The sequence below is a fragment of the Xiphophorus couchianus genome, chromosome 18 (genome assembly GCF_001444195.1).
Source record: "Xiphophorus couchianus chromosome 18, X_couchianus-1.0, whole genome shotgun sequence".
Classification (NCBI taxonomy): Eukaryota; Metazoa; Chordata; class Actinopteri; order Cyprinodontiformes; family Poeciliidae; genus Xiphophorus; species Xiphophorus couchianus.
In genome coordinates this window covers 16315735-16538367 of record NC_040245.1, presented here as the reverse complement: position 1 = coordinate 16538367, position 222633 = coordinate 16315735, and the positions used below count along the sequence as shown (strand labels likewise).

The following is a 222633-nucleotide window of genomic DNA, read 5'->3' as shown; positions in this document are numbered from 1 at the left end:
GGTTCTAATATTCACTTAGCGTTGCTTTAGCTCTTTGCAGCAACATTTCCTTTGGGTTCTAAGGTGTTACTACGTTTATTGTTAACAATGTTATAATGATGTTTTAGTTTTTGTCAGGTTTAGCTTGCATTTAAGATGTTTAACATTTTTGTACAAAAAAGATAAATCACCAGTGCCAGCAAGACCTACAGTCAAACGCAGACCATAAAACTCTACAGGTTGGCTTTTGTAACATAAAATAAACCCATTGCTTTTGTTTTCGATTAACATTTGACTTTTAAAAAAAGTGACTAAATCTAGTGTTTGTACACTTTAACTGAATGGATTTCTTCCTTATTACTCATATTAATTGCGATGGATCGTCATGGACCAAAGTGACAATGTGCACAGATTTTTATATGTCAGAAATCAAGGTTTATAACACAAAGAAGTCCAGGCTATTTTAATTGTTTGTAACCCTTAACCCTGTGGCTTTTCACCAAGAGGTCCACTGAACCAACAAACACTGATTTATCTCCAAAGTGCATCAGGTCAGGTTGGTGTAAAACACAATCAAATCATTTTCTATGCTAGTATAGACTGTCAACTTTGGGAACATACAGCTAAGCAATGCCAGATGGAATAACTGTTCATAACTTATCAAGAGGTCCTTATGGAGAATAATCACCTAATCTACTGAAAAAGATCACAGTGGAATATGACTCGGATAAAAATAAACAGCCTTGTTTAACCACTTTTTGAATCTGATCTAATTTCAATTTTGGTCCATAATAAGGTTAAAGTGATTCTAAATATTAACAGCACAATGTAATGTATGGTAAGCTTACACTCTGACTCAGTGATTTTCTGCCTCTTTCATTTACCATATAGGCACCTTTAGCTGGTACAACTTCTTTTGTTTTATATACATACATTACGCTCGCAGTGTTTTTTTGGCTTGTGCTCCATAATTTATATTAATGAGTCTTTTTATAGACCTCTTTTTCCTCAGTTATGGTCAGTTATTGCAATATCCTTGGAAAAAAGGAAATTAAATTCTCTGTAAAACCAATTCTCTAAATAATAATATATCACAGAGCAGCAGAAAACTGCAGCCCTAGATATTGTTTCAGTCTTTCACTCTGATTCATGTCCTGTGCCTGGCTGAAACTCTTCTCAGGTGATCTTGTTAAATCTCCACACGGTGTCAGAGCTCATATTTTAAATGACACAAAGCACCAGCTTCCCTCACATGTAGACGCTATTGTGAGAAATGACGAGCTGCAGCCTTAGGAGCAACAGACTCCAGCTCACCAAAAACAAAGATGAGAAGGAATCTAACTTACACTCATGAAAAAATTATGTCACACTAAGAAAGCCTGTGTTTTGTTGTTTCACATAATGTATGATTACAGTTATGATTATTTATTTTAGCATCAATATAGCTTCGCAGAAATAATTGATGTGGAAAAATTATAATTAGGTTACACCTGCTAGTTGTATTGCTATATGTTTATTCCAAGTTCCTGTATATTCCCACCAAGTTAAAACTGTTTGGGTTACATGTACAAGTTTAGACGTTGTGCTTTCCAGCCAATCTTGGGTTATTGCGGTAATTTCAACCCTGCCGTTGCAGGGAGTGAATTTAATCTGAGGGGCACTCTTTTAAGAGACGGTAAACTGCAAAAATAACTTGCTAGATGTTGACGTTCCAGTTGTTATGGATAAATGGGCAAATATATTTACTCACAGGACATTTAAAAGACTGCGTACAATTAAAATGAGCAATAAGATCCAGGCTGAGATTTTATATTTTAGAAATAAATACATACGGAAATAACCCTGACTTCTTAAAATGTAGAAAAAAAAAATCTGGTGATGAATAACTTAGGACACCTCGTCATTTATACTTACTTAAAATGGCTGAAATCACACAAAGTCTTGTCACATTCGCTGCACATGATGAGAATATTCACCATTTTGAAGAAGATTTGTCCCATTCTTTCCTTGGATATTCAGTTTCGGTTTGGCGTGCTACCTGACTGATCAAATGAGAGTAAACACTATGTTGAGATCAAAAGAGCCCTTTAAGGCCTTCAGAAAAAAAAAAAAAAAGATGGAAACAGCTTAAATGTTTGGTGAGGGATTTAAAGAGATCTCGAAAGAGATTATCATCTGTTCCACTTTCCAAACTACTTTTGATAATAAGAGAACCTTACTTTAAAATGTTTGAACTATCCTTTTTAAATAGAGGTTCTTTCTTGATATTTGTTGCTCCATAAACAAACTCTTTTCTCCTCCTGCCCCGAAGCCACAGATAAACGGATACATATGTTTTGATGTTTTCAACTAGCATCTTCAGACTGTGCGTGTTTTTGCAGACAAATTTGACTTTTTAATGAGACATCGTCCTTGAACTCAACTTTGTGTCACAGCTTGCTCCACACATGACTGAGAGAGATTTGAAAGTTGCTTTAAGGCAGCAGACGATAACAGGAAACATAGAGGTAGCACTTGATCCAAATGGACTGTTCTCATGAATAATAATGTGTGTGTGTGAATTATTTAGATTTTACAGGCAAAGACAAATTTTCTATCGAATAGCCGAGCTTTCTTCGCCTACGAGCAAATGAGAGACTTCAGTAGCTTCAAGGGCAGCTAATTACAGAGCTCTGGATCAAAATGTCTGTAAGTCTTGATGAGGAAACAATTGTGAATCAGAGTTAATAACAGCCATTACCAATGTTCTTCTCTAAGACTTGGATAAACATTTCTCTACCAAAGAATGTTTTCTATAGGGTTTAGTTCTGGAGACTGAGATGAACATGAATTAATTTTGTATCTGCTGAACTGTTTCCATCTTGCTTTAGCCAAATATCCTGGATTACTAACCTGTTGGCAGAAACTACCAAATTATTATTTAAAATGTCCCAGTATGTCACAGAGTTCATGATGCACTCTAGAAAGGTTGCAGAGTCTGCTTTTGTTTGACATTTCTTTGTTTTTCAAGTTATGCTGAGGTTATAAAATCCACCAACACTATATTTTAAAAAGTATTCTCACACGCCCATAAATCATTCAGTTCAGCACTGTCAAATACTTCTAATGCCACATGTGTATAAAATCCAGCACCCAGGTATTTATACTTTTTCTACAGACATTTGTAGAAGAACTGGTTGCTCTCTGTGAAATCCACCATCATACCATGTCAAAGTTCCACCTCAGCAAACAAGTTCATAAGAAGTGATTTGAAATGACAAAATCCATCTTTGAAATGGACGACTATTTAAATATCACAGCACAGAAGGCCATAGCTTTATGCAGTCAGAAACTATGGACCTCCAAACTTCACATAGCCTTGAGATTAACTCAAGAACAGTGTGTGGAAATGAAACGAGTTTTCAAGGTTGAGCAGCTTTACCCAAGTCTAATCTCTAAAGCAAAGTTTCACATCTAGAGGTGTAACGTGCATCACCACTGGACTTAAGAGCAATGGAGACTTGTTGTCTGCTGGGATGAATCCTGAACATAGACTAATATTTGTGGCAAACTTAGAACTCCATATATTTGTGATTCCCTAATTTGCTTTTGCTTTGTAATAATAAGATGCAGATTCAACCCTTTGACACTGTTTTCATTCAGTAACAGTCCTTGTGACCTTTTGCTCTGATTACCTCACAATTCCTTGTCAGTGCTCTGACATTTTCTAACCTAATCTCTCTCTGTGTTCATTACAAGACTAAGAGGGGTGAAGAACAAGACCTGGAGCTCCAGAGGTCAAGAGGTCAAGAGGAAGTGTGCTGGGTTTTATGTCAGCGAAGGGAGGAGATGAGCATATTTTTTGTTCTCAGGACTGAGGATTTTCATATTTTGTCGTGTTCTGTGTTTTCTATGTGTTAATTTCGAGTTTTTGGTGTCTCTGTGTCTCCGTGTTGTCCTGTTCTCCCCTTGATTAGTTTCCAGGTGTTTCTTGTTCCCTTATTACCCCCAGTGTATTTAGTGTCACCTGTGTGTCTGTTCTTTGTTGGGTCCTCGTCTAATGTGTTCCGAGTCCTTCGTGTTCGCCATTCGTTTTAACGGTTGCTACCGGCGTCGAGCCCTGGCTTCTGCTCGGCCGTGCTGCCCGTTGGTTGGACTGTGTTTTAGTTATTAAAATCATTTATTCATCTTACCTGGGTCTGCTGCGTCTGCCTCACCACCCCTCACCCGCAAAGTGTGGCATATTTACAGCTGATTCTGTCAATGATGGTTTAAGGAGACCCTTCAAGAGACAGTATAAAAATTAAAATGTTGTTTTTAAGCTTGTTTTTCAGTTGAATTATTTATTCTCTGGGATTTTTTTCATTCACTTTGATGGTTGGAAAATAGAATACGCTTATTTCAGATTAAAGCCTGTAACAGAGGAGAAGGACGGTGTCAATTTAACAACCCATGACAGATCAATCCTTTCCATTCCACTGTAAATGAGAGCCTCTTGGAGGTAGATATATTACCAATTTAATTTCAACATAATTTTCATTTTAATTATGCAAATGTGTTTGACCGTTCTGATTATTTCTGGCTCCATGTATTTCAGTGTCTGGCACCAAGTTAAGTGTTACTGACTGGTTGGAGAAAGTAAACTAAAATGATCTAGAAGGGTCTGATGACTGAGAAGAAGAGGTCTCTTCCATCATGATCTCAGTGTCACAGTCATTTGTCATCAGATTCATGAGTGATGCCTGCCTTGCAGCTTTTATTGTAACCCTTTCTCACTGCATGTACAAGCTGTAAGGTAAAACGTATTGCAACACAGTTTTGTTTTAGAATTACACTTTTCCTGTTAAATCTCATGGCTACCTCCAGATTTTACGGCATATGTAGAACGGATGGCAAAAAATTTCTCTTTTATTACCATAGGATTGAATGCCGATGAAAACAAGAGACAAAAATAATAATTTTTTTTTTTCTAATCTTGGAAGAAAATAACAATCCACATAAATAAATATTGGTTTTAACGGAATAATAGTGCCAGTTATTGACCTCAACTAACTGATGGTAAAAGAGGTGAAAAGATCCCCAAAACTTACTGCAGCAAAGAGTAGCATCTTGGCTTCTTCATCCAACACAGCCATTAGATGATATGGTATCATGTGGAGAAAATGTCTGCTCTGTCTTACCATCATTAACATCACTAACCTAATGCATGTGATTCTTGTTCTTATTTGTCCAGCCATGATCACCTATTTTTAGGTTAAGCTTACAGTGTGACGTGTTCAAAGTTTTTATATCGCCCTCCAGGGTCCACTTCAAGCCTCAGGACTTGACTGGTCTTTCATGTTTTTGATGTTTCCCTGCTCCGGCACATCTGAAGCAAATGGATGCATTTCCTCCTCAGCATGATATTTCAGAAGCCCGGTAATCCCTCATTTATTTAATTCAGGTTTGTGAATGGTGGTTTCCTGACTGAGGACCGGGATTGAGAGCGACTGCTGAAGTTTGGTCAAAGTAAAATCAAAGAATTTTTTCCTGTATGCTCCCGAAATGCTATGGGAGAGGACTAAGTGCTGCCCTACTGCAAAAAGGGGGCTGTACCAAATACTAACAGCAGCTTTTCCCTGGTGTAGCTCCCAAATAACTGGTTGGCATGCAAGTAGTCTTTAATGGCTGTTGTGGAGACTTTGTGACCCCGAGGCAGCACTCTTTGCTGCCGGTCTCCAACAGTGAGCACTTTTTATCCATCGAACCAAGGGGCTTTTTAAACTGCACTTCTACTTCTGTCAGAGAGAGAAACAAATGTTAGCATTAAAATGCATAATCATACACAACGTAAAAAACACGCCTTAGAAAGAGTTCAGACTAACATTTTAGAGATGAGCTGTAATATAATGTTTCTTGTTTTTATGTATTCATGTTTAAGCATTTGATTAACCAATGTGAACATTTGACAGGGGACCAAATAATTCAACCAAGCAGAGAGCACATTTTTAAAAGACTGGAACTGGTGGGAACCAGACTGGTCACAAAAAACGTTCTTGAGCAAATGAATTGGGGAAAAAAAGGAAGTTTGTTTAACTCAGTCAGTGACTGAGTTAAACAAAGCTCAAAGTTTCACTAAACTCTCTGAGGATAATCAGCTGCTTGACTTCCACATGTCAAACCCTGATGTCCACAGGTCATCACCACTGGTCCATCGACAAATCCTGTCTGTTGGGCAAAGACATGGCAAGAAGGTTTATTTATTATTATTAATAATAATAATAATAATAATAATAATAATAATAATAATAATAATAATAATAATAATAATTCTTTTCTCTTTTTTTCCATCAGTTTTCAACTTGTCCATACACAATTCAAAAAGAATACACAAAAAAATACACCATACTGAAAAAAACAAGACTAAACTAGTACAGAAATATATAAACAATATTTCCATTGAATTCCAATTATCAATGGCAAAAGCACAAAAGCAAGTAGTGAGGGTGAGAAACAAAGGTATGGACTGAGGCGATCAGGCATGGTTGAGTGCAAAGGTCAAAATCCATGTCTTTGTGTCCAGAAAGCAGAGATGAATGTAGAATTCACAAAGGTTGAGGCACAACAAGAAAAGCAAGGTCATAACCAAGAGATCAAAAAACTGGCAGCAAACATTCATACACAGAACTGATATGGATAATTTGGCCTTGTTTCTGTGGCTGCAGGGAGCAGAGCACAGGTGAGAGGCACCAGGCACAGCTGGGCTGAATAAACTGCTTAGTGTCTGACATGTCAGCAGGCTGGAAACAAACAAATAGGTTGAAACGTTGGAGAAATTGCTTTTCATAATTATGTAACTTCCTGTCACCAAAAGAGGGATGCTTTGTTGTGAAAGGCCCCTCTACACAAAGTGAATGATACAGATTTAGTGATAATTAAATTATTATTCCTTGGAGTCTATAGCCTCCTACATTTGCATTGTGCTTTGCCATGTATTTGACTGGTTTTACGTTCACAATTGAAAATTTGAGCTATTCATTAAAGGAATTATTTTACACTTTGCAAGAAACATATGCCTTATGCCTAAACAGTGCACATGCTTAAACCCCCAGTAAGCCAAAAGTCTGACTCCAATGTGCACCCGTAAACATCTGTGGATCAGCAGCCCTGAATCGCTGCCTTTGTGTCCTCAGGCTGTTATTACTCTCCCTTTGAATCGATGTTGAAGAAACACACATCTGTTAATCAGTTTGTGGACTGATACCCTGTTTTGTTCCCAAGGAGGCCATACCAGAAGCCAGGCTTTTATTTTATGCCCTATCCTGTTTTGATAAGAGTTAGTAATGGAAAAGTTGATTTAATGTGAGACGTGCCTGCAGAGAAAAGTAGAAAAGCTTCAAAAATCCTTCACCTCCTGCCTCTGTTTGTCTCTGTCTTTGCTGACACAAGTTCAAAATACACAACTCTAAATAATCCAGTTTGTCTGTACTTCTCTGTGTCCTTGTGAAAAGAGTTGCTCATTTATTTATTTATGTCAAACCAAATATTGTGACCGAGTGACAGCTTAGGGCATGGTCCAGTATACGGAGGCTAACACCAAGTGTTTAGCACCTCAGGAACGATAAAACTTGTTTGAAACCCAAACAGTCCAACTATTAACCAGGATTTATATAATCCTGGTAATGTAATCGATTAAGAAGCAAACTTTGCTATGAAGCTCAGTAGAATTTGCATGCACTGTAAACAACCATCCCTCACTGCAAAGAGAGAACAAGATGGCTGTTGATGAGAGCTGCAGGCTTTGTAAGACAAATTTAAGAATCATTGGAGTCCTAAATATGGACTGAACAGCTTTGTTCACTTCCTTCGGTATCATTATTTTATCATTTTATCACAGGAAGACAAAAACACTGCAGAAACTCAATGTCGCAGTCATAATTCCTCCTTCGTGGAATGACCCAGTCGAAACGCATCTTGAGAAATTGAGTTCAATTGGATAAATCCCAGTGAGAGCACTGAAGGGAGATGAAATTCGAATGGAATTGTGTAAAACTTTTATGCCTTATGCTCGAAGGCGTTGGTGCTTAAGAACACACCCAGGCACACTACTTGCAACCATGGCACAGTTATACATTAAAACTGGGGCGTGCCGTGGTGGTGTAGGGGATAGCGTGACCCATGTTTGGAGGCCTTGAGTCCTCAACGTCCTCAACCGTCGCCGGTTCGACTCCTGGATCCGGTGACATTTGCTGCATGTCCTACTCCCTTTGCTGTTAGCCTACTTTCAAAAATAAGGGACACTAGAGCTCACAAAAAGCCCCCCTGGTGGGGTACAAAAAAAAAAAACAGTCTGGGCTATATTCATCATTTTGCTCAAGTAAGGTAAAATATCACTTGCGAGTTGAGTCCCATATTTTGAGTTAAGTTGTGAGTATTAAGAGCACAAGTCCAAGTCAAACTTTTGATGTTGACTTGAGTCACCACTTCTGGTAAAGAAATAAGAGACTCTAACTCTCCTTCTGTTGTTTGGGTAAAAAAGACCCTCTGCACATGATATAATTAAAGCAAAACATCATACTATACAGCTGAATCTTCAATGTTGATGATGTAATTTCTAGTGAACATGAAGAGACAGATGTTTTCCAGCTGAGTGCTGTAGTTGACCTTGTTACAGAAGGGAAGTCGGAGACGCACAGCAGGGTGGAGGACCAGAGGGAAAACAGACTAAAGAGAGGAAAAAAGGCTTAAAGATTCATGCTGTCCAGCAAGTCTCAAGGACACATTAGTGCACCCCATTACCAAACCCGCCTCCTATTGACTCTTGCTACGACCAATCACATGTGATTACTGTCTCACAGTTAGACACAGCAGGTTTTGCATCATTCTGCATTTTTGTCAAGCTCCTCATGGATAAAAAACAAAATCTGAAAATCCTGGCTCTTGGTAAAACTTTTGAAACACTGTGTTGAGGTTACAGTTCCTGCAGGTAACGTGGAAATTCAGCTCAACTTTTAAGATGATTAAGAAGTTTCAAAACTTTACAGTGAAAACCCTGAACTGTGAAAATAAGCCTTTGATGATTTGCTGCATTTTACATATCATCTACAAGAGTAAGGTAGAGTTAAGTCAAATAAATTTAATTTTTGATTGAGATACTCTCAACTGAGGGGGAAATTAAAATGTTTTATTTTCTGTAGTTTTGGACATGTAGGACTTTTCTGGATATACATAGATTAAACTCCAATGTGAATGCTATCTTCTTTAAATCTGCAGCCACCTAAAAAAACCATTGATTTTTTCTGACGTTTTTCTTCCCTCTTTTGTAAAAATCACAATAAAAACACCTTTTACAAAATGCCTGTCTAGCTCTGTTAATAACAAGCAACAACCGCCACCCTATGCTTTGAAAAATAAAGCCTTTCAGGCAGGTGCAGCAGCATCTGACGGGCCTTATAGACCCTCACAAATGAACGAAATATATGAGGCAGGAGGGACTTTCAGTAACAATGAAAAATGGCACGACAGAGTATGCAAAGCAAAGCACCTGGTTTAACAAACCATCGTGTTTTTGAGACTGAATGAAGTTCTCCACATCTAAAAGAGTCAGAAATGAGTTCACCTTTCTTACTGATTACTTCTGCACTGGTTAAAAATTTTAAATTAATTTTACAGGATAATAAATTAGCTTTTTGTCAGATTTTTCTTGGGATGTTTTATCTCATCATTGTTGATGCCACAACAGTCATATTAAGTGTTTGAGAGGCTCTGGATATGTTTTTAAGTTGTTTTGTGCTATTTTTGTACCTTTTATTATGAACAATCTATTCACAATTTGTTTGGTTTGGAACATTAATTGTTAAAATCCCTTCAGTATGAGCACATTAAAAGATACAATTTCACATTCCAAATAAAATATTTGATATAAATGTGAAAAGCAAGACCAGTAAAATACGGCACTGTCGGCTTTACAACAGATTTTAGACTGAGTATCGTCTACTGGCCTGCAGTGAAGGAATCAATCCACTCTTTCCTTGTCTTATTTTTGTCTGGAGAGGCTCAAATCACTGGGAGCCACCTGCAACTCAGCAGGAGGTTACTGATTGGTGTACTTTCTGCTTCTCTTCAGTATCCAGGAGGACTGCCTGTAGGAGGCCATTTAGGATTCAGAACATATGGGCAGAAACAGACTTTTGTTCCTGTGAAATATCTTCAGAAATGTCCCTAGTTAGTTCTTCACCCCACATCTGGTAGTTGTTGATCAAACTAGATGTGACAGTGAAGATGGTAACTAGAGACAGAAGATGCAAATGTTGGCAGCTTGAGTTCTGCTTTATTTATTTCCTAAAGAATTTTTAATTCAATAACTACTCAATTGAACTCAGTTGATCAAAGCAAGTTACTTACTGCTGTTTATATTAATGTCTTAATATGGGGGAATTTATAAGTTCTTACTGGTTGTGTTGGTTGTCAAGTTGCCACATTTTGCATCATCTACTTTGATTAATTGGAAGAGGTAGGTAGTAACTTTTAAGGATCTTTAACAAAAAGGAGTGTATGCATTGGAAACTTTTAAGGACAGAGAAGCAGCAAACGTCTCTTTTCCTTCAGCGTCCATTATGAGAGTTTGTTCTTGTTGGCTCCAAGCTAGTTAAGGGGCTTAACTATCTGATGGTATTTCAACAGCGCAGTCAAGCTTCCTTTTCCAACACCCTCGCCTCCAAAAATGCCACATTTATTACACGTACCATTATCACTGAAAGGAGGCAGAGGAGACCAAGATGTAAATGTAGAAACAACATTAGACATACAGGTGGGCGGATTGATCCAATATATTGATGCTATTGTAACACTGCGTAGTGATATCTCGAACTGTATCACCAGAAAATAAGAGGTCGTGGGTAGAGAAAGAGCAGACACTGAGCGGGAATAGCGTAGCTTTGCAGACTTTTATTCCACCGTCCAACCGAACAGCCTAACGTCTCCGCCCCCGAAGAGACTGGAGGAGAAAAAAAACAACCCCCGAAGAAGAAAGAAATATATCCTCTGGAAGGCACAGCGCCCCCACTCATCCATGCAACATCCCCAGCAAATAACCAATCTCACATAAAACCATATTAATTGAAAAGGAAGAATAAATCATCTTACACTATCAACACCAAGTTGGTATTGGTATCAGATTGATACTAACATGATAATATTTATACTTTAGTTTCAGATTGTCTCTGTACATTTTTAATGTTATTTTTGTATGGTATACCATACAGTTCTGCCTCAAAAAAGATTTTGTTCAGATTTTTTTTTTTTTTGTTCCATTTATCATGTTCTTAAAGTATTTTGTAGACACCTATAAACTTTGTCCAAATTCCTTCGTTGGTTTTAAAAACAATAATTCAAAGGCAAAAACATAAAAACACCAAAAGGTCAAAAGTTTCATGATATATATCAAAAGTAAATAATAAAAACTACCAGTATCAGAATTGATGATATTAGCTCTGTACTTGGTATTGCACACCTCCTGCAGCAGCGACAACAGGAAGTGACACAATGTGCCTTGCCCAATCACAACCAATCTTGTAACACATCAGCATGGAAAGCAAGAGGGTCCTAACCATGGCTTAGTATTCTCCAGAAGGAACTGTTGTTTCTAGTTTCTTCTATTTTTTGCTCAGTAGATTGGAATCTTAATGAGGATCGGACTCTAACAAAGCAAAGACGAGCTTTGCTGTTCCTCAAAATCTCAAACTGACATAGAAAATATTGAGTTTGAACATCTTTTCTTAAAAAGGTCAAGCTGTTAATTTGAGAACCGCTCTATGATTTCTCCAACTGGAATCACTCCAAACACGTTCCTGCACCTACACCACAGGCTGCGTATCCTCAGACCATCTTAGAGTTTAAATAATCATTTTTATTCACCTATAGTAGATGGTAAATTCAAGCTAAAGCTCTGTGTTACGGATGTAACCGGTTGGTCTATAACGGTGTTTATATAAAGTGGCTGTAAATTCCCACCCGTTTCTGGCCCTTGAATGCATCATGCCCCGTTTCCCCACCTTCACTTCCGTTTGCAGCATTGTCGGGCTCGTTAGTGCGTATATAGGCACCAGGTGTGCCCGCCAAGTTTAGAGAGTCGGATCCATTGTGGCGTGCAGTTGGATCTGTTGGATAAGCGCTGGCGCCGTGCTGCGCCAAGATTTGGATCCTGCACATTTGTGCTGATGGTAGGATAAATGGATTTTTGTTATCTGTGCAATGTTAGGCCGCTTTTTATATTGTTGCTACTATCTTATGACGTGCTTTCTAATTGCTTTTTAGGATGCATTTCAGTGGTTCTTCGCTGCAGCATCTGAGGGTACGCTGTTGCGTGGCTGATTAAGGTAACAGTTTTTCATCTTGCCTTGAGTGGTTTTATTATTGTCAGCAGACACCTTACCTGTTTTTTTGGTATTGCAGATTGCTGATGTTGCATATTGTACTCTGACCTGGGTGCATTTTTTGACGCTTTGGGTTAAATTAATAGGTTGAGCTAAAGAGCTGGAGTTGTAGCACATGCTCCACAGAACCAAACTGTTAGTTCGTATTTTGTTGTTTTGTTTTATGAATTAGTTGATTGGGCGCAGCGTCATAGGACTGTGCTGACGCAACGTGAGACTTGTTTTTTTGTGTTTTGTCTAACATTAATTTGTGTCCTTAATTTGTGTGGTTACTAATTTGGTTTGCAGTTTTTTGTTTGTCTCAAATTGCTTCGAGTGTCCTGAGTTGCTGTTCTGTATTGGGTTTTAAAGTAGAATAATGTCTATTTTTAATATTGTAAAAGAATGTATAAATAAAACATATTTTGTATACTATTTCTGTTTCATCATTTTAAGCCAGACCTACCTGGGTACTTTTAATTGGGAGACCGTAGGCTACTTGATGAGATTTAAGAAGTCTACCAGTTGGCTTTAAGGCCACGTCCTCTTGTCACAATCTGGGTTCTTCCCCCGTGTTACACATAAGGTCTGGTGTAGTTGTTAATTTTGCTTCCAGGTAGACTTTGTCACTGCTTCCTCTAAAAGCACGTGATATTCATCTTAACATGAATCCACTTTATTTCATTCTGAATTATTTATCTGGCAGACCATTAACATAATTGATTTAATTCAGTTAGCCTTTGTGGTCCTAATCCCACAATATCATGTTCATTTGCATATCTAAAATTTTTTCTAATTGCCTACATGTGCATCTTAATGAAAACTATTGCGTGGTGTGTCACTTTAAGTTATACTTTGGCAAGCTTATAAGAAACTAAATGAAAACGGAGCAGATAACATCCTCCCTGCTGTGCACACCAGGAGATAGTCTGAGCCAGTAGCATAAAGCTTTATTGGTTTTTCTCTGCTGGGACCACAGTGCATGCTTGTGGAAAAAGTATGTGTGTAACTGCAGACCCACAGAGAGAGCTGACAGCAAGGTTAAGAGGTGATATTAAATATCTAAGAGCAGTTCCAAGCTGTAGGGCACATGAAGAAATTAGGGAGCGATGAGTGATGTTTTACTGTTTTCAGTTTGGAGGCAAGTGATTGCATTTGATTTGTGTTTATAATGGATCTTGTGAATATTTAATATGACCTCTGGTGCCTTTTAGCAATCTCTATCTATATCCCTGTCCTGAAGGATATGACACATTACTGCAGCTTGGATGCCTCAGCTGGAGATGCATGAACTTGCTCTGGGCCATTCCTGAGGTCAAACTTAACCATATGCTCAGCTGCTTCTGCCCTCTTGTTTTTTGCATTTCTTTCCAGTTTTTAAAAATTGCAAACACACTAGTTTACATGGTTTAATATTTCTTTAAAATACATAGTATGAAGAACACAGCAGCATAGTTTGTAGACCTAAAACAAACATGCAAAAAACCTTATTCCTTATATTTACTTTAAAATGGAGTTTCCTGGTTCTGTGGAAATGGAAACAGTCCATTTTTCTCAACCCTCGTCCTCACATTTCACTCTCCTGCATGTTTTAGGTGTTTCCTTTCTGACTGAAATTAGTGGGTGGATATCAATGCACTTGCACATCTAAAAGATGAAAGACTTTTGGTACTGGGAGACACTGGGCTAAACAACCACATAAAGCAACACATCCTGACAAAGTCTAAAGAAATACATGAGAAACAAAATAAGAAACATTTGTCTTACAAAATCATTTTCGTAGTTGAGCAAACCATGATGAGAACTGCTCTCTATAAAGGCTGACAACATGAAACTTAAACAGGAGAGATGGATTTTGTTTCCTTTTAAAGAGGCATTTAGAAATTTCTGATTTTACAGTAATTTACTTTTAAGAAGCCAGTCTGGAAGGATTGATTATACTTGGGTAGTAATTACTGAAGGATGTCTTATTTGTTGATCTGAACACAAACTTCAAGAAATATTACACTTTCTCACTGATTTTGTCAGGAGATGGAAGAAAGAAGCAGAAAAACAATTTATTTTAAAAACATTCCTCACAAACATGTTTTTTTCTACTTTCAATTTTTTTTCTTGTTCTTTGTACTGAATATACGTAGTTAGTTATCTGTATAGTATTTGTAAATCTCAGACGTGTGCAGGAAAGGTATTTTGTGTTATAGTGAAACGAATTCTCTTGTTTGCATTTCTGACTAATTCAATAAAATATATCTATTTATATCAGGATCTTGTCTAATGGCAGATTTTTATGTGCACATGTTGCTTAATTTGCTTAATGGATTTTTTTTTCTTTTTAAGAAAAGGCAAATATTGTTTAGATAAAACAAAATTGTCAAGACTTGAAAATTACTTTGATGCTTGCCATCCAATCTGACTGAGCCTAAACTATTTTACAATAAAAGAATGGCCAAACATTTAGATGGGCAAAGCTGGTGAAAACAAATACTCCCAAAATTGCAGCCGTAGTTGAAGATAAATAAATGACGCACATTTCAGCTTTTTATTAGTAGATTTTTAGAAACATCTTACTTTCCTTCCTCTACACAATTATGAATTGGAGTTGAGTTAATACATAAAATCTTAATAAAAAAGTGATTTTTGTTTTTTTGACTGTACCATGAAATACTGAGAGGTTTAAGGAGTCTGAATAATTTTGTAAACTCTGTACATATATAAATACTTAAAATAATTCAAGCGGAACATTGCTGAAGTCTAATTTTCTTTAAAGTCACCATTTTTTAGTACATTTAGTTCAGCCCTATAAGAACTGAGATTTATATCCTTTCATGGTAGCAGCAGAGATACTAAATGCTTTTTACGTTGAAGATGTGCAGCAGCTTTTACAGCTTTTTGTGTCTGTGAAAGGACAGAAGTTGTCTGCTGGCTGGACTCTCTCCAGACTCTCTTATCAGCAGCCACTCTGTGCCGGAGGCTCAATGAATGGATGGATGGCACATAACACTTATTCTAAAACGGTCCCATGATGAATGGCCCCAATTATGACCGTGACCTTTCTCTAGTGGTTATTCAATATTTCCCTCCCAATTCCTGTCAAAGACTTTCTGTTGGTCTATTTACTCTCCGGCTCCCATGAGTCCAACTGTCTCTTCCATCTTTTGTTATTCATCTGTCTCAGTGGGGCCAATGTGTATGTGGTTGGTTTTGATAAAAATTTACAATCATAATAAAAAAACATAAATTTTAATTCAAACACAGCTTTGTGGCAGAACGACAAGCTCTGATTTGTAGTGATCCAAGAGTTTGACTTTTTTCCCCCTAAAATACAGTATCTACACTGCATTGTAATACAAGCGTCATATTTGGATATGTACCACTGTTTTTGTTATGGACTTAAATCTTCATCTTAATCTTAAGACTCTTGTTTTACAATATCCTACAACCAAAGAGCTTTTATTTACTGATCAGGCAGGTGTTTATGAAGTGACTATGTCTTGACCAGAGCAACTCAAATTTAACAAGTGTGTTATGTGGAATTTGATATGTTGGATGCAACAGGCAAACCTAGTCATGAAAAGGAAATTGTTCAGGAATGGCTGGACAACAAATTTCTATGTAAGAAATTTGTTTCTCTAAAGAACTGTGAGCTACAATTTTTGTCTGATATGTCTAAATTAAATTGTCAAATTACAAATGATAAGAAAGGGTCAACAGCAGGAGAACACATTGCAGGCATTGAATTGACAAGAAAGGTTCTTCTAAGAAAAATTATTTTAAGTAAAAGCTGTGAGAAATTGTTCTGTCAGGAACTGGATCATGACGTATACTTTTTCACCGTGAAATAGAAACTTTTATTTTGAAATGCAATCTGTTTTTGCTTGGATCCTTTGGGCAGCTTGGTCAAAAGGTGATCTATTTATGTAACTAAATAGATCACTTGATCTGGGGCAGGTTAAGTGTGCAGCATAACCTAAGTTAGTAAATCCCTTAAGATCGAAAGTGAACCAGCACGTCTCAAAGCTCAGGGTTTAACCAGAAGTTACCTTCCTGTACAATAATCTTGCTTCATAAAGACACTTTCTGTGTAAATTATGAGACAAATGATTAATGTCGGCATGATTTAGTCTCCAAAAATGAGGATTTTAAACTAAAAATACAGAAAGAGAGATTTTTGCACTGTAAACTGTTGACATTTGGAAATGTGACACTACCAACCTGTGCAAAACAGCCAAAATAATGAACATATTTATTCAGCAACCTACCCGCCAGTTAGCCTTCTGTTGTTTTTTGTCAAAGAAAGAGGCAACTGTGGACTTGCTTAGTGTAACGTGCTTCTGTGTCAAGTGCTAGTTATTACGCTGCTTACTAATCTACTTAAGTCTTCACTTTGTGTCACGTGTCCGTGAGTGTGACTGTGACGCTATTAGGATGGACTGGAAACTGTTTTCTACAGCAGTTGTTCTTAAATGTGTTGAGTAAGGTGTATGTCACCAAAGCTGCTGTTGGACTGTAAATGAAGCAAGTCTCTAAAACAACTCGTCTCCAAATGGAGTCACTGTTTACACACATTAGTGAGGGCTTTAAACAAGAAAGCACCTGTATGCATAGGTGAATCAACGAATGCACTGTATTTTAGTTAGCCAATTATCCCAATTATTTTTCTAAAATAGAAAAAAAATGTTAAAATACCAGTTATGTCACTCATGTCTATTTAAAGACAATTAACTTGTCTTAAGCTTCTGGTTTTACATCGATACTTCAATGTACATTTCGAAGAACCCTGGTGGAAAGAGTCTAGCAATATCACAGGAGCACCAACTGAATCACTACATGGAAACATAAGTAACAGTATCTGGCAGTCAACAATGTACGAGTCTTCTTGATTCTTGACAGAAGTTAAGACCATTTATATTAACAGAAGTTCTGCATATGTACACACAGAGGTGGATGTTCTACCAAAGGTTGAAGCTATATAACCAAAACAATATCTGCAGGTTTGGAAGCAAAGTCAAACTGAAATGTTTGTTTGTATAAAACATAATTAAAAACAAAAAATGCTAGAGAGGGCTGTAAAATGCCACACAACTAAAACGAGACGCCAGGAAAGCAGGTTGTTGCCTCACAATCAATCCCAATCTAACCTCTGTTTTCTGCTTGTAACTCTCCGGTGAGCGTTTGCTGCCTAGCACCCGCTCTACTCAGCAGGGATTAGACACACAAAGACGCCCACACCCACCTTCATGTGTGTACACAAAGCAGAAACCACACACAAGCCTCGGAAAGTGGCTGTAGCAGTGGACACAGCAGGAGGCCAGGGGGCTGGTTCTGAAAAGTACAATTTACAAAGAGGGAGACGGCGCTCTGAGTTGGCCACAGAGGCGATCTGATCGACCCTAATGAGTGTGGTGAGTGCTTTTGGCCGTTCTGTAATAACTGTTGCTGTGGGATCTACTTTCTCTGAGAACAATGGTGTGAATGAGGTGGGTTGGTGCCTCAGCCTTCACTTGTGTATGTGTTTTGCATTTTGAGTGTATGCACTCCTTTTTGTTAAAGCTCATTAAGAACAATGCTGCAATCACATTCAAGTTCACATATTTGTGTTTTGCTCACCAACAGCAGCAAAATCAGCTCGTTGTTTTGGCCCCCTGTTGCCATCAAATCAGTTTCACAAGAGTTGTTGAACTCATCACACCATATTTCAAAATTAACTCCTGTTTAACAGCCAAATCCTAGTGATCCTTTACACAGGCCAAGTAAATTAGAAAATCGTAGAAAAATTATTTAGTAATTTAGTTGGTTAGTAATTTAGTCACAGGATAAAACTCAAACAAATGTAATGCACACAGTGATATATTCATAATATTTATTTGCTTCTTGTTAATTCAGTCGTTAGAACAAATGAAAATAACTTCAGAAGAGAAATGTTATATAATTGCCTGCACAGTCCTGGAGAACACTGCTGATTTGACAGTTTCCCAGCAGATAGTTGTTGACATCCTCCATAGGTTTACCCAAAAAAGCCCAAAAGTGCTTCACAAAAAATTGAGAGCATGAGCAACAACTGGCACATTTCTTATGCTGTCATTTTGTAGACGGAGACACCCTCACTTTTAATTTTATGCACATTTAAACATTGACTCTGCAGCTTAGACCTTTGCGAAATATATTTTTTATTATGTTTTGCTAATTTTCAAATGAAAAAAAAATTAAAGCTTCCAGCTGTTCATTCTCAAGTTGACTGCCCCTGTCTGGTATGCTAATAAATTACCCAGAGCAGTAAAGTGGATGACTACAGAGGAATCTTGCTGACTCCGACATTGTCGGGCCTTTTACCTTCTGTCTCTTTGACAAATGTGTGCATGTGGCATTTTGTGGAGCAGCAATCAGAAGAATGGTTTGAAAGTCATGATATACTTTTTGATCTTGCAACTATACAGACCATGTGAGACAGAGTGATTGTGCATCAGTAGCACTTCCTACAAATTTTGCTTAGACAAAGTATTTCTCTCACTAGTTTGGGTATCAAGAAATTATTTTTTAATGGTTCCGGCTTTCTGTATTTATGTTTGATATGAAGACTTTTGTTTGTGTTGATTCTACTCTGAACAAGGTAATGCAATGTTTAAAACATCACAAATCCTATTTTCTCCATTTTTGCTTTGTGCTATTAGTTCATGTGAAAAAGTTACAGGCATTAAGATTGCAAGCAATTATGGATTGATTTTGTTTTCATATATGTCTCAAAAATATTGATTATATGAGAACAAAATCTAGTTACTTTTGACATGCATCAGTTTACATTTAAAATAGAAAAACACCTGAATAACAACCTACCAGGTACGTAAAGAAGGTGAATGTTTGAAGGTGTAATTTAGATCTCTAGGTGGTTTGTACACATGAAGTAACTTATCTGCACAACACCAAAATTTACTAAAGTATAATGGAGAGAATATATAACTTATATAACACAATTCTCAGATTAGTTGTTTGTTTTTTTCCTGTGGAAGATGCAGGTTAAAATGAAAACCTTAAACTGTTTTAATTAGATTTCACATGTCCCTACAATAGATTTAAAAAGTTAGCTAAAAGCTCTTTTTGGTTTTTCTTTGTTTCTTCTTAACATGGCAGGCAAACCTGCAACACATCACAGAAGAGATGATGAAGGTGCTATACCTACACCATGCAAGCTGCCAAATCTTGAAGAAGCATGTGCCAAACCACATTTTGTTTTACCACAAGTGAACATGATGTATTTCGCTCAGCTACAAAGTTTTCACCACAGCCTTCTACAGGGCGATAATGAGCTGGTTTATACACAGTCTACTAAAGAGAGAGGTGGGAAAAAAACCAGAATATCAGTGTGTTTTAAATACTTGTTCCTGACAGATAAGGTAACCCAGTAGAAAAACAGCTTCTTTACTGCATCAAATTACAGCGAGCCATGCTCTATATTTTTTTTCTTCTGCTCATGATCCAACATTTTTCATCCGCTTCATGTTTGGCACCGATGCCTGACTGGAAACACCGTCTCTGCCAGCACTTATTGCCAATTCGGTTACAAAAATCTGGCTGCACAAGAGACTCCAACAAATACCTGTAGTGGAACCTAGTAGGCGAGAATGGAGAATTTTATGTCTCAGACTTTGAGCAGATGCCAGAGGCAGATTTAGATTTTAGTCATGCTTCTGCTTCCAATAAAAACCATACAGAGGATCTGGTTGTGACACCTGGCACCATCTGCATCTTTAGTTTGAAAGAACTGGCTGCAGCTGTGAAACTAATAATTCATCTAAACTCGTACATGGTTAGAGGGGCATTTTCAACATATGTAAAAATATACAAAAATTATATATATACAAGATTGTCAAAAATTATACACAGCAGAGGTTTCAACAGTGATAACATAGTTGGGATGTTAACTTCAACGTTTAATAGATGACGAGAAAAAGTAGTTGGGTGTAAAATCACAATAGTGAATCCAATTTTTAGGAAAGGGGATCAAAACGTTTTGCTGATACCGAGGGATCACACGTTCCTCTACTTACTCTGGCTTTGGAAAAGATATGACTGTCGAACCAAAATATTCAATGCTGCTTTGTTCCTGACTGTGGAACCGTGGACTTCCCCTTGCTGTGGTTCTGATGGGAGCTGGGTTGTTTGGTCCACATTTTGTTTTAGCAGAGTATATCTTGATGAGGTGATGAGGTTAAATTAAAGGATATAAGGATCTTGTATGATCCAAGCAAGAGCAAGTCAAGAGGAAATCGTCTGGTGTCAAAACTTCAGAGTGTTATGTCATAATACTCAACCAGAAAAAGTCTTGATTGCCAGCAATAGGTTGGTCAGTTTGTGCCTCAGAGGAGTTCAGGTATCTTGGCGTCTCGTTCACAACTGACTGAAGGATGTAACAAGAAATAAGTAGCCATATTGAGGCCTTTTGGGGAGTAATGTAGACATTGCTTCAGTCTGACATGCTCCAAATGGATTTGAACTAAATTCCACTCTTGAGAATCAAAAGAACAAGATATTGGATAAAAGTAGCCAAAAAGAGCTTCATAATGTCGGATTTATTTTCTTGTTTTTTAGTTACAATCTCAACACTGTACAGTGGGACACTCTGCAACCTTATTTGTTGCCGGGTATGAAATTGGGACACAGCACATAAATCACCTGTCTGATTTACTCAGCAATGCTAACTGTGAACATGAATGAGTTTGTTCTGAGAAAGGATTGAATGTTTCTCTGGGTGATGATTGCTGTAAGTGTTTAGCACAAAGAGGAATTATGGTGGAGCTAAATGGATTAGTGGAAGGAGGTTTACCTTGGACTCTCAGCTGCAGAAGAAGAAATGCTGATGCCGTCTTACTTCAAAATATAATTTAAGCTTTTCAACTCAAGGTAAAAAAAAAAAGATCCTTTTTAGGTCAGTTTCACTCAAACAAACCTTGTGTTTCATCTCTAAAATTAACATGTGAAGCTTATGTGGGGGAGAAAAATACTATACCGAGACATTTTTTAAATAAATGTATGAAACAATGAGTTTCTAAAGAAGACCATTATGATAGGCGCTTTTAAGAACCTCAGTATTTTTCCTACACTTACAGTAAATACGTCTCTTCTCTCATTTACTTCCAGACTCCTTCAGATCTTTACTGGCAGGACAAATTTTGACGCAGTTTAATTAGTGCCAAGCTGCTACACAGGAAACTATAAACACCCCATTATTACAAAAATACTATGTTCCTTCTCCACCAACATTAATCCAACAATAGTCAGGAAGCAATTGGCCATCATGAATTCCCCCTCTCTGAACAATTTATTTTTTTGCCCTCCTCTCTCGTATTTTGTCTCAACAACAGAGGATAAGAATAACATTGCAAAGCTACAAAGGAGTCTTTTTATCTCTGTCATTCTTTGTCTAGCTGTGTTTGTATCAGTGAAACTAGTGGCTGCTAGTATGATTTCTCTTCTGTTTTCTCATCGTCATTCAGCCATTCTCTCTCCCTCACAAACACATGACTGGACCAAAGGGGGAATTTGGGTTTTTATTATTAATTATTCAGGCACGTAGCAGAAAGCGTCACAATCAATGAACACAAATGAGTCTCCCTTCACAAGTGTTTATTAATAGACCATACAAGGCTGTTCTAAAGGCCGCGGGTAGTAGGATCATTTCCTGTTCGTTCACACATCGTAAATATTTGAGCGGTAATATACAAGAACCTGTAAGTATTTAGTCTGTGAACCTGTATGTGTGCATGCTTGTAGATTTGCAGCCATGATATGGAGACATGTGTAAGCGTAGAAATGTGTTTTTGAAGTCTAATGATTTATTAGTTGTAACATGATAGAAAAAATGATTATAGTAACTTAGAATTATTTAAATAACATCCTAAATACCACATAAAATGTTTGATCCCTTTCTTACTTTCTTTGTCAGTTTTGATTGTTTCATATCTGATAAGGAGATGTCTATGAGAGGATGTTTAGTGAAAAATTTAAACAAAAAACATTGATTTTATTTAATTTATTTTCACAGCTCAGAGTTAGGAAAATGTGCTTATATGACTACAATAAATCTATAAGCAGAAGGTCAGTCATGGTTATTGTGAAAATTTCCCATTATGAGTATTGACTTGTGTTAGGTTTGATCTATTTCTCAAGTTCTGAGTAATTCCCAGGTTGTTTTATATTTAGCTCTGCTCATAATATGTCAAATGGTACAAGAAGTCACCAGTTTCAAGCAGGAATCACAGAAACACTAGCTAAATAAGATTTAATAAACATTTTCTATTACTTAATTTTTATCATTCTTGAACAAACTTAACAACAAAAGCATAAAAAATAAACAGATGCAAAATCTTTTGTCTAAGGCAATAAAATGTGATGAGGTCGGTAGGGATGAAATTGGTTTATGACTGGCACATGATAAATTGACCTGGAGTCACAGCTAGTACAAACAGCCACAAACAAAACAAAGCTAAAGACTCCAACAAAATGAAAAATAAAATAAAAAAAATCTGAAAAATAAAATTCAAACAACAAAAAAGCCAAGTACTGCCTCACTGTCTCCAACACAACTAGCAAAGAAGAGCTTCCTCCTTCTTTCGTTTTCGATCAGTGGGTGTCCAAAACATCCACTGATAATGAAACAAAAAGGAACCTGCATGCCTTGGTCTTATAGAGAGGTTATTGCATTGAATAATCACTATTGCTTTTGGAAAAAAAAACCATTGCTTCTCAAGAAAATGTCTAAGATCACAAACAGTTCCTGTTGCACAAGTTTAACACCTCTATCCCACTCATCTGTGATGGCTGGTGTAACATCAGGAGGCATTTTGTGATTAGCTACATAACCAACAAGTGACAGTGGGTTTTACAGGAAGGGAACCCACACACTGCACAGAGCTGCTGTTGCCCATTTCAAAAGGAAGGCTCTTTCTAAATCAATTTCTACCAATTATTGGGCAATCCTAAAGATTTCTTTTAGAGTGATGTAAAGATGTCAAAAAACAAGCCCCTGCTATGGCCTGTCAGGTCTTTTTTAACTTAAAATAATGTGTTTATGAGTGTCTATGTGAAAATATCCATTTAACAATGGGTTACTGTATATTCCCCAAACAGTTGTGGTAAAATTTCCCATTTGTCTAGGTTTGGGTTTCATTCGTACTGATTATCTGTGGCTTAAAATTCACCTTCTGGTAATACCATGTCTGAGAGGTCTCTTGGTCAATATTCTCATATTACATCTGCTTGCCTCTTTTCTATTAAATTGTTGGGTGTTCTTTCCATCTCTGGTCAAATATTCATGGCAGGTTTTTTCTTGTTTTTCCTAAGAAAAATTGATTAGGAGGAACTTATTAGAGCCGGGAAATCTTCAGGATCTTTAGGACCTTTTAATTTTAATAACTTTTCTTAGTTTAAGAGACTGTAACAGTACCATTCCAAGACTATTATTAGGCTAAATATGGAATCATTTCTCATTTTTATTTTTTATTTTGCTCTAATCTTTGGTTCATTTTTAGTCTATAACTTGATTTCTTGGTTTCTTGGTTTTTTTTCTATGATCTGATGCCAATTTTATGACATAAAAATGTTAGAAATAAAAGAAAAATCACACATTGACACGTTAAAGAATTATTTTATCCACTGTATGAAGTTGAACATGATGTTCCGAGAATTTCAGGAGAAATAGGACAGAATGCACCCAGAAATGAAATGTGCCATCCATCATAACTCAAATACAAATTGGGTTCTGTCCCAGATATGCTGTGCATGTCTTAGTGTTTGAATATTTGTAGCTGCTGGTGGGCAACTTAGTGTGGAGGAGAGATTGGTGGTCAGCAGGATGTGGTGAGGGCCAGAATGAGAATCCAAAAATGCAGACAATAGTTTGACAGCTGACAAACTCCACAGCAGAGCCTGTTGAAAAGACAGGATGGCAGAGGAAGTCATCCCAGACATGCTAATGAGCCCTTGATTGTGTTTGCATTGGCAAGAATGTACTGCAAGCAGAAATTTGTATTCAATAACGCTGAGTGCACTGGATGCTGGACTTTGTATGGTCTGTTTAAAGCTGAGTATGACTCAAGAAACCAAGGGAAAATAATCACTGTTTTCTCATAATTTTGTTGCTTTGCTTTGATGTAAAGAAGCTTTTGCATTCTAGATAGTTTCATTGACAACTGTTCATTTGTCAATGAATATGTTCACATGCCAAGACGAGTAGCTTTTTATTGGATTGGATTTTTATTCTTCCAGATGCACATTTCTGAGGTCAGACACTGATGTTGGCAGATAAGACTTTTCCAAACTTTTTCTGTGGGGTAGAGATCAAGAGTCTAGTCAAATTCTTCCACATCAAACACACTCATTCATGTCTTTATGGAGCTTGTGTGTACTTGCTGTCATATCCTGCTTGTACGTGGGTTAATGCCAATATTTTGCTCAGTGAAATGGTGAAGGAAGCATTTTTAGAGCTTTGTGCTGAAACCCCCATGGGGTGGTCAGCTTTCAAAACTTAACCTGAAGTATATCAGTGCCTTATTCAGGAGGCTACAAGGAACCCAGAACAACATTTCAAGTACTACAGGCCCCAGATACCACCTTTGTTAAATATAGTGAAACACACTGTGATGTGTGCAGTTTACTACATTTGGCATAAAAAGCAAACACAGCATTTGAATAGAAAAGCCAACAGCTGATAGTCAAACATGGTTATGGTAGTGTGATGGTGCTGTGCTGCTTCAGGAACTGGGTGAGTTGCTCACAAAATCCAGACTCCGATTTGAGTGTAATGCTGTTACCTGACCTTAAACAGGCTGTTGTTAATTAACTTAAACTTAATATCTCACAACACCATGCAATTTCAGTAGAGATTTAAATTTTCAGTTTTTTTGTAGTGGAGACTCTCTTCCCAATTTTCTATGCTGGAGGGTCTTTCCGGGTGTAAGTTATTGTCCAGAAGAAGGTTTCTGAGACATTTACAATATAATGAGCATGAATCCTGACTGCAGATGCTGTGGGATGAGCACAGCCTTATCTCTACGAGCCAAGAAGCCTCTGGATCCCCCGGCTCATCACTGAGCACATGATTACCTTCCCTCTGAATCTCTGTTTTTTCATTAGATCTAGAAGCTTGCTCTGATAAAAGTGATGGAAATCTGACATTTGCTTTAAAAGTGGGAAAGAATGGAGACTACAACACCTGTACTGTTGAAAAAGGCAAAGAAGCTGGAAATGGGTATTTTAGTTCATTTAAATGAACTATCCATTTGTACTCAGAAATTGGTGAAATTCTGAGTATAAAAAAGGGGGACAATTTCAGTCCCTCCTGAAATCTGAGGAGGATAAATAGTGGACTGAGCTGTCTGTATCTCTTTGCTCCCAGTGATTAGCTCTATTTGTCATAAGACAGTGAGAGAGAAACTGGAATGGGAATCTCATAAGAGTCCTAGATTAATGGATTATAGATGAATGGGCCTTTTTTTTTCTCACTGGCTGATAAATGAAACTTCATTCGCCTTCCACTGTTTAATCTGAGTTTCCCTAAGAGTTTTCCCCCTTTGTACGGGAAACTTTGCTTTGTTATCTTTTAACATGAAAGAATCGGACTTTTAAGTTCCTGTTGAGTGCAAACTGTTTCATGTCTCGTCTCTTCACCCTGAGTCACCAGATGACTCTTGAAGCATTTACTTTATATTAATTAGATACTTGTCTGTCAGATAAATATGATAGTAGTTGACTGTCATTTCCTGGATTAGTTTTTTTTTAGAGGCCATAAACTTTAGAGACACAATTTCCTAATGTACCGATGAAGCAGAAGATTCTCTCTCTGGTTTGCTTTAGATTTCATCAGCTTTTTGCAGATAGTGAGCTTCTGTCGGGTGCATTAAATGAAGACCTCTAGCAAGAAATGGAGTGCGGTACAGCAGAGTGTCTAATAGGATGAACTGCTTCCTCCAAATCAGAGACCAAAAAAAAGTAAAAAGTTGGATCAACCAGGGCTTGGATGCAATCTGCTGCCTTAAGTGGAGCCACTTATCGGCGAGTCTCCTTTTTCACCTTCAACATTGGGGTCTAACCCAAAGTTTTGCCCATTCATGCCAGGGGCTGAAGGTGCCCCAATTCTTTTTCTGATGTAGGAGAGGCTACCCGGCTCCACAAACTGTACATGTCGCACAGGAAAGTTTACAGCAAAACAAGACAAGATGTCACCTCAAAAAAATACACAAAAGCATATATTTTTCTTAAAAAAAAAAGTCCCTTAAAATATAGAAAAATCCTGATTTGATAAATAAATTGGGCAATAAGTTTGGTGGGCACCTGACTGTTGAGTGAACAACATGATGGGATCAAAAGAGATGTCTGAAGTCTTTAGAAATATTGTAACTGTCCTACAAGCAAGTTCACTGTGAAAGAAGAATGCAAAGCTGCTACAGAACAGTTTTGAGGAATTGGATAGCATGTTGTTTTACGATTTCAATTTCTACTTACTGAGTTCAGTCAATGATTTATAATCAACCACAACCATTTTCTTCCTGTATGCTCTGCAAGCTTCCACTTCCATAATATCCTAATGTAATTTTGAAGTTAATAATAAAACTCTCAGCACAAAATTAAAATGATAGAAAATGGGTTTTTAGTCTCCAGATTATTATGTCGAGTCACTAAGGATTTACAGAGAAATGTGATTGGCAAATGTGTCCACATTTGCATTTGACTTGCTTCAGTATCCCTGAACAGTGGGAGTGAGTGAAATCAGGATGATATAATTTTTCATATTTCTCACTGGGAGTTTTGCTTTCTGCCTCATTTTATTCCTTTCACAGCTGTCTTTCTGTACAACCTCTGTGTTCAGCGAAGCCTTAAAGAACATTAGGATGTAGAGCACAAAGGAAATAATTATTACTACTTCTTGACATCCCTCCATTGAGCCATGGCTCTTCATACAGTCAGTTTTAGTTATAACATTTTAAAAAATAAACATAAATTTCAGATAAATAATTTTGTGATTGTTTAGATTTGTTTGCTGCAAAAGGGCAAAGTCTCTCCCCAAGTATCAATTTTTGCTTTGATTGTCCTTTACAATCTGCAACCTTTTACTGGATTATTAAATGTTACCAGTCAGGTAGTGTTAAGGAAATATGGATATTGTTGAGTGTTTAATATGGCTAATCTCATGCCATGTGCGTTTAAGAGATAAACATTCCTATTTGGACAAATGTTAAGCAGAGATAAACATTCTTCTGGCAGGGCTGTAACTTAGAGCAGCCACAAAACAATATTCTCTTGAAAGGCTTTAAATTAGCAGGCCATAAATAATATCTTCCCCTGCCGAGAGGTCGAAGGTTGGGGGTTTCCCAGGGGCTCTGAGCTGCATCTGGAGTTGAGCACAGATTTCGAATCTTGGAAACATCTATGTTTAATTTCGGATACACCTTTTAAATATTGTTTGTGATAAGGCAAAGATTCAAATCTTTGGAGAAGCTGACTGCAGAGGAGCAAGATAGGTTTTGTGAAATTAACTTATAACTTTAACAACTAAAATGACTCTTGAGTTTGGTCATTAAAACTTAGGGGAAGGTTTACGTTTTTCCAAGGTGGCTCTCGGTTGGTCAACAGGAGGAACGCCTTCGTTGCATAAATTAAAATACGGAAACACCCCTTTGGTATAAGATGACGTGTAAGGAGGAAAAGTCTGGGAGAGTTTTTTTTTTCCATTTTTCTCCACGTGGGCGCCTTTGTCTGTCTCTGTGTTGTGTGTTTGTCTGTTTTCCCTTGTGTGTCTGTTATTTTGTGATAAAATGCATATCTCTGTACCTCTGCAGCTTTGTTAACTGATTCATGCGTTGCTTTGTATGAATTAAACTCTGTGATCTGTGACGTCAACACGCCTTGTTTAGTTTCGTTTTACAGCTGCCCGCTGCTCGCCGAGAGGATCCAGGGCTTTTAAGGAAGAGACGAGCCAAACGTTTTGTTCAAAGTTTTAATAAATAATTCTTCCTTTACAGTAGTTTGTCTTGTATTGACTTACTGTACTGCATGGTGCTCCCTATACTGACAAACTGCTTTAGTTACCGGTGTGCTCAGTCATGACATTGTGGCACTGAGCGATAACTCATTGCCATCACGTGTGTTGATTTTTGCTGGAAAGCGGATTGATTTCAGCATCATTCCTTACTGTGTCGGCCATGTTTTCCACTTTATTGCTGTTTGACTTACAACTCTCATCCACTACTCCTGATTTATTGTTTCACTAATAACTACCTCATCAACCAGCTATTTCTCCAGAGGTGAAGGAGATGTAGCTGGATTTGTGTTAAGGCATAAAAAAAACAAAAAAACAACACAGAGATGTTAATGGACATATGCTTGCAATAACTGTCGCACATAACGGCATGAAAAACACCTTCAAACCTCTGATGGGTTCATAAAACATTTAGGAACTAATAAGAAAAAACAAAAGACATAGATGGAGACCAATCAAGGGACTCTGATTAAACTAGCTACATCACTCTGCACCGATCATTAATATGCAGTGCGAGCTACATGACAAAAGGCCATAGTCAAGGCAATTTCATTTCCTAAGCACGGCCTCAGAGGAGTTCATTTCCAGTGCCCTCAAACCACAACTGAGTTGAAATTGCATTTCAGTGGCGAAAGCGGTGTGATTGAAGGGGGGAGCGATTCAGATTTGCCCCCATTTAAAAAGCAGAAATGACATGGTTACATGAAAATCTAGAACTGCATAAATCCAAGATTTACCCTGTAGCATTCCCTCAGTCGCTGTGAGTCGGTCTTTATTTTCAGTGTCCTGCTTCTGGAACCAATCATGCTGCACAAAAACAGGCAACATCAGCTCCACTTGTTTGCTAAGGAGATATGCGATTCACATACGAATGCAACACTAAACGCTGTTGCCCGTCACAACGGGAATGAAAATTCAGCTGAGATTGAAGACGGATGATCCTTACCACTGTCTACCGAATGGATTTTTGTTGTCTTTTCAGGAGAACATGTTTGCATTTGAATCTGTAAATGCATGGTTAAATTAGCAAGGCATTGAATGAAGTGTTGAAGCAGAAAATAACAATTAGGTATCCCACAATTTATCCAACAGAAAGTAGCACATTTTAAGTTCACAATGTTTGCATTTGTGAGAAAAAGGTTGATTTTTGCCATCATTTTGTTTAGAATATATCTAACTCCATCTGAAAAAGATAATTAGGTTTTTGTCTTTACAATTTTATAAATGTAAAAGCTTTAATTTTCACAAATATAACTAATGAAAAATCCTACCAGGATGTTCACCTACTTTTCAACTTCATATGAATAAAATAATCAGAAGTGCTGAGGACTTTGGATGCAGGGTGGTGAAGAAAACTTGCAGTCCAACTTATTTCTTCACCCTTGCTGCTCGATCACCAGCGCTATTTGAAAATATTACTTCATTCATATCCTCCAGAATAGAGAAACACAAATTTGTCTCAATATGTATTTTACATTAAGGTGATGAAACAATAAATTAAGATTGTTTTATTTGGTGTAGGTGATTTAATCTTCTGAATTTTAAACAAAAAATGTTTTAAGATATTATTTTTTCAGTCCACAAATGTATCACGTGTTTATTTCATTTGCTTTTCTAAGTCTGTACTTCTGTTATGGCCTTTTTCCTGTAAAGAAATAAACAGCTCTCATCCCAGAGCTTTCTTCAGCATGATTGAACTGCATGTTAACTTGCCACCATCTTTGTTCGTCAGCTACACTCTAAAAAAAACCCCCAGAGCAAACCAGAAAATTTTAACTTTCAGGGAGCAGATTTTAGTGGAGTTTCATGAAAAGACAAAGGAAATTTAATGGAAACAATTCCTGCTCTGACAAAGGACTGGCAGGAAAGGAAATTATAGCAGATAAAATGGATCACATTGAACCTCAAGTGTAGCAGCTGAAGTATTAACAAGTTAAGTTAGTAAGTCAACCAAATATCAAATTTACACACTTGGTGACTGAATTTAGATAGGAAAAAATAAATACATTGTGAAAATTATGTGGCTGAGAGTTGAAAAATGTTAAAAGTTAATATTAGCAAAAGAGTTAAAAACTTGATTTCACTTGCAGTTTTAAAGCTATAGGCTTTTCTTTTTTTTGAAACAATAAAAAAAAATATTTATCCTCTTGCAACCTTTGATACATTGCTATGCTTTCCAAGAAGTATAGCAAATATTTCAGAATCACTTTTACTAAACAGTTTAAATGACTGACTTGATCTTCATCGCATGACAGTTTAATGAATTTTACACTTAGATTTCCATTCTTGATGAACAAAAAATGTCAAAAACAAATAGCTTTTGTTGGTGAAATCAATACAATTTTGGCATACATCCTTTTTTCTTTAAGATTGTGCTGCATCAATGTCACAGCAATCTAGAAATCTGCAGAGGAAAATCTCCTTGTAGAAGTTCCCCTTAATTTTGATAAACCACCACATTGTGCACTGAGCTCAAGAGAGTTTAAAGAAGACTTGAAAGGAGCTGAACACAAAAGACAGCCAAAGATTGTGAGTTTGTTCAATCAATGATTTTTAATTAGACTGCTAAGGTGAGCAAACAATGTGAAAGATAAGTGAAGCTTTGCTTCGTTACTAATAAGCCGACTCGGATGCAGCATAACTCAAGAGCAGTGAAACAGAAACAAGACGGTACATTTATACATTGTCCCAGCGTGTCATGTTAAATGAGCTCTACACAAATCTTTACGAAAGCACTCAAGCAGAAAGTGTGAAATAAATGAAGGGGGGAAAAAAACTGTTGAACTGTGGTACATTTGTTCTTCTTGTTTGTGTGCTCTTATTGATAAGAACTTATCTGTGCTCTGGAGAGGACTGAGTTCATTTATTTAAGAGACTGACTAAAATGTGAGTTCCTAGTAATGATGTGTTTCTCTGTAAGTGGCAATTTAGTTAGTGCTAGAGTTTAAGTGAATTTATAAAACATTAAGTTTCTACTGTACTTGTATCTTGCTGTAGATTAAAGTGCATTAGGTGATTTAAACATTGCAATAAAATTAACCTGAAATAACAAAAGGGTGAGGCGTTGATATTGGAATATTTTTTGTGCTGGATCTGTGATTGTACTGGAGGAGAAACCAAAAACAAAAGGCACACCTTTTGTAGGTGCAAATGTCATATAGTTGTGGGTTTCAAAACCCACTCAGGAATAAAGATGACAACAAACATTCTTGCAGGTGTGAGTCCTTCTTTAAGAGAAGATTAAATTGCTATTTTCTCCTCCTACCTCACCTCGTACTCCCCAGTAGACATGAATGGGGTTGTCTCCCCAGAGATAAATGACTTGTCTTGACTATCTGGTGTCAAGAAACAATGTTTGCAATGTTCAAACAGAATATAAAAACAGTCTTTATTCACTGAAGTGTTCTGTTAAAGAGGGAACACTGAGAATCAGATTCTTTTGTTTTCCTTCCTCAGCTCACAGGAACCACATAGTGAGGTCAAGTTTGGACAAAGCAGATTTGATGAATGACTAGTAACCTTTGCAAGAGAACCACAAAAAATATTAAAAAAAAACTGATGACGCACTCCACACACACACAAGGACCATCTTGGAAGCCTGAATCTCACAAAAATTTGCCGCATAGTCAGGTCTCACAGACAAGTTCACTGATGCACCCAAAATTTGACAGTTAGCTAATTCCTTTGTGCACTTTTTACACCTAAATTTAGGATGTTTCACACCTGATGGTTCACTAGACTTTGTTCAATTGGGAACTATTTTCAGCTAGGCCATTTCCACACGGCACTGTGTCAAACAAACCAAACCCTTTGAAGAACCTTTTTCCTCCCTTGTCTGTGGTGCTGCTGCACCAAGAACCACGGAGAGAAACTATGCTACAAAAAAAAAAAAAAAAAAACAGTGTGAAGCATCAGTATCTGTAAAGGCCCCCAAATACTTAGGTACACAAAACAGAAAAAATACTGGAGGTACACAGGGCACTCTGGGAGAACGAGTGTTTGTAAAGCCTGGTTAGAATCAGTAGGTAAAGGAAAAACTGTCCTGCAGCTTCTTTAAGCATCTGCTTAATGACGGAATCCCGTGCAGGTGCACAGGAGGCAGCAGCCCAGACACACCCACCTGTCAAAATGAAGGAGCCTGACGACCACATTTGCACAAATACTCACACTCACACATCAGGAACCTGACAGTCTCACCCTGAAGTATGTTGAAAACTCCAACCAGAACACCTGTCACAGCCAAACATAAGCGATTGGGTCAAACTAAAAACCTCAGCAGAGTACATGCTTCCAGCAAGCAATAGTTTCTAAATAGCTGAGGGTCCAGACCAGGGGTGGAAATAAAAAAAATTCTCCACAAGCCACAGTGGCTGGTAGAGAAAAAGAATTTCATTGGATAAGCCCAATGTCCGTCAATAAAATCAACCAATGGGCTGTCGTGGTCGATAAAAATTTAATTTTATATAAGTTTTTTGTATATGACAGCGTAGGTCCACCAGATATGGACAGTAAATGCATCAGTCTGGACTTCTGTCTCCCCTGGACAGAAGTTCAAACTGAATGCAGCTTTTTTTTTTTTTCTTTTTCTATTCAAATTGTCAACCCGCCTCAGTGGCGGGTGCTAATTTGTCTGAGTTGGGATTTGAGTATAGCCTGCCTACTTCATTTTAAAGTAAAGTGCCTCTTTATCTATACAGCAGAGAAATTGAAAGCCAAATATGGGCTCAATTTAAATCTCTCGAGTACATGTCCAGAAAATTTGCTTTTTTGGTTGAAAAAGAAGATGCATATATAAAAGCTCTGACGTTCCTTAAATTTGTTTTTTAATGTGCAGTTGTCTTAAACTGGTGAAAAGAAGGTCATTTTAAACTCAAGCAGCATTTTTACACATATACTCACATTCTTGTGTCTAAATCTTTCCTCTGGAGACGAGCCATTGCACAAAATACTGGCCGACATGGGTTACTGCATGTATCCCAGTTTTTATGTTAGAATAAGATAAAACTCAGGTTGTATGGTTATATCGAGATTCTACATCACCTCAGCATTTTGGTTACCTCTGGGGAGATTGCAATCACCTCCAAGGGACAGGGATATGTGAAATGAATGCTAAACAGCAGCAATAGATTTTTTAAACGCTGAGCACAGCATTGCATGTGAAAGGCTATTCAGCAGCATAAGCAGAAATGTGAATATGTTTCCTATTGTGTGAATTTACATTGTAATCCAAGGCATGACGACAGAAAACATTCGTAGTATAGGAGAGGGAAAAGTGCTGGAGAAGACTGTAAGTGCAGTTCTAAAGAGGTATTCATATGATCAGGAAATGAAACGGGAATTAAGAAAAATGAACTAAAGCAGGGTTCCTAAACTCTGAGCCATAAAGAGCCATGAGAGGCTCATTAGCCGATCCACTGCGGCTCTTAATAATATTCATATTAATTATATTTAAAAAGAGCTTATATTTTAATCATACAAGTACTAGTAAAAGGTTGACATGGGCACTTCTGCATGTTTTGTTGCAACATCAGTACAATACAAGTGTTTATTTCATTTTTATCCTGTAATTTACTGAGCATTAACTTTAAGTAAGCTACCTATTTTTCCTATTTTACAATATTTATGTAAAACATGTTTTTTTAAATGTAAAGACAAAACTAAAACTAATTTGGCTTGTAGAACGTTCATAACATGAAATGTTTTATTTAGCATAAATATGAAATTAAATTGTAACAACACAGTTTCGTTAGGAATAAAGAAGGTGGCATAATACTACATCTCGTTGCTTGTACTTGTGACAGTGCAATGACAATAAAGTTGAATTCTATTCTATTCTATAAGAAGCAGATGGAATGAGTCCCAGAGCGAAATTCCGTGAGACATGTACGGAGCCTGGTGCCGGAAGAAAAACGGCGAGTGACTGAGGGTCACTGCGGTTAACACAAACCCTGTAAATTCTAGACACTAACTGGAACCATAGAATTGCACAAAAATCTGTGAGGGACGGCGGAGTCCCTGCTCAAAATTTTGTGAAAGAGGTGTACGGAGCCTCGTGCCAGAAGCCCATTAAAATGCTGTCTACATCGTTTTAAACTGTGTGATTGTGAGCGTGAGTGGGAATAAAAATAACAATAGGTATTTTGTTCCATATAACATAGTAGGAGTGTAACAGGTAAACCTTCTATGGATGCACACTCGACTAAAAACCCACCTGTTTAAGATTGTAATCAATTACAAATTTATTGATGGAACCTGACTTAATGTCGTGTTTTGATTGTTGATTCTATGTCGCATTGTGTTTCTGTGTTTGATATGATGTAAAGCACTTTGAAATGCCTTGCTGCTGAAATGTGCTATACAAATAAAATTTGATTTGATTTTGATTTTGGTTCAACATTAAACAAAAAAAGTAAAACCAGATTTATTTCAAGATCAGATGCTGATCTGTGTTTCTTAAATAGGCTGTTCCCTTCAGTTGTTATAAAAATGCTGCATACAGCAAATATAACTTCAGTGAAATTTGTCTTCTGAATTTGACACAGTGAAATTGGCCTCTGTCTCTTTAAGTAGCTCCTGCTCTTTCCAACACTCGACCTTCAGCACGCCCTAATGCTTTTCATTATATTGTTTACAAACATTATTAGGAGCGTTGGACTGAGTAGCAGTTTGTATGATAAGCTCAGCAGACTTGCAGTTCCACCAGGTGTTTGCTAATTGTTGCTGTCACTAGTCTAGAGGAGCTGAGGTGTGTGGGAGAGGTGCTCTGTGAAGCAAAAGCTTAGCTGGAAGCTGTAGCTCCAGCGAGGAGCTTTGTGAGAGAAAGCACTTAGGCCACAGGAGATTCAAGGATTTCTCTGGTTAAAATCCTTGAAAGAATCAAAGCCACACTCCAGGTATTTTTTGATGAGGGAATATCATAATAACATGATATATAAGCTCAAAAAGTCAGTTTTACACAATAACCTCCTTCAAGAGACCTGTGACATATCAGTTCAAGCTGACATGTCCATTCATAGTCACGCCATTTGCCTGGATAATCATGGAGACAATTATGAACTGCAGGGGATATTAAAATGAATAATTAGTGAAGACAGCTGAGGGATTGGTGCATAATTATTAAATAGCCAGTCAAGGCACAGATAAAGAAATCAAAGAACCTTTGGACCCTGGATGGATGGTAAAGGGGGGTTTAAATCTGGACCACCAGATTAAATCAGACAAGCATTTGCAAAATTTAAAGACTAAATAAATACCTCCAACTCTTTTTAGTAATTCTGATATTCATAAACACCTTTAGCCACTTATGCTGACAACATCTGCATGACATGACAACTCCTTTTTTGCATAAAAACTTGGAATAAAAAATATATGACAAACATATATTCCCCACAAGACCAATTTGTTTTTTGTGTTTACCGAGAGTATATTTTTCATCCATCCATCCATTCTCCGTACACCCTTGCCCCTAGTGGGGTTGGGTGAGGTGCTGGTGCCTCTCTCCAGCTAACGTTCCTGGCGAGAGGCGGGGTCACCCTGGACAGGTCGCCAGTCTGTCACAGGGTAACACAGAAACAGACAGGACATACAACCATGCACACACACACTCACACCTAGGGAGAATTTAGAGAAACCAATTAACCTGTCCTGTTTTTGGCCTGTCGGAGGAAGCCGGAGTGCCCAGAGAGAACCCACACATGCACAGGGAGAACATGTAAACTCCATGCAGAAAGACCCCGGGCCGGGAATCGAACCCAGGACCTTCTTGCTGCAAGGCAACAGTGCTAGGGTATACTTTTGTGATACTAAAATGGAGTGTGATGAAACAGTGGAATGTGAATAAAAAGCAAAATGAAAATATTTATTTTGCATGCAAAAAAAGAGACTTTTTCACATGCACATCACATTAAAGTTTTGATTAACTTTAAGGGACTAGGTCTGACTAAGTTAATTCACCCCCCATCACTGCTTCTTAAATCTTCTCTGCAGGGGTAATCAAACACCAATATAATCCAATCATGGGCTTCATTTACCATTAACTGTAATTGGCACTGAGTTTTGTATTGAGCAGCTTGTGCTGACAAACATTTCTTCTGCCTGGAGCAATGAAGACAGATGCTGTCGTTTTCTCCTCTCTCCTCTACATCTGCCCATCTCTGTTGTCTGTGATCTCCGTTTTTGCGTTTCCCTCTGGTTTCCCTACCAATTCCTCCCAAACATCATCACAGTGCAAAGCAGGCAATAATCTACATCTTCCTGCTGACTATGATAAGTAAAAAAAAAAAAAAAAAAGCACATAACACCCACTGATCATCCCAAATGATCAGCCCTAAAGCTAAAGTCAAATTCTTTGTTTGTATGTAAAATTTTGGCAAATTAAAACTGATTTTGATTCAAAGAGGAAGAGATCTCAGAAGGACTTTTTGTTTTTATCAATTTTAGATATTTTCAAAAACTCAAACTCAATTTCCTAAAGGTATAGCTAGAAACCCAGAAAGTTTTCATGGTCCTTTAATATCTTCAGTTGTTTGTTGTGGGAACAAAGAGCCACCAGAAAGGGGAATAATTTGTGGGCTTTAGTATTTACAGAGTGAAGAATGCTGGGTTTTACCCAATCCCACAAATCTTGTCCTACTCTCCTGCCACCGCTGGCACCACTCCTGCATTTGTTTGCTGGTTGTTCTGGATCTGGTGTCTGTCGAACATCCGCCCTCTCCTGAGGAGGTATGGCCGCCTTGGAGCTTCAGCTCATCTTCAAACTGCAGTGCTCCTAAAGAGGCGCATTGTGATAACGTGCTGAAGGTTATGTGTCGTAAATCGTAAGAGGTTCTTAAAGACAGACGCCAAATTGTGACAAAGATGTCAAAATTCTTACATTATTTTTGTTGTATACAGCCTTTTTATAACAAGTGAAGGTAACAGAGTTACTTGAATGTGCCTGGAAAGTACATAGTACCACCCCTTAAATGTTTCTAATGCATTTTCTGTGATTATTAAGAAAAAATAAATGCATTAGTCACAGCCCCAATACATTCACATATTTTTTCTGCATTTCCTCTTATTCTTTTGGTTTCTACATCTTTAGGATGAAAATTTAAACATATCCTAGAAAAACATGGAGTGTGGCTGCCTATAACATAAGCAGCTATAATATTTAGAAAGTATAGATTTGCAATAACCTCATCCAAAATTAAGCAAAGCACTCAGGAAGAAAGCAGGTGTCAATGTTGTTAAAAATTAATCTTTCTTCCTACCTCACCGTCTTCTCTTTCACTTAGTGAACCATCATCTTCTATCCCTGGCTATCTGATCTGAAAGTAACTGGGCTTCTACTTAGATTACAAACTTTTAGCATTCCCACTTTATCAGTCAGATCCATCTTGGATAATGTAGATCTTTGTACATTTTTATTTATAGAAATTTTGCAGGACTAACCTGCAGTGATGCAGTTTTGTAACAGAGAGATCAGGGGTGTGAATAGCAGTCTCTCCTTCACACATTTCCTGGCAAACACAGCTCATTTACTGTCTGTTTTTCCATGGTTATTTCAAGAATACTGAAGTTATATATATATATATATATATATATATATATATACTTTTTTAAAATGTATTAATTTATTTTTTTCTTCAGACATCAATCACAAAAGTGGCAGGTAGAAATTACTTCATCAGTGGGTCAGATCCACAGAGATTGTCAGCATTTTTATTTTTCCATTAAGGTCACTTTCATTATGTCACTTCTCCTTTATTGATGGGGCTCAGGGATCATATAACAGCTATGGAGGGAGAGCTGCTCTGGGCCACAAGCCACTGTTCAACTGTGGCAAACAATATATGTGGAAGATGTGTACACATACACATTTTATCTGTCTGTCTGTCTGTCTGTCTGAGTTACCTCTCTCTCTATATATAAGGGATAAATTGTTCTACGATGATAATATGTGGGAAAGAAGTCCAGGTGTCAGTGTAACTAGATGTTTTCTCTCTTATTCACCAGTATCATCCTTCCTCTCTTTCATTTCGCAAACTGTCATGTGTCCCATCCCTGATTACTCCAGTCAATTACACACTATTTCCAGAGACCAAATGGATTTGGTCTGTGCTGACCTTCTATTTTTTGTATCAGATGTCATCGGGGGGGGGGAACTCAGTGTCTGTAGCCAGATGCGTCTTTCTCCACTTTGAAAATTGGGTCAACTGATTTACCTGCGTATACACCACCGTTAGAGTAAATGCAAGGCCATTGCTTTTTGCTACAATCTCTTGCGGTTGGACTTAATATGGATTGACATGACTTACTGCTGTTCACGTGGAAACAAATCAGTCTGAGACCAGAAAAGGCTGGATCATCAATACAGATACAATCAGCTAATAGATAGAGAAACTTTCTCTTAACATCTTTCTCTTAACAGAAGAGAAATGGCAAAATACAAAGGCTCACAGAAAACAGACCTTTGCAGCACACTGCAGCATCATTGCTTTGCTACACTGGTCCAGATCCAGAGTAGAAAATCATTACTACTTCAATGAAGAGGAGACAGAGGCATATCGATTGTTTGGTAAATGTGAAGAAATATCATCTTGTGGTTCACTTCTGACTCATGGATGCACGATTGTGAGAAGCTTTGTGTTTAGGTGTCATGTTTTTATTCAAGAAACAGAATATCGTCTGCAAGTGAAACCATAACAGATTAACAGCAATGTCAAAAGCAACATTGGCCTCATTTAGTCTAATTGGTTTGGACAGTGAAATTTACTTGCTGATGATGACTAAATCCAAATTTATCAAGGATGGCTCTGGATCAATTCACCACTTCACCAGATTACACATTACTTTTTCTCTCCCCTAGCCATACATTCATTTGGCTTCTGTTATGAAAGGACAGAAACCTGAGCAAGAACATGATAACCTACAAAATAATCTTATTTTTGGGCATAAATGTCTTGAATAGAAACACATGCTGAAGAAAGTCTAAATGGTTAGCATTTTGGAAATTTAAATATGGACACTGACTCATTCTCAGAGCTGTGCAATGTAGCTTTTACATAAAAGGCTCGCTGTCTTTGATTTTGCCATAGTTTACTAATTAAACCTGACGCTATGAAAGGACAGGAATAAAATTTGTCACGCCTGTGCAACAGCTTTTGGTTCTTAGATATAAATCTCTGCCCAAGGTCAGTTAGTTTATGCCAAGCTGTTAAGATTGAGCAGCACTATCATTTGTTATTTCTGCTTCCTAATGTGAGGCTTTGTTATTCACATATTATGCCTTAACATACTAATATGTAGTCAGTTACAACATCCTGAGTGTCAACACCCCATCTTCAAAAGCAGGCTGAAAAACACTAAAATAATCATTACCTTGGTGATCATGTAGTTATGTATCCAGCCAACTGTTTCCTAACAAGTGCATAATGCACAAGAAGCATTTGATGAGAGGCACTACTCTGCTTTTTACAGTTAGAAACTAATTTCCACCTAGGATAGACAATTTAATGGAGCAGTCAAGCAACTCCTTTGTACTTGTCTTTTCAGTTATTAACACATCGGCACAGAGTTGGGTTAGCATGTGAATGTGTGAATAATACAGATTTGATGCCTGCAAAAGTAAAATCCAGTTCCTTTTTTAGAATGTAATCAAATATTAGATATTTAGGATGCTGATATGACTTTATCACATTAGATTGACAGCATTCAGCACTGCTTTGTGTAGTAGAGATGACTGAAATGAGGCAAAGAATCATGCCAAATTGGTTCCAAAGAGAAAAGTGCCACCATTTGTTGTTAATAACACTTAGTGGTTCAATAAAACTTTGCCAGCGTCATTAAGTTGCTCCGTCATCTGTCTCCTCAGGTAGACTAGACCATTAAAGTGCAATCTAGTTAAAGCTGTAGCAATCTCAGCTCATTAACATAGCTCTGTAGATAAATTGACCTCCATGAAGAAAAAAAATCATTAGGCAACTCAAACACATTAGAAAGCAGAAGTAAGGGCCAGATGATGTTTAAAATATGAACATCATTTGATTGCATTAATTTAAAATAATTTTCCCAGTGCTGCTGAAATACTACATATGAATTATAACTACTAGAAGAAGTCGGTATTTGATACTTATTTATTTTTTATTCTGTTACATGGACTTACAGTAACTATTAATGCATAATAAACATCCATTAAATTAACCAATATTTTTCAAGTGATCCTAGTCGATAATATTTTTTATCTTTTCTGTTTTCTGAGTTATGCATAGTGCTCTTTTAGTTTTCACTGATTCTGTTTTTCCAAGGCTTGAAATATTTCCCAACTGCTGAGTTTGTCTCCATTGCTGGAGAGAGAAAAGTTTACCAATCGTCTTTTAGCCAAATGAGCAACAGTTAGGGAAAAGGCAGAGCTGTATTACTTTGTGTTGTATACAAGTGAACACTTTGGCTGCTTTGGTATTTTTCCTGGAATCTCATTAAAAGGACAGTATATATATATATATTTACAATTTTTTTGCTAGTGTAATTTTGAATCCATAACTTTTGAAAAACTTTGTGTACCTTGAAACAGGAAACTAGTGGTGTCATGATTCTGGTTTTTTATTTTTGGGTGTTTGCATTTTGATCCTTTATCTATTTGTCTCCTGTCTTAGATATTATTCCTTTCCTGTCTCCTCTTAATTATTTGGTTAATTCTTGTGTATTTAGTTTATTCTTTGTTGCTGTCAGATTTATGTTCTACTTGTTACCCTGTTTGTGTTTCTCTTCCTCTGCTTCTCTCATGCCATTACTCTCTGTCTCCCTCAACCTGCCTACTCTAGACCTGACTAGGCCAGAATATGAAAATCCAAAGCTTTGGTAAAGCATGTTTTTTACATCACAAAGAAAATAATGTGCATGTTTCATATTACCACAGACCTCTATATTTACAGAATGACATTGTTTCATTATGTCTTTTTAAGAAATGTTTCAAATATAGCTGATGTTTGGGTGCAGCTCAGTAGTCTTTCCTTTTTGCCAATCAATTTTAAGTTTTGTTTATAATGTTTACATTGCCAGTTGTATTTCTATTTTCTTTTAAAAGTATGCTATAAAAACATTACCTATAGTGTGGTTGACACGCAACATATGTCACCTTTTACTTTTTAACCTGATTCATTAATGGATTTTCTGAACATTTGTTGTTAAATATTTGCATAGATCTTTTCTTTTGCATTAATGTGGCAAGCTTGTATCCCCACAGAATGGGAGCTAGAGAGGAAAGGAACACAAGAAAAGATAAGAACAACAATGCCACTTTTGTGCACATACACAAGAGGTTGGAAAGTCCACTGAAACATGCAGTGCAAGACCTTCAACTTCAAGCAAAACCTCTATTGCAGTCTAACACCTTGTGCCACCACCGCTGGTGTGAATGTATGTGTAAAGAAGAAACCCTGTGAAACTCACTCTGTACACACATGCCCAGATTTAAAAGTCTCCATTTGTGAAGAGGAGGAACCTTTTGTGCAACTTCATAACTTTTTTTTATTGTTTTTTGCAGTAAACATTTTTAGCATCGAATACAACAAGTCTCAAAAACTAGGTCAGAAAGGAATTGAGGCACAATATCAGAGTGACGTTCAACACCCAGGAGAGCTCGGGAACATTGACTTACTCTGCACTCTGCTGCCCTCTGCGTAGACTGTTTGCTCGGCTTGTATGCCAGTCATGCTTTCTGCTTTGTGTGTTTGCACTGGCATATAATCAGTGTTCAGTGATACTGTCTGTTTGTCTGTTTCCTGACACCATGTAAGAGCTGCTGAAGGCCTAACATTTTTTGACAGGGCAGAAAATTGATCAAGTACCAGATCAAGAGCTCAATATTGGAGGGCTGCTGAGTGACAATTTTAGGTAATTGTGAGTGTGTTGTATCAAATTAGAGCTTTAGTGTTAAGGGTAGGGCACACTTTGGTTCACATTTCTAAAGTAAAGTCTGAAATATAACTATGTGCTGCAGGAATGTGCAGTGAATCGGGAAAACCTGGATTTAGGAGAATGGAATCGGCGGTCACAGGGATTCCTGGGTTACACATTGTCACACTAATGCTCAAACTTCTACTCAAATAAGTTGACTGAATCTAAATATTATATATATAAAGACCAAGCATTACAATTTGCGTAGCTCTGCAAAGATTTTTATTTCCATAGGCATGTTTGCTTATACTGCTTCATCTGGCAACATATTAGGTACACTGTTGTAAATTGTGAACACATAACATTCAACTTAAATTTGAGATCATAAAATGTCGGAAGCAAACCAGGATGAGAAAAAAGAATGCATTTTGTGATCTAACCAATTTAACAAAAACTAAATCCTCTTTTAAAATATTCTTTGGATTTTGATCCACAGCAACGGATAGTAACGCTGACAAAATACCCGAAGACCTAAAGCTAAGCAAAACTCCACAGAACCAGTTGGGCATGGATGCCTAAACACAGAATTAGTTTCCATAATGATGAACATAGTAAAGTGTACCTACTTTACCGAACATCAACTTTTGTCTCTTGCTCTTCTTCTAAAGTGCTATCAAGAGCCTTATAAACTTAATTAGATAATTAGCCAGGTTATCTCAATTACTTGCAAGCCAGCGTGTCGACTGGAACACATGAAGAGATTCAATGCCTGTAAGTGCCTGACCGTGTAAAATGTTTATTGTTGAAGTCAATTAGAAACTATACAGTCTCATCAGTTTTATAGTGTACATAATCTGCAGGATGCACAGATTAATTTGAACTTGGTTTATTCAGTTCAGTTCAGCTGCTGTTTTTATAAACTGTTACATCCTGAGGACAACCAAATGCTCTGACTATTATTTAGATGCAAAAGTCTTACCTTGTCTTCTTTTGTGCTGAGGAAAGATGTAATTTGACTGTTAACCATTTTTTTCTTTCTAGCTTTTTAATCAAGCAGTTTGAATCTTTTTAGAGGTTGCGTTGTGCTTCATAGTTGCAGAAGAGGGCTTTGCAGCTTCAAAAAAATATTCACTGTGGTTGAACCTGAGAGCTGGGGCAGAAGGGGTTATGTTTTACAGCGCCAATCAAATTTAAGCCATTCACTTCTTCCAAAGTTTCCTCTGAGGTGTTTTGTGATGGAGGACAAAAATGTGTTGATTGGAATGTGTTAATTATGGACGCATGTGCTGTTGGCAGTCAATAGCTGAATTTCCACTGACCATATAATTGCACAATTTGACATTTCGAAAATAAACATACTTAATGGAAACATCCCATTTAAAAAAAAACAACAAAACTGTTGCTTTTCGATAAAATGTTTTGGCACAGGGATGGGATGGTTTTCTTGGCCATATCAAAATTGGTTTATTCCACAAAGCTACAATGGAAACATTATTTTTCACATCCTGTGAGTCACATGATCAACAACCGGATGTTGCCATTGGTGCAAACCATGAAGAAGAAGATGACAGGACGTAGTTGGAGGATTGTGGCATGGCATGTTTTTTAATGACTTATCATGTGAACAAACTTATTAATTTTTTTATTTAATGGAAACACCACAATTTAGAAATTATGTTATGAAATTATTACCCTAACATTAACGTAAGACAACTCTGGAAAAAATTAAGAGACAACTGCACTGAACCCCATTGAAAACCCTGTGGTTATTCCACCAAATATAGATTTCTGAACTCTTTGTGAATTAACACATCAGTATTGTTTCTAAATTAATATGAACTTGTTTTCTTTGCATTATTTGAGGCCTGAAAGCACTGCATTTTTTCATTATTTTGACCATTTCTCATTTTCCGCAAATAAACAAAATTTTTGTTTGAAATTTTGGAGAAAATGTTGTCAGTAGTTCATAAAATACCAGAACAATGTTCATTTTACCCAAACATGCTAATGTAATTTGGTTCTTTTCTACCAAATCTGACCTGTTATTTTAACTCATCTTCATATTATTTATGGCTGCTCTCACTGAACCAGACTGGAGTTACATTCCTAAAAGGGAATTCGCTTTTCCACAGTTGGTACAGGCATGGGCAATTAAGAATAATTAACAAATAGCATTCATTTCGGATCATAAAGAGTGTGCAGAGTGTACTCCTTCTACAATGAAATGTTTTCATGGAAGCACATGTCCCACAGATGGACATACACATATTTCATACAGGTTAAGTGGATGGCAGACTATTATATTTAAGATCTGCAAAGAAATAAAATAAAAGTGTTTATTTTAACCACTCTGTTGTGTATACTGTGTATCCCCATCACTTCAAAACACAATCTTTTGCAATAGGAAATGACTCATCTGAGGGACCAAAGCATTAAGTGTCATTCGATACTGTGAAGTAAAACATTCTGAGCTCACCTTTGCTCAGTTCATCCTGTAGTTCAAACACTTGCTGTAACCTAGTTATACGTACTCACACAAACAGCGGTGGACATCTGATTGAAAAATGTATGGTCTAGTGCGTGCGTTTGAGGATGAGTGAGTTGGTGAATATGTCTGTGATGTGGCCTGTCAGGTGCAACCAGGCAGAGACCGGTGAAATAGAACTGTGGTGACTCAGGCAGACATATAGGAGGAAGGATGTGGGGCTTAAATAGCTAATTTAAAGAATGTCTCAAAGAACTGAGCTGTCAGGGTGCAAATATGTGTACCTAAGACTTGGCCAGATTGTCTGCTGGCCTAGTCTGGGTAAAAAATAAACATAGACCTGTGTGTGGCATTCTGAGTTTCACTCGCATGAAAATGTGATCATAATTGCGTGTTTTGCTTCAGTTACTAAGGTGCTATATTCTAAAGCAATAAAAAAGTGGTTTACTTTTTTCTCTGTGTGGATTAATAAGACACTGCAGTGATGGATTTGTGTAAAAAGGCTATTATAATGTGTTTATCTAGTGGTTATAGTTTTAGAGCCAAAGCACAGTTTAGAAAATAAAGCAAAGCTTCAGCACAATAATCTAAAAATAATAAGCAGAGGAGCATTTCTTTACCTGTCAGTGTAGCCCATAATTATGTGGGCTTCCTTTCAGGGGATCTACAATTTCATTTCCACATCTAGGATTTGACAGATCAAATACAATCTTTCTTCTAACCCATTTATTTCCATAATGTAGGTGTAAAATGGCTGTTCTCCATGTAAAATGTCCCCTATAGCTCAGGGCATACTCCACAACTCTACTTTCTCAGCTGCAGTGCTAGGTGAAACAAGGTAAAATTCATTAAATAAGTACATCGCATGAAAAATTTACATATTTTTCTTTAAGACAAGCCTTGTAAATTTCAAATGAAAATGTAAGTTGTTTTGGAGTGATGAGGGACAGATTTGAAAAGTTGTCCAAATAAGCATTTTGTTTCTAATCATAAATAGATCCAAACAACAATATATTCACCATAAAACAGAATACAGAAAATGCATTTAGGAAAACAGAAATGTGTATAGACCTTTCTGTCAATGGCTTTTATTTTTACTCACAAATTATGAGTAAACATACTTAAAGTCACTCTAGCATGAAACGTTTACATCATGTGCAAAATGTGTTTGAAATGAGCCACCTTCACTTTTTCCATCCATCCATCCATATTCTGTTCACCCTTGTCCCTAATGGGGTCGGGAGGGTTGCTGGTGCCCATCTCCAGCTACGTTCCGGGCGAGAGGCGGGGTACACCCTGGACAGGTCGCCAGTCTGTCGCAGGGCACACCTTCACTTTTTCTCCTCACTAAAAATGTTTAGGTGATTTTTCAACTATAAATAGCCTACACTACTAATTTTCTATATGCCTGGTTTTTATCAGTGTTACAAAACTTGTTCATGAAAAAATACAAGAGATTATGTCTGTGACTCAATCTGCACTGCAGTTGGAAAGACATCAGAACCAACCTGAACTGGATCTCTAAAACCATGAACTTGAGCATTATAGACATTTTTCATGTCATCACCTGACTTTATGTGTAGATCATTTTATTAAATGGTTAAGGTCGTTTCCACTGAGTCACCATAGTGTATACAAATTATTATTTGTCATGGTGACATTACACAACGTTTGCATTGCCTTGTCCGTGATGTTTCAATAGCAAGTGAAAGTAAAACGAGCTAATGGTAACTTCCTAGGTTTTTTATTGCTAACTGAGGAAGCATTTACAGTAAATAAGCTACAGACCACCGCTCCTCACAACCTGTTGTGATATCGACTGCACTGAAGTCTTAGTGATGTTTCAAACAAAATAAATGTAACTTACATCTAAGCTATGTTTATTATTTTTTAATGTTGTTTTATTGTAAATGTTAAGTTACAATAAAATAGAATCATTTGTTTGATTATTTTAGAAAAGACTAGAGTTTGACTTGAACGTTGGAAAAAAAAAAAATCTTGTGAAGATCATCAACGGCTGTCAACAATCTATTTTTATCTCTTTTGCCCTGCTGATGTTTATTTGAGCTCCCTCTGAGAGATGCGCTGAGTAATTTAGATCCTGGGCTAATTTCAAACACATTTAACATGCTTATATTGTCTAAGTGGGCTTTGCAGGCAAACCGGAAGAGTTTGATAGTTTGTGAGCATTTCGAAATAGAACAGCACCCATCCTAGTGTTAAGGTTTTTTTGGGGGAGAGGGGGTTTCTCAAGCTTATGTCTGTATGTATCTGAAGTGCATTTCTATGTACAATATGTAATAGTGAATCATAACATCTATTTTAATGTTGTCTGAGAGCCTGATAACATGCTTTCCAGTTATGCTGTAGGGATCAATCCTTTCAGCATCCATTAGTAAAGCACTATGAACTTATGGGATAAGCCTGCAACCGGATGCCTGCACCATAGAAGCCCTGCAGAGCAAATGTTCTCATCTATCTCCCCTCTTTCAACCTTTATTTACCCTCTTACGTTCCATATCACCACGGATTTATCCCTTGCTAAACTTCACACCCTCAATTACACTGATGAAAAGCTTTTCTCCTGCACTTCAATCTAGGCTTTTAATTCACCAACGAATGTGAGGCACAAAGCAGTTGGGGGAGAAAAATAAACCAAAGCCCTCTTTTTCTTTACAGGATGCAAAAAAAAAAGAGGCCAATCACAGACACATCTGCTGCATCAGTGAGCTTGACAAACTGAGTTCAGACATGTTGTGACGCGCTCAAGCTGATGCGGGCTATTTTTATAAAGATGCAACATTTGTGGTGTTTTTGAGTTATTTGTTGCTTACTATGGAATGGCAAATGTACAAGCCAAAGCTCATCAAACTAAAGCCACATTTCTGATGATAATTTATGTGTATAACTCAAAAGTATTTTCATCCATTTGTTCATCTTGAGTGAAAATTACAGTGCAAAGAAAATAATTGGTAATATACATTTTGACCTTTACAAAACGTATATTACAATTACATGCTTGTAATATCAGAGAAACATAATCTAGTAAGTACAAAACACAGAGTTTTCAAATGATGATTTAATTTATTAAACAGAAATAGCTTTCAAAACCAGTTTGGGTCTATGTTGAAAAATAATGTACACATTGTTGTTTAGTCATTATGAAACCAAGCTCAACTTTACTTGATATTTTCAGTTAGACATTTTTACAAAATCATTTAAGTAGAACTGGCAACATGAACGAGGTTAAAGGATTGCAAAAGCAACTCATCATTACTGATCTCAAGAGAGAAAAAAAGGATCTAAAATTAAATCCTTCACATCTATGAACCTCGTTTACATGTGAACAATTTAACTTTAGGGCGTTTTATATTATTGGGTAAAAAAAACAATCCTGACTGCATTATTTGGTTTATTTCCATGTCATGTTAGAATATTAATACTGATCAATATCTCAACATGAGCGAAAGCGATGAATGCGACCCAAATTCTCCTGCATGCCATTTGTCTAAATTCACACTTCCCACACGTTACCTTAGAAGTGAATTCGACCACAAGTTTACATAAAATCATGATGCGTTGAACTGACTATGAGATGAAAGGGAGAAGTGTCCTGCAAAAACGCTTACAGATGATGAGTGATAACGGGCAGCCGAATCTAAGTGGCAAAGAATGACATTCATTACCCGCTAGATGAAAAGCATCTTCTAACACATTAACAGCTCAAACGGTGCAAACTGCTAAGAAGCCTGCTGAGAAAAGTAGAAAGAAAGGATGAAGGACTGTTGAGGAGAAAAAGAGAGGTGTTAAAGAAAAGGTGACTCTTTACGCAGTGGGATGTACCGCTTGTTGTTTAGCAACTTGGTGTCTGATAAAGTCCTTCATGTATGAGAAAAGTTGAAGAGGACGGCATCATTGTTGACAACACTTAAATAAAAAGCAATAAGTTGTTAATTAGCATATAACTGTGACAATAAGGGCTATCTTAAACATGGGAGATCTTGTTCCAAAAACTTAAATTTGCATGTTTTAAAATGAACATCACGTAGAAAATAAAGATTAGTTCATTTTTCTCACACATTTTCCATTTGCACTTCTTTTTAAGGCCTTTTCTCCCGTCTCTTCTGCCCTCGTCAAAGAGATTAATTGATTACATAGTGCAGATCTGGCTCATTAGAAGACTACTTGAGCGCATATGTGAGGCTTAACAAGCTCTGTGGCAAAGGCGTTCAGCCAAAAGCTCGTTAAGCTTCGTTAAGGCTTGTCTGAACTTTTTCAGCATGCTGTTTGTTCGGTCTCTGTGGTGACGCGATGCCTCATTGATTAAACAGGATAACCTACTGGACACTGCACCATCATCCACTCTACTGTGACAAATGTACAACCCAGAACATAAAATTACATCGTTTCATTATTTTAAATGTGTAGATGAAACTACATCTCAAAACACTTTACAAAAAAAAAATCAAATTTATACACAGGGATATGGTCAGTTCAGTCCAAAATGCAATTACATTCATTCCAATTTGATCTTAATTATTTAGCAGTGAATTTAAGGTCAATTTATTATTTGAAATGGTAAAAGTTTTCCAATTTAGGAAACTCTGCTGACTGCACCAAGTCACTGACTTTGTCGCAATCACTACTCCTGAACAAGCACCAGGTGACAATGGCCAGCCAAATGCTTTGACTTAAAACTAAATCATGGCATCATGGAGTTTTCCCTGCATGTCTGCATGAAAACTTGTAAAAAGTTTGCAATGCAATGAAAAAGTTGGTCAATGATAAGAAGGGTTTGATTTCTGTGGTACCAATACAGATTTTTCTAGTGACTGCTGAAAAGGGTTAAATCATTTTCTACATGACATTTATAATGTAATGTGAATTACAGCAGAAAAAAAATCTAATAACAATTTATACTATTAAACTTCCATTTTAAATGAAAAACTATTATCAAATATTAAATAACAGCACACCAAACGGTTTATCTTTCTTCTGTGGAAAAATTAACAGGTAGCTTATTTTGCACACCGCCAGTTTGCCACCACTTTACTAACCTCAGCACATTCTGAGAGAACATTTTTTTATTCATCTGGTGTTTTGAGTAAAGACTTTATTTTTTTCCTGAACTCTCAATGTTAAATCTCATGATCCCCTCAGTGAAATCTGGTGCAAATATAACCAAAACATCAGCAATTCTTACAATTATATGACTTTTGAAATCAAATATATTAATCACTATTTTATTCTCTGCCTACAAAAGGCTTTTGCATTTTAAATAATGCAAGTTATCAGTGTATGTTTGTCAGAACATCCTCATTGTGTCAAAGAGAAAATGGTGCCTTTAAAGTAAAACGTGATCAATCCTGGAGCATGAACCTCCCAGGCGTCCCGCTGTGAAGCAGTGATGTGCTGAGATCTAGCTGCATCTTTAATAATGGCCATTTGTTAGTCAACTTGCACACGCAAGTAAAAATTTACACTTAAACTAACACCATGCCAGCAGGAGCATTTGCTAAGCAGCGTCTGTCCATCCTTCCCACTGAGAGAGTGGGCTTAGAGTAAAACACAAGTGGGAGTTTACAGACAAAGAAACAGAAAAAGTACAAAGAAGCCAACAACAGGACATGTGTGATACAGAAAGCTGAAGAATGATTTCTCATAACAGTCCGTTAGCAAATACCCAGAAACAAAAGACAACATGACTGACAAAAGCAACTAAGAGAGCACACATGTTCGCATTTTCACAGAAAAGAAATCTGTTTTGCAATGTGATAGAAGGCTGGTTTTCATTTTATTTCCCTCAAGTTTTCTCTCCTTTCTCATACGCCCCAGACTTCCTTATCTTGAAGTTTTAATCTTCCTGTGTGCTTCTGTGCTGTTTTTGTAAGTTACACCCCACATTCAATGTAAATAGTCTACACCCTTGTAATCAGTAATACATATTATTGTTGGCAAACATAGCATTTTGACATGTTTACTGCAGCAGCATGACTCAACTAAAGAGATTTTGCAGCTTCTGCATTGAGACAGAAAACTGCAGTTTGCAACGGATTACGGTGAAAAGTAATTCATCTTAGATTTTAACACTGGTAACAGTGACTGGTAACTTCACAGAAAGACGTTTGTATCCTTATATATTTGTGGGAAAAGTGAGTCGGTTGGTTGATCTGACTGGGTTTACTACATGATGTGTAGCAGATTGTTTTCCATAGTGGCGGCGCTCAAACATAATTAAAATGCCACCAACTTTAAAACCCTCAAGTATTACGTTGAGTGGAGCAATCACTCCGTCTGTCTCAACATAACGTCTGATATTTTACAGTCAAAGCTAACAGACAATAAAATCATGTCGGTACAGGACATGTTTCTCTGTGGATAATGATACTTTCTTAGCAGCTTCAGCCAGAATCTTCATGAGGTATTTGAATTTTTATCTGGGGTCCAGCTCCACATTTTGGACCAAAACACATTCATTTCTGAGACACAATGGTTGGATTTCCCCATCATGTCTATACTTGCATTGTTTGAACAGATGAATGTGGCAGAATTATCCACCCAGAGACTGATTTGATGCACGTTATAATCAGCTGCATAAATTACTGCAACTTGATTGCTTAGTCACGAGTCACAGCCACAGGAAGTGAAGCCTGGGGGCACCAGTCCAGTTTGTGACGTTGTCTCACAGGAAGAGAGATGAGCGGGGGCAGCACTCCTGGTCAGGAGCCTGGACATCCAATTTGCATGCCTGTAATGAAATCAAAAGAAGCCCAAAAGAAGTGTCATGAATTCATGACACAAAGAACAAAACAACTCTTGCAAGAGCTATTGAGAAAAATAAATAATCTTAGCTGAAAATTGATTTTAAATTATGTTGGGATCCTGTGACAATGAGAAAGTCTGAGAAACATTCTACAAAACAAACAGCAACGAGATGTAAGATCTGGCATCTCGTGAAATCCTTTCATTGCAAAATAAAAACGTGATAGAGCCAGAACAATCACATGGCTCAAAAGCATGCGCATTCATTCCCCTGTTTTCAAGAGCATGATGTGCTTCACTTTGATCTGTAATTTTTTATTATTGCAGCTTTCTGAAAAGCCAGAGTGTCTTTGCTGTTCTTTTTATCCTTTAGAGTGTAAGACACAGCATAGCTGCAGCACATTTTAGTAACTGTGTTTTATTACACCTAATCATTTTAGAAAAATAAAGATTATTTTTGACTGTCATGAAAGAGAAAAATTTAATAGTATTCTTGCATAGCACCCAAAATTTTATATGTCCACACCTTACGACATGTTGATGCATATATACAGTAAGTATCAACAGACTACAGAAGCATCTCAATAAATTTATTACAGTACAAGCACATACAGTATTTGTAACTAAAGTGTCATATATCGCTATATCATTTTTGTTGGTCTTACTAAATATTTTGATTAAAGTTAGTGTTGAGTTTTCACTAGCTGTGAGCCCCAATAATCAAAATTAACATAAGATAAATACTTACTATTTACCACCCTGCACATAACAAACTTGTTGAATTTGATTACTGAGATGAATCAACATTTTGCCAACATGCACCTGTGTGCTATTCTTACATGCACACATGTGAAAGCATAGACAGACTGTGTTCTGCTGAAATTAGCAATTATACAGCAAAGAGAAACCGCACAGAGCAGAGAAAAGAAAAATCAATTTCTTTCGGACATTTTTCTCTGCACAGGAAAGTGAATTAAACAGAATACTCATGGAGAAATCCTTCAATGTGGCACACAAAATCAATACCCCAACTTTGAAATCTCTTTATTTGAAGCAGTACATTCACTGTGCATGATAGTGTGGTTGTGCACATGAAATCAAACACATAGTAGGTTATTAAATATGCACTTTGTTCACAGCAGAAGGAAGAAGAAAGAGTCAGGGAATGATGTTGAAGTGTAGGTTAAAAATACTGGTACAGATGAGAGGAAGGTTTGGATGAAACTCCGTCTGTCAATAAGAGGATTTCTTTAGTTTAAGCCTGCCTACCAAACCTTGTTTGGATTATGCTGCCCTGTTTGAAGTCTAAAAAGTTGCACTTTGAGTACTTTAAATCACTTAATGCAGTCAGTTTAATGTTTCATCCCCAATTTAATGTTTGCTGAACTGAGCTGTGGATGAATTAACCACCAGTCCTTTATGTAATGTTTTAACATCTTACCGCATAAAAGATTTTAAAGCAGTGCAAAATCTGTCAACATTTTCTGCTCTTCTGACACACTATGTATTCCTCCTGCCAAACTTGAATGCAATTTCCAAAACATGTGAAAGATACTTTTATGTATTCCATCATCATTTTTATTCATTGTGGTATGCATTTTCTCGTCCATGATGTGATGTACAACCACTACAATTTGCTCCAGGAGAGTTTTTCATTTATTTAAACCTGGATCTGGCAACCTTAAGTTAGTCTGTAAATAAGGAGCCATTTACAGCTGGTCTGTTCTTCCACACCAATGCACATGTCATCTAGGAGCAGCTATATATGTGGGCAGAGTGAAAACACACTCTGTGGACCCTGGTAATGGGTAGGAAATGTCAGTGCATCCGTCAGTGACCTCTACCTATTGTTCCCTCAAGCGTCATTCCTCCTTTTTACTTTTCTGTGGGACATTCTGGTGACACATCATGCACTTCAACTCACAACCTAATAACATCAACTGCTTTGTGTATTTTTTTTTTCTTGACATCATACACAGACTTCTATCAATGCACACTCTATTTCATTCTTTTTAAAAACATTGGTGTACTCGTCTGTCACTTGTGTCACCCTTTTTTTTCAAACAAATTTGTCTGAAGTCGTGATCTCAAACCAGTGTTCTGCAGCTCTTTAGCATAACATTGTTGACAGAAAGTATAGAGGACTCCCAAGTCAGACAGGCAACACACAATCCTTTTTGGAGAAGAAGCAACAACTCACCTCTCTCTGTTAAGTAACAGAGAGAGGTTGATAACAACCTTTTTTGCACATAAGAACAACAAATTGTGACAGTGCACCTTGTTCTGTTGTTCTTGACTGACAGACTAAGTCTTCTTGTGCAGGTTAAAACTCCTGGTGACACATTTGTTTGTCACAGTATTTTCAACTCCTCAAAAAATCATCCTGGAGGCATTTTATTACTCACTACTTTAACAAGATTCTGGATGAGAAGAAGTGACAACTTTATCAAAACCCTGCAAGGTGAGAACAAAAGTACAAAGGTCTGTCACGTTTGCTCTAGCTAACAGTTAATTTTGGCTTTCTTTTCTAGATTCTGGTTAATCTAGAAACCAGAATCTAGATTAACTAGATTCTGATCTTTTGACAGGTGTTTGTTGGCATTTCCCAAAAAAGGGAAGAGAGCGCCTAATTGAACTATAGGTGTGAAGTTTTACATATGCACCAAGGATTGTGTGGAGTTCAGCACAGATAGTTTTACCAATTGGTATAAAAGATGGCTTTAATGTCAAAGAGGACAGTTCTGATCCTGATTGGGTTTGGATGAGAAATGTAACACAAAGATTACTGCTGAGTGTCAAAGATTTATCTCCTGACACCGGCTGACCAATCTTTAGACAACACTATTGGTGAAGATCACATTAAAAATGTTCCATTACACTATCAACTCTCAAAAAGAAAGAGATAAATCCCGTTCATCCCCAGAGACTCTTGTATCGGGAGCAGCAACACTATTGCCAAGGAGGAGAGACAGAGATTACCTCTGAACAGATCCATCTAAAAGAGTTTAGGATTCTTCCTCTCCTCAGACAGACGATCACAGGTAAAGGATGGACTTTGAGAAAAGGGGTTTCTTTATATTGATGCTCATTTCTATTACAGTTCAACCAAAAAAACTATTCGCACTCCTGGCAGATTTACATTTAAATTATTTTCATTGAACCAAGACCATTACTAGTAATAAAAGAAAAATATATCCTTAGTTTAAAAGATAAATTTGTAAAGATTTATTTTTTTATATAAAAACATGCTTTCATCATTTTGATAATAGTAACTTTATAGCAGCCAAAGCCTTCTTTTATGATCAGCTTCCACTGCTGTTTTAAAAACTTACATTTAGTGGTGGCTGAAAAGCCTAATGATTACCCTAACCTTTAGCTTCCCCAACAAATTATTAACCAGATCTAGTCTCTGCCACATTAAAATGTTAACAGTATTTCAGTCAGAAGAACTATGTTGGTAAAGAAAAGGAACTAATGCTTGCATCTATTTCATCACTTACGTCAGTGGTTTCCAAAGATTTTCTTCAAGAAAAGAAAAAAAAATCAGCTGGGTACACACATCGTTCAACCAGTCATAAATCTATACACATATTTTATTTTCAAACTCCACTGAAGTTTATTTCACACTTCAGGTTGCAAAAAAACACATTACAAACCATCTTTACAGTGAAACACTTTTGTGTAACAGTTTTTTTGTTTATTCATTCATCCATACCGCTTCCCGCGTCCCCCCGGCAATGGCACTGTGCCCCCCCGTTGGGGGCGAGCCTCACACTTTGACTTAAGTTGGCTTCTGTTAATGCTATGTCTATCATTTACACAGTCAAAGTTGTTTATTCCTATTCTTGTTACTGCCCTCTTTCTGCCGTGGGTTAATTTATTGAGACGTAACAGAGAGAAGACGACCATGACCCATTAATCCAGGAAGAGAAACTCCATCTTTCTAGTGATGGAGAAAGATGGAGGTGTTGTGGAGGTGTCTTGACCTCACAGCAGAGTACAAACGCTGCCAAAAAGTGTGTGTGGATGATTTAGATATGCCAAGCTGCCTTTCTGATTTCCCTTTGCGTTCGGAATAAGCAGAGCGAGTGATGCAAAGTCACATTCTGCTCCTCCTGTCCCACTTAATTTAAGTCTTCTCCAGTCCTCCCTGTGGTTGAGCAAAAAGGTCATTTCCTCTATATGCCAGTAGACATAAGTCAAATGTTCACAAGACCTACAAAATAATATAAATCTAACAATTACTGTGGTAATATATCCATTATATGTTGACCACCTCTGCAGTATTCTTCAGGGATTTTAAAGTGAACGCTTATGCTATGAGTAGTTTTATGTCTTGTTCCCTTGGATTAAATGTTCGTTTGTGTCAACTCAGCTAAGCAGAAGAGACACAAGTTTCCCCTGTGATGTGGAAAAAATACATGATATTTCAGCGCAATGATTTACAGTCACACACTCTTTGCAGTCTTTGCTAAAAAAAAAGGGCAAATTAATGCTACTCAATAGACATTTACCTGCACAAAATTAGATTTTTTGTTATTAAAATACAGACTTTTGGATCTAATTAGATTCAACAGTGAACTCCGCCACCTATGTGTTGTGATAAGGAAGGTATGCACCGTAGATAATTTGTAACGCTATGCTTGTTCTAACCCTGAAGGATCAATTTGTACAATTTATTTGCAAAAAATTATTTGGGGTTTAGTTAGTATTTGAAAAATGTTTTCAGTTGAAATATAAATAAATGAGACAGAAATTACTCCGGTATTGCCCCAATTACTGCATAATGAACTAAAATGAACTCTAAGGACAGATAAGCTGTTTTTATGAACATATTGCTTTAGGTTTTTTTCTCACTGAACACCTGGAAATGCATGCATATTTTCACAACCAACATCAGTCTGATGTTTGATTTTCTCTGGCTTCCTTCCACTGTTTGTTTCCATATTTTTATTTCTGATGACATATCTGTCCTGATTTCTTTTTTTTTTTTTAACTTAAGAAGAAGGCAACAAGTGTCAAAATCAATGACAGCAAAACAAATCAAACTTTAGAAGTTAGCTGAGCTAGAAGAAGGAAATAAAAATAGTGGCTCATTTTGCTGTCAGGTTTGAATCATCAAAAACTAAATGAATGCTTCAATATGCCTGGTGCAATGGAAATTTATGTATTTCTCTCCTGCAAAGTATTAGCTTTCTAATGATTTTTAGAGATATTACTTGAAAGCTTGGATAGAAAAATGTTCCTTCATCCTAAGCACTCTGAATGTTAAGTGAAATAGCCTTATTATCATGAATTTTGTGTGAACGTCAGCCAAATAAAACTCAAATCAATGTAAGCAAAAATTTACAGTGGGTGTGAAGGGAGCAAGCAGTCAGATTTTCTCTACAAACAGGATTGGATGACCACATGTTTCATGAAATGTCAGGATATTACTGAACTAGGACCAAATATTTTAAAGACTTGAAATGCTCTTTTGGCTCCAAATATTGCAAACCATAAGAACCTTGCTGACATGATTGCATTAAAATTCATAAATATATACAGTATATATATATATATATATATATATATATATATATATATATATATATATATATATATATATATTTTTAACAAAGTTATTTAACAAGCATGCTTGATGTTTTTTATGCCCTCAATTTTTTTGTGTGTATAGAGACAACTTTTCAAGGGTGAATCTATTATCTGCCACATATAATTTAGTTTGTTCATTTACAAAAATCTGGCACATTCCACACCAAGGTACCTTAAGTCATGGAGACTGGAACAAGATTATATTTTATTCCAGCAGGCCTTTCTGTTGAAAAACTCTATATAATTAATCAAGTGTGGAGGCAGGGAGAGGTGGTTCACCCAGGGCAGCAAACTGGCTAGGATCGCCTCTGTATAAAGTTATGCTATAACAACTACAATCAAAAGTTACTGATAAATGTTTCCAAACTATTACTTCTGTCTTACCTCTTGAGAATGTACTATGTTGCAAAGTGCCAGGCAAAAAGTGGAAGCATCCTGCTGTGCCCTACATTTGGTTTTATATTGTTTACGTCCACAACTCAAAACACCTGCTGGATGTCGATAGGTAAAAAAAAAAAAAAAGTAATGCAGGAGACAGCTGGCCTAGAAAAAAGGCATCCATCTGTATATGTAAACTTCTACGCTGACAGAGAGAGTGGATGTGTTGTTGTGTAAGCGCTTTTATTCATTTAAGAATATTTTTGTGTGTTTCAGGTAACAAACCTTGACTGGAAGTCATAGGACAAACCAGACTGAAGATGCTGTCGCTGCTGGTCACTGCTCTGCGGAGCTTCACTGAGCTGTAAGACAATCGCTTTCTGGTGTACTAAAATGTTGATCTATGTTGATTTACCAAGCACGAACAGGAACGGCTCATTTAAATGAGACATTTTCTTTAAAGAGCTACAAATGTTTCAGATCTCAATATGTATTTTTTTGTGTTTTAATGTTAGAATTTGTAAAACCTTTCAGTCATGTGAAAGATTTTCCTGTTATTCCTTTTGCTGTGGAGAATATACCGTGGGGCTAAAACTTAAACATTTAAAATAATTATTTAGCTTCTCTCTTGTAGTGCCACTCATTTAGCTTTTTTTTCCGTTGAAGAAAAAGTACAAAACAAACAGTTGTAGTGGTTTTGGGCTCCTCCCCACCTTCCTTAGGAGGTTTTCAGATCCATAGGAAGACCTGAATCTACCTATAGACAGGCTGTGTGTATCATCTGGCTTGGGATACTCCAGACTGAGCTGGAGTGTGTCGTCGAGGAGAGCGATGTGTGAGTTTCCCCTCTTGGAGCTGTTACTCTCACAATCCGGTCTGTGAAAGACAAAGAATGGAAGGATATATTTTGCCACAATATTTTATCACGGAAATTTATTGTAAATTTCTTCCATGCATCACAAGGGTATTTTAGTTCCCCTCTACATAGGAGGCTACTTTTTTGCACCACCTTACCAAAGTCTTTCTTCAGCTGGGCTGATTACTGAACTTAATTGCAGCAATTTATCACCGGGGCCAGAGACAGATTTTCCCTGAGGTTAGGTAAGCGGGGATAGGGAAGGAGAAAAATGAAAAGGCAAGTACTTGTACATGCAGGGAGTGCTGAGGGGGGAGACCTTGTCAAGAAGCACTAATGCAAGGCAGGCTGCTGAGAGTTCACAGCCCTCTGAGATACCCCTCATCATCAGTAACAGCAATGTCTCGGCAGTGAAGGCTTGCATAACAGGTGCCATCATCCCTTGTCAGGCAGAGAGTAAATAGGACAGATGGGGGAAAAGAGCTGGAGCTGTGTGCAGTTTTATGTAATACTGGAGATGAGGAGATACAAGAGAAGATGTTTTGTTCGTGGTAAGTGAACGATTGTCTTAGCTGAGGCTAAAATGACGTGTTTTTCATGATGTGTGTAAAATCACCTGTAGGTCACAAAGGCACCTGCACTCTGAAATTGTTTTTAATGGTGTATCAGCAGACTGGCAAAACAGAAAAAAGAGGATGAAGTGTTTTTAGGAGTGAAGATAGTACCAAATTTGTACATAAATCTGGCTTTCATGTCATTTTCTGAAGCCTTAGCCATCATGAACCCCTGATGACAAATGCAACAAATACAGAAACAAAGGTTTCTGTCTTTAAGCATGACAGGATTTTTGTGCTGCACAAGCAAGACCTTTCATGATGCTCTATTATTGCCAAGGGTGGACACATAATGAAAGTCACTATAGACTTAAAATATCCCAAAGGGTCTGGGACAAAAGGTTCAGTGAAAGACTCAAAAATGATTTATCTTCACAGAGCTGGAGGGCCTGACAAGCTGTCCTTAAAGACAATAGGAAGTTTCTTTACCTGAATTAAGGTTCTTACTCATTCTGCCTGCAGCCCAACAACTGTAAGATAGTATCTATAAGAGAATGGAAAACAAAAAACATCCTAATGTCTCCTCTAACCCCGCAAAGTTGCTGGTTTGGACTTTGCAAAGGAGAACCAAACATAGAACAGGGGAAGGTGGAAAAAATTTTAGTCTCTGATCAAGAAAAAAATGCATGGAGCCTCTTAATGATTCCCAATATTTCAGACATGATGATATTTCATTGGAGAGGTTTTCTATGTAACTCAGTGGAAGAGGCTCCATAGTGACCAGTGAGTTTTTTCCTCAATAAAACACTGGAGCTCTAGGCTGACTATGTGGAGATGTGCAGCAGGCATCATTCATGACTGAATTATCTCGTCTCTGCAGTGATGACTGGGTCAACGCTGAAGTAAACAACAGGAAAATAACATCAATCTTTTGGATTATTTTTGGCATGTTCCTCTGATCCAAATCCAGTTAACAATTGGGGATGAATGAAAAGGGAGTTTTAAAAGAAAGAACATTAGTTCAAGACCATGGATGGTCTTTTTGAAGCCGTCTATACCACATGGATCAATGATCCCAAGAACCTGCTGAAAACATTCACATCAACTATGTTGCATGAATTTTTTAAAGTGATAAACAGGAGTTCTTGTTTTGACACCTTTAGATTTATTGTCTGAATTTTTTTTAGCTGCAGTCCTAAACCTTTGACCAGCTACAGAACAACTTGTGTGAGGTTAAATGTCCTTTTCAATTACTTGCTGGCTCTTTGAAGCTCTGTGTATAACCTGGTTACACTCCAACAGCATGAACTGCAAAAACTTCAAATATCTTTGAACAGGAGTGTATGGCTGGTTTTATCTGCAAATGTGGCGAAAGACCCCTAGGTTTTATAAACCAATCCATACAATCTAGCAAAGATTTCAGTCAGAAAACGTAGCTTGATCTATTATGAACCAGTCCAACCTGACGCTGAGATAAAGCTTCAATAAGCAAGCTGGAGGATACAGGTGGTGAATTGTAAAAGGCAGGAGGAGTTCCTGCATCAGATGCTCAGAGATTATACAGACGTAACGAGCAGAAACAAACTGGAGGACAAAAGATAATAATGGGTCTAATTGTACCTGCGCTGAATATAACAGGGGCATTATCCTTCACTGCTTTGTGCGTGGAGGGATGCACATACAAAGCAGTGCACCATCCACTCCATACACAGAGTGGATGAAAAACAATGTTCATTAATCATTAAACAAAAAAAATATGTGGTGCCAACATCTGTGTAAAGAAATGGGCTTTAGATTCTTTCCTATTGTCATTCAGTCAGAGTAGCTGGTATGTCTGTGGGAATCACTGAGTAGTCTGAGTGATTCAACCAAACTGTGCAACATCAGTGCAGCAGTCCACATGGTCTGCACACTAACGCAGGTTGTTGCACTGTGTTGACTTCTTATTAAATGTGAGTAAGTACTGCGCTTCAGTCGGCTTCTATAAAGTGGACATTGTGGTGTGTCTGGTGCTCATAAATAAATAAGTCCAGCACCGTTTGCTTCTCTGCAGATTTTTTTTTTCATTTGCTTCCACACTTAAATGTTAACAACTTACCAAAAGAACGGATGCTTTTAAACATTGAACAAAGATAACCTGAGTAAATACAAAGAGCAGGTTTAAATAATAACTTTACTAAAAAAGGGAGAACATAGCCTGGTGAAAAAGTAACTGCACATTTTAATCTATTAGCTAGTTTTTCCAACTTGAGCAGCAATGACTTAAATTGATGCAATAAGTCTTTGCAGATATTTTGGACTCAGTATCTTTATGTGACTGTCTTGGAGAGAATTAATGACTTAAAACTTCATAACTTAGCAATATTTTATGTTTTGTTTGTATCTGCACAGACCTTCAATTCAAGTTATACACATTGCCTGCTAGTTAAAACTCTCAACATATTTATTTCAACCATGCATTTCTCTACCAAAATTTAATCAGTTATAAGTAACATCACAAAAAAAGGATAAAGGTTGCTTTAATAGCTCAGAGTTTGGTCAAACTAGGGTCTCTTCCACGATGACCATAAACTATTTCTACCATAGTTTGCATGGTGTTTAATCTTTTCAAAGACTTGCATTTCTACAGGTATAATTCTGTTACATTGTCATGTAATGGAAATCTTAAGCTTCTCACTAAATCTAAAAAAATTAAACCATGTTTTTAAGAGCTTGGATGTGACACATTTATTCTGTGATAAAATGACATACTGTGGTCCATGGCCAAGGTTGTGGTGGGCCAAATATATAATCACAGCAGGCTGGTAGTAATGATGCAAATGTGGAGCAGTAAACTGCTAAATATCATTGTTAACCATGTTAGGATGGTGATAAAGCTGTTGGAAGCGGAAGAATTTAACTGGTGATGGATTAAAAAAACATATAAAAGCACAACTCGCGTGCGATTCAGTGATTTATAATACTCATCTGTCAAGTAGACCTAATATTGGTATCAAGCTGCTTTTGTAACTTTGCCTAAAATTATCCGTTATAAATACTGTGTTCTTTGTAAAATAAATAAATCACTTGAAAACTAGATTTTCAAGTGTAAAACTATCTTCTCTTTATCACAGACATATACAGAAATATGGCTGTTCGGCAACAACAGTATGAAAGTGGAGTAAGCAATGCTGGTAATTCAATATCTAAATGTTTTTCATGTCTGAATCCAGATGGTGCCTCCTACAAGCAGTTTTATTTGTTTATTTTTTTATGATAAAATTTTCTATTATCTTCATGTAAAATCTAAGGAACAAATGAACATACACATTGGGAAAACACTTTAAAACATATATGTCATGTTGGAGAGCTATCAGTTTCATAGTTGAATGCAACAAATAGCCTCAGTGAGTAATATGCATAAAAAAATATAACTGATCTCTGTACATAATTTACAAGAAAGTCGCAAGAAAATGACACCAAAGGTATTGTAGACACTTAGGTGCTGGTTTTGTGATAGGTACATTTTGTGCTGCATTTACTGACTGCACAGTTTCAATTTAATGTGCCTTGCAAAATAATTTTTACCCCTTAAACTTTTTCATATTTTGTCACATCACACAAGCGTATTTGTGATTTTTGGGAAATTTCTACCAACCAAACCAAAGTAGTGCAAAATTGGAAAGTGAAACCAAAATGATTCCTGGATTCAGAAACATTTTCCAATAAAAATTAGATATGTAGATTTATTCAGTCTTAATAAAATCTAATGCAGATTCAAGAATCTCCTAATTGGTAAATAGCTCGATTGAACCAAACTTTTGCATGTTGAGTTCAGTCTGTGTGTGGCAAAAAACTACCACCACATCAAAAATGGTGGTGGCAGCATCATGCTGTGAGGATGCTGCTCTTCAGCAGAGACAGGGAAGGTGTTCAGAGTTTACCGAGAGATGGATGGAGGGAGATTCTGGATGAAATAACGTGTCAAAGGTCAAACACTGGAGTGGGGATTTACCCTTCCGCAGCACAACAGCTCTAATCCACGACTTTATCTGACTGATAATCTGTGGCAAGACTTGAAAAATATTGTTCAAAGAGACTTATACTTTTTCAAGACACTTTGTGCAAAACTAAATGTTCTGGTATCAGCAGTTTTTTTGTTTTTCTTAACAATATGTTGATTCATGTTTTTTTACTCATTGCAATCTGACTGTAATTTGAAGCTAAACAGTAAACCAGCTGAGATCTCTGTAGAACTTTGACTTCATGCTTGATGAAAGGATCCCCCCTTATTAAAGCCCATATGCTGGCTTTGCCATGATAAAATTGCACCATTGACACAAATCAAGAGCTCTTCTTGTGAGTGCTGTGTCCATGGATCTAGCTGTTGCCAGTCACGCAGGTGTGTGGCACAGAAAGCATATAATCATTGCTCTGGGGGACATGCCTGAAGTAGTCTCTAATCAGAGAGAAGATGGGATGTCTAACAGCAGGTGTAAATCAGCAATGATTTTCTCTCATCTTCCTCTCTTTGTTTCTCTGCATGATCGAGCTTATCATTAAGCGAAACTGCACTAATGGCTCTGACTGCGGCCATGCTGTCCTCTCTGGATTTTGCCTCTCTGTCCGTCCTTCACCTCAGTTTTTTTCATAGCAGTCCTTTGAATTTGATTGGATTAAAAAGCAAATCAGTGAAAGAAAATTATTGGTCATGACATATACAACTGTACTATTTTTGCATTAGAAAATCCAAGCTGATTTTTAGCCGTAAGACCCAATTGGGGGCTTTTGAAACCAATGCGCCCAGTTGAAAAATGTCTGATTTATGAGCCGGAGTAAACATCGCACTGCTCTGTGACAAGCCAAGGTCAAGGTAACATTTTGGAACTTCCAGAGCAGAGAGGAAGGGATTTTGTTAGTGGAAAAGTTGTGTTGTCCTGCAGGAGGACACTGACGGTTTATAGCTGTTTTGTGAAAATTGCTCAAGAGGAGATGGATACTGTGGCAGATCTGATCTCTATTGTTTAAGGACCTGAACTGCAATATTTAAACAATGCATTTTATTTGTTTAACATTGCTGGAATAATAACTCTCAGCACTGATTCAAGATAACACACCAGTGTGAATTTATAAAGCCAAGAGGACTAGAGTCTCTAGTCTGTAGAGCAACAGTACATTATGGGTTATGTTTTCTTTAATTCTTCAATTTATTTTAATTATTTGAATTAATTTAAAAGTACCAAATTGTCATTAGTACAGTTGTGTGTGAGTTGTTCCAAACCATAATTTCTGTCTTTGTTTTTTAAAAATTCTGACCCAACGTATCTGCAGTCTGCAACTTTGCAGCTTCCACACTGAAATGCAATAAATCCAAAATCAAATTTTTAATGCCATCCTTGTTTTTATTGCAAAATTCCTAGAATGTAATGCTCATTAAAAAATAAATGTAAAATAATCTGTGCTTATTAGCTACTGAACAAATACTTCCGCTTATCCGAGGTCGGGTCGCGGGGGTAGCAGCTTCAGAAGGGAGGCCCAGACTTCCCTCTCCCCAGCCGCTTGTTCCAGCTCCTCCAGGGGAATCCCAAGGCGTTCCCAGGCCAGCCTTAGCCTTGTTACATTTTATTTTGGAAAATGTTTTAGTTTTAAATGTGTTAAACTTTCACTGGCAGTCAGTAAAAAATTGGACTAGTATAAGATCATTTAGATGGTACTCATGTTTTAATTTAATTTATATCAAAGCAACTCTGTGTAATTGACAGGGACATAAATACAGTTCATTTCAATGATAAAAGGCTTTGATTTTGATTCCTAATGTCTAAGGTCCCAATGTTAATTCTGATTTCATTTTAAGAACTAAAATTGATAAATCTTGAAATGTGGCACCTGCAAAATCAACGTTTACAAAGAGGTAAAAGTTCAAGAATAAACAGAACATATTTTCTTAACACATTATCTCTTACTAGTATCTGCTGAAGACAGATCCCAGTCACGCTGTCCCTTTGCTAATTCAGCGTACACAATCCAGGTAGGATTTGAAATCCTGTGGCATCCTCTCAGTTTTGAAAAAGTCTTCTTTTTCAAAAAGAAGACTTTTATTTTTCTGTATTTACAGAAAAATACAAGTAAGAACAAACCCTCTCAAAGTCTATTTTTTTATTGTAGCTGTCTGATTGCACAGCTGATATGCATTTTTATTTAAAAAAAAAATCTATTATATAGCTTCTTAGACATGTTCCTCTGTTTTCACAAATACTGAAATATTTTGTGTTCCCTTCTCTCAGTAACAGCTTCTGCACTGAAGGTGTTGTTAGTGCCATGTTTTAGCACGTATGGTGTGTTCACTGATTAGAGAAAAATTTGATTTTTAGTTTCTGGCCATGTGGTCAAGTTGAAAATGATCTGATGAACTCATTTGCCTATTTCCCTGCTGATGTCAAAATGTGTTAAAGGGATGATCTAAGATTCTCACTTTATTGTGGTTTTATTGTGGTAGAACATTCTATGAGGTGATATGTAAAGACTTTTGCCAAGTTAGCTCAGATGTCAGAGGGCATGAAGGAACATATGCAGTTTTACTCTCAAACATTGGCTCACATTTCTAATGACATTCAAGCATATACGAGTCAAAATGGATATGACTCGCCCTGCATAAACACATACAAAACGTCCCACAACCGCATACAGCAAACTGTCTCAGCAGATGCTCTGTTGTTTTAAGGATCAGATGGACCCTGTTGTATCTGTACCAGAGGCCTCACTGTGGCTGTAGGATGCCTGAGTGAATATGGCTTCAGCCATCTGTCTCAGCACCTCTCAATATGCAGACTGGATCTCATCCCACTCAATTATAAAGACAATTGTGTTATACTTCAATTACAAACTCCACTAAAGTGTGCAAATTGTTCAAATCAGTCTGTGCAATTAGCCAAAGATGGTGATACAAAGTTTTGGTTGATCACTTTGATTTGTCTGGGGCATAAAAGTGGACTCAACAATAACGTAAAGCCAGTTTGTGTTTGCTGTCTGCAAACTAGGCTAAATTTGGGGCTCTGCCTGTCGGCGTCTTATGGCTCGCTAATTAAGCTGTTATGCTGACTTTGATCTTATTGTGGCTGAATCCTCTCCTCACTGTGAGGTTGCCAAGCAACATGTGAAATTCAGCAAGTTACATCTCTAGACCAGGAAGCAATCTTTATAAAGTTGTCATAGAGGCAAGCTTTGGCGTGGAGCAGCTATTTTGGTGATGCCCCTGGGCAGTTATGTCAGCCTAACAAGCGCAGGTCCGCATGTAAATGAAGAGAGTGATGGAAATATTACTGTGGGCTCAATAGTCACAGAGACATTAAAGGCACTCATAGCTTATATGAAAGACTTTGTACTTTCAAAATCAAGCATTTGATTTCCACTGATCATGGTTGAAATGTGTCTTCAGCTTGATTGGAAGCCATAGTTTAAATCGCTCTTTAAAGGGTCTTAAAGGTCAGTGTACATCAGAGAAAGAAGGAATCATTTGTAGAACTTTAAACCAGATTTAGTCATCAACATCAGAGATTATGAAGAGGTGATCAAGAACTCAATGGCCATTAAAGGAGAGCACCAAAGGCCTTTTAGCTGCTTTTATTTGATGCTCCTCTTGCCCAGCATTGTCAAATTTGTTGGGCAGCCTTGTCTTGGTACGTTTTCAGATGTGCCATGCATTTTTCTTTTGATGGTTAAAACTATTCTCCATGGTATGTTCAGAGGTTGGGATTTTATTTTACAACCGAACCCAGCTTTGAACTTGTCACAACCACATCCATGAACAGTATGCACTACGACGGCTTGTTTAGGGGTTTCAGAATAAAGAGGTCAAATAAAAAATATTTTCTTTCCTTTCTGTTTCACAGTTATTGTACTACTTAATGTTGGTCTGACAAAATAGACAAAATACTTTGTAGTTTGATACAATAAGACTTAATGAACCCATTAAGTACAGAGATTTAATTAATTTAGCAATATCTGTAGGTTTGTGTGCTTTTTACACCAATTTTACCTCTGTTTTTGAGGATGTCTAGTGAACATACAGCTTTTCTCACATATTTAAAGCATATAGTGAACTTTAAATCTAAAAATAATATGTATCACATTTATTGTTGCATAGTTAAAATCGGTGGTATTATCTGCTTTGAATGTAATGACATGAAGCCAAAAACTCCTGCTGTTCAGCGTCACTGATCTCATTATTTGAACCTTGTTTCATTGGTCTAGTCCTCTTACAATGAGGGGATTAGAATAATGGTGTCTGTTTGTTTATTTAATTTGAAAGAGTATCATGATACAGGGTCCGGATAGTGTTACATGAATAATGTCGTAAAGGTGGTATTAAGCCAATTGAGTTAAAGTGCAACTCTGTAAGTGCCAGTGTACTACACAGTTTGACTGAGACAAACTGTTAGCATCCAGCCAGCAGCCTTTCCCACAGGCATCTCCTTCATGACCTTTCAAATGATTGCTGATTAGGAGCACTCAGCCGCCTCCAGTGAGGAGAGCAAATCAGGGGAGCAAAGAGAAGCGGAGGAGGTCCGTCCTATCCTAGTGTAGTAAGAATATTTCTATTCACCGTTTGCTGTGTGGTTTTTCTTTCTTCACTGAGCACACACTCTGCTGACACTCAAATGTTTTTTAACCAAACACATTTTTTTTCATGCCAGGTGTTTATTAATGATGTTTATCGTTATTATGTTGCAACTGTTGACGGGTTCAGGAAAAGAATGACACCCAGAAGATAAATAAGCACCATGTACAAGTAAAGCAAAAAAACAACTTCTCACTCATTTGAGAAAGTGAAAGTTATACATTTTCATTACACTTACCAAAAATTGGAATATTGTATAAGATCAATAAAAAAAAGCTAGCCTGGCCGTGCCAACCTATGTAATTTTGTTCAATTCCAATCTACTTTTTGCTCCATCTGAGATTGTCCAATTGAGTTTAATTTCTGAGGATGGATTTCATCCTGGTCAATCGGCGAACAGAAGGAGGAGGAGATGTGAACAATATGATTTTTGAATTGTAGTTTGCCTTTGGTTCTAGCTTACCAGTGACAGTGGAGGAAATGAATGAAACCACTTTTCCAAATATACAGAAATTGAAGTTGGAGCAAGAGGAATATTTAGGACATTTTTCTGGAATGGATGTTGGTCAGCTCTGCACAACTCTCTTTCCTGCAGGCATTGGTTGTTTGCAGCTCACACAATTTCCTGTAAGCTTCGTGGTAGAGCTTCCTTCACAATCAAGTTGGCACATTACAGATGTCATGGCTAATGTTAGCGATTGGGTAAAATCAAATACAAACAGAGTCCACTCCTCCAACAAGTAATCGTTTCTCAATATCCGAGGATTCAGACCTTCTGCATGAAGCAAAGTGTAGAAAAAGGGGCTTGTTTTTAACAGGTTATAAAAAAATCTGATTTTAAACAGAATTATCACCCTACTGAAATGTATTTTATCTCTATTCACTCAATACTTGGTTGGGCCTTTAAGGGGGCAAAAACTTTTTCATTCTTGAGTCCCCAACAAATTACAGGGTTATATTTCCTGGAGTCATTGGATGGCCTTTGACCTCAGGCACCTGAATAGACTTCTGAAAGCACAGGAAGGATTTTGGTCTGTGTAAGTAACATCTAAGATACAAATGTATTGCAAATTATGTTTTCACTTCATTTTACAAAAGGAGAAACACAGCCAAAATAATGTTTACTTTGCTTCAGTGGTTTTGTTTTTCATTGTACATACAGTATGTGTTTACTGAGACATGAAAGCACAGCATTACCACATCAGATTGGAACCAAAAGTAAACTCATACCAAACGGGTGAAAACAAATGGGGCTGTGTATAGAGGCTGGCTGTTTGATGAAGCAGTGTGGATCAGTACGGAAAGGCTGTGTGAGTCAGCTGCAGCTGGGAGCTTTCTCTCTCCCTGTTCTCCTTCTCTACGAGGACAGATGTTTTCCTAAGATTAATATTCCCACTCACAGTTTATTCATCTGTGTTATCCCCTCTCTCACCAGGTGATTTCATGCCTCCTAAGCTGCCAGAAAGACTTTTCCTCCCCTCTTGCAGCCAGGATGGCCAACCTGTCCCAGATTTTAATAAACGATGCTGATAAATCTTGCACATGAGACATAATGTCGGGCCTGCTTGTGCACACCTCTCTCTCCATTCATAATATTTCCCATTCTTTATGAATCTTTAAACAGTGGGAATCTTTACCACCAATGCTTTATTCAGAGTGGTCATAATTCACACACGGCATTGTGTGTGCACCAGATTCTGAACTTAAGGAAGCTGTGTGCACAGTGGCTGCCCTCATTCACTGTGGCCTTGAGTGATTGCAGATTTGATAGGTGGCAATAAATGATGGATGACTGTTTCCACTGCTGTCAGACAGCACTGTGCCAGGTCCTTTTCTCAGTGCAGGGGTAATGAAGTAGGCTTTAGTGATCATGGGACCATGATATTGATCTCTGGGCAGTCTTTGCTTGGTATGGTAATGACTGATCAGCTTTCAAGTGTACAGCATATCTACTGTTTAGACTCTATTGTGGAGGACAATACGTGCTTTTACAATTTGCCTCTTGCCTTTGAGATTGGAAAGTCTGTTGGTGGGGAAGAATTATCCATCTAAAAAATATCATGTGGAGTTGTTCCCCTCACCTTTAGCTTGTTATGTTTACAGAGAACCAAGAAAATACCTGTACCATCTTGTGGCTTGTTTAATTTATCCATATGAATAATTTGAACTTTTTTATTTTCTTCCTTTAAGCAAATCGACTTAGACTGTCCAAATCCATTCTGAGTGGCAACCAGTTTTATGTGACTCTTTTCCGTGACATTGAACCTGTGTAGCTGATATGTCAAGTGTCCAAGGACAATGTCCGGCGATATCGAGGAAGCATTTTGGTGTCTGTGCACATACTGTACAGCTTAACTGTTTAACAAAACTTTATATTTCATTAAATATATATCTTTCAGTGTGGATATATAAATATCTCGTCATGAGTAGGACTATTCCGAACATTTATATAGAAAAAAATACACACCTCACTATTATAAACGGATATTTTACAACACAATTTCTTATAAGGTCAGAGAATATTTCTTTCACAAGTATATGCTGTTGACTCATTATGATCCTGCACTACAGAGTAATAATCTCCATCATGTTTCTGCTTATGTTAGAGGCTCTTAATTAGATAATAGGCTTGTTTTGCTTATTAAATGTAGTAAGCACAACAGACCGCATAGTTAACCTTTAAAGACAGCTCTCGATCTCCCCTTTGTTTTGCCATAATGCATAGCTCTCCATAATTATGACTCGGCTTTGACCTTTGTTTAGTCTGTTGCCAGTAACAGGCAATAAGTGGATTGTGGAGTCCAAGCACCTGTTAGTCCATTTGTTCCTCATGTTAATTGTGAATGTTAATAAGGTTTTCTCTTGATGCTGGCTGCGTTTCCTGCTCTGTATGTTTCTTAAGCCTTTGGCCAGTGCCTGCTGACGCATGTACCTCACAGCAACGTCTGACCAGTAGTGACAGAAAAGGTTTTCATTCTCAGTGACCATCAGACACTGACTGATGGAGACTTCACAAAGAAATGCAATTTTATTTTTTTTTCCTTTTTCCTTTGCACTCTGAGTTTTTACTTCAGAGTGTTTATATTTTTGAAACTCACTTTGTTGCATAGTGTTAATGAGGTTAGGGCAGTTATGTGAAGAAAAACAAAAGAGCTTGTGTTGTGAAGCTTGTAATTCTGTAATGGGTTACGGCACTACATTTGTTATTTTCTTCTGAAGCAAAACATATTGCACTCTAAAAATTAACAGAAATAAACCCCAAGTTTTACTTTTATGCCACTTTTACTGTCATGCAGTGTGACACTTGAATGGGAGATTTGCATGCTTGTCCTAGATTAATATTCTTCTTCTGTTTATCAACAGAATTATCTAATTAAGAGAGGGACAGATGGTGTTTAAATTTAGACCCATAATTTAGTTGATGCGTCTTTCAATGTCTGCTCATTATCAACTTTTGCTTCTCATCTCTGTGAGATTAAAACATCTTAAAAAAAAAAAGTAAGACTGTAATTTCTGCCCCATGTGAGAGAGATGAGGGTGGACAGATGCTGATCAGCTGTCAGGGGAGTCCAGAGTGATTTTCTCTTTGCTCGTCTGTTCACTGGAGGAAATGAAAAAAGAGATAGAATGATGTTGAGAAAACATGGGAAGTAGAATGCTCTGTCTTCAACCTGCCTACCAGGCTGACTGATGTACCATAACTTCCTCAAAGCTTCCAACTTTGAGGAAGTTGGAAGCCTGATGGGAGGCTTGATGGAAGTTTGTTCCATCACGATCCTATCTTTTTACATGATCCTAAATGCTAAATCTCATCTGCATAACTCAAAACATATTATCACATTGCTCTGCAGATTTGTCATTAACTTGGCTCAGGCGAGGTGTCTCGCTGTGCCCGACCCGAACCTGTCAGCAGTCCTCCAACAGGAAACCGGAAACTACAATCTGTCACCTCCTCCTCCCGACACCCACTGCGGTACAGAGCAGCTCTGTGCAGCCAGCATGATTATCCCACCTGCCACCCTGGCTTTTATCAACCTCTTCCTGAAAACTCATTTCACCATCTGAAGTTTTTTCACACTGTCCAATCCAAAATCAGAGCACAATTAATACAAAAGGCTAATTAGAAGGCATCTGTTAATCAAAGGTTGACAGAAAATGGAATAAAAAAAAACAAAGCAATAAAAAATTGACATTTAGTGTCAGACTTATTTATTAAAGCAAATAAAATATTAGTTCAACCCTGTAATTATAGAATTAACTGGAAGATAAAATTTGAACATGACAATTTAATATAGAGTTTCCTTCTGTGAGATATTTTGCTATGGCATTTATTGAAGCTGCATTCACTACATATTTGTTATGTCTTTATGGCTTAAGATAGTGAAGTGCAGCTTCATAAACTAAGATTCTGAACCAGTTATTTTTACATGCACAGTATTTTCCAGGTTAGTGTTCAGTCAGGACTCTGTAGCGCTGTCCAAGTAATCTGAGCTACTGATGCTTATCATTACCATTCACAGTTCATCCAGTGGTTTCTTTCACATTATTACAAAACACAAATGATCACATAACAATCCAAATTAGACATGCTCTAAAGCCTCACAATACCTTTCTCTGTTTCAAAAGAGGTGCTGTTCTTCACAAGTCTAATTCATTCCTTGGTGAATTTGTCTGTTTAAAATTGTTGCATAAACTGATTTAGTTTTTAAAAATAGGACAACTAAATAATCAGAGTTTGTAAATGGTCTCACGTTTGATGGTGATATAGCACCTATCTGCTCTATGTTGTTGAAGTCCGGTTTTCATGTGGAAAATTAATGATTATGTGATTGTTCTTTAATTTGTGGTAAGATTTTATATTGCAAAGCTCATGAATTGGTTAGTTTTCTTTCACGAAAAATGCTCATCTGACAAACCTAAAATCTCTACAACATGTTCGGTTTATTTCCTTGCACAGATTGCATATAAGTTTTTAAACAACTTCAGAAATAACCGTTTTGTGAGTGAACTGACCATTCAGTGAACCTAAGGACAAACCTGAGGCCATCTGACAGCTGATGTTTGGTTAGAATTAAATCATGTAGTGCATTAACCTGTAGTACAGCAGAATAACTGATCAGGAGAAAAAAACAAAATATTGCAATAATGCAAGTTAAATGCTGTGACCTCACCTTAAGAGAGCTGGATAAGTGAATCGTGGTGGAGAAAGCAGTCAGTTTTATTAATTGAGTCAAAGTACTGACCCTACTGGTCAAACGTTACCAATAAAAGTTAAAGTTCTGCAACATGTACTTTCAAAACCCCTTAAGTATTAAAAGTACTTAAAAATTTAAAGTTTTTTTAATAATGCATTTCAATTGAGTGTAGTCAAGAATAACTGGAAAAATATTCTGCTGTATTGGACAGATCAAGAACTTTAAATATATAATAACACATTAGTCTTATATTAACAATTTTCTAGACACTCAACGATGCTTAACATTTTCTTGCATTATTCATTCCCTCCTCAGTCACGTTCGGCAGCGGAAGCATGGCTGTCGTTTTGTGCCTACGGTCCCTCCAGACCAGCACCATCACACAGTCACACCAGTATTTTTACACATGGGGAAGTTGGGTTAAGTGTTTTGCTCAGGGACACAGTGACATGATGCATTCAGGCAGAGATTTGAACCGAGCAAAATTGGTGCCCCAACCTCAACGCTCCCTTTTTGGTTACTGTTTGGACCAGTAACTCTAGCCATCATTAACCTTTTAATGTAATCGTAACGATCAGGTACCATAATCATAATTTTCTATTAGAATAAGAGAGCAGGTGGAAAATCAGATGGATGAAAAGGTTAAACCAAAAATAAATCAGGGAGAGAGGGGCCTATGTATACCGTACTCTGATTAACAAGGCCATTACCTTTAATTGCTTCTCAGAATTTTGTGACAGCCTGCAAATATAGTGTTTCCAGCTCCAATGTCTAGTGGTCATGAACACATGTTTAGTTCTATCTGAGCACATTTTTGTGAATTTTGCAGGATTTCAAAGAAGAGCAGCTTTGTGTTGTGCAAACTGCGTAGCCTCCAGCTGTGGGTCATTGTTTGGACACTCGATTGCTGCAGCATATAGATTTTGTGTTGAATTTAACAATAATTAATAGGAAGACTGTTTTTTTCTTTAACTTTGAACTGATCAATTTACTGATAGTTTTGGATCTGATTTGATCACTTTTTTTCATTGTTGTGGAAAGGCTTGTGGCAGAGAATTAACCTCTCACCGCAGATAAACGAAGGTTTGAGTGAAAAGTTTGCTTTCATCCTGCCTTTGTTTTGATATTCTAAAATTACATAAAATCACCTGAACCTATTACCTAATTTCTGTACATACAATCAGGTGAAACAATTAGCTCTAAATATTAATTTCTTTTTAGTAAATATTCACACATCAATGTCAAATCACCTTTTGTATCTCTGCAAAAGAAAGGAATTTAATTGCATAAAAAAACATAAATGAAACCATTATGATAAACAAAACATAAACAAAATGTTAAGCAAATCTGACATTTCTTGTTAGTGCAGCAAGAAGAAAAACCAAAATAACAGAGTTCAAGAAAAAAGATGCTGGTGGTGCAACCATGTGCAATAGTGGGGAGCAGCAGGGCCAGAACTATTGCCCTGCTGCATATTCTGCATATATTTTGCTGCCATATTCTGGCAGCAGGGCCAGAATAGATGGATAAATGTATGGCGATACATACAGGCCAATTCTGACACACAACTAAAACGGTTTCCTGTCATACAAAGCCAGAAGACACTTATCCCCAAAACACTTGTAGCTGGATTGGGTGTGAACGTTTTGTTGAGACAGTTATCTATAATTTGGCAATTCATACAAATGCACAATATATTTTTCAGCTTTTTCTATGCATAAACTTTGAAAAGTGTACTTCATTATCTTTCCAATAAACTACCAAGTCCCAAAAAGATTAATCTGTGACTAGATTTCAGTGACATACATGTTTTTGTAAATCACTGCCTTTTCTCCTGATTTTTTTATGTGTTTTAGCTTTTTGCAGGAGAGACCCTCCGCATTTTTCAGAGGGCAGAGACCCAGTTGGTGTTTGATCAACCAAAGAGACGTCATGTCGTCTCGCTTCTTGCTGAATCCACAGTCTACCCACGGCCCAACGTTTTTATCAATTTATTGATCTTAACACAGCTAAACTCAGTCAAACAGTCAGACATATTCTCCTGCACCTCAGTGTTCACCACAGAAGTTTTTTCTTTTTTTACTTCATTTGATAAACACAAACATTTTCATTCTTAACAACTAGAGTGTGTTTAGTTGGAGCTGTTTTGTTTGGCCTATAATCCTGCCTACAATGTTGTTAAAACCATTTGCTTCAGAAAGATTTCCCTCGCCTCAGATGATACGAAGTGGAGCCTTCTTCTTGTATCCTAGTGCAATAATTTTTCCATCCAGAATATTTACGTTTGTGATTTTGAAGCAGCAGATTCAGATCAGAGGCATTCCTCTTTGCCTTTTGAAAGCTCATCTCCTTTAATACTTGACTTTCACTACTTTATGATTGTTGCTTCCTATATGCCAAAGTGGACAAAAACATGTGTTGTAATTTTTACAAAGATGGATGCAGCCGTCATAATTTCAAAGGATTTCCGGAATCTCTTGTTCAAATTATACAAATTGTGCTTCAATGTCGAACTATTTGAGACTAGGTTCAAAATTGCAACTGCAGTGTATGATGCATCGGGCTTATTTTAATGATTATTATGACTTATTTACTCCATGAACTTTCACCGGCTGCTCGCAGGCCTTTCAGATGCAGTGATTTAAACCCTGTTCTATAAATATCTCTCCACGTCACAGCTACTCAGAATCATCATCACATCTTTTCCTCTCACCTCACTTTCCTCTTTCCACGTGACATATCTGCTCTGTACTACACCACTAAAATAAAAATATCTCTCAGTGACTTTTTTTTAACACATTTTCCACAGAGAAAGAGACTGTGCACCTCCATTGGTTCTCTTTGCATTCGGTTTCCACACTGAGCTCCCCCAGATATCTCCTCCCTGCCGACGAGTCTGTGCTTTCATCTTCACTTTGGTTGCTCTTCCATCTTTTATTTTAAGAAAGCCTGCCTTGGATTAGTTCATACCCTGAAAAGCCTTTGGATTAAGATGTGTGAAGGGCACCATCGAGATGATTAAAAGAGGAGGCAAGAAGCACTGGGGAGAAGAATGGCAGAGAAAGTATGGGGAGGAGGGGATGTTCACTTGAAAACTGTAAAAAAGAAAATGGGTAAACACTGAGGGAGCCAGCGTAGGAAAAGAAATGTTTATTTGAGGGGATTAAATTACTGCTTCACATCCAACTGTTCTTTGTATTTTTGATTATCTCTCGCTGGTTGTTGTTTATTATTGGCCTATTGACTCCTTTGAAATACCGAAACTGACTCTCTGTTGCTATGCAACTCCTTAAAAGTGTTTCAGTTCTAAACCTCTGCACTTCCCTACCAAAATAAAGCAGAAGAAAGAGCTTTGAAGTGTCATGAGTGCCAACAACACTCATACCACACATACAATACTGATGCTTTGTGTTGCAACCCGAGTCACAAAGCAGGTTGCGCTAGCTTGCAGTGTCTTGCAAAAATACTCGCAAAACTTATCACATTACTTTCAAACTTTTATACATATACAAAATCTGAATAGTGTAGAGTGCATTAACCCACTTAACTCTGACACCTTTAGATAAAAATCTGTGCAACCAACAGCCTTAAAAAGTCACCTAAGTTAAGTCCACCCGAGTGTAATTTAATCTCAGCATGAATACAACTAAACTGTGATTGCCTCATAGATTTGTTAGAGAACACTAAAGAACAAAAGCTTAATAAAAATCAAGGTGTTTAGCAGACAGAGCAGGGATAATGTTGTAGACAGGCATTAAGCAGGGTTAACTTATAAAGCATCATCCAAAGCTTTGAAAATCACACAAAGCACTGTTCAATTCATAAACGACAAAACTGCAAACCTGGTGAAACACAGCCATATCTAAGTGGACAAGCCAGACAGCACTAACCAAAGGTCCATAGTAACTCAGGAAGAGAGGCAAATATCTACAACTCAGGACGGAGAAACTGGTGATTTGTTATGCACCCCCCCAAATCTATATTATATGGAAGAGTGGCAAAGAGAAACCTGTAAGAAGTTGCATTTGTCACAAACCATGGAGGAGACATTGAAAAAGAAGGTGTTCTGAGGTATGAATACTGTCGCAATGTATTGTATTTTCCTGGCAGCTCGCGTCTGGAACTACATATGACACCAAACGTTGCTTCTTAGGCAATAAAGCCATGTTCATTTATATCTCATAAAAAAAAATTCCAGTATAATTTTAAGCTGCCAACAGAAGATTGTGACGAGCTTCAAATAAGCTTTCAGCAATTTCATTTGATGCATTGTCCAAGCACTTCTTAAGATAAGTGTTCTTGCCTCCAGTGGCCATGCTCCAAGATAGGATGGAAACTCTATCATCCCAGAGAGCCCAGAAGGACGATAAAACGCACAAATGACACATGAGCAATCAGATTTATCTTGAAGCAATTCACAATGCTCTGAAGCGGAGTGTGTAAAGAGAGTCTCTCAGAAACATAGACAAATGGTGAAAAAACATACTTACATTTGACGTGAATAACAAATTTTTAGCTACCCTGTGGTACTACAGTAGAAAGTGTTATACAGTTTGTTTCTTTAGTCATGTGCTGTAGTTATACATTTGTACTCTAAATGCTATATAGTTTTCACTTTCTGTCTCAACTAGTAAATACATCTGGTTCAAGTGGTGAATTCAGTCTGGCACAAGACATTTTGATACATGGACTGCACTGATCCATCTATTTTTATTTTTTTTATTTTTATTGAGAGACATTTGAAACTATTCTAAATGCACTCATCTTCTTTAGGCCAAATCAAAATTAAATTGGCAATTTAGGTTTTTGGAGTAGGGTTATGAGTAGTCAGTGGTCAATGCAACCTCAGTACACATGACCACAAAGAAATTTCCCCTGGAGGTTTGATTTAGTAGCAAGTCAGAGTGGGACCAACACCAATAGCAGATTCCTCACATATTGAAAGAACCACAAAACCTTCTGCCGAACTCATCTATCGTTCTCCACAATAACCTTTCTTCATGAAACAAGTTGCAGAACTCTAACTGACAATTAATGCTTATTTTTTAAAAGATATATTTGATTGTCAGGCTGCACGGTGGTAGCACTTTTCCCTTGAAACAAAAAGGTCCTAGAATGGAAATCACAGCTTGATGTCTTTCTGCAGTGAGAGTTCATGTTCTCTCAGTGGATGTGTTTTCTCTGGGTACTCTGGATTTCTCCCAAATAAGGTGATAGCTTATTTGGGAGGAACTGCCTAACTGCTTATCTTAAACTGTCCTTAGTCTATGCTTTGACTGTGCAACACCCTCATTCATAAATATGTCTGGTTTTGTGGACTTTGCCAGTATTCATGTTGTTGATCCTGCATCTATATTTAGACAGCCCAGGTGATCCAGGGACTGTGGTGACTTCTATATGGGTCAACTTTTAAGGTCGCTCATCATGCACACCACCTAACAGTAACATCTCAGATGACTTGTGAGGTTCTGCTTTTAGCTGGAACCCAAATTGGCTGAAACGTCTTTATAATTAAAATAGCATTTCACAAACACGTTAGTGAAATTTTAAGTCTAAGTTTAGACACTGCAAATGTACGGAGCCCCTAAGGGGACATGGAGAGGAAAAAAAAAAGGAAAGAAATCCCGACTTATTATCTCGAATGTAATAAAGTGGATTAATACAAATTTTGAAACAAATGTGTTAAGTTACATAACTGTACATGAAATTCTACTTTAGGCTATTTTTACAACAAACAAACTCTCTATTGATTTTTTTAAGCAACCACCTAGGGCTGTATTGCATCATGCACACTTACTATTCATTCCATAATAAGTGATTTTGTGTTTTTTCTCTCTCTCTTTTACAGTTTATGACAGGGCTACTCAATTATATGTGAAGATGGGACAGATATTTTTACCAAGAAATTTTACTGGACCAGACAGTGTCTTTGACCTGTCTTTGTAAAAGTTAACAAAAACAGATTACTGTATTATAACAAGTTCTGTTTATTATTTTGTCTAATTTTTAATTTGGTCAATTGTTACACCTATTCTAAGAAGTATATTGTACACTATAAATACAGCCATGGATATTTTTTGCAAGGCAATGTATTTCATATTATGTACATTTAACCAAGGATCTTTTAATCTGTTGATTATATTGACTGTAGCTGATGCTGGATGGGGAAAGCCTTCTACCTCAGCTGTAGGTACTAATAAATGGATATATGGGAACTGTTATAGCATAAAAGCATAAAACAAAGAACAGTTTCTTTAAATATAAGAAATGCTGGTTTGTGGTAAGGTATGGTTTCTTTTGAACGTGTAGAGCAAAGTACTTTAGCCAACACAGAGATGCAAAAAGTAAAGTGTTTTTTTCTCTCCCAGAACCTCATTAAAGCTCCAGCTTTCTCTGTGGTTTCTTCAGAATTCACAGTTTCCTTCATACTCCTCCCTTGACATTACTCTCACTATAAAATAGAGGTCGTGCCTGCTATTTGGTTGCCTCTCACATCAAGAGAGGTAAAGTTACCATCAGATCTAATGGACATAGAGATTATTCTCTACTGTCCCAAATGGCTGTCCAAAAAAATCATGACAGTCTGAATTGGCAATTTGGAGTGGGTTGTGAGAAAAGATTCTTTGGATGATGTGAGTTTAAGTGTTAGTCAAAACCTCAAAAAGAGGCTATTATTTTAAGAAGTTCAATTTATTGATTTTAGAATCGCAGTTTTCTAGCAAATATAAAATGAAAATAGCTTACATAAGAGTTTCTATCAGATGTTGCAGTTGCTTGTGTGATTTAGGGCACGTCTTCTTTCTGACCAGTGTTGTTGTCGAGCAGCTTCTAGCCTTAGGCTATCATTGCAGTTCATTCTCGCTGTTCTCTGCAACAAATTCCCAGATGCGGCAAGCCTCTGCTTCTAAAAAATTACATTCTGAGAAATTCCACATATTATTATAAACCACAAGACGTCCGTGGTGGTTCATTTACAGTTAGGCCAAGATTATTCAGCGTTCAATTAAAAATAATTTTCTGTCAATCAACAAGTATTTTTCTGGTCAGAAATGAGAGAACTATGTCCCAATTGACAGTAGGACACTTTACAAGGGGTATCATTAAAATAGGTTTTTTTATACAGCAAAATGAAAATGTCAAAAATTATACACTTCTAGATAATAAATGGCTTAATGGATTGCTATCATGCTATTATGTCATGTCAAATCAACCACCTTGTATAATTGCTGAACAAATGTTTGCTCATATTTTAACGATTTGTCTCTGGTGATGTTAGAGGACTTTCTTGCCAGCACCCTAATCTTTTAGTTATCTTCACAGCTTCTCTATAAGAGTCAAGTCAGGATTCTGGCTTGGGCCACTACTTTTATTTCAGGTTTTGTAAAGCTTTAAGCCGATGATCGAGATTTCATCTGGTTCCAAAGTATCTTTAGGATGACAAGACGAGGTATAAAAATTATATAAAACGTATTTTTTCTTCCCTTTCTGATTTTTATTAGGAGAAGAGGCTTTGTCACACTGTGAGTGAGAGAGGGGCTGCTGCAAATTAGGGCTAGCCCTGGGACTTTGGCTTGTTGTTGTTACTTTGGTTTCTAGTGTTTGATGAATCTTTGCTTTTTTTCCTGTATATTTCTGTAAATTCCGATTCTCTAAATGTATGTGTTTAGTCCGGTTCTGTTTAGTAGCTCTTATTCTGTTGGAGTATCTTCCTTCACTAACATCCACACTAAAGAGTGTTGTCAGACTTCGAATTGCTCATGGTTCATTCTGGACAACAAGCAGAAAATCAGTTGCTTCCAATCGAATGTGATAGTTGCGAAAACGTACATAAAAATCTATAGATGGAAAAATATGTGTCATAAATCGAATGGTGTTATTTATAACTTCATATTCAAGGACTAATCAGACCTAGGAGTCTGACATTAGAATCTCTCCTGCTATGAATTTATTCCACGCTGGATCCCATCACAGCCTCTTGTTTCTACACATGCGCGGGTTTCATCTGGCGCGCGTCCTTGCCTGCGTCGTGCAGCTCATTAGGTTTCATCGACGCGGAGCTGCTGCACTTTCACTCTGCGGACAGACGCGCAGGACGGGCAGTGTGTTGCTACTGCTACTGCTTCTGACACCACGGCTCTAAAATCAGCCCCGTTTTCCTTCCAATCGCGCTGGAACAGTCTGGCATTCCTTCAGTGCTCCACCGGAGGATGCGCATCTGGATCAGAGAGAGTGCTGAGGTTCTCCCCGTCTTTCATCCCGCGCAGAGGAAGTTATACCATCGGTTGAGCGCAAGCACTTGGGGTATTTTTTGGAGAAAATGGCAGGCGCAAAGTGCCTTCTGAAAACACCGAGGTAAGGCACTTCCTCTTATCCCGCATTATATTAAATGACCATCTAATTTGCCAAGTAAAATAATTAAGCTTAATTGTGATTTTAGTGTTATGTCTGTGTCACAACTTTACTGTTTTTATGTATTTTTCTTATGATTCACTACGGGCCATTTAGATGCTTTTATTAAAGTGGAAAATAAAGTTTGCCATCTTATGTAGGACGTCACATTGGATGTAGCGAAAGAGAAGTGACCATGAGGCACAACTAAAGTGCTGTCATAAGCTACCTGTCAGCTGAACTGAGAGAACGAGATCTGTGGCAATAGTCACGTTTTCTCATTTGCAAATACAAAGTGATGCAGATTAAAACTGAAATAATGCAGTCATTCTTTTCTTTATTTTATTTTTATATATGTATATATATGTTTGTTTGTTTTTTTGCTAAATATTGTGTCCAGCACCAAAAGTTCTCATTTTCTGGGATCAGGTGCCGTGCTTCTCGTTTCTTTTACATGGGATGGTGAAGAAGTGAGCTCAGAAAATTTCACCAGCGGACTAGGCCTTCAGAAACAGACATGTCAGGAGTTAATTGTGTCCTCTGTCTGAATGGTAGCTGGAGCCCATGGAGCAGAAGAGTGCATCGAGCTGTCACTCTTCACGGTGTCATGATGGAGAGGTTGGTTTTTAAGCGCAAAGACTGGAGAGGAGATCGAGCGGGACTAATATACTCCACTGATCTTCAGTTGTCAGCTAAAAATGACATATTCATGAGCTTCGTGAAGACCAGTTTAGGATTTTTAGCTATAGCACACACATGATTTATTTATTTAATTGTTTATTTGCTCTGCATTACTGTATTTCTACGAGCATCCGGGAAATTCACTGCCACTGTTTGGATGGTTGTTTAGATGTGCCTTTTGCAGATCCAGAAGACTATTTAAAGCACATGAAATGCATTTATTGAAAGTATATATATGTGATTTACTGTCTAAAGGGTAGAACCGTTTACTTTGGCTCACATATACAGCATCCATATTGACAAACTGCAAGCAGATACAGTATATGATCCATGGGGGCTTCCAAAGGAAGATGCTTTTTGATTTTCTTTGAAATAAGTCAATTATATAAAAAGAAAAACAGATGTTCCTGCTTAAATATGCATGCACAACCTCTTCATTTTCTAAACTGATCCTCATTAATGCTGTTGCAGATAAGCTCTGAGTTGGCTTATCTCAGTAAAAGCATGAACAGAGGATAATGACGCCTCCCTTTGAGTTTTCACTTGTATTTGCTTTCAATCACAGGAACCTTGTCTTTTATGTAGTTGAGTAATATTGGGAGATTTTTACCACATGAAGTTGATATGTCAGGGGTGTTCTCATTGAGGCCCAGAGGCCATTTGTGGCTCTTGAAATGATTTTGATCAGCCCCTTGACTAAAAGTCAAGAATGGTAAAAATTTGGCCAGCAAACCAGAAATCAACTGATGACCCCCAAAAAAATTTTAATTGTGTTTTTCTTTTAATAAGGCAGCAGTCCAACGTGTTTTTAATGCATTGGATCTTTAAGGATTTATTGATTTCATAAAAATGTTGCTTATTACCAAGCAGGTAAAACACAAAAAGATGAAAAATCAGAATAAACACATTTTTGCATTTTTAATTTAATGAATTTTGTTTATATTTGCTAGTTTTTGCCCCAGGGGTGAAAGATTTGGACACCACTGTCATATGTCGTTTCCTTGTATTTTTATGTTTCGCAATACTGATCAAACAAACTGTTAAACTTTAAACAATGAAGCCGGTTTAATAATTTGCATTCTTTTGCATAGAGTTTAGTTAATATTTATGACATAATTTATTTAGGTTTAATAGCTAATTCACTTTAATAGCTGAATAGGTTATATAGTTGAAATGTTCAAATTGATCCTCAGAACCTTCAAACATTAAGCATCGTGTCTTCTCATGTATGCTTTCATCAGAAGAGCTGCTAAATCTGCACACTGACTCCTGAGAATTAGGAGACTGGTGTGGGTACAATGGACCTCAGAAAAAAAACTACTAAAAAAAGACAAGTTTTGCTGCAAAATATGCAACTCAAAAGCCAATATCTAGTTAAGAATAGTGATTTTTCTGGGTGTGATATATATGTTTATTCATATTACAGCTCATAGCTATATCAGCCTTCCAGTTAATTACATTCAAAACATCTGTGTTGAATTTGCCACCACAACACTATATTTGCCAGGGTTGGACTGGCTGGGTGGGCGTACCTGGCATTGCCCTATCACCAGGTGCCAGGTGGGCTGATGCACATTAATGGGCTCGGGGCTGTCATTATTTCACACAAAAAAAGTGTACTGTAAATAACTAGTAAATTGCAATGGTCCATTGATAAATTTTCTTAAAGGAAATTGGGCTAATCCAATGAAATCTTTAGGCCCTTCCTTCTCCTTTGACCAAAGTGATCAGATTTTGTCATTTGAGCAGATCGGAATTGGAGGGAAATGAGTGACAATAGACAAGTAACACAATTGCAAGGTGAGAAATAAAGAGCATGCAAGTAGACAGAAAAATGTGTCAAAATAATCAATATGTTTGCTGTTGGCATCACAACTTCGACTGCACGGCATGATCTGGGGGATTCTTTGTTATCGGAGGAGAGAGACGTTACCTAGGTACAGATTGCAAAAGAGATTGTATTAGATAGTGTGAGCCTGGTAAGCAGTAGCTGAAATGCTCATGTAGAGGGACAGATCATGTAAGGAAGAGGGCTGGTGTGTGTGAGAGTGAAGGGAGGGGGGGATTAACACACAATCAGAAAGACACTGGAATGACACAGAAATGATAATGGCTCATACAACGAGATGTTTTAGGATAAGTGCCATCTGACACTTATCCTTTTCATACTCAAAACACGCATAATAATGCTAGCCTGTAAAGTTATGTATGTGAGAAAGAGAAAGAGAGAAATGCCATCATAGAATTTGTTTTCAAATAATGCTATGAGTAGATTTGGTGTCCAACTTAGTGTTATTTTAAGCTGCCACAAAGTTATAGTTTGCAGTTGTTACAATTACAATTATCTTGTAATATCAGTTAAACATTGCTTTGTTGGTATGGGTGATTCATTATTGAGAACCAGATAAATAACACTGGTGAAATACTCTGTTTTCAGATTTTAAGGCGCGACTTTGATGAGCTTTTTTTTTTTGCCTCCTCGATATACTCCCTGACTATGGGTATGATGGTGTATTTTTATAAACAGCATATTTCATAAAACACTGAAAAGACATCTCTAGTAGTGTTTTGTTGACATCCGCTTTCACTTCAAGATGGAAATTGTGACACTGTGGCCATCTTTCCCAAGATGAAATTCTCTGAGGAGTGAAAGAGCGTGTTGGTTTTTTAACATGGTTACTCTCTTCACCGCAGGCTGCTGTGCTTTGCTTTATTTTAACTGGCCAAGAATGCTAGGACCATTTTTTTGGTTGCAGTGCAACCCTGGTATTTGAATATTTGAATATTTATCTTTTATTGAACATTAAATTTACAAGCTAAGTTCAGTTTTATAGCCTACAATCTCATTTTAGATTTTATGAGTTGGAGACTCTGTCAACCCTCTTCAAAAACATAACTGCAGTTCATTGTGGCCTGAGGGTGGCTTTACCCAGACCTGTACTGAAGCAACGCATATGGACTAGGCACATGTATTACACATGGCATCTCATGAATTATAAATCTTAAAATGCTTTTGACATACTAAGAATATAAGTGGTTGCTCAATAAATTAACAAAGAAGTGTGTTCAGTACATTTTACTGAATTAACTATGAAATTCCAAGTCATTTTTAATTGTCATAGTTTTCTACATGACTGTGTGACATATTTATTATGGCTGAACAAAGGAAATTCAGGAAAACACGTAACGACAATACTGCTGGTGAATAATACAGTTGATATATTAAATAGAATTTGTCCTATTTTTCCTGTCTTTTTTCTTTCCTTTTGTCATAGTGTCAACACTATGCTTTCTGTGCTGTAGCATCTCGCACACTAAATATACACAACCAGTGTGGGCATTGAAAGCAGTGAAAGTCAATGTAACAGGCCCCATATTGTATTTCTATGGAAAATTTGGTTATATTGCCTTATATAGACATTTCCCCATTTATTCTATTCTATTCTATCAAGTATTGCATGTTTGGTGGAAAATCTTACTGTACGTTTTTTGTTATTATGACTTTATTACAGGTGAGCTCTCAACTCTAAGCAGTCTTTTTTTATTGCTACATTGCAAAGATAAGTGAAATTTGGCATCATATCAGCATGAGATGTTGAAATGGTTATCCTGACTTGCAATAGATACTTAGTTGTTTTAGCGGCAGAGGCTGCAGCTTCTAAACATGAGCAAATGAAACGTGATGGGCTGCTCTAGTCAGAGCAGGGACTGCCATGCATCACTGACTCGAGATTTTCGAAGCGAGATTTTTGAGCACCTGGTGGAAATGTGCTCTGACAAAGTCGATTCTGTGCCCTTTTGTCTTTTGCTTTCTAGTAACTTCCAGTCGTCTGCCATGTTTGAAGGATCCGAGTCTGGTGAGGTGGATGGAGGCAGGACAGAAAGCACGATTGCTTCATCCATCAGCGCCTGCAAGAAGGTGAGAACAGAGAACTCTGTCTCCTGAACTTGGATCAGGACAAGTCCCAGACTCTCTGTCTGCTCTTCAACATCTTTGTTTTCTCACCTCTGGGTCGAATTTGTCTTTCCATTGAGTTGTGTTTGTGTGCATCAAGCTGTGCAAGAGATATTAATTTCCTCCCCTTGGGTGTCAGTGACGCCCCGAGGTTGTGCAATAAGAGTAACAGTCAGGTCCTCACCTCCCTCCAGGAGATTTATCATCACCCAGTGGAAGAGAGTGAGACAGTAAGGGAAACGGCTCAGATAAGTGAGCAGAGATGCTCCTGGATTGAATTTCCTTTTAAGTTGTCTGTAGGTCTACTGTTAATGTGCCTGACCCTGCCCTGTGTGGACTACTGAGTGTTCCTAATTAGCCCCCTGCCCTTGATCACAACTGTCTTCCACTCGATGGTGCTGTAGAGACAAAAAGCTATTTCTTTGATGTAATTGGGCCTCGGGCTCCAGCACCAACAGCCTTAAGTATTATCCCTCCCAGAGAGATCAGCTAAGCAAATACGTCACGATTACCTGGCTGAAGGCCTAAACAGATGGGGCAAGCATGAGGGGGCATGAGATGTCACTAAAAATACACATGGAGAATGAGCAGTGCACATGTAGGTGTCATATGTCAAAGTAATTGCACAGGTTTCATATTTTAAGGATAATTTTACCTGCTGCAATGTGCTTTTGCATTGTATGCAGTGGAAGAGTTTCTGCTGACAAACTCGGTCTTTCTTGTGATCACCCCTCATCACTGTAATATGGAGCAAGTTCATTTATTTTCAGTATATTAAAGAACTTGTCGTGCTGACAGCCTGACAGGTATACGGTACGGTGTGTGAGAAGGAGAAGAACAAAAGCAGCTGTCTACCTGCAGGTTTTAAGAACATTTTCCGTCAGTAACTACTGTGTGTTTGCTTTTATCTGACAAATTACGAGTCCTACGATGCAGATTAGACATCCTAGGTTGATTTTATGACTCATTTAATTGATTTTAGCTAGTTACATTTTTAAGGACTATTAATAATAAACTAGTTTTTACTGCCCTAGTGAATTTTTATTTCAGCAGGGCAAAAATCTGTTAACAATTAAATGTTTATTGCAAAGTAAAGCAATTGTTTCCAAAAAGCAACTTATTTCAAGTTGCAGAAAAATAATTGGAAGTTATTTTTCTATAAATATTGTGTAACATTCTGTAACATTGGTATCTATAGGTAAATAAAATATTAGATATTAAAATTTTATTGTAAGGTCGTTTCAACATTAATAAAAGATGTTAAAAACTGATTTCAAGGGAAAAATATTAAATTCATATTAAATAGTTTTATTATTTTTACTTTATTGTAACTGTTCAGAAACCTTGCTGTATTGGCAGGAAAGGTAACATTGTGTGTGATTAGCACATTTAGCATTAATACCATAGTATGTGTATTATCTGAAGAGTTAGTAGAGCCCTAATTTACCTAATATTGTAAAGAACTCAATATATCCTCAGAGCAGACAGAAATGAACACTTTAATAGCACAAAAATGACCAACCTTGCTGTAAATGTTCAGCTTCCTGTTGTCTGCTCAGGTCTAACTCCTCAGTCTGGTTACCTGAATGAAACGTATACATTCTTCCTACAATAATACAGATTTCTTACTCCATTTGTGCTTCCTTTAAAATCATTTTAAACAACTCACTTATATAAGAAATAGCCTAACTGTAAACAATTTTTACATCAAAGTAGGTGTTATCAACATGATTTGTCAGGACTGGGTATGTTGTGGTTAAAGATTAAATGAAGATTGTATTTTTAATTTGCAACCGAGCGATCAGAGCTGGTTAAGCATAAAATCATTTTATTTTCATTGGCAGAGGATTTCTTGGCGCAAGTATAATAAATATTTAAAACATACTGAACTTCATGAACTCACGTTTTAAAAGAAGGAGACTGGTGGATTAAATTAACAAAAAGATGGATCAAAGTCTGTCCTTACCATTTGTTTTGTTTTGTGTTGTGTTGTGTTGTGTTTGTGTGCTGCTGACCCATGTTTATGTCCTGCAGGTTCTGTGCAGCAACAGTGTCCTGGACTCATCCGAATACTGGCTGAAGAACGAAAAGACTCTGTGCAGACTGAGCTTGCTGGATGATGATGCAGATAGCAGCTGTACCCTGGTGAGTAGCATACTGCGATCGAAGAAGCATGCACATCGTTTTGGCAACACAGCCGGGCCGCGTCATTTCTACTTGTCTTTAAACTGTGGGAGGTACGCTGGTGGCCATAAAGGATGGCAAGGAAACAGTTTGAAATTCCTGGCAAAAACAATACTGACGTCTGATGACATGTAAAAACTCTGCTCTGCATGCTGTCACTAAATGGCATCTGGACATGAAGATGGTTAAAGAAAAATAATGGTTCTTACAGCAGGTCGCTGGTGGTTCCTTGCTGCTAATTAGCTGAAAGCTTTGGCTCATGAGATTTAATGTGGTTGAAACCTCATTCTGCTGACAGAGCAGATGACCACTGCAATGGCTGCAATTGCACAACTTTTATTACCCTTTAAGATTTAGCTTTCTTTGGGAAATGTCTAACTGAGGACATTCCCATTTCTCTTATTTTTTACTATTCTCGTTCTTGGCTCTTCTGAACTCAAACAGAAATGTAATAAACAGTTCTATGTTTGTAACATTCTGCATATTTGCCTTTCAGAAGACATAATGACATAGGAAACTAACATTTTGGAATGAGCTCTATGCATTTGACACTTGTAGTATGCTTGATTTCATCACTTGAGCCAATCTGTCACAGATCTTTGGTTTGTGGCCTAACATCTATGGGTTTATTGTGAAAAGTATTTATCTCTCAAAGTGAGTATCATACTCCATTCACAGAATGGATATGGGCATGTGCCGACACTGAGAAGTATGCAGACACCTTTATAATGTTAATATGACTGTTTTACATTTAAGATACAGGTAAAGTGGTTGTTTTTTAAATGGGGTCTGGGACATGGTTATCAGCAGTCAGTATCTTATTGGTAGCAGTAAAACCAATCTTTTTAAAATTAACCTGTGTAAAAATTATACAATACAAATAAACTTGAATTGCTTTGTTTAGGAGTCTAGCCAATTCTACATCTTATTTCAGAGCAGATTTCAGCCATCTAAAATAACTTCAGCCATAGCTATCAATGTGAATACAATTCCATGGATTTCTGTATACTCCTTTGCAGTGCTATATGGACTGAGTAATAATTGGCAACAGACTGCAGGCCATATTTCTAATTGATGGCTCCCCATAGTAAGAGCCTTAGGCATCTACATAAACAACTGAATTGCACAAAAGTGAATCAGTGTAAAAGTTTCTGACACCATCTTAGCTTAAAATGTTTTGAGACTTCTAAGGTTAAGATTTTAAGAGGCTATTTCTTCCAAGATAATTGTTCTCAAACGTTATGCTTAATTGGTCCATTAAACATAAGCTGAGATCTTTCTGGCTGCTGGCTGCTGTAGTACTAATTTTTGTTTAAATGATACCTATTTCACACTGATACAGCTCAAAAAACCGAGCAATTCCTGTAAAGTAAAGCTGTTTACACTGAAAAGCTTTTATATTGTTATTAAAACTACAGGTTAGAATAGAGATCCTCAAATCCACTGTTCAAGATCTGCTGTCCTGCAACTTTTAGATGTATTCCTGGTCTAAAACACCTGAAACAAATGACTGGATCCCTACTCAGGGTGCAGTAAATTGCTGTCGTTCTGCTAATTACCTAATTATTTGACTCAGGTGTGTTGAAGCATCTAAATGCTGCAGGACCTCAGTCCTCTAGGTCTGAATTGTAGAGCATTGTATCACTGACTCTGTGTTCAGTTTTAATGTTTCCTAGTAATCAGTCATTTTAAGCCACATTTGCCATCTATTGGATCTTTGGACAAATTTTGCATAAATAATTATGAAGTAATGTAAATGTTACTTCCAAATGTTCGAGGTTTGCTACTCTGCTTGCGGCTATAGGCTCATTTCTGCATCCATTAACAATTTAGTTTTTAATCAGTGTTTGTAGTTTGCAGCCATTTGCAAAATCTTCATCCATCCCTGTGGCTTAGTTTCACATTTCTTTTGCATGTTTAGACTTTGTACTTAAGAACTGCTGTTAGTTTTAAGGAGATACATGCAGACCCAGCTCTCGCCTCATCTTGATGTGTCATCTTTAATAACTTATTTTAATTGGCAAGTTAAGCATTAAAAACACTCAGGATTCCCTCACTGTTGAAGTACCACTATTTACAAGTTTGACAGTTTTATAAAATGTGAAACTGTTTCATATAAACAGATTAACTGGTTGTGTTTTTGCTGCATAAAATTCTTCATGGGTTTTCAGTTTAGAGTAGCTTCTTTACATTATTTGTTTTCTCAACTGATTTTAAGAATAACATATTCACCTTTCATCGTAGTGATGACCTAATTTAAAGTCTGGATTTCAGTCCCATGAAGGTAAAATTGAGCTGAAATGTGATCTGATCTTTTACAATATTTAAACAGACAGAGCAAACATTTTGGTTGGTCTATATAAACATACAGGAAAGAATTAATGAAGTTAATTCTTTATTTATAGTCACATTTAGAGTTTGTTGTCAAACACAATCTTATTTCATCTTATTCAGATACTGTTTTTACTAAAATATTGGTTTTGTACACAGCTATCTTTTATTAGCATTTTTATTGGGCTACATTATTTGTACTCTGCCTATAATGCACTTTGCTAAAATGTTCATTTTTAAATTGAGTTAATAAAGACAAAATGTGTCAAATGAAAAAAACTACTCTACTTCTAAATGTATATAAAAAAAAATTATAAGGATGGTAATCATGTTTTTGCTTTGTTTTGACAAGAAGCACTTATGGCTAAATTCATATCCGTTGTACCCATTTTTACTGTCTTTTTTTTCTTAGTTAATTCTTGCTTTCTGCTCAGCCTCTGTTTTTTGTTTTTGCTAAACAGCATACCTTCATTGTGTCAGTGATTATTCTCCCCCTGTGGATAAACCTGCCAGTTTTTATTTGTTCCCTGCCAGATCATTGACATTGCTAGTTATTGTATTGTATCCAGCCGAGCTTTGTCTCTGTATTCTTCAGTTCTGAATTCCTGCTCGGAAGCTCCTGCCAGGTAGCGCCTTTAGCTTAGTTTTAGTTCAATGAAAAGTTTTTTTTTTTCATCCTCCAGCCTGCCAACCTGCACTTGGGTTCTTGCACACAATCTTAACAAAGACATGTTTAGAAAAAAGGGCGCAGTGAAAACATTTTCAGCATTGCTTTGCAGCCTCATGTAGCTTACAGCATCTGGTTTGACTTTAAACTCTGCAATGAAATAAAAACTTCTTAAGGGTTTAACACGTCTTTGTGGGTTAGTCTGAACTTTTGGGATTAAAATAAGTTTTGGAAAAGCAGATTTAAATCATTTTAGATTAATACAAAGTGAGTTAAAATGTTTTGGGTTTTTTTATAAAATCTCTCAACATTTTGGACTTGGGGAATTTTTATCTTTTGAGTCAATTTTACAACTTAGAGAAAATAATGCAGGATCCATGAAAAGAGATTTTATATAGAAGAATATTGCGAATTATTATGAAAATATATTTTGTGACACATCATACCTTTATGTTGGGGTTGGTAGGACCAACAATATTTTCAAAGATATTTGTGAAGCACCTTCACTAACTTATAAGTTAGTTTTAACTTTGAACTAAAAGGATTAACCATTATGTTTACACACAACAGAAAACTTTTTATCCAAACAAAACAATATATGATACATTTTTAAGTAATTGTTTTAAAAAAAAAATTCTGCCAAATTTATCTTTTCACAGGAGTAGAAAACAAATCTTAGAGCGAGGGCATCAGTATTCACCCTAAAGAAACTTTTTGAAACTCAACTTTGATCTCCTTGAGTTTCTCATTTGCACTTTCATTTAAAAATTGAGGAACATCTTTTTGAACTGCATGGACTTTGTGCTCTTGACTAAATGTCAAGAGAAAAGAAATCTTCTTGATTTTCACTTGACTTTATGTGTGCGTGTTTGTGATTAAAGTCTGAGTAGTCCTATATCTGAATGACAATTTCTATCTCAGTCATGAGGGTTTGACTGACTGACTAAAGGATTAAAGTGTGGGTTAAGTTGTGTCTTTAAGGTGGTTACCTACTTCTAAGTGATGCCTACACAGTATGTGGTAATCTGTTTCTCATTATGTTAGAATCCTAATCCTATCCATACCAGCAGTTTAGGTTCATGATCATAATCAACAGTTTTTTTCCGTGAAAGTTTCATACAGAGAAACTTTCACATGTGCTATCAGACTTTAAGGCAGTACTTGACAATAACATGTTTGTGGACTCATTATGATTTGAGATCCTGAGCTGCCATCAGCATGGATAAATGGTTGCTTTGAATAAATCTATGATCCAATGGGGCTAATTGGAGTGACACATAGTTCTATAAAACGTTGATCAGATGACAGATGGATGTAACCTGATCACAGAAGGAAGAAAAAAAAACACATCAAATGTCTAATTTTTGCATTCAGGGAAAAGTATACATTTGACTCCAGGTAAATGTGGTCATAGTTAAATGTTTTAATCAACTTCTGCTTTGACTAGGCCATTAATGGGAACATGGATGCATTATGCATTTTGATTAATTGTGATGAAGGCAACAAAGGCTTTTGGTTAAACTCTATCACCTCATACATCCTTCATGTGTTAAGGCAGCACACCATTTGTTAAGGCAGCACACCATTCAGACAAAGGAAAGCAACAAAATGTGACGTTGACAATGACCTCTATCCATTTACTCAAATGTTTTCTACTACATGGAAATCATTCCGCTGATGATGAGTTGTTTGTCTTTTCTGATCTGGTTCTTCTGTGCTAAAACACAAGCAAAGTAATGTCATAATAAAAAGAGTAAACAACTTTTATGCTGTTAACCACAAACTGAAGCATCACTTTTAATGTGCCGTGGGCTGAAACGGTCCACATTGTTCAGGAATAAATAAATGCCAATACATCACAAAAGTGTTTTGACATTTTTCCAATACTCCCTAAAAGATGCATCAAGTGTTTTATAAATTGTCACCAAGGTAACAGAAATAGCAGTAGTTTAACTAAGAACACCAATTTCGCACTCTCATGTCGCACTTTGAAAGTGTGAGCAGCTGCATGTTGAATTGAGTGGTGCCAAAACCCCCAGACACAAGCTTTGGTCTCAAAAGGCTCTGCTTCTGCTGAAAATCATCTCAGAATTACTTTATGTTGTAGAAAGGCACAAGTTGTTTGTATGTAAAGTTTAGGTGTGTGAAATCCATACAAAATTTGGATAGCCCTTAAAATTTTGACTTTTTAGAAGGAGGATTCTCACTCAAAACACTCCAGGTATGTGATGGTCAATCCACCTTTAGGACATCTACCTGATTGCTCTACAGCTTCATGGTTTTTCTCTGTATTTTATTTGTAAAGTTCAACCACTGATAAAGATGTGTGTAAAGATCCACTAATACTAATATTAATAAGTTCTGAATTACAAAATAAAGGTTCTTAACTACTTAAATCAATAAAGCAAAAGTGCAAAAAATGCTTCAGTTATAAGTATTTCATATATTGCATCAGGTGGCGCTATTTGGGCCACTAATTATTTTGTATTAAAGCTATTTTTTTCTGATACCTGCTGTATAAATGTGCTTAAATAAAAGGTTCTAGTTTCCTAATTATTTCTAGTTTGAGACCATAAAGTCACAGCTGAAATTTTTTATTTTATTGCTTTCACTCGCCTTGACAATGGACATGTATAATTGTGTGTGTTGGTGAAACGAGTTCTTTTGAGTCGTGAGGTACTTCATGCTAATTTTTGAGAAACTCTAAAATAGCTTCATCTACCTGTCGTCTATCCACTTGGATATTGGATGTGAAAAGCCAAAAATAAAAAATAAATTAATAAATTAAAAAAAACATGTGAGCTAAATAAAAGATAAAAGCTTAACAGTTTTTGAATTTCTGTTCATCATCTACCGCTGGCTGCATCGTGTTGTCACTTTTGATCATTTGCTCATGTTTTAATGCATGAAGACACAGATAAGTGTCATATTATTGCGATAGTCACACTGAATTTCATCACACTGCTGAATGGTTTGACAAGCTGAGTGTTTTGAAAGGGAAGACAACTTTGCTTCTTTTTTATTTGTGGGGGGAAATGGTGAGAGAATGTGTCTGGATTGGATTGTTATTGATGTTTCAAATGTTTCAGACATGTAGTGGGACAAAGAGACTTTTTAAAATCATTTTTAGTAGTCAAAAAAGCTCCACAAAAATTAGGTTCCTCTTATCTAAAACGACTCGACATGCACGTAAGTCTGCAGAGTCTCTGCTGTTCTCTCCCTTTTTGCTGCCTTCCTGCTTTGATCTGTGGGTCCTGTCTGGAGGAGAACGAGTCATTCATCACTGGATTCAAACACTTCCTTCTTGGTTTGTGTTGTGCCCTGATCTGTCCTTTCACGGTCCGTGCAGAGAGAGAACAGAATAAATATGCCATCATATTGCTGGATGAGCTCTGACTTACAGCAGGAAATGACTCTAAATCAGCCAAACCTTTCAGCTTTTACCAAACTATTTCACCCTGTCATAAAAGTGTTTGGTTGCATGGTAAGCTAAAACAGATTTTCTTGCCGTCTTTGTTAATTGTATATATGATAGAAATTTGTTTGCAAATGGGAATTCTTCTGTCTTTGTTTTGGGTCGTGGTTCCTCACATTGTTAAAGGAGAATGCTGAGTTTACATTGACATTTCTGTTTGAACAACTCCATGACATGAGCTTCACCGTGTGCAAGACCAGAACAATACAGAGCTCTGTGATTGGTCAGATGTTGTGGCCGTGTTTTCTACAGAAATGCACTCGGACAGCGATGTTGATATTTTGCTTCAGCTAGTCTGCTTCCAATATGGTTTTTCTGCAATATGAATACTTTTAAGTTGTATTTAAACAGGCACCCTTCCTGCATCGAACCAAGCCAGGCAGAGCTTAATATGAGCCTCACCATGTGCTTCACCATGTGCTATCTTTATCTTCCTTTGCCTAGATAGAAGCAGAAATCATTATGAATAATTGTTTTGTATAGAAAATTGATTTAGAATCAAATTATGACTCCAGAAAGCAGAATTGTGACATAGTAAAATAGCCCTACCTCTAATTTTTTTTATCTACATATGCAAAGAAATTGGTATTTCAGCTCAAGTTTGGGTAAATCTCACTGCTTGGGCTTTTTCAGGCTGGATTGACTAGAATAACAGAAACAGTATGAGAGAGATTACAAACAGTGACTCATTGCAGATACACCATACATGTAGTTCTACTTACTTAAACAAGATTGTTCAAGGTTTATTATTTATTCAATGGGGGAAAAAAGTATTTTAATTGGGAAATTGCCTTGGGTAGAACACAGCTCTATTCTAGGCCTGTAGATAATGTGATCAAATGAAGAAAATAACTTCAATTTTATGGGACAGTAATGTTAAACCACTTTTTAAAAACCTCCTGTTCGTTATCACGCTTGTCTGAAAATAAAGTATTTTCTCTTAGGCTGATAACACGCAATAGGAGTACGATAAAGATGCATCTTGGCACGTCTTCAGATGTGTTAATGGCGCATTAAAATTTATGCATTTCAAAGAGACTAAAATGACCCGAGGCCTGTTCATGACCTGCTGTTGACTATTTTCATCAGAATCCTCGAGACTACGGTATTTTTTCCTCTCTTACATAAACATATTAACATGTTTCTGTCAAACTCCTTTCCTCACACATGTATGATCCTGTAGACATTTGTCAGCCCAGCAGAGTCACGCCTGTGCTCCCCAGAGATATTACGGCACATCTCCTATTTTCAACATTTTCCACGACACATTTGTATTATTCCTGTGGTGAGAAGAACCAGGGCGACATCAGCTACGTCGTTTTCTTCTTATCCTGGGGCTCCAAGCTGAGCAACTCTCAGTCAGCCAAATAGTGATTGTTCATGCTTGTGTGCGGGATTCAGAATTGGAGAAAGAAAACACCACTTTTTTTACTTCTGGATTTGGGAATAATACTTTTCCAAAAAATGCTCTACTTTGTTCATGAACCTAAATACTTGTCAAAAAACAGAATTTGAGTTTCCTTTCTTATTCTCCATGTTGATAACCCAGAATTTAAAAATAAGCTAAAGCCTATTATTGATCTGTTCTGTTTCTACATGCAGCTTGTGTGTTGCTTTGCTAAATTAAGATGACAGAGTCACTGAACCTTCATGTTGTTTTCTCCAAAACCTCATTTGAATAAAATTAAACTTTAAAATGAACATAATTAAAATAACCAGGGCTCAACATAAGTCAAACTTGGATATAATTTAGGTTGCTCTGTATAAATATTGTGACACCAGAGTGAGAACTAAGCAAGATTTTCTACAAAATCTCAGCATCAGAAGTTGGAATGAAAAATGAACAGAAATGTTCACAAGTCACTTTCTTCCAAGTCCAACTCAAGTCTCAAGTCCAAATCAAATGACTAAAATTCATATTTTGATATGGGATACATGCCTCAAGCACAAAATTACAGTAGATAAAGATGCCAAATTATTCTGCTTAAATCTAACTTACCACATGAACATGACCCTCATCGGCTCTCTTAATATTGAACAGACTATGTTTGGCCCAACACACGAGGATAGACATACTCTCTTGACTTAATTTTATCTTGTGGTCTACCTGTTCTGAACATAGAGATTTGTGATCTGTGTTTCCCCTTACAAAAAAATCACATGAAAATCACATGTGAAAACATGTGATTTTCATGCCTACTTTTTTAAAGTTGATCTTGCTTGTACAACATTAAACCCTGCCTGTTTTTAACTCGTCCACTGCTGCTTAGTTTTCTGCTGTTTTCAATCAGATCAGTGAGCCAGTATGTAGTAAAACTGAGGAGCTCAGTTCATGGTTTTATTGTTCAGACAGAGAGACCTTTGAACTCTGTCACTCCATTCAAAATCAGAAAACCCAAAACTAAATCTGAATGACATGACACGATCAGTCAGGCAGGAATACGTACTCCAGCTGCAGACTGCAGAATGGACCAGGGGCGTCTTTTAGGCCCGTTTTTACATATCTCTCTCTTTATATAACCATATATTATATATCCCATATAATATATGGGATATATTATATCCCATATAACCAAAGATATGGATTATCTTTGGTTATATGGGTCAGGGGTATAAAAGTGGGCAGAGAGTATCTACCCACTTTTATACCCCGGCCCAGTCTGCAGCTAAGACCTTTGGGAATTTGGTCAAGCTGAGTGCAAGAGCAAGGATTTATGTTATGAGAAAATAAGAGCAAATACTGAATCTAGGAATAAACATGATGGTAGGGGCTATTATTTTGAAGAAATTAATGAATCTTTCTAATAATAATGGCTTAATAGAAGAGATTAATGTGTCAGAGCTGAATTTATTTAGTTTTAATATTATCAACAGGTATGTGTTGCAAAGTTCAGTTAGAGAGACATGTAGTATGTGAATACCTACAACTAAGAAAAATACATTGCAAAATATTTGTAGTCCAGAATACACAAATATAAACAAAGAATTAAACTGAACATGTCAAGATCTAACAAACATAAAAAAGGAAATGATTAAAAAAAAAAACACCACCAAGAAGGAAATCTAAAACCCAAACACCCCAGGAACTTGACAATAGCTCTTTTAATTTCACTCGGGTCGCAGCTGCACACTTCTGAGCGGCGCTGTTTGTTGTCTTCTCTGGAACATTTCTCATAATTGATTCACCTGCACCTAGACCTGCAGCATTTTATTGCAGCAGCCTTGTTCAGCTGCTGGTATTTCTTTCTAGGTCTTAGAATGACACAAAATGACAAAAACACTTGTACGAAAAAGAAGAAAGGAAGTAAAAAAAAGAAAAAAAAGAGAAAAGAATAAGAAGTAAGAGCAGCAGATGTGTGTGGGAGGATCAGAGTATTAAGCAGAGAGGGGGAATGATGCTTTGATGGACAAAGGAAACTCAATGTTTGCAAAGGTCCGTTACTGTGATAACGTAAGGACACATTGTATGTAGAAGCTGTAGCACCGTCTGCAGAAGCTCTGAGTGCAGCTTAGAGATTTAAAAAACTGTCTCTATGGAAGAAAGCCCAAATAGGATTTCATGCCCAAGTAAATTGGCGCAATCAGCAGAACACATACATCATTATTCCCAAAGCTCAGCTCTGGTCTTGAAATAGATAACACAATTCCGGCGTTGGGGTGACGATGTAGAGCAGGTAGAGATCAGTGAGGGTGTCACTTCATTTACATTGGTGCAACATTTTGTCACAAGAGTGGATACTACAAGTCAGGAGAAAAACCACACTTAAATCAGCCAACACCGATGCCAATGCTAATATATTGTGCATCCCGAATACACACATACTTTCAAGTCCCTCTTACAGAGAACATCAGCCAGGCAATGTCAACATTCTTAACACCATAGTCTCATTCTTAATCTAAAAAAATAAAATATGAAAAGAATTTGTGGCATACTGACAAATTTAGACCAAACCATTATTTTGCAAGAAGAAATCATTTTGGACTCAAGGGACACTTTGTAAAATATATTTTATATGTGTGCAATGTCTTAAAGACAGTTTGGGAAATATGTTTTATTTGTAACATTTTGAAAGAAAATTAACTCCATCATTTTTTGTGTGTGGCTTTCTTTTTGCCACATAAACTAGATTTGTGGAGCTCCTCCAGAGTTACCACTGGCAGCTTCTCAGACCAATGTTCTCTGTAGATTGTACTGTAGGTTCAGCATCAGTGGCTAAAATATGTTTTGCATTTCAGTTTCAAATATATTGTGAATGCTTTTCATCACAATATTAAGTTTCTTGATGTCAACCTGCTGAACTCTGCTGTGCAGACTTCAAAGTGTTGCTAGAGTTTGTCTGCAAAATAAGAGATTGTTTGCTACTCCAGCTTTGCATCTTTTACTAGTATGTTTTTTTTTTCCACCAACGTAAAGCAAGTTAAATAATTCACCTCCCATGCAAATGAAATGGAATGATTTTAGCAAATACATTTTAAAGCATTTGAAAGTGTGTGGCAGATGTGCTATTTATGTGCTATTTTTCTCTTTATCTTTAGAAGGAAACATTTTTCATGTTACTTGAAAAAAAGCCAAATCCAGAAATGATGTTTTTGCTGATTGCAAAGTTAAAGTATTTTTTACAACCTCCAAAGCTTCTTAGTTGTTCTCCTCGGTTTCATTTTAGTAGCTTATTAGGACTTGTGGTCAGGTCAAGTTTCACTTGACTGTTTACTCTAGTGCTGAGCACATGGTAAATTTGCATGAGTCAGGGAGCTCATGGAGTCAGAAAACAAGCACATCTCCAGCATATCCTGGATCTTTGACCTGTGAGAGGTCAAATGTTTTACACAAACAATGGTTTCACATGAAACAGCAGAGAACATTCACCTTGAACAGTTGCACAAATCTATGCATGCTTTCTAAAAATCTATTTTACCTCAAACAGATAAAAATGGAATGTTTCCCAAAGCCATCAGGAGTCATCGAGGGCTTCAGTGTGTTGAGAGAAGGTGCTAAATCAGGGGTGTCAAATTCTATCCCTGGAAGGACGGAGTTCTCCACTGTAACTATTAGGTGTGTCCAACGCAACTTTTAGTTATCAGGCTGTTTGGAACCAGCTCACAGTTTTTTTATCCATGAGGGAGACATCCTGTCTACTTTTTAGATTTCCTTGTGGTAAAGCTTGTAGTCAGTGGACTACATTAGCTATCTCTATAGTTATGCTGCTAAAGGCTTGGGCTGCTGGAGGATATATTGACCACTCTTCTAGTAGTACGTTCTTCCTGCTACTCTCCAGTTTTACTTTTTCTGCTGGTGATTCACCTTTTAACTTTTCGTTCTCTCTGGGATTTTTTCTCTTCATAGAGGTTACATCTGTCCTGGTGCTCTGTTTAGCTGTGACACCTTCCTGTAGGGAGACATTGACTTAGCTACAGCTGCTATGACGTCATGCTCTTTTCCACTAGATCCGGGGTCTGCAACGCCAGTCCTTGAGAACTGTAGTCCTGCATCTCTTAGATGTGTCCAACATACCTGAATCGAATGGCTGCTCTGTATGCAGTCAGGTTTTTGAGAGTCTTGCTAATGACCTGATTATTTGACTCAGGTGTGGTGAAGCGGACACATCTAAGCCTCGAGGACTGGAGCTGGAGACCCCTGCTCTAGATGATACATCTGTTTCTGTCTTTATGTATTCAACACTGTCTCTCTCTCTTACCAGTAAAATAAGCTGTTGCTTCAACTAACTGTGTGTGCTGTCTTTCATTATTTAGACATTTTTAACTGGTTCCCAGTTTATCTGTTTGGCTGTATTTCTTTCCTGTGATGTCACAGCAAGAGCTGTTGCTATCATTAACTGTCCATATTTTCTTAAACATAGAAAGTGCTTTGTCCTCTCAAACACCCAGTGGGTTGTTGCAAATGGTTGCCCACTCTGTTGGAGGTTTCTCCCTAAAGAGAAATTCTAAAAGCTGTCCACATGCATGCTCAGCACAAAGGATTGCTGCAAAGTTAACGACATAGGGTCTGATCTACAAAGATTCAAAATAAGGAACCCTAATTGTGTGAGCAAAAAAAAAAGTTAGTTCAGCAAAAAGCTTAATAGTCCGTGAAGCTATAAGGATAAAACAAACCAAGCCAGAGAGGGGACTTTAGCTCTGTTCCCAGCTGAGTTTATTTTTGCTGTTGGACAATTTTGCTAACCGCTACACTCAGTAACTTTACTGTCCACATTCACTGTTTTTTTGTTCAGGTTGCTGAATATCATGTCCTGTTTAACTGTCTGGATAGTTTAGGAGTTCTTGTCATAGTTTGCTTCTAGGGGGATAGAAATTGCAGAGTAAATTTTCTAACTTATGAAAATTTGATTTAAAGAGGTTCAGTTATAATGCAGTTGGAATAGAAAGGCTTGAAACACCTTTGTAGTTTATTGAAGTAGCATAATTTAGCAGTGCTGCAGTTTTCTAACATTGATCTGTGGAGTCTTTTTTTTTGTCTCCTTTACTATTCTTCCCAGTGTGGGTGGTGATAAAATAAACTTGGGTTCTTATCCAGACTGGTGTGTCCCAGTTAGAGTAGTTTCAGACTTTTTAGTATTGCTCTGGCTGCAGCTGTGGGAAGAAACTATTTCCATAAAACCATTTCCTGACTGAATAAGATCAGAACAAACCTGTCTTACTCGAATGACATGTTCTACCTTTCCCATTTTAAAGTGTACTGTTGCACACTCTATTTCATCTGGGAAAAATACATTACAAATAAACCTTACTTAATTAATAACTTACTAAGATAAATTGGCTTCTCTGCCTAGTCATATTTATACCCCAAGGAAACAAGAAGTGAGGGATTTCTAATTAAAAAACCCTAGACACATTGATCAGCATAAGAAAGTATTCAAAAGTTTCACTGATTGGGGCAAAAACATAACATTAAAAATAATTTGTTATACATATTTATTTATTTAAATTTTTTTCCTCTTAAATAATAGAGACTTGAAATAAAATTGCGGTTTTCTGAAAAAATAATAATAAAAAGAATGATCTGTGAATATGTTGTACTACTGTAGTATAAGATTGATGTATGTAAAATACTTTTTACCACAACTGTCAGTAAGTGTGTGAGATGCTGTATGATGTTGCCGTTTACCCACGTCAGTTTATTGAATTCATATTTTTTTAACTTTATTTCCCGATTTTTACATTTAAGTTATCCTGGGTTTGTTTATTAACGTTCCACAGTTTACAACATAAAAGCAGAGCAGCATACACAAACACTACCTCTCCACATAACACAGTTTCTATGTTCACTTTGACTTTTGTGATTTCTAGTGTTATTATGATTGGTCATCACCCCCCTTCGCTACATCTTTATCACCAGACAAATACATTTGCCCTTCATTTGTTTTATGCCCACGCTTTATCTTTCCCAGCTGATGTCTACATGGTCAGACCTTCAGATGCGGGGTCATGCATGTGTTTATCGTCAAATGTCTTTGGAAAACCGATGGAATCAGCGTGTGTCCTCAGGTTTATGTCGCCATCAAATGCCTAGGTAGTTGTCGGCTTCCCAAATTTAGAACAGCTGCCTCTCGACTCTCACCGTCTGACGGGGTTAAATTGCTTCAACCCTTCTCAAGGTCAGAGGGATCACTCCATTTGCTTTGCCTGCATGTTGTGAGCAGGCAGCGTGTTGGCAGGCAGGAGGAGGTGTTGTCACTGCTTTCTCTTGGAGGATTTTCAGTATCAGGACATGTAAAAACTGCTGAGGTGCTTCTGAACAAACATCCTGCTTATGCGTTGTAAAAGATTTATTTAGAATGCAAGTAGAACCTTTTAAGACTGTTTGCTGTATATATGTTACATTTATTATAGCCCATGCCTTTCCCTTTGAGTAAATTGTAAAGCCAGGTGCTGGTCTTTGTTTGTAGTAAATTTTGTGAATTAATCCCAGCTGCTGTGTGTACGTCGTTGACATTTAAAGGCTATGCTGACAAAAAGGTCCTCATCGTGCTCAGCAATCTGACATGAACAATGGACAGCAAGTGCGCAAACTATTTTTTACTGCTCAGTGAGTCGATTGCTATTATTATTTTTGTGAGTAGGAGGTAACAAAATGTGTGTTTGGAAAAAGGCCAGAGGTGACACATGCACTCAGTAAAGGGCAGAGGACCAAAAAAAACAACAAAAAAAACATCTCAATGTTTTCAGGGTGAGACAGACAAGCCTTCATGGGTGTTTACCTGGGAATGACTTCTTTTATACATGACTGAGTCAATTTTCAAGAACCAGCTACCATCACATTGTCCTTGATAGTTGTGGAAAGGTTTGGATAGAGGATCCCAGTTATAGGCTGAGACATCTGAGACATTGGTTTCCTGTGATTTTTCTGAAATATAGGGATTATTTATGTTGCTTTACAGGATACATGAAAAGAGAGTCTGAATATCACCTCCATTCTAATAAATAACTCCTAACACTGCACTGATCTTTATACTCTTAGTAGGGGTGTAGTGAAATGTTGTGCACCTAGTGCACCTATTTTTAAAACCTGTTTTGACATGAGAAAAAGGTAGTTCTGGAGTCGCTCTGATGTTCTGACCAAGTTAACCAAGAAAGACTTAAGAGCTGAGAACATTTGTCAACAAAAGCTTTGAGGAAGCCTTCCACACATCAAATAAAGCATTTTGGGGTCTCAGTATAAAAAAAGACAGAGTGACAACCAAGATACAGCTGATCTCTAAGCACTGTGATCACGATGGGATAACGATGCCAACGTTGACATCCAGTTCAGGGCTTCCCATCAGGATTAGACAAAAGAGCGAGTGGGAGGACTAAAATACTTGAATTATTAAAACCTGAACTGGGACACTCTCCACTGAGCAGAGACATTGATTTAATTCGTAAAAACACAAACAAGCCCTTTTTAAACCTTTCTTGGAGTTAGTGGTACCAAAGATTGAGACAAACGGATTGATCAAACTTTGATTGGACTATTCTATGCTGATGAGAGTCTTTCTTTTTTAAAGATTTTTGTGACACTTGTGGTCTTTATTCATTGATAACTGGACAATAGAAGGCCAGAGAGAGACGTGAAAGACATGCAATTAAAAGTATAGAGCTGGGACTCAAACCTGGAACAACTGGATTGAGGATTATAGATTCTTCATTTGGTGCAGCTGTCTTTAAAACACAGATTGTGATTGTAACTTTCCACATCTATGTATGAAAACAAAATACTTAGAATTCTTGATTTTCTGAAAAGACTGAAAACCTCTTCAATTTGTTCTGTATTGTCTAGTAGAAAATTGCAACTATTGTATCAGTTATTATCAGAAAAATGTATTGTAATAAGAATTTGTTATCTTGTGATGATTTCTAATTGATGAATGATACAAACCACTAAAACTAACGGTATTTGTTTATAGGAGGTCTTGTGCATAGAAAATGTGGTTCTGTCATTTCTGTACTAAAGTACCCTCTTTGATTGTGTATTGAAAATTTTTGCTCAGGTCCCTCTTGAAAATGAGATCTAGATCTCAACGGGGTTTACCTGATTAAATAAAGGAATATATATATATATTGAGATTATGTCACTGTAGTAGCAATGTGTGCTGCTTTGTAATTGCACAAGACTGCCTTGTTTCAGTATTTACCAGACTATAAAATATTTGGGACCATATTTGGGAGACACAAACTCTGCTGGCCAGTAACATATTACTATGACCAGTTGCATAGACTTTTACTGCTGGTAATGTCCATATATTGTCTAGATCTTAGTGGTCTAGATGTTAAACCTCTGGATAAGTGTTGAAAACATAAACATGATAAAAAAAAATGTATGTATTAAAATAATGTATTTGGTTAATAGTGGTTTATCTCATTAACATATTATCAGGAAATATAACAATAATATCACATTGTCATGTTTTTCTAATACTGTGCAGCCCTCCTCTTTAATAACATTTTAAATTAATCACCTATCCATATTCTCTGATTTTGTGAACCAGGTTTGTTGCTGCACCTTTTGTTCTTGTAATGGATTTTACAATGTAGATTGAAAGTTAGCATGATGTGATATAATATTAAAAAATGATAGAATATAAAGTACACAGACCTTGACGTGTGATCTTCTGTGGCATTATGATACAACCTTCCAGGGAAATGTCTCATCTTATATAGCAAAAATATATTTTAAAAAATGAGAAGGATGTAAAAAATAGTATGTCTCACAAGTGCTGTTCAAAGCTCTCTTGGGTGACTCTAGCTCTTCTTAGCTACATGTCAAATAATTTCAGTCTATGTTTATTTATAGGAAGTTGATAAATATAGAAAATGTAAAAAGGTAATAATAGATATAGCCAGTATAGAAATACCGAGGTAAAAAAGCAACAGTAAGTCATTAGCCTTAGTATGATCAGGTTTGATCTGCAACGACAACCAGGTACTTGGAAATGTCGGATGCGTATGTGACTGAGACATAAATATCTTTCTTTTCTCAGTGTGTCACAGTACCTTGCACGTATATGCTGAACCACCTCCACATGGTCCTTAGAGCTGCTCTATCTTTATTTCATCGTGGCCACACCAACTCACAAAAGAGTTTGCTGTTAATTCAAACAGCGTCTGTTAAGAGTCCCCAACTCCCAGCACTGACATGAAGACTCTATTACACACCATTAAACTTGCAGCCTGAGGCAAAGGTGTGTGAGGTGGGAGGAAGAAGGGAGTTGGAATCAAGGTGAAGGATGGAAACCCTGGAGAGACATTGCCCGATCTGTGGTTACTCAGGAAAAGCAGACAGCTGCTGGCCCTTTAAATCAACATTGCAAGGGTGTCTTTGTGGAAGGTCAGAAGGATTTGGGTCATTGAAATGTCCTTGTGAAGAAGCAGTGCATTGGTTTTTTGGCAGATCGTCCTCTGTCTTAGTTTTTCTCTGATGTCATGTCTTTATCTGTCTTTCCCCCAGATCTGTTTTGTGAATCTGGACCCTCAAAAAACAAATTGTCGAGATGATAAAAACAACAAGGTGAGTCAATTTCTTGCTCATTTGCACTCTCATCCCTCCTGTTGTTCTAACTTTCTGTTATATTTCCTGCCCACTTTATATCACTCATGAACTATGTTCATTGTATTCCACATAAGCATCTTGCTTCCGTTGCCATGGATTCAAGATCGTTACCCAAAATTACAGGTTTTATTTGTTAAATGATATGCAGATTTTGTAGCCTTTTTTGCAGCTGGCAGTGGGCGATCAATAAAAATTCCATGCGGTTCAGGACTTATCACAGGATGGAACCTGTAATTACATGGACTTGCCTTAGATCCACATAAAGCATATTACATTCAGTTTGAATCTTCATAAGAGTCTTTTTCCATCATTAAGTGTTGTCTCTGTGGTTGGCATGTGTCTTGCAGAAATTGGCATCAGTGTCTCCAGACCTGCCAAAGCTTGTTGAATTACTGACCATCCACCAGCCCAAAGAAAATGAGATCCTACTGCTCGGTGGCCTGGAAACGTCAGAAATATGCCAAACACACCCACACTCCCCTTTGCAGGTAAGTGTGCAGTAGGCTTCACGTCTCGCAAATTTTCTGGACTGTAAAGTGTGCAAATTGTTCCATTATGCAATAATTTATTGTGATTAGATCCGAACCTTTTGTGGTAGTTATACTTGCTGTATAGCTTAGTGATTACTGTAGACCTTTGCTGCCAAACTGCAAGGTTAATTTATTGTAAAATCATGGTTTTGTCTTGATTATTTTTCACATAAAGTGATATAATGCAAAACAAATTCACTAAGAAAGTAAACAGAGAGTTAAGCACATTTAAAATTTGCTTCACTAGGACTCACTTTGTTGTTCTCTTTCCACCCAGTCTCTATGCCTTACAGGTTGGAAAGCAACTTAGGCCAGAATCATGGAATTTATGACCCAAGAGCCTTGACCCTTTATACGATCTAGACCAGTGGTTCTATACAAAAAATACTGAACTCAGCATCACTTTAAATTAATTCTACATGAAACTCTAACTCTTCTACATTCATTTGGGGAAAAAAAAAACTTTTTATGGAGGCTAATCAACATCCTAACCATAAAAAGACAAAGTGTTTACATGGACTTTTAAATGTGAATTAACAATACACATTTCCAAAAGAACTGTTTGGAATGTAATATTTGTTTGGTCGTATTTGTTATATCCAGTCATAACTATATAGTTTGCATGCCACTAAGATATTCAAACTGCTGTATGGAGTCACACTAGAACAGATGTTTTGAGTCAGTAAAACAAATCATAATGCCCAATGTGATAAATGTCAGAGAGTTGGAAGCAGTAATATAACAATAATTTGTTGTAATGTTTTGTACTAAAATCAAAGGCAAAATGGCTCTGTCAAAAACACATGGTTGTTCTCAGTGAGTTCAGCTTGAATTCACATTATCATTCTAAATATTCAGTTAATCACAAGAAACAGAAGCCAGTGAAAATAATATTTAGACTTGATAACCAAAAGCACTTGTGGAATGAGTTTGAATTGAGTTCGAGTTATAATCTGGAAATCAGTCATAGCTAACTATGATTACTGCAAATATTAACTACCCACCAATGCATTAGTCAGAAGCCCTAGGTTTTATCAAAGATAGAAAGCAAGGTTTAAGAAATCTTTGAAATGAATTGTACTTTTAAGTCCAAAGTTCTTATTAGGAACTCTTGTTCCTAATAAGAAACTTTTAAATAATTTATATTAGTTTGCTTTAGAAAAGTCATGAAATGGGCACAGAGGGAACTTAATGTTTTTGGTTTTACATATGACTTAGAGTTTTACTTAACTTTGCTCCTAGTGTGCATGCAGGCATATCAAATTTATATGCCAAGATTCTAGTTAGATTTCTTCTTCTTTCAGGGTGGGCAGCGCACAGGTGTGTGCTTGCTTCCATGTTCAGGGAAGAGGCACTCGACCCCTCCTGCCAGCATCATCTTAGAGATCAACAAATTTCTGATTGGCATGCAGTGGGGAAAGGAGCAACAACTGCAGCACGGCCAAACTACTGGACAAAAGGTTGATGATGACACCAATCGTTCAATCTCGTCAATTGAAGAGGACTTCCAAACAGCATCAGAACACCTTGGAGAGGATAGTGAAGATGACGGCTTAAGAAATGGTAAGATTTTTAGCAGAGTGTTGGAGTTTGACACTTTTTTTACAACCAGGATCAGTAAATATAGAGAAAAGAGTGTGAAATTATGCGTAAAGATAATAAAAATGGGACAAACTTCATTCAAAATCTTTCTGAGGGTAAACAAATATATATACGTTAATATTGTTCTAGTCTTAGCTTGCAGAAACTGTCAGAGTTGAATTCAGATCAGTGAGGACATTCTTCATTGCCTGTTTTTCCTTTTCCCCTGTCTCCTCGCAGAACCAGTGAGTGGTGACGTGGGGAACAGCTCAGTTGAAGCTTCACAGAATCACTGTGTCAGACATTTGTGTCACAGGGGACAGCTTGCTCGTCATCACAGCCAAGATGATAGTGACGTGAAAAGGGAGGGACTTCCAAGTGCAAGTGTTCATACAAAAGAATCTGCTGGCCACTACGCAACCAATCTAGCTGAGTCGGTATTGCAAGATGCCTTCATACGACTCTCTCAAGATGAAACTTCCTTTGTCCCTGAGGCAGCAATCAGTGTGTCCCTCTCTAGTTGTCCTTCCAACAGATCTTCAAAGACCAAGCAGCCTTCAAAACAACGGACCTGCTCTTTTGAACTACCCAAAATTGTAATAGTTCAGAGCCCAGACAACTCAGATGGAGCAGCAGAATGGTCAGAGACACAACCATCACACAGGCATGATCACAATATTCCTGCCAAGGCAGAGGAAATGCCGGAGACTGGGACGCAGGCTCCAACTTCTCAACACAGCAGTGGACACAAACATGTTGAAATGGCTTTGGCCTGTGCAGCGAGTGTTATTGGCACCATTTCTTCCCCAGAACTGACTGAAAAGCTTACTCTTGATTCTGCTTCAGTAGAGGTAACAGAGGAGGAGCTGCAGCAAGTAAAGGAGAGAAGTGACTATTCTGTGTCTTCAGCTATGTGTGGCATGGCACAAGTAGCCGGAGCAGTAGCAGCTGTGGAGTTAACTGAGGACTCCGTTGGAGATGGTGATTCTGATGTAGATTCCTCTGAGGCCTACACAGCCTCCCATGGTCTGATGTCTGCAGCCAAGGCTTCCACAGCCTTCCCTCTGCACTGCAGTGTGGCAGCAGGAACAAGTGTGGAAGCATTCAGAGCTAACATTGCTGAGATTTTGCACAGGGAAGCAGCAGAGGTCCTGACTCAACCACAAGGCTACAAGAGTGTGGCACACTTGCTGGAGAGAACACATAGCAAGATAGTGGATGGCATTACGTGTCCCAAAAAGTGCTGCATGGATGAGAGTGGGGTGGACGACCTAATAAATGAGGTTGCTGACAGTCTATTCAAACATGCTTTAGAGAAGGCCAAAAAGAAAAAGGAACTGGAGGATGCTGGGAAAGATGCCCCCAGCCTCCAGGTCTTTCTTCAGGACAGCGTAAACAATTTGTTATTTGATATTCTTTGCTTGACCCAAAAGAAGATCAGTCACATTTCTGAAGGTGACCAAGGGTCAGAGGAAGTACAGAAGATTGACATTTGTCCTCTAGAACCTGATGCTGCAAAGGAAAGCAAGGATCCATTAAGTCAGCTGAAGAGTTTGGTTGGCATGAGTCATTCCACTAACAGTGAGAACCTGTTCCACTGTACAGAAAGGTTTTCCATGGTCCCAGGACTGAAGAAGAAATATGTCCCTGTAGAAGGAGATGCAGTGGCTTCTTCCACTACACCACTCTTTAAAGAACAACAGCTGCAATCTCAACGCAGACAAAGTCAGCCTAAACCTAGAGATTTGCCTGATCAGCAACAGAACAATGTTGTCATCAGAGAAGCTTTAGGTGAAATACCATCTCACAACACAGAAAGGAAGGGTAAAATAATGATGGGCAGTGACAGCAAACAAACTTCTCTAGTCTCACAATCATCCCTCAACTCCTGCAGCTCCCTTCTTTCTTTAAGAATGGATTCTGACTTTAAGGCACCTATCACTTGTTATGCTGAGGATTTAGCTGCCACAGTGGTGTCAATGGCTACAGAACTGGCAGCCATTTGTCTTGAAAACTCCACAGGAAAACAGCCTTGGTTTTGTGCCCTTAATGGGACATCAACTGAAGTACCAGAGACCTACTTGATGCCAACTTGCCGTACAGTTTTAAGGAGGAAGGAGTCTCAAAGCAGCAATGTGGCCTCTAGAAAACACCGGGCACCCCGACTCAGCGAGATCAAAAGAAAAACAGAGGAACAGCCAGAACTAATGGAGAGACTAGTTAACAGGGTGGTGGATGAATCTGTCAACCTAGATGAACCACAAGACCCATTTGCCCTCTTTGCCTCGGAAGTCACAGCTAGAATCATGAATTGCCCTGAACTCAACGTGGTGGACACCTCCAAGTCAGGCCAGCAGCGCAGCAGATTACAGTGTGAAAAGTGGAGTCGTGGAAAGGCGTCTAGTTATGAGAGCATTCCAGAAGAAAACACAGACCCCTCAGGTGCACCAAACACCCTGGGCCCTTGCAGTCGGTTAGGTCAGAACTTAAGCCGTGGCAGCTCCATTTCTAAGCAGTCCAGCTGTGAGAGCATCACAGATGAGTTCTCACGGTTCATGGTAAACCAAATGGAGACTGAGGGCAGAGGTTTTGACCTTCTGCTGGATTACTATGCAGGGAAGAATGCCAGCACCATCCTGGCAGCAGCTGTGCAGCAGGCTGCAACAAAGAAAAATGGTCACCTTAATATCAGAGCCTCCTCCTGTTTATCTAAGCAGTCTAGCACAGAAAGCATCACGGAGGAATTCTACCGCTTCATGCTCCGGGACATGGACAAGGAGAACAAAGAATGTGGCATTGCCAAAACTAAAGAATGGAGCAATAGTCTTTTCCCTCCTACTCCTAGAACACCCTTCTGTATACGGCAGTCTTCTGTCCCAGACCGGCGGTCCTCAGATTCGCGGTTGACAGTCAACTCTCCCATAAAAGCCAACTCTTTTGATGGATTTCCCCGCAATGTATATGGAGACACTCTAAATATCTATCCAACCAACTCAGTATCAGCAACAGGATTGTGTAAGTCAGACTCCTGCCTCTATCAAAGGGGCAAGACTGATCAGATTACTGACATGCTGATCCATGAGACCTGGTCAAGCTCCATTGAGTCCTTAATGAGAAAGAACAAGATCATTGCTGATCCAGAGGACAGTATTGAGTTGGAGGCTACAGGAGACTCTCAGCCTCATGTGCAGCAATTTGCCAATCGATTGGCAGCTGACATTGTGGATATTGGTAAGTCTGCACTTGGAGGACAGCAAGATGTAGCTGGGATAACGGCTGGGTCACACACGCAGCCGCACACACCCGTTGTTGAGAGGAGAAGAGGCTTTAAACAGTCTCATCTGGCTTGCAGTCGAATTCGAACCAGCCAGGAGCAATCTGGGTCTGGCATGGGGTCTGGAAGTTGTGATAGCAATACTTCTTGCACCAGGGGTCCAAGAGATGTACCACTCATCCACATTGAGGGAGATCAAAGGGTTGAAGAGACTCTTTCAAAGCCTGAAAGGACAGGAACAGGAGCCCAGGAAACATCTGTTGATGTCATGCAAATGGAGATGCCTATTGCCAGCAGCAGCAGGTATTATTACACAACTTATAATCCTGTAGGAGAGTCAGTTGTTAAAAAAGGAGATATTGTTTATTGATCCAAAACAGAATTGTCTTTGTCAAGACATGAAAGGATGTAAAGGGTAAGCTCGGATCACATGGGTATTTTTAAAATAAACATTAAAGCTGGACAAATAATATCCCTGAAGAAGTAATAGATGACTTCAAAGCTATTCTTAGAGTTTAATCAAAGTCTGGCTGGCACAAAGGGGAACTATTGACATACAAAACGGATCAATTTTAAAAGAATGTGTGGTTTGACAAACCTTTGACTAGGCTGTGACTCATCGTGTCTGGGTGATGCACTGTGTGCAGGAGGCTTTTTGTGGTGTCTTCTCTCTTTTGTCCAGCTGAACTCCCTGTAATAAGGATCACTCTTGGATACCACATTAAAGTCAGAACACAAATGCACATAAGCATTGATAAATACACAAAAGGATCAACGAGGTTTTGTACATTAATATTCCTGCACATCTAAAGTAAACTAGTCAAACATTTAGCAAGATTATGATATTAACACTGGGAGAAATTATCGTTAGTGGCTGCTCTTAAAAGCTAAATATTAATTAGAGAGCATATTAGTCAAGCAAAAACTTAAATACGGTTTAAAAATTATATTGAAATGTGCAGATATTACAAACTATGTGTACAGTTAAAAAGAAATATGTATGACCATAAATTCTTCTTAGGTGTGGTTGGAAATGATCCAAAATGTTGTATTACTTGTGATATAGAATTTAGACAAAAATAGTTTAAAAAATTTATAAAATAGCAATGATGTAAATTATATACAATAGTATATGTGTTTTCTAAATATATTTTTTGTGGTTTCTTTATAAAAAGGCAAAATACACAAGAAAGAAATAGATTTAATGTGATGGCACTTAAATGACACTGAAGTAGATTAAGTACGGTGCACAAAAAGTTAAAGCTGATGTTTTGTTTGAGGAAAAGGGTTTCTTTTGTTGAAAACATCCAATAAACAGTTATATTTTTGATATCAGAAATTTTATAGAATTATTTATTGCATCATATTTTACGTCAGATGATTTTTAAAGTATTTTTTGCATTACCATGGAGACTATCTGGATGTTTTGCGTCTTGATGTTGAGAATTGTTCGGTTTCATGAGAACAGCCTTGGTGATGAGTCTTTATCTAGGGGTCTTTTGAAACAAGACAACACTGAAACTCTGGTAGCAAACATGATGCATTCCAGATTAAAAAAAAGAGCCTTAAGCAGAATTTAAGATGATGATCCTAAATGCTGCCAGCAAATCATAAATGGAACATTTTATGCATCCAGATTCTAGATCACAATGTTGAATACAACATTGAGATTTTAGAGGAAACAAACAGTAATACTTAGTATTTTCAAAAGGCAAAAATACTAGCCTATTGTCCAAAATCAAAGTTAAAACATAAAGGAAATTGATTTGTTAAAATAAACGTCACAGTAAAAAAAACTCATAGTGAACACTGAAGAGGATTGGAATAAAATTATCTCTAAGGAATTTTTTCTCCAATGTCTGTTTTAAAATGTTTAAAATGAAATTCAGATAAGTATTTTGCCAATTGTCTACACACAAGAAAGTGTGATCTTGTGTGTTTCAATGACAATTATATCCTCAAAATGAGCAATACTCAACAGTAAACGAAAAGCTGGCAGTCTTTGGTCTCCAGAGAGCCATGAGACATGCTTCCGTTCACTTCACAATACATGTAATCCTGAAGCAAGTGGAGTGCAACTGTTATTCCCTTTTGTCAAAGGGGAACTCAATCACTCGCCTGTTCAATTAAATCTGATTTCCCTCAAGAATTGTTGAGGATGGCAGCTTTCAAGCATCTAATTATGGCTTAATTTAATAAGTTTGCAAACAAATAAAGAAGGTAAAAAAAGAAAAAAAACAACACCCAGAAGTGCCCACGAGAATGATGTTTGCTGATGCATGGAAGATATGGAAATAAATTAACTATGTATTCATGTAGCACATTGTAGTTTTATTTTGTAAAATAAAACTATAAAGGCTTTCTATTTCTAGTAAGTTTACAAAGGCTATGTAACATAGTCTAAATTAACCCACTGTGGCTTCTTAAAATGCAGTTTTGAGATTTTAGGTACACAAACTGTGAACACAGAGATTTGAGAACATCATCCAGAGTTTCTAAAGACTTTGCAGCGGTCATTGTGCTCACTCAGTTGCTGGTCACTCCTACCATGTTGCGGTTTGCTCTCCCCCAGCAGTGAGAGGGACAGACCAGCTGTGGCGGTGGCTGCAGTAGTGAAGAGGGACAAGCGTTCAATGAGTGCTAGCAGTGAAGAGAGCATGGGGAGCTGGTCTCATATGACCCCTGAAGATGACCCCCACGAGGAGACCAGTAGTTTTATCCAGCTGAGTGAGGGGTCAGTAACCATTGCTCCTCGATACCGCTCCAAACGCTGCTACTGCTGTTCCCACCCTCACTCCACTCTCATTGGCCCATTGCTTCTGACACTGACTCTCGTGCCAACCCCAACTGACTTCCTGCTGTTGCTATACCCACACCTGCTAAAGCTGAATTTAGCTAGGAGCTCATAAAGTCCATGTAGAGCTAGAACTTGTCGACACTCCAAACTGCCTCCAGCAAGGTAATATCACAACTCCCTGGAATACAATTAAAATTTCAGATGAGTTCAGAGTGGAATATAACCTGTTTTGCCTGAAACAAAAGATGTGCCACAATAATAGCCAAAATATTTAAAAGAAAATACAAAAAGGCTCTCTCTTGCATCTTTAAACAGGTCCATCCACATAAATTTGAAAATCACAGAAAAAAATAATTTCTTGAAGCAATATAGTTTAAAAAGTGAATTTCATTCTATAGGTTCATTACACAGACATATTTTAGATGTTTTTTATGTGCATTTATAGTTTCTAAAAATTCAGTTTCTCCAAAAATTAGACCAATAGTAGGTGATTTTGAAATCACCTACTATTACCTACAGAAATGTTAGGTAATGCTGTTGTTAGCACCTACACAAGAGTGGGGAAGACTGCTAACTTGATTTTTTTGTCCAGAAGACATTAATTGAAGGCTAAGCCTCAAAAGACCACTGTTAAAGAAGTTAGCTCTTCACAGAGTGCTGTATCCGAACACGCTGATGGAATGTTAAGTGGTAGGAAAATGTGTAGAAAAAGTTGCACAAGGAACAGTGACAACCACAGAGTTGAATGGATTGTGAAGCAGAAAGGAAGAGTTTGAGGGAGATTTACTGCCCTGCAGCTGGAGTCAGTGCATCAAGAGACATGACGCATAGCCGGAAGCAGGAGTTGAACTACAACAGCCCCGTTCCTTGTGCTAAGTCACTCCTTGAACCAGAGATGAAAGTAAATGTTGTATTTCTTTTCAAATGCAAGGTGTAAAGTGCTCAGAATAAAAGTTGCTTGAGCTCTTGTGTGAAGTTTCCAATCAAGTGATCAGCTAGTGTTGGTCCACTGTATTTTCACTTTGCTTGACTGTCATACGCCGCAGTCTTCCAAAGAAACCTTTGGTGTATTATCAAAAGGAAGGTAAAAGATCCCAGAACCAACAATACAAATGACCTTAATTCCGTTATTAAATCAGCCTAAGTTTCTCAACAGAGTCACAGACTGATCACTTCACTGCCACATCACAACAGCTGGGTTTGGTGTGGTCCATGTTAGCTTACAACCTGTGTATCTTGTTTATTACAACGATCCATAACGTCAACATCTGATGAAATTACGTGTTTCCTAGCCTGATTTATTCCAAATGAGTAAAAGGAAAACGTCTAACATTTTGGGTTTTTTCCTCTATTTTCGGGCATTTTAAATGTTCACTCAAAATTCACATTAGATTGAAACAGCTGATACACTAATGTATTTGTTATAGTTAAGGAAAATGCTTTCCTTAACTGTAAGGAGTAGTCCTACATTTCTGCATTAGTAATCCTTTTTATTACTATCATGCAATATTCTATTTTCAGAGAAACAGAATTTGGGGCTTTCATTAGCTGCAAAAGTCATAATCAGCAAAAGTGATGATAAACAGTTGAAATATATATCTGTGTAATGTGTTGCTTTTTGAATTGAATCATTAAAATGGATAATATTGTAATCCCTTGAAATGCAGTTGTATGTGTAACTGCTTCTAAATGTGTTGGCAAAGACAGAAAAATGAAAAAGACTGACCTCTTTTTATGCTCAGTGTAGCAGTGATGCAAGGTTTTTAAATGCACAACCACAACTGCTGCTCCCTGCTAGCTCTCCATTTACCTGCTTACTCTAACTTCACCTCATCCCTAATCCATGCTGTGACATATGGGCGTGACTGCCAGCCTTGCCTGTCCACCCTACCCACCTGAACTATCTCCAGATCTTCTCATCCCCATAATCAGATGGACTCGCTGTTTAAACACAGTTCACCAGCTCTCCCAGCTTTAACCTCCAGTTGTGCTACAGCTGTCACTAAAGTTGATTATCAGCTAACAGAAACATAATGCGCTTCGTCTCGTACTTTCTGGCTTCCACTTGCAATGTGGCATCATCTGTCTTCTAATCTTCCGACTGCAGGAATGGGACAAGCAGTGCTTCTAGCCTCGGCTTGGCAGACCTGGATGCTTTTTCTGATGTTCCTTCTCAAAGCACAGTGATCAGGTATGTCATTGTCACCAGAAGATGCCCATTATATTCCTCATTAATATGTCACTCCCACATTCATGGTGACAGTGTTTCATTAGAATAAAGTAATTGGTTTGCCCCTATTGCTTTGTGTTGACATCCTGAGACGTGCTGGCCAACACTCCCTTTTGTATTTTCATCCTACTGCAGATACAGCATTGGTGAATAGAAAAGAAAATAATTAATTCACAATTTATTTCTCTACAACAGATAGCAGAAAATTTCAAAACTGTTTGTCCTTATTGCTTTTTCTAATGTTGAATAATTTCTCAACAAGTGTTTGATTATACCCACCCAACCTCTGTCTTAAAATATCTGTTCACAGTGAGGAGACAAAGAAAGGCCACATGGAGGGAACTCAAGTCAGCGCTTTAGGTATGTGTCCTTGTTGATTCTTATGTTACCAAAATGCTATCTGCCTGTTAAAATCCTATAAAAATGCAGGCACTTACAGTATGAATATGTTCGTATTCTATGAAAAGACACAAGATAGAAAATCCACCTCCTGAAAAGCCCAGTTTGCTCCAAATTGTCAGCTCCACTGTCTCTCACTAGATCCTCGTCTAACTCTGCAGGATTCCAGCTTATATTCAACTCAGCCTGTAAATAAAGGCAGTTCAACACTGTAAGGATTTGCTCACCTTGTCACTAGAATATTTCAGCACATCTCTGACAGGAGACATCTGCCAGATAGCTCTTAAAGTAAACCATGGTTTTCTTTACAGGACTATAAAGGTTTAGGATTTAGATTACAATTATGGGTCGGATTTTGACCCGTAGGAACTTCTTGCTGTGAGACGACAGTACTGGTCACAGCACCCCGAGTCTCTATCTGTGTAGTTCATCTCCAATGCCTTTTTAGTTTAGAAATATACTGTACTACAAAAACACTCCTAGAGGTTTAGAGGTTGACTTGTAATTTTACTACTCCACACAAGCAAAGTATAAAATCAGACATTGTGAAGAATAGATTGGTTTTTAATTTGTAAATTAAATATTTATATGAAATACTACATACATTTAACGGGCAATTAAAAAAATGACCATCAAAATAAACACCAGAATTATGGTATTGAACATAATTTATTTTGCCCTTTACTTTATATTGACTTTTAAAAGAAAATATTGTATTTGGAAAGTATTTCAAAATTAATTCAACAAACAACATTACTTTAATTACTTTAATAAGTGCCAGTAATCAATGGCAGTAAATGTTTGATATGATTTTGAGAATTCAATGTTTCTCCAAACATGATAAAAAATGTTTCAATTTGGGTGGGGGGAATAATCTTTTCTTACTTATATCTTTCTGAAAAATTACACTCTTCTCATCAATAATTGGAAAAGTCTTAACGTCCATTACAGCAATCAGCTCTTTCTTATAACTGATGACCACTGATATTTTTATGATTTATCTTTAGTAATGAGCTCTAAGGCAAAGAGGTTGAAAGGCCTCCTTTCCATTACCCTAATCTTTAGCCCTTCAAAACGTTAATATGTAATATAGAAACATGTTGGTCAAAAATAAAAGATTACTTTGAATCCCAACCTACCTGGTGCATGAATAATTTTGAGCTTAACTGTTTTGCCAGTTAGTTAGTTTAGAAAAGAGGCAAATCTGTAATAAACTCAACATTAATTTACAAGCTGCTGTCTTGTCAGCCACTGTGTAGAGTTTCTACCAACACCCACATTTCCTTTTATTGACTCTTCAGTTTTTATTTCTTTTTTGCTTAAATTTTGCAGATATTCAACCTCTAACGCTTTACATTAAACAAGTAATAGAGCATAAAACACTAAGAGGGTCAGAATGAGTCATCAATACGCTTTTTATTGACTTCCTACAGGACAAATGCTAAAATATTAATATTACTAATAATATTCTCATGTATATATATAAATGAACATGAATACTTACATGAATACTTAGTCAGATTTAGTAAGGAGCATGAATAGAAAAATATTTGACTTGAACTTTGATTTTATGTGAACTTCAATAATTTATTTCTCTCAGTTTGATCACCTCACTATTATCGTAGAGCTCTTCATACGCTAATCTTTCACTATTAAGGTATTCCTTATTTAATTACTCAGGTTTTAAGAATATCCAAAAGGAAAACAGAGCCAGATAAATTTATTGTTTGAAACTGCTCATGCTTTAACAGCGGGAAAATGTTTATTTCTAAAGGAAAATCAAATGTGGCCTCATAGTCCAGTGATGAACTGCTTAATCAAGTGTTGGGTAGGAGTGACTTCTACCTAACACTTGATTAGCTAGAAGTCCAAATCAAGTTTCTTTTTGTCCTTCAGAGAGCTCTTCAGGAAGTCCTGCAGGCGGTGGCAGTAACCTCAGGCAGCTTTTAGTGGTAAACTGTGACCTGGAGCAAGAATGTGAGGACTCTGAGCTCAGAGTGGCTCTGCAGTGGATTGCTGCCTCTGAATTGGGCCTTCCTGCTCTCTACTTCAGGAAGTCAAAGGAGAAGAGGTTAACAAAGGTAGGAAATAGTTTAAAAAAATAGCAAATGGTTTATATTGCTTGACAAGACTGTAGTTTAAAGCAGTTTCAGTAGAAGTGTATTTACATACACAAACAGATTCAGTGTTAATTTCTTTTTGAACATATTCTGTTCCTTCAGTTTCAGAGGGTGGTCCACCTGATGGCCCAGAAGGCATGGCGGATTGCTGACTTGTTCAGCGCTGTGGTTCAGTTCTGTAAGCTACACAAGACCAAGGAAGAGGCAGACAGGTCTCTTCGTGCCAGCCTCTTTGACTGGCTTTTGGAAACCCTTTAGGACAAACTGACCTCATCTTACTGCAAACAGCAACACATCGTCGCCTGTTATAGTTGGTCTGCAATGAGTTTGTTTGCCCCATTCTGTCTCATCTCCGTGTCTGTTATTGTAATCTGGAAACACCTTTTTTCTCCTGGACTGAGAAAGTCTCATGTGGTTCTCCAAATTGGTTTGCCAGTTTACAGGTGGAATTTGACCAGCTTCCCTTTAATTCCAACATATTTTGTTTTACATTTCATCCCTCATGCGAGTTGCCTACACAGTTAAAGCCAACAATACCAGCTGAACATTTCTGACGGGAGCCAACTTTAAAGATCTTTTTTTTTTTTTTTTTTTAAAGTAAGCATGCTTTAACAGCACCAAAAATATATAAAAATAAAATATTGTAAAAAAAGAAATTAAAATCTCAAATCTATAGCTAGCTAAATCAACATTCTAACATGTTAGATCAAAATGGCTCAAATGATATCTCTTTTTTTCTTTCTCCACTCTTACATGCATATTGTCACATCTTTGTTTTGTACTTTGGCCAATCTCTGTAGTGACTATGAAATCCATTCCTAAGTCAATATGTTGTTTATCCTCTTGTTACCTGAGATCTGTTTATTTTGGATAGTTGTGCTGTAAATACTGTAGATTTTGGAACTGTTGCACCTTGGAGTAGTGGACTGCTCTCTATAGCTTTTAATATGTCCAAAAGACAAAGTGAGGTTTGTAATGTTAAATTTGTATGTGGATTTGCTCGTCTATTTCTCTACTTAGTGGTACAATAGTGTAACATCAGCATCAGGGGGTAAAAAGAAGCACACAATTCAGCTGTAAACTCTGTCTCAGTGGAACTGAATGTATTTATCTTTTGACATCAATAAATGTCTGTGATGTGAAGAAACAAGCATTTGGAAAATCATTTACACTTGATGAAAGGACTATGAGAGTATCAGACCTTTACCTGCAGCCGATGCGACTTGACAGTTATCCAGCACACCGCTAACAAGGCGAGTAAGCCATAAAAGGTCATTGCTAAACAAGCTGGCTGTCCAGAGTGCTGAATGCAATCATATTACTGGAAGGTTGAGTGGAGGGAAAAACTTATTTAAAAAAGGTGCACAAGTAACAGGAATAAGCATAGAGGTGAAACAAAGCCCAGCAGGTTTTTCTATATTACATTATTCTACATTATGCCTTTACAAGTGATCTTTCTTGTGGATGCCCTGCTTATGTAATTGTAGTTGTAAATAAAAACATACTGTTACCCAAGGATAAACTGCAGGAAATAGTCAGTTGTATTGCTATTTCAGCTCTGAACCACACTCTGCTAATGTTTTGCTACTCCAGCCTCAATCTCAAGATCCCCACACTTTGGACATTCTCAAGAAATCAGGCCAGTCAGTGCCTCACAGCTGGTATAAAGTTGTATTTCTATAATATGCTGTGTTTGGTTTTTCTATATATGGAGCTGTGGATCATAGCCAGATATCTACATTTTAGGATTGTCTGCTAAAAGAACATTGTTGCAGATGCAACTTTGAAATCCTAATCCATACTACCATATCCTTTTAGAAAAGAGTTTTCACTTGCATGCAGTTATAATAAATATTTATTTATTTTATACCGTAGAACTGTGACATTCACCTGATATGCTGACTGGAGGGGTTGTAAGATGCAGCTCCTTGGTTTTTTGCAGTTTTTCTAAGAATCACACTGCCTGACCCAGGAAAGAATGGCAGTTGTCTTAAGTGCTTTTCACTTATGACAGAAGTTCTCACTGCAGAGTGTTGAAATCATAGCTTGTAAAATAGGACCTTACAACCGTTCCTCAATTGAGAGACAAGAACTGCTTCTCCGAGAGTTATTAGCTTGACACTCAAATGCTCCAGACCAGCAAGCTCACAAAACTTCTGGAAGTTCCTAACAGTCGGGTAGGAAAGTAAAATCCCTCTGTAGTTTTGCTTAGTTTTAGTTCAACAAAGAATATATGACCTGTGTTGTTCATCTAAGTTTGATTTTCTAAATTTACCAAACACAAATTAAGGATCAGCTGACATTTGCTTCTCCTGATAATCTTCACATCTCACTTTTTTTTTTTCCAAGTCAAGATTCAGGTCCTGAAAGTCAAGTTTCAAATATCTAATGACAATAAGTAACATTCTCATATCAAAAGTATGTCATCTTGTTTTCCTATAAGATCACATCATTGTAGGATGTATTTAAATAATGATCCATTTAATTTAACTCATAACCATTTTATACCTTATCTTGTTCAGAAGATTTAATTCAATATGTTAAAGAACAGCTTTTTCCATATTTCGAATTTCTGTCATTAGAGCGGCACAATATATTGCAAATTTAGCATTACGGCAGAGTTTCTGTGGGCGACATGCATAGCGCAAAGAGCTATGTGGACTACAATAAATGGTTGTTAATTATTAAAATACCATGCAATAAAAGGTTTTGAAGACACAGTAAGGAAAAGAGATTGTTAAAAAGTATTTTTGTTTTAATGTCAGCAGATGTTGTACACAAGTAACCTATTTGATAAAACATTTTTCAAATAAGTTACTATTTTCCGGTAGCTTGGTGAACTACTAATTATCTGGGGTCTATGCTTGTTATGAACTCAAAGTAGTAAGACATTAACATCTTTTAAATGCTTAATTATCACAAATGTTACTGATGTCACAGAATTCACAAATATGATTGCATGGCATGTTTTGTTACCTAAACTAATTTATTGAAAATTAGTTTAGGTATCGTTAGAAGTAAATATAAGTTATAGTTATAGACTGGTGCACAGGAAAACGTGTACTACATTTATGTTCTTGGAAAAGTACTAGGGACAATTTGACAGTTTTATGTCCATTTTCTGAGAGAATCACATTAAGAAGTCTTATTTTCCAAGGTGTTGGAGGTAAGCTTATTTGTTTACAAATTGCCCCAAGTCACTTAATATAGACTATTGCAGTCCTACAACTAACATGCAGATTGTTGTGAGCCATGCATAGTCATTCATAGTCTGAGAATCTGTGAACGTCCCTGGTTAATAAATCAAATGCACCTTTCAACAGGACAATATGTACATCATTTGTAACAGTCGTGCTCTGTGGTTTACTGTAGCCTTGAATAAAGATAGATAAACATAGATAGCTGATAACTCCTTTTACCAGCATGTACTGGCAAGAAACATCACAGAGAACCTAAAGGTATACTGTGTATAAACACTACATTTCCACAGATTATACAACATTAATAATTTATTAAAAAGATCTCTAGTCAATAGCTTACTTTCAGCCCTACTGCTTCAGTAAAAGATTGCCTCAAAAAATCTTTACCTTATTGGTACAGAAAACTTTTGTATTTAGAAAACTGCAATTGACCGTGTCTTAGTCTTTTTTTCACAAATCCCTTTTAGCTTTATCACTGTTTCATGCATGACATGATGGAATCTGTCAAGTATAAATCAGTGCAATTTGAACTTTATAAATACCTGTTGAAACTCTGATTATTTACATGTTAAACTCTTAAAATTGAGGGTGTGTTTTCATTTAATTTTCATTTTAATAGATGAAAAGCTTGTTTAATACTCGGAGACCAAATTTCAATAGTGACCTTTAAATACTATTTTGGAAACACCTAATTCTACTGAGCTGCGTGTAAATAAAACAATCATTTAAGCCTTTGATTTACAAAAAAGGAAAGGATTTAAAAACATCTTTTTTCACTTTCTGTGGGGGCGAGGGAAGGGTCAGTACCAGATCCGACATGTGTTATCCTTGCTGCCTGCAGGGAAGCACAAACATAAACATGTGGTCACACAGAAGGACACAGCTGGATGCTTTTCATCTAACATTTGCAATTAAGCAAATGTGACAGCTAGCATGGAGGATTTCATTCACCCCCTCAAGGATTTTTAAAGTGCATGTTTGTCACACTAACATGTGACAGTGAGACGTTGCGTCTCTTCAGGTACCTGTAATGATGGTGTCCCCCTCGTAGTTGAAGGCACAGGAGAAGATCTCGTCTGTGTGGCCCTCCAGAATTTGAAGGCAGGCTCCGGACTGAACATCCCACAGACGGGCTGTCTTGTCTGAGCTGGCCGTCAGGACCCTGCTGCCCTGGGGGCTGAAACAAATCTGCAAGGAGAGGCTGGCATCACTCAGAAGTTTGTGTTTTCAACGTGAGCATTGATGAAGTCATCTATGGTCATACTTAGCAAAAGAAATCTCCTAAAAATGGAACTGTGAAATAGCCCAGGGTTTATCATTTCCTAAATTGTTTTATTTTCTAACAGAGAGGTAGAGGAATAGAGAATTAAATTAATTGGGCACTAGTAGGCTATTACCTTACCATAAAGTAAGCCTTTATTAATAACCCCAAACTGATCCCAAAGGACAGAGAGAGACTGAAGACTGAACAATGAGAAGCTGGATGATCTGCTGATGTTCAGACCTTTGTGGCTTAAACTAAGTTTCATCATTTATGGTTGACAAGGTTGCTGCATGCTTTTTGCTTCATGTATCAGAAAAACAAAACATATGAAGGGATGAATCTTAAAAGGAAGGTTACAATTTACAGAGAATTTTTTTTTTTTTTTTTTTTGCTCTATGTAGCTTTCGGATTCTCTTCTTTATACAAGTGTTGTAGTCATAGTCTTGATATGTGTCTAGGTTTAATACTGCAGTTCTAAAACTCTTTCCATGAGGTATTTTTAGATGCTCCCATTAAAGGCAGACTAAAGTTACATTTCCTTCCCTTTAGCTTTGGAGCAAGTTAAGGAGACTGCGAAAACCGAATTTCATAAAAGAGGACATTTTCCCATTAGGGGGTAATTTAGACTTTACTGAAAAGCAGGAATGAAGCTAATGGGGTGTCCAAGATAGGAAGGATTCCCCTGATAAGCAGCTTCATAATAAACACAGAAGATGTCACATTCACTGCAATTCAAACAGAAGCTCTCATTTTAGTGACTGGCATCAGTTCCATTTCATTACAAGACTATCATTTCCTTTTTAAATAAAATATAGTGAAGGTTAGCAAGGTGAATCGGCACATTGAGACTGGAATATGTTGAAATGAGCAGAAAATGCATGAAGGGTGAGATGCTGAAACAGAGTGAAACATGGTTAACATGCATGTAGGGGAGGGGGAGAAGCCTCCTCTTAGAAACAGATTAGTGTCATAATCCTCTGGAATCGTCCTCCGTGCTGCCTATTTTTTACTGCCTGTCTGTGTTGCAGTAAGCACATCCAGAGGACTCCTCTGAGTACAATCCAGAGGAAAATAAGCTCATGAATAACAAATGTCGAAAATCACTTGCCTGTAAGAACAGGGTAAATGCAGGGTCAGACAAATTACAAATTATGCAAAAGCATGCATCAGCTTGACTTCACAAATCCGTGTAACACCAGGTTAACAGTCTCTTTTTTTATGCCAGGATTTATGTGTCAAGGCACGCTGTAATGATTTTGCTTTAAGTGGAACGACTGACGGCACAAGGTCAGACTGACAATCAGACCTCCTGAAGCCTGTGCTACTGTCTCTCCATTTCAGCGTCACAATTTATCTTATTTTATCAAGGTTACCAGAGTTCCTTCCACTTCCAAATTATGCAACGCTGTGAGGAGGTTTACTTAACTTTTGCTGGTTGACATATTTGTCATCTGATTGCTTGACCTGAATTCTAAAATCTGTACCTTACCCACACATTGCAGCATAAGCATACAATTATCCTAATTCTTTAATATTTTGAAAATTGTCTGCAGAACAAAATCAAGTAACCCGATATTGGCACAGAGTGAAAACAGAAATTGGTCAACCAACCCCCAACATACCTTGGAGATTTCCTTGTCGTGGCCCTTCAGTGTCACCAGACACTGATGTGTAGCTGCATTAAATATTTTTGCTGTACCTGACAAACACAGAAACAGCTTATGTTTGTTTATGTAAGACCTCAAATTGTTTATTTGCGAGGAATCAAATAAACTTATAAGATAGTTTTTAATGCAACGGTATGGCCTCACCATCAGCAGAGGCTGTAGCAATAAGCTGACCGCTTAAATCAAAACACACATCTAACACCTCCTCTCTATGTCCGACTAGGGTGGCCACACATTTCCCACTGACCGCATCCCACAGCTACAAAAAAAAATACACATCACTTTGATTCACATCAAGACATTTCTCTTAAAAATAACCCAAATAAAAGAGGCTAATTCAAAACATAGAGAAAGCCTAGGCATACAAACAATAAAGAAAAATTGTTATTGCAGGCCGCTGTTAGCCATTTACTCCAGCTTTAGTTTAGCTTTCAAGTTAAATAATGAGAGGATTGGATGATTTGTAGGAGGGATTCAGTCGGGCATTAATAATTAATTGGATCTGAATAATTTCTCTATGAAATGGTTCAGAACTTAAAGACAGAAAGGACATTTGACAGGGGTTATCTATACAAGTAGGGACATTCCTCACTTAAATATCAACAGGCTCTAAAAACAGCAAAACAAGATTTTCAGTAAATGTCAACATGTACAGTTTTTTTATTCCAGATTTAAAAAGTGCTAAAACAGTCAAAGAAACAAATGTCACACCAATTCCTACCTTGCAGGTTTTGTCAGTGGAACCAGAGGCTATGAGAGAACAATCCCAGTTAAACTGAACATTACTTATTTCTCCCATGTGACCTATCAAAGTGTGAACCCGTCTAAGACAAAAAAACAGAAAAAAAGACAAGAAATGTAATTTATAAATGCAGAATGTGTATGTACAAACTAAGTGATGACTCATTACAACTGGATGCATTCACAGCAACAATAATAACATCTGACCTTTTGGAAGAAACATCCCATATAGCAACTGTGTAATCAAAGGAGCCAGTGACAAGATGATTGCCAACGGTGTTAAAGCACAAAGAGAGGACCTCTACGGTGTGGCCCTGGAAGAAAGAAGAGAAAGAACATCACTCCCCGCTGACTCATATCTGCTCTCTATTATATTCTCGCTCTTTCTCTTCATCTCACAGAAAGAGTTTGGCTCAGGAATTGATTTTCCTCATCATTAAAGATTTACTTCACGTCATTTAGCTCTACATGATGTGAGGAATTAAAAAAATCTGAAAGAGTTCCTCCTAACTTCGAGCCTGCAAATCTCTGAATCAACACCATTAATTGCCCAAAAGAATTGTTTTGGTGGTGGATTTTTTGTTAAATTCACAGCTTTAGATAATTCACGGCCATGCTGTGAAGTACATATGCTGCCACCAAACACAAAAGAACGCTATGGGAAGTTTTAGTAACAATTACATTTACAATATGTGCATCATTCAAAATACAGGAGAAATGCAAGATAAGCAAGCAGTACAGAACAGATAACTCACTGTCAGTGTGGCCACCTCCTCCCCACTTTCCACATCCCACAGCTTTGCGGTGGCATCCATGCTGCCTGTGGCCACCAATGTACTCTGAGGGTTGAATGCCAGACACACCTACACAACAGATTCTTCCTTTTACACTTTGATATTTCACTTTTTGCAACAAACTAGAGACATGACCTGAATGTATTTAATATATTCAAATTTGATGTGAAGCTATGATACATACAGATTTATTTCTTTGAATCCTCAGTTTACCTTGGTCCTACTCAAATGGCAGTCAATAAAGTGCATGAATTCTTAATATACAAAACTGTTTATTACATGTGATGCAACAACTACGTGTGCATGGTTGTATTTTGTCTTTCATTCCATATTTCTCCATTAGTGTTGCCCAACTGGTGATAAATATACAGTGCTCACACCACACCACATATAGTACAAACAACATTTTCACTCTTGAACATGTTATGACCACAAATTATATGCATTTTGCTGGGATTTTATGTGAAAACATTTTTTTAAACCATTCATCCATTTTCTTCCCCGTCATTATATTACATAAAAACCCAACAAAATATGTTGAAGATTGTGGTTGAAATCTATCAAAATCTGAAAATAAAGTGTATAAATACTTTTGAAGACACTTATAAAATTAGTACTTGAGAGAGTTGAATGAGAGTTGAAATTACAGTGCGTTGGAAGAAAAAAAGAGTATTTTAACAGAAATTTGAGGTAAAACTTTATTGTATTTGATGAGCTTGGATGATCTTCTTCCTGGCCAATGTCATGTACATAACCACAAATGGGTAATTGTCTTTGCTCTTTTTTGGGGCCAAATTTGATTTTTTTCTCCATGTTTTCTGCCAGAGGTCAGCATTACTTAGCCAAATCAAATCATATTATTGATCCTGTTTTATCCTTTTTAAGGATAAAAAAACATACAGTAACTGACAGATTCAAGTTTAAAATACCTACTATTTCAGCCCTGTGTCCACAAAAAGTATGAAAACATTTGCCTGTCTCCGCACACCACAGTTTGCAGGTCTTATCGAAAGAGCCTGTGGCAATCTTGTCTCTATGTTTAATGAGGAGGAAAGACAGCAAGAAATGTAAGTTTTGTTTTGAACGATCAACGAAGCAGCAAAATTCTAATACATGATCAAACAGCTCGTTACCCGTAGGGATTGTTGAATGCGATTGCATATACAACGTTTCTGTGACCCTCAAGTGTGTGCAGCTCTGTGGCAGAGGCGGTGTCCCAAACTCTACATGTTCTGTCATAACTTCCAGTTATGAACCTACAGAATTTGAGAGAAAAGAGTAACAACACAATAAGTAACAGCATGGGGCTATAATAGAGAGCAGAGGTTAGAGTTCTTGGGACCACTGAATTATAAGATCATACTGCTGGCATACGTAAAGCAAGGTCTGTTTTATTATAACAACAAAAACATTTAAAACTGACAGTTTTAGATAAGTGAAACTAAAATATATAGAAACAAAAATATGAGAAAAAAAACTGAAAATAGTTTTTTGGAACAATGTGCTTTGTTCTGAAATATGCTATAAGGTTTTCCAGCCAGATATTTTTCAACAATTCTAGTTTTTTTTAGAAAACTAGCTACAGCCATTGCATCTACCAGGTACTTTTTTCTTCTTTTCATTCTTAGCTTGAGAGTTCAGTTCTTTCAAAAGATTTCCACAGGGATTTAGTTCTCATATTGCTGATGGCCAATAATCAGTCTACCTTTCCCCCTTCAAAGATTTCTTTTGCTCTTTGTGAAGTAATTGAGATTCAAACGAGGAATACTATTTTGTTAATAAGATTTGTAGGCTTGTCATCATTATTTATTTGCTAAATGTGGCAATGACAGCTAACTGCATTAAGACTTCTCACCTTGATCCAGACTTATTAAAGGCAATATTGGTCAGAGGCAGTATGTGTGCCTTCAGCTCCTGCAAAATGAATAGAAATGATAGATGAAATATTAAAAGAAAACGTTCTAAGGCAATATTGACTTAATTCATAATAAAAGTTACCAATTCAACTCCATGTGTAAAATTATTCCATCTATGAAATGAGCAAGCATCTTTCACCTGGCCTATGAGTGATGGATTAATGTGTTCTTTTCTCATTAAAAAGTTGGGAAACTCACCCAAGCAGCTGATAAAAAACACTAATTAGCAATCTTAATGAACTTACACATCATCAAGCACTGTTTACTCACCAGGGCTTAAGAACCGAAACCACTAGTGCTCTCTAGTGGCAATTTGGAGGTATGGCTGCTACTATAACAGCTGAACCTCATGCATTTCCCACAAATTCAGGGTTGACTCACCATAGTAAAAAATATTTAGAGAATAGAAAGGCACCGAAGTAAGCAAAATTATCTAATTAGTAGTCACATAAAATAATACTTAGAATGACTTTGTGAAGTCAATAGATCACATTCAGAAACCTTTCCCCATTTAAAAATAAAAATATAGATTCAAACACTTCCTTGAAAAAAAAACCTGGGTAATGATGCGTTTGGAAAATGAAAAATTCCATTTTAATTTATTTCATTTGAATTGCACGTCAAATAAATAAGTATCATAAACTGACCTTGCAGAAACAGAACCTGTGGTGGTCCTGCTGACCCTGTTTCTGTTGGAGTCGGAGAACCAACTCTTTGACCTGTTCGGCCCGGGACTCTGTGATCAGAGGCTCTGATTGCCTGATTTCTGACACCAGCTCATCTGTATTTGTTCTGTGAAGAGCGAATGCAAAGCATGGAAAATCAGTAAGTTATACTAAAAAAACATTTTTTTTAAAAAGTCCATCCATCCTAGTGTTGAAGGACCAAACTCACTCACTCAGGGGTCAAATCCAGAAGATCGATGGATTTGGTCCTCAAATAGCCTCCTCGCTCATATTCCAGGATTATACCTGTCGAAAGAAGTAAATAAACTGCTGGTAGTGTCACATTAAAGAACCTGCGAGTTTTGAGTTTTGAGTTTATCTAACACAATTATCTTTATCTAATTTTGCCAGCTCCATTTAACGGGGCGAATGCTAGTTTAAAGCAATTACCGTGGAAGTTGGAAACAATTCTACACAGTGCCGCCATGTTCTTTATAAGAATGTCTAAACCCACATTAAATAAAAATAATGATAATAATTAAGTTACCGGGTGGATAATATCTGAGAAGAAACCGCTTGAGTCTCATTTTCTGCTGCAGACCACAACAAACAGTCGCTATGGCGACGACAGCGCGTGCCCCGCTTCACACATGCGCAAAACGGGTTAATTGGGTGGATTAAAATGGGAGTAGATTAAAAACAAAGAAGAGAAACACGTTCAGAGAAAATAGTTCTTATTATTGTAGATGCATATAAACGCATAGAACTTTTCATCTTTTTGTAGTTGCCTCTCCAAAATTATTTTCTATTTTCTTAATTAATGATTATTAAACTGTACTACACTACTTTAGAACTATATAAATATTTCTGGTGTTATGAGTGAGCTTCATGTGTTTCATTCATCTGCCTTAGAAAAGGATCTGCACTAATTGTAACCACAGACAGCCTGATGCCAGTGCTTGAAAGTATCAATGCAAGGTGAAAAATAAAACTTTTTTATATTATGACCACAAACATAACTGTGCTTTACTGAGATTTTGTGTAATGAATTATTATTAATAATTACATAAATGAACGTTTCTCTCAGTTTACTGTAATGCAATATAACATAATCTTGGTTCTCAAGTGTTCCTGTATATATACTGCAAATTGAGATCACTAGTGCAATAATAAAACAAGATTTGAAAGTGTAGCTCACATACCCTCCCCCTCCAATCTGACTGAACTTGTGCTACTTTGCAAAGAACAATGGGACAAATATAATTCTCAATGTGTGCAAAGTTTCTTAGTCGTACCCTAAAATAGTTTGTAGCAGAAATGTAAATGGTTTTTATTTCTAACAAATCTTGTACAATCACGTATCATTTTCCATTTATGCACTACTGCATGATGATTTGTCACATAAAATTCCATCTAAAATATTTTGCCATTCATCTGGTAATTTGCAACACACATCACACTTTAGATGTAATGAGCATGAATACATTTAGAAGGCAGTTTACCCTTCAGTAAAGTTTTCTACTTATTACTTTCAACTTGCCAAGTCTTATAATCCACAAACAGGTCAAAGTCTGCATACAAACCAGTACTGATTAGAGTGTGTTGCTCATAAAGATTGTGTGTTTGTAATCCAGCTTCTTGTGACTACTGATAGCTTTAACAGAAATCCACCTAAGAGATACTGAGAAGCCAATCTGAACTGATACCTCATCTTGGAAACATATTATTTCAAAGTCAAGCAGCACGAAATTCTGTTGAGGCCATACTATGGGGTACTGGGCAAAATTGAAGTCTTCTGGATGGGCTTACCCCACCATAGTGCTGTCAATCTATGGCTTTCTTGCTAATTGCCGAGTAGCAGAGCCCTTCCTTACACCTTACCTAATTGGACCAAACAAGAACATTTCTGAAGAGGTGGTACGTATTTCACACACGTTTTAGCAGAGATATATATATTTTTTTTATTTACTCAGCAATTTTGTTTGACTCAGCATTTCTGATCTTGCTGCTTTTTACTCATAGGTGACCAACTATCTGTTTCCTGTTTGGACATACTCATACCTGGCCTTTCTTTTTCCAGTTTTCCTCCTGACTGACTTTCTGAAGTACAAACCTGTCATTATGGTACAGGGACTCTTTCTTGTCAGCAACTATCTCTTGCTATCATTTGCCCCTGGTCTGCCTGCAATGACCTTCCTTCAGGTCAGTAAGATACCAGTCCTGTAACAGCTGTAATGCAGAGTTAAAACACAAATGTTTCTTCATTGCTTCCTTGTCTCTGTCAAAGAAAAGCTTTTCCATAGTACAATGCTGTCACTACCATGTTTCATGGTGGGTAAATAGAAATGCATGACCAGAACAAATACGGATGTCCTACTCATCTCATAAATTAAAATTCTCTAAAGTCATGTATCATTATCTTTCCACCAGTCTATCACATAAAGGTTTGCTGTTGTAATGTGAAAGTGATAAAAAGTTCAAGGGATGTAAATACTTTTGTAACGCTGTGTTTTGTCCTCTAACTATAGTAAACATTAACAGGAACACCATTTAGAAGTTTAACACATTTGCTAGTGAACAATGCCTCATAATGAGAAACAGCTTCTAGAAGACTGCTTTGTCTCATTTACAGGTCAACTTTGGAATAGTGACTTCAACAGAGGTTGCCTACTTCTCTTATATTTACAGCGTGATTCCGCTAAAAAGCTATCAAAAAGCTACAAGTTACCTGCGTAGCGCCATGCTGACGGGATATACATTTGGTGCCAGCCTTGGCCAAATGCTTGTCTCCATTGGAGGTAATGATTTTAAAAGATGCTGATGTTGATTTTTCATTAATACTCTAAAGGAACAAGCAGTATGACATATTTTTTTCTATATGCACAACAAAAACAAACAAACAAAGAAGAGTTGGTGTAAACTGTGATCCCAACATTGTGCAAACTCTGATTATTATCTATTTCATTCACAGGAGTGGATTACTTCTACTTAAATGCTATAACTCTGGGGATTGTTTGCGCAGCTTTTCTAGTCTCTTTCTGGTTGCCCATGCCCAAAAGGACCATGTTCTTCAAAGCAGAAGAGGCTGTGGGCTCCCTGTCACAGAAGAAAGGGTCACTCAAAAACAATGGACAAAGAGATTCAGGAGCAGACAAGGATGGAGAATCCTTGGATGATGAAAAGATGGAGCATGCTGGCGGTGCTGGCTGGTGCAGCAGGGAAAGTGTGATCACTGCAGGTCCCTTACTTTGGAAAAGCTTTAAGGAATCATATTCTTCTAGGTGTGTTTCTCATACAGTGCCTTGCAAAAGTGTATGTACCCCTTGTAAGTTTTTATATTGCCACAAACCTCAATGTATTTCATTTGGATTTATGTAAAAGATCAACATGACATAGTAGTATAAAATTATAAATTGTTTAAATTATTTTTTATAATGGAGTGCATATGCCTCTATCAGTCAGTTCTTTGTAGAATCATCTTTTGCTTCAATAACAGCTTCAAGTCTTTATGGGCAACATTTCTACCAGCTTTGAAAACCAGAAACAGACATTTCGGAGTCTTTCTAGCTCAAGTCACACAGATTGGATGAAAAGTGTCTGTAAAAATAAGTTTTCAAGATTTGCCAAAAATTTTCAACCGAATTTATGTTCAGATTTTCACTAAAGAGGAATATCGTCCACTGTAACTATATCTGTAGGTTTATGCTCAATCTTCAGTTGAACAGCAAACTTCATCCCCAGTTAATTCTTTTTCTGGGAAAATGTAAAAAAATCAGGTATTCGTTTCCCATTTCTTCCAGTTCACAGTTATATACACATTTGTGTTGGTCTGTCACATGAAATTTTAAATAAAATATGTTGATGTTTGAGGTAACTTTACTCAACATTAAAAAGTTAATGAGACATGAATGCTTTTGCAAAGCACTGTGTATTTTATTGATTCCCCTGATCATAATATGTTGTCTCATTTTTCACCATGCAGGCATTTAGTGTACTGGTCCTTGTGGTGGGCATTGGCCACGGCCGGCTACATGCAAATCTTTAACTACATCCAGCTTAAGTGGGACCATATAGAACCATCTGCCACATCATCTGTCTATAACGGAGCTGTAGAAGCTGTATCTTCTGTTGTTGGTGAGTCTGAACATTTTTAAAATTGTTAAATATCACTGTAACAAATCATTATAAGGTAAATAAGAGAAATACCTTCTAGACTTTAGATTTCTAGAAAAAAAATCCTTATACAGCACAAGTTTTTCCACTTTATGGATGGAAGGGGGGAACAAAGCATCACATCCAGCAAGTAACATTTAACAACATTGCTTAAAGCTGCCACAACTGATAACACCGAGACATGTGAAAATTGCAATCAACAAAAAAGACAAGCGCACTGGGGCTGGTTTTATGTGGTGACTGATTAAATGGAAAATGCGTATTGATTTTGAAAGAGAACAGCAGCACCGGGTTCCTTTTGGCTCACGCTCAGCCTGGCTCAGCGTGAGGGGAAGTGGAGTAATTGCTTCAATTAAAGAGAGAGACAAAAGTTAAGGGATTCTCTGATTATTGCTGGTGGTAGATTCTAAGTGCATCCTGCAAGAGGTTTATCAAACCGGGCTAAGGAGACCAGCTTAAGGATGCACACGATTTGTTACTGTCAACGCTTGAGGAAAGAGATGATGGCCTCGGGGTAAATTAATGAATCTAAATGGGTAGGATGTACATGGAACAACCAGTTATCTGCTTCATATTTCAGGTGCTGCTGCAGCGTTCTCTGTGAGCTTCATCAGAGTGACCTGGGCCACGTGGGGAGAGCTGACCCTGGGGCTCTTCTCGGCTGTATGCTCAGGTGCTGTGTATCTGATGGCATTCACCAGCAGTATCTGGGCGTGCTACGCTGCATATGTCTTATTCAAATCCTGCTACATGTTTCTCATTACCATCACAATGTAAGCTCAACATATAGTTCCTCTTTTTTTCACTCAACGTTCACTTATGGTGACTTTTAAATTAAATTATCTACAAATATGAGTCAGCGAAAAACCCTTAAAGTTTAAACAGAAAACTTTGGCTTGATTCATAAATCTTACTTCTGTAGTGTTGTTTGATATTTTCTTCAGATATTTATTTGTTATGCTGAAGTTAGAACCAAAACGATTTTCAAAAAATTTGAAATAAAATACAGTGACGATACAGAAAATCCTATGGATAAATACAACAAGCTAATGAAAAGCGTCAAGTGTCCTCAAAGGGAATCAGTGTTTATCAGTTTACGGGACATAGAGTCACAAAGTAAATATTATCAATTATCTAGAGTTGTTTGTGCACTGTTTTTAAAGTTCACCATATTGGCACATAATAAACTTGGCTAATACTGATATGGGAGTCGCTGAACTCAAGTCTACAAGCAGTGCACTGATACTCTTTTTCATGAAGCTGGAATCTAATTTATTCAAGTAATTTCAAGTAACTCTGATCTTGAATATCTACAATAGTCTAATATTAAAGAAGGGTTCCTCTCCTGATTGTGTTTCTGTAGATTTCAGATAGCATCCAACCTCTCCATGGAGTGTTATGCTTTGACGTTTGGGATCAACACGTTCATAGCCCTCTTACTGCAGACTATTGTCACAGTCGTTGTTGTGGATGAAACTGCACTGGGACTGGACATCGTCACCCAGGTATACTGTTTTCACTCATGGTTTTATTGATTTCTTTTTTAAATGGCAGCAGGTTGAGACTTAACTCTTAACTGAAAACACAAGGATAAGTTTGTGACTAAGGAGGGACACCTTGTGGTAATGACTGGCCATTACAAGAGAATTTGCTTAATATTGTTGAGTTAATTTGAAAAGTTTAATGTTTCTGCCACTGACAAATGTTTCTTTCTGCAGTTTATCATATATGGCAGCTACTATGCTGCCATCTCAGTTCTCTTTCTGATCCGAGGGACCTACACCGCCTGCGTACGTCGGCATTCTGTGGATCAGACAGAAATGAAAGGAAAAGAATCAGGTGGAGAGGTGATCTCTACTGAACGTTTCTGATCATAATCAATAAAACTATTGTGCCTGAAAAAAATGCTGACTGGCCTTGTGTGTTTTTTTTCCCCAACATTTGCGTTGTTAGTACCACTATCTCAAGCTGTAAAATAAATATTTTCTGATAAGAATTAAGAGTAGAAAACGTGATTTACAATCACCGGCACCTTGCTGCTCTTTGACCTGGTTGTTGATTGGCAAAACCATCACTAACTTTAGATGACTAAACCTGACAGACACGCAAGACCAAAGTAGCTGCAGCCACTAAGGACACATACCAAAGCCAAGCAGGCAAACATGGAGAGTGTGAAAAGACTGAGCTCAGACTGGAGATATCCCACCACTTTGCTGTGTGTCTATGGATTCTTTAGCACAGTGAAGCCACTGGAGCCTTTCCTCATACCGTTCCTGACAGGACCAGACAAGAATCTGACCACTGAACAGGTACAAAACCGTTTTCCAGCTGATGCATGTATGGCTTCCAATTTCTTAAATAAGCATATGAAAAGACACATCCTGTGGTCATGGAAAAAGATGAATCTGTTTAATAAGAGCCAAATTATTGGCATCAAACAAACAAAACACCTAAGGAGATTACAGAAATGAATAAAAATGGGTTGAAAACTGTCTAATGCATTATTAAAAACTCTGAGGATAGTAGGAAACCTAGAAGTGTGGTTGGAAAACAGAACGTAGAACTGTTTTTGTATGTTTTTCTATGTTTATCTCTCCATTTCAGGTCAACAATCAGATTTTTCCTGTGTGGACATACTCCTACCTGTCCGTGCTGGTGCCGGTCTTCCTGCTCACGGATTGGCTGCGTTACAAACCTGTGGTGGTCTTCCAGTGTGTAATGCTCTTTATCACCACTGCTCTGCTGAGGTGGACAGAGAGCGTGCCAGCCATGCAGGCCATGCAGTTCTGCTACGGGGTGGTCACAGCCAGCGATGTGGCCTATTTCTCCTATATCTACAGGTCATGTCATGCAACTAAAAGTACAATCAGAGTCATACGTTTGGACTGTGTGGAGTTAGAGTGGATCTGACAGTTATCCCAAATTTTTGTTTATTACAGTGTTGTAGATCTAAAAAGATACCGTAAGGCCACGTCTTACAGCCGCAGCGTCCAGCTCCTCGGATACACCGTGGGCTCGGTGCTGGGTCAGCTGCTCGTCAGCTTCAACCTCATGTCCTACAACAACATCCTCGTGTTCACTTTGGTACTCACAGCCATCGCACTCGTTGCCTCCTGCCTGCTGCCCATGCCACAGAGAAGCATGTTCTTCCACAGAAAACATTCTGGACAGAGAGCGTCAGAGGAAGGCGCAAAGAGGCACAGAGGTGGATCTGAGGATGAAGAACACGACTCACAAACATCAAATACATCCCTGGGAGACAGAGGAGATAAGAAGGGACAGGGGGTTAAGGAGGATGAGGATTCGGAGGAGATAAAAGGGGCAGCATCCTGCAGCCAGGTCGTTCTGCAGCTATGGAGAGATTTCCGCCAGTGTTATTCCTCCAGACAGCTGTTGTACTGGTCAGTGTGGTGGGCGATGGCCACATGTGGCTATAACCAGACTGTCAACTATGTACAGGTCAGTGTCAAAGTCAACAAAAATGTCAATAGTCAATCAAAAGCTTGCATTATGAGAGCTCCTGTTTAATACTCTAACAACAACAAAAACGTAAAAGTAGAAAGCATGAAAATAGATTGATATGTTGCACAAAGGTTCAGTGTCCCAGTAATAAAGATATTATGGTGAAAGATTTGCATATGGTCAGCACATTAAAAGGAAAAACCTTATAAAGATGTTGCTGAAGGCTGGTAAGAGAATGCAGTTAACCACATGGAAACCAGACTTGATGAGGAATTAGCAATTTCTCCAAAAGCTACTTTAAAAAACAGATTAGATTTTGCTAACAGACAGAGACAAATACTTTAAATTTTGGAGATATATCCTAAGGATGATGAAATTTAAGTTGAAGTATTTGGCTGAAAGGGGGGAAGCCTGCAAGCCCCAGAACACCATCATAACTTTGAAGGAGATGGTGGCAGTATGGGGGTGTTTTGATGCAGGAGGGATTGGTGCACTTAAAAAATAGATTGAATCATGGGGAAAGAGCATGATGTGAAAATACTGAAGCAGCATCTCAAGATATTTGCCAGGAAGTTAAAGTGTGGTAACAAATGGGTCTCCCAAATGGACAAAGATGAATATTCCTGCAAACTATTGCAAGAAACATACAGGATACCAAAAACATTTGACTTAAATCCTGCCGTTAAAAAGGCAATTCTGAGTGCACTGCTGTAGCAGTAAATGTGACAATTACTTCAGGATTTTCTTGTAATCTGTGTGTGTATGTGATCCAGGTGCTGTGGGAGCATGTGCAGCCCTCTCAGAACTTCAGCATTTACAATGGAGGTGTGGAGGCAGCATCAAACTTGTTAAGTAAGCAGAAAACAGAAAGAAATTAAACTGTTGGAAAAAAAGGAGATTGGGAGATAAAGACATACCATCTTATTATCAAATGACCATATTTGTAGTCAGGTAAACGCTGACCTGGTGTTTTCTAGGTGCAGCAACTGCCTATGGCATAGGCTTCACAGAGGTGAGGTGGGAGCAGTGGGGGGAGCTGGCCCTGGGTGGCTTCTCAGGACTGGGAGCTGCTGCATTATTTCTCATGACTTTCACTGGAAACATCTGGGTCTGCTACACCACCTACACCATCTTCAAGTGCCTTTACATGCTGCTGATAACAATAGCCATGTAAGACTTATCATTTTGTTCAAGACTATTTTGTACTGTATAAATCTTGCATTAGTAAACAGAAAAATGTATTCCTGCAAGGTATCAAATTGCAGCCGACCTGTCGATGGAAAGGTACGCTCTGGTGTTTGGGGCCAACAACTTTGGAGCTCTGCTTCTGCAGACAATCATCACTTCTGTTGTGGTTGACAGTGGAGCGCTAGGCCTTCCTATCATTCCTCAGGTAAGCAATCTGATCACGAGATACAAACACTAAGATTTTGGTTTTACTGATGCTGTGTTTTCTTTTGCAGTTCATCATTTATGCCAGCTACTTCTCAGCCATCTCTGTGGTTTTTTTGCTTCGGGGAATATTTAGCGTCTCTAAAGCACAGAGAATAAAAAAGGAACAATCATCTTTAAATGGAAAGCAATCTGAAATCTGTGAGGAACATAAGTTCTGATATTGTAAATTGAGACTTGATTTTTTTTTTTTATCCTGTGTCCCCATATCATGGAATAAAACACCCTTTTTCGTTTTACTAAAAAATCATACAATTTTACGTGCAATGTAGGAGTAGCTTACATTCCATAAAAACATTAACATAAAGTAAATTTTAGTAATTCAATATAAAAAGGGACATTTAGGCTTACAGGCCATGAAAATGCTAAATTTCAGAGACAGAACAAAAAAGCACTGAACTGTTGCTCATTGACCCAAAGTTTACGTTTTAGAGAAAAGCAAAACATTTTAATTTGTCTAAAAGTCAAGGTCTTAGGATCTGGATGAAAAATGAAGTTGCAAACAATCCAGATGAGGAGAGGTTCAGTGGGAAGTCTCCACAGTAATTAAAGGGGGAGACACTTTCAGCAGAACTTAGCACCTGCCCACACTCCCAAGAGCAAGAGTTTCCCTTTTTGAATTGTATTACTGAGGTAAATGTACTTTCCAATTATATTCTAGTTTATTGAGAAGCACCTGCACATTTATAAATGAAAGCTTCAGTCATTTCATGTTATTTAAAATTCATTTTAATATATATTCTGTATATATTTACACATTAACTTAAAATTCTTTAATATCCCATGAAAGTGGTTTTTCAGTCCATCAGTCATTCTGCTTTCCCCCATGGGTCTGTGGTTCACTGTCATTCAAAAATGTTGGGACCGGGGTCTCTGTCAGCAGGGAGGGAGACGGCAGAACAGCGAGTTTGCCGTTCGGATGCAGCATTCACTTGTTTTCAGTTTCCAGTCACTGAAGTTTTTCCTTAGTATGAACAATTTACCCAAAAAGATTCAGCACAAACAGTTTAGTTCTTTACAAATACAGAAACTGGCAGTACCCAAGCAACAGCCCTGTCTTAACAAATCTTATGTTATACAAATACTGATATGCACAAAGAGCTAACGTCCTAAAGGAGAAAAACATATGTACAGAAATGCAGCATGATGAATGATATACTGTATGCAATAACTTAATTTTCATCCAGTTTGATTATATACGTTGTGGCTCAGGCCAGTTCACAGGTTAAGCAGAGGACAGAGGGTCAACCTCTCCCCTGGCACATGCCCTCTCTTCTTTTTCTAGTCACAGATACCGTAAGCGCCTCTGTCTTGCACATTGTTTAATTTGTGACAAACTGCGATAGAAAATACAGATTCTTACAAACATTGTGTTTTTAAAGCTACTGGTGAAACAAAACAGTGCAATAGGTGCAAGCGCGCCAGTTGTTGACCCTGTTGTGCAGCAGACGAGATGGATTTGCTATAAGAAGGGGTTGGTTGACGAGCCTCCTGCAGGATACTGAGCGGGTGGAGCGCCACCCTGGACAGAACAGAGACACAGAGAAAACACATAAGAGTCAAAGTAGCATAGAAATTACTACGGCCACATTCAGCAAATTAGAACATGGGTTCTGATGAAGCCTGGTTGTCTGATTAAAAGTACCTTTTCAAAATAACATATAAATATATATTAAACATATTTTTCATTAACCTCGCATTTCTGTGTTTGAAGAGTTTTTCTTTATTGGTCTGATGTAATAATCTAATTGTAAGTGTAATTTTTTTTTTATCACTTATAAGCAAAAATAAAGACTTTAAAATATTATTCTTGGTATAAATGCGTTTACATGTGTTTTACTGACTCTGTCGAGTTAATGACTGATTAACTTTCAATAATATTCTAATGTATTTATATGCCTGAATATACAATTTGTTTTCAAGCAAAAACATCCATATATCTATATATATATACTGCATCTTTTATTGTTTATTTGCTTTAGTGACGTAATTTAGTCTAAAGGTGATATCTGGCACATTTACAAGATTCAACCATGTATATTGATGTGGAATATGCATGGTTATCATTTTAAAATAACTAAAACTTATTGCATGGTATTTTTTTATCTACCAAAAGAGATCTTGCTGTACTAACCAGAAAGGGGTTGTTAGGGACCACAGGGGCTCCCACTGGCTGTCCAAAAGGAGTCATAACAGGCTTCGTCTGGCCAAACGCTGGGAATCCCCCACCTGATACGACAACAACACTGCTGTTAATATACAAGAAAACCCCAAATATACAACAGATACAATAAAGCTAAGAATATTTTAGTCAAATTGAAGCATTTAGATGTAATGTAACAAAGACTGGATATGTGAATTACAAACACACCGTTGGGTTGTTGAGGAAACGCTGGAGGCTGAGTGAAGGGGGGCTGGCCAGGGAAGGGTTGCTGGAATGTTCCACTGAAGCTGGTAGGGAGATTGTAGGCGGAAGCATTTCCAAATCCTGATGGCATACTCATGGAGCCTGTGCCAAAAGGTGCTGCTACACGGCAGAAAGCAACAGGGTAGAAGACCCAAAGGGGTTTAAAAGGTTAAAACAAATGTTTTCTGCTTCATGTTAGATTTATTTTTAGGACACACGAGCATGCTCATGAGCTATAACAATGCGCAAACAGTATGCAGAAAAATCAGCTTGTGAGGAGTTTGTCTGTCCTCCGTCACCTTTACGATGTCCTAAAGAGATTTTCTGTCAAATTTAGTTCTCAGCTGTGGAAAAGTCATCAGAAAGATTTAATTGTCATCTAAAAGTCATAGAAAAAGAAAGAACTCAATGCTACCCTCAATATCCATCTCACAGACTTCATGACACTAAAATCAATCAGACATCTAAAGCCTTTCTGAACTGATATAAAAATGCAGGCTGCTATGTCCTAGCTAGCTCTTGACAATTGCCTCAAAGTGTAGCAATCTTTGAACTGCTAGGAAATTTTTTTAATCAAACCCAGCAATCCTGGTGCTCTCATGGGTCAGCGCTTCCTCCAGCCCTACTTCAAATCCCATATCAGATCTGCCAAAACTGCTTTTACAATGATGCAATCAATGCCAGTAAGAAACTCTGAAACTACTCTCTGCATTCAAAAGACTACTCCTCCTCTAGCCACAATTTTCTCTACAGAAATTACTGCTATTTTCTTTATAGCGAAAGAATTGACCATCACCCAGTTATTAAGGTATATATTCCCACAGCTCTCTGTAGGAGCAGGCCATCTACAAGCCAAACATTATCAGCTCTAAGACTTACTTTCTAAAATCTAATCGGTGTGCAACATTTTAGTCATTTGCTGCTCTGAGAGTAAGTTTTTAAAAGCATTTGACTTACAGTTATGGCCATTAGATTTGGCTCCCAGCAACATTCTTCATTCGACTATTGTAGTCAGTGCATCAGCTTTTCCACATTTGGTAATTATTATACTATTTATATTCTTATATTATCTCTGCAAGATCACGACAGCAGGCTGAGCTTTAGCAGAGTCCTCAGTTCTAAACTGATTTGATTGCTGAAGCCTTAAAATGGATTTCAAACATCTGTAAGCTCAAAAATGTGTTTCACGCATTGGACATTTTAAATATTAGCTGCCTTTGAATTTAATGTTAAAAGATCTGAGACGCAGAAGGGTGCTGCAAGGCCTCTTCTTTTTATAAATTACATTCCCTTCTAGGATCTGCTTCTTTGCTAAATTACCAATTGTAATCAACATCAATATCATCTCATTGTATAGATGGACGTTAAAGCACCACATTCCTGCAATACAGCAATAATAGGACTGACTCTTCCATAAAACTAACCAAGTATTTACGAACAACACATTAAGTACTAGATACATACATGTCCTACACGGACCAAGTATCACCTGCCAGGTCCCTGCAGGTCACCTAGTAAATCCATGGTTATCTTTCATCCCAACTAATGCCATTCTCTTCTAGTAGTTCCAGCAGCATGCAAACTCAAACAGATGATGCAAAATGCACTTGTGGATTTTCTTTATGGTCACTATAACTGATTAACGTCCTCTGACAAACACAAACTATCTCAAGAAATCAAAGCAAATGTATCTCTGTTGTTAGAGAACACATTTCTTCTATCATGATGAAGCTAGACTTGTTCAGCACTTCTGTCATTTAAAAAAATGTCACACCAAATAGCTTAGTGCTTAATCAAAATATAGCTAACTTAATGATTGTCTTTTCTTTTTTTTCTTTCTTTTTTTTAGCTAATATTAGCAATTAAATAGAAACAAGAAAATAATTCAGGATGAAAATGAAGTGAACATTTTACCAGGTGAAACTAAAGTTTAAAAACAAACAACTGCACCCAATAAACAGTAAGGAAAAAATGCTTGCCACAACAGAAGGCTTTTTTTATAATATACAACACTTGCTTCTTCAAATAATTAAGAAATAGATTTATGGAAAGAAATATTAGTCACTGTCAGTTCACAGCACACAAGAAGAAAGGTAAGCAAACACTTCATAGCGACGTACCAAAGGTGGGGGTAAAACCCTGCCAATGAAGGGCACTCATCAAGCCTGTCCAGCATGATAAAAATACTCAGTAAATCTCAAATTCTGGATTTTACAGATTGCTTTATCCTGTAAGCAGAGAATGTAAACACTTGTGTAACTGTCTTCTTACTTTTTCATTCAATTTAGAATATTCCCATCTGCTCTAACTGCTAAATGAGTCTTCGGCAGACTTGCTGAATAGTTCACTTGTTGTTTTTTCTCACATAAAGCATTTCATCCTCACAGTTGTACACGATGAGAAACAGAAATCACAGATATAAGAACAAGGACAGACCTGTTGCAGCTGCCACATGTGCCGCTCTGCCATTGCATTGGAATGGGTTGGTGGGAGCTGCTGCAGGGGCGACACCAACAGCTACAAACGGGTTAGTTGATGGTGCTGCTGGAGGAAAACGTCAAGTTACAATATGTGAGAAGAAGATAAAAAAGAAAAAAAGAGCAAGCATGTGAAAAACTGGTTTCCAAAGAATTCCAATATTGGAACAAGCATCTTAATAAAACAGTAATGTTCCACTGAATTATAGGAAATAACAGGCTTCAAATAAAGTACCGGTAAGTGCATAATAAACCTCCAAACTGTGGTTTTACATAAAAAGCCTGGCAGCATATTCACAAACATCAAAATGACAATTTACAAAATGAGATGGGCAAGTAATAAAAGACTCCTAAGAAAGAAAACAGACTGCATAACTACTACTGACAACTTAATACAATGGCTCACCACTCAGGGCGGCATTCCTTCAGTGGGTGGTCAAAATATAAATATATTTTTTTTCTGGTAAATCTGATAAAGCAAAAGGTTTTTATTACTCTTTTCATGGAATCTGAACTATATTTCATCATCTCTGGGACAAAACAGAAAACACTTCCAGTACTGAGACCTAAACTGGGCTGATCCATGTCAAACAGAGATTTTCTATAACGATCTTGTGGCCTATGAAAGAAATACAGAAAAATAGGTATTGTCTGCAAAGGAATAGGTTCACTTAAACTGCCCTACAGTCAAGAACTGCTTTTGAATTATGCTATGGTATCAGCAATTTGAGCTTGCAACTTATGATCCATATTTTATTATGTAATTATATACATAAGGAAAACAGATTCACTTACCTCCAAAGCCCTGAGGCATACCGGGTAACACTTGCTGTGCTTGTGCTGAGGCAACTGTCTCTGAGCCAAAGACATTACTGTAATAACAGCCAAACAAGAGCCTTGTGTAAGAAAGAAGTGCATTTTCTTAGGAATGCATAAATCTAATTTTTATTAGACTGCTACATCTCTAATACACTAACTGCATATTATTCAGAACTACTAAATATACAACTGGTACGATTCATAATTAGCTGATACACAGATTTTTTAAAATCAGGATCAGATAAAAACCTAATCTATAATAGCCATTAAACATAAAAACTTCTTCATAGACTATATGCATAAATAAAAACACAAATGCACACAAACAAAAAACATCAAGATAGTTGCACATAAAAAATGTATCAACCAGTGCCTTTCTCAGATGTGTGAGCAGTTTGCGCTGAATCTTACCCTTGGGAAGTGCTAGAAGTGTTGTAAACACTGGTGGCAGGTGCTGAGGAGCTGAAGACAGTATCGAGCTCTGCAAGAGCAGCATAACGGTCGCCCCCAGCAATGCCTGCTGACTGCTTCTGAGGCAAACCAGCAACTCCTGCTGAGGCTGCAGCAGCAGAGCTCACACCTCCAGCAATACCACTCCCTGAAAGAGAAGCACATGAGAAAAGAGAAGGGTTCAATTTACCTCGCAGGAAAAAAATAGTTTGTCAACTCTGAATGACACAAAACCAAAAGGTCCCAAGAGCTGCCATATTTAACCTATTAAAATGGGGAACAATAGTCAGTTATTGGCAAAAAAGTGAAAATATTTAAAGAAAATAAGCTAAAATCAGCCCGAACCAACTCAGAGATGCTTCAGTGCCAGAATTCGACCGTGTCATTAAATCGTTCATACAGATGGTACTTTCTAGAGTGAGGACAGAAAGCAGCAGCATGTGGTCTTTATTTAGGTTGCTTCAGTGCCACTAAGACCAGAGTAATGCTTATGGATGAAAAAATATGCTGTAAATGAAACTGATCATTGATAAAACAATGATCAAATTTCAATGTTTCCTTGAACATGTCAAAATCAGTACAACAATATAAAGAATTCGCCCTTATTTTAAAGCATCTGTGCCTGACCTGGCCTGGACAAGAAATAAATCCTCAGGGGGTTCAATCCTTGAGAGCATAAGCAAATTCTTTATTGCTTTTATATGATCCTGTTGTCCTGGAAGCTAAAATCTACAGAACAGGCTGGGCCATAAAGGTTTACCTTCCTCTGTTTTGGCAGAGCTAAACATGTTATCCAGGTCAGCCAGGGCTGCGTATCTATCGACGGGAACGTTAGTACTCTGTACAACGTCTTTGTCAGCTCTTGTGGAGTTACTCTGGGAGGAGGAACTGAAGGATCCAAAGTCAGCACTACACGATTTGGGGAAGTTGTCAAAATTTGCAAAATTGGCATTTGCTAGTCCCCCTGAGGCGCTACCTGCATGGAAGAGAGAAATTAAAAGGTCATAAGGAAAGTCTTGATTGGTAATTTTGAGACAAAAGATCAGAACAGAGTGATAGGGGGGAGACGTGTGTGTATTGAGGGTACAGTGTGGATTGAGCCATGCTGAGGAAGGGCATGGCTCAATCCACATATCTTTACATTTACCTCTGAAGCTGTCAAGCTTCAAAGGTTAATGTAAAGATAATGTGTGGAAGGATTTTGCGGCTCTGTCAGACATGGCACCTGTGTTTTAGCTCTTAGATACAGGGAAGATTTTAAAAAATGTAATTTAAGAATTGTGGCATAGGACTTGACAAATGCCTCAGTGTTGTGACAGAAAAAAAAAAAAAAATTTTTAAGGACGTTAAATTGAACAAAAGGAAATACTGGTAAAACTTAATATCAACCAAGATGCTTTTTTTTCTTTCAACATGCATTAGAAGATATATTGTTAACCCTGAACCTTTTGCCAGTAATAATTCCCTTCTCTTCATTTGAAGCATTGAAACCATAACAGAACGGTACTCTGTGTGCCAATGATCCAATTGGTCAAAAGTATAAATAAACTGCAAATTGTTGGATCTTATAGTTTTTCAATGCATTCACACATTGTGAATGTTGTGTGTGAATGCATTCACACACAACATTATGTTTGAGGAAACATTGAATGCAACAAGGTTGGTTTTTAAAAAAGTAAACTTGAACAGAAATACCTTCTCCATCAAACCTGATAGATCATGCTGAGCTTATTTAGCTTGTGTGTTTTTCTGACTTCAGCATGTTCCAGTGAATGTTTTAGACAACGTAGTTGGACTAAAACTTTCAAACAGCAATGGAACCCAAGGGAACTGTGCACAAGAAGATTTCAGGAGCTTGTTACAAAATCCAATGGAACCCAAAATAGCAAATACATCAGGTTAAATTATTTTTGTATAGTAAAATCAATAACAAGGTACTAAGAGTTTTTGAAAAACACCAACTTTTTTATGAAGTAATGCCAATGAATCAATAGAAAACACTTGCACAATTATTGCTGTTTGCTTTCACCAGCGTGAACTAACCAAACACTGTTCAGCTAATTCAGAGGCTTCAAACTCCATCTCTCACAGTTTTGTTATGATTTTATGCCCGAACTCTAGATAACCTAGATTTTCAACAACCAAACAAAAAAGCAGCAACACGAGCCACAAGTTACGTTGAGGAAAAAGGAAATTCAGGAGGACCACACATCAGAGATGATGGAGCTGTTGTGAGGGCAAGCCCAGAGAGACTTACTGTGTGAACTTTGGAGAGGCAGAGCAGCGGTAAACTCACCCACACTGCGGCTGGATGAGAGCACAGTGAATGCTGGCAGACAGAAATCAAAGGAGGGAAAATGGAGCAATAAACAGCAAAAGATGACAGAACAGAAATAACCAAAAAAGTGGTGAAAATGATAGTGTAGACATAAATGTATGAGTACTGCAGGATGGACAGACAGTCGTTCACCATTTGTGACAAAGACACTGATGCAAAAAAACAGTAAGAGGTTTAACAGAAATGACAGAGACAAACACACAGAGACAGACAATCAATGTGTCCAGTAGGGGGCAACGCAGCACATAATAGCTTCCTGTAGCAGGTTTATCTTTGTACGAGTGTGTGAATGAGAAAACGGGTTCATTCGCGCACTCTTGAAAAGCATGCAGTTATTTTATTTTGTATGCAGACGTTTTACAGAACTGACTGATCAAAGGTAAGCTAAATATATGTTAGGTCAGCCAAAGTGAACAGAAATGAGAATTTCACACAGAACATGCCTCACAATATGCAACTGGTAAACAGCTTATTTTTATTTAGCGTGTTTGCCTTTGAGAAACAATCCCAATTGTTTATCAATCAATCAATCAATCAATCAAATTTTATTTGTATAGCACATTTCAGCAGCAACGCATTTCAAAGTGCTTTACATCATTACAAACACAGAAACACAATGCAACATAGAATCAAAAACAAAGCATTAAGTCAAGTTCCATCAATAAATTTGTAATTGATTACATTTCAAATACAATTCTAAACAGGTGGGTTTTTAGTTGAGATTTAAAAGAAGTCAGTGTTTCAGCTGTTTTACAGTTTTCTGGAAGTTTGTTCCAAATTTGTGGTGCATAGATGCTGAAAGCTGCTTCTCCTCGTTTGGTTTTGGTTCTGTTTAGTGTTAGTGTGGTAGTGAGCTTGCTCTACCTGTATTTGGAGGCTGAAATGACGTCTGTGGTGCAGGGGTGTTCCCAAACGCATCAAAATTTGCAAATCCTGCCCCTGCGCTGACATTCTGTGCTGCTGCAGGTGCTGATGAGGTGATATTCAGATGGACAGATGAGCAACAAAGAAAAAAATAAGAAATAAAAGTGAGTAGGGAAGTGTGGATGAATGAACTTAGAAACAACATGTCACAACATGAGTGACTGCAATGGATATTTATGAGATACAGACATTTGACCTTTTCCAGTGATTTTACATGCATTATGAATTAATCAATGTGTATATTTGTGTCAATGATTTCCATGAGAAAATTTGTGGATGTCACTGCAGCTGCTGAAGAAATATTTGATTCTCAAAGGGCTTTAGCTGCCAGGAGGCAGGAGAATCCAAGTTGCTTAAAGTTCAGAGAGAGGTTTCCACTGTCAGAGGTGATTTGGGACTTGAGCTTTCTGAAGTCCAAAGTCAGCACAGCTGCTATCGGGAAATTTCAGAACACCTCGCGCTTCCCACTTCTGAAAGGCTTTATACAGACTCAGATTTCATTATCCAGCAGTTCTTGGCACTTCCCCAAACTACTAAAAGTGCCTATGTCTTGTTTAATGACCATGGTATCACAGTACTTGATTGGTCAGCAAACTTCCTCGACCTAAACCCCATAAAGCATGTACAGAGTACCAGCAGGAGGAAGATAGGAGACACCTGAACCATCGGGCCAGATGAGCTGGAAGATGCTTTAAAAGGCTTCCTGAACACCTTGGCAGAGCAACAGGCAGACTGCCTCCATGTCATGCAGCATGTCTGCAGTATTCATGCAAATGGAATTATAACCAAATATCAAGGACATATAATATACAGTACATGGACAGCTTCTATGTGGGTCAACATTTTTTTTCTTTCCTAATAATTTTAATTTTCTGAAAACCTGAATTTTGAATTTAGCTTTAAGCTATAATAATGAACATTACAGATATGATGTGCAATCAGTAATTAATCAATATTGTATTAATTTGATGTTTTCATTCAAATTACTTAAATGTCTATTGAAGAATATTGTAACTTATTGAGATGTTATTCGCTGGGCAACTTGTTTCCCAGCCCACTCTTTTCTTCTTTTTGAATAAAACTGTGGAAATGAATCACTATCATCATTGTTTATCTGTCTGTAAGCAGCAGTGATCACACCATGAAAAAACCAGCAGTTTCCAGAAGTACACTGTGTCCCACAATAGGCAGTAAATATGATTTGGAACAGCAGGAACCTTTTTTAAAGGTATTGTTTTATACCATCAGACCAGGTTCCTCTTTTTGAAGCAGCACAGCAGGAACAGCATCTAACTGTAGTTCTGAGAAATGCTTTTTAGAAACATTTTACATAAAAAAAACTTTGGTCCAAGCATGAGGAAAAAAAAAACACTGGTGCAAACTGCTTGGTAACTGGTCAAAAACATTGCAAGTATCTGTTGTCTTTGGAGAACAAATTCAGAAACAGAAATGACACTAAATCTAAAAAATTTAATTTTTTAGATTAGTCTAAAAAATTTAATTCACGAAAAAGAAGCAAACAGCTTTCGTACTGATGTCATCTTACTAGTTATTGTTGGGCATGGACTCAAATGCCTACCAAACAGACAACTTCCTTTGATAGTCCTATAATTGAGATAATAGCCTTTAAAAACATCTCAGAGTTTTTTCTGTGCATTTATATATCAGATATTTTAGCTACCAACAACTGCTGAAACATTTCAATGAAATAAATCAGTAATTAGTTGGATTCTTACTTGTGTGGCTGTTGAAATGTGCGAAGTTAGCAAAGCTGGAGCCAGAGGCTGAGTTCACATTGGCTGGGGCTGCAAAGATGTCTCCACCCAAGTCACTGAGGAGGTCAAACTTTTTTTCATGGAACTGCTGTTGATGGTGTTGCCCACGGCTCACTACTGGAGACTGTTGGAGACAAGAAACACAAATGGGGAAAAAATAAATGTATAAATATTTTTTTGCCATGTGCACAACGTTGGAAATTCACGACTGGCTGGGCAATTTAAACATCATTTAAATTCTTGTAAAGACTAATTTGGAGATCACAGGAAGGAGCAGGTAGAGTGAGGAAAGTCCACAAATTATAGACAGAAATCAAGCCAATGGCCGTAACCCATCAGCTGTTGGAAGTTGCTGTAACCAATCACTAGACTGAACATGCAAGTAAGAAATCTGCCATTGAAGCTCTTGATGAAGATCTTCCGAAGTTCTCGGAAAGTGGAACATTTGTAAACTAGACTGACACTTGTACTGACAGTACAAGTGGTACAGACAATACAAGTGTCAGTCAGCACATTTGACTGACACTTGTACAAGCAAATGTACAAAGTGTCAAACTAAAGCTAAGTATTTTCTGTGACATGTAACTATGACAGCACCAAATTATTATTTTTGTAATCGATTATTCTATTGATTTTTCTGACAATTAATCAGTATTTTTAAAAATGGATTAATTTTGGTTAAATGAAAAATTCAGCAGAGTTTTCATTTAACCACTTAGGCCTTTTTATACAATATTTAAAATATAATAATAGATGCAAGTACACACATAATTCCATTACTTTTTAAATAAATAAACATTTTATTGCTGGAAATGCAATAACGCCATTCCTTTAGTACATGCTTAATCATTTGTAGCAACGGATATACCTGCAGGTTAAAAAAAAATACTTCTAACATCAACATGTGAAAAGAACCACTCATTTTGGTTGACTTAACATCAATGAAGTGTAGCGATAATTTGCTGATTAATTTTTGGATTAACCAATTAATAATTAGATAGCAAAAGGTTTTTGATAGTTCACAGAATTTGAACCAGGTGAAGAAAAAACTGGACTACTCAAAGGGTTCTGGGACTTTAATGCAAATATTTTTGTACAGTTTTGCCTTAATTACTGAGAGTAAACTTATATAAGTTTTTGGGCTGCAGTTTACTTTGGTAATCTGATTTGATACAACTGTTTTCTTTTTTTGCTGTTTTTGTTTTTGGGGACAGGGGGTGAATCTCATTTTAGTTTTGTTTTGTTTGAGTCAGGCACTACTCTTTTACAATAAAGTGTTTGTGTGCATGTGTGTGAAATATTCACCTGATTTGGAGGGGTATTCTTAGTCAAGTGCAGAGTGGGGGCCGAATCCCCCAGCAGTGATTTAAGCGGTCTGACCTCTGGGGTGCTGTTGGTGCTGCTGTTTGAGGAACCGGAGATGGAAGCATGGACCGATGCCACAACCTTGGCTTGTTCAGGAGGCACATACCTTGGAAGAAAATAATATATGCATCACATTAACGTTAAAATATCTAAACTGTAATAACCGATAATAGAAAGAAATTAAATTGATTTCAGCAGACTTTTAACTTTTAGCTCAGAAATAAAGACTACAGTATTCTGCAGAATAATAATTTTTCAATATAAAGGTTTATTTAAAGATGTGTTAGCAGATTAACTGTGATTATTGGATAAATAACATCTGTAACTGTAAAGCACTGTCACTGCTATATGATTTTGTGTCTGATTCAAAAAATGCACGTTTGTTCCAAAAGGGCATGCTGAGGCATGCAGAGGTATCTCTACTGCTCTCATTTTGGTCAGTCTTCAGAGACTAAACATCTGACGACGAGCTAAAAATAATTCTTTCATAATCAGGTGTGTTCGCTCTATGAAACGTCTCAACCTCAAGGAAAATAGTACATATTATTAGTGCATCTTATTTCTCTGTAACCGCATAAGTATTCTTTTTAATGTTACTTTGCTTTTCAAATCTAAAATTGACAATGACCTTAATCTTGTTTGCATTAGATAATATGTCCTGTTAGACATAACACTAATATGAGAGTAATACTGACAGGGCTAAAGAACAAATGTCTGATTTGAATTCATCCTTTACCTTCTTGAAGTCACTATTGCAAATTTAGAGCAGCTTTTCTGTAGCGACCTACATTCGGTGCACTAAAGGAGGAGTGTTTGGTAGCTTGCTGGAGGCTGAGTGCTATGAGCTCCCTTTGAGACATTCCATACCAGAAATAAGGGAAACTCAAAGACAAGCTGCATGTCAGCACAGTTCTCAGATCTGTTCATTCAGATCTATGTACAACCAGCATGAAAAGCTCACTCACCATCTCTTCTTCTCATATTTCTCTTGAAGGAACTCCTTGACTTTCTGTGGTTCTCTGAAGTCTGGTACTGATGAGGTTCTGTCGTCATAAAGACCGAGCCAGATCTGTTTACATACCTGAAACATATAAATGCAGGAAAGTTATGTCAGCTTACAAATTTATTTTGTAAACTCCACTATACAATATTAATGTACTTTTAACTGTTAAGAAGAAATCTAGTAACAGAAAAATAATAACAGAACTTACTTAATAATGCTAATTAAAAATGATGCCAAAAAAAGAAAAGAAAAATACTGAACCACCCTAAACTAACTTATGTATTTTAACAGACCTATTTTACAGGTCTAGTATTGAACAATTGAACAAAAAGGAATTAGAGGACTATCCCTATTTATGTTAAGTTGTGGTCATATTACACCCTATGACAGTTACACCCTGACTTGTCAGTTGTCTAGGAAACATTTAATGATACCCTCCATAATAAATGTAAACCAGAAACTGTTATTGGTAAAAAAAAGTCTGGCTGTTACATCAGTGCTTATTCAAGAAAAGTTAAGTGGAAGGAAAAGGAGTCAAAGAAACAAAGATAAATGCAGTGTTGAACAGCCTGTGAAGTAAAGTCAGTGTGAAGTTTCCAGAGTCCATGGTTATTTGGTAAGCCATTTCATCAGCTGCTGTTAGTCCAGTGTTTTCTAAAATCCAAAGTCAGCAAAACCGTCTAGCAGGAAATTCTAGAGCACTACATGCTTCCTTCTGCTGACAAGCACGATGGAGATGCTGATTTCATTTTCCAGCAGAGCCTTCTCACACAGAACATCACTGTGCGTGATTTCACAAATTCACCTAAACCTCATACAGAATCTCATACAGAAAGAGCTCTGGTCCAGAAAAAGATGAGACATCGGACCTAACAATACACATAAGCTGAAGGCCGCTATTCAACCTGGGTTTTCTTAACACTGTAGCAGAGCTGCAGGCTGATCACTTTGATGCAATGCAGCATTAATGCAGTAATCCATGTAAAAAGAACTGAAGACCTGTACGATACAGGTCACATACATAGTTTGCAATGGGGGTAGCTGGTATTAAAAATCTAGTTAATTGGTATAATATTCAAACTTGTGCAGAAACTTCATTTTGAGTTTTCATCAAGTGTCAGACAAAAACATCCAAACAAACAGAAAGAAACACTTCAACTACACCAATCTGTCTGGAATGACTCTCCGACAAAGGTTCCCTCGGATTGAAAATATGAAATAAATCAGTTTTTCATTGATATCCTAATTTACTAAGATAGACATGTAGTAACAGTGATAAAACCAACAAGAACTGAGTGTCAAAATTCTTGATGTACAATACAAAACAGCATGAAGCCCAAGATACAACAGCTGATGGTATTTGAACCCTAGCTGTTGTATCAGGGTTTTTTTCTGGATCAAAGTGTGCAAAAATGGAATGAAAAAAAAAAAATAGCAACATGATGGAGTAATATTTACAGCCTGGAGGACACCAGCATCAATCCCAACCTTGAGACTCCAGCATGTCTGCCTGCCGGATGATTTTGCTTTAGCTTGTAATAAACTGTGTCCCTGGTGGCACTGATCTATTTTATACTCCGTTTACCACAAATGTGATGACGGACTTGACGGACTTTGGTTTCTCTGTTTATATTGTCCTCCTCAATGAGATTTAAGCAGATAGGTGAGTAGTTGAATGACAAACCTTTCATACTGAAACTCCACAGTGCTTATTAATAAAGAATGTGGTACTTTGGACTATAGCTTGTTTATAAAACACAGACCATTTGTTAATACATTTTTTTAAAAATTACATATTGAGATTTCCACCTGTAAATCAAGTAAAACCAGAAAGAAACAAAGCCTTTAAGAGTAATTCAAAGTTGTATGCTAGTGTTTCCCAACCCTGGTCCTCAAGGCACGCTGTCCTACATGTTTTAGAGGTTTCCCTGCTTTAATGTGCCTGATTCAACTGATTGCAGTTCAACAAACGCCTGTTAATCAGTCATCAATTGAAATCAGCTGGACTGAAGCAAGGAAATACCTCAAACATGCAGGGCAGTGTGCCTTGAGAACCAGGGTTGGCAAACACTGTTTTATGCAACAGAGCAGAATTTCACCACGCTTACCTCATTGCCATGTTTCTGTAGGAACTCGATTTCCTGTTGCGTGAATGTTGTCATGGAGATAGACTTAACTCTATGGGGTGGGTTCAGTCCTCGTCTGCGGGCAGAGAAATTAAACCGGGGTCAATTTGATGTCATGTCACGGTAAGCGAAACCATCATCTTCATGTGCTCTATGGCCCTCTTCTTTGGATGGGGTCGTTTAATTAGCTACAAGCCAGCAGGTTGCTTGTGTAACTGAGTCGACTACAAGTACAAGAAAAGACAAAAGTGACAAATGAATCACGGCATATAGACAAAAAAGGAAGAAGAAAACAAAGGAAACGGATGAAACATTTCCTGAACTTGCACTGACTGAACTCAGATTGTCAGTGTAACCAAGCAATGAGTAATATCCCCTAATATGGAAACTATTAAGGAGTGACATCCGTTATCTCACAAAACCTCGTTTATTCCCCTTCAGAAAGTCACAGCTCAGCTTCCAACAGTTAGATTAAAGGGTCATTAAAGGGTTATTGTTTTGAGTTAAACCTAACTAATATGACTGTAAGGTCATTGCCGTTTGTCTTTGAAGCTGATCACAGAACATTTACTTAGACAAGCAAACCATTAACTGTGACTTAAGGGCACAGACATCGGAGCCTGCAAACAAATAAAATGAGTTTTTACAAATTAAAGAAAATAATCAGAGCAAAACTATTCAAAATATGAATGAAGGGACACAGAAGTTTGCATGTAGAATTTGCATGTAAGATTGCGGAAAAAGTCAATATTACATGAGCTATATTACCTTAATGAGTCTTTTACTGAAAGTGAAACTCAAAACAGGTCAACATTTGAATATGGTAAAAAGATATTAATCACCTGGCACTTACATAATAGAGTCATTAAATGCACTAAGATGGAATCTGAACTCAAGATTTAAGTAATCTAACATCAGGAATCTAACTACACTCTAGGTGTTACAATAGGAAATTCAGAAATTTCCCAATTTTGGACATTTGCCTGCATTTCTATGATGTGTAACAGTTTGAATTAAAGGTTTCTATTTTTACTCATTTTTCTAAAATTGAAATAAATAAACAGAATTGTACTATTTTTGCTCTTGCCTTTTATAACTTCCATTCTGAGGAGTTGTCTGTGTTTTAATTCCCTGCAGTGTTTTATACGTGAGATAGTCGAAATTGTTCAAACTGAATATTATATTAGAGGCCGACAACCAGTTGTCAATATTAAATTAATCCTTGTTTTAGATGTAGATACAAACAACTGATACTTTGGACTTTTTAAGTGAGAAAAAAAAATGCCACAGCTGCCTAGAAAAAAAGGATCTTACGTTTCACAGTTACGCTGTTACAGTGTTATGCACAAAGCCAAGCCAAACCTGGAATGAAACACTAGACCAAGGTTGCTAAATTATTGACAGGCGTTAACTTTCTCAGAACTTTTCATCTCGCTCATTCTTTTCACGTTCAGTCAGCTTAACTCACTATTACTCAGTAACACAAAACAGAGATAACAGGCAGCTTGGACAAAGAAAATGTACTTGTGATATAATCCACAGGTTATACCGTATACAAAACAACACAAGAAAGCGAGAGAGATTTCCAGCACATTATCAGCTTTTGTTCAGTTATGTCTTACTGAGACTTCTTGTGAAAACAGATAAGAGAATGATTGACAAAAAAAAATTATACAAAATCTAAATAAAAAGTTGTCTAAACCACCAAACCAAAGACTAATTGAATCGAAAGAAGAAAAAAAAAAACTTTCCAAACGTAACTTTTGTTCTCATCTTGTTTTCGACTTTGAAAATGAGTCAAACTGAACAAATGAAAAACGTATTTAAACATCTCTTCAAAAAGGGAGAAAAGTGTGTGCTACTCCTTACATGATACTTTAGCAATTCTTCAGAGCCTGAGGAAGGTAAGCGATAAGATCCTATTCGAATCAAGATGAAACTAGGTCAGAAACAAAAAATCACATTGCCTTAAAGAGTGAAATATGATGTGAACATTTCTGCCCACTGAGTTCCCATTGAGGGGTCTAATTCAGGTTACATTATCTTATCTGCTGTGGTTTTGCTTGCTAATGTTGTTCTCTGAAAAAGGAAAACATCATTTGCTTACATTTATGTCATCGCTGTTGTTTATTTTTGTGGGAGCCAACTGAAAGATACAATACAGATATCAGTCTGGATTCCATCTATGCGGTGACAGGGTAAAAGACTTTCTTAACACAGTATGTGCTATCTCACAACAGTCAGTGGCTTTTAAAAATGCAGAAGTACAGAGATGTACAGGATACCACTGATTCCACAATCACAATTCTGAAAACATCAGCAAAGACTGGTCCACATTTCCAAACAAGCAGAAGTCCACTCGGTTTCCCTACACGTAAACAGAGCGGCATGCACACTGTGTGCTTAAATGCTATCACATATTGCACAGTAAAATAATTATGACCTTGTCTCTGCTGTACACCGAATAGCTGAGCCAGAGAACTCAACTCATTTGCATACGGAAACAGCTCCAGGATGAGAGAAACTGGCAAAACTAAGCCTCATAAGAGTGGAAGAGCTTGCATGAAGCCTAAAATAACTGCTGAAGAGGAAACATTTAATACCTAACCTGTAGTTTAAAATAAAATAAAAACTCTTTAAGTCAAACCGAATTGTTTACATAAGCGTTACTCACGCTTTGCTTGAACATCATAAAAAGATTAAACACGTTATAATTTAAATAGTGTCTGGCGGCTATTTATTATACTAGTCATGTTTGACACTTGGCCCTCCTTAATGCCGTCTTGTCGCTTTTGTATCCCTGCTTACTCAAGACAAGCAGACCGAGTGGGGTTCCTTCCTGCCAGCAGCAATTTACCAGAAAGAGACATTGTGAGCAGTGTTCCTCCTGGGAAGGTCCCCACCTTCGCCAGGAATGTGTTTACATAGCAGATTCCAACACCACCCATTAAATAACCACAACTGAAAGAGGAAAAAGTGTTTATGTTCTGGCCGTCACCCTTAAAGAAGTCGCAACCATTAAATTGTCCAAACTTTATTTGAAAAAACAAACAAAAAAAAAATTAAAAGAAATCATTAGAAAATAAATCAGAAATTTACTTTTAAGCATCTATTGGGATTCTATCTGCAGTAAATGTGTCTTTTAAATAAAATGTTTTGTAAAATTGTAAAAGCATTTTTACTCAGGGTTGTTTTATTTATATTAAACAAACTATCATTTTAACCACTGATATATGAAATAGCTTTTAATGATACATTGAGTAAACTGGGTTCTTTTTTCATTAAGAACTTCTAATACACTCCTTGTATAAATGAAAAGACATTCTGTCACAAGTTTTTTTTTTCTTTTTTTTTTGATCAGGGATTACAGAACATAGTATAGTAAAATTAGTTTTCTCTGTTGGGTGTGGTCTCTTTTTGGAGCCGATTGTTCCTGGTGTGAGAAATACAAGATCACAAAGCAGCGTTTAACCTGATCAATCTCCTACTTACACCACATATTGTGTGCATTAAATGTGCTTAGAGCAGCTGATGGTTGCCAGGTAACTGTTGGATATTTTATGGCAGTGCAGCTTTTACAGTTAAAATCTTTGGTGCCTTTGTTCTAACACTAAACTCTGTACATTCACAGATTTGTAAATTCGCAAATCATTTGTTCTACGGTACTTCTCTCATATCACAACTGTTAAGCTAGCTAACTAAGCTCAGAAAGATCTAGCTACAGCCACAACACAAAAATGAAACTCAGGTGAATCTCAGCCGAGGTAATGTCTGAAACATATTTCAAGGGGCAGAATATTTCTGTGAACCATCATGGTCACATCTTCTTTCCTGCTCGGCTGAAAACCCAGGTGTTCGACTGCCCTATTACCTCTCCCCGTCACTTCCTGATGTATTCTGCAGCTGGTCACTTATCTGACTTGGACTAAAACTCCTGGAAAAAAATTTAAGACAACTGAACATACAGGCAGCGTCTGTGTGTCATTAGCACAGTCAGTCCAAATTTCGGAACTGAATGCTGCTTGTATGATTCGGTAAGTAAAACTTTTCATATCTCACATTGCAATTGCAAAGTATATCTTACTCCTTCATAATGCTACATCACTGGTCATACATTATACTGGGGAGCTCACAATGAAAATAATAAAATAAAATAATTCCGTTACTGATCAAAGTTTTTGAATTTTTATGAATTTTAATATTTGTTTTATGCAGAAATGCATAGGAAAAACATTTTAAACCACTAGAATAATCGGTCTCAGTCTCAACATGATCGAAGGGCGTTCTCCTGGAAGTGATTTGTCGCTCCAAATAATTAAAAAACAGGAGAGACAGACAGTGACCTGCCGTCCCAGCCACTTCCTGTTGCACACATGCATCACATGCTGCTGATGTAGCAGCAGAGTGGGGCCACACCACTTCCTGCGCCTACAATTACAACCAGTTTGAAGCGCATCTCAAACACACAGGAAATAATTCATGAACAGTTAACATGAGATAAGTGTCAAAGATAGGAAACGTTTTCTTCAGATTGAACTCAACATACAGTAGGTTGTAATGTTACTAATTACAGAACCACACCACACCTGTAATTCTACTGTAAGCCAAAATTATTTTTTGCAATGCTAAATATAAAAAAATATCCAATTATTCATTTATCAAAATAGATATTGTTTCAATCTTTGAATGATAGTAACATAAAACCTAAAATTTCTGTAACAAACTAAATTGAAAATTTCATGTTGAACCTTACACAAAATAATAAATGTCTGTCAAATTTAAGATTATGTGCTTATATTAACAAATATTTACAAAACAACACACATGAGTGCCATCTAAGCTCTTTGTGAGTACAGCAAATTAGAAGAAGGAGCACATACAACAAAAACAAGAAAACGCTTGATTTTACTGTGAGGTTTACCTTACTGCATATTGTTGGTATTCAAAAGAGATACTTGTCTAAATGACAACATATTACTAAAACTACTAAGTTTTAGTCTTTAACCAGACAAGTAAGTGCAGATGTCATATTTGTAACTGAAAAAGAAGAGAACATTCTAACTAATCTCACATCTGAAGTTTACAGAAGCCTGGATTTAGGTGATAGAAAACAAACTCCACCGTACTCCACCGTAATGACTAGTTTAGTCAGTATGTTTAAACTTTGCAGACAGGAGCTCCTATAAGGTACCTCGATCAGCAAACAGAATTGAAATTCCAGTTGTGATCCTCGTCAGAGACAAATTAAGGGTTGAGAAATGTATTACATAAATACATTATGCCATCATAACCACTGCTCTCACAGTCGTCGGTCACATCTCTAAATAAAATGACATTGATACGCCCAGGTGTCAAGTTTACAACCAAAAAAAGTGGTCTTCAAATCAATAACTAAAAGGTGTGTCGGTGTGGCTCTTTCTATAAAGAGTACATGGTTACTAAGTAACATTAGTCGGAATGGGGGGCTTCCTAACGTTAACAGCAACTGGTAGCAGCATCTGGCTAAAGGCTTATCTGTCGCTTCCAAGTGCAAGATAAGTTCACTGGCTAGCACTGGAAGCTAAAGTTAACTAGCATCGAGGGTGGTCGTCCTTTCAGTTCCATTGTGGGGGCACTGACAACTCATGCACCCCACCCAATACAACACAACCAGACAATGTCAAGCAGCAAATCCCACGCTCACTGCAACCTATGTGGAAATATATGTCTAATGTTAGTTTACGTTAACAGCTTTGGTTCGCCCGTCATCTGAAACTCTATATATCATATGCACAAAAGCTGTGGCTCACGTCTGACACTTAATACTCACAAGATGCCAGAGCAGGAGGTGCACACGAAAGAACCCACAGTCATGTTGGCATAGGTTGGGCCGCGCTGATCGCAGTCAAAGCACTTTCTATTGGGAGGCAAACTCGTCATTTCTCTCAGCATCTTCAGATGTTTCTCCTCCTGTTTTCGTTTCGCGCTCGCCGCCATGGTGGAAGATACGCAACACGGGTAATTAAATGAGAGGCTGAGGGGTCAGCGACAACTAAAACAAAGGGCTGCGCTGTTTAACGGCTGCCGACTCGCTGCTAACGGCAGATAGGGGCGGCTCTGTTGTCAGGGGCGGCCTGGCGTCTCCTCCAGCAAGGAGTTTCAGGATGCACATCGGAGGAGACGAGAGGAGCCTCTGCCATCTACTTCCGCTTTGTCAAAAATCCCGTTATGCTCGCCCTCATTTTATCTCCGGGACAGTTTTTTGATTAAATATCTATCTTTTATGATAGATGTAGATTTGTGCTTTAACCAAGAAGAAGAAAAAAAACATGTGTTAGAACTCAGTTATTTAAAAAAAAAAAGTTTAATATACAAGTTAATTCAAATGATTTTTTCAAGAAAACCCGGAAAAGTCATTTTAATTAACTGTACTAATCTGTTCTTTATATTATTTATAAACAGCTGCAAATTCGGAGTTTATGGAAACGGATGTTCAGGTAAAAGAAGTTGAGAGTTGTCTAGAAATAATGATGGAAGGTTTCATCTTGCCAGTAGCATCTTTGACGACCCTTTTTAACACACCAGCGCCACTGTGTGGATTAGGTTAATAACTGTGGTATTACTGTACAGGTTGTTCTAGAATTTCAGAAAATATTCCCAGAGAGCAAATGCTAAGAAAAGCACAGCATTTTTAAAAAGAAAATGCACCTGGTAGTACTCGGTGAATTTCTTTGCTGTTCAAAAATGAGGAAACATTCAGTCAAAACAAAAGTAGCCGTGTCCACTGACCTTTGTCACAATACACTGACAAAGGTGTATTTTATTGAAATTGCAATTATAATGTGTAAATTTGAAGTGGAAAGAAATATATATTGGTTTCGCTTTAACTGTTATCTTTCATTTTGCATCTGAACAATACAACGTGTATATATTTTACTCTCTGATACACTTCAGTACAACTCTGTTTACCCAATGGTCTTTGAAATTCACTTATTGTAATTAGTGAATAGATTCTACCTGTGTAATTGATTAACAAATAAAAAAACACAATAAAGGACATAAGGAACACAGCAGGGGCACTTGTCAATTCATCAACCAAAACTGCAAACCTAACATGTCATAGCCATTAACATAAGCTACCAGGCTGGGCAAGATGAGCTTTAGTCAATTAAACAGCCAAATGATCTATAGTAACTTTGGAGGGGCTGGAGAGATTCACAGCTCAGCTGGGAGACTGTCGACTAACAACTTTGGACAAATACTTCACAAATCAGACTTTTTGCCACTAACTTTTCTAGAGGCAAGAATGTTAGTTATTGTTGAAAGCTATAAGCAATGTAGGGGCAGCTAGCATGAAAGAAACCACTCTGGTCAGAGGTTGTTTTTTTTTGTCAAAGTGTTAAAAGCAGTGTGGGAGAAATGCAACACTCCACATCATCCTGTGCATAGTATCATGCTGTTGGAATCTGTTTATTGAGAAAGCAAAGCAAGCTGGCCACAATTGATAGGGAACTAAACAAAGCTCACTGTGGAGGCAATTCTGTAAGTAAATCTGTTGAATGTTCATCTTTCAGCATGAGGGTGTCTCTAAATTTACAAGAGCAAAGGTGGAAGAAGTTAGATCAAAGCGTATCTATGTGTCAGAATAAGTTAGTCCTAAATCAAATGGTTATTCTGTGTCCACACTTGAAAACTGATGTTCAGACCATCCCCAGCAAACCTTAGATTAAGCCCTCTAGCAAAAAAAAAGAATGAGCCAAAACTGTGAGACACACTTTAAAAAATTCACAGCTATAATTAAAAATCTGCTTTTTTAAAGTATTAACTTTGGAAATGAATGTAAACCTAAGCACTTTTCATGCTTTTAGCTCACACGAGTTCTTAAATTATGCCCTACATTGTGTTGGTCTATCACATTAAATCCCAATAACACTGTCGTTTGAGATTGTATTGAGCCAAAAATAAGTAAAGGTTCAGAGGATTATCACTTTTGCAAGTCATAAATTGTGTTAAGTTATTCATGTTCTTTGTGTGAGGAATATACTCACTACTTGACATTTTAACACTTTAGAATCAGCGAACTAGACTTATGGCAAGTAAACACAAATGCCATCCATATTAAGCAGGAACTGAAAATGAACTAAATCAAAGCAAGCATACATTCATACAAACATTTTATTACATGTGAGTTATATAACAGTACAAAGCCCACCACAGAGCAGCTGCATTATTTACAGGAAAGCCAAATGTCAGGTCTATTTCAGGCATTGTACTATTCTGACGGGCTTACACTTCTTATGTACAACAGATGACCTCTGGTGTTCTTATTTCTCTGTGGTAATGACATTTGAAATCCAAATATAGTAAATCCTGAAAAGTGGACTCAAGTTTAATTATAACCTGCTGAAAGTCTATACCGTGTAACACCTGCAACTTTGTCCCTTAAATTCATAATGATTTAAGATCTATTGACTTGTCAGTTGCTACTAGCTGACTGAAGTAACGTCCGCTGATGCTGCTGTTGTGGAGAGAAGTCAAAGGGTCTGCGGTTCTCAGTGAAGCCATAAAGTTTGCGCAGAGCCACACGTGCCACTTCCTCCTCAGCTCCAACAAGTGTCTCTCCTGGACCTTGAGCCAGGAGTTTTGTGCCACTAGATGAATCAGAAAATAAGCAAAACATGAACACGATGCATAGGTAAATTATTTCTATGAATCTCACATTCGAATAATAAATGTAGCAAAAACAGCATGCATCATTGCACATGTACCTGTACAAGCCGACAAAGTAGAGCGGGAGGACAGTACTGGCTCCAGCAGACCTGATGAGACGAGGTTCTGGCAGAGGAATACTTCTTTTTGAAAGTTCCTCCACCAGCAATCCCATTGGATTCACCACAGTCCACATATCAAACAGGTCCTTCCCTATCAGCTGAGTCAATAGGAAATCCTGTGGGGTAGCAAAGAAGATGGAGATGAGGATCATTTACTATAAAAACAACATTGAAACAATTAAATTAATAAAAAACAAACAAACAAGCACCGACAAGTTCCTTACTCTGAGAAAGAATGCAGCTCGCTCTGCCCCACTGCTTTCCTCCAGAGCTCCGATCACCGCCATGAAAGTGGAATTCAGCACCTCGTCCGTAACAGGGAATTCTGCACTCATTGCAAGATCCTCTATGCCAAGATTTCTTGCAACATAAGTCACAACTGACGGACTGCTAAGGTGCCCCACAATGCACTCAACCCCCTCATGTGGCAGACTAGGAAAGCTTGCCCTGCACCAGTCGGTCAGGAAGCTTTTAGTCAGGCCTTCTCCCTTTTTGCTCAGCTGAAGATTGTCTTTCAGAACCAAGGCCGTGGCCTCAGAATCAACGCCTAGCTGTTTTCTCCTCTCCTGCTCCGCCTGCAGGTAACACGGATTGACGAAGGCCGTTTTAAGCAACTCCAGAGTGAAGTTTTCATGGAGACGGGAACTGAAAGCCTGAACCTCTGATTGGTAATCCCAATTAGGCTGTTGCCAGCTGAAGGAGAATCGAAGAGAAGACAGTGTTTTCAATAAATATCACAATGTCATTCGAAAATGTTGGCAAAATGAGCAACTAGACCTGCTGGAGAGCTGAAAATATTATAAATATAATGAACGTTTAATGTACATATTGTTTCTACAATCTAAAGCTAAAAAGGTAGATATTTCTTCTACTGCGTCATTCTTTTTTTCTACTAATAAAAAAACAATACCACACGAGTGGCCTTGAGATGCTCTTTAGCATTAGCTAAATGTCAGGTACCGTGGCTTCGGTGGCGGAGGTCCTTCGAGCTTTAACTTCTTCGCCATAATATGTGTGTAAGCTTTCATCCATCGTTTCTTTTCTCTAACTTGTATTAGTGAAGGGCTTCTGGAAACGAGCTGGCAGTGCAACCTAAATGTTAGCACGCCGCGGTTTAACATGTAGCCCGCCGCCATATTTCCTCCTACCAGTGGAGTGTGTTACACTGATAAGTGTCCGACGCGAACAGAACTCTCTGTCTGGGAGTAACCATGGAAACCAACGTAAACCGTAATTAACGCTGACAAACAAAGCGGATTGCCAGATAGTTATCCAGTTTGACCATTAACAGCCCGCGTTTTACTACATTTCCGCAACTAATACTTTTTTAAAATTTCGTCTTATTTATTTATTTAAATATATTCTGGGGGAATTACACGATTGTGAAGAGGATGGACGATAAGGCGACTACAGAAAACGCAACGGAAAGAGCAAACACCGGTGATGCTTCTGGCGGAAACGGATCAGGTGCGATTATAAAAAATACATTTGAAGAAAAAATTAAAAATAGAAACCAGTGGCAGCCCTCAATACAAGAGGAAAAACAATCAGAGCCAAGGATGACCAAGAAGTTCCTCAAAGACCTCTGCAAGAAGAACAAACTGTACTCCACACCTTGCTTGAATGACACACTGTACCTGCATTTTAAGGGTTTCTCCAAGATTGAGAATCTGGAAGAATACACAGGGCTCAAATGTCTCTGGCTGGAAAGCAATGGTCTCCAGAGGATTGAGAACCTGGATGCTCAGACTGACCTCCGCTGCTTATTCCTGCACCAAAACCTCATTTGCAAGCTGGAAAACCTGGAACCCATGAAGAAACTCTGCACCCTGAACGTCTCCAACAACTACATCCACATGATAGAGAACATCTCCTGCCTTCCTGAACTCAGCACTCTACAAATATCCCATAACAAACTGGAGAGTGCGAAGGACGTAGAGCATCTGAGTCAGTGTCTGGCCATCAACGTGTTGGACCTGTCTCACAATCTCTTACACGACCCTGAGATTGTCTCTGTGTTGGAGGCAATACCAGAACTGAGAGTGCTGAACCTGATGGGAAATGAGGTGGTGAAGAAAATCCCAAACTACAGGAAGACCATGATTGTACATCTGAAGCAGCTCACCTTCCTCGACGACCGGCCCGTGTTCCCCAAAGACAGGGCATGTGCAGAGGCGTGGGCCAAGGAAGGGCTGGAGGGGGAGTGGAAGGAGAGGGCAGCATGGGCGTCACGGGAGAGAAGGAAAATCCAGGACAGCCTGGATGATTTGGCGAAAATTCGTGAGAAAGCCCTCGAGAAAAAACGTCTGCGAGAATTGCAAGCGGAAGGTGAGCATTGTTCAGCTTTTATTTGAACAGTTAGTTGAAAATCTAATGTTTAACTGTATAATTACTTCTCTTTTAGGGAAAATTGAGACAGCTCCTGATTCAGTCATAGCTAGTGAAGAAAACAACACAGAGACTTTGTCTTCCTCTGAAGGAGAGAATGTCCAGATCTTTATGCAGGACAGCCAGGAAGATTCGAAGGTTGACAAAAGTGAGGCAAACAGAGATCTCAACACAGAAGAGCTGGAGGAGGACAAGTTTGATGAAGAAAATGATGATCAATCTCAAATCACTCGTGAAACAGAAGAGAATGTCCAGGCGGACTCTGTACAAGATGGACAGATACTGCAGACAAATGTGGAAAAAGAAAATCACACGTTAACGAAGAATAAAGAGAATAGGTTGTCTGAAAACACACAGCCTATGCAGGTTCCTCCTGATCTTTCAGAAGATGAGCTTGTACCATTACATGGTCCTGGACCATTAGTTACAGAGCTAGAGGATGAAGAGCAGCTGGAAACCATCCACCTTCCCATAAACCAGTCACTGCGTATTGACGAGCTGCCCGACTTGGAAGATGTGGATACAGAAGACTTCCATCAGCAGGACTTCAAACCAAAAATAGAAGTCATATCAGGAGATGGCGATGAAGAGACACCAGCTGAGAATCAGGGCGGTGGTATCTTCGGTCTCAGCCATGACGGAACATCCTCGTTGTTTCTAGGTGGCTGCAACAAATCAACTGGGCTCTCTAATGATTCATCACTGGTCTATCCAGAGGATGAGGATGTTGTTGCTCACTATCCAGGATCCAATCAACCTTCCTCAGAGAGACAATGCTTGATTGAGTGAACAGATACCTTTAGATGTAAACATGGTTTGTTTTTACAAAATTAGCCTCCTGTGAGGCTAATTTTTGTAACATTTAACTGTTACAAAACAGTTAAATGTGGCCTTTAGGATGCAACTGGAAATGACTCTTACATAAAGAGTTGAAATTCAGCTTGTTTGATACGTTTCAGCACATTTGGTGAAAGAAACCCAATTTTTATCTGATTCCACTTCTTGCAGGTACCCTTTTTTCAAGATTTACAAATCTTGAGAAAGATTTGTAAATCTTTTCCACAAAGTTCATGTGGACTTTTTTGTGTAACAGCAAATTTACAATGTATTTTTTCAGTTCTGACATCAATAAAAACAAGAAAATGTTTTGCATGTATTACTTTAATTTTTTTTTACATTGCATTTCCTAGGTGATGTCACATATTACTCTCCCTGCAATAAATATTTAACATGTTACCACATAGCAAATGTCTCCACGCTGTAGGTTAAGACTAATGCCGTACTGCTTCTGTAAGTCCTCCCACAGCTTTAGGTGCCATGAACAAATATTTACAAATCATTTATGACTGGGCAGAAAAGTTTGGAATAAAAGCAAAACAAGAACAGGATGGACAGGATGAAATAAGAATAAAAAAAATAAAACTGTACATGTGTCAAATAAACAAAACCCAAAATATAATTCCTGTGCAGGTTAGGTCTCATAAATCCCAAAATATTTTACCACAAGGACAAGGTGCAGCGAGTAGTTAATATCCAATATATTGAATACAGACTCTAGAGCTCTAACGCCGCATCCACACCCAGGTGTTGACGAGCCAGAAAGCAACACTGATCGAGTACATAATCATTTCTCGCTTTGCTCTCTCCTTGTTCTCATCTTCCAAGTGTTTGAGTCTCTTGTTCAACTTGATGAGCTGTTGAGACACATAAAAAAAGCTAATCGTTTTCTACTGTTTCTAAAGATTTTAGTCACCTGCAATAAAATATTTGTTAAAGCTAACCTGGCGTCGAAGTGTGGTTGCATCGACTGCTGTCATGTCATCCGCTGGGCCTTCCAGGGAACTTTCATTTGTCGACAATGCAAACCTTAAAAAGCAGACAAAATTCCTTTTACATTTATTTTTTAAAACCAAACCAGCTACAGCTCCTGGTAACAATTTAGACTATATATTTCAGGTAAACATAATGCCTTGGCTGAGAATTACTGGACCTCATTTTAAAACACAATGAGTAGTAGAGCCAAGAAAGCTTGAGGACAGGGAAAGAGAAGGAAAATATGAAGTGCCAGGTGAAGTTACCTGGAATCAGGCAAGGGGTTGGAGCTCAAACCTGACCCCCCTCGTAGAGACGGTTTGCTAAAAATGTGGGGAAACACAGAGAAGGGAAAAAGAGATCTAGAAAAACACAGTGTTGCGCATGGCACACATGCCACTAAAGCCCACAAGACTAAGCTTGCTAGATATTCTACGATGTCATAGTTAACACGAGAACTCCTAATATGTTTCACGTTATTGGAAGAGACATCACATGTGGGAAGCATTTTAAGAAGCCTCTCCCATACCGCACACAAAGCAGAGTCAGAGACAGGGCTGAAGATGAAGTGTTTGTGCTTTCACCTCGAGTGAACCTCTGCTAGACTACGGATGAGAGAACCGAGAGGAACGCGAGAGCTAAAATGTTAGTAGAAATTTTAAAAAGGTACTTTTTCTAAAGTATGCAAAGTTACTTCTATTTTGCCACAAACCTTCGGTATGTGACAAGTTTTGAATTTAAGTCGAAAATTGAGAACTGCACTTTCTTTTTGCTGCAGCAGCAGAATATATTTGACGTTCTTTAGATTAATGGAGCTGATTTCTCAAAAACGACTGTTCTCCTTCCTTCAAAGATAAATATGAAGTCTGATTTCAAAAACAAGTCTGATGACTGACTCAGCGTTCATTGTCAGGAAACCTGACGACTGCTCTCTTAATCACATGTATTGTTTGACTTTAATACTTGCAGTAGAATTGGCTTCTTTACAAGCCTCCAGCTTAAGTCATCAGCCATGTCTTCTTTTATTATTTTTAGAAACTACTTAATATTCTTATTACCATTATCTGTATCCCAGGACATATTTTTATTATTAGAAATTGCCAGTGCTAAAAAGAAGTCCATCAATCATGCAAAAGAGCATAAAATCAGCATCGGCAAAAATTGGAATAAGCTGCTTGGAAAACAACAAGAAGTTTGCATTTGACTCGCTGGCAATAATCTTTACAAAACAAATGACCAGTTAGTTGGGAGGTCACCTGTGTGGGTTCTCATCCAAGACCTCCAGGACTTGCTGGTAGGCCCGACGTGTAGTGGACTGGATGAAAGACAGAACACCGCTAGCGCTGTACACGTTGTGCTCTTCAGCCATGTTGAGGGAAGGGCGTGACTGGTTAGTGGTCGGGGGGTGCGAAGTTGTACTGCTCAGTGCCCACCATTACAAGGAGCAAATTTGAAGGGAAAGAAAGGAAAAGGGCAGAAGAAGAGGAAGGAAAGGGAGAGAAATAAGGAAAAGGTACAACCCCCCACTGTCTTTATAAAAGCTTTAGACAGATCAATGTAAAGAAAAGAAGCAGCAACGGAGACCTGTCAGCCATTTTAGCAAAAGTGCTTGGAATGAACAGAAACAGGCTAATCCCTCTCTCGTGACGTGAAACTTGATGAACTTCATACCACATGATGCTGTGCTGCAGAAAACAATCTGGAGGAGAAAACGTCTTCCCTTCACAAGCTTTTACTCTTTGTCACAACCTAGCCGTCTATCAAAGTACACATAATAAAACCAAAGATTTTAATTATTTGACGTGTACAATAATAATGAAAACTGACAAGATAGGCTGCTTTCATTATTTGTCTGCAAGCAACAGATGTTCTGCCGGACAAGATGCAGCCACAGGCGACCAGATGGAAGATGAGAGTGAACCAAATAAAAACTAAGAGCTAGAAGAACGACACAGTTTGCTACATGCAACCATCAGCAGAGCTAAGAAAGAGCTTAGCTAATGATGGCATCTGTGGTGAAATACTTACGCAGATTCATTATGAGTTAGTTGGCGGACGGCTGCATTCTCACTGGCAGAACGTTCCCGCCTTAAACGTCCCTGGGGCTGCACCTATAACAAGAAAAATTAAGACAGCCGATTTATGCTTTGAAGTAATGATGTTACGTCACCAAGTAGAATCGCAAGCCTTTTGTACTTATAAGATATGCAACTTATAAGATTTTGTACTTATAAGATATGCAACTTATAAGTTGCATATCTTATAAGTACAAAGGGTAGTTTTATGACCTACCACCTCCTCAGTATCTGGAGCTGTCTGATGCTCCTCTTCCAAGAAGTACAGAGGTTGATCACTGAGGGTCAGGACTCTGGGAGGAGTTTTCAGTGCCAGAGATTCAAGGGGTGTTGACTGGATGAGGTCTAAGTCTCTGGGTCTGGGAAAGTGGGAGTCAGCGGCATCTCCTGACAAATCACAAAGTGAAACTTTGTGAAACTTGTAAACAATCAGCACCAACACAAAACATGTAAGCCATTGTGTTCTGCATTAGAAACTGACATGACAATATCTGTTTCACTTTCAGTTTTTAGCAGCTGACATGATATGATGAGGAAAACTAAATAGCCCCAAAGCATAGGGTAGGAAAATGCCTGGACCTTCGACATTTGGCTCTGTGTTGTTTATAAGTAGTTGTAACAAAGATAAAGATATCATTGGATGGCAATATTATTGTTAACTATCAACTGTAATAAAAACACATTCTCCTCTCCTTCATAATTTACATTGCAACTCTCTCTGTGACCTTTATTCTCTTGGGAACTATGAACTGTGACAGACGTGGACACCTGATAAAGTGACACTCCATCAAAAAGCAGAATCAAAGCATACATTTCTGACACGATGATAAATTTTGCCTTCCAAATAGAGTTCTGTGATATTAATATTGCACAAATTATATTGAAAATTGCAATATATTGTGCTGATATAATGGTGCAGATTGTATACACAGAGCTTTGAGCAGCTAGACATAGCAACATCTTTTTAGACATTTTCCATCTCTAAATTCCAAGTGTCAAATCATTTTTGCCAATTTCTATACACAACATTTGAGTAGGTAAAATCTGCTCTTAAAAATGGTAAATAGAGTGGTTGGATGTATTACCTGTGTGTTGCACAAATCATTTAAATAATAGTAAATAACTATTTTATGGCTTTTGTGTTTATGGACAAACTTAAAGTAGACATACTTAAAAATCTTTAACACTTGTCCAACTACGGCTGCATTATGTTTATTATTGTATTTATTTATTTTACTTCTAACTAAGCTAGTCAAATTTTAAGAACCACATATCCATTTTCAAACTCTGACTTAAAGTTTTCAAGAAATCAAAACAAAATAAACTGTCAACCGGTGTTTGTTCTTTTCTTTTCAAATGATTTTACGCTTATCTGTAGGTTCTCATTCAGAAAACCATACTAAGAATACTGAAAACTAAAATGTTAAACTCAAATAATAATGTGGGAAGTCAAAAGTAAACGACACCAACCCGCAATCACGATCCTGTCTGGCACTTGCATTGTGACGCTGGGGGGCACTTCCTGTAAACCATCACCGGGCTCGTCGTGTGAATGAGGAGCCACTTTGAGCATCTGCGGGATGCGCATCTTCTGGCTGATCCCCTCGGTGTACTCCAGCTCATACTGAATGCGGTTGATCTCCGCCATCTCTACAGTCGGGGACGGAAATGCTGCTCCGCTCATTTGACTCTGTGGAACCAAAACAAGGAGGACCTGTGACTCCCCAAAAGTGGCTTTAGCAGTACTTTCATTTGCCTGTTGTTATTGTACGTTGGCACAGATTGTTGACGTGGTTTGTTTATTTTTAAACGGTCCAATTTTGCTCTGCTGGAAACCTCGATCTCGTGATACTATCATATGATAAAAGCAGGAAAAAAACGACCAAACCGCTTTGACCGTGTAGAAAGAAATGTATGCTGCCTAGCATTAAGCTAGCACTGACTTATAAATACCAGAAAATAACAAACATATTTTACCAGTAGCAAACTAACGTCTACATTATTTACAGTGTACGTGCGTCTGCCTTAACCAGTAATATGGCCAGACAGCTGGTGGAGTGTAAGAAAACAACTTAGCCTCCTCGCCATTTCGAGCTAACACTTTAGCGCGGTTACTTACCGTGGCTAACGCAGCGACCTCTCTAAAAACGTATTTATTAAATAAAACCAGGAAGGGACTTCTGTTGGTGTTCCAACGGATTAAGGTTAGGAACAAAAATTCCAAATAGTATGGCTGTCTAACATCTCTTTGTATTCCTATGAGAGAGGAGGTTCCTCTCGCTCTTTGCCCTGTTTCGACTTTAAACAGGAAATGTTTCTTGTTATGCTTGAGGTTTTCTTGCGGGTAGCATCCAGCGTAAAGATACATTATCGCCATCTACTGCGTTGGAGTGTATAACTTTCCGTAACTAGACTCGTATATTTAATTCCTTTTCCTTTTAAAAATAATAAGGAAATGCTTTATTGGTCTTTTAATGTCTAGACTAATAATGTTTCTTTAATCCTTGTTTTTAACTTTTCACATTGAATTATTGTATGTTCTGCTGTTTCCAGTAGGACATACATGTTTATGCCACATTCACATTTACCTGTTGGTTGTTTACCCATCAAATGTAACGTTTTATTTAACCCTATTTGTCCTAATCACAGCTGCTTGTTTTTACTCTAAATTGCATTCTCCTTACTCTCTGTTGCATGTGATGACCTTTAGTCCACTCCTTGAAATCTGCTGTCAGAATGGTTTTACTTGGTTCTTGATAATACATTTTATTTCAGATTTAGCAAAATGCCATTTATAGAATTCTATCTTATTTCTGAGACTGCGCGGTTAGAAGATCTGCCGCGCCATTCCCCTCCATATCAAGCACCCACATAAATCAAGTTATTACTTGAGACTGTGTAAGTCTAAATATAATTTCATAAATGTAATTCTCCAACTCTGGAGGGCTTTCAGATGACACTGTTAATTAAAAGGTCAAGTGAACCTCTGAAAAGTGTGCAGGTGGATATATGGAAAAGTTGAAAATTCAGTATATCTAAAAAACACAACAAAAAAACCCCACAAGCAATTAAAGAAACTAACCAGAATGCATGCAAAGAGTTCAATGTTGGATCAACACAACTTTCTGTAATAGACTGTAAAAAAAAAAAGAAAGAAAGAAAAGAAAACAGGCTGCGACAACGAAGCAGGCACATTCAGCGTCCTACAACCCCCTCTTTGGCCCCCACCATCCCGGCTGTTTGTGGGTGGTGCATTTAACACAGAGGCTCGCAAAGACTCAGAGAGCCTCTCCTTCACCTAATCAGTAGCATGAACCGGGAATCAAATCAAAACATCACTGCATGTTAGCCAAAAATCTCTAAGCTTGAACGTGGACTTCCGTAATTTTGTCAGAATGTTTTGGATTTAACGGGCTTTTCTTTCTTTCTTTCTTCCTTTCTTTCTTTCTTTTTTTTTTTTTTTAAAGTCTGCACAGCTGAATCTTCAACAACGTGTCTGTAAGCAGCTGGAACTATGTTTCCAAAGATTTTCTATATATGTGTGAAATTATTCAGCGCTATGCACATCGCGTCATCTGCAGACCTGCAGCTTGGCATGTAAGTGAGATGTTGGCTAGTTTCCGTCGCTAATTGGTGACTTCCCAGGTGAATGAGAAAATACTGCTTTAACATGCGATATAAAAATATATATACGAATACATGGAATCAGGAGGCACGCTGAATTTTGATAGACGAATAAATGACTCTATTTTTTGGAAATAACTTTTGTTTGTGTCCTTTATGTGTGGTCTGCCCGCTAGGGGTCTCCATTTCAGGTCCCACGGAAGATAGGATATTTACTGTACATCCAACAGCAGTTTTACATCGTCCACTTCCAGTGGAATGCTACTTTTTGTTTGTTTATCCATATGGCACTCTATTACTGAGTTCCAATTTCAGATAAACTGTCTAAGATATTAAAGGAGGATTATTTTCATTAGGGGACAACCACAGTACTTGCTCTAATTAACTTCAGGCTTTATTGAAGCCAGATGCCTGGTGGAGGCAGGCAGTTGTAAGGTACCCGAAATTGCAACACAAATGAATTCAAGCTAACTAAACACAGTTGTCTGAAGTTTATGCTTGTAGTTTGATTTATGCAGGCACGAACTGCATCCGTCTATCTATCTACCTTATCTATGAGATGACCAGGGGATCACACCATCATCACAATTAAGTCATCCATGTGACAAACCAGTGTTGCTGTAGTATTGCTACGTCACTCTTTTCTGTACCCTCCCCATGCAAAGGCCAAATGTTTGCGCCAACCAGGAGGTGTCCATGTTGGGGGTCCGCCAGCCCTGTGTTCAGGTTTTTACCCGCATGATGCAGGTGTGGAAGCAGGGCTGCACAGGCCGCAGATGGTGTGTGGGATTTGAGAGAAGGTAAGAAAAATCCAGTTTGTATCACATTCCACACATGTACTTTTAACATCATTCTCAAAGTTGTTCCCATGTAGTTGGAGATAAATGTTCCATCATGGCAGATATACAAAATGGCCAGCAAATGTTATTTATTTATTTATTACATTTTGTCATGTTACCACATCAGTGTATTTTATTGAAATATTTTAAAATAGAACAAAACAGGGAACAAGATGCATTTCTTTCAAGATTTAAAAAAATATATATATATAATCTAAAAAGCATGGTGTGCATTGGTTTTTTGACCCCTCTGATGTAAATATATTTCTAACCATTCACTGCATCTATAGCAGCTAGTTTCAGGATAATGTTGGTTTTGCACATCTGTAAAGACGATTTATTGCCCATTGTTTTTAAGATATAAATATGAAATGAAGAGCATCTTTGAACTATAGATTGAAATATTTGCAACAGATTTTCTACATGATGGTGGGCTAGTGGCGATGTGCGATTTTAGTGTGTACCATCTAGGCCATAGTGTTTTGTATGCAGGCAAAAGTGTTTGATTTTGGTCTCATCTTTCCAGAGTGCCTGATCCCTCATTTTCAGATGATTATCAAAAAAGGAAAAATCATGCAACTATATTTTTTGTACTGGTCTACTACTCCAAACAAAAATTAAAACGAAATAAAGTCAAGTTCTGTGCAGGTAACATGACAAAATGTGAAAGGGTTAAAGTCTATTTTACTTGATCTTATGTATTTTGTATAACAATGACTATTATTGTTTTATGCTTACAAAATACTACAGTACAATCTCTAAAAATATGAACATGTAACAGAACGTCTTCTCCTTAGGACTGCGTACTACACAGCATACAGGCAAGCGTACAGCATGGATTTTCACACAGTCTATAAATGTTGTCCCGGTTGGGCTCAGAAAGATAACGAGATGGGCTGTCTACATAGTGAGTAAATAAGCATCTCATTGATATACGTCAAATATCTGATATAAATTGACTGGAAATATTGATTAGAAAATTGTTGGTTTTCTGCAAAGAAGTGCTTCACTTGTTACCAGTTAGAACAGAACCAAATATATCAGCAACATGATGGTGTGTGATGTTAAATTATCCACAGGGGTGTGCAGTGCTAATGCCTGTCTTAATGGTGGGAGATGTGCAGAGACTGGGGAGCGTATTTGTCACTGTCCATTAGGCTTCAAAGGTCCCCGGTGCCAGTATGGTAAGTTTTTCATTAACACTTAAGAAAATACTTACCGACTAAAAATATGCTGTTATTTTCAATACCTTTTGTACTTGATGAAATGTTTATAGTTAACTTTAAATTTAGCATCACTGAACTTAGTTACATTTGCAGAAAACAACACATCCATTAACTATTATTAGTTGTTCTCAAATTTGATGCTTTGCCTTTTTAAAATCGCTAATCTTAGATGTAGCTGGCATTGGATAAGGCTGCTGTATGAAGCCCCTGTTGAAGGTAGAAAAAAGTTTTTAAAATTGGTTTTAATGGGCTATTAAGGCTAAATCAGGAATTTGTGGTGTATTTGGCCAAAGTGTTTAATAAAGTTATGTTTTTAAATCAGTTAAATTCAGCCAGTAAATGTAAAAAGGATTATGCAACATTGGACATGGTTTGTCTTTGTAACATCTGACTTTTGTTGCGTTACATCAACAAACTTCAACATCTTTTGTGACTTTGTCTGTAAAAGCACAGAGTACTTCTTACTTTTGAATCGAAAGACATTTGTATCGATCCCCAGTGAAACATGGTGGTATTAGCATAGTACTGTAATCATGTGTTGTTCTTTTCAACAGTGGATGGAAAGCAGGCTAGACTTGATGGGAAGAAGGATGGTGCTTAGTGCTCTTGGCTTTTGAATCTATACTTTAATACAATTGAAATTTTACAGTTTTCATAGATGCTCTTTGACCAAACGTGAAATATTTTACAATGAATAATCTGTAAGAAAGCAATGTGAACCAGTGTTTTTGCTGAAAATTGTGGGCAAAATATAGTGACTCTAATAATTGCTAAACATCTTTAAAATTTCTAGAATGTGATTGCCTTTTGATAGCTTGGAGAAACTGATTCATCTGATAGCCAGTATTGTATAGTAAATAAATAGGACACATTGCAGGTGTATACAGTGTTAAATAACAAAATGTAGAGGAATCGCACATGAACTATTTTGTGTAAAGTTCGGCTAAAAGCTTATTGCTCTCTTGTTCTCAGTGTATGCTCATGCTGACCTGGTTGTCTGTATGTCTCCTGCCTGTCCAAACTTAATAGGGTGAGAGTTGTTAAAGTTTTAGAAAGCTGTTGTAGAAACAGAATCCGGTGGAGATGATATTTGGTCACTACTCTCACATGCTTGGAAACCAATGAACACTCACACATGCACTGCAGAAGTTATCCCATCTGATTCCTCAACCTTTCCAGAAGGGAATGTCCTGTCATTGTACTGCCAGGGATTTTAAACAGATCTCTACTTGATTCATTTCACAAGGATGTTTGTTAAAGACAAGTCCTCACTTTTGTTTTTACGTGAGCTCTTTGGTTTTCATTCTTCAAGGTGGCAGTTCACAATCTGAAATGACCACTGTTTTTCATCCTTCTTTCCTTTGCATTTTGTGCTGTAATCCACCGTGGTCTTTTTCTTCTCACTTTGTAAAACACTTTACCTTCTCCCATTTCCCCTGACAGATTTATCCACTAACTTCTGCTAGACTCATTATGTAAACTCAAGCCAAGTGCCTGTGTCCAGGCAGGTTCCTTTACTGAACCCCCCCTTTAAAACAGTAGCAAATGCATGCAACGGAACACCTGAAAAATGTGTCAGTAATTCTATTTCTTTTTGGCAACCTTTTCTAATTGTCTGGTGTATTGTAAATATTAAATCTTCATATTTCTGGACAAAGTATTTATTAAATCTGAAACACATAGAACTTTCCCAAAAATACTCTGAGATTTTGAAAATGTCTTCACAAGTTATAAGAGTATAAATGTTAACATTCTCTGTGTTAGATCTACACTTAGGAGATGTTAATGATTAAGTTGTATGTCTGTGTGCATGCGTGTGTGTCGATGTGTGGAATGGGGGAGAGGATGGGGTTTTGGGGACCCACAAAAGGACGCAAGCAGCACCCCTGCCCTGCCCAGACTCTGCTCATGTGGCAGTCAGTATCTTACTTCTGGCACAAACCTCTCTGAACGTCTGCATTTTTTATGTGATACAAGTTAAGACGCACAACAAAATATTTCCTGGCACCATTCACTGGATATAATTATAATTCAGGCAGTACAAAACGTTTTTCATAAAACTCTAAGAATTAATCTTAAGTCTTGAAAAAATGTTATGCTTATGTTTGGCATGCTGGTATTTATTTTGGGTCTGTTCATGCAATTATAAACGAGAGAGATAAAACTTACATTACAGTGAATATGGAAGACTTTTTTTGTTTTGTGACCTTTCCTCAGTGACAGATTTATCACTGCTTCCATTCAATTATGATTGTGAAAAACAGATACAGTATTGATTTATATTGATTTATTTTGGACTTTTACGTTATTTTACTTAAAATAATTTTTAATATAGATTTTTTAGATTTAGCCTAATATATTTCTGTATTTTTAAATTTGTTATTTGTGTATTAAAGTAAAATAAGGACAAACTTAAGAAAACTATACATACTATTCCAATCCCTGAAGCAATTACTATAAACTTGAGCTTTTTGAAATGTGGAATTACCTTTTCAGAAGCAGCCACAATGCTTGTTTTTGAGCTTTCAGATTTGTGTTGAGTTTACTACCTTTACCTGTGATTGACTGATTTGCTATCTGTGTAAAGAGGCAATTGAACAGGTATACCCAATAAAGTTTCCTGTGACTGCATATTCAGTTATCTTTCCTTTGGCGCTGATAGATCAATCAAAGCATGGGAGCCGAACAGCACATTTAAAATTTCACCTCTCCATGTCAAAGCAGCAGAGGAACTTGTCTAGTAAATTGACATAACTCCTTGGAAAATGTCTGTCTACTGTTCTGTGTTTAGACTCCATCGAACAATCACATTACATGAGGATATCTTTAAGCAGATGAGGTTCCTGGATGATCTGAATGTGTACTTTCCAAGTTAGAGAGTTCACCCATGATTTGCTGCACTGAGAATAATACAACAGAATTTGGGATTTCTAAGGGACTTGCACTGTCCCTTCTTTTCAACACTTATCATTTGGTCTCTTGAACTATTAGTCTCTTTGGTGTTCCTGCCAAGTTGTGGTTGTACACCCTGCTGTGTGCTGTTGGGTCGCCTGACTAGCTGCTTTGAATCTCCAGTCTGGATTTAGTTCTAACTCTGTGCTGAAACATTGGAGCTGGCTCTGAAAAAGTTGCATTTGGCCTGCTTTTGAACGCCACTCTGTCTAACTCTGTTAGATCAGACTTTTCTTGAAGTCAAACTGGTGCATGGGTCTGCATGAAATTAGGAGACCATGGGCACACAAGTGTTATGACAGAAACCATCTGATTCTCGCTAAAGATGTGAGAGTTTTCAAACTACTTCTGAGAATAGCTGTTCTGGACAGTAGACTGGATCCTGTTATTCAAGATGGTTTTGATAACAGCAAACAACATTGTCGAATAGGTTATTTTATGCAGGTATTGGATGATTTACTATGCGGAAGTGTGGGAAGTCTGATTTACAGTACAAGTGTCTTCACAGTTGCTGAATTTCTATGTTATTTATGCTGTTGTATGCATGAATGGAACCCTGAGGACAGTTGGCTTTTTTCTCTGTTTTTCCAAACCATGATTGATTGCATCCCTGTCTCAACCATGTCAAATTTTGAAGACAATCCAACTTTTGTTTGTTTTTTTATTTTCCACTGGGAGCATTGCTGCAGCAGCCGGCATTCCTCTCTGCAGCAGGTTCAGGTCCCAAGTCCTTTTTTCCTTCCTTTTGATTTGCTTCACAGGGCCTTCTGTTTTTCCCATCAGAGCATGCTGGTGTAATTTTCTTTTTCAAAATGTTTTTTCTAAAGGAACAGCTTAAGCTGATAATTTTCCTGTAAAAAATTATATAAATTAAAATATTTGCTCTTGCTATATCAGTAGATCTTATCAAATGATCAGATGAAGCATCTTATCAGTCAGATTGGTGGCAAACAGCATTCATAAATTGGTTTAGTGATTGGTCTGGCAGTCATTTTTCTAGTTGAGAAAATCAGGTAACGATTGTTTCCTGCCTTTTTAGATTTTCAGAAAGCAAAGAACTGAACGTCGTAAGTGTTAAAGACTTAAATTAGCAACGTGTACCTTCTAAGAAAGTAAAAATATCCAATTATGTTTTTAATATTCACAAGGACAAGCTGAAAAAACATTCCGATTGTTTCTCACAGTGGGAATGTGAGGAAGAAAATCTTGGAAAAGGTTGGGAATACACATTCCCATTGCTTCCTCTCCATCTGGCATTGAAGAATGAGAACATGAAATAGCTTTTAGTATCTCCACACTGCGCTGTTGAGACCTACTGTTCTGTTATTGATCTGGGCTTGTATCTTTTAATGGTTTTACCACAAGGACACTGGGCACATGACTGAGGCTTTACTGATTTATTCCACATCCATGCGCTTCAAATAGTTTCTGAGTAGGCGAAAGAATGTGGGTCCTTGGAGGAACTGGAACTGGGGAGCCACTGCGCTGCAGTGGCCCATGTCAGCAGCACCTGATGAGAACTGCAGGAGTCAGGAAAATTCAAGAATATTTAAAGCTGCCTGAACTTTATGTTACATGATGGGAAACCGTTATCACTCCCACTCATAAAGCAACAGGAGGCCACTTTCACTTTATTGCAGTGCATTTTCATCCACAAGTATGACCTGAAAAGTACATTCAAAAAAATTACAGCACAGTTTTCATGTTTATTTTAAGCATGTAATTAAACCTATAACTGAAGCATCCCCTTTTAGCAATGACCTTATTTTTCTTGTGGCACAATCTTGCAAGGTACAGTATATTCACCTATTAATGTTCAGCAACAAAAAGTCATTCAGCTAGGATTCAATACATCAGGTGTCAATTTCTGATACCCCAAAACTCAGCTTTACAAACTTTCTGGAGTTGACTGCAAAATCAAACTCTGAATGGTTTGTTTTCTGTAAAGCATTTCTGGTTTCTATACCATTTTCTTTTATTTTTTCTTGTAAATTATTTACGGTATTTAGAAACAAATATAATAATCTAAATCAATGAGATGATCAGAGTTTTCAAGTTGAGTCTTTTCATTTATTCTACTACTTACTGCTCAACCTTGCTTATACAGTTAAGAAGTTGGACGATTGTAGCACAATGTGAGCAAGCACTAAACATCATCATTTAACCCTGAAGACTGTGTTCAGTCATCAGCTTGTAAGATGCAAAGTAGAGGCAATTAATGCTTCCCTGCTGTCAAAAAACATAAAAAAAGAACAGCAAATAACATGCTGCAATTTAATTCAAAGTTCCAGAAAGACAGCTACTGTGCAATAATCCTTTGAACTTTGATGCGTTGCAAAAACTATCACCAAATGACTCAGACAAACCTGCTTGCCCTTAGAAACTAAGTGTGGGTGTGGCCTGAAAAACAAAGATGGCGACCCATCCTTAGCTTCTGAGGCCTTGTAGAATTCAACACATTTTTATCAACGATTGTTTTAAATGATTTGTTGTGGTAAATATTCCATACTAATGTACCATCAGTATACCACAATATGATATAAATATACATATAAAATTTTGCAACATGCATGCCTTCAATTTCTGAATATGCTGATACAGTTTAGTCCTAATCACAGTCATTTCCAAATTTATACTTATATTTCCATTTGAAATATAAGACACACTTCCTAATGTTAATGAATGCAAACTTTTTCATATTCAGTGATATTTTTAGAATTATTGCAAAGATGTTTGTCTCAACAAGTGAATTCAAAGACAGTATGTCTAGGCAAAGAGCAGGATGTATTCGAACAGGTTTACCCTTTTCATGAATTGAAACAGACTGAACCTTTCAGATTAATGTTAAAATACAATTATGCTATTATATGATAGCAAACAGTAAGGAAGTTAAGGGCTAACATCTTGTACTGCATCAAAAATGATGAAAAGCCTTGATCACAAGCTGGTTTTGATCAGACACACTTCCTTGTTTATCAAAATGGGAAATTCATAAAGTGTTTGTAGTCTGTTTGTAATATCAACAGAAGTTTGCTGAAAGCTTTCAGTCTGCATAGGTAGCAAAACATCTTGTTTAACTTACAGCTGGCCTCTTTCTTCTTTTATTTGTCCCAGTTGAAAGACTTTAATAATTTATAAAAGACTAATCTGACTCCTAGAATAGGCAAATCAGAACAAGCTGGATGGGAAGTACATGTTGAATGTGCACGATAAATTAACCTGGCTTTTTAATCCTGTCCTTTCAGACGTTAATGAATGTGAAGTGGATGAAGGCGGCTGTGAGGGTTACTGCTGCAACACCATTGGGAGCTACTACTGCAAATGTCCTGAAGGCAGCAAAGTGGGGCCAGACGGCAAGGCTTGTAATGGTAAGACGGACTGCTAGAGATTTGAATGCAACAAAACCCATATAAGGAATGTGTCAAACTCTCTTTGCCGTTCTTTACACATTTTATTTACTCTTTCTTTTTGAGTAAATACAACATACAGTATTTGGTATGAATATTTTGTAGAAGTTTCTTAAAACTGAATTTGTTTTACAAATCTATTTTCAGTCTCTTAAGAAATCCTTTGTGCTGTTGTCTTTTTTTTTTTGCGCACATAGCCTTGAGTTTTGCAAGCATATTTTTTGGCTCACAGCATTTAGATTTCAGCTCGTTTCCTATGTGGCTCCTCTATGCAGTCTGCATTAACGTCCAATCCACTGCTTAGTCCACTTGTACGTGCCGTCTCAGCATCTCAGCTTAGACCCTGATGGTGTCACACTTCACCATTTAGAACTCATGACCTCTGACCCCCGGCACCACCACCACTGCTCTCGGCCCTGCTCCCCAGGCACCACCTCATTTAACAGTGAAAAGCTGCCATTGTATCTTTCCCACTAAAAACCTCTCACGTCTGTAGTTTTATGCTTTTAGCATTATCTACAAGTGCTGAACACACATTCTTTATTTATTCTAACATTATTTCTAAATAAACTATAAAGCCACTCTTTCTTTTAGTATGAGCATTTTAAGTGTGGGTTCCTGAACGTTGTTTCTTCAGAATGTGAGCTTCCAGGAACTTTTAATCTACATCAACTGTTTTACACACGTTTCCATGGTGATGTTTGAAACCCACGCCATTGATGTAAATTACATTCCATGACTCTGACAATGAAAGCAGTCAGTTTAGGTAAAAGGCAACTGTAAACCTACCAATACATTGCCTTCTGTCTAAACTGACAGAGCATGTTAATCAGAGAAACAGTCAAGAAACCCATAGTAACTCATGAGGAACTGCAGAGATTCACTTCTCACTAACTATAATTATTAATCGTGCTCTCTACTAGGAGATGTTAAAGTGGCCAAATGTAAATGGAGCTAAAAACAGGGTAATATTAGAACTGGGTTATAACTCTATAGAGCTTTAACTTCTGGCAGGTCAGCAACCCTGATCTAAAAGCCTCAGTTACACTGCAGGATTTAGATCAAGACTTTAAAATGAGTGAATGCCATCCAGTCTGTCTAAGCTTGAGCTAATTTGTGAACAAATTCAAGGAGTATCAATGCTTATTCAAAGCTTCACAGGTTTCCAGAGAGCTGATAATAACTTTGCTCTCTATGCACTCAAGTACACTATCATCCATAAAGTTGCATAGTAGGAGATGACAGCCATGGCGATGCTTTTGAGTATGTGTTGTCCAGACGTGAAGTGAAGTTTGATGGTTCTTCAGTATAACATTCAGTTATTTTGTCTTGACAACTTGTTTCTGTCTCTGTGGAACAGAGGCATAAGTCTAACACACATGCAGCCGCAGGAGAATGCATTCAGGAACAAGAGATTTCACACATATTGCGCACACACATGTTAAGCAATCTAATATTCACCCAAAGAAACTTAGTCAGACCAAATAAATCTTACTTATAGTATACAACTATGAGTGTTTTCAAAAAGAGAGTGTTTTGATGATCAGGATTAAAAATGAATGAAACTTGATTAACGCTCAGAGGATAATAATTATACTTACTGAGGGTTCATTTTGTTGGAGGACTTTAGCTCTTTTATAAAACAGCTGTCAGAGATTTGCATGGGCAAGATATTTTAATCAAATATCTAATAAGAAAATAAACTAGCTCTCAAAAAATAGAGAATCTCTGTCTCCTGTCTGAATTGTATATTTTATGTTTTTGATAATTTTGCTCATTGATTTCATGTGTCATTAGTTTGGTGTTTATAACAAGTCGGAACTTTACTCTGTAGTGGTATTTAGTTTTTGTGCTGTTTTACATGAAAATAGACATGCTTCATGAATGCTTAGATTTTTCTATGAAGGCTTGTTAAAAGTATGTCTATAACCCAATATGTTTTTAATATATATATTTTTTCCAGATATAAATGAGTGTGATGAGCTCAATGGAGGATGCCAACAAACTTGTGTCAACACGGCAGGCTCTTATCATTGCGAGTGCAGCGAGGGATTCCGTATGCATTCTGATGGTCGAACCTGCATTGGTAAGAAAACGGTACTGCAAATAGGAGTTTTGCGAAAATTACCGGCCTGATTGTTTTACAGGAATATTTTGGAAGTGTAATTGTTGTTATTAGTCTCCAATGTTTGCTGCTGTCCAAAAAGTGTGAAACAGACAAATTCTGAATTGGTTTGAAATCAAAATATCTGTCACGTACTTCAAATCTATGTATTAGAAACATTTGTATCAGGAACCATTCAAGACAAAGTCAAATCAGAGACAGATACTCATAAAAGTTCATTTACAGGATTTTTACTTGATCAAGGAGGGAATAGGATGATTTAACAGACTCAGTAAGTTCGCCTCATTCTCTGACAACAGAAAATGCCTCACTTATACAGTCTGTGTCTTTGGATAAGCTTGCTCTGTAAAAGCATCTGACGCAATGGCTCTTTGCAATACAACACAGGAAACAATCATTTTTTGCAACGTTGAAGTGTCAGAACAAAGTCACAGCTAGCAAAAGTCATAAAAAGGTTACAATGAAGTTTCTACAGACAAATATTGCTAGACATTTGTCTCTAGACATGAGGTGATCTTACTGAGTTTGTTAACTCATCCTATTTCCTCCTTGATCAAGTAAAATCCTTTAAATGAACATTTAAATTTTCAAATAAACAATAAATGAGTCATAACAAAAAAACATTGTGATCAATAAATGCTAAATGATAATGAGTAGGTTATCATTATCATTTTACATAGGTAAATTTAACATAGGTAAATATACCTATGTTACTCATCATACTACTGATGGGGAGGTGATTATCAATGAATATAAGGTAATAAGTGAAACAGAAGTAACATAAATGTAATGATGTGGTAAGTAAAAATGTAATTATAATAAATTATTAGTAACATAACATTTCTCTAGCAATATGTATTTTACTTTTCTATTTGTAAAAGAAAACATGTCTTTTTTTCAGTGTTATAGCTATCCTTAATGCTCAGATTTGTAAGGGTGCCAAATGGGGACCTAATTGTATCTGCTAAGGTAATCAGTCTTAGAATGGTATTTTACTTACAGTTTTACTACCTGTCTTTGTCATCTTGCTTATGGTGAGAACAGCCAAAAGGCATATGGCTAGTATTCCTGTTTGGCATGTCATTAAGTCACAGAAATGGAAATTACCTTAGAGTAATCACTGTAGGAGCACTGAATGTAATTTTCAAGTTTTAAGTTTTAAGCATTTTCCCTTGTGTTTTCCACAAATATATAGCTGCCGAGTTTGAGGTCTGAAGGCTGTTTTATTAAACTCATACTTTTAGTCTCACCTGTCTTCCTTCATTAGAGAAGTTTTTACTACATTTTCATTTCCACTTGGATAACAGAACCAATGAATGTTTTACCGTTTTTTTTTTTACCTGCCATGATTCTGTCTCTGTTTCGCTAGTTGTAAATTCTTGCTCCATTTTGAATGGAGGTTGTGAGCACAAGTGTGTGGATGTGGGAAACAAGGAGTACAAATGTGAGTGCAGAAGGAACTACCAGCTGAAACAAGATGGGAGACACTGTGAATGTAAGTGATCTTGTCAGAAGATATTTCATTCATGCAAGCAGACAGTACATTTGCAATGCCTTGCAAAAGAACACATACTCCTTGAATCTTTCAAGTTTGGTCATAGTAAAACCATAAATTGAAATCTGTTCTCTTGGGATTTTTCCCAGTTTATGAACTGTTAGGTTGTGTATGTCAACATTATAGACTGTGTGTAAGCTTCGTTTATTTGTTTGTGTGTTTGTCAGTGAGGGACCCCTGTAAGGAGAGGAATGGAGGCTGTGCACAGTTCTGCAACTCCGAAGGCGGTATAGCAAATTGCAGCTGCCGTTCTGGTTTTATGTTGTCTGGAGACCAAAAACACTGTGAAGGTAAGAAAGATCTGTTTCTGTCATATATCACACATTCACTCAAACACATAAATGCAAATTACATTGGAGAAAATGCCCTATGGCTCATGTAACTAACAATAGTAATGAAGACCTCCACTTCTAATGTCATCCGGCTCTATCCATCACAGATAGAACTCAAAATGGGCTCCAGGTGTAAACACCAGCTCTGGAAAATACTCAAAAACAACCAGTTTTAAAGCATTCTTTCTGGATCTGATAATGATAAAGCATCCTGTTTTTATTTGGATGGCCCAGTTTGGATTGCAGTTTCACACTTTAATCAAACTGTATTCACAAACAAACCATTTTGTATCCATGCACTTAATCATTGTGTATCACTTTATTTCTAGGCCGTTAAAAAATATCAGGAGATTTGCAAACAATACATGTTAAATCTTTTTTATAATTTTATTTAATTTATATTAAACCCCATTTTCATGGGCTGAGACTTAGATTCGGGTTAGTTGCCTTATGCAGATATAAAATAATCCAACCCCCTGATCCAATAATTCAGTGTGACCTGTTGTAGATCAAACTTATTGGAGAGAAATAACCAAATATCTTTGCAGAGTATGAGTACATTATAGAAAATGACTTTAAACCACCGGCTGGTCAAAGGGTATGAAACGTCCACCCTACAGCTATGAATTGATGCTTGGTTGGTACAGAGCGTGATGAGGTGAAGAATTCCTTTTCATACTCAGAATAGTCAGGTATTGTTCCAAATGTTCAGTAGCACATAAATCCGCTCCCTCTGTCAGATATATGTGCCAGAGGGATGGCTTTCATCACTCCTGCCAGTGCTGGTTAGAATCATGGACTGAACCTAATTCCAGTAAATTGTTGGTGAAGATTAACACAAATATCAGATTCTTGACTGTCAGCATGTGCTTGTTTTACTTTGTCTCAAAATTGTCATGCGGCATTCTTCAGTGAATTGTGTGAAGCTAATTGTATTCTGATAGGATAAGCCTACAAATATTGACTTCAGTGATGGTTTTCCACTTGGTATATCTGAGATTAAACACGCATGTCTTCACATCCTTATCTATCAGCTGTTGTCTGTCTCCTGTAGACATTGATGAGTGCAGCTCTGGTCATGCAAAGTGTTCCCATGGTTGTATCAACATGCTGGGCTCCTTCAGATGTGTGTGTCATCCTGGTTTTGAACTCGGTGCCGAAGGCAAGCAGTGCTACCGTAAGTCAAAACACTGGAGCTTTAATATTCCCTCAGAAAATTTAAGAAAGCTTAGAGCTTTGTGTTTGTCTCTTTTGTATTTTCTTAGTTCTCCAGAGTAGAAACAGAGAAATGAATCACAGTAAATGGCTTGTGATATGGAGAGTGCTGTTGAGCTAAAATGCGAACTGTTTGAGCCGAAACATGTTTACGGGTCCTTACAAAAGTGTTAATGCTTTTGGACATTTACTATATTTTACCATAGCACAGCTATGAATTCCAGTGTATTTATTTGGGAGTTCATGTGATAGGTGATCAATAAATTGTCACATAGTATTGAAGTGGAAGGAACATGATAAATACTACTACTGCTTCTAGAAACAGTTCAGGTGCTTTGAAAAACCATTGAGCTGTTTTCTAGAAATAAGTTTTTTCTTTCTTTTGGTATCTGGAAAACAAGTTGTTTCCAAAATCTCCCAATCATTAAGTCACTATCAGATCCAAGCAGAGCTTCTAAAGTAAGTTTGTTCATTTGTTACACTTTTTAATTATGGTCATTTCATGTTGTGGTTTTGGTGCTCCTTGTTCCAGGCATTGAGATGGAAATTGTAAATAGTTGTGAGAAGAACAATGGGGGATGCTCTCATCATTGTGAGCATGCCACTAATGGCCCCCTATGCTCCTGTAACCAAGGCTACCAGTTGGACACAGACAGGAGGACCTGTGTAGGTAAGATCTTTGCTATTCTCTGAAGTTTTCCAATTACAGTTTTAGTTTATTGTCTCTCTAGTCAACACTTAAAACATGTTCTTTCCTTAGATAGTGATGAGTGTTTGAGTGTGGAGTCCTGCTGCAGCCACCTCTGTAGAAACTACCCCGGCGGCTATGAGTGCAGCTGCAGAGCCGGCCACAGACTGAGGCCAGATGGCTGCGGCTGCGAAGGTGAGAGTGCAGCAGGATTGTTAGCAGATTAGCCTGTCTGGTGTTTTTTGTGTTTTTTTATTTTATAGAACAGCTGGGTTGTAATACCAATGCATGCTTATTAACTCATTGTTGAGAAATTAGCCCTTTGAAGGCTACTTCATTGCAGAGAATGGAAAACAGAGCATATTGCTCATGAAGTAGCCAAAGTTTAGTTAAATGCGCTCCAGATGCATGCTATTGAATTTATGCATAGCAGATTAGTTTCAATGTCAATAATTTCCCAGTGCCATGGCAGGGTTGTGCTTTTAATTCTTTTGTCTTCTTCTAGATATTAATGAGTGCCTAGCAGAGACCTCGGGATGTGAACACTACTGCGTCAACACCTTGGGAACCTATCAGTGCTTTTGCCAAATGGGCTTCCGCTTGGATCTGGATCAGCACTCTTGCATCTGTGAGAAGCCACAACGTCATAACCACCAGCAAGCAACAATGTGACAAATCAAATCAAACAAATTAAGTTTTGCTCTTGAGCTTCGCTTTGCCATGTGTGTGTTCAGCTCTGTATGGCGGTGAGCTGGATGAGGAAGAGGCGGAAGGGCTGGAGGCTGACAGACTGCCTGACCTGCTGTTTCGAAAGGCTCCTCAGCTCTTGCATTACACGGCAGCCCTGCACGTTCGCCACAACACTGATGATGATGATGATAATGATGATGATGATGATGATGGTCGTCATGTTAGTGACAGTGACGAAGAATTAGAGATCCACAGAGAGCACAGGGGAGAGCTGAGACTGGAAAGCACCATAGGTACAGTAAAAAATGTGAATGATGAGACTTCTGGGGACATCTGATCAAATCAATACTATTTTATTGCCCCCTCTGTAAATCTACAGACAAGAAAAGTAATTTGGAGTTTACCATTTCCTTTTCAGTGTGCCTAGAGGGCTCCTTTGGGGATGACTGTAGTGTGAGCTGTGACGACTGTGTGAATGGAGCATGTAGTGAAAACAAGGACCAATGTGATTGCTCGCCTGGCTGGACAGGAATCATCTGCAATGAGAGTAAGGACAGTTTCTTTTCTTTTTGGTGTAAACTCCCTATGCTATATCTGGATAGCATCAGAGTTCTGTTTGTTTCATTAGAAAAAAGTTGGTTCTAGTGCAAAAATTCATAATTCACAACTGCTCCTTCTGTTTGCTGACTGGCCTGGGTGATTTTCACCCAGAAAAATGAAGTTCAATTGGAGTCGAGCGGAATTGCATAGGAAGGCAACGGTCATGCTAGTTCTAAGAAAACATCTAATAAACATCTGGGATCAATTCTAGTTGTCAAGAAAACTTTCACTTGTACACCATGTAAGATCCATGTGTATTAAGCATTCAAACTTCTGGACATATTTTCAGAAAGACAATGTTGTCTGCGCAGGTACAATCAAGGCCAGAAATATTAATACCCCTAGCTGATTTAAATTTCAAATTATTTTCTTTCAACCAGGATGTTTGTTTCAGATTGGAAATGAGGCACATGATTATGAAGTAATATTGATTTTTAAAAAGTGTCTAAACATTTATGGTATCAATATTTTAATAAGAAATGACAAGTTGGAAATGATTTATGCAATTGTACAACAATAAAACCCTTCTTATAAGTGCTGAGGAGCTTTTTGAATGTTTCCATTGGCATTTTGACAATTTATCTTTATTGATGTGCTTGAAATGTCTAATATGAGGTTCATGTTTGGAGTGTGGGCCACTCCAAACCTTGACATTACTTACAATCAGGAGAAACATTTGGATACATTAAATAATTTAACTCTAAATCTGCCAAGAGTACAAATAATGTTATGCATTTGTTATGTGACTGATAGCAAGAAAACCAGGTTTGCAACATAGTTTGACCTGAAATGCCCTTCTTAACCACCAGTTTTCATAGTATAATTTACAAAACAAATTCATTATATCTAATTAAATGAATTTAAATTGGAGCTTTAAACATAGTAATAGCACTTGTAACATTTTATACTCAAACCATGCTGGATAAATAAAAACATATTGCAAAACAATAAACATTTTTAACAATGCTTAAACTGAATATGCACAAAATTTTCTTGAGAAAATATTTTACCGAGCATGCAAATATTTTTACAACCCTAATCAACTATACTGGCAAGACTAAAGCACATACACTCAGCCTGGTTTTACAAGCAATATTTCATCATCCAGGTCTGTGGAACAACATGAAGCACTATTTTTGTTTGTTAGTAAAAGACAAGATAGCTCACAGCATTCATCGATCCAGAGCCATGGATCAACCCCTGTCGTTTCTTTAGAGTGGGAGTCTGGGGTTATTTATGTGCTCCATAACACAAAGGGACCAGTGAATAAATCTATCTGATGCTGGAGTGTGGCCAGGAGCCACAGCAAGACTACAGCCTGAGGTCAAGGATGTCCATTACTGGTAAGGAAAGAGATTCCTTTGTTCTGATTCAGGGCAGTAACTAATAGCTGTCTTTGGTCCGAGGCAGAAGGGCATGTGGGATAAGTACATTTGGAAGCTATCTGTCACTTCTTGAAAGTGGCTCCTGGTGTTTAGATGCAGACTCAACTATGTTGTATTAAATACTGTATGATCATATTCATGAACTAGTTGCAATTCTAAATGTTACATGTTTCCTTTCTGGCCTCCTCATCTTGTATTTCTTGTACCTCGTATTTCTTTATAATTCAATACAGGGAATCTCTGCTTTTCTATCATCAAAAAGCATGACGTTTATGCTTCTTCAGTTTGTTTTAAGTAATCTTCCTTATGGAGACATAAAAGAGCCGTGAGGAAAGTGTGAGGTGGAGTTAAAGCAGGCACTGTAGGAATGTTGCTCTTTAACACATCCTGCTTGTTTGTGCCAGAGTTGGTTATGACGCCTGTGAGAATAAGAACCTCAGATGAGCACAGGATCAGTTGCTGACCACTTCCTAACATTAAATGTGTTGTAGTTCTTGTTTTATGTTTTCATGGCAAAGAAGTCTCCTTCTTTTAATTCATTGTTTAGTTTTGCATCTACAAATAACAAAGATGATTCTTTACATTGTTTGTCTCCAGCTTGTCATCAGGGGAGCTACGGGAAGTCCTGTAACAGCATGTGCCACTGTCTGAATGGAGGCTCATGTGACCCCGTGACTGGGAAGTGCCTCTGCCCTCTCGGGGTAAATGGCCAGTTCTGCGAGGAAGGTTTGTATTCTCATATTTTGGAACCACAAAATGCTGCCTTTGAGATTATGTGTTTTTTTTGTTGTTGAAGGTTTTACTGGGATATAATACTGAAAAGCAAATGGCATGGCCCATACTATAACTAAAGGCTCATGCAATCAAAAAGGACAAGGTTGTAAACATTTGGTAAAATCTTTGCACCATATATAAAAAGGACAAAAAGATTTCAGAATTTTCTGGAACCAGAATGTTTTGGAAAGTACAAAAACAAACTAGGACAGACAGGCATCAACATACTCTGTCCCAGCTTTTTGAAACTTAACCAAAATCCTTTCCAAATAAACTAAAACATGAAAAGTTGACACATAACATGAAGTCCACTTAGGAGTCATCTCTAAATGTAACAAGTTCTCTGGCACTGTTTTCACTCACAGGTTGCCTGAGGGGCTATTTTGGAAAGAACTGCAGACGAAAGTGCAAGTGCCCCAACAATGGACCCTGCCATCGACTTTATGGAGCCTGCCTCTGCTCTCTGGGATTATATGGTCGTTTCTGCCACCTAGGTTTGTAAAAAGTTGAAGGACAGAAAGGGTATTATAATGACGAAATATTGTAAAACTTAAAATAATAATACAAATGTTTTTAATAAATTTACCACACTTTATGTTAGAGAGGACAAAATCTGATAAGTGCTCGAATGGACAGTGATAAGTTTATGAATATATAAAACACTGCACATTTTTATGGGCTCCGCAATCAGTAACATCAGGTTTGCTTAAAATATTTTGTACAAATTATACAAGTGATGTCTCCTCGAATCTTCTTGATTCTGATAAAAAGATTATGCTGGTGCATCGCTTGATGTACTAAGCCGCTTGGAGGGTGGAACCAGGTGGGAAGGAAGTTCTCTGGGCAACCAGTGTCCGTCCAGCTTCCCCTCAATCAGGTGGACTGCCAACGCAAATTCCTCGTTGTCCAGCATTCCATCCCTGTCTACATCTGCCAGTCTCCAGATGTGAGCCAGTACCGAATTGGGCAAATGAGTGGTCGTCATCCACTCTTTGACTTTGGTGCCACTGAGTTTGCCATCATGTGGACTTAGATTGTAGAAGATCTCATCATATTTAGGTTTGTATTTCTCCACAACCCATTCATCAGAATCTGCTTCGCTGATCTCATCATCTTTGAGCATTTCCTTAAACGGATCTCCCTTGAACTGATCACGCCGGAATGTTCCCAAAAATTCACCATCCAACACGGCAGGTAGCGATTTCTTCCTCTGCTCTTGCTGCTGGAATAAAGGAACCAGACTGGCTATGTCAGTCGTTAGCAGTTTGTTCAAGGAGTTCATCAGGCTTGGCTTCAGAGTCTTGAACTTTGAAAAATCTTGACCCAAAAGTTTCTCCTGAAAATGGATACAAACTTGTGAGACTCACTGAAGGTAATAGGATAGAAAAATCACATGAAACATTTTATTTTAGTTAGAGAGAATTGTTTGACCTGCATCTTGGTGCAGTCAGGAAAGTCACCAGCTGGGACTCGATGCTGTTGCTGAATCTTGGTGAAAATAACAGGAAGCTCATAGATCAGGTTGTGCTTCTTGCTTTCTCTGCAAAAAATTGTTGGCATCTCCTGCTTTAGATGGCTGATAATGTGTGCATGAGCCTAAGAAAGGAGCAAATGAGAAGTTCATATTCTCTCATTGTGGGCATAAATGTTAACTTTTGGGCATTAACTTTAAAGCCACTGTTTTTTCATCATGAACTGAAAACAAACTTTGTTAAACAAAGTCTTTGTAAAGCACAAAACAATGTTGTACAAGGTTTTATTTACTGTGGATTTCCTGTCATCTAAATAGAGAAAAAGTTTAATTTACAATATATTAATATATATGTTTACCTCCACTTGTATCAGAATAAATGTAATCATAATGGCATGAAAACTTCTGATCACCTTAACACCAGGTGAATTTATAAATATTAACCTTAAAATATGAGTGAGTTTTTTTACCCTGACTAAACGTGCTCTCTTCACCAGGTCGTTCAGCTTTCTCACTGTGGCGTTGCGTGGCAGGTTCCTTATATCCGTTAGTAGATCCTCTTCCTCCAGCTCTATTAGCTTGTAGTGGTCGCACCTCTGCCTCGGCTCTGACCAGAACGACCCAATATAAACACGTAAGATTTCAGGGGTTCGGAACACTTTCCCCAGCGACCACATGAGGGCGCCATACACTCTCATGAGCTGTTGCGAGTCCACCCTGTCAGCTTTGTTGAGAACCACACGCAGCTTGTCCTCGTAGCCATACAAAGCTCCAAAGGCCCTGGTGAGCTCATCGGAGAACTCCAGTTTGTGTGCATCGAATAGCAGGATGATTCGATCCACACGCTCTGCAAACCAGCGCAGTACTGCTTGAAAGTCATAGCCTTAGGATAAAGAAGAAAAACACAAGGTTTTCATTAGCGTATCTAATGGGGAAAGCCATGCAGCCTTACAGCATGGAGGAGCATGCAGCAGGTCCCAATGGTCCTCACTGGTTTCTAGCCATTACTGTTACACCCACAGAAAAATATGTCTATAAAACAAAGCAACGGCTGCTCAGTTACTCCCTGCTTGTCTCCTCACTAACGTCTTTCATCTGATTTGCCTCTGACATCAGCTGAGTGATTTATGATGGGCCGGTCTTTTCTACTTCATTACCTCTTCTATGACCGTACTCCTAAAGGAATCTTAAAGCCACAGCGTAGTCCACCCTTTACTGTGCGTGTGAGAATTTCTGGAGGAATAGTGATTTGCTCTACCAATGCCGAAAACAGTCTGTCTTACCTCGGCTAAGTTTTCGTTTAGCGGCAGTCAAGATCCCAGGCGTGTCGATTATGCTGATACTCTCAAGGACTGGATTTGGCATCTGCACACACTGAAATCTGCAAAGAAAAAAAATCCGTTTGAATTTGGTGTTACATCTTAGTTCATTGGTCTCCCAACAAGCACTGGAGTGAGGTACCAGCGCTCCTGTAACTGCATGGGAACATGGGTACATAGGATGGATTGATGTTTGAATATCACTGATGATAAATAATTGGTGATGAATCATTATTGAGAATTTCCAATACATCTAGACATAGAGATGTCCTGGACTTAACCTTTTCTCTTAGGCTTTGTCTTTCTTACCTGTTTAGAAAAGAATTTCCGAAAGGGTCAAGGTTGCGAAAGGGTTTCTTGGGATCCACTGTGATGGCGTTCCCAGGGGTGACTCGCTCCTCTTCTCCGTACATGAGTGCAGTGAAGCAGTCAGTGGTTGGCTCTGGCCCAACTCTGCTGCCAGGGAATTCTTCCTCTAACAAATACCTGCAAATTCAGCAGACATAACCTACTACCAACATCTGCCTTGGACAGAGCACCCGCAGCCTACTTAAGACGGTTGACCTGCATTACTTGTACGTTTAGCTTTGAGGCTTACCTGATAAAAGTCGTCTTTCCTGTCGAGTACTGACCCATTACCAGAACCATTGGCTTGTTGTCAAAGTCTGCATCCTCATAACTTGGTGAATGAAAGTGATGAAAGGAGTAGTGCTTCTCAATAGGCAGCAGCCTCTTGTAGTAAAGATTCTTCAGCTCTTCTGTCACAACGGTAACATCTCCCAGTGTTTTCGGGCTGCTCCAGAACCTCCGGATAGACATGTTGAAAACGTTTCCCTGTTCTCTTCGCGAGGTGGACGTTCTTCAGAGTTTAAAGACCAAACTGGAGAAGTGAGCGCACAGAAGGAGTATGATCAGAATCCTCCAGCTGTCTGCTCCATCCTGCAAGCGGGGACGTTGAGAGGGTGGAGAGGGTGTAACCGGAGGCTGCAGCTGCACCTAACAAGAAGCCAGTGGTGGAGAGGGACTGGGTGGAGTGCAGTTCAGTGTTTGTTAAGTAGGGACTATCTTGGCAGGATTCAGCTGTAGTGATTAGGGGCATAGCAGTTCATCTGTACTCATAGTCATATATTTGGTAGCTGTTGCTGTATGTGTGAAGAACCCTGAGTTTAAGCAAGAAAATGTTGTTAATGGCTTCATTACATTTAGCAGTTTATGACTTAAAATGCTGCAGAAAATACTGAAATACACACTCAAACATAAGTGGTAACTGGGAGTTTGCACAAAGTTCAGTTAATGGTGTTAAAATTTGCTTGACCAAGACAAACAGAAATCTAATGTTATGATAACATGGCATGTTTGTTCTGCTCATTCAAAGTGAAAGTTGATCATTCGGGTTTCCTTTCTGCATATTTTCTTGATTATCCTTTCAACTTAAGCAAACAAAAGTGGCCAACACATTTTGTTTTTGTTACAGAACCTAAATACAGTGTGCTGTATGTTTTCTTTACCCAAGCACTGATTTGAGAACATTCTTTATTACACCTCCTCTGAATTCATGCTTTTTGGTTCATATCTTCTTTTTAACAACCCCATCCGTCCCTCAGCTTGTCCCAAGTGGACCCACGGAGCAGGCTGTTCCAAGGAATGCAAATGTGTCCAAGAGCAATCCAGCGGCTGTGACCCAAAAACAGGAAGCTGTTTCTGTAAGCCTGCATATCACAGTCTGCTATGTGAGAAAGGTATAGCTGCTTTACTCAATGCTACCTAAATTTTATGAATCTTGCAAACAGTTTTAGTTTGACTTATTCAGATGTTACTTTAGAGGTCATATTAATGAGCTGATCATTTCTCAGTTTAAAATATTGTGATAAACTATTTAATCTGTTTTTGACGTAAGTCACTCAGGGAAAATACGTTTTCCGTGATGCGGTTTACTTTGAAATGCATCTTTTCAAATAGTGTCCTATAAAAGAGTTAAAAAGAATCAGGGTGAAAACATGATTGTTTTCTGCATTTTGCTTAGTAAAACATTGTATTTGCAGTCGTGCAAACCTCCCTTTTTTCCATTTCCCAATGTAGAATGTGATCCAGGCTTCTTTGGTGCCGGCTGTGAACAGTCATGTGATTGTCCAGGTGGAGGGTCATGTGACCCTAAGACCGGAGTGTGCAGCCAAAGATGTCCTGCTGGGCTTCAGGGGGACCAGTGTCAACTGGGTGAGCAAAACATTGCTTTCATGTGTAATAAAGGATGCTCTTACATATAAAAAAATTCAGAAATGTGACATTAAATTATTTTGATTTAACCTATGCTTTCATACTCACATGCGCTTATCTGGTCTAAATCTTTTTATGGTTTGAATGTTGATATTAGAAGGCATGAGGCCTTGCATGCAGACAGATATTGCCATATGAAGGTATTGCTTGCCTCCAGAACCTTGAAAAAGTATTTACATATTCTTCTTTTCTTTTTTTTTTACATTTTGCTATGTTATAACCACAAACTTCCTTGTGTTTTATTTAAATTTAATGTGATAGATCAGCACAGATTAAATACTAATTGAATAAAGGCAAATAAAGATCTGAAAAGTGTGGTTTTGTGTTCACTTTTACTTTGATATATTTTCATAGAATTTTGTGCAACTAGTTAGTTTCAGAAATCACCCAGCAAGTAAAAAGAGTCCATCTGTGTCTAATTTGTTGTCAGTATAAAACCAGATGTTCTGTGAAGGCCTCAGAGGTTTGTTAGAGAACATTAGTGAACAAACAACATGATGAAGACCAAGGAACACAATAGGCCAGTAGTTCCCAAAGATTTTCTTCTGGGCCCCCCCAGTGGTTCCCAAAGATTTTTTGGGCCGATAAAATCTCCCCCCAAAAAAGAAAAAAAATCTCAACAGGGCACACATATCGTTCAACCAGACATAAACCTATACACATATTTTGTTTTCAAACTCCACTGAAGTTTATTTCACACTCCAGGTTGCAACAAAATACACTACAAACCCTCTTTACAGTGAAACACTTGTGTTTTTTTTTTTTCATTCATCCATACCACTTCTCATGCCCCCGCCCCTGCAATGGCACTGCGCCCCCCCTAGGGGGCACGCCCCACACTTTGGGAACCACTGCAATAGGCCAAGCAAAAAATATGGTGACAAACAAAATATACTGTCTCATCAAACTTGAGCTATTTTGCAAAGAATAAGAAGAATCGGTAGACATTTTAATCTATGTAGAAAGCACTTAGAGATGTAGCCACAAATAACATCAGCTACAAATAAAAGGCGTTTTCACAAGGTACTGACTGAGGCAGCCTGGATTTTAAGGCACGCTACACTTTTCAGATTAAAAAAAACACACAAAAAACACATTTTGGAAATCACAAATCCTTTTCTTTCAGCTTCACAATTCACAATTCTGCCCTGCTTTATGTTGTGTTATGTGAATTGTGAAATCCCTGTAGATTATGCTTCTTAAAATGTGCCAAAATAAGACAACCTTTATGAAAATAAATACTTTGAAGAGATATTATGCCTCATGTATTTGCACACATAATCACAAATTGACCTAAATTCTTTTCAGTGATTTTCAGAATTTTTCTGATTACTTTTTATTATTTCTGATACTGTTGATTACGTAAATTGATCATCAATTGATACTTGGAATTTAAAAAGCCTAAATGTACTTTGTGAAAGTATTCTTCTTGGAATAAATTCGACAGCTGTGCTCCTGAAACTAAATGGCAGTGGTGAATATTTTTCAGGAATAGCAATCTTGTGAACTGCACTACAAGAAAACCCAAAACCAATTGTAAAATATGTTCATATTGAGGCTCAGGTAGAGCCAGGCCCACTGAGTTCTTCAAAGGCATATTAAAAGTAAATCATTGACATTTTTTGAATTTCCAACACTTGGGTTCCAGGCGAGGTCATGAAAGGAAAGATTTACTTCAGTTTCAACTCCAGAAGCTATTGGCAGAAGCTGAACAAATAAACATCCTCTGAAACGTTCTCTTGTGTGACTTTCTTTTCAACACAAAAATAGCCCTGTCCAGTGTTTTCTTTAAAGCTGCTCCTCGAATGTTGAGTTATTTACCCCTCCTTTTAATTTCTTTGTGTTCAACTGTTGTTAGCCTGCCAAACAGGAAACTATGGCGAAAACTGCCGTCTGACCTGTGACTGCGGAGGAGCTCCCTGTGATCCTGTAACTGGAGAGTGCGACTGTCCTGCTGGGAAGAGAGGAAGTTCTTGCCAGGAAGGTGTTTATTTTGTTACGTTGTCTCTAACTAATAGTTTACAGAGACAACACAACCCAGTGAAGTCCATTTTGAACTCAGCGGCTTTTGGAGCTCTGCATTGCTTCATCTTGTCAAACAGTAATTTTGTTCTATTCTTCCTTTAGATTAAAATAGTTAAAAATTGGGAGACATTTCTAACTTGTTAAACTTATGTTAACTTACATAAACTTATGTTAAACTTTTCCCTTTTTAATTTGTAGTTTATTCTTCATTAACCTTCTAATAATTTATGTGGAACTGCCATAAGACTTAACAAAACAAACCAGCAGAAATAGATTCCTTCCCCATTGACATGAACAAACTTTCTGCTTCACAGACTGCCCTGATGGTTTCTGGGGACTGAAGTGCCAGTATTCTTGCCCTGTCTGTGAGAATAGTGGCTTCTGTAATAAGCAAACTGGTATCTGCAACTGCAAGCCAGGCTCCATGGGAAATCTCTGTCAAGAAGGTAAGTCTGTATATAAATGACTTTTTTTAAAATCAACAATAATAAAAACTTAAATGAGACATATTATTATGACTAATACTGACTTCCACTATAACTGTTAGTGATACTGAGAGGTGAAGCAAATAACACTAATTTCTTCACAATTTTATGTTGCTGGGTGGGATATATGAGTGAGCACTTTGTTCTCAAAGTTGATGTTTTAGAAGCAAGAGGTGGTTTTATTAGGAAATAAAATTTCCAAGACTTTCCAAATAACATTCATGGTGTTTCTGGTCTTTGGTGGTCAGAATCTATCGAAAGTGCTCCAATTAATTCCGTCACCTACTTTATTATAACATTGTAAGAAAAAAATGTAAAAGAGAATTTTAGAAGGAAAATGTTTGTTGATGCTACTGAACAAAATTGAATTAAAAATGCAACATGTCACAACTAGTGAGATTGGTTTGTGAATAGAAAAGTAACATAACTGGATACAATGTCACCAAGTCAGTATCTGTTTATGTGAAGTGAGTTGTGAGTTGAAAGTTATATTTATGCCATATGTTTTTGCAAATAAATGTGTTCATGATTAATACTGACTTATACTATCACTATTAGTGATACTGAGAGGTGAAGCCTTGATTTGTCATGTCACATCATAAAAAATAAGATAAATAAACAATACCCTTATGATGGCTTGGAAATATATTTACTGTATCTGTTTTCTGACGATCCACTTGTCATACACAGCATGTCCTGCAGGCTACTTTGGACCTGGCTGTTTAGTTCGTTGTTCTTGCCACCCTAATGCCAGCTGTGACTCAAGGAATGGATTTTGCATCTGCCCTCCTGGCAAAACTGGCCACAATTGTGAGACAAGTAAGAATAAAAAAGCAAGTCCTACAGAATAGTACAGAAAGAAACGAAAAGAAAAACACATGGAATTCATCAGTATGTTTTGCCTAACTTTGTTCAGGATGTGAACCTGGTTTTTGGGGCCAAGGCTGCATTGGAAGGTGTCAGTGTCAGGATCACTCTGTGAGCTGTGACCCGGTCAGAGGTCGTTGTGTGTGTGAAGCAGGCTACACCGGAGACTACTGTGAAGAGAGTAAGTTTGGAGTTCGTGGATAATGTCAGAGTTTCAAAACATTTAGTGAATGCTGCCACCATGGGGTTAATTGTTGTTACTGCATCTTTAATCTAACTTTCTGGAGTTGCATATTGCACTGTTTATGGTTTTAAAATTTTATTTCATAGCAAACATAGCATGATACAAATTGAAAGGAAAATGTGTTACATTTTGTGTTTATTTCATGCTTAAGATTTAAAATTTGATTTCCTATTATGTTTCTAAATATACTTATGTTCTGGTCTTCCTGCTCCACAGAGTGCGTCAATGGTCATTATGGACATGGATGTGCTCAGAAGTGTCTGTGTAAGAATGAAGCCCTCTGCGACCATGTGAGTGGAGCCTGCTTCTGCTCACCTGGATTCACTGGGTATCTCTGTGAAAAAAGTAAGTCTTTATGTCATTCATCATGTCTACAGTATTATTAATGTAAAAGTTTCAACAGCTTCCACAACTTATTTTTTTAGATGTTTTTGGAATGTTGTCTGTTTGTTGTTTGACATAAGACCAGGCTGAACATAACCTAATACAATTTATACATCTACATGTGTGAATGATTGAGGCAGTGTCATTTGGGTTTGTTCTGTACAGATACAGAAGAATGAAAAGCTTATTAGTTACTCAAAAGGTTATTTTGAAATTAGTAATCACCAGATCACCCATTTTCTGTTCATGATACCGTTCAAAGTCACTTAAGACATTTCAAAAATATTGAGCCAAAGTCTGTGAAGTTATTAAAATTAGTGCCACATATGTAGTCAAATAAAAACTCTTTTTAAAAGAAACATATAAAATTATTATTTAAATTACAAACACCAAAGATTGTCCTTGTTTTTGTCAAACAAAGTAGATAAATAGAAATTTTTATTCTGGGGGAAAAAGGTTAGGACACTGTAACTCCTAACAATTCCTGACATCAGTCTGAGAACGTTTTCCCCACTTTTCACTTTCAGCTGTTTGTTTCTGGAAAGTTATAAAGTCATTGCGTTAAGTTTTGCTTCAGTGTAAGTTTTGTCCAAGGATGGACTCACATATTCCTTCAGCACTCTCTACGCAATAACATTCATGGTATATTCTGATAGTGACCTGGTCAGGGACTTTCAGGAAATCATTTCTAAACCATGATACTTCCATCTTTATGCTTTTGTAGCTGGTGCAAGGTTCTTTTTGTAGATGCTGTGTTTGGTTTATGTCAAATATGCCCATTGTTCTGGTATCCAAATTATTTAGGTCTCATCTTTGCAAAGAACAATGTTCCAAAATCTTTTGTCCATAATCTCTGTGGAGATGTTAGTCTGGTCTTTGTTTTTTTTTTTCTTACAGAGTAACTGTTGTAGTTACTCTGTAACAATAACAGAGTAACTACAACAGTTACTATTTTCCATACAGTGGAATGATCTGAATTCAGATTTGTTCGAGACCCTTTTCAATGTCTTAACAGTATCATAAACTGATACAATCGGATTTTTGGAGACATTGGATTGCTCTTTCAATCTTAGCATAGTGTTCACTCTCACTTTAGCTATTGAACCATGAAAAAATATTTATTTTGAAAAGTAGATGAGACCTAAATTTTGAAAGGGCATAAGAATCTTTTTTTTTAATGTTTTTTTTGTTCTATTAGAAATGTGAAACCATCTTGTGCAATAATGTAATCCATGGAATATTAAAACTTTTATTTTGAAGACCATCTTTAATTTTTTGTTTTCAAATTCCAGATTACAGGTATAGACCAGTGTTTCTTAATTCCAGTCCTCAGGGACGCACCTAAAGTGGCATGTTTTAGGTGTGTCTGTCACACACCTAACTTAAATAACTCAGGCTTCTGCGGCACTTGATTGCATGCAATCATTTGAGTTAGGTGTTCTGGAAAAGATGCAAATCTAAAATATGCAGGGCAGTGGCTGCTGAGAACCAGAATTGAGAAACACTGGTGTCGACCTGTTATGTATTTGAAACTGTCATGAAATGGGGTTGTTAGTAGATGGTGAGGATGAGGCGGTCGATCCAGGTTGTGGTGAAAATTATGATTTTAATGAAAGTACAGAGAGTACAAAGTCCATGCAGCACAGGTGAGAAATAAAGCCAGAAGCTCAGACATGAGTAGAAACTGGAACTAAGACACAAAGAGACAAGGCAAGGTAGATAAGACACAACTCAATAAGGATCTGATCTGAGGAGCAGGGAACACAGGAGAGTTTAAATACAAAAGGGCATAATTGGGGAGACAAGAGACAGCTGAAGACAATCAAGGAGAAGACACAACAACACAGAGACTCAATTAACAGAAAGACACATACAAAAATCCATATCCTCACACATACCTGCTCTAGTAATGATTTGAAATCTAGGAAACAGAATTTATTACTTTGAAATCACTTTTTTATGTCTGATTGTACTATTACTGATTCCATTTAGCTTTACCATGTATTTAATCGCTCGCCATTTATTGCTGTGGTACCATACAAATGAATGGTATTCTAGAACCATATTTAATCTGTGGCATTGCTATTTACTATATCCAACAATTAAAGCTCAGATTCTTTATTTGTAACCATGTGTCGGCCCCAGACACAAACGTTCACAAACAGTTTAAATCCAAATACACTAGAGGGTGCTGTAGGACATTTCTTCATGTTTCACAGTTATGCTGAACCCAATGAATCACCAGCCTGTCATAACTGAAACCATTTTAAGACCGCACAAATCCCAAAATGTAATTTGTATTAGTCATTCTGAGGCAGATGGAGTGTGTCTCTGCAGCCATGCTGTCGTAGCAAGCTATTCATGTTACTGTTCATCTCATCATCACCATGTTTGTCCTGAACTGCAACAGTCCAAAAATTTCATCCATGTAACAAATTCATTCTTGATTATAGTCCTTTGGCTTGAAGTGGCCTTGTGTTATTGCAGACCAAAAGATTTACTGTGAGTTCACTACCAGCCAATGAAATTCATACCACCTTCCAAGTATGCAGGGCTTCTTAAATCATGAGTATGTCACCCTGGAACAGAGCTTCACATCCCTAGTCATAACAGTCTGATGGACTCCTGTGCAGTCATCACTCTGATTGGATATTGTTCTAGAAATGCAGCCGTCGGACTGACTGAATTTCATTTTCTTAAGGTTTAAACAGAGGCGTCCAATTACTTGGTCTTCTGCAGAGTCTCTCCTTCAAGTAAGATTCTGGAAGGGCCTGGTTGGTGAGACGATCCAGATCTTTTCAATTTATCTGTTACTCAAAGAGAGCTTTAAAAAACACTGGCAATCTTCACTGGAAGACTTCCTTCACAATTATCAGAACCCCTGGCTGGTAAAGATGTACATCATATCTTGTCTTTCTTCCTTTTGTGTTTTGGCAGCATATAATTTTAAACTAAACGGGTTAAATGAAAATCCAATCTTTAATGTGACCCCTTTTATTCAGTATGGGTGAAGAATCCCACACTGGTGGATTTACATATAATCATATGTATCCCCACAGCTTGTGTCACCCCTGCTGTCCACACTTTGAATGTTCAATTCAATTCCAGTTCAGTTTATTCATATAGTGCCAATTCCCAACAAATGTAGTTTGGAGGCAGTTTACAAAAAAGTCATTTCAATTCATTCATACATACATCCTACCTGATCCTAGTCATTCAACAGTACAGCTCAAGGTAGCTTAAAAAAGTTTCTTTCTAAGGAACCCAGCAGATTGGATCGAATCGTTGATTTGCAGCATTCGCTCCTTCTGATCGAACACATAGCAACAGTAGAAAATCGGTTGCCTTGAGTCATCACTACAGCAATCCCTCATACCAACCATGCATGTAGCGACAGTGGAGAGAAAAAAAACTACCCTTTAACAGTAAGAAATCTCTTGCTTGTATTGTACTTGATTCAATACAATCTGCCACAACCTACTGGAGTCAGAGCAGGCACAGACAATTGATATAGAGTTATTTTCAAAGTTCATGAAAGTAAAAAGTTAGTAGGGGGAGAGATTGGTGCACATCCTACCTATCATTCTGGCAGCAGGACAACTCTTAGCTTTCACACCAGAGTTGCTTGTTAAATGTAAAGCAGACCAGAGCTCCTTTACTCGGATAGCCCACATTATTTTAACAGGTGTGAAAGCTCAGCTGATCTCTGCCAGGAACCAAACAAGGGAACTTTGGTCAAGACTAATGGAAATCTCATTCATGGTTCATCTGCAAGTGAACCTTGGCGCAGTTAACTGAAAGTGGTAAAACAACCGAACTATCTAGCAAGATGGAAGTGAAGCCAAGAGAGGATATGACAAGATTTACAGACATATACTGTATGTGACATGAAAACATTAAATTCCTTCTGGTAACTTGTTTTACATTGTGTCACCGTAGCAAGATGCCTCTGTCTTTCCCTCTTTGCTACATTTTTCTGTACTGTTGTGTTTGACTCGTGCAACAGAACAACATCCTAAATAACCTGTTGGCTCGCCCACTGCTCTTGCTGCGCAGTTGCTTGCGATGAGTAGCTGTTGTTACTGCATTATGTTGATCAGGCGTCCATCTTCAAAAATGCAGTATGAAAGTGAGCCAGACAAAATGAAGGTGTGCAATTTTCCTACTCAAGAAATATTCTAGTGTGTGAACACTCTGAATGTTGTCTCTGTAGAGCTTCCCTCTAAAAGGGTGAAGATACAAAAATGAATGTTAAGACCAAAAGTTTCTTAAGATGATCTATATTCATATTTTGTTCGTTGTGCTCTCTTTAGCTCAATCCACAAGTTTTCTGTAGTATTTAGCTCTTGAGGGTGAGATAGAATAGAGTAGAATAGAATAGAAGTATATATTTATTGTCCCTGAGTGGAGAAATTCAGTTGTATCAGCAGCAAGTATTTTATGGTGGAAGTTACCTGATTTTTAGTATTTAAAAGGTCCTTCCAGTTCAAATAGTTAATGATGCCAAGCACCTTTTTATGGCCTTCGAACAGAGGTGGGCAATCCTGGTCCGTGAGGGCTGGTGTCCTGCAACTCTTATATGTCTCCCTGGTCCAACACACTTGAATCCAATAGCTGAATCACTTCCTATGTGCAGTCAGGTTCTCCAGAGTCCTGCTAATGACCTCATTATTTTGTCATTATTTGTTCAGGTGTGTTGAAGTAGAGATACATCTAAAAGTTGCAGGAGACCATCCCTTTAGGCCTGGATTTGCCCACCCCTGGCTTAGAATATAAACATGCCCACAACATCACAGATCCTCCACTGTACCTAACGGTGGGTCTGAGGTGGAAAGGCTTAATCGTAGTCTCATCTGACCAAAGCACATGGTTCCAGTTACAAAGTCCAAGAATCAACCTGGCCACATTTACATTTGTGATGGTAAAAGTATATCTATTTTCTTCTAGTATTCGTCCTAAGCAATTGGGTAGAGACTTGATGATGCAACTGTTTTCTGAGCTTTTGATATTTTTACCTTCTCTTACCATCATGCTCTCTGTGTGTGTGGTGTTAAGATGAACCTGGGTCTTCATCTGGTTTTGTTTATCACTGTTTGAGTTGTTTTAAACTTTTTAACTATCACTCTGCACGACTTTATTCAAGCAGCTCTTTTCTTGTTTCTGTTTTCAAAGTTATAATGATTAATGTATGTCTTCTTACTTAAATGGTAAGAATATAAAAATAGTCATATAGTCTACATTTCCCCATTTAAAGAATAACAAAAAGACAAGGGCTGCTGTGTGGTGCAGTATTTCCCCAAGGGGAAATATATTAGTTCATGGACACAAAAGGTAAAGCATAGGTAAAATAAAAAAGTAAAGCATAAGTAAAATAAAGTCAAAGTTGTATTTATATTACTAGACATATTAGAAGTGGCAACAAGTAATAATGAACAAATCTCTCCTGTAAATGAGATTTTAGATCTAATTGAGACAACTTGTTTAACTGAAGATAAAAAAAAAAACGGTCCAAATTTCGGTTTTGCTTGCTTTTCACCTTGAGATTTTTCTTCGTGTGTGTCAGACCATACTGCTGCAATAAAAAAGGAATTTTTACACCTCTTTACCAGGGGTATGAATAATTGTGGAGAGTGCTGTAGCTTCACGGGGATTCCTACATACCACGTGACTTTGCCAGAAGCCTTGTTGTGGTGCTGGTGCTGATGGGAAACATTTGAGTCAATTATTATTAAAGAAAAGAGGCCTATTTTCTGTGTTACGACTAGAACTTTTACTTCTCCAGGTACAATTAATGTGGATTACGCTGCTCTGCATCTTTGATGTTTGCTTCAAAATGCTGCCTTTTGTTTGCAGAAGAAAGAATTCCGGCTCAACGAACGTCGAAACATCCGTGTTATTGTTGCTTGTTTAGTTGTTGTTTAGGCCCTGATTGGCACCAGGAAGTTTTATTCTGGTTCTGTCTCTCCGGTCTGTTTCTGTGGTGTGCTCTCGCTGGTTGTGTGGTCCCTGGACTTTCTTTATAGTCTGACAGCAGTGGCTCTTACACAACCAGGGATCTGGAAATAATCCCGCTGTCTTAAAGAGCTCATTTAGTCAAGAGATGGAGGCTTTCATTGATGGCCCGTATGTGCATTTGCGCGTGCGTATGTCTGTGTGTGTGTATCTTTTGGCTAAAACATCTGTTCCTACCTATAAACAAAGAATCATAGGGAAGAGTCTATATTTATAAACACTATATGTCAATGCTCTACTATCAGAGGCCACATTTGTGCCTTGCTGTGAATATGAATACTTGCCGCCCCCTGCTGGCATGAAAAAGTGAAGTACATACTCAACTACATGTAAGGACTTGGCACGGAGGATGTGTTTCACTATAAATGTTCATATTTTAAAGTGGAGAGCCACTGTAGAATTTGTAAATAAATATGCCAGGGTAATCCTCTCCTTGTTGCTATGGTGTCAAATACAGTCCAGACAATAAACAGACAATAAAGTGTCCATTTTGCTACCGCTAAGTTAATGTACAGCTGTTTTAAGATGACAGCATCCTCAGTGGGCCAGCTTCAATAAAACTGCTCTCTAACCACTTCTAAGACAGGCAAAGACGTCATGCTGTCAGCGTGGGAACACAGCAGTGACCAGGCAAGAAACTGCTGAGCAGGAAAGATGCTTTCACCAGTTTAAGGCCTGGAGGTAAAAGAGCTGAAATGAGGAGAAAAGGAAAAGGTGATGTGGCATTAAGAAAGATGATTTTTTTTTCCCCCCTTGGAAAATATTCATCAAATTTCTTGCTCAGGTTTGGCTGTTGTAGCAGAAAACCAAGGCACCAAAGAGGAAACAGATCCTTTTGCCCCTTCACCATTTCCTCCCTTTACAGTTTTATTCCTATCACAAGCATCCTTACTGGATGTGAATGGTGCCAGCTTCCATGGGGCTGTTGATGTCAAACTCTATGACTCCAATAAATGATATCTACTCACAGAGGGTTAATTAGAATAATATTGGTTTAATCAAGTGTCCTAATTAGTTATATCTGAGGAGTCAGATTGTAGGTCAGAAATTAACAAAATGGCAATAAACTGTAATATAAAGTTTCAATGGATGGTACACAACTAAATTGTGCACTATACACATTTTCGTTGTTTAGTTTTAACTTTTGCCCAAATGAAGTCATGCTTGCTGACAATATTTATGTCCTGGTGGTGGAAAAGGCCCATTTATGCTCCAGCCTCTGGCTACCTTCTTTTTTCAGAGCGGACACCATGCTTAGAAAACTCTGAGTGTCACTTGACTTTGTGCACACTTAAACAATCTTTTTAGCCCTCACTGAGAATGGGAAACAGACCCTCAGACTGGCATCTGCTTGTTTCTGCAGCAGCATCGTAGGTGTGTGTGTGGAGAACAGTAACCAGGCTTTGTTTCACCGTAGGTTGGAGGGGCCTGTGCACACAGCAGGTGCTCTATTTACCGGCTTTCCGTGCCCCCTCTACCCTAAAGAAAGGAGGGGGTTGGTGGAGGCCTCTGATCCGCCATAAACTTTGATGTGGCCCAGATCCACCACACATGTGGGGGACAGGAGCTCACTTAACGAACGCAGGCGCTCAGCCGCCGCCGCAACGTGGTACTCCAATTTGATATTGGTATTTTGGGGAGATGGCAGGACTGAGAGGGAAAGTAGGAGGGGAAGTGGAAGACTTTTTAGAAAGAGAGAGAAGTATGTGAAAAAAGCTGGCATCAAACCTTTTGCGCTGCCAGTTCTAACCAGTCGGATGTTTTATCTCGGCCCACAGCGTGCCCGGACGGCTTTTACGGGCTTGACTGTGGCCAGATGTGCGAGTGCAGGAACGGTGCCCGCTGCCACCACATCACAGGAGCCTGCCTGTGCACCGCCGGCTGGGCAGGACCACACTGCATTCTGGGTAATGGAAGCCACATCATTAAAACAGGGTGTGAGGGAGGCCCTCGCTGCGGCCCTTCACGACATCCTCTCCTAAAAGCACAACTAAGATGTGTTTGTAAACAATTATCTATATAATGAGACATTGCCAATGACTTTTTTAGGGATGCGTAAGGGAGGAGAGTGGAGGGAGGACGAGAGTGCCCTCTGGCACCGGGGTTTAATTGAGGTCTATTCTGGATAAATGCACCCACATGTATATAGAGATCAGAATCAGGGAAGGGAGAACATAAGTTGGAAGAGTCTTTTAGCAGCTAACCAATAAGTGTTTTCATGCTGAAGTTTCTTGAGGATTTCATGGCTTTGTTTTAATGAAGCCTGTGAAATGCCCACTAAAATTCTAAGTCTGTGATTCTGCAGTTTTATTCATGGCTTTGCTTTTTCCGCAGCCATTTTGTGGTTCCAGCTATCAGAGCTCGAGTCAGCAGAAAGCCACTAATATGAGCTAATGATCTATCTTTGCCATTTTTGCATTTTGTTTTTTTCTCAAGCGCCAAATGTCAAGTTCACCTTTCAGTTTGCAATGTGTTCATTCGAAACCAACCTTGTGAAGATATAACACTAAAGCTTGGTCTTTTGCAGTTTTCCTGTAGAGGACTTTGTGTTGCATGGTAACAGTCATTGTGTCATTGTGCCCACATATGTTTTGCATTGTCAGAATGCCAAAAAGGTAGATTTGGAGAGAACTGCGGTCAGACCTGTAAGTGTCAGAACGAGGGCAGTTGTGACCACATCACTGGGCGATGCAGCTGCACAGATGGTTGGACTGGAGCCCACTGCCAACTGCGTGAGTATTTCACCACTTCCGTAACTCTACAAACTTTATAGCCATCAATGGTTGGATGAAAATAGGAAATTAATTTGCATGTTTGCTCATCCAGTAACACAATAAATAGAGACACAATACACAACACAGCACTTATTTTGTACGAGAAGAAGACCGGAACAGAACAGCCCAAGTCTGATACATCAGTGTCGACAAAGTGTAAAGTGGAATATGACAGGCAACAGCGCTTATAGTTTTAGTTTATTAAGCCTAACCATAACAGTAGGTACAAAAGAGATTCTATGTCTCTTTTTCTTTATGGCAGGCAAGAAGCTGGAAAGAGAGGATGTTCCGAACATAACATGACAGATTGGACTTGAGTCCTCACCAAAATCTTACCAGCCAACTCAGTCGGTTTACCAAGTCTAGTCGTATTGGCCAGAGACAAATTAAAAGAAGAGCAATTTTTTCCAAAGATTTCCTTTAAAGTACAGATTTGGATGGACTATTTTTGTTGCAGCAATAACATGAAGTAAAAGAACAGGGCAAGAATACCCTCCAAATACTTTACTATTCAGTATACAGTTGCTGGTACATAGTGGGAAAAAGGGAAATGGTTCACCATTAAACCTATGGTGAACCAGTAGATGAGTGCAAGTCATTGGACATCTATTGGCTGTTGCATGCTGAGCTCTACCAGTGTTTTAAAAAATATCAAACATCTTTCAGTGACGTAGGAGTTTTGGTTATTTGCAACTGGAACAACAACTGACTTTCTTTGTATCTCTGGAACCTTCTGTTTAAGGAGTGATTAGATAAAGATGTGAGGAAAGAGGCTGCACAATATCTCAGTATGGGTTTAGCACATGACTACATACACAGTATTATCTGACTCTGCATTTTTAATAAACTTGGTCAATTTAAAAATAAAGCTGCACAGTTTTAAAACTGTACAAATACATTACATTGTCACATTACAACCACATATTTCAATGAATTTTATTGGGATTTTATGTGCTATTTCACAAAACAATACAATGTAGCACATAAATGTGAAGTGGAAGGACAGCGTTAGATGATTTTCAACATTTTCCACAAATAAGTATTTTTTAAGTGTGACTTGATGCTTCGATGTTCAGCCTGAGTTAATACTTTGCAGGGCATCTTAGGGGTTTGGATGTATCAGCTTTGCATTGAGAGTTTTGAGATGAACATCATGCTGCCACTACCATGCTTCACAGATGGGATGATGCATTGAGGGATATACACATTGTTATGTTTGTTTTAGAAACATTGTTTTACACCATAATTTAAAAATTCTCCACAGTTTTATTTATCACCTCTCTGGTGAGTTCTTTGGTCTTTGTGATGCTGTTGAACAAAAGTTCCTCTGTGACCTTCACAGATACTAAGAATAACACACAGTTGGACTGATGTATGACTTGTCCCTTAAAATTCCTTCATGTGCACCAAAGTAAGAAAAGCTAAATATAAATGCATGTAACAGTTTCCCACTTTGTTTGTTTGCGTCCACTTCATTGTTATGCACTACTTTATGTCATGCTCCTTCACTTCAGTTCCCAGTAAATTTCCTAAGATTGTTTAAAAAAACTGCAAGATTTGGAAACAGTCTCAGTATGCAATTGCAAGACACGTAGCTATAATTCAACCTTACCATATACACTGAGCTCTTTTTTTTTATCTTCTTTTTAAACTTTTACCTTTGTGTATGCAGCTTGTCCACCAGGACATTATGGGGAACAATGTTCTAACAAGTGTCTGTGTCAAAATGGAGGCTTCTGTCACAGCGTGACTGGCCAGTGCTCCTGTCCACCTGGACACACAGGAGCTGCCTGTGAGTTAGGTGAGTCAATCCACAAAAACAAACAAAAAATAGATATTAAAAAGGCTTTCAGAGGTGATTCTCTTGATCAGATAATAAAGCGTCCTGGTTATGCATGATGACATTTTCTAGATGAATAATATAATTGTTTGGCTTTACTCTGACAGAGTGTGACGAAGGAAACTATGGCGAGAACTGCACACAAACATGTGGATGTCTAAACGGAGGCAGATGTGACAAGGTGACTGGAAAATGTCTGTGTCTGCCTGGTTGGACTGGAGAAAACTGCCAATCAGGTGAATTTAGAACCTCTCTATGACTGCACATTGACATTGAAAGACAGATGGAAATAGAGCCTCTCCTCCCACAACCTGAATCTGTGGTTGCACTTCTTCAGTAACCGCGGCTTGAATTAATTCTGATCACAAACGCCCGTGTGTTTCTCCGAAGCCTGTTCTGAGGGATTCTTTGGAGACCGCTGCGAGCGGAGGTGCGACTGTGCCCACAGTTTCAGTTGCCACCACATGATGGGTCACTGTGAGTGTCGGCCAGGCTGGAGGGGAGCCAGGTGTGACAAACGTGAGTGTGTGTGTGTGGAGAGTGGGGTGAAGAAACTGCAGCGGTGTGAATCAGGCAGAATAGAGGATTTTCCTGAGATAGTTATGTTTCCCTCCACGGACTATCAGCCTGCCTTCCTGGGTTCTATGGCCCTTCCTGTGCCCGGCGTTGTCAGTGCCGCCCTGGGGTGCCCTGTCACCACAAGACGGGGAGTTGTGGCTGCCCAGCTGGACTCATGGGGTCCGGATGTGAGAAAAGTAAGAACAAAACAGAACATTGGTGTCAGCAAAATATATTTATCTTTAGTGGCAAGGTGAGTAGCTGTCAGTTTGCCCACTTCATGCTGATTAGAATTCCCCTTCTTTTCTCCGGCTCCTGGGAAAGTTTACAGTTTACTCCATTCTAGGAAATGCACTCCACCTCTATGTGAGACCCTCACTATCACAGGACTGTATGAGAATGTTTCATTATTTATACCATACCCTGTAGGGCTGTATACGAACAGCTTCACTAGCCTCACTGCTCCTTCAAGCCCCCACCTCACCACCCCAGCTCCCTTCCTCTCCTCACACACTCCCTCGACATCTGATAAATGTTACACACCGGTTGCCAAGTAAAACAGAAGGCATTGTTTTTGTCTCCTCGGCGGCGGATAAGGGCTTTTGGAAGGCAGACATGCATAATGACAGCGCTGTAATTGCCTCTTTAGTCTGGAGTCCTTTCTTATCTGTCCCCCTTGCTGCCTTCTGCTGCTGCCTAACTGAGTAGCAGAGTGCCGCGGTCTCACCCGAAAACACGTTTGGTTCACAGATTCATCTTGGTCACTATGACTGATTGTCCGGGGACTTCATTCATTATTGTGATGAGTGTATATGCAGATAGGCGAAGAGGGTGTGTGAAAGAATGTCCGGCCGGGTTCGGGCACAAGGGAAAGTTGCTGGGAGTGCTGGGTTTGTTACCAGTCAAGTGCGGAATGCCTCGCTGTTTTCACAGAATTATCTAAAAGAGAGGAAAGGGAAATGGCACGCGTCTTTGTTCCCACAAACTGCTGAATGTGTGCACGGCTTAAGGTCTTTTCTGCACAACCAGGCAAAGCTGGACAATGTGATCATTTAGTGTGGTGGCTCTTTACTCGTTGCTTTACTTTTAGTTATTTTTACCTGCAGATAAAATAACTCACTTTCAATAAATCTCACTTTCGTAAGATTACAAAAGTGTCAGAAACTGAAACAGATCACCTGTATAAGTCTCAATATTTTTTTTATATTTAGCTATATATTTAGCTTTGTGAGCCTTGTGATCTTGTTCATGACCTTGTTAATCTGTAGCTAAAGAAGTGTTTTCCATGGCCTTTGGTTCACATGACCGTAATGCTGGATACGTGTGGTTGTGCCATCCCAGCCTGCTCTGTTGGCACGTTCGGACAAAACTGCAGCCAGCCGTGCCGATGCTCCGGGCTCCATGAGCAGTGTGATCCCGCGACAGGGAAATGCAGCTGCTCATCCGGCTACTATGGGCCACGCTGTGAGCTTCGTGAGTCTGCTGTTAGTAATGTGATGTCAGCATGACATATTTCAAAGCATGGGCTTTTGTTTTCTATTTGCCTGGGCAACTGATGGTAAGGAACATGCCAAGAAGGTCGGCATAGTAACTTGCAGAAGAGTTCACACCCCATATCACACGCAGTCATGTCACAAACACACACCTTAGGTTATTTTATAGGGATTTTGTGTTCAGTCTATCACACAAAAGAGGAAGGGAAGCGATGCATGATACTCAAGTGTTTTCACAAATAAAAATCTGAAAAGTGTGGTAGGCATTTGTACTCAGCTCCCTAAGTCAGTACATCATAGAACTTCCTTTTCTGCATTTGCAGCTACTAGTAGGCTTTTGAGGGTATGGCTGTCAAAATAGTTCACTCTCAGACTGGATGGAGAACATCTGTGACCATCAGCTTTCAAGGCTTGTCACAGATTCTCAGTTGGTTTTAGCATAGGCCTTTGACTGGGCCATTCTACTGTACGAGCATGTTTTAGACCTACTCCTTAGTCTCAAGTCATATACAACTTCTTCCAGGTTAACTTCCAGGATGAGCCCCATCCATCTTCTCATCAACTGTCACCGGCTTCTCTGTCCCTGCTGAGAAAAAGCTGTGGGAGTTTGCATGGACCTGCTAAAGAGTGCTTTTAAATCCTTTGGTGAATTTTGGTGAAGCTAAAGCCTCTCAAACATTTATCCTGTCTTCCTCCTTCTCACTAAATGAATCACCATATAAGCCTACAGTCTAAGAACTCACATTAAAGGTGGAGACTTTGCAGCTTTTTTCTTGAGTAGCCATTGTTTTCTGCAATGATATCTGAGCTTAATGTTCTAAATGTTAAGTCATCACCATATGGCAACCAACCACAGGCTAGAGCCTTATGCTCACTTTTTTTTTCTTTTCACATGTTTGCATATCTTGGACATGGAAATAAATGTAACTATTTACAGTTCAAGCCTGAATACACTGGAAAATAAGTGTAGGAGTGATTATGCATGGTCTTTAAGCTTATGCTTTTTTCTAAGCTGCATGGATGCTTTTCTCTGGTCGTTAACACTGAAAGAGTCAGAAAAAACATCCCCATAGAATGACGCTTAAAAAAATAATTCATTAGAACCTCTAAAACTAAATAAAATCACGGTTGTTTCTCTTTCTGGTTGTCCTGTGTGGCCTCCAGGGTGTCGAGCCGGTTCATTTGGGCCAAACTGCAAGTCCAAGTGCACCTGCATCAATGGCGGTCGCTGTGACTTTAGGACTGGGACATGCTACTGTCATCCGGGCTACATTGGAGCTGACTGCAGTTCCCGTAAGTTGGACAAAAACCCTCAAAAATCAACGTATTTACTTCAAATTGAAGCCAATATGTTTGTTTTAGAAATAATATCAGCTAACAAAGGAATAACTGTTTAAGTCCTATGAAGTCATTTGCTTGTACAGGTTGTCCAGGTGGATACTACGGGAAGGATTGTGCAAAGCTGTGCTCCTGTGCTGAAGGAACGCAGTGCCATCCAGTAACTGGAAGGTGCATATGTGGCCCCGGAAGGACAGGGGCATCATGCCAACAGGGTAAGCTATTATTTCTGAGATCAAGCAACATTATACTACATGGTAGAAAAATACGTTAGTTCAAATGCAAAGATCAGAAGGTGCACGAGTATTTGCAGCTTACCAAAGGTTTGTGGTAAAAATAAACTTCCATCTTTTTAAATCTTAAGAGTCAGCTTATTATTTAGCTTCAAGTCACATCATGTCACAGATTTCAACCCAGGCTTTTCTCCTGCTTTTTATCTTTTACTATTCCCATGAGTAAACAGAGACTCACCACTGAGGCAGACATGCATCATTTGAAACCATTGGCTTTAATGAGTTCTTTGGAAACGAGAGACCCAACAGAGACTGACAAACAAGCAGCAAAATGAGGGTGTAGTTTTCAACATTTTTCACTGTATATTGAAGGAACAAATTCTCCATTTCCTCAGAGTACGGCCTCTCATGATCACAGGGTTTTTATTCCCGGGAAACAGGAGGCTGAGCCGAGCTTTCTTAATCTCTCCTTTTATCAGCAATTCAGCAGGATTGCAGACAGGGGGTTTCCAGCTCTGCTTGGGCTAAATGTTCTCCTCCTCAGCCTCCTGCATGTGCTTGAACATGCCACCTCTTAAGTTGTTCTTGTTGAATGTTTACAGAAACCTAAAAGTAGCTCATTCTCTGTGTTCCGTGTCACTGGATTTGGCAAGCATGCAAATAAATAAACACGGGAATCAAAGATGTCTTGCTTATTGTTTTCCGGACACTAAATTACCCAAAGAAACATGATTATTCTTTTATATCAGTGCCAAATTAGGCTAGTTTGCCATCTCCGTAATGAACTGTTGGTTAAATAAACATGATGACTTTCAGTACAGTGTTGTAAGTGTGTGTGTTTGAGTAGGACATTCCAGTTAGTGTATGACTTTGTGCTATCATTTCTGCAGCTTGTTCAAAAGGACGCTATGGTCTGCAGTGCAGGTACGCCTGTAGCTGTCAGAATGGAGCAGTATGTGATCCTGTTGACGGGTCCTGTAAGTGTGGACTGGGCTGGACTGGACCCCAATGTGAGACAGGTATTCTGAACCGTCAGAGGTACCCAACCACATAGTTTTACTTTATTGTACTGTCGCTCGAAATAGTGTATACTGAGTTTTGATATTTGTTTTTCATAGTTAAAGTATAATGAAAAAAAATTACTATTTGCAACTCAGGAAATCTCTGTGGTTGTTACAGGTTTCAGACATGCAAAGTGGTACGTTTTTGGTCAGGAAACCTACAAAACATATTGTGGTTTTATAGAAAAAAATCCCTATTTACTCACACAATGATGTCTATAATTTCTATTTATTATGATCGTGTTTAATTATTTAGAAGGAGTTTAACAATCTGTTTTTGTCTATGTCAAAAACAGTGTTAACTGCGTATATCCATTGTAAACAATTGTACATTTCTGTTGTAACTGTGTATTTGTTCAGCCTGTCCTGCAGGAAAATATGGGCCAGATTGTGCACAATACTGCCAATGTCTTAACAATGGAATTTGCAGCCGTTTTACTGGCAGCTGCAGCTGTACTGCTGGGTACTACGGCGACTACTGTCAACATGGTATGCAAAGTCTTACAAATCTTGATTTTAAGCTGACTCATGAACGCTTTGGTAATAACTGAATGAACAGGTAATTTGAAAATTGTAACTTGATATCTTTTTTTTTTCCAGAGTGTCCTTCTGGATTTTATGGATTGAATTGTCAGTTCACATGTCACTGTAACATGGGCCAAGCATGTGATCATGTGACAGGCAAATGTTTGTGCCCACCAGGTTATTATGGCTCACAATGTGAAAGACGTAAGTATAGTACATGTGGCTACCCATAAGTGAAGTATGAAACAAAATGTTTAAAAAAAAAAAAATTCAAAATAGCAGCTATCAAAGACTAGACACCTGTGTTAAAGAAGGTGTGCTATTTTACTTTCCTTTGTGCTGTAAAAGGAACAAATATTGTAATATAAAACCTACCAGGGAAAATGTGTATATTTTCTGTCACAAAGACAGAAAAGGGTTTTCTTTTTTAGCTGATTATGGAGACAATTTTTTATTTTTTTATTTTTTTCCAAGTAAGAGTGAGGTGCTTTTCTATGGTTAATGCATTTCTGTTACATCCTTGTGGCCTCCTGCCTGCTTGTGGGGCTCTCAGCAGCAGTGTGAGTATCTACACAACCACTTCAGCACCAGCAGAAAATGTGACTGGGAGCTGAGGAATAGATCCAGACAATTTTGACTTGAATCTAATAGATAAGATGAGGTGAGAGATAAAGATTTGGGGGATGATGGTGGAAATATTCAAAAAGCCTGTTCATAACTATAAGAAGGGCTTGATTGTTGTGATGCCAATAAATATTTTTTCATTATTATTTTTTGACATTTTCTAGCATTTCTTTTCCAATATTTTTTTTTCTCATTTCCCTTGAGAAGCAAACTTATTGGTTGAATAAAAATATTTATAAATCTATGACTTGTGTGTGTCAGGATCTGTGTTTTTCTGTGTTTATTTAGAGTTTTCTGTGTCCTTGAGTCTCTTCGTTGTCCTGTCCTCCCCTTGATTGTTCCCAGGTGTGTCTCGTTTCTGTGATTACCCGCCCATGTATTTAACTCCACCTGTGTTCCTTGTTCCTCGTCGGGTCCTTGTCGTTGTCAATGTCTAGTCGTCGTGTCCATCTGCCTGCTGCTCGTTGTTTGGACTGTGTTCACGTCATTAAACTCATTTTCATTTCTACCTGGGTCTCAAGCGTCTGCCTCACCTCAACACCGCACCGTTTCATGACAGAGTGGTGATGTGTATGTGTCTGTATGAGAGCATGTATCTGAATGTCTTGTCTAATATCTAATGCATAAATGTTTGTTGTGTAAAAAAGCAATACTAAGTACCTGCATGCTATCATGTTTGATAAATTAGAAAATGCACACTTATGAGAGACTCAGATTAAAAGTATAAAAGTACCTCTATAGATCAACAACCATTAAGCAGGTTTTAATCGCATAATTATAAGAAGGGTTTGATAGTATTAGTAATTGAAATGCATAATTCCTTGCAGTTTGTTGTCTATGTGACTTGATAGCCACAGATAAGTTAGACGAACATATCAGGCATGTGGTCATAATGTTAAGTTTAATCAGTATATGCCACAGAGGCAAATTATTAACTATCAAGATGATGTGAAAATGTTCAGAATAATAATGATATATTTGTGTATGTGTTTTCTTTTTGACTTGTAGAATGTGAAAATGGCAGCTTTGGATTGAACTGTATGAAGTCCTGTAAATGTGCTGACGAGGCGTCATGTGACCCATCCACTGGTAGATGTTTCTGTCCCTCAGGCCAGTGGGGAGAGAGATGTGAAAAAAGTAATCTCAGAACCATATTTTTTGTTAGCTCTCTTAACATTCCTGTTTTATCTAAAGCAGCAAATTCCTTCATTTCCTAAGCCTTATGTTTTTCCTCCCATTCTGCCTCTCCTGTCAGGCTGTGATGGAGACCACTTTGGCCCCAACTGCTCCCTGTTGTGCCAGTGTTTCCATGGTTCCCACTGTGACCGGGTAAACGGCAGATGTCTCTGTCCGCTCACCTGGCTTGGATCGACTTGTAGCAAAGGTAAACTTGAGTTCCTTATTGCCATTCACATTTGCACCGACATAAAACGGCGAAGCTAAAGCGAAGCGGGACATAAGGTCGCAGGCTGTAAAGATGAACCAGCTTCAGTGAAATACTGTGTCCTGAAGTGTGAGAGGCTGAGCACCATCACTCTGCATGTCACCCTGTCTCCCTCAATAGGAGCTCCTTTCTCCTGACAGCTATTTTAATCTGCACTCAGCATGAGGCTAGGCTTTAGGCTGTCTTCGTTTTACCTACTCACAGCAAAGCTCACGGGGGAGACTACAGAGCATTTACCTCCTCCCCAGAAACCCCTGAACATTTGCTTTTGATTTTCAACTTGTGCTGATGTCTTTTTGCATTTTTTTTCCTCCTCCCCTGTCTTCCATTTTCAGCACGGCTGCACCAAACCTCAGGAGTGCTGAATATGTCTGTGTCTCACAGAAATAGAAGAACAGGCAGCAAAACCACATAACCCAAACAGAGGTGAAAATTCCTGACTGGACACTCAAAGTCGGGACTTGGCTCTGCGTAGCTTTGCTCTGATCATCTTTGAGAAGCTTATATTGGATCTATGGAGCTAGTACTCAGTTGTCAGAGGCTGGCACTCCTTCACTGAGTCTGAGACAATCAACCACAGGTACCAGCATGTGAAATGTCTTTGGAGGACCATAAACTCAGGTCTGATTCAAGCTGGTTTTACAAGCCCAACACACACAAATACCTGCAGAACAGTTTATACTTAAATTGAATGAAATTGGATCCCTTTGACATATATTGAGTCAGTAATGATCCATTTCACAATAAAACAATGAACTCAGCAATTGTTCAATTGCATTCTTGCATTTCAAACAAACTTTTAGCGTGTAGAAACAACGTTATACTATACTTTTGATTAAAACCATTAAAATAAGAGCAATTTCATGACCTTTTTCATAAGTAAATGTACAGGTACCGGAGAACTCAAGCAATAGAAAAATATTGTCGATTACCAAAGGAACAAGAAAAGTATTCTTCCTTTTGGAAACTCCAGTCCTCGTGGGCCAGTGTCTAGCAAATTTTAAACGTCTCTCTTCTTCAGCACAGCTGGCTCCAATATTAGCTCATTAGCAGAGCTTTGTAGAGGTTAACTGCATGCTAGTGAGGCAGTTTCAACATTTCATTCAAGTGTCTAGGACAAGTGACACATCTAAACGTTGCAGAACTCGTTTAGATGTGTCACTGCAGTTTGAGACCACTGGTTTATACACTTTGGATTTCTTTGCGATTGTATGTGATTGTTCAACACAAAGCAACAGTAAAAGAAAAATGTGAATGGCTTTCAAAAAAATTTCAAAAATCTAAAGTGTGTGGCATGCATTTTTATTAAGCCCTCTTTAATCTGGCACCCTTTAATAAAATCCAGTGCATCCAATGATTCAGACAAAGCTAAATCAGAAGAGCCCACTTATGTTTAACTTAATCTCAGTATTACTACGGCTGTTCTGTGAAGGCCTCAGGAGTTTGCGAAACAAAAAAAAAAACCACACACACACTAGTGACGGAGTTGAATCATGAAGATCAAGAAGCACAAGCCATAAGACAAGCCAGTCAAATTTGTCATAAATGCAGAAGTCTGCATGGATTTCATGACACCATGCTCATGGTGAAACATGGTGGTGAGAAAGTTAAAGTCCATCTTGGTACGAGCAAGTATTTACTCAGTCAACCTGTAAAAAGGTTTTTTCTCCCTTACAATTGTCCTATTTCTCATAAGATAAAACGTGTTTCCAGCTCCATGTCTTTGAAGTCAGTGTACATGACGTGGACGGCCAAAGAATGTTTTGCATATTCATATTATTTAAATAAAACCTTGTCTCTGCGTAATTTTTTCCTATGTCACATATTACATGAGAAAAAATATTTTAGATTAGTCATTTTATTGAAACAATTTAGTTCCCCTAACCCAGGCTTTCATAGTGTCATCTTTACAGTTTATTTACTCAAAAACTCTACAAAACATTGGAAATATATTTTATTTAAGCTTCTTTATCAATTATTTTGTTCTCTTTTTCCTTATAATTAAAACTCAAATTGCATCTGTCAGTGGCCAATCCGGGTCATTTCAGCTGTGCTTTATTGCATAAAGATTGTGAAATGTGTTTTGTTAATATTTTCTTCTGTGTTCTTTTGGGGTTTTGTTTCTTGCAAACATTGGAACTGTGCATCTTCTAGTATAGTATTTTGTATCAATTTCAATGAATATTGAGTACAACAACACTGGGCGTGTTCGTGTGTGTCTGTGCACCTGAGATATGATCTTGACTTGTGTGTCTGACCGTGCATGTTTGTGTGTCAGATAGCAAGTGCACACTTCCCAGTGACATTTTTCAAGCTCACTGGAGCATGCCCACGACTAATGGCCACAGGCAAACGTGGTCCGGCAAAGCGCCTGGACCGAGCTTTCTCCCCCTTTTCCACCATCCATCCAGCATCCCCGGGGTGAGTGATGGGTGAACGGACTCACCAGCGAAGGATCGAGCCCCCTTACCTCACGCACACACACAGATCCGGTCTCCGGTGTGGCTGATGGATGTTGGAGCGCTGCAGCTCACCCTGTGTTGTGACAAGCAGCAGATGTTCTCCAATAATGTTTATCGGCTGGGCCTTCATCTTCAGATGACACACACCTGTTTCCAGTCAAACAGGCCCAGAGAGGCCATCCATCCACCGTGTTCTGGGTGGCCACTGCACCACTGTATCAGCCCCACCATGCATGAAGATGGGCGAGGACGGAGCTGGCACACTAGAATACATTTTTATGGTAAGATTTAGAAGATATTGAATACCAGACCTTAAATATGCTTACAATTATAGTTTATGACTGAGATCTTTTTTTGTTTAATCTTGATTCTGGAGCTGCCTCAGAGAACATTTTTATTTTCCTGAATGGTGTTAAGACTTTAAAATGTACATTTTCTTCTGATTATCTCTTAATGAATTTTTAAAGATTTCTGTCAAAAACAAGAAGTCCAAGCTGCTACGTGGATACGTACATATCAGGAGGCTGAGAAAGAGAAAGGGGGGGGGCAGGAAACCAGCAATGAAATAGCCTGTAAACACTAAGATCGCATCATGGGTACTTTTTCGCTGTAATTAAGCGTACGCCACTCTTCACAAAAGAGATTCTATCACTTCGCTGCCATAGCTTCATGTCCCAGAGATCATTTCTGGCCCTCTGCGTTGAACCGGATCCCCCAGAGGGCCGTGGTGTTTTGAACTCTCGCTGACAAAGCTGTCTGCGCAGATAAAGAAATGAGTGGAGGAGGTGGGGGAATCATTTCAACACGTCTTGCACCATTAGGGCAGTTGTTGACTGAAAAAATAAATGTTAAAAGTAAAGGCTCCAAAAAGATCCATATCAAGAAACTCTCCCACACTCTGGATGTGTGTTTTGCTAAGATTGAAATTTTTACTCTAAATGTTTAAAGCCTTTGAAAAGAAGAGAGGACAAAAAAAAAATCACACTTATGTTTTGGGGTTATTTTCTAAATGACGGTCATATGATTTGAGCCACATTTTGTAGTTGTACCACTAGGTGGAGCTCTATGCAGGAAAGAGCTTGTAAAGGAAACTTGGACTCCAGTCTGCGCAAGAAAATCAGCATGAACATATAAAGCCTATTTATGTTCAGCTTGTTCCAGAAATATCCCATGTTGGATAAATGCATCCGTCCCTCTAAACTGAAGCTGCTGGCCTGCAGAGCTCTTTTTTTTAATCCGGGCTAATCCATGAGCAAATGAAGGCCTTCCAATTGGTTGTGCCACCACGCCTGCCCTGATTAGGCTTGTCATAATAAAACCATGTGCATGGCTGCTCCGCACCGCTCTTGTTCAGCCTGTTCTCTGGAACTGTACTGAGTGTCCATCAATAACACTAATGACCCGTAGCTTCCAGCGAGAAAGAAACAAACCGAGCAACAAAACCACAACTTTAAACTCTGTTGCTCATGGAGAAGGAGCTGACAAGGTTGCAGAAGTGATGCAAAGAAAGATACATGAAAAACAAGTCAGGGGGTGGGCCAATGCTTGAGAGGAGGTTGAGGGGGGGTTGTCTGATTAGCCTGCAGTTGTTTGTACATATGGAGCGTTGGGACAGAAGAAACTTGCTGAAATGATTTGTGGGAGTTCCCCCCGACCCAAACACCCACTTCTATACCTCCCACTTATGCCAGCTGTTAGTAAATACCTTCTTTAGGGAGACACACCCTCAATCTTCTTTACCTCCTCTTCCTCCTCCCCAGTGGTTTCCCTGGTGTCTGAGTCAGCATGGGTGCCAAGTCAATCAGGGAGAGAACTGCCAGCTGAAGAGGCCCGGCCCGCTCAGAGGGTGTGATGTATGTCCCAGCGAGGCGAGTGGAGCAGCTAAATGCCAAACAGGGTTGGCCGAGTCGGAAGGGTGGCAGAGAAGGGAAAGAAAGAGGTGGGGTATGGAGAGAGAGAAGATGGGGAATAAAGAGAGGCTGAACGGGAGCTATAATGAGGCCTGATGGATTCTGAGGCTCTGCCAGCTGTCCCATTAGCTGAGTGGCTCCAAGCTCCACGAAGCACTGCCCACCGAGTACCCGTCACAACCTATGACCCCACTGGGAAACTACAAGAGACAGATACACTGCAAACATCTATTTATGAAGACACAGCAACTTGCAAATGTATTTATAAACCTGGAACATTTCCTCCTTTTGTCACATTGCAGCCACAAAAAGTTTTGTTTTTCATTTGTGACGGCCCCTGCTGGGCGGTCCTGTGTGTGTGTGTGCTATGTGTCAGGTAAATTGTTTGTCAATTAAGGTCCTTGATTGCGGGAGGTGCTTCTGATTACATGGCCACCTGGATTGCATATAAGGAACGCCGTTCCACTCATGAGAGGCTGGACGACCCGAAAAACCAGGCGCAGACGAGAAGTGGTGCCGGAAGATTGCTTGACACCTTGTGGGACCTGAGACCTGTGGGGGCCAACCGGGTCCATGACTGGGGAAGGACCAGGCTGAGGGAGCGCTGGGTTATCACGTCTTGGGCTGCCGCCCATTGCACCCCTAGACAATTGGTTGTTTTTAATAAATGCCTCTGAAGGGCTAAAAATGTTTCTGGTTTCCGTGTCCTCCCTATTTTTTGCTGCGGCCATCCGAGCCGGGCCGTAACACATTTATTGTAAAGTGGAAGAAAAAGGATATTAAGCAAATCCTTATGAAATATATTCTACCTCCTTTACTTTGATACCTCTAAATAAAATTCTGAAAATGCCTACAATGCTGTAAAAAAAGCATTTTGTTTGCTTACAGGTTTCTTTCTTTTGTTTCTGCTCATCAATAATACTTTAATAATAATTTACTATTAATATTAATTAATATTAATTTCAATTATTCAAGCCAACGTAATTCTATGTGCAAGAGTAATTTGCCTCTAACCGTGTGAACTGATTGTTGCTATCAAGCATTTATGGTAACTGTCAATGAGACGTTTGCGTCACTGTGGAGGAATTTAGGCCAACTCTTTCCTGCAGAATTGTTCTAATTCAGCAACACTGGAGAATTTTCAAGCATGAACGGCATATTAAAACTCACAAAATGGCATGACATTTTTTAACTACAGACTTGGCCAATACATTTTCTCTCTCTGTTCCTGTAAGAGTTATTGTGCATGGATTTTGCGGAATCTGCTGCAAATGAATTGTCCCTCAGGGATAATAAAATATTTCAAATTGAAAGAACACCATATTTTTATTTGTGTCATTTAGGAGTGGTGTGATTTGAATCTTTGCCTCACTGTATTGTCCTTTTATAAAAAAAAGTAAAGTTGCTCTGGCATTTAAAAAAAAAAGATAACCTGAAACATCT

At 37.9% G+C, this 222633-nt stretch overlaps 10 protein-coding genes and 1 long non-coding RNA gene across 31 annotated transcripts; 5 read left to right on the top strand and 6 right to left on the bottom strand.

Moving 5' to 3' along the window:
• The first annotated feature begins 12024 nt into the window (after positions 1-12024).
• sphkap (SPHK1 interactor, AKAP domain containing) lies at positions 12025-119482 on the top strand. 3 transcript variants are annotated; one of them, XM_027999020.1, is made up of 14 exons: positions 12025-12158; positions 12253-12314; positions 57752-57839; positions 85562-85664; positions 87735-87845; positions 105300-105359; positions 105749-105889; positions 107236-107494; positions 107753-111089; positions 113359-113520; positions 115691-115774; positions 116124-116173; positions 118109-118293; positions 118435-119482. In XM_027999020.1, the coding sequence occupies exons 3-14, from the start codon at positions 57796-57798 to the stop codon at positions 118588-118590; spliced, it is 4692 nt and encodes a 1563-aa protein (XP_027854821.1). In that variant the 5' UTR covers positions 12025-12158; positions 12253-12314; positions 57752-57795; the 3' UTR covers positions 118591-119482. The 3 variants fall into 3 exon arrangements, with proteins under 3 accessions (XP_027854821.1, XP_027854823.1, XP_027854822.1); XM_027999022.1 differs by lacking the exon at positions 113359-113520 and having other exon boundaries at positions 12026-12158; XM_027999021.1 differs by lacking the exons at positions 12025-12158; positions 12253-12314; positions 57752-57839 and adding an exon at positions 80680-81028.
• A 1584-nt stretch (positions 119483-121066) lies between these two features.
• Positions 121067-129208, bottom strand: daw1 (dynein assembly factor with WDR repeat domains 1). 2 transcript variants are annotated; one of them, XM_028045700.1, is made up of 13 exons: positions 129127-129208; positions 128813-128885; positions 128562-128706; positions 127854-127912; positions 127132-127254; positions 126932-127031; positions 125960-126067; positions 125412-125518; positions 125185-125287; positions 124608-124722; positions 124419-124495; positions 122558-122720; positions 121067-122367 (listed from the first exon to the last, which is right to left on the bottom strand). In XM_028045700.1, exons 1-13 carry the CDS (start codon positions 129164-129166, stop codon positions 122333-122335), a joined length of 1248 nt encoding a protein of 415 aa, XP_027901501.1. In that variant the 5' UTR covers positions 129167-129208; the 3' UTR covers positions 121067-122332. The 2 variants fall into 2 exon arrangements, with proteins under 2 accessions (XP_027901501.1, XP_027901502.1); XM_028045701.1 differs by having other exon boundaries at positions 129030-129136.
• A 999-nt stretch (positions 129209-130207) lies between these two features.
• Positions 130208-134671, top strand: slc19a3b (solute carrier family 19 member 3b). Of its 2 annotated transcripts, none has more exons than XM_028045698.1 (8): positions 130208-130496; positions 130602-130781; positions 131212-131377; positions 131551-131860; positions 132562-132713; positions 133333-133525; positions 134116-134257; positions 134471-134671. In XM_028045698.1, the coding sequence occupies exons 1-8, from the start codon at positions 130347-130349 to the stop codon at positions 134621-134623; spliced, it is 1446 nt and encodes a 481-aa protein (XP_027901499.1). In that variant the 5' UTR covers positions 130208-130346; the 3' UTR covers positions 134624-134671. The 2 variants fall into 2 exon arrangements, with proteins under 2 accessions (XP_027901499.1, XP_027901500.1); XM_028045699.1 differs by having other exon boundaries at positions 130404-130496; positions 130660-130781.
• Positions 134672-134723: 52 nt separating this feature from the next.
• Positions 134724-138827, top strand: slc19a3a (solute carrier family 19 member 3a). The gene is made up of 7 exons (XM_028045697.1): positions 134724-135061; positions 135357-135592; positions 135692-136211; positions 136988-137066; positions 137192-137384; positions 137466-137607; positions 137678-138827. The coding sequence occupies exons 1-7, from the start codon at positions 134915-134917 to the stop codon at positions 137825-137827; spliced, it is 1467 nt and encodes a 488-aa protein (XP_027901498.1). The 5' UTR covers positions 134724-134914; the 3' UTR covers positions 137828-138827.
• Positions 138380-159488, bottom strand: agfg1a (ArfGAP with FG repeats 1a). Of its 12 annotated transcripts, none has more exons than XM_028045684.1 (15): positions 159160-159488; positions 153333-153426; positions 151187-151302; positions 150162-150327; positions 148818-148980; positions 147022-147126; positions 146077-146148; positions 144580-144795; positions 143781-143967; positions 143346-143422; positions 142510-142617; positions 142194-142238; positions 140038-140193; positions 139801-139895; positions 138380-139188 (listed from the first exon to the last, which is right to left on the bottom strand). In XM_028045684.1, the coding sequence occupies exons 1-15, from the start codon at positions 159324-159326 to the stop codon at positions 139129-139131; spliced, it is 1827 nt and encodes a 608-aa protein (XP_027901485.1). In that variant the 5' UTR covers positions 159327-159488; the 3' UTR covers positions 138380-139128. The 12 variants fall into 12 exon arrangements, with proteins under 12 accessions (XP_027901485.1, XP_027901487.1, XP_027901486.1 ...); XM_028045686.1 differs by having other exon boundaries at positions 140038-140190; XM_028045685.1 differs by having other exon boundaries at positions 142510-142614; positions 159160-159487.
• A 1998-nt stretch (positions 159489-161486) lies between these two features.
• Positions 161487-163334, bottom strand: mrpl44 (mitochondrial ribosomal protein L44). The gene is made up of 4 exons (XM_027998817.1): positions 163121-163334; positions 162385-162853; positions 162098-162276; positions 161487-161980 (listed from the first exon to the last, which is right to left on the bottom strand). The coding sequence occupies exons 1-4, from the start codon at positions 163294-163296 to the stop codon at positions 161806-161808; spliced, it is 999 nt and encodes a 332-aa protein (XP_027854618.1). The 5' UTR covers positions 163297-163334; the 3' UTR covers positions 161487-161805.
• A 27-nt stretch (positions 163335-163361) lies between these two features.
• On the top strand, positions 163362-165945 carry dnaaf1 (dynein axonemal assembly factor 1). Its single transcript, XM_027998811.1, has 2 exons — positions 163362-164488; positions 164565-165945. The coding sequence occupies exons 1-2, from the start codon at positions 163552-163554 to the stop codon at positions 165335-165337; spliced, it is 1710 nt and encodes a 569-aa protein (XP_027854612.1). The 5' UTR covers positions 163362-163551; the 3' UTR covers positions 165338-165945.
• On the bottom strand, positions 165692-170755 carry mffa (mitochondrial fission factor a). 5 transcript variants are annotated; one of them, XM_027998813.1, is made up of 8 exons: positions 170555-170755; positions 169906-170125; positions 168656-168822; positions 168389-168471; positions 167617-167778; positions 166627-166683; positions 166330-166414; positions 165692-166242 (listed from the first exon to the last, which is right to left on the bottom strand). In XM_027998813.1, exons 2-8 carry the CDS (start codon positions 170117-170119, stop codon positions 166111-166113), a joined length of 900 nt encoding a protein of 299 aa, XP_027854614.1. In that variant the 5' UTR covers positions 170120-170125; positions 170555-170755; the 3' UTR covers positions 165692-166110. The 5 variants fall into 5 exon arrangements, with proteins under 5 accessions (XP_027854614.1, XP_027854613.1, XP_027854616.1 ...); XM_027998812.1 differs by having other exon boundaries at positions 168653-168822; positions 170555-170754; XM_027998815.1 differs by lacking the exon at positions 167617-167778 and having other exon boundaries at positions 170555-170754.
• Positions 170756-171641: 886 nt separating this feature from the next.
• Positions 171642-219017, top strand: egfem1 (EGF-like and EMI domain containing 1). Of its 2 annotated transcripts, XM_027999102.1 has the most exons (36): positions 171651-172032; positions 172725-172859; positions 173696-173805; positions 173978-174082; positions 180322-180444; positions 182447-182569; positions 183978-184103; positions 184331-184453; positions 185550-185672; positions 186243-186380; positions 186471-186593; positions 186904-187026; positions 187133-187381; positions 187507-187635; positions 189671-189799; positions 190213-190341; positions 194242-194376; positions 194717-194851; positions 196770-196895; positions 197251-197382; positions 198112-198240; positions 198338-198469; positions 198749-198877; positions 206707-206835; positions 207532-207660; positions 209375-209503; positions 209650-209778; positions 211442-211573; positions 212758-212886; positions 213018-213146; positions 214055-214183; positions 214586-214714; positions 214826-214954; positions 216383-216511; positions 216630-216758; positions 217154-219017. In XM_027999102.1, the coding sequence occupies exons 1-36, from the start codon at positions 171950-171952 to the stop codon at positions 217231-217233; spliced, it is 4620 nt and encodes a 1539-aa protein (XP_027854903.1). In that variant the 5' UTR covers positions 171651-171949; the 3' UTR covers positions 217234-219017. The 2 variants fall into 2 exon arrangements, with proteins under 2 accessions (XP_027854904.1, XP_027854903.1); XM_027999103.1 differs by lacking the exons at positions 211442-211573; positions 212758-212886; positions 213018-213146; ... (4 more) ...; positions 216630-216758; positions 217154-219017 and adding an exon at positions 209933-210439 and having other exon boundaries at positions 171642-172032.
• On the bottom strand, positions 187423-190315 carry LOC114133312 (uncharacterized). The gene is made up of 2 exons (XR_003593157.1): positions 190211-190315; positions 187423-187624 (listed from the first exon to the last, which is right to left on the bottom strand). It is a non-coding gene; the product is annotated as an uncharacterized LOC114133312 (long non-coding RNA).
• Positions 190324-193648, bottom strand: LOC114133311 (EH domain-containing protein 2-like). The gene is made up of 6 exons (XM_027999104.1): positions 193236-193648; positions 192947-193123; positions 192602-192699; positions 191789-192201; positions 191279-191443; positions 190324-191183 (listed from the first exon to the last, which is right to left on the bottom strand). Exons 1-6 carry the CDS (start codon positions 193454-193456, stop codon positions 190620-190622), a joined length of 1638 nt encoding a protein of 545 aa, XP_027854905.1. The 5' UTR covers positions 193457-193648; the 3' UTR covers positions 190324-190619.
• Positions 219018-222633: the final 3616 nt, after the last annotated feature.

Coding starts and splice junctions, on each gene's coding strand:
- sphkap (XM_027999020.1), top strand. CDS start 57,796: ATGCTGTCGCTGCTGGTCACTGCTCTGCGGAGCTTCACTGAGCT. Junction 87,846..105,299: donor CAGATAGCAGCTGTACCCTG/GTGAGTAGCATA, acceptor TCTTTCCCCCAG/ATCTGTTTTGTGAATCTGGA. Junction 105,360..105,748: donor GAGATGATAAAAACAACAAG/GTGAGTCAATTT, acceptor TGTGTCTTGCAG/AAATTGGCATCAGTGTCTCC.
- daw1 (XM_028045700.1), bottom strand. CDS start 129,166: ATGAGACTCAAGCGGTTTCTTCTCAGATATTATCCACCCG. Junction 124,723..125,184: donor CCACTGACAAAACCTGCAAG/GTAGGAATTGGT, acceptor TTTTTTTTGTAG/CTGTGGGATGCGGTCAGTGG. Junction 122,721..124,418: donor ACGACAAGGAAATCTCCAAG/GTATGTTGGGGG, acceptor CTCTCCTTGCAG/ATTTGTTTCAGCCCCCAGGG.
- LOC114133311 (XM_027999104.1), bottom strand. CDS start 193,456: ATGTCTATCCGGAGGTTCTGGAGCAGCCCGAAAACACTGGGAGATGTT. Junction 192,700..192,946: donor GGAAATTCTTTTCTAAACAG/GTAAGAAAGACA, acceptor TTTTCTTTGCAG/ATTTCAGTGTGTGCAGATGC. Junction 191,444..191,788: donor AGAGAGCACGTTTAGTCAGG/GTAAAAAAACTC, acceptor CTCCTTTCTTAG/GCTCATGCACACATTATCAG.
- dnaaf1 (XM_027998811.1), top strand. CDS start 163,552: ATGGACGATAAGGCGACTACAGAAAACGCAACGGAAAGAGCAAACACC. Junction 164,489..164,564: donor GCGAGAATTGCAAGCGGAAG/GTGAGCATTGTT, acceptor CTTCTCTTTTAG/GGAAAATTGAGACAGCTCCT.
- slc19a3b (XM_028045698.1), top strand. CDS start 130,347: ATGGGGTACTGGGCAAAATTGAAGTCTTCTGGATGGGCTTACCCCACC. Junction 130,782..131,211: donor CTGCAATGACCTTCCTTCAG/GTCAGTAAGATA, acceptor TCTCATTTACAG/GTCAACTTTGGAATAGTGAC. Junction 133,526..134,115: donor TTTCTCATTACCATCACAAT/GTAAGCTCAACA, acceptor GTGTTTCTGTAG/ATTTCAGATAGCATCCAACC.
- slc19a3a (XM_028045697.1), top strand. CDS start 134,915: ATGGAGAGTGTGAAAAGACTGAGCTCAGACTGGAGATATCCCACCACT. Junction 137,385..137,465: donor CTGCTGATAACAATAGCCAT/GTAAGACTTATC, acceptor TATTCCTGCAAG/GTATCAAATTGCAGCCGACC. Junction 137,608..137,677: donor GCCTTCCTATCATTCCTCAG/GTAAGCAATCTG, acceptor TTTCTTTTGCAG/TTCATCATTTATGCCAGCTA.
- mffa (XM_027998812.1), bottom strand. CDS start 170,119: ATGAGCGGAGCAGCATTTCCGTCCCCGACTGTAGAGATGGCGGAGATC. Junction 167,779..168,388: donor CTAACTCATAATGAATCTGC/GTAAGTATTTCA, acceptor GGCACTGAGCAG/TACAACTTCGCACCCCCCGA. Junction 166,684..167,616: donor TTGGATGAGAACCCACACAG/GTGACCTCCCAA, acceptor CCACATTTTTAG/CAAACCGTCTCTACGAGGGG.
- egfem1 (XM_027999102.1), top strand. CDS start 171,950: ATGTTTCCAAAGATTTTCTATATATGTGTGAAATTATTCAGCGCTATG. Junction 187,382..187,506: donor GAGACTGGAAAGCACCATAG/GTACAGTAAAAA, acceptor TTTCCTTTTCAG/TGTGCCTAGAGGGCTCCTTT. Junction 189,800..190,212: donor TGGCCAGTTCTGCGAGGAAG/GTTTGTATTCTC, acceptor TTTCACTCACAG/GTTGCCTGAGGGGCTATTTT.
- mrpl44 (XM_027998817.1), bottom strand. CDS start 163,296: ATGGCGGCGGGCTACATGTTAAACCGCGGCGTGCTAACATTTAGGTTG. Junction 162,277..162,384: donor GAGCTGCATTCTTTCTCAGA/GTAAGGAACTTG, acceptor GCTACCCCACAG/GATTTCCTATTGACTCAGCT. Junction 161,981..162,097: donor TACTTTGTCGGCTTGTACAG/GTACATGTGCAA, acceptor TGATTCATCTAG/TGGCACAAAACTCCTGGCTC.
- agfg1a (XM_028045684.1), bottom strand. CDS start 159,326: ATGGCGGCGAGCGCGAAACGAAAACAGGAGGAGAAACATCTGAAGATG. Junction 148,981..150,161: donor AGAATACCCCTCCAAATCAG/GTGAATATTTCA, acceptor TGTCTCCAACAG/TCTCCAGTAGTGAGCCGTGG. Junction 147,127..148,817: donor ACATTTCAACAGCCACACAA/GTAAGAATCCAA, acceptor TCACCTCATCAG/CACCTGCAGCAGCACAGAAT.